Below are 267,340 nucleotides of genomic sequence, written 5' to 3' on the forward strand. Positions count from 1 at the left end.
GTCACCTTATCCCAGGTGCAATGCCCGCACCCCAACGCCTCCCTGGGCACTGTCTAATTCCCCTTTCCACGGGGAAGTGCTTCCTAACATCCAACCTAACCCTCCCTGAAGTCTGGAGGGAACTCAGTCCAGGGAGTGCTGGCCAAGGCCAGGCAGGGCTCAGGGCTGCCCGAATCTGCCTGGTGAGGAGGTCAGTATGATGCTGGCAATGCAAAACCAGGCAGAGGCTGTAAAGGAGGTATTCATGTAAGAAAATCATTTGCACTGTGTGCTTGGCTTTGAAAACTTGGGGAAATCCTATCAGAGCATGGAATCTTCTTGGTTTTGTTAAGACATTAAGCTGGTATTAGGTAAAGTTCTGGAGTAAGCTGTGGGCTGCTATGGGCTGGCTTGAGCAAAACATGGGAACTCCACCAGGATCTAGCTGGGAAGGGCAGGTCGGAAGGTGATGAGAGATGCTGGGGTCAGGATCTTGCTGGGACAGGAGGTCATGAAGGCAGCAGGGGGCAAAGCAGAGGAGCCTGGATGCAGGGGGACAGAGCCGGTGGCTGGCACAGGCTCCTGGTGAGAAGTGCAGTACCTGTGTGTGGAGCAGCTCTGGGCAGCAGAGCAGGGGGCACCTCACACCTTGCACTGCATGTTCTGTCCTGTGTGCAATGTGGGGCTTCAGTTTGGCTCCTCGGAGATGTCTCATCCATCTGCAGAAATGCCTGCCAAAGCTGGAGTCCAGTAACAGCCTGCACCCTTGTGAGAACAGGGGGTGAAGGCCCTGCTGGTGGCAGGACCACTGCTGTTCAGCAAGGGAGGAGGCCCAGGACTGTGTTGTCAGAGCAAGCAGGAGAGCATTTCAGGCTCATCAACAGTGCTGTTGATGCCCACATCTGAGCCCCACTGCTGGTGCAGTGGAGGTGGTACCCACAGCAAGTGGTGTGGTGCTCTGAGGCATGTGTGGAGCAGGACCTGCTTAGGCTGGGGCCCAGAGTGGGTGCTGCTGCCTGGTGTTTGTCTTTTACATGGTTTTCAGAACCATGCTGGAGTTTGGCTTCCTGCTGTTCTCTGCTGTTTCCTGCTGCCAGGGCTGCACTTCACTGCTCCCTCTGCAGAGCAGCTGCACCACGAGGAGCGTCACCATCTCATCTCTACTATAAGCACTGGCTCACCCCACAGCCTGCTAGCTCAGCAGACCTTAACTTGGTGAAGCAAAGCATGCAGTGGCTGCACCACCTGCCACCAGAGTTGGCCTTCAGTTCCAGGGGCTCTGGATTCTAGTTCTGGTTGCACATCACTGGAATGGTCTTTCCCTGGGTTCAAAATCCTTTGGTGATTCCTGGGAATCTGCACTGTGTCCCTTTCAGCTGTTACAAAGCCAGTATCCATAAACATTCCCAAGACAATGCCTGTTTAGTCTGTGGCAGTGCCACCAGACAGCTTGCTGGAATTGCAGGATTTGCAATGGTTTCTGTAATGGGAATCAGCTGGCCCAGGAGCTGCCTGTGTTCCTGACATGTGCAAGGGGGGCAGCTCGGCTTTGAGGCAGCCTGAGAGTCTCTGGTTCCTCCTAACCCTTCCCAAAAGGAGAGGAAAAGGGGATCTAACCTCTCTGCTTCCTCCTACCTGGGCATTTCTGCTGCAAACGCTACCAGAGAGAGCTGAGCTTACAGCAGGCTGCTGCTGGCTCCAGTCTGTCATTTCAGCACTGGGTCACAGAGCAGATTTCAGCAGGCAGGTTCTTTGGGCAGCTCTGTGAGTGCTGACCACGTTGCTGCACTGCTTAATAGCTTCACTTAGTACAGATTGCTCAGGGATGTTGAGGCTCTGTCCCTGGAGGCATTCAGGATCAGACTTGCTGTGTCCCTGGGCAGCCTGATGTAGCTGGAAGTGTCCCTGCTGACTGAGGGGGGGTTGGACAAGATGACCTTTGAGGCTCCCTTCCAACCCAATGCAATCCAAATCTGTGAACTTTGGAGCTGTTCTCAGACTTCTCAAAGTCACAGAATCACAGAATTATCAGGGGCTGGAAGGGACCTCAAGGATCATCCAGTTCCAAGCCCTCTGTATGGGCAGGGATACCTCACACTAGATCAGGTTGCCCAGAGCCACATGCAGCCTGGCCTTAAAAACATCCAGGGATGAGGCTTCCAACACCTCCCAGGGCAACCTGTGCCAGTGTCTCACCACCCTCATGGGTGAAGAACTTCTTCCTAATATCCAATCTGAATCTACCCACTTTTCGTTTTGCTCCATTGCCCCCAGTCCTACCTGACATCCTAAGAAGTCCCTCACCAGGGCCCAGAGCTGTACTTCATTCCAAGCAGCCAATGTTCTGGATATAGGACATTTGACTATTTCCATTCCAGACATCTGACACTGCAGTATTCCTGCCTAATGTGGAAAAGCCTCTGCTGTGCATAGCACTTCATGGACTTGCAGTTAGCAGGTTTTTAAACTTCTGTGGCATTTGGCTGACTGGCATCAGGGACAGTATCCTGGTTGGAAATAATATCTGCCTTTTTCAAACTCATCTGGGAGTTTAACTTCATAGTTCCTGGGAAAATAAGCAGTGCCAATTGGTGTCCCTCATGGGTCTGTACCGGGGGCTGTACTGTTCAATGCTTTTATCACTGCTATAGACAGTGGGACAGAGGCACCATTGGCAAGTGTGCAGATGGCACCAAGCTGAGTGATGCTGTCACTGTGCCATAGGGATGGGATGGCATTCAGAGGGGCCTGGACAGGCTGGAGAAGTGGGCACAGGTAAACCTCATGAGGTTCAACAAGAGCAAGTGCAGTGTTCTGCACCTGGGCCAGAACAATCCTCACTGTCCATACAGGCTGGGGGAGGAAGGAATGGAAATCAGCCCTCAGGAAAAGGACTTGGGGGTGCTGGTGGGGGAGAAGCTGGACAGGAGCAGGCAGTGTGAGCTGGCAGCACAGATGGCCAAGGGCAGCCTGGGCTGCATCCAGTGCAGTGTGGCCAGAGATGGAGAGAGGGGATCCTGTCCCTCTGCTCTGCTGAGACCTCACCTGCACTGCTGCATCCAGCTCTGGAGCCTTAAGCACAGGAAGGACACGGACCTGGTGGAGAGAGTCCAGAGGAGGCCACAAAGACGACTGGGGAGTTGGAGCAGCTCTGCTATGGGGACAGGCTGGGCAGCCTAGAGAACAGAAGGCTCCAAGCAGATGTCTTGGGTTCTAATGCAAGTTCCCAGAGACTCTAATAAATTTGATAGACCCAATAACAATTTATAGAGTGCCCTCCCCTCTTCCCCTGCCTTTCCCAAGATAGGGATTAGATATAGGGAGAGAGAGAGGTAAGCACACCCAAATAAATCAATCTCACTCGATTTGGAAGTTAAGAGGAAAAGTTTAACAATAACTTAGAAAAGGTACTGGAGGTAGGGAAGTTTACAAAGGGTAGGAAAGGGAAAACAGCAAAATACAAGAAGGGATAAATACAACCCGAGTGGTGTGCTGGTGGCTCTGCCTTGTGGCTGCCACGGGGTGTGCTGGTATGCAGTGTGTGTGTGTGTCGAGAGGGAGCAAAGCGAGAGAGAGCAAGGAGCAGGAAGCTCCTCTCTCTTATAGCACAGGAGTGGGGGGAGTGGGCTAACCATCACCTGGAGTGTGACCCCTAGGGTCAGGTTCAGGGTTACTCCCCCTGGAGTGTTAACCCTATACAGCAGACCTAAGAGCAACCTGCCAGGACCTGAAGGGGCTACAAGCAGGCTGCAGAGAGACTGTTTGCAAAGGGCTTCAGGAACAGGATGAGGGCAATGGCTGCAAAGTAGAGCAGAGCAGATGGAGATTGGCTGTGAGGAACAAGTTCTGCAGCAGGAGGCTGCTGGAACCCTGCAACAGGTTGCCCAGGGAGGTGATCTGGGATCCATCGCTGGACATAAAGCTCTGGGCAACCTGATCTAGTGCAGGATGTCCCTGTTGAGTGCAGAGGGATTGGAGTTGGTGGCCTTTGGAGGTCCTTCCAACCCAACCCATTCTGTGATTGTATGGTTTCCTGTGGCTTTTTCCCATGCAGCTGACAGCCACTTGTAGCTGTGAGCACCAGAAGTGCGTTCTGGACATTCCATGAGGCAGAGATGTGGTGCTGAGGGCCATGGTTCAGCACCAGCCTTGGCAGACTTAGAGAATGCTTGGACTGGATGAGATTAAAAGACTTTGCCAACTGGAAGGATTCTAGGGCTCTCTGATCACTGCAGTATAGATGCTGTGATAATGGTGAGGACACAAAGGATGCAGATCTTGTTCTTGAGTGTGTGTTGGTTGTATCTGACCTCCCATACATCAGAAAAGTGCAGAAAACCACTCAGTGCCACCTGAGAAACATCAAGCCCCATCGTGGGTGCAGATGTGAAAGAGTGGAAAATGATCCAGTTGTTTGTCTTGGACATAAACAAAATGAGCAGATGATCCTTCAGGCCTGGATGTGATTTCATTTAGACTGCAATTTCCATCTTCCTGTTGACTGTCAAAGTCAGGACTGCAGCAAGTTCTGCCAGAAAGGGTCACCAGATGCAAGTATGGATGTGCCAGGAGCAGAGAAGGTCCAGCCTGTTCCAGAGGCGTTCAGGCCTTTCTGTTCCAGGTGCCAGTGGCAGTGCGAGCTATGAACACAGGTCTGTCTGGGACAGGGATCTCCTCAGTAGGTACTTACCAGCTTGGGCTTCTGGTAATGATTGGCCAACAAATCCCTGCAGCCGGAGACTTTGCTGAACCCTTTTGTCACAAAAGAGAGAAAATCTTCTCCTTAGCCCTGGTTTGGGTTAGAAGAGACCTCCAAAGGTCATCCAGTCCAACCCCCTCTGCAGTCTGCAGTCAAGTCTCCTTCCACAGCAATCTCTCTGTGGCCTTTCCCTGGATGTGCTCTGCTTTTTCACTCAGAACTTCCAGAAAGGAGGCTTGCTGAGAGCTTCAAAGCTTTGATGCTTGGCACAGTCGTGTTGGTCGCAGTGCTCAGTTAGTCCCACATGGCACAAAAGCCACTCTGTAGCACAGCAGCAAGGCCTCCAATCCACGTGGGACCCTTCAGGCAATGCGTTGCTCACAGCCTCTAAGGCCTGAGTAGCATCCTGCTGCCCCACAGAAGCACACGGGGAGATGTCCCACCCAGCAAGCAGCCATAAAATCCTCAAGGCAGGTGCTTTAGAGGCACCTTCACTGAAAGACTGCTTCGTGCCACCCAGGTGCTCCAGCTCCTGTAGACTCAGCTCAGGAGGCAGGTTCTGCTGCTCACAGAATGTCAGGGGCTGGAGAGCAGCTCGAAAATTCATTGTCCCCCCCCCCTGCCGGAGCAGATCACCTGCACCAGATCACAGAGGACCACATGCAGTCAGGTTTTGAGTATCTCCGGAGAAGGCTCCACAAGCCCCCTGGGCAGCCTGCTCCCACGCTGTGATTCAGGAGCAGGACTTCAGTCCTGCAGCAGCAGACACAGCCGCCGCAGCCAGGAGAGCAGAGAGATAAATGGGCTGAGTTAAATCTGTCGGAGCTCAGGAAAGCCCTCCCTGGAGCCGGTGTGTCCCCTTCTGTCTCTGCGCTCCGCTCCGGCTGCAGCCCTGGCAGCCCTCCTGCGCTCCCTCCCCGGCGCTGGTCGGAGCAGGCTGATCGCACCCGAGGGAGGAGTGATGGGCGCCGGAGGGAGCAACCCAAATCCCGCTGCCCCGAGAGTAGGTCCCTGCTGCTCCCACAGCCCCGGGAGCCGGCAGAGCCCAGCCGCTCTCGGTGGGCGTTGGTGCGGAGGCCAAGGGGACTGCCCTGCGCGGCTCCGGAGCCACATGCAGCGCCGGCAGGCTCGCAAGGAGGACACAGCCCCAGCAGCTCGGCACCTCCACGGCAGCTGTCGCCGCTCTGTCACCTGCGTGTGCCCGGGAGGAGGCTCTGCCCTCCGCCGAGGGGGGCAAAATCAGCTTAGGAAGGCAAAGTTTGACGCGCGAATTCCTGTTGTTGCAGCGTGCCTCATGTGACAGGATATTTCCTTATCATTCCCAGCGCAGAGCTTTCCCCGACCCCAGCCCTGCGCCAGTGCCGGAGCTGCCCGGCGGGACGCGCTCGGCGCCGGGCCATGGCTGCCGCCCTGCTGCTGCTGCTGGCGCTCCTGCCGCGGGTGCTGCCGCTGCTGGGTGAGTGCCCGTGCGGGCCGTGCGGGACGGGGCGGGAGAGGAGCAGGGCTGCGGCCAGCATCGAGCCCAGCCTGGCTGGAGCCGTGAGCTGAGACGCGCCCGGAGCGGGGGCGAAGCCCGCGGCCGCCTTCGCCCCGCCGGGCCCTGCTGCCTGCCGCCCCTCACCGGCAGCCCTCGCTGCGGCGTGGCTGAAGCTGCCCCATGGGGCAGCCCTTCTGAGCGGGTGGCACTGCGGGTGCCCAGCACGGCTGGCGCTGCTGGTGCCTCAGTTTCCCTGCTGCTCCGGGAACTCGGTCCGGATGGGTCACCCAGCTGCCTCTCCGCACCTCCGTCTGCAGAGGGGCCTGGCACTGGGGCTCTGCCTCTCTCCCAGGGCTCTTCCCTTGGCCTGGGGACCTGCTTTTGGCTGATGGCTTCTGTGGGGCCGTTAGGGTAGCTGAGGTGTGGGCATGGATGGGAGCTGTGAGAGCCTTTCTTGCTGGAAGCTGCATCTGGCAGCCCCTGGCCCCGAGAGCTGCCTGTTTGGCAGGGCACAGGGAAACTCTTGTGTCTCGCTCAGCATCCTCAGCCTCCACTTTGAGGTCTGCTGAAGCACAGCTTTGTAACCTTTCTTGCTTGGTGTAAGTAGCAGCACTGAAGACAGTCACCCTCCCTGCCTGCTGCCTCAGCGCTGTTCCCTCTCTTGCCTCTGGACTTTGGGGTGCTCTGCTGGTGTTCTCCATTGGTGTTTAACTCTGGTGGCACTTGACTGGCTTCATGAGTTACTTCTGAATGCCACTGGCAGTCTGTGAGCGTTTGCAGATGCTGCAGAGTGGAAAGCTGCCTTGGTGTGCTGGACATAAAGACACTTGGCCAGTGAGGCTTTACTGCAAATGGCACAGTGCTTCAGATGGAAACTGGGGACAGAGACAGGCAAATAGTCAGTGTGGTGCATGGAGAAAAGTGAAAGCCTATGAGAAATGCTCTGTTAGGATCTGCTTAGGGTAGCTGATGGAGAAGATGGTGGATCTCCCTGCATGGGTTACAGCAGTCAGGTCAAGTTGGTTCCAGTGGCTTGGACGTTCCTCTGCGTTTTAAAGAACCTCTTTCCAGGAGTAATCTTCAAAAGAATGAATCTGTTAGAAAGTGGTGTGATTCAAACTCCCCAGCCTGAGGTGCTCATGCTCACACTGTGGTGTGTTCACAGAGAGGAGCTGCCTGGGCATAGGAAGTGCTGTGCAGGTAGCTGGCTTGTTTCATAGTCTCCTGGAGCGGTAACTCACGCAGAAGTGCTGTGTGGGTATCCCTTTGGTGTCCAAGCAGGCAGGACCAGCACAGCAGCAAAGCTGTAAAGCAGAGCAGGAGCATGGAGTCTGCTGCGTGAACACTGAGGTAGGAGCAGCTCTGAGGGGAAGGAAGCCTTGAAGCTGCAGTCTCTGCCACCTTTGCTCCTGCACATTCTCTCCTGCTCTGTCCTGTTTTGATGCCAGTTTATTTGCAGTGCCTGCAGGGCTGTTGTTCCTTAGCTGCTCACCCCTCTCTTACCCTATCAGAGGCCCTTGTGGAAGCAACTGTGTTGCTGCTAAGGCTTTGTAAAGGTATAGTCACAATAGCAGAGGGCCAAAGATTTGTCTTGTTGGGCTTAATAACAATTTTTGTTTGCTCATTTCAATATCCAGACCATTTTGTTCAGCTTTCTTACCTCGTTTCTTGAAGGTAAAACTCTGCACCCATTCAGGCTTGGGTGCAACAATCCAGGCTTTTGGCTTCAGAGCACCTCATGTGCATAGCATCCTCTGTTAACACCATAAGCTGCATCAAATATGAAGTGATATTTCAGGCCATAGCTACAGTTCTAGCAGTTTGGAAGCTCAGGCAGTGTTTTCCCCAGATGTGAAAATGTCTGACATCTCTTGCCCCAGACCTTTAACTGAGGTTTCAGGAAGAGGAGACTTGCAAGCACTGCACATATCAGTTTACAATAACACAGTGCTGAAAGCTCCTAGAAAAGCAGGATAAAAAAAGTTATCAGCAGCAGTGATAATTATACATTTCCTTGTATTGTGTGTGGGCAAGGCAGGTTGGCAAAAGGCAACAATTTCTGGATCCTGTGCTCATCAGTTTCACACTGCCTCCCAGTGAACTGGAAGCCAAAGGATAGGAGAAGGAAACTGAACCATAGATGAGATCAGTCTAGGTCAGCTCTTTCTCTGAGAGAGAGATTATTTGTTCCCAGGTTGTCCTCCTGCAGAAAATATGATAATTTCCACACTGGAGCCTCAGCAGAGAAGGGGAAGTTCTCTGTGATTAGCCTTAAATGTTCCTCTGCTGTAAATTTCATTTGCTGAATTGAAAATAAATAATGTATCAATTAGCTTCAGTTCCCAGACTGAATCACAGTTTCTGGTCCCAGTTAAAATAGGAGTTTTGAGACCTCGTGCACCCTTTCTTTTTGTGTGCACCTTTTGCATTGTGATCTAATACCAGAAAGAACCAGTAAGTTACTGTGCTAAAAGGTATCCCAAGGGGATTAGGAAGGAGAAATTCCCAGTCTTGGGGCAAAACCAGCTCAGAAATGTTGCACTCCAAGTCTAAGAGATGCTAGAGACTTTTCTAGTGGTTGCAGTTTTGGGATAAACCTTGAACCCATGAAAATGCAGGTTGTGAAGTGCTCTTTGCTAAGAGAGAGGAGCAGCTTTGGGAGGTCTGAAGAGCTGCTGGACTCTCCTAAGTCATTGGGAGGCATCCCTGGTGATGGCACAGGCACAGGATTTCATTTTAATGGAAAGCTGGAGGAAAGGAGAAAGCAAGCACCGATGAGTGCAGCTGAGTAAGGACTGTGCTCTTCTACCCCACAAGGGTCTTGTGTGCAAAGGTTAGAAAACCAAGAACCCTCTCAGCTGAGACTTGAAGGTTTTTAGGAGAGCTCCTGGAACTGAATTCCCCATTGCAGGGGAGTGGAGCCTGAAGAATCACAGAATCACAGAAACATGCAGGTTGGCAAAGCCCCTCAGGATCACCAAGCCCAGCCTAAATCCCTGTTCTACAAGATTCACCTTAAACCATAGCCCCAAGCACCACATCCAAACCACCCTGAAATACAGCCAGGCTGGGTGACTCCAGCACCTCCCTGGGCAGCTCATTCCAGTGCCTGACCACTCTCTGCCTGAAAAACTTTTTCCTAATGTTCAATCTAAACCTCCCCAGCCTCAGCTTGATGCCATTCCCCCTTGTTCTGTCTTCAGTTACCTGTGAGCAGAGCCCAGCAGCAGCCTCTCCACAATGTCCCTTCAGGCAGTTGTAGACAGCAGTGAGGCCTCCCCAGTGGTTGTTGTTGTTTCCTCACACCTGGGAGCCAGGATGAAGGAGCTGCTGGGGTGCAGAGTGCCAGAATCTGCCAGCAACTGGCATGCCATGAGGGTGTCTTTTCCCTTCAGTTTAACCTGTGCTTTGAAGCACACAGACACTAGACCTGCACAGCTGCTGCCTTGCACTTTGGAGGGCAGCTGATTGCACCTCAACAAAACAGCTGAAATGTCCTCATGCCTCAAGCAGCTGCATTCTACAGCCACTTTAGCAGGTGTAGGTCACAGGACCACTGTACTGCCCTCTGCTGAGCAGAGGCTGAGATTTTAACCCCAAGAGTCATGTCCAGATTCATCTTTCATTCAGTTCCATAAGTTTGCTTCAGACTGAGTGACTGCAGTGTGCTTTGCCTTACAGATCCTAGCATCTTCTTAATCTACAATGAAGACCACAAGCGCTGTGTGCTGGCTCAGAGCTCTAACTCAGTGACAACTGCTCCTTGTGTCCAAGAGAGTGAGTCACAGAAATTCAGGTGGGTCTCAGATCACCAGCTGATGAGTGTAGCGTTCAAACTGTGCTTGGGAGTGCCTTCGAAGAAAGACTGGGTCCCCATCACCCTCTACCCCTGCAACAAGGGCAGTGAACTCCAGCGCTGGGAATGCAGAAATGAGACTCTCTTTGCAATCCAAGGGGAAGATCTGTTTTTCAACTATGGAAACAGACAGGAGAGGAATATTATGCTGTACAAGGGATCTGGTTTGTGGAGTAGGTGGAAGGTCTACGGCACCACAGACGATCTGTGCTCTCGAGGCTATGAAGGTAATGTGCTGTGCATTTGTTTCTGCATTTCAAATTCATTTCTCTACCTGTCTGGCTGCACTATTGAGAAGCATAGGAGAATTGCCTGCCTCTTGCTGCTGAGTGTGACTGCTGCTGAAATCAGCTGTCCTCCAGCCCGTGTGTTTTGCGGGGTTCGGTTTGCTTTCCTGCCTGAACTGGCAAACTCCTGGTAGGTAATTCACCAAGCATGGTCAGCATTTGTATTGGGGGGGGGGGGGGGGAAATGGCTCTAGCAGTTCTTGCAGCCATTAATATAGTCAAGTAGTTATGGTTTCATATAGCTACTCATGGCCCAACAGTTAGTGGTAGCTGTTACTATTTCCATGGGCACAGAAAGGTTCAGTGGAAGCCTATAGGCTGTAGATGTCTCTTTTCCTTAGGGACTAAACATTAATTACGCTCTTGATATCTTCAGCTCCAGTCTGCTGAAGATGCTCAGCTCCTAGATGTTTGAAGTGAGTCTCCCAGTTGGCACTGAAGTGGTAGACAAGAAAGAAGACATTTTAACCGCTTCAGTTTGAAGGGAGTTGTGTCTGATACATACAAGCAGATGTACAGACACTGATGGGAACTTCCTGGGAATACCTTTGGCTCACCAGTTGGGTTTCTGGGATAACCAGAAATGGTCACAGAGGGAGGGATGGATGCCTTTGGTGTGGTTTACACACCGGCTTGTGACATGACTTGTCCTTGGCCAGAGTAAAAGAGCAAAGCAGACCAGGTGAAAGGAGGCAGGGGGATGCCATTCCTTCCTCCTTGGTGTGCTCGAAGCTCTGTGAGCCCCTGGCATGCCTCTGCCGCAATAGTCTGCCAGGCGGTGTTCCTCTGGGTGCCTTCTCACCAGTGCTTCCCTTCCCCGTGCATTCCATGTGCACACACAGCAAACTGCTCCACTTAGTTGGTCAGTTGCTCTGATCAGTTTCACAGAGTCAGGCTTCTGATGAAACACAAAGGATCTTCAGCTGCCAGTGGCAATTCTGTCTGAGCATGAGACGCTGGAGTCACTCTGGGGTGTGCATCTGTCAAGTTTCTGCCTTTTCCATGGCCACCAGCTCAGTGGGTCAGTGAAGGAAGAATCAGCAGCTGCTTGTGCTTAACAAGGAAAAGGCTTAACTGTGAGCAGTTGACACTTTGGATTGTTATGCAGTAAAATTTAGCAGAGGAGTGTTCCTGTTCCAGCTCAGTCAGCTCTGGTCAGTGCTCTCCTGAAGCAATACAAACGTGCCCTGCTGTGGGCATAGGATCAGCTCAGAGGGTGAAGTGCTCAGTGTCCCTTTTCTAGTGCAGGTTGTACACTAAGCTGGCAAGCTCAGTGATCACAAATCTGAACTGATTCCCATGCTTATTGCTGCTTATGCCTTTTGAACTGGTTGTGTCTCCTTAGATACCTACACAGTGAGAGGAAATGCCAATGGAGCACCTTGTGTCTTCCCCTTCAAGTTTGGTGATAAGTGGTATGCTGACTGCACAGATGCTGGCAGATCTGATGGCTGGTTCTGGTGTGGAACCACTTCAGACTTTGATGTAGACAAGATGTATGGATTTTGCCCACTGAAATGTAAGTTTTTGTCTGCTCATGACTCTGCTGTGCTGTTGCTCTGCTGCCTGCACAAACTGATCTCCTTATCATGTGCTTTACTGTGCAAGATACAGCCTGAAATGGTGCATTTTGCTATCTCCAGCCCCCTCTTCTTTTAGAAACTAGTCCACTGTGCAAATACAGCATGGGAAAAAACCCTGACCAGGTGAAAGTGTGGGAGGCATCTGCTGGAATCTGTAGTTACACAATTTGCTTAAACAGAAAGCTAATAAGGGGAAAGAGGTTACATTGGAAAATGTGAAAGGCCATGTAGAGGTTTGGGCAGCAGAATTGGCAGCTGGGATAGAGCTTAATTGAAAATGAAGAGTACCTGGGAGAGTAAGCTGTGTTTTAAACATCATGGAGAGGCTCAGGTTGGAAAGGACCTCAGAGATCATCCACTCCAACCTGCCTGCCATGGGCAGGGACACCTCTCAGTTAGACTTGGCTGCTCAAGGCCTCATCCAGCCTGGCCTTGAAGAGCCCCAGCAAAGAGGCAGCCACAAGCTCCCCAGGCAGCCTGTGCCAGAGTCTCAGCACTCTCCTACTGAAGAACTTCTTCCTCAGCTCCAGTCTAATCCTGCTCTGCCTCAGCTTCAAACCATTCCCCTTGGCCGGTCTCTAGACACCCTCATGAAAAGTCCCTCTGCAGCCTTCTTGTAGGATCCCTTCAGGCACTGGAAAGCAGCTGTAAGGTCCCCCTGGAGCCTTCTCCTCTCCAGGCTGAACAGCCCCTGATCCTTCAGCCTGTGCTCCAGCCCTTGGGTCATCTTTGTGGCATACTCTGGATTCCCTCCAGCAACTGTGTCCTTCTTGCGATGGGGACACCAGCACTGGAGGCAGGATTGGAGATGAGGTCTCAGCAGAGCAGAGTGAAGAGCTTCCAGTCAGGTTTTACTAAATCCCAGTACTCCCCAAACCTCTCTGCTCTCTTGGAGCTCTGTATTTAAAATCAGTGAGAATTGTTTATTTCCAAAGTCCCTGCTCTGAGTGCAGAGTTCCCTCTGCAGTGTTAGGACTACATAGCCCTTGATTTAGCAGTGTTGGTGTTCATCAGTTGGAGCAATATGCTTGCAGGGATTTGAATACTTTTAAACAAGAATAAAGTGTCTCTGCCCCTCTGTAAGATCTGTGCTAAGCATTTTGCCTGCAAGCTGCTGCTTTTCTCACCCCAAGGAGGGTGGCACCTTTCCCTCTCCCTTCTTTGTTATTGTTCTTTGCTGTAAACCTCCAGCTGACCACAGTCAGAGCTAAGGAGAGAAATATGCCTGGACATTGATGTGAAGAAAGCAGTTTGGTGTTTTCTGAAGGATGGGAATCATCCAGAGGTGGGCTGAGAAGAATCTCATGAGGTTGAAGAAGGCAAAGTGCAAGGTCCTGCACCTGGGCTGGGGCAATCCTCAATATCCATCCAGGCTGGGGGATGATGAGATTGAGAGGAGTCCTGCAGAAAAGGACTTGGGGAGGCTGGTGGGGGAGATGCTGGACAGGAGCCAGCACTGGGCACTGGCAGCACAGAAGGCCAAGGGCAGCCTGGGCTGCATCCAGAGCAGTGTGGGCAGAGGTGGAGAGCGGGGATCCTGCCCCATGCTCTGCTGAGACCTCACCTGCACTGCTGAGTCCAGCTGTGGGGCCCACAACACAAGAAGGACATGGACCTGCTGGAAAGGATTCAAAGGAGGCCCCAAAGGTGCTCAAGTCTCATATGAAGATAGGCTGTGAGAGAACTGGAGTTTTCCATCCTTGAGAAGAGAAGGCTCTGGAGGAACCTTAGAGATACTTTTTGATATTGGAAATGACCTACAGGCAGGCTGGGGAGGGACTGCTCAGAAGAGCCTGTGGGGACAGGACGAGAGGCAATGGTTTAGAACTGGAACAGGACAGAGTTAGGTTAGACAGCAGGAGGAAGCTCTGCACCATGGAGGTGGTGAGACACTTTCACAGGCTGCCCAGGGACATGGTTGAGAACCCATCCCTGGAGACATTCAGACTCAGCCCTGCTGTGTCCCCAGACAGCCTGCACTAGCTGGAGGTGTCCCTGCTGCCTGCAGGGGGGTTGGGCAAGATGCCCTTGGAGGGTCCCTTCCATCCCAGTGCAAGGTCTGAACCTGTGCCCTGGATGGTTTGGTAGTGAAGCATTGGTATCCTTGCCTGATTTCCATGGATGTTGCATTCTTGCAGGCAAATAAGAATGCAGGGTTTGGTTTGCTGGGCCTGGAGTTTGTGGGGGTTGTGTTGTTTGGTGTTGGGGGGGGCTGTGTGCTTTTTGGCTTGTTGTTGGCTGTGGGATTTTGGGTTTGGGTTTTTCTCTCTGCCATTTTCAAGGTATTCAAAGTCACGTTGGGGAATAGCAATGCCATTGATACAAGCCAGGAAAATCACCTGAAGAGTGCTCCCTCTTTACCATTCTTTGCATGTAGTAAATGGGAGGCATCAGTAAAAGTTTGTTTAATTCTTGGGCATAATTCAAGGAAATCCATTCAGCTGGCTGTGGCTCTTGTTGGAAGAGGCTGCTTTCTGCTGATTGCCTGCATGTTTCCTTCCTGACTCTTCTCCACTGGCTGTGAAATACTCAAGGGTGGCTCATGCCTTTTGAAGAGGGTCAGGCTGTGGTAAGTAGAAGCTTTAGTCAGGCCTGTGAGAGAAGAACGTGCCATATGGGAGCATGATAACTTCATGGACATCAGCAGCACCTTCAGACATGGAGTGCTGCAGTCTGTGTGCCTTGAAGTTTATGCAGTAAGGCTGAAGTGGTCCTTGTTTATTTAACTGCCTGGGGGAGCAAAGGTGGAGATAGGAAGATGTGCAGTGCAAACTGTTCCAGCTGTTCCTGCTGTAGCCTGGGTGTGCAGTTGGGTTGGGAGGGTTGAGGCAGGCTCTGCTCTGTGCTGGGAGTAAAAGGGGCTCAAATGTTCTCCCAAATGGAGAGGGAATAAGACTGTACTTAAACCAGTTACTGTACTGGAGCTGGAGACATCTGAGCAGTGGAGAGACCATGGTTGTGAGAAGGCTGGTAAGGGGCCTGGATCACAGCACTGTGAGGAGAGGCTGAGGGAGCTGGGGGGGGTGCAGCCTGCAGCAGAGGAGGCTCAGGGCAGAGCTCATTGCTGTCTGCAGCTGCCTGCAGGGAGGCTGTAGCCAGGTGGGGTTGGGCTCTGCTGCCAGGCAGCCAGGGACAGAACAAGGGGACACAGCCTGAAGCTGTGCCAGGGCAGGTCTAGGCTGGATGTTAGGAAGAAGTTCTTCACAGCAAGAGAGATTGGCATTGGAATGGGCTGCCCAGGGAGGTGGTGGAGTCACTGTGCCTGGAGATGTTTAAAAGGAGGCTGCACTTAGTGCCAGGGGTTAGTGAATGAGAAGGTGTTAGGTGCTAGGTTGGACTCGATGATCTCAGAGGTCTTTCCCAACCTGGTCACTTCTGTGATTCTGCTTCTGTGACACTGGACCATCATTTAAAAGCATGCAGTGACAGGATGAGGGGCAGCGGCTCCTGATGAAAGGAGCTGCATTTAGAGGAGACAGGAGAAGGAAGTTCTGCCCCATCAGGCTGGTGAGGCACTGGAGCTTCTGCCTGGAGAAGCCCTGAGCCTGGCCACTTCTGCCTTCTGAGGCCACTTCTCATGTTGGCCCTTGCTGTCTGGGTTTTTAACTGGCTCGCCATCGCCCAGGTGTGCCAGGCTCAGGTATGCAGGGGGAACACAGTCAGGTAATGTGGCAGAGAAGGAAGCTGAGGGGAGATCTCGTGGCTGTCCACAACTGCCTGAAGGGACATTGTGGAGAGGCTGCTGCTGGGCTCTGCTCACAGGTAATTGGAAACAGAACAAGGGGGAATGGCTTCAAGCTGAGAGTAGGGAGGTTTAGATTGAACATTAGGAAAGAGTTTTTCAGGGAGAGAGTGGTTAGGGATTAGAATGAGCTGCCCAGGGAGGTGCTGGAGTCACCCACCCTGAATGTGTTTAAGGGTGGTTTAAGGTGAATCTTGTAGAGCAGGGTTACAGGTTGTGCTTGGTGGTCCTGAGGCTTTGCCAGCCTGGATGTTGCTGTGGTTCTGTGGTTCCGTGCAGGTGTATCAGCTTTGTGTGTAGGGCACTTGAGGGACTGCTGGCAAGTGTGGATGGATGCTGCTAAGTGCTGTGGTCAGTGCTTGGGTCTGTTGGCCCCTGTCACTAAGGAAATCCACAGCCACTTTACACAGTGCCCAAAATCAGTACCTAAACTGGGGGTTCCTCTCTCAGAAGGATGGTCAGCTGGATGTTCCCCTGAGCTTGCAGGAGTCTGCTTCAGCAAGTTCTGGAAGCAGTTGTATTGAGGTGAACTGTCTACAAACCCACTGAATTTCCAGTCCCACTCACAGCAGAAGCTGGAAGGCTTTGGCTTGCACTCTAAGGCACCAGTGGCCATCCAGGAGCCCACAAGTGTTCAGTGCTTCATCTGCTGCACTGAGCTATTTCAGCTGCTCCATGGAAAACATCGAGTTGTGGACAAGTTGTGTCTTCAGTGCAGCCTTTTCTTGGCCTCAGTCTAAGAATTAGCTCACATCCTTATGATTCTTTAAGCTGGAGAAGGGTAGATTTGGATTGGAAATTAGGAGGAAGTTCTTTACTAGGAGGCTGATGGGACACTGGGACAGGTTGCCCAGAGAGGTAGTGGAGGCCCTGACTCTGGAAATACTCAAGGTCAGGCTTGATGAGGCTCTAAGCAACCTGATCTAGTGGAGGATGTCACTGCTTGCTGCAGGGGGGCTGGACTGGATGAGCCAACCCATGCATTCTGTGATTGTCCTCCCCAGTGACCAATCCCAAGTGGAGCCTTGCTGCTGTGTTACCCAGAGTGGCTTTTGTGCCATGTGGGACTAACTGAGCACTGCGACCAACACGACTGTGCCAAGCATCAAAGCTGCCATGTGCTGCAGAGCAGCTCTAGCTGCACTGTTGTGCACTCAGGGCCCTGCTTTGAAGCTCTCAGCGAGCCTCCTTTCTGGAAGTTCTGAGTGAAAAAGCAGAGCACATCCAGGGAAAGGCCACAGAGAGATTGCTGTGGAAGGAGACTTGATCAGTGGACTGCAGACTGCAGAGGGGGTTGGACTGGATGACCTTTAGGCCTCCCTTCCAACGCAGTGCCCCCAGTAACTAATCAACTTTAGCCACTCATCTTCTGTCTTAACAGCAGCTTTGACGTTCCAGAGACAGTGGTGACCTTGTGCATTGCCTGTGTACTGTCCAGCACAGCTCTCATGGGTTTACCTGGATTTACCAACTCTTCAGGGAGCCTCAGGCCTCCTTTCAGCCCTGATGTCTATAGCAATGCTTGGGGTTTGTGTGTTTGTGCTACGTCATTTATTCTGTCTTTCATCTGGCTCCATCTTCACAGTCAGTTACAACTTTTACAGCATCACAGGGGGAAACTGAATGAAGTTCAGCAGGGGCAGGTGTAGAGTATGGAACCTGGGAAAGAACAACCCCAGGGAGCAGGATAGGTTGGGGACTGAGCTGCTGAAGAGCACTGAAGGAGAGGACTTAGGAGTCCTGGTGGCTGGCAGAATGGCCATGAGCCAGCAGTGTGCTCTGGTGGTCAGGAGGGGCAATGCCATTCTGGGTTGTGGTTAGTAGGTCAAGAGAGGTTCTCCTGCCCCTCTGCTCTGCACTGGCGAGACCACATCTGGAGTACTGTGTCCAGTTCTGGGTCCTCCAGTTCAAGAAGGGCATAGAACTGCTGGAGAGAGTCCAGCACAGAGCCACAAAGATGATTAAGGAAGTTGAACCTCTTCCTTATGAGGAGAGCCTGAGGGAGCTGGGGCTGTGCTGCTGGCAGAGGAGGAGACTGAGAGGTGACCTCAGCAGTGCTTATAAAGATCTAAAGGTGAGTGCCAGGAGGCTGCAGCCAGCTCTGCTGGGTGATGCCCAGGGACAGGACAAGGGACACTGGATGCAAGTTGAGGCAGAGGAAGTTCCATGTGAATCTGAGAGGAATTTTTTCCCTGTGAGGGTGACAGAGCACTGGCACAGGCTGCCCAGGGGGGCTGTGGAGTCTCCTTCTCTGGAGATATTCAAGAACCTTCTGGATGTGTTCCTGTGTGACCTGCTCTGGGTGATTCTGCTCTGTCAGGGGGTTGGGTGGATGAACTTTCGAGGTCCCTTCCAGACCAGGACACTCTGTGATTCTATGATTCTGTGCTTTCTTTTTCTCCCTGCAGTTAACAGTATGGATTCCCTGTGGAATACAGATCCACTAACAAATGTCCAGTACCAGATAAACTCTGATGCAGCCCTGCAGTGGCACCAGGCAAGGAAAAGCTGTCAACAACAGAAGGCAGAGTTACTAAGCATCACAGAGCTGCATGAACAAACATACCTGGCAGGTAGGGTGACGTTTTCCATCAGGTTTTCTTGCAGTAGTGCATTATTGTGACAGCGACACTTCGACAGCAGGTCCCATCTTCAGAGTGGGCATTTGTGCAGTCCTGGTTATCACCAGATTGAAGCTGTTAACTGGGATGATTCACTTGGAGATGAGGAGATCAGGATTGGGCATTTTATCCTGCTTTGCCCAAAATGGAGAGAAACACAGAACTGCAGCAGCCAGCTGGGTCAGGCAGTGAAGGAGCACAGCAGACAGCCCATGGGCTTTTCCTCTTAGGGGTTACACACTGTGGTACAAAAGGCAGCAGAAGTTTCCAAGATTGGATGTCTGAGTATTTGGCTTGGTTTGGAAGTAGAGCCTTTCCCATGGGAGCAGAAACATGCCTGCTCTGAGGACTGATCTCTCTAAGGTGTCCAAGTACAAAGCTGGATGGTTAAAGATCTAAACCAGATCTAACCCAGTCCCAGGCCTGCTGTGTCCCCAGCATTCAGTGACCTGCCTGGATGTGTTCCTGTGTGATCTGGTAGAGGTGAGCCTGCTCTGGCAGGGGGGTTGGACTGGATGATCTTTCGAGGTCCCTTCCAGTCTCTGACCCTGTGTGGTTCTGTGGTGCAGGTACCAAGATCGCATCCTCTGTGTGCTCTGTGTGTACAGGTCGTAGGTGTCGTGTGCTGGGGCTGGCCTGGCTTTGGTCCCGTCAGTGTGTGCTAAGACAGGAACAGAAAAGCAACCAAAGGGCTGACAGAGAGCTTCCTTTTTTTGCAGGCTCCCTCAGTGCCTGTGGAAGTAGCTTCCAAACTGCTCCATGAGGAAAGTTCTCTCCTGCAGTTGTGTGCTGTTGCGTGGAAGCCCATGGAGTCAGAGAGTTAGAGGTTGGGTTGGAAGGGACGTTGAGGTATTGTTTAGTTCACCCTCCCTGCCAGGCAGGCACATATAGGTTGGACAAGAGGAACAAGTTCTGCACCATGGGGCTGTGGGAACACTGCAACAGATTGCCCAGGGAGGTGGTTTGGGTCCCATCCCTGGAGATATTCAAGGTGAGGTTGGGCAGGGCTCTGGGCAACCTGACCCAGATGAGGATTACTGCAGAGGGCCTTAAACCAGATGACCTTTGGAGGCCCCTTCCAACCCAGCCCATTCTGTGATTCTGTGATTCTGTGATCTGCAGCTTTCCAGGATGCTGTAAATGTGACACTTAGCCTTGTTAACTGTGTTGGAAGAGGAAAGGCAGAGCAGGAAACGAGGCAGCTTGCCTTTGAGAGCTTGGGCTGTGGGACTCTGAGTGTCACTGTTAGCCATTTTGTGTTGTACAGTTCTGAGGGGAAAGAAAATCTGATTGAGCACATTTCATATTTTTGTATTCTGAAAAAACAACTTTTAGAATGGAATTAATTTAATATTCATAGAATCACAGCATGGGCTGGGCTGGAAGGGTCCTCCAAAGCTCACCCAGCCCAACCCCCTGCAGGGACATCCTCCACTAGAGCAGCTTGCCCACAGCCCTGCCCAGCCTCACCGGGAGTATCTCCAGCCATGGGGCCTCAACTACCTCCCTGGGCAACCTGTTGCAGGGTTCCAGCAGCCTCCTGCTGCAGAACTTGTTCCTCACAGCCAATCTCCATCTGCTCTGCTCTGCTTTGCAGCCATTGCCCTCGGCCTGTCCCTGCAGCCCTTTGCAAACAGTCTCTCTGCAGCCTGCTTGTAGCCCCTTCAGGCACAAGCCCTTGGCCTGTATTTTGTTGTTCTGGAGAATGTTAACACTTTCTGGTTTCATACAATGATGTTCTGATTCTGGAAATGAATATCTAATTGTGCAATAGGTTAAACAGTTCCCTGTGCTGGAGAGTTTCAACAGCCCATAATTTAGTATTTTCCTACTGTGGAAACTGTTAGTATTCTGTGTGGTAGTAAATGCAGTATTTTATTACTCTGGAAGAAAGAGAAGTTTCCTTTTGGTGCTGTGTGGTGGAGAGAGCCCCTGCAGAAGAGCTGCTTTGCTTGTGCTTGAAGCTCCCCGCAGCTGGCAGCCCAGCTGAGCTGGCAGGTTTGCAGCCGCAGCACAGCCGCTCCCAGAGGACTCACTGTGAGCTGCTGCAGCTGGGATGCAGCTCTCGGGCTCTGGCTGTGCCCTCTCAGCTTCCCTCTGCCTCTGTTCCCAGGTGTGACTGCCAGGCTGAGCTCTGCTCTCTGGTTTGGACTCAACAGTTTGAACTTCAACGGCGGCTGGCAGTGGGTCGGGGGAGCTCCTTTCCGCTACCTGAACTGGCTGCCAGGTAAGGGTGAACGTTTCTGTGGCCTGCTGCTTTTCTGCTCTTCTGCAGTCCTTGAGCTGCTTTTCACAGGATCACAGGATCACAGGATCAACAAGGTTGGAAGAGACCTCACAGATCATCAAGTCCAACCCTTTACCACAGAGCACAAGGCCAGACCATGGCACCAAGTGCCACGTCCAGTCCTGCCTTGAACAGCTCCAGGGACGGCGACTCCACCACCTCCCCGGGCAGCCCATTCCAGTGTCCAATGACTCTCTCAGGGAAGAACTTTCTCCTTACCTCCAGCCTAAATCTCCCCTGGCACAGCCTGAGGCTGTGTCCTCTCGTTCTGGTGCTGGCCACCTGAGAGAAGAGAGCAACCTCCCCCTGGCCACAACCACCCCTCAGGTAGTTGTAGACAGCAATGAGGTCTCCCCTGAACCTCCTCTTCTCCAGGCTAACCAATCCCAGCTCCCTCAGCCTCTCCTCGTAGGGCTGTGCTCAAGGCCTCTCCCCAGCCTCGTTGCCCTTCTCTGGACACGCTCAAGCATCTCAATGTCCCTCCTAAACTGGGGGGCCCAGAACTGAACACAGCACTCAAGGTGTGGTCTGACCAGTGCAGAGTCCAGGGGCAGAATGACCTCCCTGCTCCTGCTGGCCACCCCATTCCTGATGCAGGCCAGGATGCCACTGGCTCTCTTGGCCACCTGGGCACACTGCTGGCTCATGTTCAGGTGGGTATCAATCAGCACCCCCAGATCCCTCTCTGTCTGGCTGCTCTCAGCCACTCTGACCCCAGCCTGTATCTCTGCATGGGGTTGTTGTAGCCAAAGTGCAGCACCCTGCACTTGGAGCTATTGAACCCCATCCCACTGGACTCTGCCCATCTGTGCAGGCAGTCAAGGTCCCTCTGCAGAGCCCTTCTGCCCTCCAACCCGGCCACATCTGCTTTTGCTGCTGAAAGGCTCTGACTGTGGCTATCCACACTGTGAGCCATGGGCTTTGTGCCAGGCATGCATGCTGGGCTGGAATTGAAGCCCCATTCCTGGAAGTTTTTAAGGCCAGGCTGGATGTGGCTCTGAGCAGCCTGATCTAGTGTGAGGTGTCCCTGCCTGTGCAGCAGAACCTCCCAAAGTGAAGATGTTGGACTAGTCTGCCTTGCAGCAAGCCCAGCACCTTCATACCTCAGCTGCAGTGCTGAGCTCCCATGCTGTTGTTTAAGGGCAGTTCTCTGCCTCTCTGGTGTGGTGGAGAGGAAGAGCTCTTCTCATGTACTGTTCAGAGTGCCTGTTCCAGGAGAGCTTTTTCAAGGACCCATATTGCCTTCCACTGCCTGCTCAGGGAGTTTTTGAAGGCTAATTTAAAGTAGATGTCAGAAGTGTTGCTGTGTAAATACTCTGCCTTAGAGCCATAGAATTGTTTTGGTTAGTAAAGAGCTTTTCAAGTGTTTGAATCTGGTCACTGTCTAACCTTGCCAAGGCTGGGGCTGAGCCATGGCCCTCAGCACATCTCTGCCTCTTTGAAACACCTCCAGGCACAGGGACTTGACAACATCCTTGGGCAGCCTATGCCAGTCGTTGAGACCTTTTCAGGGAAGACTTTTTTCTCATCTCCAATCTGAATCTCTCCTGGTGCAACTTGGGGCCATTTCCTCTCCTCCTATCACTTGTTCCTAGGGAGAAGAGCCCAACCCCACCTGCCTCCAACCTCCTTTCAGGGAGACATAGAAGCACTGAGGTCTCCCTTCAGCCTCCTCTTCCCCAAACTAATCAACGTCAGTTTCCTCAGCAACTCCTCCCCAGCCCTGTTCTCCAGACCCTTCCCCAGCTCTGTTGCTGTTCTCTGGCCCTACTCCAGCCCCTCAGTGAATTTTTTGAAGTGAAGGCCCCAAAACTGAACCTAGTACTCAGGCTGTGGCCTCCCTAGTGCTGAATGCAGAGGAACAGTCACTGACGTGGTCCTACTGGCCACAGTGTTCCTGATATGAGCCAAGATGGTGGTGGCCTTCTTGGCCACCTGGGCACACACTGGCTCATCTTCAACTGGCTATTGACCAGCACCTTCTGGTCTTTCTCTGCTGGGCTCAGCCACGCTGCCAGCCCTCTGCCCCAAGCCAGGAGAGCTGCATGGCTTTGTGGTGACCTCTGTTTGGACCTTGCAGTAACCCCATGGCATCACCTGCTTGCTTCCTTGTGTAGGTAGGACCAAAAGCACATTTTAGGCAGACAAAGCTCTCCAGTGGGCTTGGGCTCCTGTATTTTCATCTATTTCCCCAAGGCAAACAGATGGGTCGAGCTGCAAGCTGTGTGAAGGTGTTTCTAGGTCTGTCATCCAAGTGCAGTGCTGAGGACCTGTGTGACATGAAAACTGGGGGGAAACTGAGTGTGAGGTGGAGCCCAAGCAGCAGGGGAAGCTGGCAAACTGTTCCTGGCAAACCAGGGATGACTCTCAGGGTCCTAGAAAGGATTAGTGGGCTCTCCAAAATGGGTTCCATTTTTCTGTAACTCCTTCTGTGCCTTAATTTCATTCCAAGTTCATCCTCTTAAGTCCACATAACATATTTTGTGCTTATATTATCTCCTTCAGCAGTTTGCTTTGGTCAGCCTACCTCCAGTTCATCCCCATTACCCTGCATGTTCAGGAGCTGCCTCTCCTCCCACTAGGATACTTTAAAGGAATCTATGGGACCTTCTTCTGTCACCTTAGCCCTAAATAAATAGCAGAAAACAAAGGTCACTAAGTTATCAACAGCAAAATAATGCAGTCAAAACACAAGAGTAAGCTAACTGCCAACAGCTCAATTATTTCTGTGCATTAGAACAATTCAGCTTTGGGTTCTTTAAGTGAGTATTTCTTTCTCTGCTGTGGGAAGAAGACAGAACATGAGTGCAAATGGAAGACAGATGTAGTCTAAGCTCATCAGATCATGATGCTGGATGAAGAACTGATGGCTGAACCCAAAGACTAGTAGGGAATGGAGCTAACCCTGGCTGGTGCCCAGGCATCAGTGGTGTCCCCAGGGCTCAGCACTGGGCCTGTCCTCTTTCATGTCTTTCTCAATGACTTGGCTGAGGGCACTGAGGCAGCCTCAGTACATTTGCAGATGGCACCAAGCTGGGTGGCTGTGCCCAGCTGCTAGAGGGTAGGGAAGCTTTACAGTAGGACCTGGACAGGTGAGAGCCATGGGCCAAGGCTCAGTGTGTGAAGTCCTGCCCCTGGGTCACAACAACCTCATGTGGAACTACGACCTGGGGATGTGTGGTTAGGAAGCTGCAGCTTGGAGAGGGCCCTGGGGGTGCTGGTTGGTAGCCAACAGTAGCTACCTTCAGAAGTTGCACCAGCAAGTTCTAAAAGTGCCTTGAGAAGAAGCCAGCAGCTTCCTTTTCTTCTGTTCTTTGTTTCTGGCAGAGTTCTACATCTCCAGTCTAGGTGGGTTGGATGTTGTGCTTGTTCTGTTACCTAAGCAAGGGGTCAAAGAGAGAACAGCAAAGGGCAGGATTCATTTTGTGTCTCTGAGGATCAGGAGGTTGTTTTCTGCCCCAGCCAAGTGTTACAGAACTTGGGGGATTTGGGTTCAAGTTAAAAATCTGTTTGTGAAGAGAGCTGCAAGCCTCTGGACTCTGATTTTGTGCAGAGCAGAGCAAATCACTTCTGTGGCAGTCTGAGCTGGAGCACCTGTGGCAGCTGAGGAAATAGGAGCCAGCAGTGCCCAGGTGGCCAAGACAGCCACTGGCATCCTGGCCTGGCTCAGAGGCAGGGTGGGCAGCAGGGCCAGGAGGGGATCATGCCCCTGTGCTCAGCACTGGGCAGGCCAGAGCTCGAGTGCTGTGCTCAGCTCTGGGCCCCTGGCTGCAGGAAGGACACTGAGGGGCTGCAGCGTGTCCAGAGCAGGGCAGCCAGGCTGGAGAAGGGCCTGGAGCAGCTGGGGCTGAGCAGGGGCTGAGGGAGCTGGGGGGGTGCAGGCTGGAGCAGAGCAGCCTGAGGGCAGAGCTCATTGCTCTCTGCAGCTGCCTGCAGGGAGGGGGCAGGGAGCAGGGGGCAGCCTCTGCTGCTTGCTGCCAAGGGCCAGGAGCAGAGGAAATGGTTCCAAGCTGCCCAGGCAGGGCAGGCTCAGGCTGCACCTTAGGGAATCTTTCTGCCCTGGAAGGCTTCTCAAGCATTGGCAGTGTCTGCCCAGGGCAGTGCTGCAGTGCTGCAGCCTGGAGGTGTTGCAGCAGCCTGTGGAGCTGTGCTTGGGGCCATGGCTTAGTGCTGAGGCTGCAGTGCTGGGTGTGGGTTTGGGCTGGGTGAGCCTGGAGGGCTCTGCCAGCTGGATGTGCTCTGTGAGTCTGCCATGTGGGATATGGGGCAGTTTTCAGTGAGCAGTCTTGCACACTGGAAGATCTGCTTTTGCCATGCCTGTTGCTAAGCAGTGCTGCCACTTGCTCTGTAGCACAGTCCCACATGCTCTGGAATGAAGGAGAATCCATGGTCAGTTTAGTCACATAGGTCTAGGTCTGCAAACGTCCTCCAGACAGGTGGGCAATAAGCTCTCATTGGCTGCATCACTGCTGATTGTTTTCTACCTGTGCTGTTGTACTAAATACAACATTTGACCAGCTCACTGAAAAGGTTTTCCCCCTGAAGATTCTGCCCTGGCCTTTAGACAGTTTTCATTTAGAAAGGGAACAGACCCAAGCATGTTCTGGTGTCCCCAGCAGAAGAAGGACACAAAGCCACTGGAGTGAGGCCAGAGGAGGCCACAAAGATGAGTCAAGGGCTGGAGCAGCTCTGCTGTGAGCACAGCCTGAAGGAACTGGGAGTGTGCAGCCTGGAGAAGACTCCAGGGGGACCTTAGAGCTGCCTGCCATATCTGAAGTGATCTTGCAGAAAGGCTGCAGAGAGACTTTTCCTGAGGGTGTCTAGAGACAGGCCAAGGAGGACTGGTTTGAAGCTGAGGCAGAGCAGGGTTAGACTGGATGTTCAGTAGGAGAGTGCTGAGACTCTGGAATGGGCTGCACAGGGAGCTTGTGGAATCCTCATCCCTTGAAGTTTTTAAGGCCAGGCTGGATGAAGCCTCGAGCAGCCAAGTCTAGCTGAGAGGTGTCCTGCCCATGGCAGGCAGGTTGGAGTGGATGATCTCTGAGGTCTCTCCTAACTTGAGCCTGTGCTCCTGTGATTAGAACAGGAGAGTCCCTGGGGGTGGCCACGATGTATTTACGTGTTGGTGCTGCTGGTGAAGGGTTTGTTTTGCTGTTTGTTTTCTCCAGGACATCCTTCTCCAGAACCTGGCAAAGTCTGTGGAGCATTCAATCCTGGCAAAGGTGCCAAGTGGGAGACTCGGGAGTGCAGTCAGAGGCTTGGCTATGTCTGCAAACGAGGGAATGCCACTCTGGAATCCTTCAGCATTCCCACAGGTAGGTTTGGTTTTAATCCCTCAACAGGTGACTGATCACAGAATCACAGCAGCATGCAGGCTGACAAAGGCCCTCTGGATCACCAAGCCCAGTTTAGAACCCTGCTCTAGAAGATTCACCTTAAACCACAGCCCCAAGCACCACATCCAAACCACTCTGAAACACACCCAGGCTGGGTGACTCCAGCACCTCCCAGGGCAGCTCATTCCAGTCCCTGACCACTCTTTGCCTGAAAAACTTTTTCCTAATGTTCAATCTAAACCTTCCCAGCCTCAGCTTGAGGCCATTCCCCCTTGTTCTGTCACTAATTCCCTGTGAGCAGAGCCCAGCAGCAGCCTCTCCACAACCTCCTTTCAGGTAGCTGCAGCCAGCCATGAGGTCTGCCCTCAGCCTCCTGTTTCACACTAACCCTCCCCAGCTCCTGCAGTCTCTCCTCACCAGATTTACTCTCCAGGCCCTTGCCAGCTTCCTTGCCCTCCTCTGCTCTGCCTCCAGCACCTCCACATCTCTCTTGTGTTGCGCTGCCCAAAGCTGAACCCAGCAGTGGAGCTGTGGCCTCAGCAGAGCAGAGTGCAAGGGCACAACCCCCTCCCTGCTGCTGCTGCACACAGCATTGCTGATGCCAGCCAGGATGCCTTTGGCCTTCTTGTCCACCTGGGCACACTGCTGCCTCCTGTTCAGCTCTTGGCTATTACAACCCCATAAAACATAAGATAAATTATTAAAATGTTGAAAAAGGATACAAAATGTTTCTAAAAAGTCCCAGGGGAGCCCAGTGAGGGGTGGGTGGTAAGGGGTCAGTGTGGGACCAGTGCTGTTTAACAGCTTTGTCAGTTATGTGGGCAGTGGACTGTGGCACTCTGAGCAGGTCTGCTGGTGACACAAAGCTGTGTGGTGTGGTTGACAGGCTGGAGGGAAGGATCCATCCAGAGGGACCTGCACAGACTGCAGAGATGAGTCTGTGACAGCTTCATCAAAGTCAACAGAGCCAAGTGCTAGGTCCTGTGGGAAATCCCAAGCACAGATCCTTGATGGGCAGAGAACAGTGCCGAGGAGAAGGACTTGGGGGTGCTGAGTCAAGAGAAGCTCAACCTGTGCCAGCAAAGTGCACTCAGAGCCCAGAAACCAAGCCTGTGCTGGGCTGATCCCCAGCAGCCTGTGTAGCAGCTCAAAGGAGGGGATACTGCCCCTTTGCTCCACTATGGTGAGACTCCACCTGGGGTCCTGTGGCCAGCTCTGGAGCTTCCAGCAGAAGCAGCACATGGATCTGCTTGAGCAGGTTCAGAGGAGGCCACAAAGATGGTCAGAGGGCTGGAGCACCTCTCCTCTGAAGACAGCCTGAGAGAGCTGGGGCTGCTCAGCTTGGAGAAGAGAAGGCTTCAGGGAGACCTTACAGCAACCTGCCAATGCCTGAAGAGGGCTACAGGAGAGCTGGGTAGAGACTTCTGATAAGGGCTTGGAGTGACAGGAAGAGAGATGATGGCTTTGAGCTGGAAGAAGGGAGATTGAGACTGGAGATTAGGAAGAAATTCTTTCTACTGAGGCTGGTGAGACACAGGAACAGGTTGCCCAGAGACATTGTGGAGGCTCCAAACCTGGCAGTGTTGAAAGCCAGGTTGGATGAGGCCTTGAGCAGCCTGGGTGGTGTCATGGTGTCCTTGCCCATGGCAGGGGGGTTGGAACTGGCTGCTCTCTAATGTCCCATCCAGCCCCAAACATTCTATGGCTCTGTGATTTTATGATTTAAAGGATCTAAGGCTAAACTAATCACAGCATGTTGGGGGCTGGAAGGCACCTCTGGAGAGCTTCCAGTCCACCCCCTCTGCCAGAGCAGGAGCATACAATTGAGCTCAGGTCACACAGGAACACATCCAGACAGGGCTGGACAGGCTGCAGAGAAGGAGACTGCACAACCTCTTGCTGCCATTTGGACACTGGAAAAGTGTGAGTTTGCCAGTGCAAGCTGGTAGTGGACTAGAAGAATCTTTAAAAGGTCTTGAGAGAGAGAGAAATGTTTTGTTAGGTCTGTTTGTTGTCTAAGTAGAGGCATAAAGAGATGCATGAAATCTGTGGGTGTTGGTCTCATCTCTCCAGTGACCAGAGACAGGACCAGAGAAAATGGCCTCAAGCTGTCCCAGGGGAGGTTTAGGTTGGATATGAGAAGAAACTTCTTCCCTGGCAGGGCTCTCAAAGCCTGGCACAGGCTGCCCAGGAAGGTGGTTGAATCCCCCCCAGGAGGTGTTTCAGAGAGGCAGAGCTGTGCTGCTGAGGGCCATAGTCAAGCTCCAGCCTCAGTGGAGTGCAAGAATGCTTGGACAGGATAAGCTTAAAGGTTTGCCAGGCCAAACAATGCTGTGACTCTCTGGTTCTCTACCTGTAAAACTGAATTAACTTCATGATACCTTTCTTGTACATATTGTTTGGCAGAGAAGTGCATTTCTGGCTCTTGCTGACAGGAAAGAGAGCAGGGATGAGTCTTCATGGCTTCCTTCCCACTTATTTCCTTGTCATATCTCTGCCCACTGTAACCCCCTTGTGAGTTATTCCTTTGTTTCCCTGCTCCTTCCTGTTCTCTCCAAGTTCTTCTCTCTTCCCAGCAGGTACAGGTATCTCCTAAGTCCACTGCCATGTGTATGGCTTTGGAAAGCTGCAAGCCCTGCCTGGGTTTTGCAGTCCATTCCTTCTTGCCAGAGCAGGTGCTTTGAGAGCTCAGGCTTTGCTGTTTGGCTGAAACCCCTCAGGGTTTGAATAGTTTGCTTGCTTTTGCCAGTCAGAACCACTCAGGGCAGAGACTTCTGCCTACCTCAGTTTGCTTTCTCCTTAATTAAATATTGAAATCAACATTTAATGCTAGAATCAATGAACTTAACACTAAAGTAGTGAAACCAAGTACACTTGTTGGCATAGCTGACTGCAGGGTCAGCCAGATGGAGCCAAGCTCTGCTTAGGGGTGTCCAGTGAAAGGGCAAGGGGCAATGGGTGCAAGCTGGAGCAGAGGAGGTTCCATAAAGGAAAACACCTGTGAGGGTGCTGGAGGCCTGGGGCAGGCTGCCCAGAGATGTTGTGGAGCCTCCTTCTCTGGAGACTTTCCAAACCCACCTGGCTGTATCCCTGTGTGATCCTGCTCTGGCAGGGGGGTTGGACTGGGTGACCTCCAGAGGTCCCTTCTTTGGGTGATTCTGTGTTTCACTTTGTATTTGAATTACTTCCTCAGGCTGCCTACAGTTGTTGTGGTTTCCCTAAAGTTCTGTTAGTATTTGTTTGCTGCTGCTAAGCAGGTAGTTAATGTCTGTGGGTTGGAGTGAGCAGGGGGCAGCCTCTGCTGCTTGCTGCCAAGGGCCAGGAGCAGAGGAAATGGTTCCAAGCTGCCCAGGCAGGGCAGGCTCAGGCTGCACCTTAGGGAATCTTTCTGCCCTGGAAGGCTTCTCAAGCATTGGCAGTGTCTGCCCAGGGCAGTGCTGCAGTGCTGCAGCCTGGAGGTGTTGCAGCAGCCTGTGGAGCTGTGCTTGGGGCCATGGCTTAGTGCTGCAGGGGAGGTTTGGGCTGGGTGAGCCTGGAGGGCTCTGCCAACTGGCAGATATTCTGTGATTCTGTGGCCTTGGATGGACCTGTTGGCTACTGCTCAGCTTTTTAGTTTGCACACATCAGCCATACGTTCACAGGATGGTTTAGTTTGGGAATCACTGAGCTCCAAACCCCTGCAAACAAGCTCAGCACTCTGTGTTTTTATTCAGGGGTTTTTGGCATCTTGTGGTAATTTCTTTCGTATGCATTAGGCTTTAAAATCTCCTTCCCTGCCCCCTCTCTTTACCAGAAGCTTGGAGGAAGAACAGATATGGAACAAAATGTTTCAGGTGCACAGAAGCTGCTGACTAAAGATGGTGACAGATTAAGCAGGGTCTGGCAGGGCTGCACCTGAGAAAATGCTGTCCCAAATGTCCTGTGGGGGGAAGCCATAAAGGAAGAAGCCTGTGGTCATGCAAGGTGTTCAGTGCCCTCAGCTTCCCAAGGTGTCAAGGAAAACTCAGGGCAGATGATATTTTCCTGGCCAGGGCTCCTAGCTCAAGAAATAAATGACTGAAACATTCGTACCTCAGATGTTATGTCCAGCTCCGTGTCCTCAGCGTGAGAAGGACACAGAGCTGCTGGCGTCAGGCCAGAGGCCACAAAGGGCTGGAGCAGCTCTGCTCTGAGCACAGGCTGAGGGAGCTGGGGGGGTGCAGCCTCCAGGGGGACCTTAGAGCTGCCTTCAGTACCTGGAGGGGTTCTACAGGGGACATTTTTACAAGGGCTTGTAGTGATAGATTCAGAGGGGTTGGACTGACGATTGAGGAGGGCAGACTGAGACTGGAGATGGGGAAGAAGTTGTTTGCAGTGAGGGTGGTGAGACACTGGCACAGGTTGCCCAGGTGTGAGGAGTGATGCAAAAGCAATGATCCACATTCACTTTGACAGGTTGTTAATAACTACATTTTCCTTCCCTGTGGTTGCTTCCCCCAGCACAGAGGCAGAGGGAGCAGAGGAACATGTCTGGACAAGCCAGAGTCCTTAGGCTCAGTGGCTGCAGTGGCTTTGCCCTCTTTCCTGCGGGTGCTTTTCCCCACAGCAGAAGGGAGGAGAGCAGAGGGACATGCCAGGACATGGACAAGCCCATTTTTGTTCTAGTTAGGTCTACCATGACACCAGGGATCACATTCTGTGATTCTGTGCTCCACAACCTCCCTGGAGGTGTTCAAGGTCAGGCTGGATGGGGCCTTGAGCCTGGGCTGGTGGGAGGTGTTCCTGCCCATGGCAGGGGGTCTGGAACTGGCTCCCCTGCATCTATTCCAACCTAAAACATTCTGTTAATTTATGAACCTGCAGGAAGGCTGCAGAGAGACTTCTCCTGAGGGTGTCTGGAGACAGGCCAAGGGAGAATGGTTTGGAGCTGAGGCAGAGCAGGGTTAGACTGGAGCTGAGGAAGAAGTTCTTGAGTAGGAAGGTGCTGAGACTCTGGCATGGGTTGCACAGGAAAGCTGTGGATGCCTCCTCTGTGAAGGTGTTTATGGCTGGGTTGGATGTGGCCTTGAGCAGCCAATTCCACTTGAGAGGTGTCCCTGCCCATGCAGAGAGGTTGGAATGGATGATCTGTGAGATCTCTTCCAACCTAAGCCATTCTCTGATTCAAACATGCCCTTAGCTGTTCACTTTATACTAAACACAGATAAATCATAGCACTGAAAGCTACAGCTGAGTCTGACAGGGCAGCCTGCAAGGGCTGTGGGCCAGGACACCACAGCAGGACATGATCATGTCCCCAAAAACATAGAGCAAAATCCTTACAGATGTTGCAGAGCACAGGCTCACAGATGTCAGGGGCTGGAAGGGACCCAAAGAGCTCATCCAGCCCAACCCCTCTGCCACAGCAGGACCACACAATCTAGCTCAGGGCACACAGGAACACATCCAGACAGGCCTGGAAAGGCTCCACAGAAGGAGACTCCACAGCTTCTCTGGGCAGCCTGTGCCAGGGCTCTGGGACCCTTCCAGTCAAGAAGTTCCCTCTTGTGCTGAGCTGGAACCTCCTGTGCTGCAGCTTCCATCCACTGCTGCTTGTCCTGTCCCAGGGAGCAGTGAGCAGAGCCTGTCCCCCCCTCCTGACCCCCAGAACCTGTTCCCCCTCCTGACCCCCAGCCCTCAGAGAGTTATAAATATTTACTAGATCCCCTCTCAGGCTTCTCCTCTCCAGACTGAGCAGCCCCAGGTCCCTCAGCTTCTCCCTGCCAGGCAGAGCTCCAGTCCCCTACTCATCCTCACAGCCCTCCACCAGACCCTCTCCAGCAGATCCCTGTGCCTCTTCAACTGGAGAGCACAAAACTGAAGGCAGTGCTCAGGATGAAGTCTCAGCAGGGCAGAGCAGAGGGGGAAGAGAACCTCTCTAGATCAGATGAAGATCTTCATGAGGCCAGGACAGCTGGAGAGGGTTTTTGCAGCAGAAGTGTTTCCTCCAGCCAGGCTCTGCCTCATGGTGTGTGAGTGAGCTGGAAGCTCAGGGCCCTGGGACGTGGTGGACTCCTAGGAAGCTGTCAGTCCCACCTGCAGAACTGCATCAGTTTGGAGGTTCTGCTGCTAAGCAAAGGCTGCCTGGCTGCCTCAGCCAGTCCCTGAGCACCCAGGCTCCATCCCAACCCAACAATGGGCACTGCTGTGAAAGGGCTGTTTGCAAATGTTTCTGCAGGCATTCAATGACAGGAAATAGATGCTCTGGGTGCCTGCTGGGAGGGCTGGGTGAGCTCTCTCTTATCAGGCCGCAGAGGATGGGTGTGAGATAGAGAAGTCTGAATGCCGCAGCCCTGAGGCAAAGCTCTGCTGGTGCCGTTTTAGACATCCAACAGACTCCAGGAAGCCAAGCTTAGAGTCTGCAAAAGTGTTTGCTCTCTATGTACAGAGTCACAGGCTGCAGCAGGTCGGAAGGGACCTGCAGAGCTCATCTTGTCCAACCTCCTCGTGTGCAGCAGAAACTCCTCCAACTAGAGCAGGCTGCCTAGGGACACAGCAAGGCTGAACCTGAGTGTGTCCATGCACAGGGCTTCAACCACATCCCTGGGAAACCTGTGCCAGTGTTTCACCATCTTCATTGTGCAGAACTCCCTCCTTGATGTTCCATGTCCTCCTGCTGGGGACACCAGCACTGGAGGCCTGTGTCCTGATGGGAAGCCTTTGGCCCAGTTTGTGAAGTACACTCCTGTGCCATCTGTCCAGAGGAACTGCAGCTCATGATTTATGTCATTCAGTCCAATCCATGCATCAGTAGCAAAACCTTTCATGTGGGAGGTGAGGAAAGCTAGAGGGAAAAGGGCAAAGAAGAAGAGGAAGAACTCCAGCAGAGGCTATGTGACTTGTCTGCCCTCGCTGAGCTTGGCAAGGCTAAACCTTCTTACCTGAAGCACAGAACACTTCCTTGTTGGCAACACAAGCAGCTGAGATTGAAATCTTTACCAGTGGTCTGGACTGAGGCACCTCAGCCAGTCTGCAGGTGGCACCAAGCTGGGTGGCTGTGCCCAGCTGCTAGAGGGAAGGGAAGCTTTACAGTGGGACCTGGACAGGTGAGAGCCATGGGCCAAGGCTCATTGTACTAAGCCCCACAAGGCCAAGTGCCCTTATGAGAAGTCCCTCTGCAGCCTTCCTGCAGCTTCCCTTCAAGTACTGGCAGCAGCTCTAAGGTCCCCCTGGAGTCTTCTCTTCGCCAGGCTGCACACCCCCAGCTCCCTCAGCCTGTCCTCACAGCAGAGCTGCTCCAGCCCTTGGCTGGTCTTTGTGGCCTCCTCTGGCCTCACTCCAGCAGCTCTGTGCCCTCCATCTGCTGGGGACAGCAGCACTGGAGGCAGGATGGGAGGTGAGGTCTGAGCAGAACAGAGCCAAGGGGCAGAATCCCCTCTCTTGCTCTGCTGCCCACACTGCTCTGGCTGCAGCCAGCACACAGCTGCCTGCTGGGCTGCAGGAGGACACTGCTGGCTGCTGGGGAGCTGCTCAGCACCCAGCACCCCCAGGGCTCTTCAGGGGTGCTCTCAACCCAGCCTGTGTTACAGGGTATGTGCTTGCAGCCTGGCCCTGACCAGCCACGACTTTGTAACATACTCCACTGTCTGTTGAACTTTGAAAACCAGGTTGAAAGTGCAGCTGTCTCCATAAAGCTTTTCAGGGGATTCCTCAAAGCACTGTGCCTGCTTAGGTTCTCTTTTGATCCTGTAGAATTGGGCATTTGTTCTGTGCTGGTAGAGCAAATGAGGCTCATCCTTAAAATGGCTAAGTTTGGGGGAAACTATCACCCTCATAAATATGTTTTCTCAGCCTTCTAGGCTCTTAATATGTAGCTATGAGGTATGGAGGAGGAAGAGGAATGCTGGTGTTTGTGTTGTGTCCAGCTCTGGGGCCACCAACACAAGAGAGACAAAGACCTGATAGAGTAGGTCCAGTGGAGGCCGTAAAGATGATCAGAGGGCTGGAAAACCTCTGCCGTGGGGACAGGCTGAGAGCTGAGGCTGTTCAGCCTGGAAAGGAGAAGGCTCTGGGTAGATCTGAGAGCTGCATTTCTATATCTGCAGGGGACCTCCAGCAGGCTGGAGATGGACTGCTCAGAAGGGCCTGTGGGGATAGGCCAAGGGCAGTAGTTTGGAACTGGAGCAGGGCAGAGTTAGGTTGGACATCAGGAGGAAGTTCTGCACCATGTGGGTGGGAGACACTGGCACAGGCTGCAATGCAAGAGAGATGTGGAGGTGATGGAACAGGTCCAGAGAAGGACAAGGAAGCTGTGAAGGCCCTGGAGAATAAAATCTTATGAGGAGTGACTGAAGCAGCTGGGCATGGTTAGTGTGAGGAAGAGGAGGCTGAGGGCAGACCTCATTGCTGTCTGCAGCTACCTGAAGAGACATAGTGGAGTGCCATCACACAGCACCTACAGCATGGCCAAGGGATCAGGCCCAGCCAGCATGGGTCTAGGAAGGGCAGGTCCTGTCTCACCAACCTGAGCTCCTTTTATGATCAGGTTCCTGCCTGGTGAATGTGGGGCAGGCTGTGGATGGAGTCTGCCTGGACTGCAGCAAAGCCTTTGGCACCATCTGCCACAACAAGCTCCTGGTGTGCTAGTTTGAAGCAAGCTGGCAGCTCATGGCTTGGACAGATTCACTCTGTGCTGGGTCAGGAACTGGCTGGATGGCAGAGCCCAGAGAGTGGTGGTGAATGGTGCCACATCCAGCTGGTAGCTGGCACTGGTGGTGTGCTCCAGAGGTCAGTGCTGGGCCCAGTCCTGTTCAACATCTTTACTGATGATCTGGACCAGGGGATTGAGTCCAGCATCAGTAAGTTTGCAGATGACACCAAGCTAGGAGCAGCTGTGGAGCTGCTGGAGGGTAGGAGAGCCCTGCAGAGGGACCTGGCCAGGCTGGATGGGTGGGCAGAGGCCAATGGGATGAGACTGAACAAGGCCAAGTGCAGGGTTCTGCACTTTGGCCACAACAACCCCAAGCAGCACTAGAGGCTGGACACAAGAGTGGCTGAGAGCAGCCAGGCAGAGAGGGAGCTGGGGGTGCTGGCAGAGAGGAGCTGCAGAGGAGGCAGCAGTGCCCAGGTGGGCAGCAGAGCCAATGGCATCCTGGGCTGGCTCAGGAGCAGTGTGGGCAGCAGGACAAGGGAGGTTCTTCTGCCCCTGTGCTCAGCACTGCTCAGGCCACCCCTGGAGTGCTGTGTCCAGTTCTGGGCTCCCCAATTCAAGAGAGATGTTGAGGTGCTGGAAGGTGTTGAGAGAAGGGCAGCAAGGCTGGGGAGGGGCCTGGAGCAGAGCCCTGTGAGGAGAGGCTGAGGGAGCTGGGGGTGTGCAGCCTGCAGCAGAGGAGGCTCAGGGCAGAGCTCATTGCTGCCTGCAGCTGCCTGCAGGGAGGCTGTAGCCAGGTGGGGTTGGGCTCTGCTGCCAGCAACCCAGGGACAGAAGGGGACACAGCCTCAGGATGTGCCAGGGGAGGTCTAGGCTGGATGTTAGGAGGAAGTTGTTGTCAGAGAGAGTGATTAGCATTGGCATGGGTTGCACAGGGAGGTGGTGGAGTCACCATCCCCGGAGGTGTTCAAGAAAAGACTGCATGAGGCACTCAGTGCCATGGTCTGGTTGACTGGATAGGGCAGGGTGCTAGGTTGGGCTGGCTGAGCTTGGAGGTCTCTTCCACCCTGGTTGATTCTATGATTCTAAGTGTTGTGACATTCTATGAAAGGGTGCTGGGCTCTGCTCACAGGTAATTAGTGACAGAACAAGGGGGAATGGCCCTCAGCTGAGGCTGGGGAGGTTTAGACTGGACATTAGGAAAATGTTTTTCAGGCAGAGAGTGGTCAGGGACTGGAATGAGCTGCCCAGGGAGGTGCTGGAGTCACCCAGCCAGGCTGTGTTTCAGGGTGGTTTGGATGTGGTGCTTGGGGCTGTGGTTTAAGGTGAATCTTGCAGAGTTGTGTTCTAGGCTGGGCTTGGTGATGCTGCGGGGCTGTGCCAGCCTGCATGGTGCTGTGATCCTGTGGTCTGTCGCTGACTGGTTTGTCAAATCTTCCCTTCTGTGATTTTCAGCCTTTACTTAAGGACAGAACTCAGAAACTCCTTCACTGGAACTTTTCTTTCCAGAGACGAATGTCCCTGTGCGATGTCCTGACCATTGGGTCTCTTATGCTGGCCACTGCTACAGGATTCACAGGGACCCCAAGATATGGAAAGATGCATTAACATCTTGCAGGAAAGAGGATGGGGACCTGGCCAGCATCCATAATGTGGAAGAGTACAGCTTTGTTATTTCTCAGCTTGGCTACCGTGAGTATTGGTGTTCCTACAGTAACATCTCTAGACATTTATGCATGGAAATCAAGAGTTTAGCTGTGTCTTACCTCTTAATAAAAGGAGGAGATTCTTCTTAAAAAAACTCATCACAGATGATGCTGATCCTGGGCTTCAGAGGCTTCTGTCTTCTTTTGTACAGGTTAAAACAGTTGTCCTCTTTTTCAGAATCTGGAAGGACTTTGACTTTTGGTCTGCAGCTAGAGGTGAGGGGGAAGCAAAACCTGTTTGTCAGAGAGAGTCTGGGAAGGTCCAGCTCCTGGCATGTCCTTATCATCCAAGTCAGGCTGCCCCTTCTGCAAGAGGCAGCTCTCTTCCCTAGTGTCAGACACGTCCCAGCCGAGAGCAGGGACTGAGTTGCTGAGTTCCTCAGTGCTTGGATGGAATCATGGAGTCAGCATCATAGAGTGGTGTAGGCTGGAAGAGAACTCAAAGCTCATCCAGTTCCAACTCCCCACCACAGGCAAGCACATCTCCCACTAGAACAGGTTGCTCAAGGCCTCATCCAACCTGGCCTTGAACACCTCTAGGGAGGGAATATCCACAACCGCCCTGGGCAACCTGTGCCAGTGTCTCACCACCCTCACTGCTAAGAATTTCTTCCTAACAGCCAGCTTCAGTCTCCCCTCTGCCAGCTTAAACTCACTTCTCCTCGCCCTGTCATGACAAGACCTTGTCAACAGTCACTTCTCAGCCCTCCAGGAGCCCCCTTCAGATCCTGCAAGGCCACTCCAAAGTCTCCCCAAAGCCTTCTCTTCTCCAGGCTGCAGAGCCTCAACTCCCTCAGCCTGTCCTCATAGCAGAGCTGCTGCAGCCCTCTGAGCGTCTTGGTGGCCTCCTCTGGACTGGCTCCACCAGTTCCATGTCCTGTTGAGGCTGGAAGGGCCCTTTGAGATCATCAAGTCCAACCACTCATCCAGAGCTTACAACCCCACCACTGCTGCTAAGCTGCTGCCAGTGGTGCTACATCCCTTAGCACCACATCTATGTGGCTTTTAAACATCTCCAGGAGTGGTGACTCCAGCAGCTCCCTGGACAGCCTGCGCCAGTGCTGGTTAACTGTGCTGTGAAGAGATCTCCCTGATATCCAACCTCGAGCTTCATTGGCTCAACCTGAGGCCGTTTCCTCCTGTCCTGTCACTTTGTGCATGTGAGCAGAGCCCTCCCCCTGCCTTGCTGCAGCCTCCTCGGAGGCAGTGCTCACACAGCCCTCGCAACAGCTGGCGGATACTTACTGTGCTCCTTTGGGGATGAAGTCTGCAGGGATTACCAACATCTGTCTCCATCTGCCTCAGTTCTGCTGGAATCTGCCTGGAATTACCAAGGGTGCAACAGTGGCTGGGGCCTGTTCCAGCAGCTGTGATGACAGTCAGGCTGTAGCCAGGCAAGTGAGGCTAAGGGGCTGTGTGTGCGCTAGGGGAGGTGCAACCTTGCTGCTGCTGAGGCAGTTCTGTGGTTGCTGTTCTGCAGGTAGGCTCAGGGAGAGAGCTACTCACACCTCTGGGTGTTCTTTGCTGTCTGTGCTTCTGGTGCTGGCTAAGTGTGGGTTATTCTTCCCTGAGAAGTGCAGAAAGCTTCTCTGAGCAGGCCTGGAGAAGCAGCCAGCAAAAAGTTGATTTGCTGTATCCTAAGCAAGCCCAACTTGAGCTTGTCCTCACATTCCTGTGAGAGTGATTTGCTGTTCTTCCCTCAACAGGGTGAAAGTTTTCCTCTTTCAAAGAAGGTAATTGTAACTGCCTTCCAGTACATGAAGGGTACCCACAGGAGAGCTGCAGAGGGACTTTTTACAGGAGTAACCACCAGTAGGACAAGGGGAAATGGAATTAAACCAAGGAGAGTAGGTTTAGATTGGATCTGAGGGAGAAATTCTTCACTAGGAGGGTGGCAAAACTCTGGACTGGGTTGCCCAGGGAGGTTGTGGATTGTTGCTGGCGCTGCACCCGAGATGCACCACTTTTGGGCCACCAATATGGTTAGATAATTGTTCTCCAGTTTATTTCCAGTGACTCACATGCTCACTTGGAAGAGGTGTGCACAGCTTACTTAGTTCAAGCTTGGTACATGTGGAAAGTACAGACTGGCTTAAGGTAATGTGTGAGCTACAGATAGGTCAACTTTACAACAATGACCTGTAGAGTCAGCCCCTGTGGCTGCCTGGCTCTGCCTCCTGCAGCTCTGGGGGGTGCCACCCACCGCCTGGCTTCCTGCCTCCCAGATGGGGTCAAGGACACTCTGCAGCATGGGTTGCTCATTCTTATCAGCTCATGTCCTGTTAGCAAGAAATCCATCCACAGATGCTCCCTTCTTGGAGATGTTCAAGGCCAGGCTGGATGGGGCCTTGAGTGACCTGGGATAGTTGAGAGGTGTCCCTGCCCATGGCAGGGAGGTTTGAGTAGATGACCGCTGAGGTCTCATCCAGCCTAAGCCATTCTCTGACTGTATCAATGAATTAGGAAAGGGGCAGGGTCTCCTCTCTCTATCTTTGGCCATGCTGCTTTTGATGCAGTTATTTGGCTGAAGTTGTGCCAGGGGAGGATTAGCTTGGAGATGAGGAAAAGTTTCTGTCCTGAAAGGGTGGTGAGGAGTTGGGAACAGGCTACCCAGGGAGGTGCTGGAGTCCCCATCCCTGGAGGTGTAGCTGTGGTGCTACAAGAGGCTGTAGCTGTGGTGCTTCAGGATAGAGTTCAGCAGTCATGGTAGCTGGGTTATGGTTGGACTTGATGATCTTAAAGGTCTTTTCCAGCCTCAGTGATTGTATGATTCTGTGTGGTTGGTCAGTGTGAGCCAGAGTGCTGTGGGCTGGAGTCTTCTCTTCTTTAGACTCGCATGGAGGACAGGCTCTAAATAAAGAGTTAAAAATGCCAATTCCACTAAAAACCTACCAGCAAATGCCCTTCACTGGGGATTGAAACAAGTCCAGCAACTGCAGAAACTTCATTTTGATCTGCAATGGAAAAAAATCTAGAAACACACAGAAATCCCAGAGTCACTCAGGCTAGAAAAGCTCCCAGGGATCGTCAACTGGCTCAGGGCAGAGCTCATTGCTGTCTGCAGCTACCTGCAGGGAGGCTGTAGCCAGGTGGGGTTGGGCTCTGCTGCCAGGCACCCAGCAACAGAATGAGGAGACACAGCCTCAAGCTGTGCGAGGGGAGGTTGAGGCTGGATGTGAGGAGGAAGTTCCTGGCAGAGAGAGTGATTGGCATTGGAATGGGCTGCCCAGGGAGGTGGTGGAGTTGCCATTCCTGGAGGTATTCAAGAACAGACTGAATGGGGCACTTAGTGCCATGGTCTGGTTGATTGGATAGGACTGGGTGCTAGGTTGGGCTGGATGAGCTTGGAGCTCCCTTCTGACCTGGTTGATTCTATGATTCTATGATTCAGCCTGGCCTTAAAGACCTCCAGAGGCTTCCACCACCTCTCTGGGCAAGCTGTTCCAGTGTCTCACCACCCTCATGGGGAATAATTCTTCCTAGCATCTGATTTAAATCTCTCCTCCTCTAGCTTGGCTCCAGGAAGAGCTGGGAAGATAAGAACTGGCAGGGTACATGTCTCAGTTCTAGTTTAAATTTCCCAGACTCAAATGGCAATTTATAGGATGCCCTTCCCTCTTCCCCCTTCTTTCCCAAAAGGAAAAGGAACTAGATGCAGGGAGAGGAAAGGTAAGCACACACAAATAGAGTCATAGAGTCAGTCAGCGTTGGAAGGGACCACAAGGATCATCCAGTTCCAACCCCCCTGCCCTAGATCAGGATGGCCAGAGCCCCATCCAACCTGGCCTTAAACACCTCCAGGGACAGGGCCTCAACCACCTTTCTGGGCACCCCATTCCAGGCTCTCATCACTCTCATGCTCAACAACTTCCTCCTCATGTCCATCTTGAACCTGCCCATCTCCAGCTTAGCTCCATTCCCCCCAGTCCTGTCACTCCCTGATGTCCTGAAAATTCCTCCCCCAGCTTTTTTGTGGGCCCCTTTCAGATACTGAAAGGCCACAATAAGGTCACCTCAGAGCCTCCTCTTCTCCAGACTGAACAGCCCCAACAATGATCTCACTGCTATTTGGAAGATAAAAGAAGAAAAGTTTGACAATAAACAGAGGGTAGATGAGGTAGGGAAGTTACAAAGATAGAGGGAAGGGAAAACAAGACACAAAAGATGTAAATATGCAACCAGGTTTGATGGCAGTGAGGTTTGTCTGCCTCGTGGTGATGATGGCCACATGGTAAGACAAAGAGCAGCAGGAAACAGCAATGGTGATGCTGGCAGGCAGGGAGGGAGAGAGCAAACAGGCAGTCCCCCTGCTTTTATGGATCTTAGACAGGAGGGGGGTGGGCTGACCATCACCTGGTGGTGTTCAGACCTACCCCTGGGGAGGGGTCAAGCCCACCTAGGGTTGGGTTCAAGATCACTCCTCCCAGGAGGGTTAACCCTGTACAGTACAAAAGAAGTGTTACCACCTCTGCATTGGTCTTTTTCAGAGGCAGCTGATGAGCTGTGGATTGGGTTGAATGACCTCAAGGTTGAGCTGTATTTTGAATGGAGTGACAGGACCCCTGTCACCTACGCTAGGTGGCTGCGTGGAGAGCCCACTCATGCCAGCAACAGGCAAGAGGACTGCGTGGTTATGAAGGGCAAGGTAAAGTCCTGTAGCTGCTGACTTAATTCTCTCACCATTTCAGTTATCCCTTGGGCTCTTTGCTGTGCAAGAAGCACAGAAGTGAGGGACATTACTGTCTGAAGCAGCAGAGTTTTACAGGTGTCACTTCTTGAGGAAGGATCCCTGCTCAAGGTTGCCAGAGAGTTGTTTTGTTGTCTTCCCTGAGAATCAGGCAAAAGGTGGATTTCCTTGAAGGCAACTGCCCCCCAGGATCACAGCATCTCCAGATGTTAGGGGCTGAAGTGACCTCTGGAGAACTACCAATCCACCTCCCCTGCCAGAGCAGGACCAGAGATTCCAGCACAGGTCACACAGGAACACATCCAGACAGGGCTGGAAAGGCTCCAGAGGAGACTCCAAAACCTCTCTGGGCAGCCTGTGCCAGGGCTCTGGGACCCTCACAGTCAAGAAGTTCAACAAAGCCAAGGACCAGGTCCTACCCCTGGGTCACAACAACCTCATGGGGAGCTACGACCTGGGGATGTGTGGTTGGGAAGCTGCAGCTTGGAGAGGCCCCTGGGGTTGCTGGTTGGTAGTCAACAGTAGCTACCTTCAGAAGTTGCACCAGCAAGTTCTAAAAGTGCCTTGAGAAGAAGCCAGCAGCTTCCTTTTCTTCTGTTCTTTGTTTCTGGCAGAGTTCTACATCTCCAGTCTAGGTGGGTTGGATGTTGTGCTTGTTCTGTTACCTAAGCAAGGGGTCAAAGAGAGAACAGCAAAGGGCAGGATTCATTTTGTGTCTCTGAGGATCAGGAGGTTGTTTTCTGCCCCAGCCAAGTGTTACAGAACTTGGGGGATTTGGGTTCAAGTTAAAAATCTGTTTGTGAAGAGAGCTGCAAGCCTCTGGACTCTGATTTTGTGCAGAGCAGAGCAAATCACTTCTGTGGCAGTCTGAGCTGGAGCACCTGTGGCAGCTGAGGAAATAGGAGCCAGCAGTGCCCAGGTGGCCAAGACAGCCACTGGCATCCTGGCCTGGCTCAGAGGCAGGGTGGGCAGCAGGGCCAGGAGCTCAGCACTGGGCAGGCCAGAGCTCGAGTGCTGTGCTCAGCTCTGGGCCCCTGGCTGCAGGAAGGACACTGAGGGGCTGCAGTGTGTCTGCAGGGGCTTGTGGCAAGGGCTGGGAGTGCCAGGATAAGGAGCAGTGGCTCTGAGCTGGAGCAGGGGTTGAATGAGACTGGAAGGACACAGCCTCAGGCTGCGCCAGGGGAAATTTAGGCTGGAGGTGAGGAGAAAGTTCTTCCCTGAGAGAGTCATTGGACACTGGAATGGGCTGCCCGGGGAGGTGGTGGAGTCGCCGTCCCTGGAGCTGTTCAAGGCAAGGTTGGACGTGGCACTTGGTGCCATGGTCTGGCCTTGGGCACTGTGGTAAAGGGTTGGACTTGATGAGCTGTGAGGTCTCTTCCGACCTTGGTGATACTGTGAAATTAGGACAAAACTCTTTCCAGTGAGGGCAGTGAGGCATTGGATCAGGTTGCCAAGAGAGGCTGTGGATGCTCCCTCCCTGGAGGTGTTCAAGGCCAGGTTGGACCAGGCATTGAACATCCTGTTCTAGTGGGAGGTGTCCTTGCCCATGGCAGGGGTTTGGAACTGATTGATCTCTAAATGTCTCATCCAACCCAACCTGTTCTGTGATTCTGTGAGTCTAAGTCAATGGTGAATCAACTCCAGCAGAACTGAGGTTGCAGTTATGTACTGAGCTCAGATGCAGGTTTTGCTTCTTTTCAAGCTAATGAAAAATAAAGAAATACCTAAAAGCACAAAGGGTTTTTTATTTGGTGCAAACTAAACCCTGCCTGTGATGTTCTGTTCTCATCTCCAGGATGGATTTTGGGCAGACCATTCTTGTGAAAAGAAAACTGGCTACATCTGTAAAAGAAAAGCCTTGGCAGAAGTTGGTGTGGAAGAGGAACCTGTTGACACAGGCTGCCAGAGAGTAGGTGGCAAAAGAGCTTCTGATTTGAACAGGCCTCTGGGAGTGACTCAGAGGAGCAAATGCCTGCCAGGTGACAGATACAGCAGGAAAGGCATTTCTGTGGTGTCAGCATCAGAACAGATGGCCTGCACAGTTCTCTGGCAGATGGAATGGGTGACACTTCTGGCTAAATCCAGGCTCTGACTCTCATTTGGCTCTTGGTGCTCCCTTTTCTTTCCCAGAGCTTAAGCCAACCCTCAAACCTGTGATGCCTGCAGCAGAGGCACTCAGGCCTTGCTAAGGAATTTGCCTGTACCAGCAGCTGCTCTTCAGCTCTGCCCATGCCTTTCTTTCACAGCAGGAGGGCTGTGCTTGCCTACATCCTACTGCCAAGGCTTTCCTGGGCTCTCTGCAGTGCTTTCTACTCTGCAGTTTATGAGTGCCTGAGCAGGGTGAGTTGTGCTCCAGAGCTGCCAGCGGGTCCATGGTTCATTTGGTGGTGCCTGTTGGGATGGCAGCAGTGAAAGCCTGCTGCCATCTGTGGCAGCATAGGGAATCCTGATGGGATGTTGCCTTCTGAGAAGAAAGCGCCTTTCATCCCAAGTCTTTCATCTTTACTCCCAGGGTTTTCAGAGAGCACCTGGGAACCGCACAGATATTCAGCTAGTGGAGGACGCAAAGGGATCCTAATGCTGAAGGATGTTGCCTTTGCCTAGAGAGCCAAGTGCAAGCTCATAGCAAAGAGCCTGTCAGAGGTGGCAGATTGAAACTCTGCAGGAGAGCCCTGAGGGTGATTGTGGCTGCTCACAGCTAACCCTTCCTAGTTCAGCACACTGGGCTGTGTCTGCTCTGGCTTTTTGCTTTGTGTAGTGGCTAGCTGACTCTGCTGGAAATCAGGCCTTTGCCCCTTCCCCACCCCTTTTTTGTTTGCCTTTTCCTTTTTGTTGTTTTGCCTTTCCCTGCTTTTTTGATAGGAGTTTCCCTGGTTTTCCTTTGTTTTGCCTTTCTCTCCCCTTTTCACTTTGCTTTCCCCCTTTTTTTTGGGTTTGCCTTTCATCCTTGTTTTTGGTTTACCCTTTCCTCTTTTTTTTTGTTTGCCTTTCCTCCTTTTTTCGGTTTTCCTTTTCCCACCCTCAGCCCTGCCCTTCTCTCCCTTCTCCTCCTCCCTGCTCTCTGCCGTGCCCTGGCTCAGCAGCTGCCGGTTTCTCTCGGCAGGGCTGGCAGAGGCATGGCTTGTACTGTTACCTCCTTGGCACCACCTTCGCATCGTTTTCCGAAGCCAATCAGACCTGTGGCAGGCAGGAAGCCTTTCTGGCGACTATCGAGGACAGGTAGGTGAGGCTCTCTGCAGGCAGAGGTCACTGCATCACCTGGCTGGCAAACTGAGGACTGCTCTGGGCATCCTGAGAGCACAGCTGTGTGTGCACTCAACTTGGCACAGCTTCTGCATATGTATTCAACTGCAGGAGTTCAGAGCATAGGAAGGGTAGTGCTGGGATCAGCATTGGCAGGGTGCTCATGTCAAGGGCAACAACATAATTATGGTTCCTATTGACAACTGTTGTGGCTTGACAATGGCTTTTACTTGAGTGAGGGATGCAGAATCCAGTTTGGACTTTTAACTGAAGAGTTGTGACCCTGAGTTCCTTCCAAAGGAGCCAGAGAATTTCATAGAATCAACCAGGTTGGAAGAGACCTCCAAGCTCATCCAGTCCAACCTAGCACCCAGCCCTGGCCAGTCAACCAGACCATGGCACTAAGTGCCTCATCCAGGCTTTTCTTGAACACCTCCAGGGACGGTGCCTCCACCACCTCCCTGGGCAGCCCATTCCAATGCCAATCACTCTCTCTGGGAAGAACTTCTTCCTAATATCCAGCCTAGACCTGCCCTGGCACAAATTGAGACTGTGTCCCCTTGTTCTGTTGCTGGTTGCCTGGGAGAAGAGCCCAACCCCACCTGGCTACAATGCCCCTTCAGGTAGTTGTAGACAGTAATAAGATCACCCCTGAGCCTCCTCTTCTCCAGGCTAAACAGGCCCAGCTCCCTCAACCTCTCCTCATAGGATTTGTGCTCCAGGCCCCTCATCAGCTTTGCTGCCCTTCTCTGGACATGTTCTAGCACCTCAACATCTTTCTTGAATTGAGGGGCCCAGAACTGGACACAGCACTCAAGGTGTGGCCTGAGCAGTGCTGAGTACAGGGAAAGAATAACCTCCCTTGTCCTGCTGCCCACACTGCTCCTGAGCCAGCCCAGGATGCCATTGGCTCTCTTGGCCACCTGGGCACACTGCTGCCTCATCTTCAGCTTACCATCTATCAGTATCCCCAGCTCCCTCTCTGCCTGGCTGCTCTCAGCCACTCAGTCCCCAGCCTGTAGTGCTGCTTGGGGTTGTTGTGGCCAAAGTGCAGAACCCTGCACTTGGCCTTGTTCAGTCTCATCCCCTTGGCCTCTGCCCACCCATCCAGCCTGGCCAGGTCCCTCTGCAGGGCTCTCCTACCTTCCAACAGCTCCACACCTGCTCCTAGCTTGGTGTCATCTGCAAACTTACTGATGCTGGACTCAATGCCCTCGTCAAGGTCATCAATAAAGATATTGAACAGGATATAATCTTTGTCTATCTGATCTCCAAATTCAGTTGCTTTGAAAGAATCAGAGCACCTAAATAAAGATCCTGCCAATCCATCACCATTCAGCCAGGGATCAGTGTGTGCTGCATTTCAGACTGCTGCTGCACCTGACTGACTGTGGAACATTGGGAAAATGAAGGATAGGGCTAAGGAGCAAAACTTGGTTTGCTCTCAGCTGGTTCAATGCCTTTAGACTGTATAGAATCATAGAATCACAGAACTGTCAAGATTTGGAAGGGACCTCAAGGATCACCCAGTTCAAACCCTCTTGCTGTGGGCAGGGATGCCTCACACTAGGTTGCTCAGAGCCACATCCAGCCTGGCCTTAAAAAGATCATAGAGTGCTTTAGGTTGGAAGGGAGCTCAAAGCTCATCCAGTCTCAACCCCCTGCCATAGGCAGGGACACCTCCCACTAGAACAGGTTGCTCAAGGCCTCATCCAGCCTGGTCCTGAACACCTCCAGGGAGGTTGTGGAGCACAGAATCACATAATGTGATCTTCGTGCCCTGCTGCCCACACTGCTCTTGCTGCAGCCCAGCACAGGGTTGTGTCTGGGCTGCACTCACACTGCAGGCTTATGTTGAACTTTTCACCAACCCAGACCCCCAGGTCCTGTTCCTCAGGGCTGCTCTCAGCCATTCCCCACCCAGCCTGGAGTTATGCTTGGGATTGTGCCCACCCAGGTGCAGGAACTTGCCCTTGGTCTTATTGAATGCCATGAGTTTGGCCTGGGCAGGTCCCTCTGGGTGGATCTCTGCCCTCTAGCAAGTCGACTGTGCCACACAGCTTGGTGCCATCTGCAGACTTGCTGAGGGTGCACTGATTTCTCTGTCCATGTCTCTGACAAGGGACACAGAACCTCTCAAAAGTAACACGGGGATGGAACACAGGAGTCATGCCAGGTTTCTTCTTTCCCCCATTTCATGTCAGTCTGTGATTATGCCTCATTATTCACTGGACATCTGAAGAGAAGACAGAACACTCTGAGGTGTTTAAGCAGCTTGTGGACCTGCTGCTTAAGGATATGGTCTAGTGGTGACCTTGCAGTGCTGGGTCAAAGGTTGGACTGGATGATCCTCAAGGTCTCTTCCAACCAAAGATACTCCGCGTGTCAAAGCTCACAGAATATTGCTGCAGTGCTTTGGTATGTGCCTGATCCAAGTAAACCCACCTGAGCTGTGCTCTCAAGAGGCTCCAGTGGTCATCCTGAGAATTTAACAAGCCTTCTGCACCTGTCAAATCAACCCCAGCAGTACTAATGTGGTGGTTGTGTTCTGGGCAGATACCAAATCAACCCCAGCAGTGCTGATGTGGTGGTTGTGTTCTGGGCAGATACCAAATCAACTCCAGCAGTGCTGATGTGGTGGTTGTGTTCTGGGCAGATACCAAATCAACCCCAGCAGTGCTGATGTGGTGGTTGTGTTCTGGGCAGATACCAAATCAACCCCAGCAGTGCTGATGTGGTGGTTGTGTTCTGGGCAGATACCAAATCAACCCCAGCAGTGCTAATGTGGTGGTTGTGTTCTGGGCAGATACCAAATCAACCCCAGCAGTGCTGATGTGGTGGTTGTGTTCTTCTGGGCAGATACCAAATCAACCCCAGCAGTGCTGATGTGGTGGTTGTGTTCTGGGCAGATACCAAATCAACCCCAGCAGTGCTGATGTGGTGGTTGTGTTCTGGGCAGATACCAAATCAACCCCAGCAGTGCTAATGTGGTGGTTGTGTTCTGGGCAGATATCAAATCAACCCCAGCAGTGCTAATGTGATGGTTGTGTTCTTCTGAACAGATATGAACAAGCCTATCTCACCAGCCTGGTTGGGCTGAGAACAGAAAGATACTTTTGGATTGGCCTGTCAGATGTGGAAGAGAAGGGGACCTTCAAGTGGGCCAATGGCCAACCTGTCTTGTTTACACACTGGAATTCTGAAATGCCTGGTAGGTAGAGCTCTGGCCTGCTTCAGGGCTCCAGGCACAAGATTCTTGATGGCTAATTGCTCTCAAAACTGCCTGGCTGCTTTCTCAGGCAGGTAGTGCTGCTTCTACCTTCCTGCTTAGTGCTCAAGTGAGGCTTTAGTGGGAGTTTGGGAGGGAACCTGAAATGGGGACAAAGTTGCTTTAAATTGACATTAAGTCACTTTACACTGGGCCCAGGTGTGTGAGTTCCCTCTGCTGTGGGCAGCCTGCATCTGTAGCACTCTGGAGGAGCAGTCTCTGCCAGCCTTGCCTCTGCAGCCATTCCCAAAGCACATTTTTTCACTGCCTGTTTGGAGCTGGGTGAGCTCACAGCAAGCACAGAGCACCTCTGCTCCTATGGCAAGTGAGATTGCAGAGGGCAGGAGGGCTGGGGGAAATCTCTGTTTAGACCTTTCTTAGTTAATGTATTTGCCAGCCTAGCTGTGGTTTCCTTACCTACTGAGTTTTGTGGATGAAAACCTTGCTGTTTTGTTTTCCTGTTCTAATCCAACTCTGGAGGGGGAGGTCATTTCATCCCTGCCATCAGCACACCAGGAAGGGGATGCTCACCAGCCTGCCAGGACAGTCTCTGATTCTCTTTCCTTTCAGTGCCTAAATGCCTGCTTGCATGTGTCAGCTGCAGGGGCCAGGCTATGGAGGTCATGAAGCCAACACTTGGCCTATGTACAGCAAGTTCATGTTTGAAAGTCGTGGTCAGATGAGACAAATCTGGGAGGCTCTGATCACATCTTTGGTTTTTAGGGAAGAATTTGTGGGGTCACAACACAACTTTGCTGGAGGCAGAAATCATTATCTGAGACGTGGGTGAGCCGCAAGGGCTTTTCTTGCTCAGGGTTGGTTGGTTGGTTTGCTCCTCGTGAATTAGGGTCAGAGGATTCCAGAACAGCTTGGGTTGGAACAAATATTTAAAGAACATCCAGTCCTGCCCACCTGCCATGGCTAGAGACACCTGGCACTAGATGAAATGGCTCAAAGACCCCTCCACTCTGACCTTCAACATTTCCAGTGGTGAGGCATCCACAGCTGCTCTGAGTAACCTGTTCCAATATCTCACCAGCCTCACAATAAACAGACTTTTTTCCCTGTGCCCAATCTAAACCTGTTCTCTTTCATTTGACAACCTTTGCCTTTGTCCTGTCACAGGGCCTGGAGTCTTTCTCTGACATCCTTCTATCCCACAGTGTACATTGCTCTAAGGTCTCCCTGGAGCTAGGCTGAGCAACCCCAGCTCTCTCACCCTGGCCTCACAGCAGAGGTGCTCCAGCCCTCTGAGGAGTTTGTGGCTCTGCTCTGGACCTGCTCTGACAGAGAGACTTCCCTCAGGGTAGAATATGAACATTTCTAAGTCTTGTGACCCCCTCAGTGTTGCTTTTCATAGAGTCATAGACTCACAGAATCATTAAAGTTGGAAAAGACTTTCAAGGTCATTGAGTCCAACCATAACCCAACCACCAAGGCCACTGCGCTCTGTCCTGAAGCACCACAGCTACAGCTTCTTCAGCACCTCCAGGCTGGGGACTCCACCACCTCCCTGGGCAGCCTGTCCCAACTCCTCACCACTCTTTTTTCTCATCTCCAACCCAACCCTCCCCTGGCACAGCTCCAGCACAGTTCCTCTGCTCCTGTCTCTGCTTACCTGGGAGAAGAGACCAACCCCAGCCTCACTCCAGCCTCCTTGCAGGCAGCTGCAGAGAGCAATGAGGTCTCCCCTCAGCCTTCTCCTCTCCACACTGACCACCCCCAGCTCCCTCAGCTGCTCCTCACACGATGCCCTCCAGACCCCTCAGCAGCCTCAGTGCTCTTCTCTGGACACCCTCCAGCCCCTCAGTGTCTTTCTTCTCCTGCTGCCCCCAGACCTGACCCCAGCACTCAAGCTGTGGCCTCCCCAGGGCTCAGTCCAGGGGCACCATTGCTGCCTTACTCCTTTTGTGCATTCCTGTTTACGACCAGGCAGGAGGCCAGGCTGTGTTGCCATGAGGACTGGAACTGCAGGTGGATTATGGGATGTAATCAAATGTGAAGAAAAAGCAAAGTTCCTCTGCAAGGTGTGGGCAGAGGGAGTGACTCCTCCACCTGTTCCTACCACGACTCCTGTTCCCCGGTGTCCAGAGGGCTGGGACTCAAACAGTCGCATCAGCTTCTGCTTCAAAGTAAGTCTGCTGCTCGGTTCTGCACAGAGGGGCTTCTGTTTGCTGCACAGCCAGGGAACAGCAATCACTGTAGCTGGATCTGCTTGATGAGCTCGTTCACAGGTTAGAGAGGCCTGGCTCCCTTCTGTTGGAATGTTTCTGGTTTGATTCCTCCATCTAAGCCTGGTCTCCAGGACTCATGCTCTGATCTCAGTTTCATGTTCTTTGAAGACTGCATTTCCTATTCCTTTCAGATGCAAAGTGCCTTTCTCCCAGCTGTTGCCTTGCAGCAGGCACAGCAGTGCAGTTTTCTCACCTGGCTTAAGGACAGAAATGCTGAGCCTGTGTTCTGCAAGCTGCACCCTCACCACCCCTGCAGCCCAGGTTTCTGTAACCCTCACACAGGTTCACCATAAAGGAATCACTTGTGAGTAGCTGATGTACCTTGATCTTATCACCTCTCTGTCTGTTTTGGCTGACTGGGAAATGCTCTGTTTAGCCTTTTTCAAGAGGAGAGCACAAGAAGACGTGGCTTGAGTCTCAGGAGTTCTGTCGAGCCATCGGGGGAGACCTGGCCTCCATCACCAGCAAAGAGGACCAGTACGTGATCTGGCGCTCCATCGCGTGAGTACCGCCCCTCTGCAAGGCTCACCGCAGGCAGGGGCTGGAAGGGACCTCTGGAGAGCTTCCAGTCCAGAGAATCTGGCACAGGGCACACAGGAACACATCTAGACAGGGCTGGAAAGGCTCCAGAGAAGGAGGCTCCACAACCTCTCTGGGCAGCCTGTGCCAGGGCTCTGGGACCCTTACAGCGTCCCTCGCTGCAATCAGCCTTTTCATCTCTCTGTAGCATTTCATGCCAGGTTTATGCTTTTACTTCATGATAAGCTACTCTGCATTCATTACCTGTATCAAGCACATAGCAAAAAAGTAGAACAGGTGACCTCCAAGAAGGCTGCAGAGGGACTGTTTGCAAGGGCCTGCAGTGATAGGATGAGAGGCAATGGTTGAAAATCAGGGAAGAGATTTGGATTGGCTGTGAGGAACAAGTTCTGCAGCAGGAGGCTGATGGAACCCTGCAACAGGTTGCCCAGGGAGGTGGTTGAGGCCCCATCCCTGGAGGTATTCAAGGTGAGGCTCAACAATGCTCTGGGCACCCTGATCTAGTGGAGGATGTCCCTGCTGAGTGCAGAGGGGTTGGACTGGATGAGCTTTGGAGGTCCCTTCCAACCAAACCCTTCTATGACTGCAGTTGTATGGTGAGCTGCAGTTACCCCAGAAGCTAATGCTGAAATGGCACTGGTGAGCTATCTCGTTGAGGTAACTTCTATCATCTGCTGTAAAAACACCTACTGTGGAGGTGGGGATAACCCAGAGCTGCCACAGGTGCCAGCTGCTCTCATCTGGGCAGGTGGAGCAGCAGGGTAAGTGCCATGGTTTAAATCTGGTCAGTATGTTGATGGCGATTAATGAACTAATCTGAATGCAGAAGTATCTTCAGAGTCAGACTGGGGGGACCTTAATGCTGCTGGGGGAACCCCCAAGCTGCCTTCAGATACCTGAAGGGATCCTGCAGGAAGGCTGCAGAGGGACTTTTCATCAGGATGTCTAGAGACAGGCCAAGGAGGACTGGTTTGAAGCTGAGGCAGAGCAGGGTTAGACTGGAGCTGAGGAAGAAGTTGTTCAGTAGGAGGCTGCTGAGACTCCGGCACGGGCTGCTTAGAGAGGCTGTGGATGCTTCTTCCCTGGAGGTGTTCAACACCAGGTTGGATGAGTCCTTGAGCAACCAGATCTAGTTGAGAGATGTCCCTGCCCATGGTGGGGGATTGGAGTAAACTCTGAGGTCCCTTGCAGCCTGAGGCATGCTGTGATTCCTGTTTTCAGGAGCTGGGCTGGATGTGGACATGTCCTTGGTCAGTGTTGCAATCCAAGTTGGTGTTCAGTGCTTGGAGCCAGCAGCAGCTCCCCCCTCAGGTCATCTACCCAACTCAAGGACTCTTTTCAGAGAGGCTTATGAAGTGTTGTGGAGGATTGCAAATACTTGAATGCCCTTTGTGAGTTTGAGGTTTGTGTTTAAACTTCCTCCAAGCGGGACACAGGTTGATGCTGAGGTGTTCTTCTAGGAGCAATGGCCTCTACCGCCAGCATTTCTGGATGGGCTTGTACTACCTGAACCCTGATGATGGCTTTGTTTGGAGTGATGGATCTCCAGTGAGTCATTCCCCTTCCCCAGCTGTGCTTTGGAATTCCCTCTGCTTCTCAAGCATGTCTGCTGGATGTCTTTCTGTGCCATTTGATATCTGACCCTAACCTTCTGCTGTACCGTGCTCTCTGTGGAGAGCTGCTGAAGAGTGATTTCATGGCTTGACTTTTTGTTGGGGGGGTGGCTGAAAGGTGCTGCTTATTGGTGAGAAAATGTGCACTGACTCACAGGAAAATTCAAAGTAAGGTAGGCTGAAAGGATCTGGTTATTGCCACACTAACTCCATGCAGCTGCAGACCAGGGTGAGTGGCTGGAGAGAGCCTGGCACAGAAGGAGCTGGCAGTGCTGGGTGACAGCAGCTGGGCATGAGCCAGCAGTGTGCCCAGCTGGCACAGAAAGCCAGTGGTATCCTGGCCTGGACCAGGAGCAGTGTGGGCAGCAGCAGCAGGGCTGTCATTCTGCCCTGCACTGGCACTGGGCAGGCCTCACCTCCAGCTCTGTGTGCAGCTCTGAGCCCTCACTGCAAGAGAGACATTGAGGGGCTGGGGCGGGGCCAGAGGAGGGCAACGAGGCTGGGGAGGGGGCTGGAGGGGAAGGCTGATGGGGAGAGGCTGAGGGAGCTGGGGGGGTTCAGCCTGCAGAAGAGGAGACTCAGGGGGGACCTCAGCACTCTCTACAGCTACCTGAAGGGAAGCTGTAGTCAGGTGGGGCTCAGGCTCTGCTGCCTGGCAACTTGTGCCAAGAGGAGAGGGCATGGCCTGAAGCTGTGCCAGGGGAGGGTTAGGTTGGGTGTTAGGAAGCACTTCCTGATGGAAAGGAGAATTAGACACTGAAATGGACTGCCCAGGGAGGAGGTGGAGTTGCCATTCCCTGGAGTTGTTTAAGGAAAGCTTGGATGTGGCACTTGGTGGCATGGTCTGGTCCATGTGGTGCTGTTAGGTTGCAGGCTGGAGCTGATGACCTTAGAGGTCTATTCTAGCCTCAATGAATTTGTGATTCTGTGATCTCCCTTGTAATAAGAGACAGGACCAGAGGAAATGGCCTCAAATTGCACCAGGGGAGGTTTAAGTAGGATAATAGAAGATAATTTTTCCCTCAAATTGTTCCCAAAGCCTGGCAGAGGCTGCCCAGGGAGGTGGTTGAGTCCCCATCCCTGGAGGTGTTTCCCAGAGGCAGAGCTGTGGTGCTGAGGACCATGGTTTAGCCCCAGCCTTGGCAGAGTTAGAGAATGGTTGGACTGGATGAGCTCAGAGGGCTTTGCCAACCACAATGATTCTCTGAGGCTGTGGTATTTTTACAGGTGCAAGGATATTTTTCCAGTGTAAAGGTCCATCTTTTGTATTCCTCTCCTCTGGTAACTGATCTTTATCTGAAGTACCCTACAGCCCCCAGAGCTGAAGGCTCTGAAGGTTTATGTCAGAGTGACAAGAAAGATCTGGAGATGCTGGAACGTATCCAGAGCAAGGCCACAAGGACAATCATAGACTCATAGAATCAAGCAGGCTGGAAGAGAGCTCCAAGCTCAGCCAGTCCAACCTAGCACCCAGCCCTGGCCAACCAACCAGACCATGGCACTAAGTGCCCCAGCCAGGCTTGGCTTCAACACCTCCAGGGAAGGGCACTTCACCACCTCCCTGGGCAGCCCATTCCAATGCCAATCACTCTCTCTGACAACAACTTCCTCCTCACACCCAGCCTGAACCTTCCCCAGCACAACTTCAGGCTGTGTCCCCTTGTTCTGTTGCTGGCTGCCTGGCAGCAGAGCCCAACCCCACCTGGCTACAGCCTCCCTGCAGGCAGCTGCAGACAGCAATGAGCTCTGCCCTGAGCCTCCTCTGCTGCAGGCTGCACACCCCCAGCTCCCTCAGCCTCTCCTCACAGGGCTGTGCTCCAGGCCCCTCCCCAGCCTTGCTGCCCTTCTCTCAACACCTTCCAGCACCTCAGCATCTCTCTTGAACTGAGGGGCCCAGAACTGGACACAGCACTCCAGGGGTGTCCTGAGCAGTGCTGAGCACAGGGGCAGAAGAACCTCCCTTGTCCTGCTGCCCACACTGCTCCTGAGCCAGCCCAGGATGCCATTGGCTCTGCTGCCCACCTGGGCACTGCTGCCTCATCTTCAGGTACTCTCTCCCAGCACCCCCAGCTCCCTCTCTGCCTGGTTGCTCTCAGCTACTCTGGCCCCAGCCTGTAGCACTGCTTGGGGTTGTTGTGGCCAAAGTGTAGAACCCTGCACTTGGCCTTGTTCAGTCTCATCCTGGAGCTGCTCTGCTATGAGGACAGGCTGAGAGAATTGGAATCGTGCAGTCTGGAGAAGAGAAGGCTCTGAGGGGACTTTATTGTGGCCTTTCAGTGTCTGAAGTGAGCTATAAGAAAGGTGGGGAGGGACTTTTTAGGGTGTCAAGTAGTGACTAGGGAGAATGGAGCAAAGCTAGGGGAGGGGAGAGTTTGATTAGACATTAGGAAGGAGTTTCTCACCATGAGTGTGCTGAGACCCTGGAGGTGTTTAAGACCAGGCTGGATGAGGCTCTGGACAGCCTGTTCTAGTGTGAGGTGTTCCTGCCCACGGCAGGGTGGTTGGAACTGGGTGGTCCTTGAGGTCCCTTCCAGCCCTGACAATTCTGTGATTGTGTGACTGTAGACTGAGACAGAAAACTGGAGAAGAAAAGTGGGTGTGGAGGTGTGGGAGTGTTTGGTGCTGGGTTGGTCAGTGCAGGCTGGTGGAATCTTAGCATACAGATAGCTGAGCTGGGAATGCAGGCATGGAAATGAGAACAGCAGCCAGAGTGTTCTGAGGGCAACACCAGTGCAGGTGTTGGTTCTCAGTGCCAAGCTCCACCACTTCACTCAGACAGATGCATCCTTCATTTAGTGCCCTGCCATTGTTCTCAGGTGAATTGCAGAGAGTTGAGATCCCATAAAAGATGGTAATCTTCTTTCAAGTATGGTCAGAAACAGTTCTTAGCTAAGAGGCAGTCCAGATGCAAGCCAAAACCAAGCTGGGAATCATCAGCATGGGGAGATTCTGCTTTCTCCTTTCCTAAGCTTTCAAAGCCAAGGGCTCTGCTTTGCTGCTATCTCCTCCCTCCCTCTCGCTGTGACTTTCTTACTACGTAACAGAACCTTCACAACTGCTTTTCTGCCCTAGGTGAGATATGAAAACTGGGGCTTTGGAGAGCCCAACAATTACCAAGGCATTGAGCTGTGTGCAGAGCTCAGTGGGGACTCCAGCATGCTTTGGAACGACAGGCACTGTGATTATCTCTATGGATGGATTTGCCAGATCAGAAAAGGTACTGCTTGCTCCTGGCAGCTGGGGTAACAACAGCTGTTTCCTAGCTGTGAGAAATGAAACATTTCAAACCCTGCTTATCAGAATGATTCCCTTTGTGATGTGAACTATCAGAGTGGAATAAGGATTTCTGAGGAACAGGGCTGGTGAGAAGCAGCTGAGGGAACTGGGCTTGTTGGAAAGGAGACTCAGGGGAGACCTTCTGGCTCTCTGCAACTCCCTGAAAGGAGGCTGAAGCCAGGTGGGAGTTGGGCTCTTCTCCTTAGTAACAAGTGATAGGAGGTGTTGAAGCCAAGCCTGGCTGGGGCACTTAGTGCCATGGTCTAGCTGATTGGCCAGAGCTGGATGCTAGGTTGGGCTGGGTGAGCTTGGAGGTCTCTTCTAACTTGGCTGATTCTATGATACTGTGACTGAAATGGCCTCATGTTGGCTCAGGGGAGATTTAGGTTAGGCATGGGAAGAACCTTATTCTCTGAAAGGGTTCTCAAAACCTGGCACAGGCTGCCTGGGGAGGTGGTTCAGAGAGGCAGAGATGTGGTGCTGAGGGCCATGGTTTGGCCCCAGCCTTGGCAGAGAATGCTTGGAGTGGATGATCCTAAAGGGCTTTTCCAACCAAAGAGATTCTATGATTTTATAGAGCTCAGTGCCAGGAGCAGGACTTGCTGTCCATCAGAATAAATATTTTCTCTTGCAGTGTTAAGTTTAGGATCATAACAACTTTTCCTTCTTTTCTTCCAGGGGCAAGTGTAAAGCCTGAGCCAACAGAATCTCCTGTCCCCCGTAAGTGTCACTGCTGTCACTGCTCAGCTGTGCCTGGCTGTGATGGTTTGGGAGTTACCTGCCCTGCACTCTTATGAAACCACCCAGGCTAGACTCAGCCAGCTGGAAGCTAAGGGATGAAGCTTTATCTTCACAGCTTAGCACAAGGTAGAAGCAGAGAGTTACAATAGTTACAGCTATAGGCAGAAATAGACAAGTAAAAGGTGATACAGAAACACAACTCCACTCCCAGAAACCAGAGCCCCCAGGACGGGGCCAACCACCCTTCTACCTTCTTCCCACCCCTCTGGTGGTTGGATGGGGCACTCGGTGCCATGGTCTAGTTGATTGGGCAGGGCTGGGTGATAGGTTGGACTGGATGAGCTTGGAGGTCTCTTCCAACCTGCTTGATTCTATGAGTGGCCTTAGGTTAGCTCAGGGGAGGCTCCCAACCACCCATCCACATTCTTTCCATCCCTCTACCTTATCCCAGAGTCTGCCTTGTGTGCAAGATGAGTTTGGAGGATCAGCAAGGGGGATTAGAAGCAGAATTAGTTGGGTTACACAGTCAAAGCCCAAGGAGAAAAGCACAGACTCTGACTCTGACAGATAGAGGCTCTCACACTGTCTTATCTGTGTTTGTGTGCTCACTTTGTACATCTCAGCAAGCCTACGAGTGAAGCAGGCATCAGCATTGCTTCCTTTTCACAGCCTATCATCTAATTTGTCTCGTTAAAATATTGCAGTTAGCCTCAGGCCAGCACACTGCACACTGCACACTGCACACTGCCCTGCGCAGCGGCCCGGGGCAGCCACTAGTGGGAGTGGCGAGGGCAAAGCTGGCAGCTTGCCTTCTCCCTTGCAGAGTACCAGAGCACTGAGGACGGCTGGGTGCTGGATGGAGAGCAGCAGTACTATTTCAGCACGGAGAGTGTCCCTATGGAGAAGGGTCGGGAGTTCTGCAGGAGGCACTCTGGGGACCTGGCTGCCATCCAGGGCGAGAGCGAAAGGAGGTTCCTCTGGCGCTACGTAAGTGAGACCCTCCCGGCGTGCAGCCAGCCGCCAGGACAGGGCAGCCTGGGCACAGATCCTTGCCACAGTGACCTTCTTCCCACGAGCTCTGTGACAGGGAAGCTGTGCTAACAGTCTAGCAAGTGGGAGGCCACCTAGGAGAAGGGCTGTAAGGAGGACCTGGGCAGCTACAAACCTGTCACTCTGACCTGAGTCCCAGGGAAGGTGATGGAGCAGATCCTCCTGAGTGCTGTTATGCAGCATGTGCAGGGCAACCAGGGCAGCAGGGCTTCATGAAGGGGCAGGTCCTGCTTGACCAACCTGATCTTCTACAAGAAGGTGACCCCTTTAGTGGCTGAGGGACAGGCTGTGGTGTTTCTCTGGACTTCAGTAAAGCCTTTGGCACTGTCTCCCACAGCATCCTCCTGCAGAAACTGGCTGCTTGTGGTGGGTGGAGGCTTCTCTGGGTTAAGAACTGGCTGGTGGCTGGGCCCAAAGACTGGTGGGGAATGGAGTTAACTGCAGTTGGTGGCTGGGCATAAGTGGTGTTCCCAGAACTCAGTGCTGGCCAGTTCTCTGTGATGTCATTGTCAATGGCCTGTACAAGGGAACTGAGATAGTAAATGACAGCAAATTGGATGGAAATGTTAATCTTCTTGAGGGTAGGAAGGCTTTGCAGTGGGACCTAGGAAGGCTGGATCAGTGGTGTGCAGCTGAAGGAGAGCAGTGTTAGGCTGGAGCTGAGGAATAAGTTCTTCAGTAGGAGGGTGGTGAGACACTGGAGCAGGCTTTCCAGAGAGGTTGTGGCTGCCTGCTCCCTGAGGATGTTGAAGGCCAGGCTGGATGAGGCCTTGAGCAGCCAAGTCAAGTTGAGAAGTGTCCCTGTCCATGGCAGGGAGTTGGAGCAGATGAGCTCTGAGGCTCCTACCAACCTAAGCCGTATGTGATCCTCATGCCCAGACTGTAGGCAGCCTTGCCCCTTGCAAGACAGGGGACATGTGACATTTCCTCTGCAAGAGGGATGCCAGTTTCAGTGCCCTTGCCAGGCTGTGAAGCGTGGGTGACATTTTGGCCAGGGGTGAAGTCTGACTGTGGGTTGTCAGGTGTGAGCTGCCTTCCTGGGCCTGCCATAGGCAGGGAGCTGAGCAGCTCCCATCTTGTGCCAGCCTGGTGTGTGTTACTCTTTGTTAGCACAAGAGGCTCGTGTGAGACAAGTTTGCTCTTTGTGTTGTAGCTGCTGAAGAACGGCAAGGAGGAGGCTTACTTCATTGGCTTACAGCTGAGTGTCGACCAGCGAGCCAGGTAGGCCAGCTAGAGCCAGCTGCATGGCACTGTGCTCTCAGAGGAAGAGGTCTGCTCTGGGCAGAGCAAGGCTGGTGGCAGAACTGGGTAACAGCATGGCTTGGCAAGGCACAGGAGAGTGTTTTCCCTCTGCATTGGGTGTGACTTTTGTGCTCTAGCATTTGTTGATCATGGCAGTTGTACAGACGTGTTCTGTGCTGAGCACTGCACCAGCTGCCATTCCAGCTTGTCCACTGTCTTACAGCTCCCATTTCTCTTCTCAGCCTCTCTCACCCTGTTACTGCTGTGCTTCTGTGGAATCACAGAAACATTCTGGCTGCAAAGCCCCTCAGGATCACCCTCTGCAAGGTGCACCCTAAGCTGTAGCCCCAAGCACCACATCCAAACAACTTTAAGCACATCCAAGCTTGGTGACTCCACCACCTCCCTGGGCAGATCATTCCAGTCCCTGACCACTCTTGCTGGGAAAAATGTTTCCTAATGTCCAATCTAACCCTGCTCTGCTGCAGCTTGAGGCCATTCTCTCTAATTCTATCACTAATTACCTGTGAGCAGAGCCCAGCAGCAGCCTCTCCACAACCTTCTTTCAGGTAGCTGCAGCCAGCCATGAGGTCTGCCCTCAGCCTCCTCTGTTTCACACTAACCATCCCCAGCTCCTGCAGTCTCTCCTCACCAGATTTACTCCCCAGGCCCTTGCCAGCTTCCTTGCCCTCCTCTGCTCTGGCTCCAGCACCTCCACATCTCTCTTATGTTGAGGTGTCCAAAACTGAACACAACACTCGAGGTGTGGCCTCAGCAGAGCAGAGTGCAAGGGCACAATCCCCTCCCTGGATTTCTGATGCCAGCCAGGATGCCTTTGGCTTTCTTGGCCACCTGGGCACTGCTGGCTCATATTCACCTGCTTGTCCATTCCAACCCCCAGGTCCCTTTCTGCAGGCAGTTTCCAGCCACACTGCCCCAGGTCTGTAGCATTGCCTGAGGTTGTTGTGGCCCAGGTGCAGGAGCTGCCATTTGGCCTTGTTGAAGCTCATCCCTTTAACACTGATGCATGGATCCAGTCTAGCCAAATGCCTCTGTAGAGCCTCCCTACATTTGATTGGAACAGGAGTGAAACCTGGAATTCTGCTCTCTGTTGTTGCCTGCCTTGTGCACATTCCAATGCAGTGGAGCTGATATGAGGCATTTTAAAACCACATTCCCTGTCCATACTGGTGAAGTCTTCACCTCAGGGCAGACCAGCTCCTTTCCAAGTAGATGGAATCTCTCCTTGACACCAGTGGAAGCTGGAGGAGCTGGGGAACTGTTGCTGGGAGACAGAGCTGTTCAGGCAAAGCCAGGCCTGCAGCTGCAGCCCTGCAAGTGTTCCAAGCCAGGCTGGATGGGGCCTTGAGCATCCTGCTCTAATAAGAGGCATCCCTGCCCATGGCAGGGAAGTTGGACCTAGAGCATCTTTAAGGTCTAGTCCAACTCAAACTATTCTTGATCTGTAATCCTCCAAACTTGGCTTATCCTTTAGCAGTATAAAAGCATACATGGAGAAACAGACACTTAGAGCAGGTCTGTTACACCTGGCAAGTTCTGCTGTATCGTTTGTAGCACCTTAACAGCTTGGCCAAACGATTCACCTCACCAGGGCAGGGAATTTCAAAGGCCATGCCTGGTTTGGAGGCTTAATTTCGAGGTGATTGTGTCCTGAAGTGGTTTCATTTCATCTTAACTTAGCTCCTGGCTGTCCAGAAGAAACCCTGCCTGTTTGCTGAGGAGAATTCAGCCAAAGCTAGTGAAATATCCCACTGCAGACAGTGTGGTTTGTGGGTTTCTTCAGGAGTTAATTTTCTTTCAGGAACATTGTCATTGTTATTCAGGAAGAGTTTCCTTTCTTCCATGATTCATGTTGAAAGTAGTGATAGTTCCCCCAGCTCCAAGAGCTACAGTGCTAGGTAGCTAAAGCCATTCTTTTTCCCTATCCTTAACTATTGGCAACAGGCTGCAATAAGGAGCAAAATGCAGCCTGCTTTCTTCTTGTTGAGCAAAGGGAGCTGCTTCAGGTGCAGTGAGAGGGTGAGCAGGACTCCTGCAAGCCTTTCTGCACACCACTCTGCAGCACCAGAGTTACTTTCACATCTGAGACTAGTTTAGGCCTGGGTGCAGTTCAGCCTGGGTGTTGAAGTGCCTGGCTAGATCCATACTGGTTCTTGGTTTTCCCTGTGGTCCACACTGACTGTGAGGACCTTCCAGAGGATGACAAAGGTGTTAGGCCAGATCACCTTCTGCAAAGGAGATGTCTCTGCCATTCCACTGTTTGGGTCCAGTTCTGGGTCCCTCAGCTCAAGAAGGACCTCAGGTAACTGCTGCAGAGTCCAGCCCAGAGCCCCCAAGCTGCTGCAGGCAGTGAACATCTCCTGTGAGGCCAGGCTGAGGCAGCTGGGGCTGGCAGCTGGCAGCAGAGGAGTCTGAGGGCTGCCCTCAATGCTGTGTTAAAGCTGTGCAGGGCAGTGTGGGGAGGATGCAGCCAGGCTCTGCCCAGGGGTGGCCAAGGGCAGCACAAGGGGCACTGGGGGCAAGCTGGAGCAGAGGAGATGCCAGGGGAACAGAAGGGGAAACTTTGTCCCTGTGAGGGTGCTGGAGCCTGGGGCGGGCTGCCCAGAGAGGTTGTGGAGTCTCCTTCTCTGGAGACTTTCCAAGCCCACCTGGATGTGTTCCTGTGTGCCCTGCCCTGGGTGATGCTGCTGTGGCAGGAGGCTTGGGCTGGATGCTCTCTGGAGGTCCCTTCCAACCCCTGACATTCTGTGGTTCTGTGAATGTGTGACCCTGGGGAACAGTGAGCATCTCCCCTATGGAGACAGGCTGAGAGCCCTGGGGCTGTTCAGTCTGGAGAGGAGAAGGCTGAGAGGGGACCTGGTCAGTGTCTATCAATATCTGTGGGGTGGGAGTCAGTGGTTGGGGCTGATCTCTTTTCAGTGATGTGCAGGAATCAGTCAAGGTGCAGTGGGTACAAACTAGAACATACAAAGTTCCACCTCAACATGCAGAGAAAGTTGTTTGGTGTGAGGGTGCTGGAGCCTGGAACAGGCTGCCCAGAGAGGTTGTGGAGTGTCCTGTGAAGACTTTCAAGACCCATCTGGGTGCATTCCTGTGTGGCCTACCCTGGGTGGTCCTGCTTTGGCAGGGGGGTTGAACTGGGTGATCTCTGGAGGTCCCTCCCAACCTCTCATACTCTGTGATTCTGTCATGCTGAAGTGACCCCAGGCTTTCATGCTGACTTCAGTGGCTGAGTATTGGCCTTTTGGTTGCAGCAGTGTCAGTAGATTGCTCAGCTGCAGAGCAGACCTCACTTCAACACTTGCCCTGTGTCCTTGCAATTAGCAAGGAGTCAAACTGGGCACAACCCCTTCTACCTGCCCTGTATGCTCTGAAGGGCCATATCAAACCAAACCTGCTGCCCACCTGCTTTGTGTAACCTGGAAGCTCTTCCCATTGCATGTTAAAGCAGAGTTCTGTTGCACTGTTTCTCCCAAGCTGGATGGATGGCAGCCCAGTGAATTATCTGGCCTGGGCACCCCACGAGCCCAACTTTGCAAACAACGACGAAAACTGTGTGGTTATGTACAAGAACTTAGGTGAGTGTTACACCTGTGCTTCTGGATGTCACTGTGGGGGTGTTTGTCTCACAAATCCTCCTCCCCTTGCCCCCTGGTCTTTCTTCTCTTGCAAAGCATTACAGAAATTGACCCCAGGACTTGAGAGTTTTGTGCTCTTGTGTTCACCTTAGGCCTAGCATGGGGAAGCTCTGGGAGGGGTCTGGGGCAGAAGCTCTGAGAGGGATCTGTGGATTTGATCAGGATACAGTTGGCTTGTATTTTGTGTTAAAATTGGCCTAATGTGGCTCCATAAATTTGGTATTTCTAGCACCTGATCTGCCACTGTGTTTCCCAGTCTGTAACTGCAGTGTATACAAAGTGATATATTTCTCCTATAGATATGTGTAAAGATAGAAATGGAGAGAGGGAGAGGAAGAGAAAGAGAGAGGGGAAGGAAGGAAGGAAGGAAGGAAGGAAGGAAGGAAGGAAGGAAGGAAGGAAGAAAGAAAGAAAGAAAGAAAGAAAGAAAGAAAGAAAGGAAGGAAGAAAGGAAGGAAGAAAGGAAGGAAGGAAGAAAGGAAGGAAGAAAGGAAGGAAGAAAGGAAGGAAGAAAGGAAGGAAGAAAGGAAGGAAGAAAGGAAGGAAGGAAGAAAGGAAGGAAGAAAGGAAGGAAGGAAGGAAGAAAGGAAGGAAGGAAGAAAGGAAGGAAGGAAGAAAGGAAGGAAGAAAGGAAGGAAGAAAGGAAGGAAGAAAGGAAGGAAGAAAGGAAGAAAGGAAGGAAGGAAGAAAGGAAGGAAGGAAGAAAGGAAGGAAGGAAGAAAGGAAGGAAGGAAGGAAGGAAGAAAGGAAGGAAGGAAGAAAGGAAGGAAGGAAGAAAGGAAGAAAGAAAGAAAGAAAGAAAGAAAGAAAGAAAGAAAGAAAGAAAGAAAGAAAGAAAGAAAGAAAGAAAGAAAGAAAGAAAGAAAGAAAGAAAGAAAGAAAGAAAGAAAGAAAGAAAGAAAGAAAGAAAGAAAGAAAGAAAGAAAGAAAGAAAGAGAAAGAAAGAAAGAAAGCGAGCAGGAGAGAGAGGGGGAAGTAGGAAGGGAGGGGGAGAGAGGGAGAAGTAGATATAGAGTGATAGTGAGCTGAGAGCCCCCGAGGCTTTGCTCTTTGCCCTGCACTGTGTGTAAGAACAAGAAGTTGTTTCTGTTTAAGTGGCTCTGCAGCAGTGTCACTCAGTTCCCTGCTTCTCTTACTTTCAGGCTTTTGGAATGACATCAACTGTGGTTATCCCAACCCTTACATCTGTGAAAGGCACAACAGCTCTGTTAATTCCACTGCTGCTCCAACTACACCTTCAAGCCCTAGAGGATGCCATCCATCTTGGCTTTCCTTTCACAATAAGGTACCACAAGGAGCAGAGCAGCTGGGGGGTGGTGGGCAGAGTGCTCAGCAGGGAGCTGGTCAACAAGGGCATGGTTTAACATTAGTATTTGTTAGTGCAGTGAAACGTTGCTCTGTTTATGGAGCTGGTGGGCACCTGCTTGCTCTTCTGTTTGCCCATCTGCTGTTGTGCTGGAAAGGGGCTCTTCTGGTGCCCCCAGTGCAGTGGCAGATGAGCATATTCAGTTGCAGCTGACAGAAGTCATTCTCTAGTCCTCTCTTCAGACCTTTCAACATGCATGTCCTAAAGGGTATAGAGAGCTCCTGCGCAGGACCAGCATGTTGGTCTTTGAGGGCTTTAGCCAAATTGCCTTCCTTAGCTTTGCTAACATGGCAGGCATGGTAGAGTCAAACAAACAGGCAGGCTGAGATCAGTCATGCATGGGCTGGGCTTTGGAGATCCCTTCAAACCCAGACCATTCTATGCTTCTGTGACTCTGTGACTTACCACTCTTAATTGACCATAAAAAGTCAGATTTTGCTCATTTTCTAGGCACTCAGATCAAATCCAATGTGTGACTTGTGGAGCAAAACACTTTTGTGAGTCCTTCAATTTCATATAGGACAAGGACCAGCATCAAAACCTCATTTAAACCTTGGGACTTTGAATTTTATATTGACTAAGGACCAGCATCAAAGCCTCATTTAAACCTTGAGACTTTGAATTTTATATTGACTAAGGACCAGCATCAAAACCTCATTTAAACCTTGAGACTTTGAATTTTATATTGACTAAGGACCAGCATCAAAACCTCATTTAAACCTTGAGACTTTGAATTTTATATTGACTAAGGACCAGCATCAAAACCTCATTTAAACCTTGGGACTTTGAATTTTATATTGACTAAGGACCAGCATCAAAGCCTCATTTAAACCTTGAGATTTTGAATTCTATACAGGACAAAGACCAGTATCAAAAGCTCATTTAAACCTTGAGACCTTCAACTCTATATAAAACAGAGACCCTTTTTAGCTTATTTTAAGCCTATGTGGGGTGGGGTTTTTTGGGCATCATTTGGCTGCCTTTCCCCCACTCTGCTCTGCCTAAAGCAAAGTCTGTGAGGGGTATTAGGGTGCAGATAACACAGAGAGGATGTGTTCCTGTTCTAGTGTTACAAAGTCTTTGGGTCTGCAGAAGAGAAGCGTGTCACCTGGCACGCTGCACGGACAGCCTGCATGAACCTGGGAGGAAACCTGGCCAGCATCCCCAACGAGCAAGTGCAAGGTACTGTGTGCAGCTCTGCAGCAGTCAGCTAACATTTCCTGTGTCAGCGGGGGGCTGCTGTGTCGGTGGGGATGTGGGCAGGATTGCAGTGGTGACTGCTCCTCTGCTTTGTGTTCCAAAACAGGGAATTTTAAAAAGTATGCAATCAAATCCTCACCTGAACCCAGCAAAGTTCACTCACACACAGAGGCATATTGTGCTGGCAGCCAAAGCTGTGCCTCTCAGCTTATGCTGCTGGCTGCACCCAGTAAGGCCCATTCCAAATGCAGCAGTTTTGCTCGGTGGCATTAACTCACTGCGAGGCTTTGCTGTCAGCTCCAGCAGAACACCTTTAGGGCAGAGCTTGCTGCCTTTGGGCAGCGTGGGGCAGAGTTTGCACTGATCAGACACTGGCCCACAACTCACCACACACATGTCCTTCTCACTGGAGGAACATAGTATCCCAGGAACAAATCCAGGCTGGGTGCAGAGTGAGTTGAGAGCAGCCCTGAAGAAAAAGCCTTGGGGTGCTGAGCAGCTCAGCAGGAGCCAGCAGTGCCCTCCTGCAGCCCAGCAGGCAGCTGGGTGCTGGCTGCAGCCAGAGCAGTGTGGGCAGCAGAGCAAGAGAGGGAATTCTGCCCCTAGGCTCTGTTCTGCTCAGACCTCACCTCCCATCCTGCCTCCAGTGCTGCTGTCCCCAGCAGATGGAGGGCACAGAGCTGCTGGAGTGAGGCCAGAGGAGGCCACAAAGACCAGCCAAGGGCTGGAGCAGCTCTGCTGTGAGGACAGGCTGAGGGAGCTGGGGGTGTGCAGCCTGGCGAAGAGAAGACTCCAGGGGGACCTTAGAGCTGCTGCCAGTACTTGAAGGGAAGCTGCAGGAAGGCTGCAGAGGGACTTCTCATAAGGGCACTTGGCCTTGTGGGGCTTAGTACAATGAGCCTTGGCCCATGGCTCTCACCTGTCCAGGTCCCACTGTAAAGCTTCCCTTCCCTCTAGCAGCTGGGCACAGCCACCCAGCTTGGTGCCACCTGCAGACTGGCTGAGGTGCCTCAGTCCAGACCACTGGTAAAGATTTCAATCTCAGCTGCTTGTGTTGCCAACAAGGAAGTGTTCTGTGCTTCAGGTAAGAAGGTTTAGCCTTGCCAAGCTCAGCGAGGGCAGACAAGTCACATAGCCTCTGCTGGAGTTCTTCCTCTTCTTCTTTGCCCTTTTCCCTCTAGCTTTCCTCACCTTCCACATGAAAGGTTTTGCTACTGATGCATGGATTGGACTGAATGACATAAATCATGAGCTGCAGTTCCTCTGGACAGATGGCACAGGAGTGTACTTCACAAACTGGGCCAAAGGCTTCCCATCAGGACACAGGGATACGTATGATGGACAGGTAAGCAGCAGCACAAACTGCTCACCAGAGTATTAGTTCAGATGTGCACTCATGCATCTGTTGGGATTGCTGCTTGGCTTCTTGCTTTCCTACTTCTGTACACAGCAACAGGACTCCATGGCCTTGGGCCCTTGGGCAGTTGATGTCTTGGCTGGTGGCAAGAGCTCTGGAGACAGGCTTCAGAATTCTGTTCTGTGCCCATGAAGGCTGCACTGCTGCTGTGCTCGTTGCAGGTTGTCTCACAGGCTGTGCTGAAGAGGTGATGTAGGTTAGGGATTATTGCAAAGCCATCGAGAAAAAACACCCCCAAGGTCCAGCACTGAGGAACAGGCCCTGGGGGTGTGGGTTGGTGAAAAGCTCAACAGGAGCCTGCAGTGTGAGTGCAGCCCAGACACAGCCCTGTGCTGGGCTGCAGCAAGAGCAGTGTGGGCAGCAGGGCAAGGGAAGGGATCCTGCCCCTTGGCTCTGCTCTCCTCACACCCCACCTGCAGTCCTGGGGGCAGCTCTGGAGCCCCCAGCACAAGCAGGACATGGAAGTGTTGGAGCCAGTGCAGAGGAGGCCACCAAGATGCTGAGAGGGCTGCAGCAGCTCTGCTCTGAGCACAGGCTGAGAGAGTTGGGGCTGTGCAGCCTGGAGAAGAGAAGGCTTCCAGGAGAGCTTGGAGTGGCCTTCCAGGATCTGAAAGCGGCTCCAGAAGGACTGGGGAGGGACTACTGACAAGGTCTTGTCATGGCAGAAGGAGAAGGAATGGGTTTGAAGTGGCAGAGGGAAATTGAAACTGGATGTGAGGATGAAGTTCTTTGCAGTGAGGTTGCCCAGGGACGTTGTGGTTGCTCCCTCCCTGGTGGTGTCCAAGGCCAGGTTGGATGAGGCCTTGAGCAACCTGTTCTAGTGGGAGGTGTCCCTGCCTGTGGTGGGAGATTTGGAAGGTCCCTTCTGACCTAAACCATTCTGTGATTGTAAGGGACTAGGAAGTCCCAAGGCACAGGATATCATAAGATGTTATTCCATATCCTCTATTGTCCCTGAATATGGAGCAGAATTTCTGGTCAGCTGCCTCCTGGCTTGGCTCCAGGTGTTTGGCTCTTAGCTGCTGCTTTGTCTCTTGGCTGTGTGGCAGTGAGGCTGAGCTGGCAGGACCCTCTGCCAGCTGTCTATCAGGGCCAACCTTGAGCCTAGTCCACTGTTAAATCTGATTCTATAGAATCACAGAATCAAGCAGGTTGGAAGAGACCTCTAGGCTCATCCAGCCCTGGCCAATCAGCCAGACCATGGCACTAAGTGCCCCAGCCAGGCTTGGCTTCAACACCTCCAGGGAAGGGCACTCCACCACCTCCCTGGGCAGCCCATTCCAATGCCAATCACTCTCTCTGGCAAGAATTTCCTCCTAACATCCAGCCTGAACCTCCCCTGGCACAGCTTGAGGCTGTGTCCCCTTGTTCTGTTGCTGGTTGCCTGGCAGCAGAGCCCAACCCCACCTGGCTACAGCCTCCCTGCAGGCAGCTGCAGACAGCAATGAGCTCTGCCCTGAGCCTCCTCTGCTGCAAGCTGCACACCCCCAGCTCCCTCAGCCTCTCCTCACAGGGCTGTGCTCCAGGCCCCTCCCCAGCCTTGCTGCCCTTCTCCAAACACCTTCCAGCACCTCAGCCTCTCCCTTGAACTGAGGGGCCCAGAACTGGACACAGCACTCCAGGGGTGGCCTGAGCAGTGCTGAGCACAGGGGCACAAGAACCTCCATTGTCCTGCTGCCCACACTGCTCCTGAGCCAGCCCAGGATGCCATTGGCTCTGCTGCCCACCTGGGCACTGCTGCCTCCTCTTCAGCTCCTCTCTCCCAGCACCCCCAGGTCCATTTCTTCGTGGCTGCTCTCAGCCACTCTGTCCCCAGCCTGTAGCACTGCTTGGGATTGTTGTGGCCAAAGTGTAGAACCCTGCACTTGGCCTTGTTCAGTCTCATCCCATTGGCCTCTGCCCACCCACCCAGCCTGGCCAGGTCCCTCTGCAGGGCTCTCCTACCCTCCAGCAGCTCCACAGCTGCTCCTAGCTTGGTGTTGCCTGCAAACTCACTGATGCTGGACTCAATCCCCTGGTCCAGATCATCAGTAAAGACATTGAACAGGACTGGGTCCAGCACTGACCTGGAGCACACCAATGGTAGCAGCTGCCAGCTGGATGTGGCACCATTCACCACCACTCTCTGGGCTCTGCCATCCAGCCAGTCCTTGACCCAGCACAGAGTGATTCTGTCCAAGCCAGGAGCTGCCAGCTTGGACAGGAGCTTCTTGTGGCAGATGGTGCCAAAGGCTTTGCTGCAGTCCAGGTAGACTCCATCCACAGCCTGCCCCACATTCACCAGGCAGGAAACCTGACTGTAAAGGATCAGGTTGGTCAGGCAGGATGGATCCTTGTGCCTTAATGCCTTTTGTACTAGATTGACTTTTGTATTTGCTCTTTCTGGTTACCTTCCAATTCTGTGCCAGTGGTTTTAATTTGCTCTGTTGGGGTGAATTCTGCCTCCTGTCCAGAGCTGACCACTTGAAGCAGGAGCACAGGGCAGTGGCATCCCTTGCTCCAAGAGCAGGCTGCAAGAGCAGCTCCTCCCAGCCCCCTGTCTGGAGACATTCAAACCTGCCTGGACGCCTTCTGGCGGCATCTGCTCTGTGTCACCTTGCTCCAGCAGGGGCTGGACCGGAGCAGCTCTTCACATCCCTTCCAGACCCTTACCTTCTGTGTCTGTGATTCTGTGAGGGAGTGAGTGATGATTGATTGATTTGTGATTCAGTGATTGATTGATGAGTGGTTCTGTGATTGATTTGTGATTCTGTGATTATTTGTGATGGATGTGTGGTTCTGTGATTGATTTGTGATTGATTTGTGATTGATGAGTGGTTCTGTGATTATTTGTGATGGATGTGTGGTTCTGTGATTGATTTGTGATTGATTTGTGATTGATGAGTGGTTCTGTGATTATTTGTGATGGATGTGTGGTTCTGTGATTGATTTGTGATTGATTTGTGATTGATGAGTGGTTCTGTGATTATTTGTGATGGATGTGTGGTTCTGTGATTGATTTGTGATTGATTTGTGATTGATGAGTGGTTCTGTGATTATTTGTGATGGATGTGTGGTTCTGTGATTGATTTGTGATTGATTTGTGATTGATGAGTGGTTCTGTGATTGATTTGTGATTGATGAGTGGTTCTGTGATTATTTGTGATTGATGAGTGGTTCTGTGATTGATTTGTGATTGATTTGTGATGGATGTATGGTTCTGTGATTGATTTGTGATTGATTTGTGATTGATGAGTGGTTCTGTGATTATTTGTGATGGATTTGTGATTCTGTTTTTGATCTGTGATGGATGAGTGGTTCTGTGGTTGTGATTGATTTGTGATTGATGAGTGGTTCTATGATTGATTTGTGATTGATGAGTGATTCTGTGGTTATTTGTGATTGATTTGTGATTGATGAGTGATTTTGTGATTGATGAGTGGTTCTGTGGTTGTGATTGATTTGTGATTGATGAGTGGTTCTATGATTGATTTGTGATTGATGAGTGATTCTGTGGTTATTTGTGATTGATTTGTGATTGATGAGTGGTTCTGTGGTTGTGATTGATTTGTGGTTCTGTGATTGATTTGTGATTGATGAGTGGTTCTATGATTGACTTGTGATTGATTTGTGATTCTGTGATTATTTGTGATTGATGAATGGTTCTCTGATTGATTTGTGATTGATGAGTGGTTCTGTGATTGATTTATGATTCTGTGATTATTTGTGATTGATTTGTGATTGATGAGTGGTTCTGTGATGGACTTGTGTTAAAAACAGTTCTCGCCCACTTTGAGATTGGATCCGAGAAACTCCACTCGGTGTAGGTGGAATCAGCAGGAGCAGCACTGGGCGGCTGGGGAGCCTCCTGCCCGCCCGCGGCTCGCAACAGCTCTGAGCTTTCCAACCTCTCTATACGCAGTGGCCACGAGGCAGTAGCTTTCCATCGCCTTATGTGCATGTCTGAAGGGAGCCAAGGCAGAAACTGTAGCAGGTCTAAGCACCAAGCACAAGCCAAGCAAACTTTAAACCAGAATAACAGCAGCAAGGAACTTTGCAGTTAGAGCAGCATGGCCTGGTAATCCCTGCCCCCAGCCATCTCAAACCAGGATACCAATTCAGAGGTGGCCTCCAGAGGAATGTCTGCTTTTGCCATAGGATCTAACTCTTGTTTCTGGTACAGCAATTTATTAGATGGTCCCAATTTACTTGTCACAGCTCGTGATTGATTGGTGATTCTTTGATGTGTGACTGATGAGTGGTTGGTTTGGGGTCGATGAGTGATTCTGTCACTGATGCGTGACTGAGTGATTCTTTGAGTACTTTGTGATTCTGTGACTGGGGGATTCTGTGTGTGAGTGATTCAGGCAACGTGTGAGCACAGCTGTGCCCAAGGGCAGCAGGTGTCACTGGGCAGCAGCTCGTGGGGGACACATCCAAAGCTTCTCCTGCAGCAGCCGCGTTTGACGTGGAAGCACATCCTGCCAGGCACGCTGGGGGAAGGGTGTCCTGCTATAAAAAGCCAACCACTCAGGCTTTAAAGAAGCAAAAGGAAAAGCACTTCCCCTATTTCTCTGTCATACAAACTGCTCTGGTAGGTCGTAGAGTTCCCCTCTGCTTAGATACTCCTGTGCCATGCAACTACAGCTAGGAATAACTCTAGTCCTCTTGGATGCCATTTGGAATCAGAATGGTTTAGGTTGGAAGGGACCTCAAGGATCATCCAATTCCAACCTCCCACCATAGGCAGGGACACATCCCACTAGAACAGGTCTCTCAAGGCCTCATCCATCCTGGCCTTGAACACCTCCAGGGAGGAAGCATCCACAACCTCCCTGAGCAACCTGTGCCAATGTCTCACCACCCTCACTGGCAAGAATTTCTTCCTAATCCCCAGTCTAGATCTGCCCTCCTCAAGCTTACAGCCATTGCTCCTTGTCCTGTCACTATCCAGTAAGTAGAGTGCCAGCATGGATGCTTCATTGTACTTAACCATGCCAGCAGAGGCTCTGCATGCCACGTCCCTATTAGTGAGGCCAGAATGTCACTGTGAAGGTGTCACTGTCATCAGTGGCTGCCTCTGGGCAGGAGCAGCTCTGATTTTACTGTTTGTGCTATGCCAGCTTGCAACAAGGTCAGGAATGCTGCATTACCCATTCAGGTTCCTTTCTGGGGTGAAGTCACTCAGGCTTTTTCCATGGTAGTTAATGTCACTTCTCTTTAAGTTGCCTGAGGCTTTCCTTCTCTCCTCCTGCATGCCTGGGGGTATGAAAATACTGACAGCTCTCTGGTCTGCTCACTCCAGCCCAGTGTGGTGCAAGAGAGAGCAAATGGTGATGTGCAAGAGGAACCCTAGAATGGTTTAGGTTGGAAGGGAGCTCAAAGCTCATCCAGTTCCATAGGCAGGGACACTTCCCACTAGAACAGGTCGATCAAGGCCTCATCTAACCTGGCCTTGAACACTTCCAGGCTCACCTTCTGTGGCATTCTGTGCTCCACAACCTCCCTGGGCAACCTGTGCCAGTGTCTCATCACCCTCACTGCAAACAACTTCTTCCTAACATCCAGTTTGAGTCTCCTCTCTGCCACTTTAACCCATTCCTCCTCATCCTGCTATTACAGGAGCAGAACCTCCACACTATCAAACACACAGCCTTAAATGTTAGAAGAGTGCAAGAGCCAAACTTCAGCAGCTCTTGTGTCTGAAGCTGTAAAAGGAAGACAAATGTTTTGTTGTTTGTTGGTTTTTATCTTTGGGCTGTTTGTAACTGCTCTGATCTGTTTCTGCCTCAAGGCTGATTGTGTTGTCATGAGGAACAGCCCTGTCAAGGAAGCAGGGAAGTGGGCTGATGAAACGTGTGGGAACAGCAGAGGATACATATGCCAGATCAATGCAGGTATTTGTCTCCTTGTATGTTGTCTCCACCAATCCTCACAGCTTTCCAGGGAGTTGCTTGGGTGGTTGGATTTGGACATCACTCCTCTTCCAAAACAGATGCATCACAAATGGGTTTTTTTGGGGCAGGATGTGTCAGAGCTCCACTTAAAGTCACTGCTCTGAGCTGACCCTTCCCAGCAACTCTAATGTTATTGCTTCCCAGCCCAGCATTTGTGATGGCACTTGTGTTTAGTGAGAGCCTTGAGATGCTGTTTGCTCCTGATCTCCTCTTGGCAACATGTTGGCATTCACAGCATGTTCTAGCAAATGCTGGCCTGGACATGGAGCATGAGCTGGCTGGAGAGCAGCTGTAACTCACCTACCCCAAACTAGAATCATAGAATCAGCCAGGTTTGAAGAGACTTCCAAGCTTATCCAGTCCAACCTAGCACCCAGCTGTATCCAATCAACTAGACCATGGCACTAAGTGCCTCATCCAGGCTTTTCTTGGTCCCTCTGCAGGGCTCTCCTACCCTCCAGCAGCTCCACAGCTGCTCCTAGCTTGGTGTCACCTGCAAACTTACTACTGCTGGACTCAATCCCCCACTCCAGATCATCAGTAAATATATTGAACAGGACTGTGCCCAGCACTGACCCCTGGGGCACACCACCAGTGCCAGCTGCCAGCTGGATGTGGCACCATTCACCACCACTCTCTGGGCCCAGCCTTTCAGCCAGTTCTTGACCATATCAGAGTGAATCTGTCCAAGCTGTGAGCTGCCAGCTGTGCCAGGAGCTTGTTGTGGCAGATGGTGCCAAAGGCTTTGCTGCAGTCCAGGTAGACTACATACATACAGCTCATTCATCTCCAAAAGGAGGGAGTTGAATGCCTGGAGTTCAATATCTGAGCAATTTTTAAGCACTGCTCTGTTGTGGAGTTTTCCTTTTCCCTGTAAAATCAGAATCCCTGGAGAACAGCACAGTCCCTGGAAAACATTTCCTTTGGTGGCAAAATATGTAAGGAAAGAAGCTGTGACCTCAGCTAATCCTATTTCCTGTCAGTGGCAGAATGCTCCTTCTTGTCAGAGGTATTTTTTAGACAGCTCTTTTCTGTTCTGCAGCTTTGGGATTGATTCTTCCTGCTGGTGCTGAAGAACACTGTGCCTAACCCATGCTGATCCACAGGCAGGGGATGTGAAATCAAGAGAAAAGGCTTTTAGCCTCATTCTCTTTGCAGCACAGTGAAGCCACAAACCCCTTTTTCAACAAGTAAATGACTCTGGTTTTTTTTCTCCCTTTATTTTAACAGATGCTGAGTTTCAGCCAAGCTCATCCCCACCCAGCGTTATCCGTTATGGTAACAGCAGTTATTTGTTTGTCCATACCAAAATGGAGTGGGAGGATGCCAGACAGAACTGCAGGCAGCACCAGTTCGACCTTTCCAGCATCCTAGACCCCTACAGCCACTCGTTCCTGTGGCTAAAGGTGTTAAAGTACGGAGTGCCCCTGTGGATTGGGCTGAACAGTAACGTGGTAAGGAGATCAGGGTGGCTGAGCAGGCTGCTGCTTCTCAGGTGGACAGGCTAGGGACTGGAAAGTCTGTCAGCTCTCCTGCCTTTAGCTTCTTCAGTTTGTATCTTCACAGAATCACAGAATGCTAGGGCTTGGAAGGGACCTCCAGACATCATCCAGTTCAACACTCCTGCCAGGGCAGGGCACACAGGAACACAGCCAGGTGGGCTTGGAAAGGCTCCAGAGAAGGAGACTCCACAGCCTCTCTGGGCAGCCTGCTCCAGGCTCCAGCACCCTCACTGTGAAAATGTTTTCACTTCTGTTCCCCTGGCACCTCCTCTGCTGCAGCTTGCCCCCAGTGCCCCTTGTGCTGCCCTTGGCCACCCCTGGGCAGAGCCTGGCTGCATCCTCCCCACACTGCCCTGCACATCTTTAGCTGAGCACTGAGGGCAGCCCTCAGGCTCCTCTGCTGCCAGCTCCCATCCCCAGCTGCCTCAGCCTGGCCTCACAGGAGATGTTCACTGCCTGCAGCAGCTTGGGGGCTCTGGGCTCCCCAGGGTCCTTCTTGAGCTGAGTGGCCCAAATCTTGGTCCTGAAGGCTTGGATGTGCTGTCAGATTTACAGACAGGAACCCATCCTGGTCAGGTGTTCTGATTCCTTTGTGCATAGTTCAGTTTTTGTCACACCTTTTCTGTGCCACTGCACTCTGGGCACCCACTGCATTCTGGGCACTTCCAGCCAGTACTTTAGGCTGTCATCTTGAAATATCTCCTTGTACATATGGTGTGTTTGGTAGAAAATCCACACGTATTGGGAGGTTTCTGCAGCTGCCCAGGAGTAGCTTCAAAGTGCTGAGGAGTTCCTCCTTCTCCTAATCCGTAGGCTGTTCTATCCACAGGCATAAGAAGGATGTAGAACTGTTGGAGAACTCCAGAGGAGGGCCACAAAAGGCGATGCAATGGCTGGAGCACCTCTGCTATGAGAATAGGCTGAGGGAGCTGGAACTGTTCAGCCTGGAGAAGAGATGATTCTTGGGGGACCTTCTCGCTGCCTTCCTGAAGAGATCCTACAGGAAGGCTGCAGAGGGACTTTTGATGAGGGTGTCTAGAGACAAGCCAAGGGGGAATGGTTTGAAGCTGAGGGAGAGCAGGGTTAGACTGGAGCTGAGGAAGAAGTTCTTCGTTCAGCATGAGGAGAGACTGGAACAGGTTGTCCAGGGAGGTTGTGGATATCCCCTTCCTGGAGGTGTTCAGAGCCAGGCTGGATGAGGCCTTGAGAAACTAAATGTAGTTGAGAGGTGTGCCTGCCCATGGCAGGGAGGTTGGAGAAGATGATCTCTGAGGTCCCCTCCAACCTGAGCCATTGCATGAGTGGTGTTGATGTGTTTTGTTCTCAGACCAACGGCCGCTATGAATGGGTAGACAACTGGAGAATGAAGTACACCAAATGGGCTGAAGGGGAGCCAAAGCAGAAGATAGGCTGTGTCTATCTGGATGTTTCTGGAGCCTGGAAAACAGGATCCTGCAATGAAAGTTACTTCTCTGCTTGCAAAAAAGCTGATGGTAAGAACTTGAGTCTAACCATTGTCATTAGAGTTGTTATGTCTTCAGAGTTCACTGGAGAGGCTGCTCTGCTGGTGCATATAGAATCATAGAATCAACCAGGTTGGAAGAGACCTCCAAGGCTTCTACTTCAAGAACTAAAGAGGTGAAATCATTAACATGTTGAATGGGGCTGCTGTAAAATGAGGGCCAGCACGAATCCTGCAGTAGCCAGTGTGCCTGTCAACAGCAGGTGCTGCACATCTCTCGTGGTGGACATCTTTTGAGAGGCTTAGGCTCACTCCAAAAACAGGTTGCAGCAAGGTGGGATTGGCCTTTTCTCCCTAGTGACACAACAAGGCATAGGACCAGAGGAAGTGGCCTTCAGGTTGGCCCAGGGGAGGTTTAGGTTGGACATTAAAAGGAACTTCTCCCTGAAGGGATTCTCAAGGACTGGCACAGGCTGCCCCTGGAGGTGGCTGAAATCCCATCCCTGGAGGTGTTCCAATGAGTTAGAGATGTGGTGCTGAGGGCCATGGTTTAGACCAGCCTTGGTTGGAGAGTGGTTGGACTGGATGACCTTAAATGTCTTTTCCAATCAAAACAATTCCACCCTGCTACTCATTCTGCCATTGAGTGAAGCCTGCAAGACTAAAGCCTGCACCACCAGCAGTGAACACTGAGCAGCTGTCTCACACAAATGGTGTTGATGGGAGGGAAGTGAATGACCAGGGGTGACTTGCAGCAGCTTTCCAGGTGTTCTTTTTGGAGCTGAACAACAAACAGGGGTATTTCTTCAGGTTGCCTTCTCTTCTGTTTACAGCCTGAGACTGCTGCTGCATTCCATGATGGTAGGTCAGAGCCCATATGACCAAATTCATATGGGCCCAAATTCAGCAAAGCAGTGAGGTGTGAAAATATGTTTGTGAGGAAAGAGCTGAGTTGAATTAAGGTAAAAGAACCTCTGGATTCTGTGCTGAATTAGATTTCTGGAAGCTGCAGCTGGGGTACTTTTTGTTCACAGATGTAGGACTCTTCCCCAGTGTTTCATTGTGGCAAGCAGGGAAATTGACCAGGGTTAGGTTTTGTCTTGAAGAGCTGACTGAGATTTCCAGCACTCTTACACTGTTCATGAGAACAGAACGTGTGAGAAGCTCTTTCTTCACCTTTGATGCTTTCTCTATTTAAAACCTTTCTAAACAGTCCAAGCTCCCACCGAGCCCCCTCAGCTCCCAGGAAAGTGCCCTGAATCAGAGGGACACAAGTCTTGGATCCCTTTCCGAGGTCACTGCTACTACATTGAGTCTTCATCTACAAGAAACTGGGCCCAGGCATCTTTGGAATGTCTCAGACTAGGTGAGTGTCCTCCCTCAGCCTAAGAGCACTTCCTTCTGCCTTGGTTTTGTGGAAAGCTGTTCCATCTTTCTGTGGTTTCAGGGATGGTCCAAGTGTTGGACAGGACCAGTTGAATCCCAGTTGTTGCCTTAAGTGGGGAGGAGATGGAAAATAGCTCTCCAGCAGTGGCACAGTCTCTCATGGTGGGGGACACACTGGGGCAGCTGTGACCTGCAGTGCAGGTCACCAATAGCTCTCCAGCAGTGGCGCAGAGTCTGTCGTGGTCAGGGACACACTGGGGCAGCTGTGACCTGCAGTGCAGATCACCAATAGCTCTCCAGCAGTGGCACGGAGCCTGTCGTGGTCAGGGACACACTGGGGCAGCTGTGACCCGCAGTGCAGGTCACCAATAGCTCTCCAGCAGTGGCACAGTCTCTCATGGTGGGGGACACACTGGGGCAGCTGTGACCTGCAGTGCAGGTCACCAATAGCTCTCCAGCAGTGGCACGGAGTCTGTCGTGGTCAGGGACACACTGGGGCAGCTGTGACCCGCAGTGCAGGTCACCAATAGCTCTCCAGCAGTGGCGCAGAGTCTGTCGTGGTCAGGGACACACTGGGGCAGCTGTGACCCGCAGTGGAGATGGCAGCAGTGGAAACTGCGCTTTGACCCTGCTAGGAGGTAGCCAGGCTGATCCATGACAGTCACTGACGCTTGTTGCAATGTATGTTGTATCTCTGTTGCAGTGTTGGGTATCTTTGTAGTCCTCCTCTTCTTTGCCTTTTGGTTATTGCAGTTCTCTGCCCCTGGACTGACAGTTACAGCTCTCTGGGCTGGATGATGTCAGTGAAGTGGAGTTGTTGTGGTGCTTCATCCTTGCAGCTCCCTTCTCTGGGAAAGTGCTGTAAGAGTCATTCTGCTAAACTTCATGAATCTGCAGCATGTGAAACCTCACTCGCTGGCTTGATGAGGGTCAAATAGACACCTAGAGCTGAGTAAGAAGCAGTTTCCTCTCTCTGATGCCATTCAGGTTCATTCTTGGGTTCTCCTGATCTAATAGCAAGCTGCCAGTGCCTGAAGGGGCTACAGGCAGGCTGCAGAGAGACTGTTTGCAAAGGGCTGTAGGGACAGGATGAGGGCAGTGGCTGCAAAGCAGAGCAGGTTGAGATTGGCTGTGAGGAACAAGTTGTGCAGCAGGAGGCTGCTGGAACCCTGCAGCAGGTTGCCCATAGAGGTGGTTGAGGCCTCATACCTGGAGATACTCCGGGAGAGGCTGGACAGGGCTGTGGGCAAGCTGATCCAGTTAAGGATGTCCCTGCTGAGTGCAGGGGGTTGGACTGGATGAGCTGTGGAGGCCCCTTCCAGCCCAGCCCAGTCTGTGATTCTGTGTTGCCAGCTCTGGTTTGAGACAGGAGTGCTTTTGAGGGAGGGGTCAAGTTTTGGTATGTGTTTTAAATCTTACATGTTCTCTGCATCAGCATTTGCACAGGTTCTGCAGTGCTGAGTGCCACTCCCTCTGAAGGCATCTGGCTCCTGCTGGCTCCATGCTCTGCCTTCTTGGCTTTACCAGGGCATCCTGCAGGTGACTTGTGGCAGAATGCCCAGTGTGGTGTCAGTGACTAACAGGGTACTGTGCTGGCTGGGCAGCAGGTGACCAGGGTGAGCTTTCTGTCTCTGGTGACTACAGAGAATGTAGCAGGTCAAGAGAGAGGGCATCCTGTCCCTCTGCTCTGCTCTGCTTTGGGGAGACCTCACCTGCAGTGCTGTGTCCAGAGCTGGAGTCCCAAATGCAAGTGAGACATGGACCTGATGAAGTTGGTCCAGAGGAGGGCCAAGAAGATGATCAGAGGGCTGGAGAAGCTCTGCTATGAAGCCAGGCTGAAAGAATTTGGGCTGTTAAGCCTGGTGAGGAGAAGGCTTCAGGGACACTTTAGATGCTTTAGAGCAGCCTTCCAAATTCTGAAGGGGACCTGCAGGCAGGCTGGGGAGAGACTGTTCAGAAGAGTCTGTGGGGATAGGATGAGGACAATGGTTTGAAACTGGAGCAGGGCAGAGTTAGGTTGGATGTCAGGAGGAAGTTCTGCACAGTGAGGGTAGTGAAATACTGGAACAGGTTGCTCAGGGATGAGGCCCCTTCCTGGGAGACATCCAAGAACAGACTGGATGTGTCCCTGGGCAGCCTGCTGTAGCTGGAGGTGTCCCTGCTGCCTGCAGGGGCGTTGAACAAGATGCCCTTGGAGCCCAGTGCAGTCTGTGAACCTGTCACTAAACAAGCCATGGTGCCATGGAGACAGCCCCGCAGCAGACAGCCACAGCGACCCAGAAACGTGGTGCCCAGAGCTGCTCAGCACTCCTCCAGCACGACATGGCAGGGCTGGCTGGCAGCAGGGCACTCTCCTCCACAGCCAGTTCAGCTTTCAGCCCAAGCTTTAAGGAGTGTTCTTCCCAGTGTGTGCCAGCATGGCACTCAGCATGTGGAAACCTCCCACCAGAGGGTACCCAAGGCTCTTCACCACAGAGGGCTGAGGACCCACTCAGTCCACAGAAGCATCCCATCCTGAGGGGGGGGGGATCTGACTGCCAGGCCGTTTGCTGCAGTCACCAGCTGCAGCTGTCTGTAGCCAGACTCCCTTTGTAGCCTCAGCACAGGGTCCACTGGGGTCAGTTTGAATTAGCAGCCCCCAGAACCACACAAAAGCAGGGTAAGAGCCTGGGCATGGAGGCACAGGGCCGCATCTGAGAGGTGCCAGGCAGATCTTTTTTCAGCCTCTAGCAAGCCCTGAAGCTTTGCCAGGTGTCTGCCAGGCTGCTGCATTGCCACCAGGGCAGCTGTGCCTGCTGCAGCTGGCAGAGATGTTACACTGGGGACTGCTTCACCAAGTTAGCAGTCGTTGGTTCACAGAGCGACTTGGGTTGGGAGTGACCTTAAAGACCCAACCCCCCTGCCGTGAGCAGGGACACCTCAAAGCCTCACCCAGTCTGGCCTGAAACGCCTCCAGGGCTGAGGCATCCACACTTCCTCTGGGCAAACCATTCAAGTGTCTCATCAGCCTCAGAGAATCACAGAGTCAAGCAGCTTGGGGGAAGCTTCCAAGCTCAGCCAGTCCAACCTAGCACCCAGCCCGATCCAGTCAACCAAGACCATGGCACTAAGTGCCTCATCCAGGCTTTGCTTGAACATCTCCAGGGATGGGCACTCTACCACCTCCCTGGGCAGCCCATTCCAATGCCAGTCCCTCTTGCTGTGAAGAACTTCCTCCTAGCACCCATCCTGAACCTGCCCTGGCACAGCTTGAGACTGTGTCCCCTTGTTCTGTTGCTGGTTGCCTGGCAGCAGAGCCCAACCCCACCTGGCTACAGCCTCCCTGCAGGCATCTGCAGACAGCAATGAGCTCTGCCCTGAGCCTCCTCTGCTGCAGGCTGCACACCCCCAGCTCCCTCAGCCTCTCCTCACAGGGCTGTGCTCCAGGCAACTACATTGTGTACAGGCTGAGCTGGACTGGTTTACTACAAAGATGGAACTAATTTAAGAGTGGATTGGTGGTGTTTTTTTTACTAGAAGTTTATGCTGGGTACAGTGTTGCTCTGATGGATTTTGCCTAGATCTGTTCAGTTGTGCTGCAGAGGAAACCAAAGAGCGGTGCAGAGCCTGGAAGTGATAAGAAATGGATCAGCACCAGTGCTAGAGTGCTTCATGGGATATTAGCCAGAGTTAGCCTCAAGCTCTCTTCAGAGTTTGGCACAGATAGTCAGGGGTGAAGCCAGGGCAGGATCTCAGGAACAGAAGAATGTTTCCCCCTGGGAAGCTTTTATTGCTGAGATTTTTTTTCTTCTATCTTGCAGGTGCCTCTCTGGTGTCAGTTGAAGACTCAGCTGAAGCCAACTTCCTGGCATATGCTATTGAGCCTCTTGAAGGGAAAACATCAACGTTTTGGACAGGAATGTACAGAAATGTGGATGGTAATTTCCTTGCTCTTAACATCCTCCTGTTGAGCGAGTGACTGTCCCAGGCTGCTGGGCAGGGGGTGGCTAATGCCACAAGAATACACAGGTTATCTGCTGTCAGCAGAGGGGAAGCTGAGCAGCTCCTGTCGGGAATAACCACTCACAGATTACAGCTCAAGCATGGAAACTTCATAGAATCACAGACTGGGCTGGGCTGGAAGGGACTTCCAAAGCTCATCCAGTCTAACCCCCTGCACTCAGCAGGGACATCCTCCGCCAGAGCAGCTTGCCCACAGCCTTGTCCAGCCTCACCTGCAATAGCTCCAGCCATGGGGCCTCAACCACCTCCCTGGGCAACCTGTTGCAGGGTTCCAGCAGCCTCCTGCTGCAGAACTTGTTCCTCACAGCCAATCTCCACCTGCTCTGCTCTGTTTTGCAGCCATTGCCCTCGTCCTGTCCCTGCAGCCCTTTGCAAACAGTCTCTCTGCAGCCTTATTGTAGCCCCTTCAGGTCCTGGCAGGTTGCTCTAAGGCCTCCCTGGAGCCTTCTCTTCTCCAGGCTGCACACCCCCAGCTCCCTCAGCCTGTCCCCATGGCAGAGCTGCTGCAACCCCGAGCACTTTTTCTGGCCTCCTCTGGACTCTCTCCATCAGGTCCATGTCCTTCCTGTGCTGAGGGCCCCAGAGCTAGACCCAGCCCTGCAGGTGAGGTCTCAGCAGGGCAGAGCAGAGGGGCAGGATCCCCTCTCTCCATCTCTGGCCACACTGCTCTGGATGCAGCCCAGGATGGAAAGTAAGAAAAGTAATTGGCACCAAGGTAAGGCAAGATGGTTGAGAGAGGAGCATGCTGGCAGCTGAGCCAGAGTTGAATGGTCTTTCTCACACTGCAGAGGCTCCCAACTGATGTTCTTGTCACTGAGATACTCTGCTGTGATTCTGTGATTGGTCAGGGAAATTGGGAGGGAGATTCATAGGTTCTCAAAATACCAGGGTGGAAGGGAGCTCACAGATCATCTGGTCCAGCCTTTTTTCTTGAGCTGTGGAGGGTTTGTCTTTTCCAGCTGCCTGCTCAGCCACTTCAGTAACAATACAGAAGAGTTCAATTACAACATTTGAAACTTCAGTAGGAAAAGGAAGGGGTTTGGCAGAGGAAGGAAAGTATCTGAAGAGAGCAGAAGACATAAAGGAGAGCTGGGGAGTACTGATGTGGTTAAAAGAAGCATAAAAAGCTATTCCAGTGGTTGTAGAGCAGGTGCAGGACAACACAACTGTGAACTGTCACCACAAACCCAAGGACATGTCATTTTATTAGGAGATAGTGACAGCAATGGTTTCAGCACAGCTGCATTTCACATCTTGGGAAAAGCAGTCATGCCCAGATGCCTTCCCTGTCAGAGAGAGGGAGAGCTCTTAAAAACCCAGCCAACCACAGAAGCCCAAAGGCAAAACACAAAGAACCTTACAAGAAACCAAACCAGCTTTTGTGCTGAGCCTGAGCTTGCTCAGGCTGGGTTGAGTACAAGCAGAGTCACAAGGGGCACAGCCACTCTAAATAAACAGCACTGTTAAAAGGAAGAGGGAAAAAGGGAAGAGGAAGGAAGAGGCAGAAAGTCCCAGCGCAGTCGACCACAAGATTTTTGAAGCAGAGCTTTAAAAAGGAAAGTCATGGAAGGAGGAGAAACAAATGAGGTAAAACTGAGCTGTGGAAAGCTCTGGGGAGTCTTTGGAAAGAGCAGGGCAAATCCTCCCTGCGAATTGCTGAGCAAAGGGTGAGGTGGGCTCAGCCAGCTTTGCACATTAGGTGGTTCTCTGGGCTGGATAAGCTCCTGGCACTGCACCACTGCCATGCCTGCTGGGACTCAGGTCCAGAAACTTCCTCACCTTTGTGACAGCACAGGCCACACCACTTCCCCAAAAGTGCCCAAGGCTGTGGTGTAGTAGTGGCCTGGCTGGAGTTAGAGACTGCTGTGGTGTAGTAGTGGCCTGGCTGGAGTTAGAGACTGCTGTGGTGTAGTAGTGTCCTTGCTGCAGTTAGAGACTGCTGTGGTGTAGTAGTGGCCTGGCTGCAGTTAGAGACTGCTGTGGTGTAGTAGTGGCCTTGCTGCAGTTAGAGACTGCTGTGGTGTAGTAGTGGCCTGGCTGCAGTTAGAGACTGCTGTGGTGTAGTAGTGGCCTGGCTGCAGTTAGAGACTGCTGTGGTGTAGTAGTGGCCTTGCTGCAGTTAGAGACTGCTGTGGTGTAGTAGTGGCCTGGCTGGAGTTAGAGACTGCTTGGACTTGCCAGAACCTCCATGTAGAGAGGGCTTGGAGTGCTGGTGCATGGCAAGGTCTGCATGTGTGCCCTTGTGGCCAAGAGGGCAATTGGCATCCTGGGCTGCATTAGTAAGTGTGGCCAGCAGGGCTAGGAAGGTTCTTCTGCCCCTCTGCTCTGCCCTGCTGAGAACACAGCTGCAATACTGTGTCCAGTTTGGGGCTCCCCAGATCATGAGAGGGACCTGCTGGAGAGAGTCCAACAGAGAGCCACGAAGACACGGAAGGGACTGGACCAGCTCTGCTGTGAAGAAAGGCTGAGAGCCCTGGGGTTGGTTAGTGTGGAGAGGAGAAGGCTGAGAGGGATCTGATCAATGTCTCTCAATAGCTGAGGGGTGGGGGTCAGGATGAAGGTGCCAGGCTCTGTTTGGTAGTGCCCAGGGATAGGGCAAGGAACAGTGAGTACAAGCTGGAGCCCAGGAGTTCCAGCTCAAGATGAGAAACTTGATTGGTGTGAGGGTGCTGGAGCCTGGAGCAGGCTGCCCAGAAAGGCTGTGGAGTCTCCTGCTCTGGAGACTTTCCAGCCTCACCTGTCTGTGCTCCTGTGTGCCCTGCCCTGGGTGATGCTGCTGTGGCAGGAAGCTTGGGCTGGCTGATCTCGGCAGGTTGCTTCACTGCTTCCAGTCCCTAACGTTCCACAGGTCTCTGATTCTATGTTCTTGAAGGTCTTCTCTAGCCATGGTGATTCTGTGACTGTAACATTTGCATAAAGAGCTGAAGGGCAGCAGGATGTGTCAGATTCTCTAGAGTCTGGTGGCCTGCCTTCGAGAGGGGCTCAAAGTACATTTCTCAGGCAATAAACATGGAACAAGGGTCAGTATGGAAATCACAGCGTGGGCTGGGCTGGAAGGGACCTCCACAGCTCACCCAGCCCAAGCCCTCTGCACTCAGCAGGGACATCCTCCACTAGAGCAGCTTGCCCACAGCCCTGCCCAGCCTCACCTGCAATAGCTCCAGCCATGGGGCCTCAGCCACCTCCCTGGGCAACCTGTTGCAGGGTTCCAGCAGCCTCCTGCTGCAGAACTTGTTCCTCACAGCCAATCTCCATCTGCTCTGCTCTGCTTTGCAGCCACTGCCCTCGTCCTGTCCCTGCAGCCCTTTGCAAACAGTCTGTGATGGTTTGGGTGTTACCTCCCCCCCCCTTATGAAACCACCCAGGCTAGACTCAGCCAGCTGGAAGCTAAGGGATGAAGCTTTATCTTCACAGCTTAGCACAAGGTACAAGCAGAGAGTTACAACAGTTACAGCTATAGGCAGAAATAGACAAGTTAAAGGTGATACAGAAACACAACTCCCCTCCCAGAAACCAGAGCCCCCAGGAGGGGCTCCCAACCACCCTTCCACCTTCTTTCCACCCTTCTGCCTTACTCCAGAGTCTGCCTTACGTGCAAGGTGAGGTTGGAGGATTGGCCAGAGGGTTAGAAGCAGAAGGGTTAGTTCCACAGATGGCAGCAGAAACACAGATGCTGGCAGACAGAGACTGTCATACTTTGTCTTGTCTGTGTTTGTGTCCTTTTTTTATACCTCTCTGCAAGCCTATGAGTGAAGTAGGCATCAGCATTGTTTCCTTTTCACAGCCTATAAACCAAGTTCCCTCATTAAAATATTCCAATTAGCCTCAAACCAGCAAACAGTCTCTCTGCAGCCTTCTTATAGCCCCTTCAGCTACTGGCAGGTTGCTCTTAGGTCTCCCTGAAGCTTTCTCTTCTCCAGGCTAGCCACCCCCAGCTCCCTCAGCCTGTTCTCACAGCAGAGCTGCCTCAGCCCCCTGAGCATCTTCCTGGCCCTATTTGCTTCACAACACACATGTTTTTCCCAATGCAGGGGAGTGGCTGTGGCTGGACAACACCGCAGTGAACTTTGTCAACTGGAACGTGGGAGAGCCTTCCCCTCAGCAGAACGAGCACTGCGTGGAGATGTATGCAAGCTCTGGCTACTGGAACAACAACTACTGCTCCTCCTACAAAGGCTATGTCTGTAAGAAGCCCAAGGGTAAGTGCTGTGCTGCCCAGCTGGCTGCATGAAGCTCTGTGGGGCTGCTGTGGGCAGCTGCCCATTACACACGGTGTTTCAGCTGGGGGGTTGAAGGTTTTAGAAAGGTTTGAGCTGGGTGTTGCAATTGCCAAGGGTTTCACACCTGCAGGCCACTAGAAGAATCACTCTTGTCAGGAAGTCCAGGTTCTGACTTGTGCTCAAGTCCTTTCAGAATGGCTTTGACCAAAAGCTGTGCTCCTCTCCTAGCCACCTGGTGCCCACCCTGAGGTTGGTGCATAGAATCACAGAATGGTTTAGGTTGGAAAGGACCTCAAAGCCCATTCAGTTCCACAGGCAGGGACACCTCCCACCAGAACAGGTTGCTCAAGGCCTCATCCAAGCTGGCCTTGAACACCTCCCTGGGCAACCTGTGCCAGTGTCTCACCACCCTCACTGCAAAGAACTTAACAGCCAGTTTCAGTCTCACCTCTGCCAGTTTAAACCCATTCCTCCTTGTCCTGTCATGACAAGACCTTGCATGCTGTGTCTCTGGTTGTTGAGTCACCACCACATCAGAGCTGTGCCTTGCACACACAGATGGTCTCAGCTGTGCCTCAGGCTGTGCCCTCTGCTCTGCTTATTGCCCTCTGGTTGTCTCCTGTGCTTGCCCCTCCTGACTGTGAAGCAGTCTTTCTGTGACTAGAGCGTTCTGAGCTGTGAACTGATGACCAGTTGTGAGCCTTTTCATTCTGTGCTCTCCTGCCTGCAGAGAACAAATGAATGAGATGCAAAGCAAAGAGCATGACCTGAACATGCTAACCCAAAGGCATCCTGAAGGAAGTGAGTGTGCAGCTCTGTCAGCAAGGACATGCAGTGCTGAGCTGTTCCCGTTCCTTTCAGCTCCTATTGCAAAATCCAAACTCTTGCTAATGTTTACCCAGAAGAGTGAAGCACTTCTAGTATCTGAGCCACCCCCACTTCCTCTGCCAGGCTGCAGGGGAGAGCAATTCTGCTCTCTTCGAGAAATCTGCTGGCCTGCAGAATTGTTCTCCCTTACCCAGATGCCTGTACTGATCCCTGCCTCTCCTCCGGGAAACACTGCAGCACTCTCAGGTGCGATTCACTCGGAGCCCACTCCTCTGTCTTGTCACACTGTGCCTGGCAAACGATGAGGCATTTTGTTTTCACCCTCCATCCAGAACTGGGGCAGGTGAAGATGGCAGTGTTGGCAGCAGTGGCCACCTTTCCATCTGGGCCAGTAACTCACTTGCTGGTGCTGGCACTGACATTCACATGTGTTGAAACTGAGCCATCTCAAGGAGCTGAGGCAGATGGAAGCTTGTCCCAGGTTTAGCTTCGGCTGTGAAGCTCCATTGAGCTGGGATGCTGTGCAATCAACCAAGTGCCACTGTCAGTGCAATGACTTTGCAGTTTACTCATCAGCAGAGTCCAGCTGAGTGCTGCACTGTTGCAGAAGTGCAGCTGGCTTGGCAGAGGTTTGCAGAGCTGTGGCAATCTGCTGTTTGCAGAACTGAAGAAATGAAATGAACTAGCTGCAGGCCAGTGAAGGGAGTGTCAGAGGGGTGGGCTCCCTTAGCTGTGCTTGCTGTGGCTCCTCATGTTTGTTGCTTTGTGAGGGCATGGAGTCAGTCATCGGCAAGTTTGCAGATGACACCAAGCTGGGGGCAGATGTGGCTGGGTTGGAGGGCAGAAGGGCTCTGCAGCAGGACCTTGACTGCCTGGACAGATGGGCAGAGTCCAAGGGGATGGTGTTCAATAGCTCCAAGTGCAGGGTGCTGCACTTTGGCTACAACAACCCCATGCAGAGATACAGGCTGGGGTCAGAGTGGCTGAGAGCAGCCAGACAGAGAGGGATCTGGGGGTGCTGATTGATACCCACCTGAACATGAGCCAGCAGTGTGCCCAGGTGGCCAAGAGAGCCAGTGGCATCCTGGCCTGCATCAGGAATGGTGTGGCCAGCAGGAGCAGGGAGGTCATTCTGCCCCTGTACTCTGCACTGGTTAGACCACACCTTGAGTGCTGTGTTCAGTTCTGGGCCCCCCAGTTTAGGAGGGACATTGAGATGCTTGAGCGTGTCCAGAGAAGGGCGACGAGGCTGGGGAGAGGCCTTGAGCACAGCCCTACGAGGAGAGGCTGAGAGAGCTGGGATTGGTTAGCCTGGAGAAGAGGAGGCTCAGGGGAGACCTCATTGCTGTCTACAACTACCTGAGGGGAGGTTGTGGCCAGGAGGAGGTTGCTCTCTTCTCTCAGGTGGCCAGCACCAGAACGAGAGGACACAGCCTCAGGCTGTGCCAGGGGAGATTTAGGCTGGAGGTGAGGAGAAAGTTCTTCCCTGAGAGAGTCATTGGACACTGGAATGGGCTGCCCGGGGAGGTGGTGGAGTCGCCGTCCCTGGAGCTGTTCAAGGCAGGACTGGACGTGGCACTTGGTGCCATGGTCTGGCCTTGAGCTCTGTGCTAAAGGGTTGGACTTGATGAGCTGTGAGGTCTCTTCCAACCCTGATGATACTGTGATACTGTGACACTGTGATACTGTGTAGAGGTGGCTGAAGCCTTATAGAATCATAGAATGGGCTAGGTTGGAAGGGACCTCAAGGATCATTCAGTTCCAGCCCCCTGCCATAGGCAGGGACACCTCCCACTGAAAGATGTTGCTCAAGGCCTCAGCCTTCCTGCAGAACAGAAGCTCTTTTCTGTTCCATTTACTGAGGTGATTTCTCTAGACATTTGGACTTGTGCAGTGAGTCTGTTCCATAACTAATCCAACCTTTCTTCAGCACTAAGGAGGTGTACTCCAAAGAGCTGCTGCAGCAGCTCAACAGCTCCTAGAGCATGGTGCTACAAAGAGTGAGTGGCTGCACTGGGTTCATGGCTTCTCACTTCAGGACCAGCAGCTTCACCTGCCTAAACACACTACTTGTAGTGAGGCTTAGCCTGCAGCCAGCTGACACCAAGACCTGACAGGGATATGTGTAAGGTGCATGAGCTGTGCTGTGCCAAACTTGGTCAGCCAACAGGTTTTGGTGAGGAACAAGGAGAAAGTGTCTCTAGGTTATTATACTCCAAAAATGCTCCAGTCAAACCAAGCAGTGCAGCCAGAGGATTACTTTCCAAGGTAAATTTTTGTCTCCTGCTGTTTTTTACCTTCTGAGATTCTTTTTCACACTGCTTTTGGACAGAAAGCAGCACATCCACCTGGCAGCTGTCACTACTGGTGTGCTCCAGGGATCAGTGCTGGGCCCAGTCTTGTTTAATGTCTTCATTGTTCATCTGGGTGAGGGGATTGTGTCAGCATCAGTGAGTTTGCAGACAACAAGTTAGGAGCAAGTGTGGAGCTGTTAGAGGGCAGGAGGGCTCTGCAGAGGGGCTGCAGAGATAGGCGCAGTCCAATGCCAGGGGTTTGAACAAATCCAAGTGCCAGGTTCTGCACTTTGGCCACAACAATGCCATGCAGTGCCACAGGCTGGGGACAGAGTGGCTGGAGAGCAGCCAGGCAGAGAGGGACATAGGGGTGCAGGCTGGCAGCTGAACATGAGCCAGCAATGTGCCCAGGTGGCCAAGAAGGCCAATGACATCCTGGGCTGGCTCAGGAGCAGTGTGAGCAGCAGGACAAGGGAGGTTCCTCTGCCCCTGTGCTCAGCACTGCTCAGGCCACCTCTGGAGTGCTGTGTCCAGTTCTGGGCGCCTCAATTGCAGAGAGATGTTGAGGTGCTGAAGGTGCCCAGAGAAGGGCAGCAAGGCTGGGGAGGGGCCTGGAGCAGAGCCCTGTGAGGAGAGGCTGAGGGAGCTGGGGGTGTGCAGCCTGCAGCAGAGGAGGCTCAGGGCAGAGCTCATTGCTGTCTGAAGCTGCCTGCAGGGAGGCTGTAGCCAGGTGGGGCTGGGCTCTGCTGCCAGGCAGCCAGCAAGAGAACAAGGGGACACAGCCTCAAGCTGTGCCAGGGGAGGTTCAGGCTGGATGTTAGGAGGAAGTTGTTGTCAGAGAGAGTGATTGGCATTGGAATGGGCTGCCCAGGTTGGTGGTGGAGTCCCCATCCCTGGAGGTGTTTAAGACGCTGCTGGATGAGGCCCTTAGTGCCAGGGGTTAGTGAATTAGAAGGTGTTAGGTGCTAGGTTGGACTTGATGATCTCAGAGGCCTTTTCCAACCTGACTGATTCTGTGATCATCCTCTCAGAATCACAGCATGGTTAAGTTGAAGGGGATGCCTTTAGGTCATCTGCTCCAGCCCTCATTTTTCAGAATGTGGTTTTCAGCCTGCAGCAAAGACAGCAGTAAATAAGGTAGCATCACACAGCAGAGCAATGTGGTAACAGAATTCTTCTCCTGTGTGACACTGCAGTGACAGAGCCATCACCAGCAGCGGAGATGCCACCAGCTGAAATGCCTACGAAGGGTAAGACTCTTGTCCTTCAAGCAGACAAAATCTAGCCCGTGCGAGAGGATAGCCAGGAGGAACAACCTCCTGTGCAACCTCTGCCATTCTCTGCTCCAGGCCTGTTTCTCAGGAGCACATTGTCTCCTGCTGGAGTTCCATCTACTCCAGGCACTGTGCAGGTGCAAGACAGCAATAATTTGTGCTTTAGCAAGTTAGTTGGCATAGTAAATTAAATTAATTGGATCTTCCTGCCTTTGTCTCTCATTATTTTGAAAGGAGTAGACCAAAGAAGCTTTTTGCAGTGATCAGAGAAAGCTCCTAGCAGCCTCCTGATGTCTTTGTTTCTGTTTTCAGCCATGGCAAAGGACAAGAAGGCTTCTGCTCTGGACCACACTAAAACAGGAGTTGTAGTCATAGTTGTCATCTTCATCCTGGCTGGCAGCAGCCTGTCAGGCTACCTCTTCTACAAGAGGAGGAAGAGTCACCTGGCAGCCAGTGACAGCTTTGAGAACAACCTGTACTTCAACGGTGAGGCAGCTCCTGGCACCAGCGACACCAAGGAGCTGGTGTCCAACATTGAGCGCAATGAGCATGCCACCCTCTAACAGCAGGGGGGGAACCAGGCTGGGACCTGGGATGCCAGGAGGGAAACTTGCCTTGTTTGAATAAAACTATGCAGCCAGAAGGAAGGCAAAGCTGTTTTCTTCTCTGCAAATGCTGTAGCAGACGGGCTCAGTGTGTGTGTGTGATCCTGTCTGCGGTGGGACCCTTGTGATATGTGGAGGATTTCAGATGGCACCATTTGATAGCCCACACTGCCCAGCATGGCCCTTCAGGTCCTACCAGGAGAGGCTGAGGGAGCTGGGGGTGTGCAGCCTGGGGAAGAGGAGGCTCAGGGCAGACCTCATTGCTCTCTACAGCTACCTGAAGGGAGGTTGTATCCAGGTGGGCTTGGGCTCTTCTGCCAGGCCACCAGGGACTGGAGCACTGCCTAATGAGGAGAGGTTGAGGGCCCTGGGGCTGTTTAGTCTGGAGAAGAGAAGACTGAGAGGGGATTTAATCAATGTTTATATATCAGGAGGGGGACAGGCTCTGCTCACTGCTCCCTGGGGTAGGACAAGGAGCAGTGGATGTAAGCTGCAGCACAGGAGATTCCAGCTCAGCACAAGGGGGAACTTCTCTCCTGTAAGGGTCCCAGAGCCCTGGCACAGGCTGCCCAGAGAAGCTGTGGAGTCTCCTTCTCTGGAGCCTTTCTAGGCCTGTCTGGATGTGTTCCTGTGTGCCCTGAGCTAGATTGTGTGGTGCTGCTGTGGCAGAGGGGTTGGACTGAATGAACTCTTTGGATCCCTTCCAACCACTAACATCATCTGATCCTGTGATCCTGTGAACGAGAGTACAAAGCCTCAAGCTGTGTACTTAGTGCCAGGCACCCAGGGACAGAACAGCCTCAAGCTGTGCCAGGGCAGGTTCAGGCTGGATGTTAGGAAGAAGTTCTTCACAGCAATAGTGATTGGCATTGGAATGGGCTGCCCAGGGAGGTGGTGGAGTCCCCATCCCTGGAGGTGTTTAAGAGGAGGCTGCATGAGGCACTTAGTGCCAGGGGTTAGTGAATTAGAAGGTGTTGGGTGCTAGGTTGGACTCGATGATCTCAGAGGTCTTTCCCAACCTGCTGTGATTCTGTGATCTAGAGATCACATTAACTAATTACTGAATGGAACAGGAGAAAAGGATGCAACAAAGGAGCAAAATGTAGATCTCAAGCCCCACTTGAGAGTGCTCCCAACATCATAGAATCAGTTGTGGTTGGAAGGGACCACAAGGATCAGACAGTTCCAACCCCCCTGCCATGCCCAGGGACACCCTACCCTAGAGCAGGCTGCACACAGCCTCATGCAGCCTGGCCTTGAACACCTCCAGCCATGGGGCCTCAACCACCTCCCTGGGCAACTTCTCCTCTCCACACTAAGCAGCCCCAGGGCTCTCAGCCTTTCTTCACAGCAGAGCTGTTCCAGTCCCTTCCATGTCTTTGTGGCTCTCTGTTGGGCTCTCTCCAGCAGGTCCCTGTCTCTTGAGCTGGGAGCCTCGTACTGGACACAGGAGCCCCAGAAGGTAACCGTCTTGGATTACACAGGTGTGTAGGCAAGATGAAAGAGGAGTTTGTCCTGGAACTGCTTTTCTCTGTCTCTGCTCCCTTTCACCCAGTTATTTCCTGGACTCCAGGTGGGGTCTCAGCAGAGCAGAGCAGAATCCCCTCCCTCAAGCTGCTGCCCACAGCTGTTGATGCAGCCCAGCACAGGGGTTGGTTTCTGGTCTGTGAGCACACTTGGCCAGCTCCCCTGTGTCCAGCACTCCTATGTCCTTCTCCTCCAGGATGCTCTCTGCCCATTCTCTGTCCAGTCTGCATTTGTGCTTGGGGCTGCCCCAACCCAGGTGCAGGACCTTACACTTGATTTCTTTGAACTTCATAGGTCAACGTAAGTGATGGATAGGAAAGCAAAGGAGTTTTTCCCCTGGTCACCAATAATTCACATCCTGAACTCTGGTTGCATTTCTTACCTTTGATCTTGGCAGTTTAGAGACATGAATGAAAAATCTCTGCTGCTTATGCAGCATGAAAAGACCAGGTGAAAGTGCAGGCTGCCTTACGTTGCCCTTCAGCATGCTCTGATCCATGTCTGGAATAAGGTTGTTCGTTCCCTGGGTCCTTCTGGACTGCAGTGTTCCTGCTGAGGTTTGGGGCATGACTTTGACTGTTTTTCAGCTGTGATCTTGCTGTATGTGGGAACTCTGGGTTGAAATCTTGCAGCAAGTCATAGCAGGCTAAAGGATCACAAACCCCTTTCAGATTTCAATAGCAACGTTCCCAAAAAATGAGTTCTTTAACTTCTGAAGGGAAGCATCCAGCTGGTCCTGGATGGACTCAGTTCTGTGTCTGCATGGGCAGCTGTGGGATGGCCTGATGGTGATATCCTGGAATGCTCTGGCTTGGGAGGAACCTCCAAAGGGCATCTAGTCCAGTCCCCTCAGCAGGGACATCCTCCACTAGATCAGTTGCCCAGAGCTCTGTCTAGCTTGACCACCTCCAGGGCTGGGGCCTCAACCACCTCCCTGGGCAGCATGTCCTGATGATGTGTAGAGGTTTGCACATTGCTCCATCTCTTGGTGTCCTTGTGCTGGATTTCCGTTTCCCCTTTCCTCCAGAAGAGTTGAGACTTTAGAGGAGAGGAGGTGAATCTGCAGGCTGTGAGCCTCACTTCCTGCCTGGGAGCAGAGAGAGCTGCAGGAACAATGCTGACTCAGCACAGACCCCAGCCGCCTGTTTTCCTCCCTGCTGGCCGAGAGCCAGGCTGTGCCCTACCCACGGAAGGTGCTGCAGTGCTTCTTGGCAAGTTTCAGGTTTTCTTTCCTGTGGTCTGTGCTGGGCTCTGCTCTGACACACAACCAAGGTGGGAGTTGGACAAGATGGGCTTTCAAAGTCACTTCCAGCCCCTAACCTTCTGTGACTCTGAAGATTAGATGAAGGGCTTGGGGAATGATCCAAAGTCTGGCAGCCCTGCCCTGTGTGGGAAGAGAGAAGAAGGCTCAGGGGAGAGCTTATTGTCATGGATGAGGGCACAAAGGGTGGTTGCTGGGAGGATGGAGACTCACTTTGCACTAGGAGTCCCATGGGAAAGACAAAGGGTGGTGGGGATGAGTTACTGCTGGGGACATTCCCACTGGGCTGCAGGAGGAAATGGAGAACAGTCAGACACTGGAATCATCTGCCCAGGCAGCAGTGGAGTCCTCCACACTGGACACTTCTAAGGCTCAGCTTGCCAGGGTGCTGGGCCAGCTCACTGCAACTCTACTGTCACCTAGAAAGCCTGGGGCAGATGATCCCTGGGTCTCCTCCAAGCTGGCATTCTGGGATTGCATGGCTCTCTGAAGCTGCCCTGAGCATGCTCTGCTCTTTGCCAGCCTGTCTCAGCAGGCCAGCAGCAGTCCTTCACCAGACACTAACTATTGCAGAGCAGAGCTGGTTTCTTTTCCATTCACTGATGCAGACAAATCTTCCTGTTCTTTTTTACCTCTTCCCCTCAGTTCTGCTGCAGACACATCCATGCCACCTTTGAGTGAAGACAAGGATCCTGAGCTGGAAGCTCTGTCTCCAGAAGTCCTCACTAAGATGTTACCTCTCAGTTCTTGTGTCTCCATGGAGGAGAAAGCTTCTGCACAGTAGGAAGGCAGATCAGAAGCAAGGTTGATTTATAGATGGTGTATTTCAGAGGGGCTCATGTGACAGGGCACAGTTCCTTATTTGCAGCCCAGAACTTCCCTCTCTCTGCTGGCTCTTCTGAAAGGATTTGTTCCTCTGCTTCCCTGCAGCAGGGTTTGCTGCCTAGTCACAGCTTTGGTCTTCGGGATCAGTCTGAGGAGCAGGGAGTGAAGTATTTGGCCATGGCTGTCTACCTGCTTCTGGTTTTTCTCCTTTCCTTTAGCAGCTCCCTCCAAAGGCCTGGTAAGTCTCTGTCCCCTGCTGAGCAGGGAGGGCTGCAAGTCCTGGCACCTGCTTTCCTGATGCCCTCCTCGGCACGGTGAGCTCAGAGCTATCACAATGCAGAGCTTGGAACAGGTTTATTCAGCCCTTCAGGCTGCTGGAAGCTGGACAGGCACTCTGCAGCTTCATCCCAGCATTCGAGGGGGAGTGTGAGTGAAATGTGCCAGGGTATGTGGGCAGAGCACAGTGCCGATTCTGGAAGTGAGGCAGCTGAATGCAGGCAAAAGCTGGTCTGAAATTACCCCACTGGGGGTTACAACTTCGCAGGAGTGCTGGGCAGTGCCCTCTCAGCGGGCACAGAGCACTGGCTGAGGTGTGCTGGGCAGTGCCCTCTCAGCGGGCACAGAGCTCTGGCTGAGGTGTGCTTGGCAGTGCCCTCTCAGCGGGCACAGAGCACTGGCTGAGGTGTGCTTGGCAGTGCCCTCTCAGCAGGCACAGAGCACTGGCTGAGGTGTGCTTGGCAGTGCCCTCTCTGTGGACACAGAGCACTGGCTGAGGTGTGCTTGGCAGTGCCCTCTCTGTGGACACAGAGCTCTGGCTGAGGTGTGCTTGGCAGTGCCCTCTCAGCGGGCACAGAACACTGGCTGAGGTGTGCTTGGCAGTGCCCTCTCTGTGGACACAGAGCACTGGCTGAGGTGTGCTTGGCAGTGCCCTCTCAGCAGGCACAGAGCACTGGCTGAGGTGTGCTTGGCAGTGCCCTCTCAGCAGGCACAGAGCACTGGCTGAGGTGTGCTTGGCAGTGTCCTCTCAGCGGGCACAGAGCACTGGCTGAGGTGTGCTTGGCAGTGCCCTCTCAGCGGGCACAGAGCACTGGCTGAGGTGTGCTTGGCAGTGCCCTCTCAGCGGGCACAGAGCACTGGCTGAGGTGTGCTTGGCAGTGTCCTCTCAGCGGGCACAGAGCACTGGCTGAGGTGTGCTTGGCAGTGCCCTCTCAGCGGGCACAGAGCACTGGCTGAGGTGTGCTTGGCAGTGTCCTCTCAGCGGGCACAGAGCACTGGCTGAGGTGTGCTTGGCAGTGTCCTCTCAGCGGGCACAGAGCACTGGCTGAGGTGTGCTTGGCAGTGCCTTCAGCAGGCACAGAACACTGGCTGAAGTGTGCTTGGCAGTGCCCTTTCAGAAAGCACAGAGCTCTGGCTGAGGTGTACTTGGCAGTGCCTTTTCAGCAAGCACAGAGCTCTGGCTGAGGTGTGCTTGGCAGTGCCCTTTCAGAAAGCACAGAGCTCTGGCTGAGGTGTGCTTGGCAGTGCCCTCTCAGTGGGCACAGAGCACTGGCTGAGGTGTGCTTGGCAGTGCCTTTTCAGCAAGCACAGAGCTCTGGCTGAGGTGTGCTTGGCAGTGCCCTTTCAGAAAGCACAGAGCTCTGGCTGAGGTGTGCTTGGCAGTGCCCTCTCAGTGGGCACAGAGCACTGGCTGAGGTGTGCTTGGCAGTGCCCTTTCAGCAAGCACAGAGCTCTGGCTGAGGTGTGCTTGGCAGTGCCCTTTCAGAAAGCACAGAGCTCTGGCTGAGGTGTGCTTGGCAGTGCCCTCTCAGTGGGCACAGAGCTCTGGCTGAGGTGTGCTTGGCAGTGCCCTTTCAGAAAGCACAGAGCTCTGGCTGAGGTGTGCTTGGCAGTGCCCTTTCAGCAAGCACAGAGCTCTGGCTGAGGTGTGCTTGGCAGTGCCCTCTCAGCAGGCACAGAGCACTGGCTGAGGTGTGCTTGGCAGTGGTTCCTTACCCCATGGCATGCAGATGGTTGCATACCAGGATCCTGTTTCCAAGGAGATGGCTTTAGGAAGGACCTTTAAAGGTTCTGCGTGGTAGAGTTCAGAGTCTCCTGAGAGGAGAACTGAAGCTATGCCTGAGGCTCTTCCCTGCAGGAAGCTTCCCTCTAGAGAGCTGTGCCAGTGCAGTGCCCAGGTTTGAATGGCAGCAGGGACTAGCCAGTGCTGTTCTTATGCACTACAGGAGTCTCCCCTCTGCATGTTTCGGGGCAAGGCCAAGCAGGCTCTTGGAGGGTTGTCCTCTGCTACCCCTCTCAGGTACCCCTGCAGCAGGAGGTGTGTGCCAGGGGAAGTGCCTCTTGGCATTTCAGCTCTGCAGCCTTCCACACCGCCCGTCACCAGGCTGTTCCACCGCTCCTTGCCAGCTCGGGGGTGGGTGCGGGGTCTGAAGCCGCAGTTAACCATTTCAACACCAGTGAGAAGCCTCAGCTGGCAGAACAACCTGGCAGCACAACAGAGTGCCCTGAAGGAGGTTCCTGTCGCTTAGAGGGGAGCTAAGGGGCACAAGGGGAGCTGCAAAGAGGGGGGCAAGGGTGGGAGTTCTGCTCCCTTGGTGCAGGGTCTCACAGTGCCAGCTGCAAGTGTGCTTGGGATGCTTGCATGAGCTGGGCCCGGGGCAGAAGGGATGATGCTGCAAGTTGTGGCTGAGAGCCGAGCTGGGCTCTGAAAAACGACTCTCTGCAGTTGCCACACGATGCAAGCCTGCTGATGAGAATAACTGTGGTGGTGGGAAGAGAAGGCTGAGAGGAGATCTGATCAGTGTGCACAAGTGTCTGAGGCGTGGCTGTGGCCAATCTGTTTTTGGTGGTCAGCAGCAATAAGCCAAGGAGCAACAGCTACAAACTGGAACTGAGAAGGTTCCAGCTCAACCTGAGGAGAAATGTGTTTGGTGTGAGGGTGCTGAAGGCTTGGAGCAAGCTGCCCCGGGTGGTTGTGGAGTCTCCTCCTCTGGGGACTTTCCAGCCCCACCTGGATGCTCTCCTGGGTGATCCTGCTCCGGCTGGGGGGTTGGCCTGGGTGATCTCTGGAGGTGCCTTCCAACCTCTGAAGTCCTGTGATTCTGTTTGCTGGAGGAGCTGGAAACTGCCAGGTGGTGATGGGCTGGATTCCCAGCGTGGAAGCCATTGCCAGCAGCTGTGGAGTGGGAAGGTCCTGTTGCTTTTCAAATTCAAGCCTCTTTAACAGGCTCTGCAGTGGTGCAGCTTTGCCTAGCGCAGGGAACGCACCGAAGGTCATTGCCTGAGCAGCCTTTTGAGAGCAGTGCCGTTCAAGGAGCCCTTTCTCTGTTTCCAGCCCCTGTCTTGCTTGCATGTGGAACACATTCTGATGAACTGCTGATTAACCTCTCTTGACCTCTGTGTCTGTGAACCACATTAATCTGTATTCCTCCTGTGCTCGGCTCTGTGTCGTGTCAGTCTGACAGACAGCAAGCTCCTGCCCCATCTCCTGCACAGCCTCTCCTCAGAGCTGTGCACCCCGGTTTTGTTTGGCAGGGAGTGGGATATTTTCACTCTACAACGAGGACAGCAAGCTTTGTGCTCAGGCTCAGAACTCCACCTCGGTCATCACCACCGCTTGTGACGAGCAGAATGAGTTTCAGAAGTTCAGATGGGTCTCTGCCGTGCAGCTGCTGAGCGTGGCCCTCAAGCTGTGCCTGGGGGTGCTCAGCAAGGAGGAGGAGGCCCCCATCACCTTGGAATTCTGTAACAGAACCAACAGGCTGCAGTGGTGGGAGTGCAGGAACGAGATGCTGGCGACCCACGGCAAGGATTTGTTTTTCAACTATGGCAAAGGAAAGGGGAAGAAAATCAGACTGGCCAAAGGAGCAGGCAGAGGGAGCAGGTGGAGGATCCAGGGCACTGCAGAGAGCCTCTGCACGCAGCACTACGAGGGTGAGTACTGACCACTGACCGTGGGCAGCCTACTTCTAGTAGCCTGGCTGCTCCTCTTCACACAGCATCCCAGAGCATCCTGCTGCCTGCCTGGCACACAGAGACTTTCTTCCAGTGACATCAGCAGCAGAGCTGACATGAAGAGGCTGTGGAGGTGCAGGGCCAGCAGGACTGTAAAAACAGCTTGGAAAGAGCAGTTCTGTCACAGGCCCACAGATTGCATAGGGCTGGAAGGGAGACATGAAAGTCATCCAACCCCTCTGCAGGCAGCAGGGACACCTCCAGCTACAGCAGGAGCCCAGGGACACACCGAGTGTGACACTGAATGGCTCCAGGGACAGGGACTCAACTACCTCCCTGGGCAGCCTGTGCCAGTGTCTCCCACCCTCCTGGTGCAGAACTTCCTCCTGATGCCCAACCTGACCCTACCCTGTTCCAGTTCCAAACTACTGCCCTTGGCCAATCCCCACAGGCCCTTCTGAACAGCTCCTCCCCAGGAAGGGGGAGGTCACCTTCAGATATTGAAGCCTGGAGGTCCCCTTCAGATACTGAAAAGCAGCTCCAAGGTCCCCCTGGAGCCTTCTCTTCTCCAGGCTGAACAGCCTCAGCTCTCTCAGGCTGTCCCCATGGCAGAGGTTCTCCAGCCTCTGATACAATCTTTGTTGCCCTCCTCTGGACCCTCTCCACCAGGTCCCTGTCCTTGCTGTGCTGAGGGCTCCAGAGCTGCACCCAGCAGTGCAGCTGAGGTCTCAGCAGAGCAGGGGGCAGGGTCCCCTCTCTCCATCTCTGCCCACGCTGCGTTGGATGCAGCCCAGGCTGCCCTTGGCCCTCTGTGCTGCCAGAGCCCAGTGCTGGCTCCTGCCCAGCTTCTCCCCACCCAGCCCCCCAGGTCCTTTTGTGCAGGGCTGTTCTCCAGCCCAGTTTCATCAGGTCTATGATGTGGCCATAAGGGGGAGTGGGAATTCTGCTTGGAGAGCAGCAGTGGCAGGCAATGTGTGGCTGCCTCACAACATGCCCAGGGAGTTTGTGGCAGAGGTGGTGCCTGTGCCAGATTTAACTCTTTGTTGTTGCACTCACTTGGTTTGCCAATGAACTGCCTCTGAGCAGCTGACTTCTGCTTACCACAGCTGTAAATCCACTTTTACCAGTGTCTGGGTGGTGTTGCCCAGGCCTGGTCAGAGCAGCAGGAGCAAAAGCCAATGGACAAATGGTGCATGACTCTTTTGGGTGCAGTGAGTCCTAACACTGCAGGCTCAGATCTCCTTTTCCTGCACTATTACCCCTCCTGGGCCATGCAAAGTGCTCCTCCAGGCTCTAGTGTTCAGTCTCCTCTCTCCTGTGACACAGTAGAGTGAGAAGTTAAATAGCAAAGGATGACTTTTTTCTTTCCCCCCTGCCCTGCAACTGAAGTCTGTCATCATTTTGCTCAGAGAGCAGCAGGCTACACTGTGTAGAGCTGAGTGGGTCACTTCCCAGCAGAGTCACTTCCACTTGGAGACAGAAATCCCTGAGAACTAAGGAAATTAGAAGGGAAAATCTAACTGCTCCTGGCAGGCTGAAGCAGGATATTGCTAGCTCAGAAAAAGTGAAGCAGAAATCAGCCTGAAGGTCAGTAAAGGCTTTTCTGTGAGGCTGCTGTCTTGCCCAGTCACACCTGACTGGCACAGCACCTACAGAAGGTTTTGTGGTGGTCACAGAGCACATCTGATTGGCAAAGCCTTCCAGCTCAGCCAGCCCAAACCCACACCCAGCACTGCAGCCTCAGCACTAAGCCATGGCCCCAAGCACAGCTCCACAGGCTGCTGCAACACCTCCAGGGTGCAGCACTGCAGCACTGCCCTGGGCAGACACTGCCAATGCTTGAGAAGCCTTCCAGGGCAGAAAGATTCCCTAAGGTGCAGCCTGAGCCTCCCCTGCCTGGGCAGCTTGGAACCATCTCCTCTGCTCCTGGCCCTTGGCAGCAAGCAGCAGAGGCTGCCCCCTGCTCACTGCCCCCTCCCTGCAGGCAGCTGCAGAGAGCAATGAGCTCTGCCCTCAGGCTGCTCTGCTCCAGCCTGCACCCCCCCAGCTCCCTCAGCCCCTGCTCAGCCCCAGCTGCTCCAGGCCCTTCTCCAGCCTGGCTGCCCTGCTCTGGACACGCTGCAGCCCCTCAGTGTCCTTCCTGCAGCCAGGGGCCCAGAGCTGAGCACAGCACTCGAGCTGTGGCCTGCCCAGTGCTGAGCACAGGGGCATGATCCCCTCCTGGCCCTGCTGCCCACCCTGCTCCTGAGCCAGGCCAGGATGCCAGTGGCTGTCTTGGCCACCTGGGCACTGCTGGCTCATGTTCACTCACTGCCAACCAACACCCCCAGGGCTCTCTCCAGACTGCAGCTTCCCAACCACACATGCCCATGTCTGGAGCTCCCCATGGGGTTGTTGTGACCCAGGGGCAGGACCTGGCCCTTGGCCTTGTTGAACTTCACCCACTGAGCCTTGGCCCATGGCTCTCACCTGCCTAGGTCCCACTGCAATGATAAATAATTAAGTCCAGATGTGTTGAGCTGTTGCATGAAGCAGCTGTTTGCAGGCAGAGCTGACCATGGGCAGATGCTGTGGTGAACACCTGCTGGCAGCTGACTGTGAGCCTGTGTCTGTCTCTGCAGATATCTACACGCTGGGGGGAAATGCCTTCGGTGCACCTTGTGTGTTCCCTTTCAAGTTCTACGGCAAATGGTATGCGGAGTGCATCCCTCGGGCTGGTGATGCAGGCTCCCTCTGGTGTGCAGCCTCCCCAGATTTTGACAAAGACCAGGTCTATGGAAGTTGCCCCCTGAAAGGTAACTGAGCTGTTTGTAAAGATTTCAGCAGCAAACTTTACTATCATGGCCAAAACTCTCCATGGGACGTGGAAGTATCACTGGGGGATGATCTGGGTTCTGATTAGCCTGGCTCAGTTCTGGGCTATGCAGTGGCAAAGTGAGGAACCTGCTCCCCACTCACTGCTGCTCCAGCAGAGGTGAGGAATGGTCCTGCTGTGCTCCCAAGCCTGGTATCTATAGGCAGTATTCTGAGGATGGTGGTTGGAACTGGTGGGAAAAGGGAGAGAAAATTAGGGAACTGGAAGGTCTGGAAGTGACCTCAAGGATCATCCAGCTCCAACTCCCCTGCCATGGGCAGGGACACCTCACACTGGATCAGGTTGCCCAGAGCCTCATCCAGCCTGGCCTCAAAAACTTCCAGGGATGAGGCTTCCACCACCTCCCTGGGCAACCTGTGCCAGTGTCTCAGCACCCTCATGCTGAACAACTTCTTCCTAACATCCAGTTTGAATTTCCTGTCCTCTAGTTTTGCTCCATTCCCCCCAGTCCTATCACTACTTGACACCCTGAAAAGTCCCTCCCCAGCTTCCCTTCAGATACTGGAAGGCCACAACAAGGTCTCCTCAGAGTCTTCTCCTGTCCAGACTGAACATCCCCAACTCTCTCAGCCTGTCCTCACAGCAGAGTAGTTGCAGCCCCCTGAGCATCCTCAAGGCCCTTCCCTGGACATGTTCCAGCCCCTACATCTCTTTCCTGTCCCAGGGGCTGCAGAACTGAACACAGTGCCCCAGGTGTTCTCTCAGCAGAGTGGAGTGGAGGAGTAGAATCCCCTCCCTCATCCTGCTGCCACAGTTCTCTTGACTCAACCCAGGATACAGCTGACTTCTAGTGTCCTCTGGCAGGACTATCCCTTGGACTAGGTGAGAAGAAAGTCAGGGCAGAAGGCAGAAGGCAGAAAGAAGTGCAGGGGATGATGAATGAGAGATAGAGGGAAGCAGGAGCCTGTGCTGTGCCACAGGACAGAGCAGAGAGTAGAAGGACTGGAGCAAAGGGAAGGATGCAGGACACAGAGTGACCTTCACCTGCCTTCAGTGCTACTTTCTGCAGACCATCCCAGCAAGCCAGCAGACATCCCCTGCCCCTTCATGCCCCCTGGCTGACTGGAGACCATCCTGTGTGGTCTGGGGGGGTGTGGGAGGCACCCAAGCCCAGACATGGACTTGAAGCCCAAGATTTGCTGTCTGGGGAATCACAGCAAGGTGTGCACAGGCAGAATGAATCTGGGAGTGGGTTAGTGTGGGCTGAACCACGAGAGAAGCAGCTGAGCTGTAGGTATGAACAAAGCCAGTGCAGAAAAAGTGAGGTTTGTAATGAGAAGTAACTCCTGGTTTGCTTAATGCATTATTGATGCTACACTGAAGAGGGGCAACCTGTGGGCAAAGAAACAGCCACTGGAGATTTGCATCTGGCTGTGCTCTCATCACACGGCTGCTGTCATGGCTTTCACAGACGTGATCCACCCCAAGCTCTGGAAGACAAACCCTGTGACACAAAGCCACTACCAGATCAACGCGGGGGCGCTGCTGACCTGGCACCAAGCAAGGAGGAGCTGCCAGCAGCAGAACGCAGAGCTGCTGAGTGTCACAGACCCTCGGGAGGAGATGTATTTGCTAGGTAAAGGAGCAGGAACCCAAACACATTAAGGTGCATGTTTGAAATGCAGGCCAGCGCTGGGAGCTCCAGCATGGGCACATCAAAGCCATTTGGCTGGCAAAGCCCTTTAAGCTCAGCCAGCTCACCCACTCCCTAGCTCTGCCAGGGCTGGGGCTAAACTGTGCCCCTCAGCACCACAGCTCTGCCTCTCTGGAACCCCTCCAGAGATGGGTATTCAGTGACCTCCATGTGCAGCCTGTGCCAGTCATGGAGAACCCTTTCAGTCTATAAGTTTCTCCCAATACCCAACTTAAACACCCCCTGGTGCAACTTGAGGCCATTTCCTCGTTACTAGGGAGCAGAGCCCAACCCCAACCTGGCTCCAGCCTCTTCTTAGGGAGCTGTAGAGAGAAATGAGGTCTCCCCTCAGCCTCCTTTTCTCCAGCCTCATCACCCCCAGCTCCCTCAGCTGCCCCTCCCCAGCCCTGTTCTCCAGACCCTTCTCCAGCTTTGTTGCCCTTCCCTGGACCAGCTCCAGCTCCTCAATGTCCTTCTTGGCATGAGGGCCTCAAAACTGAACTCAGTACTCATGGGGACAATCACCTCCCTACTCCTGCTGGCCACCCCACTGCTGATTGAGGCTGGGATGCCTTTGGCCCTCTTGGCCACCTGGTCACACTCTGGCTCATCCTCAGCCACTGTCAATCAACACCCTCAGGTCTTTCTCTGCCACTCTGCCCCAAGCCTGGAGCATTCCTGGGGTTATTGTGACTCGAGTGCAGGTCCCAGCACTTGGCTCACACAATTGGCCTTGGCTCATCCTGTCCAGGTCCCTTTGCAGAGCCTTCCTGCCCTCCAGCAGACCAACACTTGCTCCTAGCTTAGTGTCACCTGCAGACCCACTGAGGGCTCGTGGACACTTACACTTCCCTCGGGAGAATTAGCCCTGGTCACCTTTTCAGAGCAGCTTTGTCCCTTTCCCACAAACAGGATTAAAATGATAGGAAAAGAACTGGCCTATACTGGACAAAAGCCATCTGCTGTGACATTCTCCTCTGTGTTATAGCTTTTTGTTCCCAATTCTCCTGACTCACTTGCCTGGTTGTTTCTCTGGGGCATTTAGGGCTCACCAGTGACCTAGGTGTCAATGCCAACCTCTGGACTGGCCTGTTCAATGCACTCGACAGTGGCTGGCGCTGGGCTGGGGGCAGCCCCTTCAGGTACCTGAACTGGGCTCCAGGTGAGTGAAACATGATCAGTGTCTGGGTCAAAATACTCTTCTCTGTCCCAAATTTCTCTTATCTAATGACTTTGGCTTGGTAGAATCTGCACAGGGGATGGGGGAAAGGTAGGAGGAGATTGCAGCAGTAAGGCTCACCCCAGGGCTGGGTCAGCATCAGCTCTGCATTTCCCAGGAGAAAGCAGTTAAATGCTGACACCCACAGCTCATTCCATTAGTTGTTTCCTGTTCAGCAGTTTCTCATCAGGCATCTTAACCCAAACAAACAAACCCCACAAAAAAACCCCAAACAACCAGAAATTAAAGTCCCAAAACACCCCCCCTAAAAATCCATGAAAAATACTGTAAAGAGAATGTGAAGAGGAGGAAAAGCAATAAATAGAGACATGCACAGAAGAGTAGCTCCAGTGGTTCTCAGCTGCTGTTTCCATCATTTCTCTGATGTACTTCAGCTTAAGGGCTTGCCACTCTTAGCATCTGAGCCACCGTCTTGCACCTTGCCATGTTCTCTCTTCTCATAGATCCACAGAGTGGGTTGGGTTGGAAGGGACCTTCAAGATCACAGTATCACAGTGTCACAGTATCACCAACATTGGAAGAGACCTCACAGATCATCAAGTCCAACCCTTTAGCACAGAGCTCAAGGCCAGACCATGGCACCAAGTGCCACGTCCAGTCCTGCCTTGAACAGCTCCAGGGACGGTTCTGACCCACTGCCACGGGCAGGGACACCTCCCACCAGGCCAGGTTGCTCAAGGCCTCATCCCAGCTGGCCTTGAACACCTCCACTCACCACCCTCACTGCAAAGAACTTCTTCCTCATCTCCAGTCCCACTCTGCCCTCCTCAAGCTTCAATCCCTTCCCCTCATCCTGTCACTCCCAGCCCTTGTTAAAAGTCTCTCCCCAGCTCTCCTGTAGCCCCTTCATGTACTGGCAGGCTGCTCTAAGGTCTCCCTGGAGCCTCCTCTTCTCTGGGCTGGACAGTGTCAGCTCCCCCAGCCTGTCCCCATAGGGAGGTTCTCCATCCCTCTGAGCTCCTCTGCACTCCCTGTCCCAAAGGGTGGGCACTCTGTTGGAGTGAGAGGCATTCCATAGCCTGCACTGGGCAGTGGGGGATACTTGAGTGTTTGCAGTGCTACCCACTCAAACAAAGCTGTGCCTTAAAGAAAAGCTTCTCTAGAGCTTGTTCTGTCTGCTGCCATCCTTTGAGCACATGGGATTGCTCCGAAGGAGGGAGCAGCAGTGTAGGGGACAGGAGAGGCAAGGCTGGTGCTTGGCCTTCTGGAGCCATCCCAGTGCTGCTCTCTTGAGAACTCTCATTTAAAGGATCACAGAATCATGGAAAATACCCTTGGGATCACCAAGGCAAATCATGGATCCTACTCTGCTAAGTCCATCCCTGAACTGTATCTTCAAGCACCACATCCAAACAAACTTTAAACACCTCCAGGGCTGGTGACTCTTCCACCTCCCTGGGCAGCCTGTGCCAGTGTCTTCCCACCCTCATGGTGCAGAACTTCCTCCTGATGCCCAACCTGACCCTACCCTGTTCCAGTTCCAAACTACTGCCCTTGGCCAATCCCCACAGGCCCTTCTGAACGGCTCCTCCCCAGGAAGGGGGAGGTCCCCTTCAGATATTGAAGCCTGGAGGTCCCCTTCAGATACTGAAAAGCAGCTCCAAGGTCCCCCTGGAGCCTTCTCTTCTCCAGGCTGAACAGCCTCAGCTCTCCCAGGCTGTCCCCATGGCAGAGGTTCTCCAGCCTCTGATACAATCTTTGTTGCCCTCCTCTGGACCCTCTCCACCAGGTCCCTGTCCTTGCTGTGCTGAGGGCTCCAGAGCTGCACCCAGCAGTGCAGCTGAGGTCTCAGCAGAGCACAGGGGCAGGATCTCCTCTCTCCATCTCTGCCCACGCTGCGCTGGATGCAGCCCAGGCTGCCCTTGGCCCTCTGTGCTGCCAGAGCCCAGTGCTGGCTCCTGCCCAGCTTCTCCCCACCCAGCCCCCCAGGTCCTTTTGTGCAGGGCTGTTCTCCAGCCCAGTTTCATCAGGTCTATGATGTGGCCCTAAGGGAGAGTGGGAATTCTGCTTGGAGAGCAGCAGTGGCAGGCAATGTGTGGCTGCCTCACAACATGCCCAGGGAGTTTGTGGCAGAGGTGGTGCCTGTGCCAGATTTAACTCTTTGTTGTTGCACTCACTTGGTTTGCCAATGAACTGCCTCTGAGCAGCTGACTTCTGCTTACCACAGCTGTAATCCTCTTGTACTGATGTCTGGATGGTTCTGCTGACCTCCAGAACCAGCCCAGTGGCTTTGCAGCTGGGACACCTGAGTGCTCCCTCCCGTGAGCAGGTGAAGCTCCTCGCTCTTACCAGAAGGGTTCTGTGACTCTTTCCTCAGGAAGCCCCTCAGAGGAGTCTGCAAAGGTCTGTGGGACCTTCCAAGGCAGGAATGGCAAATGGGAGAACCAGGTCTGTAACCGGAGACTGGGATACATCTGCCAAAAGAGAAACTCCTCCTTGGATCCCTCCACCATTGCCTCAGGTAAGCTGGGAATAAAAGGAGGCTGTTAGCAGTGAGTGAGAAGTACTGGGGGGAGGCCACGTGTGAAGGCACAATGTGGTGCCACAAGAGGGGGGCTGCACTTGTTGGCCTGGGTCAGGCAAGAAGGCTTTCATTTGCTGGCTCACCTTGAAGGTGATGTGAAGATGTTGTTCATCACTTTCACTGAGGTGCAAGGTCCTGCACCTAGGCTGGGGCAACCCTTGGTACCAGTCCAGGCTGGGGGATGCTGAGATTGAGAGCAGCCCTGCAGAGAAGGACTTGGGGGTGCTGGGGTTGGGGGGGGGAGGAGGGAGAAGCTGGACAGGAGCCAGCACTGGGCACTGGCAGCACAGAAGGCCAAGGGCAGCCTGGGCTGCATCCAAAGCTGTGTGGGCAGAGATGGAGAAAGGGGATCCTGCCCCTCTGCTCTGCTCTGCTCTGCTCTGCTCTGCTCTGCTCTGCTGAGACCTCACCTGCACTGCTGTCTCCAGCTGTGGGACTAACACAACAGGGACATGGCCCTGACGGAATAAGTCCAGAGGAGGGTACAAAGATGATAGTAGGGCTGGAGGACCTCTGCTGTGGGAATAGGCTGAGACAATTGAGGCTCCAGGGAGACCTTGGAGCTGCGTTTCAACATCTGCAGGCAGACTGGGGAGAGACTGTACAGAAGAGGCCATGGTACTAGGATGAGAGGCAATGGCTTGGAACTAGAGCAGGGCAGAGTTAGGTTGGATATCAGGAGGAAGTTCTGCACCACGAGGGTGGTGAGACACTGGTACAGGCTGCCAAGGATGTGATCGAGTTCCCATCCCTGGAGACATCCAAGCTCAGCCTTGCTGTGTCCCTGTGCAGCCTGCTGTGGCTGGAGGTGTCCCTGCTGCCTGCAGGGGGGTTGGACAAGGTCCCTTTCAGGGTGCCTTCCAACCTGATTCAATCTGTGAGCCTGTGTTCAGTTGCTTCAGCTGGGAATTCCTGGCCTGCAACTGGCTGCAGAGTAACCCCCTCTGCTGCACACATGCTGCTGGTAGAGCAGCTTGTTCCCAGGCTTGGCTTATGGGAAGAGTGGCACATCACAGCTGGGATCCTGTGTGTGCTGGCTGCAGCCAGACAGCTCACTGGGGATGCTTTCTGACCCATGCCAACCTCTTCACCATGCCTGGCTGCTGAAGTTTGCACAGGTCAAAACCACTGCCCGCTGTGGTTGACCTCTTGACAGAAGAGCAGCCCACATGGGTGCTGAAAGTGGGAAACGTTTGGCTGTGCCAGATTCTCACCAGTGAACAGCAGCTGGACACATCTGCCCAAGCTGAAGCCCCTTGGGTGGGAGAAGAGGCTCTTAGCTGTAAGAAAGGGCTGCACCCAAAGCCTCACTGAGGGGCATCTAACCCAGAGCTGTGCCTTGCTCTCTGCATGCCAAACTGTTCAGGGTGTATGTATCCTGCAGGAGCTTTCTTGGGTGCTCACAGCACAACTGGGATGTAAAATCTGCTTTCTATTCTCTCTGATCCTTAGGCTCTTGCTTCTCCCCTCTGCCAGGATGTGCTCTAATATTTCAAGCTCATGTCAGCACAGATCATTTTCTTCCTGATTTAAAAGGAAGCTCTGAGCAGGGCCACTCATTAATTGTTGGAAATCATTATTCTTTAGGTGACTTAAAGCCTGTTAAGTGCCCCAGGGGATGGGTGGCCTATGCAGGTCATTGCTATAGACTTTACAGAACACCCAAGATATGGAAAGAAGCACAATCTGCCTGCAGGAGGGAAGCTGGAGAGCTGGCCAGTATCCACAGCGTGGAGGAGCAGAGCTTCACAGTGTCCCAGCTGGGCTACAGTGAGTACTGCTGCAGGCCACTCTGCTGGCTGGCATTAGTCTGCTGCTGATGCTCCTGTCAGCACTGTGCTCAGGGTCCTAAGAGGTGCTCACAAAGTCTTCTCCAGTCAGAGGTGCACATGATATGTGCCTCCCCTCTTAGCCAAGACAGCCACTGGCATCCTGGCCTGGCTCAGGAGCAGGGTGGGCAGCAGGGCCAGGAGGGGATCATGCCCCTGTGCTCAGCACTGGGCAGGCCACAGCTCGAGTGCTGTGCTCAGCTCTGGGCCCCTGGCTGCAGGAAGGACACTGAGGGGCTGCAGCGTGCCCAGAGCAGGGCAGCCAGGCTGGAGAAGGGCCTGGAGCAGCTGGGGCTGAGCAGGGGCTGAGGGAGCTGGGGGGGTGCAGGCTGGAGCAGAGCAGCCTGAGGGCAGAGCTCATTGCTCTCTGCAGCTGCCTGCAGGGAGGGGGCAGTGAGCAGGGGGCAGCCTCTGCTGCTTGCTGCCAAGGGCCAGGAGCAGAGGAGATGGTTCCAAGCTGCCCAGGCAGGGCAGGCTCAGGCTGCACCTTAGGGAATCTTTCTGCCCTGGAAGGCTTCTCAAGCATTGGCAGTGTCTGCCCAGGGCAGTGCTGCAGTGCTGCAGCCTGGAGGTGTTGCAGCAGCCTGTGGAGCTGTGCTTGGGGCCATGGCTTAGTGCTGAGGCTGCAGTGCTGGGGGGAGGCTTGGGCTGGGTGAGCCTGGAGGGCTCCCACTGGATGTGTTCTGTGATTCTGTGGCTGTTCCACTTCAGCCACCCCTGTACAGGTGATCCCTTTTGTGTTCCCAGAGCCTGATGATAAGCTGTGGATTGGTCTCAATGACTTCAGGGTTCCCATGTATTTTGAATGGAGTGATGGGACACCTGTCACTTACACCAAGTGGCATCACAGAGAGCCAGCCCACACTCAGGACAAGGCAGACTGCATCCTCATGAAGGGAGAGGTAAAAATCTCCCTGCCACTTCCATGCTTTCTTCTGTCCTTTGTGCCATCCAAAAGGAAAACCTCTGAGCCAAAAAAACCCAACAGAACAAACCAAACCTCAAAGCAACCAACCAAACCCAGAAGAGAAGAACTGAAAAGAGCCAAGGCTTTGAAAAGTTTCTGTGAGCTTGTTTTATTTCATAGTGTCTCAGGGTGGAGGGAGAGCAGAGGGCAGGTGTTGGAAGCTGTGTGGTGGAGCACAAACAGTGCACTGTGCTGAGACTTGGTCTGCTCTGCAGCACTTCTGCCACATCTCCACCTGAGACTGGCTGAAGTAACTCAGCATCCACACTCAGCACCACCTCGGAGCAGGGATTTTCTAATGCACCCTGGGCTGCAGCCAGAGCAGTGTGGGCAGCAGGGCAAGAGAGGGGATTCTGCCCCTTGGCTCTGCTCTGCTCCGATCCCACCTCAAGTACTGCCTCCAGCTCTGGTGTGCCCAGCAGATGGAGGATACAGAGCTGCTGGAGTGAGTTCAGAGGAGGCCACAAAGGTGATCTGAGGGCCAGAGAAGCTCTGGTATGAGGATAGGCTGAGAAAGCTGGGAGTGTGCAGCCTGGAGAGAAGAAGAATCTGGAGAGACCTTAAAGCTACCTGCCAATAGCTGGAGGGATCCTACAGGAAGGCTGCAGAGGGACTTTTCCTCTGGGTGTCTAGAGAGAGGCCAAGGGGGAATGTGAGGTTGAGGCAGAGCAGGGTTAGGCTGGAGCTGAGGAAGAAGTTGGGTGGTGAGGTGAGTACAAGAGTGGTGAGACTCTGGAACAGGTTGCCCGGGGAGCTTGTGGCTGCCTCCTCCCTGGAGATGTTCAAGCTCAGGTTGGATGAGGCATTGAGCAGTCAAGTCTAGTTGAGAGGTGTCCCTGCCTGTGGCTGGGAGGTTGAAGCAGAAAATCTCTGAGGTCCTTTCCAGCCTGAGCCATTCTATGATTCTGATTCTGTTTCTCCACCACCACCTAAAGCTCAGGTGTGGCCTGAGCAGTGCTGAGCACAGGGGCACAAGAACCTCCCTTGTCCTACTGGCCACACAGTTTCTATGCCAGCCCAGGATGCCATTGGCTCTGCTGCCCATCTGGGCACACTGCTGCCTCATCTTCAGCCTACTCTCCACCAGTACCCCCAGCTCCCTTTCTTCCTGGCTGCTTTCCAGCCACTCTGTCCCCAGCCTGTAGTGCTGCTTGGGGTGGTTGTGGCCAAAGTGCAGAACCCTGCACTTGGCCTTGTTCAGTCTCATCCCATTGGCCTCTGCCCACCCATCCAGCCTGGCCAGGTCCCTCTGCAGGGTTCTGCTACCCTCCAGCAGCTCCACAGCTGCTCCTAGCTTGGTGTCATCTGCAAACTCACCGCTGCTGGACTCAATCCCCTGGTCCAGATCATCAATGAAGACATTGAACAGGACTGGACCCAGCACTGATCCTTGGGGCACACCACCAGTGCCAGCTGCCAGCTGGACGTGGCACCATTCACCACCACTCTCTGGGCTCTGCCATCCAGCCAGTTCTTGACCCAGCACAGAGTGAATATGTCCAAGCCAGGAGCTGCCAGCTTGGCCAGGAGCTTCTTGTGGCAGATGGTGCCAAAGGCTTTGCTGCAGTCCAGGCAGACTCCATCCACAGCCTGCCCCACATTCACCAGGCAGGAACCTGATCATAAAAGGAGCTCAGGTTGGTGAGACAGGACCTGCCCTTCCTAAACCCATGCTGGCTGGGCCTGATCCCTTGGCCATGCTGTAGGTGCTGTGTGATGGCACTCAAGATGACCTGTTCCATGCCCTTGCCTGGCACTGAGGTCAGGTTCACAGGGCTGTAGTTTTCTGGCTCCTCCATAACACCCTTCCTGTGGATGGGATCACATTGGCAGCTTCCAGTCTTCAGGAACCTCTCCAGTGAGCCAGGACTGCTGATAAATGATGGAGAGTGGCTTGGCCAGCTCAGCTGCCAGCTCTCTCAGCACCCTAGGATGGATCCCATTCGGTCCCATGGGCTTGTGGGGATCCAAGTGTCTCAGCAGGTCCCTTACTGCTGCCTCCTGGATTAGAGGGGGACTGTACTGGTCCCTGGCTCCATCTGCCAGCTCAGGAGCCCAGCTGTGCTGTAGACAACCTGTCCCACTAGTGAAGACAGAGGCAAAGAAGGTGCTAAGCACCTCTGCCTTTTCCTCACCCTTTGTCACTCTGTTCCCCTCTCCATCTCACAAGGACTGGAGCTTGTCCTTGGCCCTTCTGTGCCATTCAGATATTTAAAGAAACATTTTTTGTTCTCCTTACCAGCAGTGGCAGCCTGAGCTCCAAGTGGGCTTTTGCCTCTCTCATTTTTCCTCTACAAGACCTAGCAACCTCCTTGAACTCTCCTGGGACACCTCCCCTCTTTTCCAAAGGTGATACACTCTCTTCTTTATCTTTAATGCCTTCAGCAGCTCCCTGCCCATCCAGCCTGGCTGCCTCCCTCCTCGGCTCCTCTGCCGGCTCAATGGCACAGCTGCTCCTGTGCCTGCAGGAGTTCTCTCTTGAAGCAGCTCCTGCCTGCCTGGGCCCCTTTGTTTCTAAGGGCTCTTTCCCAAGGAACTTTCTGAGTTAGCTCCTTAAATAGGCTGCAGTCTGCCCTTGGGCAGTGCAGTGTGGAGGTTCTGTTGATCCCCTCCTGGTTTCTCCATGTATTGAACACTCTATCATTTCATGGTCACTGGACCCCAGGCAGCCTCCAACCACCACATCCCCCACCAGCCCCTCTCTATTTGGGAGCAGCAGGTCAAGCAGGGCTGCCCCCCTGCTAGGCTCACGTAACAGCTGGGATAAGAAGTTGTCCTCCACACACTCTAGGAACCTTCTAGGCTGCCTCTTCTCTGCAGTGTTTAAGTCCCAGCAGATGTCTGGTAGGTTAAAGTCACCCACCAGAACAAGGGCAGGTGATCTTCAGGCAACCTCCAGCCTCAACCTCCTCTTCCTGCCTGAGTGGTCTGTAACAGACTCCAACCAGGATGTCAGCCTTGTTGGCCTTCCCCTTAATTCTCACCCACAGGGACTCAACCTGATCCTCCTTAATCTCTGCCTCCATGACATCCAGAGCATCCCTAATGTACAGGGCCACTCCTCCACCCCTGCTCCCTTGCCTGTCTCTCCTGAAGAGTCTGCAGCCACTGATGACAGCACTCCACTTGTGTGACTCGTCCCACCACGTCTCTGTGATGGTGACAACATCATAGCTTTCCTCCTGCACCAGGGCTTCCAGCTGCTCCTGTTTGTCCCCCATGCTGTGTGCCTTGGTGTGCTACACTTCAGCTGGGCTGCTGCCTTTACCTGGCTCTGGCCTACCACCCTCAGCCTCCTTTGGTTTGTCTCCAGTGCTGTCATGTTTAACCCCCTCCCCCTTCCCCTCTAGTTTAAAGCCCTCCCAACAAGCCCAGCCAGCTCATTGCCAGGGTCCTTCTCCCTCTCTGACTCAGTTGTGCCCCGTCTGTTGCTTGCAGACCTGGGGCCATATAAAGTTCCCCAAGATCAAAGAACCCAAAATGTTGTTGGTGGCACCAGCCCCTGAGCCACTTGTTCATCAGGGCTGATTTCCTGCTCCTCTCTGCATTCCAACCTGCCACTAGGGGAATAAGAAGAGAGCCCAGAGAGCCCCAGCTGAGGCTGGTGAACATTCCTGTTGGAGCTGGATTTTCCCTAGGTTTCACTTCCCGTTTTTGTTTCTTCTCATCATGTACAGGATGGCTCCTGGGCTGACAGCCCTTGTGACCTGAAACTGGGCTACCTCTGTAAAAGGAAACCTTTGGCAGAAGAATCAGGGGCAGGTGAAGTTACTTACCCAGGCTGCCAGAAAGTAAGTGTAAAGCAGAAGCAGTGAGACATGCCTGTGTCTTGCTTCCACTCCCAGGATAGGCAGGCTCACAGAAGCCAGCTGGTGGAGGCCCTGAAAGCTGTTTGCTTTGTGTGTACTAGGGCTTCTTAGAGGGAATCTTTTTCTTTATTTAACGAAACTGGAGCCTGATTTCTTTCTTTTCATCTCCTTGCTTGGCTTCCCTGAGGCTCAGCTAAAGCAGCACTGGTCCCTTCACCCAGGAAGGTCACTCTCTGCACACCCTGCCAGGGCTTTTTCATGCATGACTCCCTGCTCTGGGGTTGCACAGAGCCTTCCCAGGGGAGCCAGGCCAGCAGAGGAGACAGGAGTATTTGAGCTGTCTGCTTTGCAGAGTGTGTGTGGCCTTCTGCAACAGCTGCAGTGGCACAAGGAGGAGGCAGAGCAGACACTGCAGCGGCTGTGAGCCTGTGAGGCAGCTCCAAGTCACAGCCATGGCTCGCTGCTGACAAAGCCCCCCCTGTGTGCCCTTCATCAACGGGCAACACACAGAGCTGGGCTTACAAGAGCTGTGTTTGTTATCCTCTTTGTTTCTTATGGCTCTGAGAACCATGGTGTGGTGTTAGTGTGGGTTTTGGAGGTGAACTGCACGGAGCCACCTGACAGCCCCTCCCTGGCTCTTGCTGCCAACAGGGCTGGATGAAGCATGGCTTTTACTGCTACTCCGTGGGGCAGCTGCCAGCAACCTTCTCAGAAGCAAAAAAAATCTGTGAAGAAAACAAAGGCTACCTGGCTACTGTGACAGACAGGTATGGAAACAGACTCCTGCTCCTTATCTAGGCACAGCCAGGGTGGAAGCGCCAAAGAGCAATCTCTTACCATGCAGTTGCTCCTGGTGTCTGCTCTGACACCTCTCCTGTGATGGGAAACTTGTGGAGTAGTTAAAAATACATCAGGACTTCGTGTGCCATTACTACAAACGTTCAAGTCCTTGCCATGGTCCAGGTGCACTGTGGCTGGCTCCAGGAGTTGAAAGACTGAGCTAACTCCCCAACGACTCCAAGGCACCAGATTTCGTGAAGCATATTGAGTTAAAAGTAAAGAGATGGGCACAAAACTGTTTAGTCATTCTGCACTGGAGCTCTTCAGCCTTTTCTTTGCAACAGGCAGATCTGAAACCTTCACCTCTTTTTTAGAATAAAAATAGATCATTTCCCCCCCACCTAGGACCAAGATTTAAAGATGTAGACCTTACCATGGAGCTCAGTGGGATGCTGTAGCATCATCCTGAGTGAGCAGCGGGCATGAACTGGCACAGGGATTGTTTGGCTGCTCATGGAGCACTACAAAAGGAGAATGGCATCACTCAAAATCCTAACCATTATTTATATTACCAAAGTACAAAAGATAACTTAATTTCTATGGCAATTAGCAAAAGTAAGATCATTGTCCTTGCTTCCATCCAGCTTTACCTCTTCCTGCCTGTTAACGAATCACCCTGACTCTGCCTATTGGTGAAAATAAACTCTTTGAAGATGTTAACAAGCAGAGCTGTGGTACATGACTCTGCTGCTTATCCTTCACAGATATGAACAAGCTTTTTTGACTTCTGTGATTGGATTCAACCCAGCAAAGTATTTCTGGATTGGTCTCTCAGACGTAGAGGAGCAGGGGACGTTCAGGTGGGCCAGTGGGGATGCAGTCACCTTCACTCACTGGAACATAGGGATGCCAGGTACGTGCCACAGGGGCCACTGAGTTTCTGCTCTGGGCACCCAGGAGAGTGAGGGCTTCAACATGTGGTCTGGCATAAAGTGGCAGAGAAGACAGAGTGGCATTCTGATGGTGCTGAAGGAATGAAACCAGGGCACGTGGTAGTTCCCTCCAGGGCACCACCTGGGACTGTGTCTTACCATCATAGAGTGGTTTGGGTTGGAAGGACCTTAAAGATCATCTAGTTCCAGTCCCCTGCCAAGGGCAAGGACACCTCCCACTAGATCAGATTGCTCAAGGCCCCATCCAGCATGGCCAGGGAACACCTGCAGGGTTGGAACCTCTACATCTTCTCTGGGCAACCTGCTCCAGTGTCTCACCACCCTCATAGCAGAGAACTTCTTCCAAATCACAGTATCACAGTATCCCAGTATCACCAGGGTTGGAAGAGACCTCACAGATCATCAAGTCCAACCCTTTACCACAGAGCTCAAGGCCAGACCATGGCACCAAGTGCCACGTCCAGTCCTGCCTTGAACAGCTCCAGGGACGGCGACTCCACCACCTCCCCGGGCAGCCCATTCCAGTGTCCAATGACTCTCTCAGGGAAGAACTTTCTCCTCACCTCCAGCCTAAATCTCCCCTGGCACAGCCTGAGGCTGTGTCCTCTCGTTCTGGTGCTAGCCATGTCTAACTCTACCCTGCTCTAGCTTAAAGCCACTGCCCCTTGTCCTGTCACCACATGCCCTTATGAAGAGTCCCTCTCCAGCTCTCCTGTAGCCCCATTCTGGTACTGCGAAACCACCATAAAGTCTCCCCGGAGCCTTCTCCAGGCTGGACAGCTCCTGGAGTGTCTGCTGGTATCGTTTGCTCTCTGATGGTTTCGAAAGGTGGCTCCTAGTGTGAGGTGGAAGGAATTTGATGCCATTTCTTCTGATGGAATTGCACTGCCTGTGAGCTCTCTGGGGTCAGGCTGCTCTGGAGCAAGCAGTGTGCTCTTTGAGCAGCTGTTTATCAGTGTCCTTTAAAAACGTTGCATTTCATGCAGGGAGGGAGCCTGGCTGCGTGGCCATGGTCACAGGAACCTCAGCTGGCCTTTGGGATATCTTGGAGTGTGAAGAAACAAACATGTTCATCTGCAAGCAGCTGGTGGAGGGAGTGACACCCCCACCTCCTCCAACACTGCCTCCTCTCCCTTCGTGCCCACAGGGATGGCAATCCACACCCACCAGCAGCTACTGCTTCAAGGTAGGTGTGTGGCTGCTCTGGGCAAGTGCCTGTCCTGCCAAAGGAGAAAGTGTGCTCTGTGTGCGGGGAAGGGGGGGTGGAGGGGGCATTGTCCTGCCTGCAGGGAAGGTAATCTCTGGTCACAAGTCTCCAGCCTTCCCCAACTGGGCTGGCTGGAAAATGCTGGGAAATGCTGTCTGCAGGTTGAACTGAAGCTTGGAGACAATAGAGACTTTGAGGTGACCACAGAACTATAGAATGCCAGGAGTCAGAAGGGACCTCCAGAGGTCATCCAGTCCAACCCCCTGCCAGGGCAGCATCACCCAGGGCAGGGCACACAGGAACACAGCCAGGTGGGCTTGGAAAGTCTGCAGAGAAGGAGATTCCATAACCTCTCTGGGCAGCCTGCTCCAGGCCTCCAGCACCCTCACACCAAACAACTTTCTCCTCATGTTGAGCTGGAACCTCCTCTGATTGGGTTTCCATCCCTTGCCCCTCATCCTATCAGTGACTATCACTGACAAGAGCCTGGCTCCATCGCCCTGATCCTCACTCCTCAGGTATTGATAGACACTGGTCAGGTCCCTTCTCAGCCTTCCCTTTTCCAGACTGAACATCCCCAGGGCTCTCAGCCTTTCCTCATAAGAGAGATGCTCCACTCCCTCCAGCACCCTTGTAGCCCTCTGTTGAGCTCTCTCCCAGCAGTTCCCTGTTCCTCTTGAACTGGGGAGCCCAGAACTGGATGCAATACTGCAGATGTGCTCTCACTATTGCAATATCAGATTTGATAACTGACCACAGACTTATGGTTGCAGAACTGAATACTAAGTGATAGAAGTAGAGACCAGGAGCACAGAAGAGAGGTGGAAGCCCAGAGCTGTGCTTCTCCATTTCTGTAACACCCAGCACAGTGCTTAAGTGTCCACTTCTTACAGATCTTTCGGGGAGAGAGGGAGAAAATGCAGACATGGTTTGGTGCAAGAGATTTTTGCAGGGCCATTGGAGGAGACCTGGCATGCATCCACAGTGAAGAAGAGCAAAACCTCATAGCTAACTTGTAAGTATCTGCACATCATCCAAATGTAGGGGTGGGGGAAAACCCCTAATATTAAACAAAAAAAAGAGAGAGAAGGACCTTTCTAAAAGGCAGGAAGGGTTTGGAAGGGTTTCTGGTGATCAGCCTCTGCTTTGCTAAGGCAAGGAGTGTTGCTGCAACCTGGCACAAGAAAATGAGCACAAAGAGGAGGGCAAGAAGGTTTCTGTGCAGGCAGTGGCTGTAAAGTGGACATCCATAAACTGATTTTAACTGAGTTGAATTCCATGAGATGGATCTGACCCTTTAAAATCAGTTATAATTGACCAGTGGATGAAACACAAAGGAAAAGGTTGTACTGCTTTGCTCCCCCTTCCTGAGGGAAAAAGCTTGGGAGACTTTGGCAATGCTGGCATACTGCTGTGCCATATTGTGTTTAAATGAAGCCTGTGAGCACAGCCAGGCTAGTTCTGGGTGCCTGAGGTGCTGGGTGGAACCCAGCCCTTAAAGCACCATTGCATTTCACTCAGTGCCAGGATGCTTTTCCCCACGCAGCAGCTGAAAGATTCCTTTCTGTGGGTGCCTCAAGTGGTAGTTCAATCCTCAGACCACTGAGACTAAGGCACTGCCAGGCTGCCTCCTTCTCTGCCCACACTGTGGCTGACTGCCTGCGTTTGTGATTATTCAGAGACAGAGATTTTCACCACGTCTCTTACTGGATGGGTTTGAGTGCCTTGGACTCCAGCGGTGGATTCGTGTGGAGTGATGGCTCACCAGTGAGTAAGGCCAGCTCAGCCTCTCATTTTCCAGCTGAGTGCCTACCAGAACCTCTCACAGCTCCTCCTACAAAAGCCACAAGTGACATCAAGACTTTACTGCCCGATTTGTTTCTATGGAGTCATAGAATGGGCTGGGTTGGAAGGGACCTTCAAAGCTCATCCAGTCCAATCCCCTGCACTCAGCAGGGACATCCTCCACTAGAGCAGCTTGCCCACAGCCCTGCCCAGCCTCACCTGAAATAGCTCCAACCATGGGGCCTCAACCACCTCCCTAGGCAACCTGTTGCAGGGTTCCAGCAGCCTCCTGCTGCAGAACTTGTTCCTCACAGCCAATCTCCATCTGCTCTGCTCTGCTTTGCAGCCATTGCCCTCGTCCTGTCCCTGCAGGCCTTTGCAAACAGTCTCTCTGCAGCCTGCTTGTAGCCCCTTCAGTTCCTGGCAGGTTGCTATTAGGTGTGCCTGGAGCCTTCTCTTCTCCAGGATGAACAATTCAAACTCTCTCAGCCTGTTCTCATAGCAGAGCTGCACTGGCCTCCTTGTAGCTTCCTCTAAACCCACTTCATCAGGGTCATGTCCCTCTTGTGCTGGGGGCTCCAGAGCTGGACACAGCAGTGCAGCTGAGGTCTGAGCAGAGCAGAGGGGCAGGATCTCCTCTCTCCATCTCTGCCCACACTGCTTTGACTGCAGCCCAGGATGCCCTTGGCCTTCTGTGCTGCCAGTGCCCAGTGCTGATTCCTTTCCAGCTTTTAATCCCCCTTAACTGCCAAGTCCTTTTCCTCAGGGCTGCCTTCTATCCCCTCCTCCCCCAGCTTGTATTAATAGTGAGGATTGTTCCAGCCCAGCTGCAAGACTCTGTACTTGCTCTTGTTGAGCCTCATGATGTTCACCTGGGCCACCTCTGCAGCTTGCCCAGGTTCCTCTGGGCACCATCCCATCTGTCTGGCATATTGGCAGCACTCAACTTGGTGTTACCTCTTTTGACAGCCCATGGTGACAGATAGCATTATGGCATCTGGTTGTACTGATCTCTGCCTTCCCATTTACTACCCACTGCTAGAAATAACTCTGTGTGCTTCCACCAGCTAGACAACTAATTCTGTCTGTCCACACGAGCCAGGCTTTGCTGCCTTGGTGGTGTGGAGCAGGATAACAACCCCAGGGCCGGAGGAAGATGCTTAGATGTCTCTTTCTGGAAGAGGACAGGAGAGCTTAGTCTCTAATGGTAACAGAGTTGGTTGCCTTACCAACATGGCTTGCAGACACACAAATTATTCTGGTAGGCAAGGGTCCTTACACAGCACAGAGCCCATGAAGCCCAAGGGAGCCCCTTCCTCCTCACTAGGTGATAAAAGACAACTGCCTCACCTGAAGGAGTAACCAAGCTGCGTTCCCACTGTAGGTGAACTTTGAGAAGTGGTCGAGTGGAGAGCCCAACAACTACGATGGGAATGAGAAATGTGGGGTGTTCTATGGCTATGACAACATGAAATGGAATGATCTGTTCTGTGAGCACATGGAGGACTATGTCTGCCAGATCAAAAAAGGTAAAGGTTACTTTCTTCCTTGAGCAGCTCTCAGAGGCAGGTGAGAACATCCTTGCTGGGTCAGATCATGCTGTCTGCACACATCAGAGCCAAGTCTGGAGGACAGAGACTAAAAGTGTCTCTGTTCAGAGGAGAAAGATTTGTTCTTATGTATTTCCGTGTTATGGAATTAAGGCACAAGCAGGGCCAGTGCTGAGTACAGCACTGCTCAGGCCTCCCCTGGAGTGCTGTGTCCAGTTCTGGACCCCTCAGTTCAAGAGAGATGTTGAGGTGCTGGAAGGTGTTGAGAGAAGGGCAGCAAGACTGGGGAGGGGCCTGGAGCAGAGCCCTGTGAGGAGAGGCTGAGGGAGCTGGGGGTGTGCAGCCTGCAGCAGAGGAGGCTCAGGGCAGAGCTCATTGCTGTCTGCAGCTGCCTGCAGGGAGGCTGTAGCCAGGTGGGGTTGGGCTCTGCTGCCAGGCAGCCAGCACCAGAACAAGGGGACACAGCCTCAAGTTGTGCCAGGGCAGGTCTAGGCTGGATGTTGTTAGGAAGTTGTTGTCAGAGAGAGTGATTGGCATTGGAATGGGCTGCCCAGGGAGGTGGTGGAGTGGCTGTGGCTGGAGGTGTTGAAGCCAAGCCTGGCTGGGGCACTTAGTGCCATGGTCTGGTTGGTTGGGCAGGGCTGGGTGCTAGGTTGGGCTGGCTGAGCTTGGAGCTCTCTTCCAACCTGCTTGGTTCTGTGATTCTATGAAATATCAACAGCCAGTGTGTAGTGGTTTGGGTGTTATCTCCCCACATTCACCAGACTAGGCTCAGTCAGCTGGGAGTTAAGGAGCTGCTTTGAGGCTCAGCACAGTTTGCAAGCATATACACAACCTTGCACAAACATTTGCTGCTGTAGGCAAGGTAAAAGTAATACAGGAATGCAAAACCCCTTCCCGAGCAGCCAGGCTGCCCCAGACGGCTCCCAACCAACCTCCCTTCTTCCCTTCCCCCTTTCCACCCTCTCTCTTGTCTCAAGATCCCACTTGTGTGCAGGGTGAGCTGGGATGCATCAGTAAGAGGTGTTAGAAGCAGAATGATTAGCTGGGAATACACAGGTTCAGGCAGAGAAGGAAATAGAGCAAGCAGGCAGCCACAGGCTGGCTTGTCTGTCTTTGTGTCCTTGTTTGTATGTGCCCCAGCAGATCAAGTGAGTCATATCAGATACCATCAGCATTTCACCTGCACAGCCATTAAAATACTCCAGTTAGCCTCAAACCAGCACAGAGAGTATTAATCAAGAGATGAAGTGAATGAAACAAAGAAAGAGAGAGAAGGGGAGGGAGAGAAAAGCAGAGAGAGAAGAGCAGAAAAAGGATTATGTTGCCATTGGCCACAGGAGGGGAGGAAAAGGGGTTCCAAAACTCCAAGTCCTTTTCAGTTTGTGCTGCCCAGGGCTGCTGGCAGCCAGTGGTGTCTTCAGAAGAGTCCTTCTCTGGAGTTCTTTAGTGGAGCTGTCCTGTCAAGTGGGCATTGCTCAGGTCTTTTTATAGAGCTTTTAGCCACAGTCTTGAGTATGTGTCCAGGTTTAGCCCCTCCCAGAGTATCTTCCTGGGTCTTCTCATGCAGGGGCCCAGTACTGGGGAGGGCCTCTGCACCCTCCTGTGCCATTTATCTGTCCATATACCAAATATACATTCAGGGCTAGTCAGGCCAGGTGGTGAATCTGCTGCATAGTCCAGAAGCCTTTCACATCATCCTCCCTTTTCAGGGTAGCTGATGTGCAGAAATGAATTTGACTTCGCTGCACATTGCCAGAGTCACAGAATGACAGCAGCATGCAGGCTGGCACAGCCCCTCAGCATCACCAAGCCTGACCCAGAGCCCTGCTCTGCAAGATTCACCTTAAACCATAGCCCCAAGCACCACAGCCAAACCACCCTGAAACACAGCCAGGCTGGAGGACTCCAGCACCTCCCTGGGCAGCTCATTCCAGTCCCTGACCACTCTCTCTGGGAAAATCTTTTTTCCTAATGTTCAATCTGACCCTCCCCAGCCTCAGCTTTTGGCCATTCCCCTTTCTTCTGCCTCCAGTTACCTGTGAGTAGAGCCCAGCAGCAGCCTCTCCACAATGTCCCTTCAGGTAGCTGCAGCCAGCCATGAGGTCTGCCCTCAGCCTCCTGTTTCACACTAACCCTCCCCAGCTCCTGCAGTCTCTCCTCACCAGATTTACTCCCCAGGCCCTTGCCAGCTTCCTTGCCCTCCTCTGCTCTGCCTCCAGCACCTCCACATCTCTCTTGTGTTGAGGTGCCCAAAGCTGAACCCAGCACTGGAGCTGTGGCCTCAGCAGAGCAGAGTGCAAGGGCACAACCCCCTCCCTGCTGCTGCTGCACACAGCATTTCTGATGCCAGCCAGGATGCCTTTGGCTTTCTTGGCCACCTGGGCACACTGCTGGCTCCTGTTCAGCTGCCTGGGCACACTGCTGGCTCCTATTTGGCTGCCTGCCTAACCCCCAGATTCCTTTCTGCCAGGCAGAAAGAAGAGTCCTTGTGCCTCGCTGGGGTACAGTGCCAGCAGTGGGCTTTCAGCCCTCACCTCTCTGCCTCTCCCTTCAGTACACACCCCTGGACACTCAGGCAAACCACCTGAGCAGCTGTTGTGTGGGGCAGAGGATCTTTGTTGATTGACATGTACAAGAGAGACAAGATTTAGTCTCTCACAGTATCAAGCCCAACAAAACACTTCTTAATTTAAACAGAAGTAGCTGGGACTGTAAGTTCCTCCATGAGACACACGTTTGGGATGTATTTAAAGCATGTCAAGGAAGTGAAGTGCAGCAGCCCAAAGCTGGGCATGGGTTCCATAAGTGGAGCCTGGGGTCAGCTGTGCTGTGCTGTTTTGCTGAGGGTAGCAGCAGCACTTTGTGTTTGCTCTATGACAAAAATAGGCACATTGGGAAACACTCGAGGGTGAGTTTCTGACCTGGAATGAAAATGCTGAGGAATGTATAAATACATTTAATGGAGAAATGCCCAAGAGGTGCAGCACCACTCAGATCTTGGCTTGCATTGCAGGAGCGCCGCTGAAACCGGAGCCCAATTCCACCTTCAGTAAGTCTTCTACTCCCAATGACACAAATAAGTCACCATGCAAAGATGCTGATTGCTGTCACAGACTGCTTGCTGCTTTCCTTTGCAGGTGAGGACTATGTTGTTAGTGAGGATGACTGGATCATACACAACCACAAGGAATACTACTTCAGCAAGGAATCGATGCCCATGGAAAAAGCCAGGGACTTCTGCAGGAAGCATGGTGGTGACCTTGCTGTCATCCAGAGTGAAAGTGAAAGGACCTTCCTTTGGAAATATGTAAGAAACGTGGCTTACTTCCAGAATGTGCCCACAGCTTTCTTCAGCTGGCTTGTGAAATACTTGAAAGTGGCCCCAGTCATAAGAACCAAAATATCAGTGTCCTCTCTCACAGAGCATCTTGGGTTGGAAGGGACTTCCACAGCTCACCCAGTCCAACCCCCTGCACTCAGCAGGGACATCCTCCACTAGAGCAGCTTGCCCACAGCCCTGTCCAGCCTCACCTGAAATAGCTCCAGCCATGGGGCCCCAAACACCTCCCTGAGGAGCCTGTTGCAGGGTTCCAGCAGCCTCCTGCTGCAGAACTTGTTCCTCACAGCCAATCTCCATCTGCTCTGCTCTGCTTCGCAGCCATTGCCCTCGTCCTGTCCCTGCAGCCCTTTGCAAACACCTTAAGAAGGAGTACCCTTCAGGTCCTGGCAGCTTGCTCTTATGTCTGCCTGGAGCCTTCTCCAGGCTGAACACCCCCAGCTCCCTCAGCCTATCCTCATGGCAGAGCTGCTCCAAGCCCCTGAGCATTTCCATGGCCTCCCCTGGACCCTCTCCATCAGGTTCCATGTCTGTCCTGTGCTGAGCTCTCCAGAGCTGGACCTGGCAGTGCAGGTGAGGTCAGAGCAGAGGGGCAGGATCTCCTCCCTCCATCTCTGGCCACACTGCTTTGGACGCAGCCCAATGTGCCCTTGGCCTTCTGTGCTGCCAGCTCACACTGCCTGCTCCTGGCCAGCTTATCATCCAGAGAAGCACAGAATGACTCATGGTGCACTCACCTGGGAGCTTCACCATAACCATTATTTGCACAGAACTGATGCATTGAGGCAACTCCTCAACCTTGCAGCAGCACTCTCAGGATGCAGCTTTTCAAAGCCTTGCTTCGATCAGCTGTGAGCTGCAATTGCTGAGTGCATTTTGCTCTCCTGCTCATTCTCTTCACAGAGCCCATGAAAAGCAGCTTCCATTTTCTTTTTTTATTGCCAAAACACGTTTCAGATTTTCATTGGCAGGTTTAAGGCAGGATATGTTCTTACAGGGAGAGAACAACCATGTGCTGCTAGACTTTTTTGGCAGCAATTTGCTGTGATCCCATCCTTCCCTTCACAGGGATAACTGCCAAACCCCACCACTAACTTGTAGCCTTTTGGCAGATTCTCACTCTGCTGTCACTCTAAATTATTGCTTTATTTTATAGCCTGCTGAGGAGCTCATTCTTAGCTTCTTAGCATATTTCTTGCTCCATTTCTCTTCATCCTCAATTCAAGAAAGATGTTGAGGTGCTGGAACATGCCCAGAGAAGGGCAACAAAGCTGGTGAGGGGCCTGGAGCACAAATCCTATGAGGAGAGGCTGAGGGAGCTGGGCCTGTTTAGCCTGGAGAAGAGGAGGCTCAGGGGTGATCTTATTACTGTCTACAACTGCCTGAAGGGGCATTGTAGCCAGGTGGGGGGTGGCCTCTTCTCCCAGGCAACCAGCAATAGAACAAGGGGACACAGTCTCAAGTTGTGCCAGGGTAGGTCTAGGCTGGATGTTAGGAAGAAGTTCTTCCCAGAGAGAGTGATTGGCATTGGAATGGGCTGCCCAGGGAGGTGGTGGAGGTACCGTCCCTGGGGGTCTTCAAGCAAAGCCTGGATGAGGCACTTAGTGCCATGGTCTGGTTGATTGGTTAGGGCTGGGTGCTAGGTTGGACTGGCTGATCTTGGAGGTCTCTTCCAACCTGGTTGATTCTATGATTCTATGATTCTATCCTAACTGCTGCTCTTTGTTTCCCTTTGGTCTGTGTGTGCTTTGGTTTCTGTATTGTTCTCCTTTAATTTTGCCTTTGAGATGAGATGAAAAGCCTCTAATTTGAAGGCCAGTTCTGAATTTTGCAGCTCAGACACTCAACTACCTGCTCATTGAATAGGATACAGCTCTGCACCTGAAGCTAAAGCAGGTTTTGAGGCCTTGCCAATTTTCTTTGGAATCTTCTTTTCTTACAGCTCATTAATTTTTTTTCTTTTCTTCTCTTTTGTGTTTTTATGGGTTTAGATTTTCTACAAAGACTGGGGAAACAACTTTTATATTGGCTTAAGTGTGAGCCTCGACAAGACATTCCGGTAAGCAAAACCAAGGGGTCTGGAACTGGATGATCCTTGGGGTCCCTTCCAGCCCTGACAAGTCTGTGACTACTGAATATGCAAAAGGTCAAAGAAGAACTCTCAAAACCTGCAGTGAGAGGAATTGGGGTGGTTTTAAGAGGGGAAACATCAATCCTGGACAGCCATCATCTGGAGGGCAGTTTCCAGGTGGTTGTGCTGTCAAGCTGAGGGCAGGACACCTCCAGGCAGCTTTAGGATATGTGGAGCCATGGAGGCTGTGCTGCCATTCAGCCAGACCTGCACAGACTGGAGAGAGGGCAGGGAGAAATGGAATGAAATCCAGCAAGGGCAAGGGTAGAGTCCTGCATCTGGGAAAGAACAACCTTATGTACCAGGACAGGCTGGGACTGACCTGCTGGAGAGCAGCACAGAGGAAAGGGACCTGGGGGTCCTGGTGGGCAGAAGGGTGCCCATGAGCCAGCAATGTGCCTTTGTGGCTAAGAAGGCCAAGGGCAGCTGGGCTGCATTAGAAGGGCTGTGGTGAGTAGGTCAGACAGGTTCTCCTGCTCCTCTACTCTGCTCTGCTGAGGCCACATCTGCAATATTGTGTCCAGTTCTGGGTCCCTCAGCTCAAGAAGGAGCTCAGGGAAGTGCTTGAGAGAGCCCAGCCCAGAGCCCCCAGGCTGCTGCAGGCAGTGAACATCTCCTGTGAGGCCAGGCTGAGGGGGCTGGGGCTGGCAGCTGGCAGCAGAGGAGCCTGAGGGCTGCCCTCAGTGCTGAGCTAAAGATGTGCAGGGCAGTGTCGGGAGGATGCAGCCAGGCTCTGCCCAGGGGTGGCCAAGGGCAGCACAAGGGGCACTGGGGGCAAGCTGCAGCAGAGGAGGTACCACAGGAACAGGAGGGGAAACTTTACCCATGTGAGGATGCTGGAGCCTGTAGCAGGCTGCCCAGAGAGGCTGTGGAGTCTCCTTCTCTGGAGCCTCTCCAAGCCCACCTGGCTGTGTCCCTGCATGCCCTGCCCTGGGTGATGCTGCTCTGGCAGGTTGTGGGCCTGAATGCCCTCTGGAGGTCCCTTCCAACCCCTAATGTTCTGTGATTCTGTGATTTATGTTTTTCAAGTGTCTTTGGAAACAAAGTGCCTTGGGAGTGTTCTAACTCTCCTGTGGAGCCTTGGATGCCTCTCAGAGATGTCTCTCCTACTGCACGTTTGTCTCTCTCCTCCCTGCCTATTTCTAGCATCTGCTGCTAGCATTTGAAGCTTGGCCAGATGAGTCTTGGTCTCTTCATTTCAGCCTTTGTGCTGCTGCCTCAGGATGTCTTCCTTGGCCACAGGCCTCAGAGACTAGATAGTCTTATCTCATGGGGCTCCTGCTTTCTGCATCACACCTACCACTCAGAAAGTGCTTGCTTGTCCCCTTCACCCTTGCTCCCTCACGAGTCTCACCCTGCTGGATGCTGGCACCATTATTTGTCTTTACTCCATGTATTATCTACTCATTTTCTCTGCTTGCCTCAGGAGATTTGCAGCTGGGAGCAGTGAGGTGTCTTGGTCAACTCCTGATTTGTAGTTGGCTTGCACAAGCCTGGAAAAGCACCAAAGTGCTCTGGAGCTGATGCCCAAAGGCTCTCAGTCTTAGTGGGTTCCCCACCTGACTCTTCTCCTTTCACCACACTGAAACTTTGACACCTTTTTCTTGGCTGCTCTTTGGGAATAAATCTGTGGGACACCAAAGCAGGAACTGATTGTTGCCCAATAGCAAATGTTTCTCTTGTTTAACCCCAGCACGTGGCTCAGGGCTCTCTCTTACCCTACAAGATCCTCTCTTACTGCTTTTGGACCCAGGAAATTACTGAAGTAGGCTCTGGCTTCTGTTTCTGTGCTCCAGACAAAGTCAGCCCCAGTGCCACACTGCTGTGTTTCCTGCAGGCTGCCACCAGTTGGAGGCCAAGACAGACTGGGACCATCAGTTTGGATGATGAGTTCAGACTTAGCCCAGGTCAACAGAGTGGGCAGCTGAAGTACCATGTTTACTGATTCCAAGTGGAAGGCCTGGTTTTCCTCCAGGGAGGACACGTGTTTGGAAGCAGGGATATAGGAAATCTAACATACAAAGCTCTGTTATGTCCTTTACAGTGAAGTGTTCATTCAGCTAAGAACTATTCTTCCCCCACATTCCTTCTTCCAGGTGGATGGATGGAACTCCAGTGAACTATGTGGCTTGGGCTCCAAATGAACCCAACTTTGCAAATAATGATGAGAACTGTGTGGTGATGTACACCCAGACAGGTGGGTGCTCAGCAGCAGTGCTCTGCATGGCCTGGCAAAGGCTTGAGAGGGATGCATGTGTGAAGCTGAGTGATGATATCACAGAATCACAGAGCAAGCCCATTACAGCCCTCCAGGCTCACCCAGCCCAAACCCACACCCAGCACTGCAGGCTCAGCACTAAGCCATGGCCCCAAGCACAGCTCCACAGGCTGCTGCAACACCTCCAGGGTGCAGCACTGCAGCACTGCCCTGGGCAGACACTGCCAATGCTTGAGAAGCCTTCCAGGGCAGAAAGATTCCCTAAGGTGCAGCCTGAGCCTCCCCTGCCTGGGCAGCTTGGAACCATCTCCTCTGCTCCTGGCCCTTGGCAGCAAGCAGCAGAGGCTGCCCCCTGCTCACTGCCCCCTCCCTGCAGGCAGCTGCAGAGAGCAATGAGCTCTGCCCTCAGGCTGCTCTGCTCCAGCCTGCACCCCCCCAGCTCCCTCAGCCCCTGCTCAGCCCCAGCTGCTCCAGGCCCTTCTCCAGCCTGGCTGCCCTGCTCTGGACATGCTGAAGCCCCTCAGTGTCCTTCCTGCAGCCAGGGGCCCAGAGCTGAGCACAGCACTCGAGCTGTGGCCTGCCCAGTGCTGAGCACAGCTTTGTATTCTCCCAACTTCTGTCCATTTATCAGCACCTCTTGAGGACATCAACTTCTGTCATTTCTGCAGGTCCTGAAGGTCTAGGGTTTAGGCATGGCTTTGAGCAAGATCTATAGCTGAGGTGATCTTCCTAAGTTCTCTTAGAGCTGAAAGTGAGCCCTTCTGGGGAGTAAATATTATGTCCTGTTCTGGAGACTCTCCAGAAGATGCCATGAATCCTTAACTTCACTGTGTTCACAGTGAGGACTTGCAGAGCAGAAGGCAAAAGGCAGCCTGGGCTGCATCCAAAGCAGCATGGCCAGAGATGGAGAGAGAGGATCCTGCCCCTCTGCTCTCCTCTGCTGAGACCTCACCTGCACTGCTGGGTCCAGCCCTGTAGCCCTCAACACAGCTGAGACATGGACCTCATGGACTGAGTGCAGAGGAGGTCATGAAGATGATCAGAGGGCTACAGCACCTCTGCTATGGGGACAGTGTGGAGAGCTGAGGCTGTTCAGCCTGGAGAAGAGAAGGCTCTAGGGGGACCTTAGAGCTGCAGTTCAATATCTGAAGGCAGCCTCCAGGCAGGCTGCAGAGGCACTGTTCAGAAGGGCCTGTGGGGTAGGCCAAGAGGCAATGGCTTGGAACTGGAGCAGGGCAGGGTTAAATTGGACATCAGGAGGAAGTTCTGCACCATGAGACACTGGAACAGGCTGTCCAAGGATGTGGTGGAGGCCCCATCCCTGGAGACGTTCAAGCTTAGGCTCTCCCTGAGCAGCCTGCTGTAGTTGGAGGTGTCCCTGCTGCCTGCAGGGGGGTGGACAAGATGACCTCTGAGGGTCCTCTCCAACCCAAGGCATTCTGTGAATCCCTGAAGTGCAATGACACACAAAGGGGTGATTAGCCCAGCTGGTTACCTTGGAAGTGTCTGCAGCTGGGGAAACTCCTGATCCATAGAGCAGGGCTGGCAATCTTCATGTTGGGTTCTCCCAGCACAGGAGACAGGCTGTGGGAGCTGAGGTAGTGGTGTCACAAGTGGCCCTATGCAGACAGAGTGGTCCTGGTGACTGTACAGGAGCCAGAGAGGTGAGCTGTGTTTGAACTGAACCTGCCCTTGGGCTCTGGTTTTGCCATGCTGAAACATTTCTGTTCTCAGACAAGAGAGGAATTAGAATGGAGCATGGGAATAGCCTGAGCATGGCTGGGCTCCTGAGCAGGAGTGTGTGCACAGGAGTCATTACTGCTAGGGAAGAGGTTAAACCCTCTGATCAGATCTACTTCCTCAGACTGGCTTGCTTTAGGAGAGGACACTTTTCACCTCTCTTTCAGCTGTTTGCCTTCTCTTCTGATTTGTTTCCAGGCAGATGGAATGACCTCAACTGTGGCAGCGTTGAGTTATTCATCTGTGAAAGGCTCAACTATACTGTCCGGCCAACTGTTGCTCCCACTTCACCACCACCACCGGGGGGGTGCCCAGAAGACTGGCTCCTCTTTGATAACAAGGTGTGCTATGAAATGGCACTGCTCTGGACGTCACAGTAAGAGCCACCCTCTGTTCAGCTTTGCAGCTGCAGCTGAGTGTTCAGGCATGGCAAAGTGTGTTCTGCTCATGTCTGTGTAACTATGGGCACTGAACTAGGGAGTGCAGCCTCTGCTGGCTTCACAGCAGTTGTGAGGGAGGAGATATCTCAGAAGAAAAATTTGACTCATATCTTTGTTGGTGTTTCTGTTGCCCAGGCTGGCTGAGCAGCCTTTCCTTGTGTGGAGCTCCCTGTGCTCCCTCAGTCAGTTTGCATATGATAGCAAGTTAGGTGGCTGTGCCCAGCTGCTAGAGGGTAGGGAAGCTTAACAGAGGGACCTAGGCAGGTGAGAGCCATGGGCCAAGGCTCAGTGTGTGAAGTTCAACAAGGCCAAGGGCCAGGTCCCGCCCCTGGGTCACAACAACCCCATGGGGAGCTCCAGACCTGGGGATGTGTGGTTGGGAAGCTGCAGCTTGGAGAGGGACCTGGGAGTGCTGGTTGGCAGTGAGTGAACATGAGGCAGCAGTGCCCAGGTGGCCAAGAATGCCACTGACATCCTGGCCTGGCTCAGAAGCAGGGTGGGCAGCAGGGCCAGGAGGGGATCATGCCCCTGTGCTCAGCACTGGGCAGGCCACAGCTCGAGTGCTGTGCTCAGCTCTGGGCCCCTGGCTGCAGGAAGGACACTGAGGGGCTGCAGCGTGTCCAGAGCAGGGCAGCCAGGCTGGAGAAGGGCCTGGAGCAGCTGGGGCTGAGCAGGGGCTGAGGGAGCTGGGGGGGTGCAGGCTGGAGCAGAGCAGCCTGAGGGCAGAGCTCATTGCTCTCTGCAGCTGCCTGCAGGGAGGGGGCAGTGAGCAGGGGGCAGCCTCTGCTGCTTGCTGCCAAGGGCCAGGAGCAGAGGAGATGGTTCCAAGCTGCCCAGGCAGGGCAGGCTCAGGCTGCACCTTAGGGAATCTTTCTGCCCTGGAAGGCTTCTCAAGCATTGGCAGTGTCTGCCCAGGGCAGTGCTGCAGTGCTGCAGCCTGGAGGTGTTGCAGCAGCCTGTGGAGCTGTGCTTGGGGCCATGGCTTAGTGCTGAGGCTGCAGTGCTGGGGGGAGGCTTGGGCTGGGTGGGCCTGGAGGCTCTTCTAGACAGATGTGTTCTGTGGTTCTGTGGGAGCTGATAAATGTTGTTTATCACTGTGCTGAGCTTACCTGGCCACCACAGGTTGCCTGGACATTTACTCCTCCCTTGCCTGCTCTGCCCTGGCTCTTGAGTCACTGCAGCAGCTTCCCTTGAGCAAAGCTCTTAGGTGTGTTCCAGCATGGAGCACCTGGAGAGCTTTACAAAGCATCCAGTATGAGCATCACCACATGATGTTAGGTAGGATCACTCATAGCCTCCTGAAGAGACAAGAGCTCAGGGTAAGTGACTGTATTTAAAATCCAGTGTCACCAGCAAAAGAGGAGGGATCACTCTTCAGTATATAGCCTGCAATGAAGACAGCCTTGGAGTGCACTGCCTCACCCAGCTCCAGCTGCTTTTAGCTGTGGCTAAGCCACTGAGATTTCCGTTTGTGAGATCTCCCTTGTCTGAGATCCCCTCTGACAGCAGTTTCCTCTTGCTTTCCTTTCTCAGTCCTGGGGAAAAGAGTCACAGGCTCAGAGTTTGTTCTCTTTCATGGTGCCCTCACAAGAGAAAAGATCTCCTTCTTCCTTACCTCCTGGAAGAGGAGCTTCCAAAGGCTCCTTCTCTGACACCTCTCCAAGTGCTTGCACACCACTTCTGACAGCCACAGACCTGGCAGCACCCAGACTGCCTGGGCAATGTTTCAGCTGCATGTTTCAGACAGCACACTCAGGGTGCTTGTCCCTGCCTAAGCTGTTTCACGACATCCTGGCTAAATCTCACAGAGCTTATTTCAACAGAAGTCATGGTTTTCTTTGTCCAGATCTCTGATTGTCCTGTGACAACCAAATCTGGTCTGACAAGAAGGGCAACAGAACCTGAGATGTTTGACTTCAACAGCACAGCAGAGATTTGGTTGAGGAGATTGAGGGACCATCAGCAAGTTCACAGATGACACTAAACTGAGCAGGAGAGTTGATCTGCTGGAGGGCAGGATGGCTCTGCAGAGGGATCTGGCCAGGCTGGCTCCATGGGCTGAGGTCAGTGGGATGAGGTTTAACAAAGCCAAGTCCTGCACTTTGGTCACAACAACCCCAAGCACCACTGCAGGCTCAGGGCAGAGTGGCTGGAAAGCAGCCTGGTGGGAAAGGAACTGGGGGTGGTGGTGCACAGCAGCTGAACATGAGCCAGCAGTGTGCCCAGCTGGCCAAGGAGGCCTCCAGCATCCTGGCCTGGATCTAAACCAGTGTGACCAGCAGGAGCTGGGCAGTGATGGTGCCCCTGGACTGGGCCTGGTGAGGACACAGCTTGAGTGCTGGGCTCAGGTCTGGGGGCCACAGGAGAAGAAAGACACTGAGGGGCTGGAGGGTGTCCAGAGAAGAGCACTGAGGCTGCTGAGGGGTCTGGAGGGCATCGTGTGAGGAGCAGCTGAGGGAGCTGGGGGTGGTCAGTGTGGAGAGGAGAAGGCTGAGGGGAGACCTCATTGCTCTCTGCAGCTGCCTGCAAGGAGGCTGGAGTGAGGCTGGGGTTGGTCTCTTCTCCCAGGTAAGCAGAGACAGGAGGAGAGGAACTGTGCTGGAGTTGTGCCAGGGGAGGGTTGGGTTAGAGATGAGGAAAAAAGAGTGGTGAGGGGTTGGGACAGGCTGCCCAGGGAGGTGGTGGAGTCCCCAGCGTGGAGGTGTTGCAGAAGCTGTAGCTGTGGTGCTTCAGGACAGAGTGCAGTGGCCTTGGTGTTTGGGTTATGGTTGGACTCAATGACCTTGAAAGTCTTTTCCAACTTTAGTGATTCTGTGGCTCTATCACTTTACCTGTCTGTGTTCCCTCAGAAGTGTGCTCAGAAGCTTTGACATAATTTCTCCTGAAGTCATTACCCTGACATGATCCTTCTAAGTCTATGCCTAAACCTTGGGGTTTATATTATCTTGGGTTTCCTAGTGTAGAGCTTCCTTTTGCTAAGGACCAGCCAGACCTGCAGACTACTGCAGCCAGACCTGCAGACTGCTCCCTCAGCTCATCTCCCTTTTTATTTTCCTCCCAGTACCCAGGTGGTTTGCTTGTCACTTACAGATATGCCCTCGCCAGTAGTTAGACCTCATTTGGCACCCTTCTCTTTCTGTCAGTGCTTCAAGGGCTTTGGGCTGGGTGAGAACGACACGCTGACGTGGCACGCCGCCAGGAACTCCTGCATTGCCCTGGGAGGAAACCTGGCTACCATCTCCACAAAGGAAACACAAGGTATGAGGTACTGGCATTCTTGAGACTTGCAGCCAGATGAAGTCTCCCTGGAGGTGTTCAGCATGAGGTTGGGTGAGGCCTTTGGCAGCCTGTTCTAGTGGGAGTTGTCCCTGCCCATGGCAGGGGGCTGGAAATGGATGAGATTTGCAGTAGCTTCAAACCTAAAGCATTCTATGAAGGCATCTGGTACAGCTTCTGCCTTGTCTGACAGTATCTATGACATCAGAACACAAAGTTAAGTTGAATGTGAACATGCCTGTTTGGAAAAAGCCTTGCAGAGGTTTCAGTGCCTTCAGAGAGCCATGAGGATGAGTGGGGGACTTGAGCATCTCCCCTGTGGAGAGAGACTGAGAGCCCTGGGGTTGGCTAGTCTGGAGAAGAGAAAGCTGAGAGGGGACCTGACCAGTGTCTATATAGCTGAGGGTTGGCTGTCAAGCCGAGGGGGCCAAGCTCTTTTGGGTGGTCAGCAGCAATAAGCCAAAGAGCAATGGAAACAAACTGGAACAGAAAAGGTTTCACCTCAAGATGAGGAGAAATTTGTTTGGTGTGAGGGTGCTGGAGGCCTGGAACAGGCTGCCCAGGGAGATTGTGGGAGCCTTTCCAACCCCACCTGGATGTGTTCCTGCGTGCCCTGTCTTGGGTGATGCTGCTCTGGCAGGGGGCTTGGACTGGATGATCTCTCAAGGTCCCTTCCTGCCTCTAGATTCTGTGATTGACTTTTGAAATAACTGGGATCAATGCAGGCTGTGCAGAGGGATCCAAATAGAAAGGGGTTTGCATTAGGGACTTGTCATGCAGTGAAATACCCAGCTTTTATTTCTTTTGAAGAGTACATGTGAAAATAACCCCCACAGGAGTAATACCCAAATCAAATCAGCTTGCAGCTGGCTGCCTGGGTGCTAGTGGAGCACACACCCTTACGCAGCAGAAGGCTTTGATGCTGCAGCTCCAGCTTCCCCTTGCTGTCCTTGCTCTGCTGGACCTCAGTCTGTGGGTCTTGCTCAGCATGTGACAGGTTTTTTTCAGTGACCCTTCATGTTTGCTCAGCAAATCGATTGATCAGCTCAGGTCCTGAAGCTGCAGCTGGACCATCTCCTGGCTTGCTCCACAGAACCACAGAATGGTCTGGGCTGGAGGGGACCTCCAAAGCTCACCCAGTCCAGCCCTGCTGCACTCAGCAGGGACATCCTCCACTAGAGCAGCTTGCCCACAGCCCTGCCCAGCCTCGCCTGGAATAGCTCCATGCATAGGTCCCCAGCCACCTCCCTGGGCAACCTGTTGCAGAGTTCCAGTGTGACAGCCTCCTGGTGCAGAACCTGTTCCTCACATCCAATCTCAATCTTCTCTGCTCTAATTTCAAACCTTTGCCCCTCATCCTATCACTTTGCAGTCTCTCTGCAGCCTTCTTGTAGCCCCCTTCAGGTACTGGAAGACAGCTCTAAGGTGTCCCCCAGACCAACAGTGTTTGTGATCTATACCATTTTCCATAGCAGAGGAAGGACAAGTTTGTTGAAAGTGTGGTGCTCTGGGCAGGAGCTAAAGCAAAGAGCATCTGTCCTTCCAAAACCCCAAAACCTCAGTACATACACACTTAGCTGTTGAGTAGTCACATTTGTGTTATGCCTGTTTAGAAATGGAGTTGTTAAGTCTGGGTAGCAATGAAGCTGGACAGCAGCCAGCAATAGAGGCACTGTCAACCCAGAAGGCCAAGGGCAGCCTGGGCTGCATCCAAAGCAGGGTGGCCAGCGGTGGAGAGAGGGAATCCTGCCCCCTCTGCTCTGCTGAGACCTCCTCTGCACTCCTGTGTCCAGCTGTGGGGCCCCCAACACAAGATGGACATAGAATCATAGAATTGTGGTCCAGTGAAGGCCATAAAGATGATCAGAGGGCTGGAAAACCTCCAATATGGGGACAGGCTGAAAAGGTTGTGGCAATTCAGCCTGGAGAGGAGAAGGCTCCAGAGAGACCTTACAGCTGCATTTCAATATCTGCAGGGGGCCTCCAGGCAGGCTGGGGAGGGACTGTTCAGAAGGGCCTGTGGGGACAGGATGAGAGGCAATGGTTTGGAACTGAAGCAGGGCAGAGTTAGGTTGGACATCAGAAGGAGGTTCTGCACCATGAAGGTGGAGAGACACTGGCTGCCCAGGGAGGTGGTTGAGGCCCTGTCCCTAGGGACTGAGCAGCCTACTCAAGCTGGAGGTGTCCCTGCTGAGCACAAGGGAGTTGAACAAGATGCCCTTTGATGGTCTCTTCCAACTCAATGCAATCTGTGACTCTGTAAGCAAACAGAAGAGAGAATGCACAGTATACAGTCTGTAGGCTCATCTTTGGTGAGCCAAGCTACAGTGTCATAGAATCACAGAATCAACCAAGTTGGAAGAGACCTCCAAGCTCATCCAGTCCAACCTATCCCCCAGGCCTATCCAGTCAACCAGACCATGGCACCAAGTGCCTCATCCAGGCTTTTCCTGAACACCTCCAGGGATGGTGACTCCACCACCTCCCTGGGCGGCCCATTCCAGGTTCAAATATTCTTTATTTCTTGTTATTTCAGTGCATTATTTTGTCCTCATGATTCCAGTCTATGATTTCAGTATGCTGCTTCATTCCTATTACTCCAGTCTACAGTTTGAGCTCTGACCACCAGCGCCTGTGATGGTGCAGCATCGCCCTGGGTGCAGCAGGCAAGGAGTGTTCTTTCCCTCCTTGTTCTGGTCCTCTCTGCTTTCCTTTCAGCCTCCCTGATGGCTCTGCTCAAAAACACTGCCACGGACGCCTGGGTGGGGCTGAACGACATCAACCATGAGCACACCTACCTGTGGACAGACGGCAGCCCTGTGTACTACACCAACTGGGCCAAGGACTCCCGCAGCTACTACAGCAAGGTAGGGACCAGTGCACCTCTGCTGCAGGCAGGGCTTTTGCTCCAGGGTGCAACAGACTTAGGCTGCTCTGATTTACTCTTTTTAAGGAAAGAGGGCAGCAAAATAATAAGGCTCTGGCTGAACTGGAGAAGAAAATACAGAAAAGGTTGTATTTAAAAGTGTGCAGGAACAGCTATGGCACACCTTAACACCCAATACAGATACAGGATTGTCCTCATTCTACTTCACATTTTCCAGAGACTCATAATATAGCAAATGGAAGCACTACAACAATAGGATGCCTTCCTCTCTCCCCCCCTTTTAGCTGCAGAGAGGAAGAGATTAAATCACCTGTCGTGGATGGGGTATTCTGTGACCTACACCAATTGCGGCAGATGGGAGAAATTAATTGGGGTGAGATAATATTATACAAAAATATATATTAATTTATTAAAGTCAGTATTATGAACTCTCACCACCCCCTACCACTGTATATTAATATCAAAGGATTCTTCACACTGTTATGAAAACATTCCAGGATATATATCTACAGAAACTTATTAATAACTAGCAAACATTGAAACTATTAACAGAGAGAGAGTTTTCCCCGTGGCTTAATGCCACCTGGGGTCTTATGCTGTAATCTGCTCTCTGCTTTATTGCAGAGGTAATAGAAGTTACAGAGGCATTCAAGTATTTACTCACAGTTGGGATAGATCAGTAATCACCCTCCAGGGCTACATCACAGCCTACTGCAAGTGTCCAATTCTTCAGGGTCTCTGCCTGTGCACTTTAAGACTGGAATCCTCCAGCGTCAGGGGAAATGTCAGTCTCTGACCTTGTGCTGCTGGATCCTTCCGGATGCTCTGTCCAGGGGTACGCAGGCAGGATGTCCAGGAGCAGAGGCAGGATTCCGTGCAGGCTGAGCACGGGTCTAAGGCTGGCTCCTCAGGCCGACCGAATGCAGACAATGTAGAGTCTGCTCCCTGCTATCTCAGAGGCAGTGGCGCACACCAGGCAGTGACAGGCAGCAGGCACACAAGGTGCGCGGCTGCTGGGAGTCTGTGCTCCGCAGGTAAAGGCAGGCATAAAGCTGCAAGGAAGCATGCAGGCAGGCAGGCAAGCAATGTGGCGAAGCTGCAAGCAATGTGGGGCAGGCTGCACATGAGCCTGTGCACCTCTATTTATGAAATGGGGGCCAAGAGTTAATAGTCTCATTGGCCACTTGACTGACCAATCAGGTTGGCAGTCAGCCAAACCTTACCATACTAGGCAAAAAGCACTTGCCTGAACTATCCCAAACATGGGGGTCACATGGGCTTACACCAGGCAGGCACGAGCTGGGTGCAAGTTTGCAGATGACACCAAGCTGGGGGCAGATGTGACTGAGTTGGAAGGCAGAAGGGCTCTGCAGCGGGACCTTGACTGCCTGGACAGATGGGCAGAGTCCAAGGGGATGGTGTTCAATAGCTCCAAGTGCAGGGTGCTGCACTTTGGCCACAGCAACCCCATGCAGAGATACAGGCTGGGATCAGAGTGGCTGAGAGCAGCCAAACAGAGAGGGATCTGGGGGTGCTGATTGATACCCACCTGAACATGAGCCAGCAGTGTGCCCAGGTGGCCAAGAGAGCCAGTGGCATCCTGGCCTGCATCAGGAATGGTGTGGCCAGCAGGAGCAGGGAGGTCATTCTGCCCCTGTACTCTGCACTGGTTAGACCACACCTTGAGTGCTGTGTTCAGTTCTGGGCCCCCCAGTTTAGGAGGGACATTGAGATGCTTGAGCGTGTCCAGAGAAGGGCAACGAGGCTGGGGAGAGGCCTTGAGCACAGCCCTACGAGGAGAGGCTGAGGGAGCTGGGATTGGTTAGCCTGGAGAAGAGGAGGCTCAGGGGTGACCTTATTGCTGTCTGCAACTACCTGAGGGGAGGTTGTGGCCAGGAGGAGGTTGCTCTCTTCTCTCAGGTGGCCAGCACCAGAACGAGAGGACACAGCCTCAGGCTGTGCCAGGGGAGATTTAGGCTGGAGGTGAGGAGAAAGTTCTTCCCTGAGAGAGTCATTGGGCACTGGAATGGGCTGCCCGGGGAGGTGGTGGAGTCGCCATCCCTGGAGCTGTTCAAGGCAGGACTGGACGTGGCACTTGGTGCCATGGTCTGGCCTTGAGCTCTGTGGTAAAGGGTTGGACTTGATGATCTGTGAGGTCTCTTCCAACCCTGATGATACTGTGACACTGTGACACTGTGTGGGGACTTACACAATCAGGTGTCCTGGGCAACTGACTTTATGGCCCCAGCCTGTTGTGCCCCTTTGTGCTCATTTACCCCTGGTGCAGGCAGAGAGACATGTCCAGGCAGAGCAGATATAAATGAGCCTGTTTTCAGGCCTACAGGCCCTCCACAACACCACCACACCCAAATAACCCTGTTTCAATTTGGAAGTTAAAAGAAAGAAAAGCTTTAACAATAAACAAAAGGTATGTAAGGTAGGGGGGTTACAAAGAGGTACAGGGAACGAAAAACAAGACACAACAATATATATATACACAACCAGATTGCTGGCAATGGATGAAGGTAGAATCAGGATTTGTCCCCCCATGGAAGGATGGCCATGTGGTAAGACAGGAGCAGCAGGAACCAGGGTGGTGCCACCAGGCAGGGACGCAGGCAGGAGAAAGATCAGGCAGCTCCTCTGTTCTCACAGGGGGCTGGAGAGGCAGCAGGAGTGGCTAACCACTGCTCTTGGCCAGGCTCAGACCCCCCTCAGGGAGCAGTCCGGAGGACCTGGGGTCGGGGTCAGACCACCTCCCAGGAGGGTTAACCCTTCACAAGGATATATGAGAATTCCCCCAAAACCTTCCTCCCGAGCACACCCAAACCCACCAAAACCTCCCAGTGCTCATTTTCTCCCATCCCCCCTTGTCTCCCATGAGGCCTCAAGCTGGCCATGAAGGCCATTGTTGGATACAGTAATATTAAATGCAGTGATTTTATAGAACTGTGTGACTGTGGTGCAGCTCTTGTCCAGCCATGGGCAGGAGAGAGTTCAGTGAGTGCTGACGGAGGGTTGGAATGGCCTTAGAGACTGGCGCAGCAAATGTAAACCAGCGTAAGCCTGGAGGCTGTGGCTTTGCCTACCTCTGCTGCCTTAGACTGGCCAGACACAGTACAGGTGTCGCTGAGAGAGCATGGAGAGTGTCTGTGCCAAGTAGTGAGCAATCCTAGCATAGTCCTAACGCAGGTGCATGTAACCAATCGGAGTCTGAGGTGATTTGTAACCTTCCAGTGTGGTCTTCTGATAAAAAGGTATAGAAACCTTTGCTTGGGGTGCAATAAAGAGGTTTGGATGGAATTTGGATGGGATTGGATTTGGATTTGGAGTGGCTTGTGCCAGGCCTTTGTCCCATCTCTTATTACCCCCTGATACTATGGTGTCGCAGGCCACCCCTGCAGGGTGCTCCTACATAGTTACCCAGATAAGGATCCCTCCAGAGAGCTGAAAAGGCAGGGAGAAAAGAGAACAAACTGATCTTGCTGCTTACTGTTACAGTGTTTGCAGCACTTGTGGGATTGAATAACAAAAGTACGATATCCAGGAGCACCCAGATCATCCCCTGGGATAGATCTTGGTCTCTGCAGTTTTTTAGGGAGTCTGGGATAACCTGGAACCCCTCAAACCACGACAGCATTAGCGCTTAAGGTGGTGCAGAGGAGGATTTCTGTACCTACGCCTATTTGGCGGAGGTGAGAAATTAATTTGAGGTGATATAAATTTTATATAAAAATATAACTTATTAAAATTAATATTTATGAACTCTCGCCACCCCCAACCACTGTGTCTTAAAATGTTGTCCTGTGCAAGGCTATGAAAACAATCTAGGACAGAATATATACAGGGATTTGGTGATTTAACTAGCAAAACATTCAAACTATAAACAGAGAGAGGAGTTTCCCCTTTGGCTTAATGCCGCTTGGGAGCTTAAGCTATTTGCCCAGCAGGGAGGGCTGAAGCTCTTTCTGCTTTAAGGCAGAGGTAACTTATATTACAGAGGTATTAAAGCTTTACTTATAAGGGTTGCTATTAATTATTAATCACCCTCCGGGGTTGTGTCACAGCCTGTGCCCAATGTCCGGACTTCAGGGGCTCTGCCTGTGGACTCTGTGAGGCTGGAATGTTCCCGACTTGAGGGGAAATGATAAATCTCCCCAGTCTCTGGGGTAAACAGGCTTTCTAACCTTTGTTCTCCTGGCAAGGGATGATCTCTGCCTGTGGAATGCTGTCTTCTTCTGGATGCTGCGTCCAGGGATATCAGCTGGCAGGATTCCAGGAACAGGAAAAGAATATCCGTGGTGGCTCTGGCATGGTTCCTTCACGGGTTCAGGCCATGTGTGTGTGGGTGCAGACAATCCAGAAGTCTGCTTCCTGGTTCTCTCAGTGGCAATGGCTTTTACCAGGCAATAAGCAGCGGGCATGCAAAGTGTGCTCAGCTGCTGGGAGTCTGAGCTCTGTAGATAAAGCAAGACAGCTTGCAGATATGCACAGCTGGTTTAGCAGGCTATCGGCTCCTTTCATATATAAATGTGCAGGCTTAAACGAGCTCTGCATCTAAGGTACACAGGCAGACTAGCTGTGTTTGAATCAAAGCATGAGGTCTGAGCCTCAGAGAGCATCAGAGCTATGCAATGGCATCCGAGCACGTGAGTGTGAGCATCTGAGCACTTCAGGTGAAGGTCAGAACTGTGTCTGATCCTTGCAGGTGGGTCAGAGAGCTGAGCTGCGCTGCAGGCAGGGTCAGAGAGCTGAGCATATGGTTCTCCTGTGCACCCATCTTTATTGACTGTGGGCTGAGATTAATGGCCCCTTTGGCCACAAGAGTGACCAATCAGGTTGGCAGTAACCCAAACTTTACCATAATAGGCAGAAGGCTTTTGCCTGGACTCTCCCAAATACGGGGATCACATGGATTTGCCCCAGGGAGACACGGGCTGGGTGTGTGTGGCTTACACAACCTGTTTACCAGTATCACAGTACCACCAAGGTTGGAAGAGACCTCACAGATCATCAAGTCCAACCCTTTAGCACAGAGCTCAAGGCCAGACCATGGCACCAAGTGCCACGTCCAGTCCTGCCTTGAACAGCTCCAGGGACGGCGACTCCACCACCTCCCCGGGCAGCCCATTCCAGTGCCCAATGACTCTCTCAGGGAAGAACTTTCTCCTCACCTCCAGCCTAAATCTCCCCTGGCACAGCCTGAGGCTGTGTCCTCTCGTTCTGGTGCTGGCCACCTGAGAGAAGAGAGCAACCTCCTCCTGGCCACAACCTCCCCTCAGGTAGTTGCAGACAGCAATAAGGTCACCCCTGAGCCTCCTCTTCTCCAGGCTAACCAATCCCAGCTCCCTCAGCCTCTCCTCGTAGGGCTGTGCTCAAGGCCTCTCCCCAGCCTCGTCGCCCTTCTCTGGACACGCTCAAGCATCTCAATGTCCCTCCTAAACTGGGGGGCCCAGAACTGAACACAGCACTCAAGGTGTGGTCTAACCAGTGCAGAGTACAGGGGCAGAATGACCTCCCTGCTCCTGCTGGCCACACCATTGCTGATGCAGGCCAGGATGCCACTGGCTCTCTTGGCCACCTGGGCACACTGCTGGCTCATTTTCAGGCAGGTATTGATCAGCACCCCCAGATCCCTTTCTGTTTGACTGCTCTCCAGGGCTACTGGCAGAAAAACGTGTTCAGGCATACATAGGCATAAAGAAGACTCTTTTCAGGCCTACAGGCGCTCCACAGCAGGTGGGTGAGGAAAAGCTGTGTAGCTGTCACTGCCTTTCCTAGAAAAGTCTCCTTTGGGAAGATTTGAGCACCCTTGCCCCTGGAAAAGCAGAGCAGTCAGGTGAGACATTGATCTCCACAGGGCTCCAAACCCTGTGCATCCAGACACAGCATTCTGAGGGTTGTGAAACTCAAACAGGTGCAGCCAGCAGGGCAAGGGAGGTTCTGCTGCCCCTCTGCTCTGCCCTGCTGAGAACACAGCTGCAATACTGTGTCCAGTTCAGGAGAGACAAAGACCTGCTGGAGAGAGTCCAATGAAGGCTACAAGAAAGCTGAAGGGAAAGGAACATTTCTGCTGTGAAGAAAGGCTGAGAGCCCTGGGGCTGATTAGGAGAAAAAGAGGAGAGGAGAGGAGAGGAGAGGAGAGGAGAGGAGAGGAGAGGAGAGGAGAGGAGAGGAGAGGAGAGGAGAGGAGAGGAGAGGAGAGGAGAGGAGAGGAGAGGAGAGGAGAGGAGAGGAGAGGAGAGGAGAGGAGAGGAGAGGAGAGGAGAGGAGAGGAGAGGAGAGGAGAGGAGAGGAGAGGAGAGGAGAGGAGAGGAGAGGAGAGGAGAGGAGAGGAGAGGAGAGGAGAGGAGAGGAGAGGAGAGGAGAGGAGAGGAGAGGAGAGGAGAGGAGAGGAGAGGAGAGGAGAGGAGAGGAGAGGAGAGGAGAGGAGAGGAGAGGAGAGGAGAGGAGAGGAGAGGAGAGGAGAGGAGAGGAGAGGAGAGGAGAGGAGAGGAGAGGAGAGGAGAGGAGAGGAGAGGAGAGGAGAGGATCTGGTCAATGTCTATCAATATCTGAGGGGTGGGTGCCAGGATGAAGGTGCCAGGCTCTCTTTGGTGACACCCAGGGATAAGACGAGCAACAACAGGTGGAAGCTGGACCCCTGGAGGTTCCAGGTCCAGATGAGGAGAAACTTGTTTGGTGTGAGCCTGGAGCAGGCTGCCCAGAGAGGTCGTGGAGTCTCCTTTTCTGCAGACTTTCCAAACCCACTTGGATATGTTCCTGCTCCTGAGCACTGCCTGCATGAGTGTATGTAGGGACTCACCAGTTTTCACAGCATTCCCTTCTCCATCCCATCTCCTCTGTAGGATGACTGTGTGTATCTGATGAAGAACCCTGTTGAACAGGCAGGAAAGTGGAAAGATGAAGAGTGCAAAACAAGCAAGAGCTACATATGCCAGAAAAACTCAGGTGAGTTTCCTTTCACCCTCTCCTGTGCAGCTGATTTGTGGCGGTTATGTCACACTGCTGCTAAAGGTGACCTTCCCATGCTCAGTCCTGTTTTCAAATGGAACTAAGCTGTCAGATCAAGGGATGTTCTCCTCCCCCTCTACTCTGCCCTAGAGAGGCCCCACCTGGAATATTGCATTCAGTTCTGGGCAACCTGTGCCAGTTTCACCACCCTCACTGCTAAGAACTTCTGCCTAACAGCCACTTTCAATCTCCCCTCTGCCAGTTCAAATCCACTCCTCCTCCTCCTGTCATGACAAGACCTTGTCAATAGTCCCTCCCCAGTCCTTCTGCAGCCCCCTTCAGATCCTGCAAGGCCACTCCAAGGTCTCCTCCAAGCTGCAGAGCCTCAACTCTCTCAGCCTGTCCTCAGAGCAGAGCTGCTGCAGACCTCTCAGCATCTTGGTGGCCTCCTCTGCACTGGCTCCAACACTTCCATGTCCTGCTTGTGCTGGGGGCTGCAGAACTGCCCCCAGGACTGCAGGTGGGGTGTGAGGAGAGCAGAGCCAAGGGGCAGAATCCCCTCCCTTGCCCTGCTGCCCACACTGCTCTTGCTGCAGCCCAGCACAGGGTTGTGTCTGGGCTGCACTCACCCTGCAGGCTCCTGTTGAGCTTTTCATCACCCCAGGCCCCCAGGGCCTGTTCCTCAGGGCTGGACCTTGGGGGAGTTTTTTCTCTATGGCTTTGCACAGGGTTGCTGTCTGAGCTGTGTGTGCACACTAGCCCAAACCACCACACTGCACCAAGTGTCTGACTCTCCTTTCTTTCCCTGCTTCTGCCAGACCCCAAGCTGCCAAACTCCCAAGCCGTGGTGCCGCTGTTTGGCTTCAACAGTTACGGTGCTGATCGCTACGCAGTCATCAATTACAAAATGAGCTGGGGGGAGGCAGAGAGGAACTGCAGAGACCAATTTGCAGAGCTGGCCAGCATTCTGGATCCTTACGCCGAGTCTTACCTCTGGCTGCAAACGCTCAAGCATGGAGAGCCTGTGTGGATTGGTCTGAACAGCAACACGGTGAGTTCATCGAGCGCTGCTGGCAAGCCTGCTGCTAGCCCAGCTCAGCACAGCTCAGCCAGAGTTACTGCTCAGAGCAGCCAGAGTTACTGCCCAGAGGCTGGCAGCATCCACTGCCACGGACGCTGCCTGCTCCTGTGGGTCTGCTTGAATAAATACGATCAGACAACTCACTATGGAGGCAGAGGTAGGATTATGTCAAGGGGAAGTGCTTTGTGATCCACCAGAGAGCAAATCCTTGGGACAAGGTGGTTCCAACGGCCAACTGAGATCTTGGTCTTGGTATTGCAGTTTGCTCTCTCGCACATTCAAGAGTAGCATTCTGTGGCTGATAACACAGGTTGTGAAAACCTTGTCTGAATGCATCAGCCAATACTCAGAACTTCTTAGTGAAGCTTGAGGCTCTTTCCAGTGATGTCCAATGACAGGACAAGGGGCAGAGGAGGTTCTATGTAAACATAAGGGTGACAGAGCCCTGGAGCAGGCTACCCAGAGAAGTTGAGGAGTCTCCTCCTCTGGAGTCTTTGAAGCCCACTTGAATTTGTTCCTGTGTGACCTGCTCTAAGTGATCCTGCTCTGGCAGGGGACTTGTTCTGGATGATTTTTCCAGTCCCTAACATTCTGAATCACACCTATACCTGTGTGCCAAGCACCTAAATGCTGACTGGAATGGATCCAAGCTAAAGGAGGGGACATTAATTAGATTAGACATTAAGAAGTTCTTCTCCATGAGGGTGGTGAGACACTGGCACAGGTAGCCCAGGGAGGTGGTGGAAGCCTCACCCTTGGATGTTTTCAAGGCCAAGCTGGATGTGGCTCTGGGCAGCCTGATCTAGTGTGAGGTGTCCCTGCCCACAGAGGAGGGTTGGAACTGGCTGACCCTTGAGGTCCCTTCCAGCCCTGACAATTCTCTGATTCTATATTAATTAATTTTGTGCCAGAAATCGTGGTTCAGATTTTCCCATGTTTTGAGATCCCTTCAAGTGCCATTTGGATATTCTTCCAATCCAATCCAATCCAATCCAATCCAATCCATGTCAATAAGCTTTGCTGCCATTTTCTTTCAGACTCATGGTCATTATGCGTGGTCAGACAGAAGGAGGAGCAGGTATTACAACTGGGCCAGTGGAGAGCCAAACAAGAACAGAGCCTGTGTCTACCTGGATTTGGATGGGTTTTGGAAAACAGCCCCTTGCAATGAGACATTTCTATCTCTCTGTAAGCAGTCTGATGGTGAGTTGCCATGGGAGAAGGTTGATTTGGGAGGCTGGAATTCAAATTGATGGGTGTATTTGGAGTCAGGTTCTCCACAGATGCCATGATTGTGATTTGTATTGTATGTTTGGGAACCTGGGAGCTCCCAGGTAACAGTAAGGTGCCCTTATGGGCAAGAAGGCCAATGAGATCCTGGAGTGCATCAACAGGAGTGTGCCAGCAGGTCTAGGGAGGTTCTCTCCGCTTTCCACTCTGCCCTAGTGATGCCCTACCTGGAATATTGCATCCAGTTCTGGGCTCCCCAGTTCAGGAGGGACAGGGATCTGCTGGAGAGAGTCTAGCAGAGGGCTACGAGGATGCTGAAGGGACTGCAGCACTGCCTGAGAAGGAGAAGCTGAGCCCTAGGGCTGCTTAGTCTGCAGAGGAGAAGGCTGAGAGGGGATCTCAGCAATGCCTATTGAGGGCTGGAGGTGAGCAAGGAAGCACAGGCACAGCCTCTGCTCACTTGGGCCCTGCCATAGGACAAGGGGCAAGGGATGGAAACTGCAGCACAGGAAGCTGCAGCTCAAGGTGAGGCAGAACTTGTTTAGTGTAAGGGTGCCAGAGCCCTGGCACAGGCTGCCCAGAGAGGTTGTGGAGTCTCCTCTGGAGCCTTTCCAGCCCTGTCTGGATGTGTTCCTGTGTGACCTGTGCTGGATTCTCTGGCACTGGTCTGGCAGGAGGGTTGGACTGGAAGCTCTCCAGAGGTCCCTTCCAGCCCCTAACATCCTGGGATCCTGTGGTCCAGGTGCAGTAAATGTTGTGCTTCACAATCCACTCAGTACACACACATCATAAAGACAACTTGGAAGAGCTCCTGCCACCTGCTGTAATCCTTTTCTGCACCTTTTTGTTTTGGTCAAGAGGTGCAGAATTGATCAAATTTAGCCTAAGTATAAGTATATTAATGAGACTTTTACATCTAAAAGTATTTTTTGTGATACTGGGAGATAAACCTCTGCCAGTGCAGCAGCCAAGTTGATTATTGGCACTTGTTAAAGGAATAAGATCCTGGGAAGCTTCTGATGAGATTCTTTAGAGCTCCAATCTCATGTTGAAGGCTAGGTTGGATGAGGCCTTGAGCAGCCTGGCCTTGTGTCCTTGCACCCTTGTCTTGTTTGGAACCATTCTTGTTTGGAACTATTGCCATTGGAATGGGCTGCCCAGGGAGGGGGTGGAGGCACCGTCCCTGGAGGTCTTCAAGCCAAGCCTGGCTGAGGCACTTAGTGCCAGGGTCTGGTTGACTGGCTAGGGCTGGGTGCTAGGTTGGACTGGATGAGCTTGGAGCATTCTTCCAACCTGCTTGATTCTATGATTCTGTGATTCTGTGAACCTATGAATTGATGAAATACTGCACCTAATTTTCAAACCTATTTTAAATTTTCTATGAGGATGATTTCTGCACCATGCTGCACAGCAGAATTGATTCTCATTTAGGCTCTGCTTTGGCTTTGATCAGGTAATGTAATGAGACAGGTGAGGGTCTGTGTGCAAGGGCAGGTCCAGGCAGCCTCTCTGGCACACCAACCTTGCTATAAACTGGCTTCTGGTGGTGGTGCCGAGATCCCTTGTGTCTGCCAACTTATTCCTCATTCTGTCTCACAGACTTCAGGTGAAAATTGCCTTGCTGGAGCCAACTGCAGTCAGACTACTGCAAGATTGGAGAGCCAGCACCAGCCAGTTCAGTTTGTGTTACTCTATGCTGTCTAGCTCAGTGTTTTGCCATAAGTTGAGCCGTGAGCCATTCCTTTTCCAGTTGGCAGGGCCCAGGTGTGGTGCAGGAGTATGTTTCCCTTGGGTTCTTAAAGCCTGTGTCTTCTTAATAGAGCTAATCCCTACCGACCCACCACAGCTGCTTGGCAAGTGTCCTGAGCCGAAGCGCGGCAGATCCTGGGTTCCCTTCCGTGGGCACTGCTACTACGTACACACCACCTCAGAGGAAAGCTGGCCTGATGCCTCCATGGCCTGCATTCAGATGGGTAAGGGCCTTCTTGGGTCAGGTTGCTGCACAGGTTCAATCCAGCACCAAGAGTGTGTCCAGCAGGAGCAGGGCAGTGATGGTGCCCCGGGACTGAGCCCTGGGGAGGACACAGCTTGAGTGCTGGGCTCAGGTCTGGGGGCAGCAGGAGAAGAAAGACACTGAGGGGCTGGAGGGTGTCCAGAGAAGAGCACTGAGGCTGCTGAGGGGTCTGGAGGGCATCGTGTGAGGAGCAGCTGAGGGAGCTGGGGGTGGTCAGTGTGGAGAGGAGAAGGCTGAGGGGAGACCTCATTGCTCTCTGCAGCTGCCTGCAAGGAGGCTGGAGTGAGGCTGGGGTTGGTCTCTTCTCCCAGGTAAGCAGAGACAGGAGGAGAGGAACTGTGCTGGAGTTGTGCCAGGGGAAGGTTAGGCTGGAGATGAGGAGAAAGAGTGGTGAGGGGTTGGGACAGGCTGCCCAGGGAGGTGGTGGAGTGCCCAGCCTGGAGGTGTTGCAGAAGCTGTAGCTGTGGTGCTTCAGGACAGAGTGCAGTGGCCTTGGTGGTTGGGTTATGACCTTGAAAGTCTCCAACCTTGCCGGTGCTGTGGCTGTGTGAATGTGTGTGTGTGTGCCAGTTCTCAGCTCCAGCTAGCTCAAATTCACCTGCAAGCTTTTCTAGCACGTGAAAGATGTGATCACAAAATGTTTTGATTGTTCCCTGAGAAAATTCCTGTCTAATGGAAAGCCTTGCTGCAGTGATGTGTGATATCTCATTGGTGTCCTTCAGGTGCTTCTCTGGTCTCCATAGAAGATTCTGCTGAAATGAACTTTCTCCTCATACATTTGTCTCCACTTGCAAATGACTTCAGAAAATTCTGGATAGGACTGTTCCAAAACATTGATGGTAAATATTTCATAGTTCATACTGAGATGAAAGAAAGCCACAAAAGCTAATTAAACAGAGGAAATGCTGAATAACCTCACCTGCAGTGCTGCATCCAGCTCCAGAGCCCTCAGCACAGGAAGGACATGGAGCAGCTGGAGAGGGTCCAGAGCAGGCCATGAAAATGTTGAGGGGGTTGGAGCAGCTCTGCTGTGAGGACAGGCCGAGGGAGCTGGGGGTGTGCAGCCTGGAGAGAGGGCTCCAGGGGGACCACTGGCAACCTGCCAGTGCCCAAAGGGGCTACAAGCAGTCTGCAGAGACACTGCAAAGGCTTGCAGGGACAGGACGAGGGCAATGGCTGCAAACTAGAGCAGAACAGGTTGAGATTGGCTGTGAGGAACAAGTTCTGCAGCAGGTTGCCCAGGGAGGTGGTTGAGGTCCCATGGCTGGAGCTACTCCAAATGAGGCTGGGCAGGGCTGTGGGCAAGCTGCTCTAGTGGAGGATGTCCTTGCTGAGTGCAGAGGATTGGGCTGGATGAGCTTTGGAGGTCCTATCAATGCCAAACCATGCTGTGATTTTGTGAACATTAGCATGTCAAATAGTAATAGAAGTATTAAATAGTAACAAACAATCAGTCTCACAGTATCACCAAGGTTGGAAGAGACCTCATAGATCATCAAGTCCAAGCCAGAGCTGCCCCAGCTGTGAAATGCTTCATAGATTTTCCACTGAGATCCCTAAGCCAAAGCCACCACAGGGGCTCTACTTTTTGCACTTTTGCTGCAATGAGCATGTACTTCAGCCTGGCAAAGGTTCTAGCTTGGCACTGCAGGAGCTGATTTAAGTGTTTCCTGTCCCTTTTAAACTCCAATTACTTTAACCAGCATTATGCAGTCAAGGAATCCATCACCTTACAATTAAAGCTGAGACAACCTTCAGCTGGAATGCATTTCTAAACAGCTCAGGGCATAGCAGGTACCTGAGCTGCCTGGCAACATATAGGAACATGGTTTAGGATTGACTCTAGACTGGACATATGGGAAGGAGTTCAGCAGAGAGCCACGAGGATGATTGGAGGACATGAGCAACCCCCATACAAAGAGACACTGAGAGCCTTGGTACTGTTTAGTCTGGATAAGAAAAGGCTGAGGGGGGATCAGTGTCTGAGGGGAGAGTGTCAGTGGCTGGGGCCAAGCTCTTTTCAGTGGTCAGCACCAATAAGCCAAGGAGCAATGGGTACAAACTGGAACAGAGAAGGTTCCAGCTCAGCATGATGAGAAACTTGATTGGTGTGAGGGTGCTGGAGGCCTGGAGCAGATTGCCCAGAGAGGCTGTGGAGTCTCCTCTGGAGCCTTTCCAAGCCCACCTGGCTGTGTTCCTGTGTGCCCTGCCCTGGGTGATGCTGCTCTGGCAGGGGGTGGGACTGGATGCTCTCTGGAGGTCCCTTCCAACCTCTGAAGTTCTCTGAGGGTTAGACTGGATGACCTTTGAGGTCTCTTCCAACTGAATATTTTCTGTGATTCTGTGACTTTAGTTTATCAAAATTTCATGAGTTTTCCCCATTTTTCCATTGCAATTTTTAATCTTAATCCACAAATCTTTCAGCTTGCTTTGTGTTTGATTTTTGTTGCTGTTGGTGTTGTCAGTGTGGTTTTGTCTGCTTATGCCTTAAGTTCTTCACAGAGAGAGTGATTGGCACTGGAGTGGGCTGCCCAGGGAGGGGGTGGAGGCACCGTCCCTGGAGGTGTTGAAGCCAAGCCTGGCTGAGGCACTTAGTGCCATGGTCTGGTTGACTGGCTAGGGCTGGGTGCTAGGTTGGACTGGATGAGCTTGGAGGTCTCTTCCAACCTGCTTGATTCTATGATTCTATGATTTGGTTTTTGCCTTGTTTGGCTTTGGTTTAGGGTTTGGATTTGTTCTTATCAGTGGGGATTTGTTTGTTTCCTCACGGCTTTTGCTTGAGTTGCACTGGTTTGGTCTTGGATTTTTGTTGTTGTCAGTGTGCTTTTGTTTTTAGTTTGCATGGTTTTGTTTTGCTGTGGCTTTGGCTTTGGCTTTGTTCTGTTGTCTGTGGGGGTGTTTTATGGGGTTTGGCTTGGTTCGGTTTTGTTTTGCTTTGCTTTTGGACTTGGGTTATTTTTGTTGCTGTCAGTGGGCTTTGGTTTTGTTGGTTGGTTTTCCTTTGGGTTCTTTTCCTTTGGGTTTGGACTTTTTGTTCTTGCTGCCAATGGGGTTTTGTTTGTGGGCTTTGTTTGGACTGTTTTGGTTTGGTTTCCTTTGGACTGGTCTTGTTGTGGTCAGGGTTGTGTTTATGGCTTCTGTTTGAGTTGTTTCATTTTGCTCTGGTTTTGGGGTTTGGGCTTGGTTTGGTTTTGTGAATGGGTTTTTGTTTGGGTTGTTTTGATTTGGCCTTGGGGGGTTTCTGGGGGTTGTATTTGTTTTGTTCATTGACCTACTGTCTGTGGTTTTGTTGTGGTTCTGTTTGTGGTTTTGTTTCTTTGGGGGTTTGGGGTTGGGGTTTTGTTTATTTGTGGCTTTGTTTTGGGGGTTTGTTTGTTTGGGAGTTTTATTTGGAATGGATTTGATTGGTTTGGTTTTGGTATCAGTTTTGGAGCAGATGCTCTGGTTTTACTAAAAGCTCCCAGGCATGGCTGAGTCCAAGGCACAGGCCCTTGGGTAGCCTGGGCCTGTCTGCTGCACATCTCTGCCTCCATGAACCTGCAGGCAGAGGGAGTTTGTCTCCATGAACAGGCAGGCAGAGGGAGTTTGTCTCCATGAACCTGCAGGCAGAGGGAGTTTGTCTTTGAGTGCTTAGGTTTGGCACCCTCCAACCTGAACCCCTCTGGCTGTTCAAGGAGTGAGCAGTGAGCCCTCTGCAATGCTACTACACTGAATTGGTGCATTCCATGACCAAAGTCATTGCACCTGGTAGCCTAGAAAGACCTCCCCATTGCATTCACTCAAGAGGCAATGCTTCTGATTTCAGGAGAATGGATATGGACAGACAGAAGTCAGCTGGAATTTGTCAACTGGGAGAAAGGAGAGCCCACAATAATCTTTGATGAGCATTGTGTTGACATGGATGTCTCAAGTGGAACCTGGAGGAATTATTACTGCTCTGTTGACCAGAATTTTATTTGCAAAATCCCCAAGAGTAAGTTGTGAATTTGCATGCACTGAGTGGGTCCTTTCTCACAGGCAGTGGTCAATGTACATCAAGTCTAATTAATCATGCACTGGCTACACTCTGCATTGGTACATAGACTGGACTCATGCAGTTCAACAGGGCCAAGCGTGCAAGGTCCTGCAGCTGAGGCAGGGCAATCCCAAGCACAAATGCAGGCTGGATGAGGAGTGGTTGAGAGCAGCCTTGAGGGTGTCAGTTGGTGCCAAAATGCCCAGGAGCCAGCACTGGTTGCTGTGTGCTGGCTGCAGCCAGAGCAGAGAGAGCAGCAGCACAGGGAGGGGATTCTGCCCTTCTGCTCTGATCAGACCTCACCTGAAGTTCTGGAGCCCCCAGCATAAGAGGGACCTGGAGCTGCTGGAGAGGGTCCAGAGGAGGCTACAAAGATGATCAGAGGGCTGGAGAACCTGCCCTGGGGAGACAGGCTAAGTTGGGAATGTTCATCCTGAAGAAGAGAAGGCTCCAGGGAGACCTTAGATCAGCCTTCCAGCACCTGAAGGGAGCTAAGGAGAGCTGGGGAGACTTTTGACAAAGGCTGGGATAGGATAAGGGACAATGGCTTTGAGCTGGAAGAGGTGAGATTCAAAGTGGAGATGAGGAAGAAATTCTTGAGAGTGGGGGTGGGGAGACATTGGCACAGGTAGCCCAGGGAGGCTGTGGGTGTCCCCTACCTGGAAGCGTTCAGAGGCAGGATGGACAAAGCCTTGAGCAACCTGGGCTAGCAGGAGGTCCCCCTGCCCATGGCAGGGGATTGAAACTCAGTGATCTTTAAGGTCACTTCTAAGCCAAACCAGCCTAGGACTGTGATCATTTAGATTTGAAAGACAGGTGAAGCAGAAGCCTCTGCAGTGTGTGCTTGAGCTTTGACTGCTGCCTTGCGAACGGTGCCTAACATCAGCCTCTGCTCTCTCCACAGTAATCGAAGAGGAGCCAACCCACGAGTCCCATGTCAATAAAGGTAAGTGTGAAAGGGGAGTGGATCACAAGGGCTGTGCTTGGTAGCTCAGAGAGGTTCTCCCCCGCCCCTACTCTGCCCTGCTGAAGTCACGTCTGGAATATTGTGTCCGGTTCTGGGCCCCCCAGTTCAAGAAGGAACTCAGGGAAGTGCATGAAAGAGTCCAGCACAGAGCCAGAAAGCTGCTGCAGGCAGAGGAACATCTTCCTTGCAAGGAGAGCCTGAGGAGCTGGGGCTAGGAGCTTGGAGAGGAGGAGCCTGAGGGCTGCCCTCAGTCATGTTTATAGAGATGCAAAGGTGAGTGGCAGGAGGCTGGAGCCAGCTCTGCTGGGGGATGCCCAGTGCCAGGGCAAGGGGCACTGGGGGAAGCTGAGGCAGGGGAAGTGCCATGCAAACATGAGGAGATTTTTTTTCCCTGTGAGAGTGACAGAGCCTGGCACAGGCTGCCCAGGGGGGCTGTGGAGTCTCCCTCTCTGGAGATACTCAAAATCCCCCTGGATGTGTTCCTGTGTGATCTGCTCTACATGACCCTGCTCTGGCAGGGGGTTGGACTGGATGAGCTTTGGAGGTCTCTTCCAGCCCCTGACATTCTGAGAGTCTGTGCTAAGTTGGGTTCTCAGAAACCTCTACATTGAAATTTCAGTAGATCTATGGACATTTACTTTTCACAGGTAAAACTGCCTGCAGAGAAGTTTCATTTGAATGCTCGTTTAGCTGTCAGGATGATTTTAAGGCTGTTCAAGAGGAGAGCTCTTTGCTCACTCTGCTTGGTTTACTGAGTTTTGCTTTTCCTTTTGGTGTTTTTTCTTTTTGCTTTACTAGTGCTGCACTATGCTACAATACAATGCTTTGAAAAGGAACAGAGATGAGTGTGAGCCCATTCTTGTGCTCTCCATCCACAACATGCATCAGTTCTACCTGCTGGTCTGGTGCTTCAGTTGTTTTACATTCATCATCGATGTCCATCAGGGCTCAGCACTGGCCCTGTCCTCTCTAATATCTTTGCCAATGATATGGATGAATGAATTGAGGCAGCCTCAGTACATTTGTAGATGGCACCAAGCTGGGTGGCTGTGTCCACTTGTAGAGGGTAGGGGAGCTTTGCAGTGGGACCAGGACAGGTGAGAGCCATGGGCCAAGGCTCAGTGTGTGAAGTTCAACAAGGCCAAGGGCCAGGTCCTGCTCCTGGGTCACAGCAACCCCATGGGGAGCTCCAGACCTGGGCATGTGTGGTTGGGAAGCTGCAGCTTGGAGAGGGACCTGGGAGTGCTGGTTGGCAGTGATTGAACATGGGGCAGCAGTGCCAAGGTGGACAAGACAGCCACTGGCATCCTGGCCTGGCTCAGGAGCAGGGTGGGCAGCAGGGCCAGGAGGGGATCATGCCCCTGTGCTCAGCACTGGGCAGGCCACAGCTCGAGTGCTGTGCTCAGCTCTGGGCCCCTGGCTGCAGGAAGGACACTGAGGGGCTGCAGCGTGTCCAGAGCAGGGCAGCCAGGCTGGAGAAGGGCCTGGAGCAGCTGGGGCTGAGCAGGGGCTGAGGGAGCTGGGGGGGTGCAGGCTGGAGCAGAGCAGCCTGAGGGCAGAGCTCATTGCTCTCTGCAGCTGCCTGCAGGGAGGGGGCAGTGAGCAGGGGGCAGCCTCTGCTGCTTGCTGCCAAGGGCCAGGAGCAGAGGAGATGGTTCCAAGCTGCCCAGGCAGGGCAGGCTCAGGCTGCACCTTAGGGAATCTTTCTGCCCTGGAAGGCTTCTCAAGCATTGGCAGTGTCTGCCCAGGGCAGTGCTGCAGTGCTGCACCCTGGAGGTGTTGCCGCAGCCTGTGGAGCTGTGCCTGGGGCCATGGCTTAGTGCTGAGGCTGCAGTGCTGGGTGTGGGTTTGGGCTGGGTGAGTTTGGAAGGCTCTTCTAGGCAGATGTGTTCTGTGGAGTCAGTTTATCTAAGGAGCTATCAGCTGTCAGCAGTAGCAGTCTCTGCCTACCTGCAGTAACGATTCTGTTCTCCCTTTCACAGCATCAAAGCAGGAAGCTGCTGCCTCCTCTGCGAACAGCCTGGGTGGGATGGTTGTGATCCTGCTCTTCCTGCTGCTGACAGGCACTGGCCTGACCTTCTATTTCTTCTATAGAAGGAGGCGTGACCGGCAGATGCTGGGTGGCTTTGACAATGCCATCTACCGCGGTGGGGCCGACCTGGGCACTCAGGAATCCAATTGTCTGGTGACCAACATCGAGGAGAACGAGCAGGCAACAGTTTAGTAGGCAGGGTAAGCCTGAGCCTGGCTACAGAAAGAGTTAGAGCAGTGGAATGCAAGAACTCTTCTGCCACAGCAGTTTTCTCCTCTGGACACTGAGGTTGGCTTTGCACAGGATGCTTCTTGCTTTCTGTACTAGCAGCAACAAACAATCTTGCAAGGCAGAGCCAGAGCTCTGCTCACAGACTGGGAGGAGAGCTGGAGCTACACTGTGCAAGGGAACAGCCAGGGAGTTCCAGCCTCTGTATAGTCCAGCATCACTGGACCATTTTAGGCACAAGAGGAACCATGCTCACTGCAGGCAGCTATGGGAATGTGCTACTTGGCATGCTCCAAAAAGCATAGCCAGATCTGTACATATCCTGAAGCTTCTGCCTTGATCTCCAGCACAGACTGGCAGAATTGCACAGCTTGGGTGGCACCTCCAAGCTCCCCTGGCACAGGCCTCTTGTTGAAGCAGGACCAGCTCCCTGGCACAGCTGGGCAGCCTGTTTCACTGCTGTGGGTCCACATCTTCCTGTTCCTACTGAGGTGCCCACAGAAACTCTTCCAGCTGCTTGTAGTTCTGAATTAACACATTTTCCTCCTCTGATGAAAAGGGAAGTGTAAACTGATCATCCTCTGTGTCATTCTCTCATGCAAGCACTGAGGGCTGAGCTGCAGGACGAGTGTGGAATGGATTGTGACCAGAAATGCTTTTTTGCTTCAGTAATGCAGTAGGAATCTCAAAGGGGCTAAACCTAATCCAGATTTGAACAGAGTACACACAACTGTTACTGAAGTCCCCAGCACTGCTGAAGAGTTCAGAGAATCACAGAATGACCCAGATTGGAAGGGGTGTCCATAGCTCATCCAGCCCAACCCTCTGCACTCAGCAGGGACATCCTCCACTAGAGCAGCTTGCCCACAGCCCTGGCCAGCCTCACCTGCAATAGCTCCAGCCATGGGGCCTCAGCCACCTCCCTGGGCAACCTGTTGCAGGGTTCCAGCAGCCTCCTGCTGCAGAACTTGTTCCTCACATCCAATCTCCATCTGCTCTGCTCTGCTTTGCAGCCATTGCCCTCATCCTGTCCCTGCAGCCCTTTGCAAACAGTCTCTCTGTAGCCTGCCTGTAGCCCTTTCAGCTACTGGCAGGTGATGATTTCCTACCTTCTTTTTTTCCCCCAAGGCTTGATGAGACTTCCCCTTAGGAAGCCTTCACTGATTTCTATCCAAATCCTCCCTGTCCAAGTCTGGTTTAATTCTTTGATTAACATCCCAGCCTTTCATCCTCACAGACCTGAGAGCATTGGATGTCAGACTGGTCTACTGGGATATTCTCTAGGTCCACAACACCTAAAAAATATAAGGTGGGCTCACAGAGAGGTGGGTTTGGGTTTTTTTTTGCTTTTCCAGTACATTTTATGCCAAACACAATCAATTAAGAGACTCAGAGCTCTCAGTCCAGAAAAGTTCCCTTATTTAATTTGATATTTCTGATCCTGGACAGATTTTAATGGTGTTTAAGTTAAAATATTTTGCTCATGTATGAAAGATGTGTAAATAACTTTTATTCTCTGTTGGTTCACTCAAATGGGCATTAAAAGTAATGGTTCTAAGGAAAAGGTTTTGTGTCTTCTTAAAGAGAACAATTTGTCATGGGGTGGAAGCAGCAGGAGGGAGGGGTAGAATTGCAGAATGGTTTAGGTTGCAAAGGACCTCAAAGGTCAAAGTACTTCAATGTCTATGCACCAATGAGCATCCACTTCCCCTAGTTGGGCAGACTCTGATTACAGCAGCAGTGATTTGTCCTTAGCAGACTTTACCATCCTGTAAGCCACCCTGCCCCACTGCTTCTGCACCCTCAACACGGGGAAGTTTGCCCTAATAAATGGCTAATAAAAGTGTTGTAATATTAGAATCAAAGGATCACAGAATGGGCTTGGCTGGAAAGGACCTCCAAAGCTCATCCAGTCCAACCCCCCTGCACTCAGCAGGGACATCCTCAGCTAGATCAGGTTGCCCACAGTCCCCTTGAGCATCACCTTTATTATCTCCAGGGATGGAGCCTCAACCATCTCCCTGGGCAACCTGTTGCAGTGTTCCAGCAGTCTCCTGGTGCAAAACTTGTTGCTAACATCAGAAAAGATTGATGATGCTGCAGTGCTGGGAGGGGCTGCTGGCAGCCCTCAGGCTGTGCTGCTGTCCAACAGGATCTGCCCGGGCTGAGAGTTAGGCAAAGGGGAGCCTGATGAAGGTCAATGAAGACAAGTGCAGAGTCCTGCATCTGGAGAGGCACAACAGCAGGCACCAGTACAGACTAGGAGACATTCTGCTGGAAAGCAAATCCATGGACAAACAGCTTGGAGTGCTGGTGGGCAGCAAGTTCTGCATGGGGTAACAATATGCCCTTGTGGAGCCAGTGGAATCCTGGGGTGCATCAGGAGAAGTGTGGCCAGCAGGGCTAGGGAGGTTCTCCTGCCCCTCTGCTCTGCCCTGCTGAGAACACAGCTGCAGTACTGTGTCCAGTTTGGGGCTTTCAAGTTCAGAAGAGACAGGGACCTGCTGGAGACAGTCCAGCAGAGAGCTGTGAGGATGCTAAGGGACTGGAACAGCTCTGCTGTGAAGAAAGGCTGAGAGCCCTGGGGCTGCTTAGTGTGGAGATGAGAAGGCTAAGAGGGATCTGATCAATGTCTGTCAGTACCTGAGGGGTGGGGGTCAGGATGAAGCTGCCAGGCTCTGTCTGGGGACAGCTTGCTCACAGCCCTCACCAGCCTCACCTGCAATAGCTCCAGCCATGGGGCCTCAACCACCTCCCTGGGCAACCTGTTGCAGGGTTCCAGCAGCCTCCTGCTGCAGAACTTGTTCCTCACAGCCAATCTCCATCTGCTCTGCTCTGCTTTGCAGCCATTGCCCTCGTCCTGTCCCTGCAGCCCTTTGCAAACAGTCTCTCTGCAGCCTGCCTGTAGCCCCTTCAGGTACTGCAGGTTGCTCTTAGGTGTGCCTGGAGCCTTCTCTTCTGCAGGCTGCTCACCCCCAGCTCCCTCAGCCTGTCCTCATAGCAGAAATGCTCCAGTTTGTGAGCATCTTTGTGGCCTCCTCTGCACCTGCTCCATCAGGTCCCTGTGCTGAGGGCTCCAGAGCTGAAGCCAGCAGTGCAGGTAAGACCTCAGCAGAGCAGAGGGGCAGGATCTCCTCACTCCACCTCTGGCCACACTGCTCTGGATGCAGCCCAGGCTGCCCTGGGCCTTCTGTGCTGCCAGCTCACACAGACGGTTCCTTGCTTGTGAGTTGTGTTTGTGGGGCAAGAGGGATGCTCTGGAGCCTTGTTCTGAAGTGCAGAGGATGGGAAGGAAACCACAGAAGTTCCACAACAGGAACAGAGAAAGGACTTGTGGGGAAGCCTCTCGGGAGAAGGGAAGGAAAGGCTTTCTCCTAGAGAGCCACAGGGGAACTTCATGGGGCTGGTTTGCAACCGCAGGAGCCCCTGGGGGAAAGCTTCCAGGCAAACCCTTTCTCTGCAGAGCAACTGTGGGAAGCAGAGATGTTTGTTTCTGAACAAACCCCTTTGAGATGGTGGGATCTGCTCACCTTGAAGAAAAGGTGCTGATCCTTCCCCCTGCTGGGTCCAGCCTGTGTGGGGTCCTGCTTGCTGGTTACCAAAAGGAAGAGGAAAGGGGGATAAGGTGTGTGGGGGCTGTGATGAGTGGGGAGTGAGAGGGCTGCATCAGCTGTCAAGAGCCAGGCAGAGCAGCAGTGAGGCTTGATCACACAGCTCCCACCCAATGACTACTTCTGCACCCTGTGCTGTCAGAAAATCATCTCTTGCTCCTGGCAGTGAGGAGAGCAGCCTCTGCTCCTGGTGCTGGTACTGCTGCTGCTGCAGCCACACAGGATGGTGCCAGCTGCTGGGCTGCTCTCTGAAACCAGGCTGCTGTGCACTCTTAAAGAATCCCAGAGTGGTTTGGGTTGGAAGGGAGCTCAAAGCTGATCCAGTTCCAGCCCCTTTGCCATAGGCAGGGACACCTCCCACTAGAACAGGTCTCTCAAGGCCTCATCCAACCTGGCCCTGAACACCTCCAGGGAGGTCATGGAGCACAGAATCAGAGAATGTGAATCTTCAATCACATTCTGTGTTTCTGTGATTCTGTGCTCCACAGCCTCCCTGGGCAGCCTGTGCCAGTGTCTCTCCACCCTCACTGCAAACAACTTCTTCCTAACAGCCACTTTCAATCTCCCCTCTGCCACTTCAAACCCATTCCTCCTCATCCTGGCATGACAAGACCTTGTCAGTAGTCCCTCCCCAGCCCTCCTGGAGCCCCCTGGATCCTCCTGGATCCTGCAAGGCCACTCCAAGGGCTCCTGGAAGCCTTCTCTTCTCCAGGCTGCACAGTCCCAACTCTCTCAGCCTGTGCTCACAGCAGCCCTCTCAGCATCTTGGTGGCCTCCTCTGCACTGGCTCCAACACTTCCATGTCCTTCTTGTGCTGGGGGCTGCAGAACTGCCCCCAGGACTGCAGGTGGGGTGTGAGGAGAGCAGAGCCAAGGGGCAGAATCCCCTCCCTTGCCCTATGCCCACACTGCTCTTGCTGCAGCCCAGCACAGGGTTGTGTCTGGGCTGCACTCACCCTGCAGGCTCCTGTTGAGCTTTTCATCAGCCCAGACCCCCAGGTCCTTTTCCTCAGGGCTGCTCTCAGCCACTCACCACCCAAGATGCCTTTCAAACCCAGCAACATTTAGGATCCATTCAGAGTTAAAGCTGTTTGCAACTCATTTTTCGCAGGAAATGAGAATGAAGAAATGTGCAACTTCTGCAGGATAGCAAAGGTCTGGGGAAGGGGAGACTGAATATTGGTCAGAGCATAAAAGGGAAGGTGCTCACTCTTCCTTAGATTGAAAACAGGAGGAAACTGAGGATGACACTAAAACCCAGGTGCACTTAATGCCCTTACTGAAGATGTGAAATGCAATGGTACACACACTGAGCACAGCGACACAGAGCAAGAAAGGGCTTTTGCATCTGTGGAGCAGCTAGAACTGGGACTAGGAAAGGAAGGAAATCTTTACACTCTGCATGAAAGCTGCTAGCATTCAGCTGCAGAAGACAGGCATGGTCTAGGGACTCTCTTCATTTAACTCTTTGCAATTGCTGCTTCTGCAGACTGTAATTGCACCAAACACCAGAACTGTTTCAGTTCCAGAAGTTGAGTATTTTATAATGAGCTCCAAATATTCACAAGGTGGTTTGGTGCTTGATTATTCACATGACCTTCCATAGCTCAAACTAGTAATGTCATTCAGAGGGAATGTTGAAAGCCATTTCTGCCTGGTGGCACTTAGTATCTCAACAGAGAACATGAGGCAGCAGTGCCCAGGTGGCCAAGACAGCCACTGGCATCCTGGCCTGGCTCAGAAGCAGGGTGGGCAGCAGGGCCAGGAGGGGATCATGCCCCTGTGCTCAGCACTGGGCAGGCCACAGCTCGAGTGCTGTGCTCAGCTCTGGGCCCCTGGCTGCAGGAAGGACACTGAGGGGCTGCAGCGTGTCCAGAGCAGGGCAGCCAGGCTGGAGAAGGGCCTGGAGCAGCTGGGGCTGAGCAGGGGCTGAGGGAGCTGGGGGGGTGCAGGCTGGAGCAGAGCAGCCTGAGGGCAGAGCTCATTGCTCTCTGCAGCTGCCTGCAGGGAGGGGGCAGGGAGCAGGGGGCAGCCTCTGCTGCTTGCTGCCAAGGGCCAGGAGCAGAGGAAATGGTTCCAAGCTGCCCAGGCAGGGCAGGCTCAGGCTGCACCTTAGGGAATCTTTCTGCCCTGGAAGGCTTCTCAAGCATTGGCAGTGTCTGCCCAGGGCAGTGCTGCAGTGCTGCAGCCTGGAGGTGTTGCAGCAGCCTGTGGAGCTGTGCCTGGGGCCATGGCTTAGTGCTGAGGCTGCAGTGCTGGGTGTGGGTTTGGGCTGGCTGAGCTGGAAGGCTTTGCCAATCAGATGTGCTCTGTGACCACCACAAAACCTTCTGTAGGTGCTGTGCCAGTCAGGTGTGACTGGGCAAGACAGCAGCCTCACAGAAAAGCCTTTACTGACCTTCAGGCTGATTTCTGCTTCACTTTTTCTGAGCTAGCAATATCCTGCTTCAGCCTGCCAGGAGCAGTTAGATTTTCCCTTCTAATTTCCTTAGTTCTCAGGGATTTCTGTCTCCAAGGTGGAAGTGACTCTGCTGGGAAGTGACCCACTCAGCTCTACACAGTGTAGCCTGCTGCTCTCTGAGCAAAATGATGACAGACTTCAGTTGCAGGGCAGGGGGAAAGAAAAAAGTCATCCTTTGCTATTTAACTTCTCACTCTACTGTGTCACAGGAGAGAGGAGACTGAACACTAGAGCCTGGAGGAGCACTTTACATGGCCCAGGAGGGGTAATAGTGCAGGAAAAGGAGATCTGAGCCTGCAGTGTTAGGACTCACTGCACCCAAAAGAGTCATGCACCATTTGTCCATTGGCTTTTGCTCCTGCTCCTCTGACCAGGCCTGGGCAACACCACCCAGACACTGGTAAAAGTGGATTTACAGCTGTGGTAAGCAGAAGTCAGCTGCTCAGAGGCAGTTCATTGGCAAACCAAGTGAGTGCAACAACAAAGAGTTAAATCTGGCACAGGCACCACCTCTGCCACAAACTCCCTGGGCATGTTGTGAGGCAGCCACACATTGCCTGCCACTGCTGCTCTCCAAGCAGAATTCCCACTCTCCCTTATGGCCACATCATAGACCTGATGAAACTGGGCTGGAGAACAGCCCTGCACAAAAGGACCTGGGGGGCTGGGTGGGGAGAAGCTGGGCAGGAGCCAGCACTGGGCTCTGGCAGCACAGAGGGCCAAGGGCAGCCTGGGCTGCATCCAACGCAGCGTGGGCAGAGATGGAGAGAGGGGAAGACAGAGGAGGAGGGATTGGGGCACTCAAGTCTGAGTGAGCTGCAAGCAGCACACTTTACTGAGGCAACACAGCAGGTTATGTGCTGCTTGGAAGAGGTGTGCATAACTGACTTAGTTTGAGATTGGCCCATGTGGGAAGCACAGATTGGCTCAGGGTTATGTGTGTGGTACCAATAGGGTTAACTTTAAACCACGACCTGCAGAGTCAGCCCCTGCGGCTGCCTGGCTCTGCCTCCTGCAGCTCTGGGGGGTGCCACCCACCGCCTGGCTTCCTGCCTCCCAGATGGGGTCAAGGACACTTTGCAGCATGGGTTGCTCATTCTTATCAGCTCATGTCCTGTTAGCAAGAAATCCATCCACAGGCTGGCGTGGGGGTTTTGCCCTGTATCACTGAGAGGGCTTGGGAAGGAGACATCAGAATTTTATTCATCTTTAGGAGAGGAATTTGTGTCTGCAATGTGGAAGTGACTCTGCTGGGAAATGACCCACCCAGCGTAACCTGCTCCTCTCTGAACAAAATCATGACAGACTTCAGTTGTAAGGCACAGGGGAAAGAAAGAAATCCTCCTTTGCTGTTTAACTTCCCATTCTACTGTGTCACAGTAGAGAGGAGAACTGGAATGGTCTGCCCAGGGCAGTGCTAGAGTCACTACCCCTAGAGGTGTTTAAGCAGCCTCTGGAGCTTTGCTTAGGGACAACTTAGGGATGCTGCTGAAGGGTTGGACTGGATGATCTTGGAGGGCCTGTCCAAGCAGTTGTGTCCTGTGATTCTCTGAGTATTTTCATAGTGTTCCTCTTCCAATGAACCTTGTGTGCAGGGACACTCAGCCAGATGTGTCCCTGAGCAGCCTGCTCTAGCTGGAGGTGTCCCTGCTGAGCACAGGGGAGTTGGACAAGATGCCCTTGGAGGGTCCCTTCCAACCTGATGCAATCTGTGACTTTGTAATCACCCAATGACAGTTAGAATTCCTCATTGTCTCAGTTCTAGTTTAAATTTCCCAGAGACTCAAATGTAGTTGATAGAACCAATGACAATTTATAGGATGCCCTTCCCTCTTCCCACTTCTTTCCCAAAGAAAAGGAATTAGAGTTGGAGAGAGAGGAAAGGTGAAGCAGACCCAAACAATCAATCTCACTGCAACTGGGAAGATACAAGAAGAAAAGTTTAGCAATAAACACAGGGTAGATGAGGTAGGGAAGTTACAAAGATAGAGGGAAGGGAAAACAAGACACAAAGCATGCAAATATACAACCAGGTAAGACAAAGAGCAGCAGGAAACAGGAATGGTGATGCAGGTGAGCAGGGGTGCAGGGAGAGAGAGAGAACAGGAAGTCCCCCTGCTTTTATGGATCTTAGAGAGGAAGGGGACTGGGCTAAAACACCACACCTGGGAGAGTTCAGACCCACCCCTGGGGAGGGGTCAAGACCACCTGGGGTCAGGGTCAAGACCACTTCCCCAGGAGGGTCAACCCTGTACACTCATATACAGCATCTCTGGAAATCTGCTGTGATGCTGGAAAGGGGAAGCTGAAAGAACTGCATTCTACTGCAGAGCTTCAAAGAAAGACACTAAGCACAGGGACGCTTTGTGCTCTGCTGCTGGCATGTGTCACTCCTGTGTCACAGCAGCTGTGCTACAAAACAAAGGGTCAGCACATTTCTAAGCTTCATAAAGATCTAATTTTGAATTTAGGAAGGATTTTAATTCTGCTTGAATCAGCCAATTCTCCTTTGTTCTGACACCCACAAAAGAACAGCAGAAAGTGCAGGCAGAGCTTCTCTCTCCTAGGGCTAAAGTGAGAATCACAGAATCACAGAACGGTCTGGGTTGGAAGGGTCCTCCAAAGCTCATCCAGTCCAGCCCTGCTGCACTCAGCAGGGACATCACAGTATCACAGTATCACAGTATCACCAAGGTTGGAAGAGACCTCACAGATCATCAAGTCCAACCCTTTACCACAGTGCCCAAGGCTAGACCATGGCACCAAGTGCCACATCCAACCTTGCCTTGAACTGCCCCAGGGATGACGACTCCACCACCTCCCCGGGCAGCCCATTCCAGTGCCCAATGACTCTCTCAGGGAAGAACTTTCTCCTCACCTCCAGCCTAAATCTCCCCTGGCACAGCCTGAGGCTGTGTCCTCTTGTTCTGGTGCTGGCCACCTGAGAGAAGAGAGCAACCTCCTCCTGGCCACAACCTCCCCTCAGGTAGTTGTAGACAGCAATGAGGTCTCCCCTGAGCCTCCTCTTCTCCAGGCTAACCAATCCCAGCTCCCTCAGCCTCTCCTCGTAGGGCTTGTGCTCGAGGCCTCTCCCCAGCCTCGTTGCCCTTCTCTGGACACGCTCAAGCATCTCAATGTCCCTCCTAAACTGGGGGGCCCAGAACTGAACACAGCACTCAAGGTGTGGTCTAACCAGTGCAGAGTACAGGGGCAGAATGACCTCCCTGTTCCTGCTGGCCACACCATTCCTGATGCAGGCCAGGATGCCACTGGCTCTCTTGGCCACCTGGGCACACTGCTGGCTCATGTTCAGGCAGGTATCAATCAGTACCCCCAGATCCCTCTCTGTCTGGCTGCTCTCAGCCACTCCGACCCCAGCCTGTATCTCTGCATGGGGTTGTTGTGGCCAAAGTGCAGCACCCTGCACTTGGAGCTATTGAACCCCATCCCATTGGCCTCTGCCCATCTGTCCAGGCGGTCAAGGTCCCGCTGCAGAGCCCTTCTGCCCTCCAACTCAGTCACATCTGCCCCCAGCTTAGTGTCATCTGCAAACTTGCTGATGACTGACTCGATGTCTGCAAACTTGCTGATGACTGACTCGATGTCTGCAAACTTGCTGATGACTGACATTCTCCACTTGATCAGGTTGCCCACAGCCCTGTCCAGCCTCACCTGGAATATCTCCAGGAATGGAGCCTCAACCACCTCCCTGGGCAAGCTGCACCTGCTGCTTTCCCAGGGCAGCACCATTTGCCTTCAGTGAGAAATCATCAACCCCAGAGGTGTTTAAAGGTTGTGGTGTTTGGGGGTGTGATTTAGAGGTGGACCTTGTAGAGTAGTGTCAGTGGTCAGACTTGATGATCCTGAGGGTCTTTCCCAAGCTGAATGATTCTGTGTTTCTGCATAGGAAATTCTCTTGCAAATACTGACTCATCTCCTGCTGTTTGCAGTGCCTGGGGAAGTGTGAGTGCAGTGCACACCTTAAACACTGCCTGGCTGGGTTTGCAGAATGCAGCTGGGGATGCAGTGTCACTGCCTCACACCAAGGCATGACAAAAATGTGTTCTGCACTGAAGCTTTCCAGGACAGACCTCATATTGCTAGAGTGTGATGCTGCCAAGAAAAAGAGGGAGATTGATGAACATGTAGGGCTTGAATTCCAGGCCACTCACCCCAGCAGTGTTTCAGGGTGTGCATGTCCTCACAGCATTCAACCATATGACCAAGAGCATCATCCGGGTGGAATGGAGCACCTCAGTGCTCCTCACAGGACTAAACACTACAACCAAGAGCATCATCCAGGTGGAATGGAGCAACTCAGTGCTCCTCACAGAACTAAACACTACAACCAAGAGCATCATCCGGGTGGAATGGAGCACCTCAGTGCTCCTCACGGGACTAAACACTACAACCAAGAGCATCACTCAGGTGGAATGGAGCACCTCAGTGCTCCTCACGGGACTAAACACTACAACCAAGAGCATCATCCGGGTGGAATGGAGCACCTCAGTGCTCCTCACGGGACTAAACACTACAACCAAGAGCATCACTCAGGTGGAATGGAGCACCTCAGTGCTCCTCACAGGACTAAACACTACAACCAAGAGCATCATCTGGGTGGAATGGAGCACCTCAGTGCTCCTCACAGGACTAAACACTACAACCAAGAGCATCATCCGGGTGGAATGGAGCAACTCAGTGCTCCTCACAGGACTAAACACTACACCCAAGAGCATCATCCAGGTGGAATGGAGCAACTCAGTGCTCCTCACAGGACTAAACACTACACCCAAGAGCATCATCCAGGTGGAACAGAGCAACTCAGTGCTCCTCACAGAACTAAACACTACACCCAAGAGCATCACTCAGGTGGAACAGAGCAACTCAGTGATCCTCACAGAACTAAACACTACACCCAAGAGCATCACTCAGGTGGAATGAAGCAACTCAGTGCTCCTCACAGGACTCAACCATATGACCGAGAGCATCATCCAGATGCTCCTTGAAGCACCAGCCCATGGGAAGTGCTTTGAAGTGTTTCTCTCTGGAAAGTGCTATCCTATTATTATTAGTAGTGGTTTTTTGTAAGGAAGGAAGCAGTGATAAAGCAAAGGAAGAAAACAATGACTCACCATAGAGAGAATAGCAAGACCAGACATTTCCCCAGTGACTTTTATAGCTATATCATCTATGCAGGGAGGTTGGCTGGAGCAGCTCTCTCTTACAAAAGCCATTATTTAAACAATAACCCAAAGAGGCAGGTTGATTATTTTCAATGATTACTGAGGCTCAGTTAATGAGAAGCAGCTAAAGGGTACTACTAAAGGGTGCTGAGGGCAGCTATAAGCCAACATGCATGGAGCAGACACTGCTCTGCTGTATCTCTGCCAAAATATTGAGGTTTAAAAGCTCTTGGGTCATGGGGCATGGCTGGGCAATGTCTGTGCCAGCTGCTGTCCCTCAGATGGAGGCCTTATATAGAACCATAGAATGGTTTAGGTTGGAAGGGAGATCAAAGCTCAGCCAGTTCCAACCTTCTGCCATAGGCAAGGACACCTCCCACTAGAACAGGTTGCTCAAGGCCTCATCCAACCTGGCCTTGAACATCTCCAGGAGGGGGCATCCACAACTTCCCTGGGCAACCTGTGCCAGTGTCTCACCACCCTCACTAATGCCTTCCTAACATCCAGTTAGAAGAATTTCTTCCTAACAGCCACTTTCAATCTCCCCTCTGCCACTTTAAACCCATTCCTCCTCATCCTGACATGACAAGACCTTGTCAATAGTCCCTCCCCAGCCTTCCTGTAGGTCCCCTTCAGATCCTGCAAGGCCACTCCAAGGTCTCCTGGAAGCCTTCTTTTCTCCAGGCTGCACAGCCCCAACTCTCTCAGCCTGTCCTCAGAGCAGAGCTGCTGCAGCCCTCTCAGCATCCTCATGGCCTCCTCTGACTGGCTCCAACAGTTCCATGCCCTTCTTGTGCTGGGTGCTCCAGAACTGCACACAGTGCTCCAGGTGGGGTCTATGAATATCTATTTATATGTCTATAAATATCTGAGGGGTGGGTGTCAAGAAGGGGTCAGGCTCTTTTCAGTGGCACCTGATCACAGGACAAGGAGAAATGAATATAAACTGGAACCCAGAAGGGTTCCACCTCAGCATGAGGAGAAACCTGTTTGGTGTGAGGGTGCTGGAGGCCTGGAGCAGGCTGCCCAGAGAGGTTGTGGAGTCTCCTGCTCTGCAGACTTTCCAGCCCCACCTAGATGTGTTCCCGTGTGTCCTGCCCTGGCTCATTCTGCTTTGGCAGAGAGGTTGGACTGGATGACCTCTGCAGGTCCCTTCCAACCCCTAACACTCTGTGCTTTGTGATTCCTTTCCTGGAACATGCCACATCCAACAATTCTCTTGTTGCTGATATCTTTGTAGCAGCCCTTCCTGCTCTCTTGGACAGCAGAAGCCACATCCATTTCCAGCTGGGCTCTAGCCCTTCTCATTTTCTCCCTGCACAGTCTCACAACAAACTTCTTGTCCTCCTGAGCATCCAACACCCACAGACTCCTTTTCTCCCACAGCAGCACCCAAAGCTCTCATCCAGGCCCCTTCCCTGCCAACTCACACAGACTAGTAAAGGTTGGAAGGGACCTCTGGAGATCATCTAGTCCAGGCTCGGTGGTAAGTAGGCTCACCCAGATCAGCCTGCACAGGAACATGTCCCCTTGAACTCAGAAGTCCCAAACTGGACACAGTACCCCAGGTGAGTCGGCACTAGGGCAGAAGAACCTCCCTCACCCTGCTGGCCACACTATTCCTCCTGCCTCACAGGATGCCATTGGCCTTCTTGGCCATGAGGGCACATTGCTGGCTGACAGTCAGCATGTTGTCCATCACCACTGCCAGCTCCTACTCCACAGAGCTCTTTTCCAGCAGGCCACCCCTCAGCTGTACTGCTGCAGGGATTGTCCCTCCCCAGGGCAGGACCCACACTTGCCCAGCTCTCCAGCCTGGCCAGTTTCTCCCTCCCATCACTTGGTGGTTTGATGCTATGATGCTTACGCTGTGACTCTGCTTTGGGCATGTGGGGACAGCCTCTTCCTGTGTGTGATGGTTTGGGAGTTACCCACACACATGCACAATGAACTCACCCAGGCTAGACTCAGCCAGCTGGAAGCTAAGGGATGAAGCTTTATCTTCACAGCTTAGCACAAGGTACAAGCAGAGAGTTACAACAGTTACAGCTATAGGCAGAAATAGACAAGTTAAAGGTAAAACAGAAACACAACTCCCCTCCCAGAAACCAGAGCCCCCAGGAGGGGCTCCCAACCACCCTTCCACCTTCTTTCCACCCTCCTCTCTTATCCCAGAATCTGCTTTATGAGCGAGGTGTGTTCAAAGGATCAACAAGGAGGGTTAGAAGCAGAATGATTAGTTGGGTTGCACAGATCCAAGTAGAAGCAGTTAATATAGAAGAAACCCAGGGAGAAAAAACAGACACTGGCTGCTGATCTGTGTTTGTGTCCTTGCTTTTATAGATCCCAGCAAGCCTGTGAGTGAAGTAGACATCAGCATTGTTTTTCTTTTCACAGCCTATAAACTATTTTTTCTCATTAAAACATTCCAATTAACCCCAAACTAGCACACTGTGCCTTTAGGAATTCCTTCAGCAGTGTCCAGCCTTCCTGGAGTCCTTGGTCCCTCAGTGCTGCCTCCCAAGAGACTCTGTCCACCAGCATCTGAAAAAGGCTAAAGTCTGCCCACCTGGCAGAAATGAGGTGCTGGGCTCCAGCCTTGGCAGAGTTAGAATCATAGAATCATAGAATCAGCCAGGTTGAAAGAGACCTCCAAGCTCATCCACTCCAACCTAGCACCCAGCCCTGGCCAATCAACCAGACCATGGCACTAAGTTCCCCATGCATTCTGTTCTTGAACACCTCCAGGGACAGTGACTCCACCACCTCCCTGGGCAGCCCATTCCAATGCCAATCACTCTCTCTGACAACAATTTCCTCCAGCCTATATCTCCCCCATAACAGCTTGAGACTGTGTCCCCTTGTTCATTTTGTGGTTGTCTGGGAGAACCAGACCAACCCCACCTGGCTACAGCCTCCCTGCAGGCAGCTGCAGGCAGCAATGAGCTCTGCCCTGAGCCTCCTCTGCTGCAGGCTGCACCCCCCCAGCTCCCTCAGCCTCTCCTCACAGGGCTGTGCTCCAGGCCTCTCACCTGGCATTGGAGAATGTCAGGCTGCATCAGGTGATGCTGTGACACTGTGATACTGTGAAAGGGCTTTTCCAAGCAGAACAGTTCTGTGATTCACAGGTCCTGTGAGGAAGGCTGTGTCAGCCCCTGCTTGGCACCAGCACAGGCATGTGTCCTGTGGCTTAGGCTGCCTGGGAGCCCTAGGGTCCAGGTAACATAATGAGATTTGCTCTTCTGGCTTTTCTTTTCCTCCAAGCCTGGCCTCAGGGGCTTTGGCAGCCTCCAGCAGCCAGGCCTTCCAGTGCCCAGCACAGCACTCTGTAATTCCCAGTGCTGGCCATACAAGGGAAGTGTTGGATAATGTTAAATGCAGTGATTCATAGACTTGTCTGATTGTGATATTGCACAGTGAAAAGCCAGGGACAGGAGAGAGAGCACGAGTTCAGAAGCACTGCCAGAGGCTTGGAACGACCTTAGGGACTGCTGTAACAAATGGAAACAAATGTAAGCCTGTGTGATGGTTTGGGTGTTCCCTGCCCCCCCACACTTCAGAAATCACCCAGACTAGACTCAGTCGGCTCTGGGAATTGAATGAAGCTTCTATTTACAGCAGCACAATACACAAGCAGCTATCTACAGTATGCACAGTTACAGACAGAAATAGACAAGGGAAAAGGTAACACAGAAACACAGCAGCCCTGCCAGAAACCTGAGTCCCCAGGAGGGGCTCCCAACCTCCCCTGCACCTTCCCCCTGCCCCTCTCAACCTTACCCCAGTCCCAAGGAAGAATGGAGGTTGGGCCAAGAGGTTAAGAAGCAAAGGTGAGTGGAGGGTGTGTTAGAGAGATGCAGCTCAGCCAGAGCCCAAGCAGAGTGAGAGAAAATGGTGAGTGCTATCTAATGCTTTCCTTTCTTGTTCAGCAGGACTCTGAGGGGAGCAGGCATCCCCCTTGTTTTCCTCTCTCAGCCTGTGGTCTAGTTCTTCTCACCAAAACACTCTACCCTGCTTCAAACTAGCACAGCCTGGAGTCTGTGGGCTTTGCCTGCCTCTGCTGACAGAACTGCTCAGACACAGTGCAGGTGTTGGTGAGAGAAGAGCAATGTCTATGCCAATTAGTGTAACCCTGACACAGCCCTAACGCAGGTGAATGCAGCCCATCAGAGCCTAGCACAGCTTTGTCATCCTGCTGTGTAGCCCTCTGATGGGAAGTACATAGGAGCCATAAACTGGATTCCTGATTGGAACCTGCTTGTGGCAAGCTTTCTCCTCCTCTCTTCTGACACTGTGGTGTCTCAGCCTGTGGCAGCTGGAGTGCCCCGACGGGATGGGGGAGTCTGCTGATGGGACAGAGGACCAGTCACAGGGCCCCTTTGGAGCAGAGCTGCCTAAAGGAAGCAGGCTCGGGCCCAAAACTGACATCTGAACTGCTGGGTGTTTAAGGTGAGCTGGAGGTGACCTTGAAGTGAAATCACGAGGATTCAGGCTTCCTCTGAAAGAGACACCTTACTTATTGAAAGAGCTCCTTCAGAAGCATTGCTAGCTGCTATTATGAACTGTGTTAGACTTCTAAAAGGACTTAAGCTAGGTGTTTTAACAACAGAGGTCTGCAGAAAGGCAGGAGAAGGTTTATGACAGGGATAAACATCGGGAAAGCTGTATCTGCTGAAAGTCCTAAATCTGCTGAGGTCCCAGAAAGAGACACAGGAAAAAAGGGAGCTCTGCACTCCTGAGTCTGGCAGGAGAGGGGGGGGTTGCTGCATCTTTATTTGCTTTCTTTGCTGTTGCACAATGTCCAGCTGAGAAGAAAGCAGAACTCAAAATCACAGAGTTGTCAGGGCTGGAAGGGACCTCAATATCATCCAGTTCCAAACCCCCCTGCCATGGGCAAGGACACTTCACACTAGAGCAGGTTGCTCAGCACCACATCCAGCCTGGCCTTAAGAACTTCCAGGGATGAGGCTTCCACCACCTCCCTGGGCAACCTGTGCCAGTGTCTCACCATGCTCATGGTGAACAACTTCTTCCTAACATCCAGTCTGAATTTCCTGTCTTCTAGTTTTGCTCCAGTCTCCCCAGTCCTATCACTGCCTGACACCCTGAAAAGTCCCTCCCCAGCTTTCTTGTAGCCCCCTTCAGATACTGGAAGGCCACAGTAAGGTCTCCCTGGAGCCTTCTCCTCTCCAGACTGCACAACCCCAACTCTCTCAGCCTGTGCTCACAGCAGAGCAGCTCCAGCCCTCTTATTGTCCTTGTGGCCCTGCTCTGGACATGTTCCAGCACCTCCAGATCTTTTTTGCAGTAGTGGCTCCAGAACTGGACACAGTGATCCAGGTGAGAGGAAAGGAAGGGAAGAAACTCTTATAATGTTCTGTATAGTGAACTTCACTTAAATCCTCTCAAATCCAATCCTGAACCACTGACCCAGAGGTGAATCTGGTGTTCTGATGCTATGTTTTCACTATGGAATTAAAGGGCAAGATTTAAAAGCTGAGGCTGAACTCCCACCTGGTAATTCACTGCTCCTCAGACCCCATGAGCTGCCCACAAGTGTCTTCAGGAGAGACAGCAGGAGGGCACTTGAGAGAGACTCACAGAGATTCACAGAATGGTCTGGGTTGGAAGGGACCTCCAAAGCTCACCCAGCCCAACCCCTCTGCACTCAGCAGGGACATCCTCCACTAGAGCAGCTTACCCACAGCCCTGCCCAGCCTCTCCTGCAATATCTTCAGGGATGTGGCCTCAACCACCCCCCTGGGCAAGCTGTGTATCAGTCTCTCTTGCCCTCAGTGAGGAGTCCTCCTTTCTTGCAGACAAGATCTGTGCTGTGTCGTCTTGTTTCGTTTGTGGCATGTGACAGAGCATTTCCTCGTTTAGCACTCAGCTCTCTGCCCCACCATCCAACCCTCAACAGCTGACAAGCACCAGCTGCTGTCTTCTCTCATCTGGAGTTCACCTGCAGCTCCCACCAGCCAGCTTTTGATGAAGGGAAGGGAAGAAAACCTCATTGACAATGATGTTCCCCAGTTTCTTGCTTGTCCTTTCTCTTCTTCACAGCACTTGGCAGCTGGCAGGTAAGTGCCTCCTTCTTGCCTCTTGGGGTAGCATCTGCAAAAGCCATTCACAGGGTCACAGATCTGGGCTCTGGTTAGCCTGGCTCAGTGCTAGGCTATGCAGTGGCAAAGTGAGGAACCCACTCTTCACTGGCTACTGCTCCAGCAGAGATGAGAAATGGTCCTGCTGTACTCCCAAGCCTGGTACCTATGGGCAGTACTCTGGGGGTAGTGATTGGAACTGATAGGAAAGGAAAAAAAACCTCCCCATAGGGCCTGGAGAATAAATATGAAGGACTGAAGGAGCCAGGGATGGTTAGTGTGAAACAGAGGAGGCTAAGGGCAGACCTCATGGATGTCTGCAGCTACCTGAAAGGAGGTTGTGGAGAGGCTGCTGCTGGGCTCTGCTCACAGGTCATTGGAGACAGGACAAGAGGGAATGGCCTCAAGCTGAGGCTGGGGAAGTTTAGATTGGACAGCAGGAAAAGGTTTTTCAGGGAGAGAGTGGTCAGGGACTGGAATGATCTGCCCAGGGAGGTGCTGGAGTCACCCAGCCTGGCTGTGTTTCAGGGTGGTTTGGATGTGGTGCTTGGGGCTGTGGTTTAAGGTGAATCTTGTAGAGCAGGGCTCTAGGTTGGGCTTGGTGATCCAGAGGGCCTTTGTCAGCCTGCATGGTGCTGTGATTCTGTGATGTGTTGGGCAGACTCTTCTTAATACATATAACAATGCCTATGTAATACAGCATGCAGCCTTGGGGCTCTTCAGAGCTTTCTAACCTGTGGCATTGATGCTGTGCTGGCCTCTGCTCCAACCCATCACCTTTGCCCCTGGGGTGAATGCAATGCCTCCTGCTTCCCAGAAACGGGAAGCAGAATCACGTCAGACACCCACTGCTCTTATCTCCTGCATTAACCATTTCCTGGGTTTGGCTTTGCAGAGGAGGAAACGTTCTTAATCTATAACACATTCAACGAGCTCTGCCTTCAGGCATCCTCCACGGGGGCAGTCAGAACTGCCACTTGCCACCAAGACAACGAATCACAACGATTCAGGTGGATCACAGAGCATCAGCTGATGAGTGTCAGACTGAACCTGTGCCTGGGGGTGCCTTCAAAGAAAGACCAAGCTGTGATCAGCCTGTCTCCATGTCACCCCAAGAGTGAGCTGCACTGCTGGGAATGCAGAAATGAAAGCCTTCTTGCAATCCAAGGAGAAGATCTGTTTCTAGGGCCTGGCAGTGAAGAACATGATGAAGTTTTGTTAACGAAGGGGTTAAGTGTGAAGAACATCTGGAAGATCTATGGGCGTGGGGATGCTTTGTGTTCCCAGGGATATGAAGGTACAGAAACATTGATGCTCTCCTCCTTTGCACTAAGTTCTCTGTGAGTATTGCAGTGGTTTGCATCTTTGGCTCTGATAACTTCTGTGACCCTCAGAAGAAAAGGAGATATCCTTGAATTTAATGTCTTATCTATGGCCAAGTATCTATCATACACACACACATGTATATACTTATATATATACACATAGAATGTCAGGGGCTGGAAGGGACCTGAAAAGATCATAGAATCATAGAATGAGTCAGGGTTGGAAGGGACCACAAGGATCATCAAGTTCCAGCCCACCCACCATGCCCAGGGACACCCTACCCTAGAGCAGGCTGGCCACAGCCTCAGCCAGCCTGGCCTCAAACACCTCCAGCCATGGGGCCTCAACCACCTCCCTGGGCAACCCATTCCAGCCTCTCACCACTCTCCTGCTCAGGAACTTCCTCCTCATGTCCAGTCTGAATCTCCCCACCTCCAGCTTTACTCCATTCCCATCAGTCCTGTCACTCCCTCACAGCCTCAAAAGTCCCTCCCCAGCTTGTTTGTAGCCCCCTTCAGGTCCTGGAAGGCCACAAGAAGGTCCCCTGGGAGCCTCCTCTGCTCCAGCCTGCACAGCCCCAACTCTTCCAGTCTGTGCTCACAGCAGAGCTGCTGCAGCCCTCTCAGCATCCTCCTGGCCCTGCTCTGGACATGCTCCAGCATCTCCACATCCCTCTTGTAATGGGGGCTCCAGAACTGGATGCAGTACTCCAGGTGGGGTCTCACCAGACCAGAGCAGAGCAGAGCAGAGCACAGCACAGCACAGCACAGCACAGCAGAGGGGCAGAATCCCCTCCCTGGCCCTGCTGGCCACACTTCTTCTGCTGCAGCCCAGGCTCTGCTTGGCTTTCTGGGCTGCAAGTGCACACTGCTGGCTCCTGTTGAGCTTCTCCTCCAGCAGCACCCACAGGTCCCTCTCCTCAGGGCTGCTCTCCAGCCACTCCCTGCCCAGCCTGGAGTTGTGCTTGGGATTGCCCTGACCCAGCTGCAGGACCTTGCACTTGGTCTTTCTGAACCTCCTGAGCTTGGCTTGTGCCCATCTCTGCAGACTGTGCAGGTCCCTCTGGATGGATCCTGCCCTCCAGCCTGGCTGCTGCACCACACAGCTTGGTGTGGGCAGCAAACTTGCTGAGGCTGCACTCAGTGCCTCTGTCCATGGCACCCACAGAGATGTTGAACAGGACTGGTGCCAGGATTGAACCCTGAGGGTTTCCATTTGTCACTGGCCTCCACTTGGCCATGGAGCCATTGACAGCCACTCTTTGGGTGTGACTGTCAAGCCAGTTCTTTGTCCATCTGGTCCAGCCCCCCTGCATAGCAGGATCACCCAGAGCAGATCACACAGGAACACATCCAGGTGGATCTGGAATATTTTCAGAGACAGAAACTCCACAACCCTCCTGGGCTCTGTTCCAGGGCTCTGTTACCCTCACAGGGAAAAAATTCTTCCTCAGGTTCACATGGAACCTCCTATGCCTCAACTTCCACCCATTGCCCTTTGTACTGTCACTGGGCATCACCAAGAAGAGGCTGGCTCCATCCTCTTGGCACTCACCCCATAGATATATTTGTTTATATGCATGTGTGTGTGTGTATAAAATCTTTTTCGTTGGAAAAGACCTTTAAGATAGAATCAGAATCAAGCAGGTTGGAAGAGAGCTCCAAGCTCATCCAGCCCAACCTAGCACCCAGCCCTAGCCAGTCAACCAGACCATGGCACTAAGTGCCTCATCCAGTCTTGAACACCTCCAGGGATAGTGGCTCCACCACCTCCCTGGGCAGCCCATTCCAATAGCAAATCTCTCTCTCAGCTGAGTCATTTTCTAACTCTACTAAGACTGGTAGAGAAGGAGGCTGAGTGAAGACATTCTCAGTGTCTACAACTACCTGAAAGGAGGTTGTAGTGAGGTGGATATTGGTCTCTTCTCCCTAGCAGCAGGTGAATGCATAAGAGGAAATGACTTCAAGTTGCACCAAGGAAGGTTTAAATTGGATGTTAGAAGAAATTTCTTCACTGAAGGAGTTCTTAACCACTGGCACAGTCTACCCAGGGAAGTGGCTGAATCCTCATCCCTGGAGGTGTTTTATAGTCACACAGATGTGATGCCAAGGGCTATGGTTTAGCACCAGAGTTGGTAGAGTTAGAGAATGGTTGGACTCAATGGCCTTAAAGGTCTTTTCCAACTGAAAGAGTTCTTTGATTCTTGATTGTTATACTGGAGCTAACCCATGTATCTCAGCACCACATCCCTGTCTCTTGGAAATGCCTCCAACTCTGATGGATGTGGGTAGAAAGATGAGTGCTGCAGGAGGGTGCCAGCGTTGCACCACCAGAGTAACAACTGTAACCCCAATCTGGTTAGATCATTGTTCTCCAGATCATCTTTGTTGCAGTGACACAGTGACTTGTGTGCCAGCTTGGCAGAGGCCTGCACAGCTGGCTTAGTTACGACTGGTACATGTGGAAGGCACAGACAGGCTTAGGGCTGTGTGTGAGGCACAGGTAGGTTAAACTTACATAAACAACTTGTAGGGCCAGCCTCCTGCGGCCAGCAGCCCCTGCCTCCTGCAGCTGCATGTGGGGGCTATTATCACCCCCTTAGTTCCTGCCTCCAGGATGTGCTCAAGGACACTCTGCAGCACAGGTTGCTCATGGTTATCAGTTCATGCCCTCTGTCAGCAAGAAGTCCAGCCACAGGAGGGTTAAGGATGGAACCAATGTTTCAGCCTGCGTGACTCTCAGACGAATGCTGCTCACCTAGACGGAACTGTGCCCTTTCATAGTATAGAATCAAGCAGGTTGGAAGAGACCTCCAAGATCATCCAATCCAACCTAGCACCCAGCCCTATCCAATCAAACACCATGGCACTATGTGCCCCATGCAGTCTGTTCTTGCACACCTGCAGGGATGGCAACTCCACCACCTCCCTGTGCAGCCCATTCCAATGCCAATCACTCTCTCTGCCAACAACTTCCTCATAACATCCAGCCTGAACCTGCCCTGGCACAACTTGTGACTGTCCCCTTGTTCTGTTGTTGGTTGCCTGGGATCAGAGCTCAACCCCACCTGGCTATGACCTCCCTTCAGGTAGCTGTAACAGCAACGAGGATCCATCTGATCCATGCTCTTACTTCCTACCCATACTGCTTGGGAAGCCCACAGGGTTTCTGCCACAAGACTCCATGCAATGTACTTTTCCACACAACCATGAAATCACAGAACAACTTTGACTGGAAAAGCTCTTCAAGCTCATCCAGCCCAACCATTCTCTAACTCTGCCCAGGCTGGGGCTAAACAATGTCCCTCAGCATCGCAGCTCTGCCACTTGGAAGATCTCCAGGGATGGGGATTCAGCCACCTCCGTAGGCAGCCTGTGCCAGTGCTTGAGAACACTTTCAAGTCAAGAAGTTTCTTCTTATGTTCAACCTAAACCTCCCTTGGGGCAACCTAGGACCATTTCTTCTTTTCCTATGACTCATTACTAGGCAGAAGAGACCACCCCCAGCTGAATCCAACCTCCTTTCATCAATATGTTTATATATTCCACAAGATACACACTATTTTACTACAAATAACTAAAAGGGAGTATTAAACCCTGAGCCTTGAGTGCTGGAGCTGCTCCACTGTGTGTAGAACACTGCTGGAGTGAATCCAGAGTAGGCCATGAAGATGATCCAAGGATTGGAGCAATTCTGCTATGAGGACAGGCTGAGGGAGCTGAGGGTGTGCAACCTGGAGAGGAGAAGACTCTGGGGACATGTTAAAGCTTCCATTCAATACCTAAAGGGGTCCTACAGGAAGGCTGCAGAGAGACTTTTCCTAAGGGTGTCTAGAGACAGGACAAGGGGGAGGGTTTGAAGCTGAGGGAGAGTAGGGTTAGACTTGAGCTGAGGGACAAAAGTGGTGAGACTCCTGAATAGGTTACCCCAAGTGGTTGTGGATGCCAAATCCCTGGAAGTGTTTAATGCCAGGCTGGATGAGCAGCCAAGTCTAGTGGAAGGTGTCCCTGCCCATGGCAGGGATATTGAAGTAGATGAGCTCTAAAGTTCCTTCCAACCTAAGCCATTCTGTGATTCTATGATTCTAAGATACTCATATGGTCTCTGGGGTGAAAACTGAGGTGTTTGTTGCCCAACCTGTGAGCTACTGCTTTTACATTTAACATTTTGGTTCATCCTCTTGCATGTTTTATATAAGCCTTAGTAATGCTTAAAATGATAAGGCTCAGCCCAGAGAGTGGTGGTGAATGGTGCCACATCCAGCTGGCAGCTGGCACTACTGGTGTGCCCCAGGGATCAGTGCTAGGCACAGTCCTGTTTAATGTCTTCAGTGACAATCTGGATGAGGGGACTGAGTCCAGCATCAGTGAGTTTGCAGACAACACCAAGCTGGGAGCAAGTGTGGATCTGTTAGAAGGCAGGAGGGCCCTGTGGAGGGACCTGGACAGGCTGTACAGATAGGCACAGTCCAATGCCAGAGTGTGAACAAGCCCAGGTGCCAGGTTCTGATCTTTGGCCACAACAATGCCATGCAGTGCTACAGGATGGGGACAGAGTGGCTGGAGAGCAGCCAGGCAGAGATGGACATGGGGGTGCTGGCTGGCAGCTGAACATGAGCCAGCAGTGTGCCCAGGTGGCCAAGAAGGCCAATGGCATCCTGGGCTGGCTCAGGAGCAATGTGGCCAGCAGGATCAGAGCAGCCCTTCTGCCCCTGAGCTCAGCACTGCTCAGACCACCCCTTGAGTGCTGTGTCCAGTTCTGGGCCCTTCAGTTTAAGAAAGAAGTTGAGGTGCTGGATGCGGTGAGGCAGATCTGGCGGAGAAGGGCTGAACTCACTGTGCAAGGACACCGCACAGTCCAGTGTGGATCAAAAGCCAGTGACTTTATTTAGTAGCCACGCACTTATATGTGCTACAGATAATATATGCATACATGTAAGAAGCTAAATGGCTGAATCTCTAAATACCCCATTTGCATGGTGCACCTACTTGCTACGTGCAGCTGCAAGCAGCAAACTACTTCTTATCTTATTCAGAGTTAGCTGTATCCTGCTCTGCTTGAGTTGTCCGCTGACTCGTCAAGGACAGTGCCTCCCTAGCTAGTCACATTAAATGCTGCCTTTGTTTATTCAATATGTCTTTGTTTCAGTGTGGCCTAGCACAGCCTTAATTTAGTTCTATATACTCATCCTGCTTGCCCACCTCTAAGTCATGTCCATTTTCCTTTAGCCATTCTGCAACAGCTGGAAGGTGTTTGGAGAAGGGCAGCAAGGCTGGGGAGGGGCCTGGAGCACAGCCCTGTGAGGAGAGGCTGAGGGAGCTGGGGGGGGTGCAGCCTGCAGCAGAGGAGGCTCAGGGCAGAGCTCATTGCTGCCTGCAGCTGCCTGCAGGGAGGCTGTAGCCAGGTGGGGTTGGGCTCTGTTGCCAGGCAAACAGCAACAGAACAAGAGGACACAGCCTGACTAGTCCCTCCCCAGCCCTCCTGCAGCCCCCTTCAGATACTGGGAGGCCACTCCAAGGTCCCCTGGAAGCCTTCTCTTCTCCAGGCTTCAGAGCCCAAACTCTCAGCCTGTCCTCAGAGCAGAGCTGCCCCCAGGACTGCAGGTGGGGTGTGAGGAGAGCAGAGCCAAGGGGCAGAGTCCCCTCCCTTGCCCTGTGCCCACACTGCTCTGGCTGCAGCCAGCACAGGGCTGTGTCTGGGCTGCCTGAGCTGCTCTGCTAAATTTCAGCAGTGTGTGTGTGTCTTAAATTTCTTACCCACCACACCCGTCAATTCTTTTGTCTTCTCAGAGACGTTCACGCTGCTGGGCAATGCCTTCGGGGCCCCCTGCGTGTTCCCTTTCCTGCACCAGCAGCGGTGGTACGGGGCGTGCACGGCCGCGGGCCGGCGGGACGGGCGCCGCTGGTGCGCTACCAGCCCGGACTACGACACGGACCAGCGCTACGGCTTCTGCCCCGCCGCAGGTGAGCTGCCTCTGCACGCACAGCTTGCCCTCAGCCTGGCGCTGCCCTGCCAGCACAGCCACCCCAGCCTGCAGCTCTCTGCGCCAGGAAACGACACTTTCCACAGTGATGTCAGAAGGATGCTGAAAGGGACTGCCACAGCTCTGCTGTGAAGGAAGGACGAGAGCCCTGGGGCTGGTTGGTGTGGAGGGGAGAAGGCTGAGAGGGACCTGAGCAATGTCTATCAGTAGCTGAGAGAGTGGGTGTGAGGATGACAGCATCACAGTCAGGGGTTGGAAGGGACCTCCAACGCTCATCCAGTCCAAACTCCCTGCCAGAGCAGCATCACTCAGGGCAGGTCACACAGGAACACATCCAGGTGGGTTTGGAACATCTCCAGAGAGGGAGACTCCACTCCCTCTGAGCAACCTGTGCCAGTTTTCTGTCATCTTCACAGGCAAAAAAATTCCACCTCATGTTTGCATGGAACTTCCTCTGCCTCAGCTTCCACCAGTGCCCCTTGTGCTGGCACTGGGCATCCCCCAGCAGAGCTGGCTCCAGCCTCCTGCCACTCACCTGCACATCTTTATAACCAGGACTGAGGGCAGCCCTCAGGCTCCTCCTCTCCAAGCCCCAAGTCCCAGCTCCTCAGGCTCTCCTAGCAGAGCTGTTCCATTCCCTTCAGCAGCTTCGTGGCTCTGTGTTGGGCTCTCTCCAGCAGTTCTGTGTCTCTCTTGAACTGGGGGGCCCAGAGCTGGACACAGCACTGCAGATGTGGCCTCAGCAGGGCAGAGTATCACAGAATCACAGAACTAAGCAGGTTAGAAAAGATGTCTGAGAACATTGAGTCCAACCTATTACCTGGCCACAACCTTCCTTCAGGTAGCTCTGCCCTGAGCCTCCTCTGCTGCAGGCTGCACCCCCCCAGCTCCCTCAGCCTCTCCTCACAGGGCTGTGCTCCAGGCCCCTCCCCAGCCTTGCTGCCCTTCTCCAAACACCTTCCAGCACCTCAACAGCTCTCTTCAATTGAGGGGTCCAGAACTGGACACAGTAGAGGGGCAGGAGCAGCTCTCACCACCCCTCTTTGACTACGACCATTAAAGCAATCATCTCCCCCACAGACATGGACAGCAGCTGGGCTGCAGATCCAGCAGCAAATGTCCACTACCAGATCAACTCCGAAGCGGCTCTCAGCTGGCAGCAGGCCAGGCAGAGCTGCCGGCAGCAGGGGGCAGAGTTACTCAGCGTCACAGACATCCACCAGCAGATACACCTGAAGGGTAAGGATCTGTCCAGCCCCTCAGCGCAGCTAAGGACTACTTGCGGTGGGTTTGGCTAGTTCGGGCTAATCGGTGCAGGTTTGGCTGATTTAAGGTCTGGATGCATGAGTAAGGAAAAGCTTTCAGTGCTGCGAGTTTGCATTGAAGGCACTGCCAGACGGAGCTGGCATTCCCAGCGCTCCAGCAGGCCACCAGAGGACCACTTGGACTTCCTAGTGAAAAAAGGCATTTTATAGGAACATTTTCTCTCTTTCTCTCCTTTTTATTCTTTTTTTCATTTTCTTCTCTTTTTCCCTCCTATATTTTTAATTTTCTTTTTTCCCCCTCTCTTCTTTTTCCCCCTTTTTCCTTTTTCTTTGGTTCCCCTTTTGTAACTTTCCCCTCGTGTATTTTCTCTTTTATTCTTCTTTCCTTTTCTCCTTTTTTTTTTCTTTTTTCCCCCATTTTTTATTTTCTTTTCCCCCTTTTTGTCATTTCCCCCCTTTTGCTTGTTATTTTTTCCTTTTGCAGCTTTTCTCACTTTCCTCCCTTTTTCCTTATTCTTTTTTCACCCTTTTGTAGCTTTTCCCCCTTTTCCCTTTTTTCTCTTACTATTTTCTTTTTGACCCTCTTTTTTTTCATTACTTTCACCTCATTTATTCTTTTTTTCTTGTATTTTTCCCTTTCCCCTCCTTTTTTTCTTTTTTCCTTTTTTCCCCCCTTTTATTTTCCTCCCTCCCCTTCCCCCCCACCTCTTTTCTTTATCTTTTTTTTTTCTGTTTAATAGTAGTTAAAATGTGTTTAATAAGTAGTAATGTAGTACATATAGTGTAAGTAGTAATATATAGTAGCAATATATAGTATAAGTAGTAATGTAATAGCAGTTAAAACATGTTTAATGGTAATTTAAGCAGCAATTTAATGGTAGTTTGACTAGTAGTTTAATAGTAATTTAAATATGTTTAATAGTAGCTTACATATGTTTAATAGTAACTTACATATGTTTAATAGTACTTTGAATATTAGTTTAATAGCAGCTTAATAGTTGTTTACATGTGCTTAACAGTAGTTTGAATAGTGGATTATTAGTGATTTAAATGTGTTTAACAGTCATTTAAATGTACTTAATGGCAGTTTAATAGTAGCTTAGTAGTAATTTAAATGTGTTTAATAGTTTCAGTAGTAGTTTAATAGTAGTTTAAAGATGTTTAATAGTAGCAAAAGGGTGTTTAGTAGCAGTTTATCTGTGCTTAATACTAGTTTAAAGGTGTTTAATAGTAGTTTGCACGTGTTTAAGAGTAGTTTAGCTAAATGTGACTTTGATAAAGTTCTACTCAAGGATAACAACAAGGGTGTATGCCCTGGATCTTACATGTGGTGCTGAGGGACGTGGCTAATGCTTGGACCAGATGATGCTGAAGGTCCAAAACCCACCCTAAGATTCTCTATTTCAATTTCTCAGCTGTCTAAACACCTGAAGGAGTTCACTGTTAGACATTTGAGATCTCTAAGTCTTCCTAGAGACTATTTGCAATCTGTAAAATGATTTATCTTCTTTTGGTTGATTAGAGTTAACAGAAGACACAGATTCAGCCTTGTGGATTGGGCTCAACAGGCTGGACTTGCAGAGTGGCTGGGAGTGGATCGGGGGCAGCCCTTTACGCTACTTCAACTGGGCTCCAGGTAGCTGTGGTCTTGAGACTGCATTCAGTACAAACACCTCAAGTACTCCTTTACCAGGCAGCCATGGCAGGAGTTGTGTATTTCAGCTTTTCCTGGTTTAGCTTTGGTAAAAACTCATCTGGTTTGTGTTTCTATAGCAATCCAAGGCAGAAACTTTCCCATGTTACAGCACTGCTTTGGCTGAGCAGCAATGCTGTCTCTACCCAGAATAGATGGGCTTCCATCTCTTGTCTCCAGCAACAGAACCACGAGAGGTTAAAGTGTTCATAGCCACTTAAGTGGACATTCACACTCCAAGGGACTGAGCACAGCTCCTGCCAGGGCTGGGGAAGAAGTGACCTTTGGGTCACTGCATTCAGCCAGCAGGGCACTTTTTAGAGCTTATGGCTCTGTTTGCTTTTCAGAAAAGTGAACATTTGCTTTCTTGTACCTCTCCCATAGGAAGCCCCTCTCCAGAACCTGGAAAACTCTGTGCAGTTTTGAATCCTGAAATGAAAGGCAAATGGCAAAACTGGGAATGTGATCAGAAACTTGGTTACATTTGTATGAAAACAAACTCCACTTTGGTTCCCCCAGGTATGTGGGTATATATGGAAGATTTAAAGCATCAGAATCATAGAATGTCTTGGGCTGGAAGGGACTTGGGACAGCATGGCAGGAACACCTCTCAACTAGACTTGGTTGCCCAAGGCCTCACCAACCTGGCCTTGCACACCTCCAGGGAGGAAGCAGCCACAAGTTTCCTGAGCAGCCTATTCCACAATCTCTCCACCCTCCTACTGAAGAACTTCTTCCTGAGATCCAGTCTAAAGCTACTCTCTCTCAGCTTAAACACTCTTCTCTGGCTTGCTCATCATTCACAATGGCAAAAATCACCAGGAGAGTATCATTAGACATAGAACCTATTGCCTGTTTATCTGATCTGACTCTTGCAGCCGTGGCACCCTCTGAGAGCCTGTCACACACAGCTACACACACCAATATCATTAGACATAGAACCTATTGCCTGTTTATCTGATCTGACTCTTGCAGCCGTGGCACCCTCTGAGAGCCTGTCACACACAGCTACACACACCAATACGATCAGGCTGATGCCACATGGACTCCACACAATTCAACCTGAACCCTACCAGAGACCTTCATTGTTTGTTCTGACTCCATTTCTATAGACTTGAGCATAGAGCACACACTTACACATTGGCATGCCCTAAGCAAGAGCAATGCAGTCTGTTGCATACACCACGCCTAGTTATTGATCAGGTGTCTGCTATCTCTTCTCTCCCCCACGTAAGGCATCCTGAAACTGTGGGAACCAAGGTCAGAATGCTCAGCTCAGCCTGCTTGTTATTATTCCTTTCACTGCTACCTGTTTGTCAGGCAGGTGAACTCCTCACGACCCCTTTGCAGAGTTCACAGCGGTTGTTGATGCTCAGCTAAGAAGGCAGGACTGCTCACAAGCCCATTCTCTTTAAGAAGCTCCTCTACAGCACTTTTCCTGCTCTCATCTCCAGGCCCACGACAGAGAAAGAAGGAAACAGAGAAGTGAAGAATGCCCAATCTGCCCCACCAGTGTCTGTCTGGCTAGTCAGGTCTGCCCTTGTGTGACGGTTTGGGTGTTACCCACCCCCACACTCTTATCACCCAGACTAGACTCAGCAGCTCTGGGAGTTGAATGAAGCTTCTATTTACAGCTGGCACAATACACAAGCAGATAGTTACAGTACATACAGCTACAGACAGAAATAGGCAAGGGAAAAGGTAACACAGAAACACAGCAGCCCTCCCAGAAACCTGAGTGCCCAGGAGGGGCTCCCAACTGCCCTTCCACCTTCTCCCACCCCTCTCTACCTTACCCCAGACATTGCCTTGTGCCCAAGGCAGAATGGAGGGTCAGACAGGGGTGTTAGGAAGCAGGTGGATAAATCAGAGAGATGGAGGGTGAGGTTAGAGACATGCAGCCCAGAGCTCAGGCAGAGAGTGACTCCCTTATCCATGTTTGGATTCTTGTTCTGATACCTCTCAGCAAGCCTATGAGTGAAGTAGACATCACTGTTTCTCTTTCACAGCCTGTGATCTAATCCTTCTCACCAAAGCATTCTAGCTAGCTTCAAACTAGCACACCTTGGCGCACACACTGGACAGGACAAGGCAGACCAAACTAAAATCATTATGCAGAGGTAGGAAGCTACTTAGAGTAAGCAAAAGGAAGAAATGTCAACACAGGGCAAGGAGAAAAGATGGGGAGAGAACAACCCCATGGATCAGTATGGGTTGGAGTCTGACCTGCTGGACAGCAGTGAAGGGGAAAAGGACCTGGGGGGTCCTAGTGGATGGTGTTCACATGAACCAGCAGTGTGCTCTGGTGGCCAACAAGGCCAAGGACATTCTGGGGTTCATTAGAAGGGCTGTGGTGAATAAGTCAAGAGAGGTTCTCCTGCCACTCTACTCTGCCCTGCTGAGGCCATATCTGGAATATTGTGTCCAGTTCTGCCCCCTCCCTGGTTCAAGAGGGACCTCAGGGAGGTGCTTGAGAGAGTCCAATGCGTGCTAGTTTTGGTGAGAACTAGATTGCAGGCTGTAAAAGGAAAACAGTGCTGATGTCTGCTGCACTCACAGGCCTGCTGAGAAGTACAGGAACAAGAAATACAAATACAGATAACCTCTCTCGCTGGGGCTGCTGGCTGAGCTGCAGCTCTCTAACCTCACCCTTGTTTTGGACTAATCCACTTTGCTTCCTAACCCCCTGGCCGAACCTCCGTTCTTCCTTGGGACTGGGGGAAGGTTGAGAGGGGCAGGGGGAAGGTGAAGGGCAGTTGAGAGCCCCTCCTGGGCACTCAGGTTTCTGGGAGGGCTGCTGTGTTTCTGTGTTACCTTTTCCCTTGCCTATTTCTGTCTGTAGCTGTATGGACTGTAACTATCTGCTTGTGTATGAGCTAAGCTGTAAATAGAAGCTTCATTCAATTCCCAGAGCTGCCTGAGTCTAGTCTGGGTGATTTCTAAAGTGTGGGGGGGCAGGGAACACCCAAACCATCACACAGTGCAGAGCCACAAAGCTGCTGCAGGCTGTGGAACGTCTTCCTTACAAGGAGAGCCTGAGGAGCTGGGGCTAGGAGCTTGGAGAGGAGAACCCTGAGGGCTGCTGTGACGGTTTGGGTGTTCCCCACCCCCCACACTTTGGAAATTGCCCAGACTAGACTCAGCTGGCTCTGGAAATTGAATGAAGCTTATATTTACAGCTAGCACAACATACAAGAGAACAGAAAATAGACAAGGTAAAGGGTAACACAGAAACACAGCAGCCCTCCCAGAAAGCTGAGTGCCCAGGAGGGGCTCCCAACCACCCCTGCACCTTCCCCCTGCCCCTCTCACCCTTACCCCAGTCCCAAGGAAGAATGGAGGTTCAGCCAAAGGGTAAGAAGCAAAGTGGGTTAGCCCAAAGTGGAGGGTGAGGTTAGAGAGCTGCAGCTTAGCCAGCAGCCTGAGCGAGAGTGATGCTGAGAGTGAGAGTGTTATCTAATGGTTTTACTTCTTGTTCCCATACATCTCAGCAAGACTGGGAGGGAAGTAGACATCACCCTTGTTTTCATTTCACAGCCTATGACCTAGTTCTCACCCAAACATTCTACCCTGCTTCACACTAGCACAGCTGCCCCCAGTCTTGGTTATAAAGATGTACAGGTGAGTGGCAGGAGGCTGGAGCCAGCTCTGCTGGGGGATGCCCAGTGCCAGGGCAAGGGGCACTGGTGGAAGCTGAGGCAGAGGAAGTTCCATGGAAGCATGAGGAGGAATTTTTTTGCCTGTGAAGATGACAGAAAACTGGCACAGGCTGCCCAGAGGGAGTGGAGTCTCCCTCTCTGGAGATGTTCCAAACCCACCTGGATGTGTTCCTGTGTGACCTGCCCTGAGTGATGCTGCTCTGGCAGGGGGTTGGAATGGATGAGCTTTGGAGGTCCCTTCCAACCCCTAACATTGTGTGAGTCCATGATTTGAAGTATATAATGATGTCTCCCTTGTTGTTTCCCTGTTTGTAGACCCATCCAGACCAGCTGTAGACCTGTACTTAATCTTTGACAAATTGGTGAGCGTTTTATGTTAGGTGCAGAGAATCTCTGGTTTCTGCTGTCTGAGCAGGACAGAAGCTGCTCAAAGGAACACATTCCTGTATTTCTTGCAGGCATCTGCCCACAGAAGGACTTTAGCATTTGATAAGGCTTGCACTAAAAAGCTTTCCTCTTCCCAGCTCAGATGTTCCAGGTTTGCTGTGTTTTCTGTCTTTCATTGCCTTACAGTGGGCACTTCCAGAGAAGTGGGGAGCTTTTGCACATGTAAGCTGAAACTATTTTCAGTGTCATGTCCCTTGCTCAGTCTCTGCACTTTGCTTGCTCCTAGGTGACCCTGGGCCTGTTGCTTGCCCAGAGGGATGGGTGCCATACACAGACCACTGCTACAAGGTCTTCAGGGAGAACAAAGGATGGGAGGAAGCTTTGAGCTCTTGTCGGAGGGAAAGCAGTCACCTGGCCAGCATCCAGAGCCTTGAGGAGCACAGCTTTATAGTGTCTCGCCTGGACTACAGTGAGTGTCTCTGCGCTGGGGGTGGCAAGAAGCACCTGCAGGCCAAACTGGGACACAGTCACAGAGTCACAAAGGACCTCTGAAGATATCTCAAAGATCTTCCTGTCCAACATTTTTCCTTTTTTCTTCTTCCCTTCCCTTCCTTTCCCTTCTTTTCTTTTCTTCTTGCCTTTTCTCTTTTGGTCTTCCCTTTCCATTTCCCTCTCCCTCTGTTCTTTTCCTGCCTCTCCTGTTTCCTGCACCAGCTGGGCTGATGGTGCACTGTTGTGGAGGCAGGGAATTAATGTGGCTGAGTCAGGAATCTATAGAAATAGAGTTGTTTTATTGTCCCAAAACCCTCCCCCAAAACTAGATACAGAAATTAATTTAGTTTTAATCAGCAGATTCATTTAGAGTGAGAAGATCTACAAGGATACCATGGGTAAATCTGATTACTTTGGCAGTCAGGAGTTGGAAAAGGCTAAGCTACTAAATATAGCATTCCCCACTATTAATCAGGCTGAGTCAAAAGTTTGCTCACGGGTGAGTCAGGCTGGCTGAAAGAAAGGGCAGTCCACATGCTTGTCCCCTTGCTCCCTTCCAAAAGCCCTCTGAGGCTCCTCAAGGCTATCAAGGCTGCATAAAGGGGGTGCTTGTGGTGGGAGGCTCCAAAGCAGGGAGGGTCCTGTCCCTCAGGAGCTTGTCCTTCAGAGCTCCAGGGGACTGCTTCTGCAGGAGCTACCCAGGCAGGGGAGAACTCTAAGGCAGGAACCCCAAGGCAGGAAGCCCCCCAATAATTACACTGTTCCTAGACACAGAGCAGAGTTAGCACTGCCTGGGCACGCAGAACACAGCCAGTCCCAGCCTGATCCCAGCGCGGGCACTGCACGGGCACCCCTCCTGCCAGCAGGGCCCCTTGCTGCCCCCTTCATGCCTGCAGGGCAGGGAGGGGGAACAGGTGTTTTGTGCCTTTCCTCCATTCAAACCACTGAGGGAGAGGAATTTTGGGGTGCACAGGTCTCCAGGACATGCACCAGAAGCTGTACAAAGCTATTTTGACCTTTACGAGTTGGAAAGGCTGACAGGTGTCAGCATAGAGGTACAGGACATTGCAGTCACCTATAGATCTTGGGCAGCCAGGGGACTTTCTAGGAAGAGAAGTGACAACAGCAATGTGGTGCTGAAACAAGGCCTTCTGTAGGGGGCTGGGGCTTGGCAAATCACCCGGCAACAATTACAGACACACCAGACATACCTGGCCTGTGAAGAAGAGCAACTTTCTACTTTCCATTTGGCCTGCTGTGAAATCCTCTCCCCTCCTCTCCCCTCCTCTCCCCTCCTGGGATGAGATTTAACAAGGCCAAGTGCAGGGTTCTGCACTTTGGCCACAACAACCCCAAGCAGCACTACAGGCTGGGGACTGAGTGGCTGGAGAGCAGCCAGGAGGAAAGGGACCTGGGGGTACTGATAGATAGTAAGCTGAAGATGAGCCAGCAGTGTGCCCAGGTGGCCAAGAGAGCCAATGGCATCCTGGCCTGCATCAGGAGCAGTGTGGGCAGCAGGACAAGGGAGGTTCTTCTGCCCCTGTACTCAGCACTGGTCAGACCACACCTTGAGTGCTGTGTCCAGTTCTGGGCCCCTCAATTCAAGAAAGATGTTGAGGTGCTGGAACATGTCCAGAGAAGGGCAACAAAGCTGGTGAGGGGCCTGGAGCACAAATCCTATGAGGAGAGGTTGAGGGAGCTGGGGGTGTTTAGCCTGGAGAAGAGGAGGCTCAGGGGTGATCTTATTACTGTCTACAACTACCTGAAGGGACATTGTAGCCAGGTGGGGGGTGGCCTCTTCTCCCAGTCAACCGGCAATAGAACAAGGGGACACAGTCTCAAGTTGTGCCAGGGTAGGTATAGGCTGGATGTTAGGAAGAAGTTCTTCACAGAGAGAGTGATTGGCACTGGAATGGGCTGCCCAGGGAGGTGGTGGAGGCACCGTCCCTGGGGGTGTTCAAGCAAAGCCTGGATGAGGCACTTAGTGCCATGGTCAGGTTGACTGGCCAGGGCTGGGTGCTAGGTTGGACTGGATGATCTTGGAGGTCTCTTCCAACCTGGTTGATTCTATGATTCTATGATTCCTCTCCCCTCCTCTCCCCTCCCCAGCTGCAGCAGCAGCAGAGCTCTTTCCTGGCTGTATTCTCTTGCTTTCAGAGCCAGCAGACAGGCTGTGGATTGGGCTGAATGACCGCAGGGTGCCAATGTACTTCGAGTGGACTGATGGCAGCCCAGTGACCTACAGCAGGTGGCAGCTGGGAGAGCCTTCCAGCACCCACAGCAGGCCAGAGGACTGTGTGCTCATCAGGGGCAAGGTAGCATCCTTCAAGACATATTTTCTGTTACTATTGAAGCTGAATTCTTCATAAAACACTCTGGCCACTCAGAATCACAGGACTGACCAGGTTGGAAAAGATCTTGGAGATCACAGAGTCCCACTTATCACCTAACACCTTCTAAGTAACTAACCCATGGCACTAAGTGCCTTATGCAGCCTCCTTTTAAACACCTCTAGCAACTGGCTGCAGCTGGAGGAGGGGATGTGGGAACAAAGGATGAGGTTATAGTGTCAAATGCACTCCTTGCTGCATCACTAATAAAATGTTCTCTTGGAGCACTAATGAGATTATTAGGGCTATAAAACAGGCCTCTGGATGTACTCTGAGTAGATTCTCCTAGTCCCTTTCCTCCAGGGGTAGTGGCAGAATATGAGGCTCCCTGCTGCCTCCTTCATGCCTGCTCTTCTGCCCATTCCTGCATGGCACATGTGTCTGTGCAGGACCCTGCAGAACAGGCTGGGGACCAGCTCCCTGCAGCCTCATCCCTTCTCACACCTACCAGTCTTAGCTGTACTGCCAGAGCCAAATTCACCAGTTCACTGAGTGGGGGCAGATTTAGTTTTACCACCATCTGGAGCCACTAGATAAGGGGAAAGAAAATTCTGTTTCAAAATGAAAGCAGAAGGAAAATGAAGAATTTTCATTATAAAGAAAGGAAATGCTAAACATTTTTACACTCTCAAGCTTAATCTCTGCTAGTTTGAGGCTAATTGGAATATTTTAGTGAGAAGAATTAGATGATAGGCTGTGAAAAGGAAACAATGCTGATGTCTGCTTCACTCATAGGCTTGCTGAGATGTATAAAAGCAAAGACACAAACATAGATAAGACAGAGTGTGTGTCTTTGTCTCTTGGAGTCTGTGTTTCTCCCTGGGCTTCTGTGTAACTAATCCTTCTGCTTCTAACCCCTCTGGCCAATCCTCCAACCTCACCTTGCACATAAAGCAAACTCTGGAGTAAGGTAGAGGGGTGGAAAGAAGGTGGAAGGGTGGTTGGGAGCCCCTCCTGGGGGCTCTGGTTTCTGGGAGGGGAGTTGTGTTTCTGTATCACCTTTAACTTGTCTATTTCTGCCTATAGCTGTAACTATTGTAACTCTCTGCTTGCACCTTGTGCTAAGCTGTGAAGATAAAGCTTCATCCCTTAGCTTCCAGCTGGCTGAGTCTAGCCTGGGTGGTTTCATAAGAGTAGGGGGGGCAGGTTGTGCCAGGGGAGGCATAGGCTTGATATTAGGAGGAATTTCTTCACAGAGATTGGCACTGGAACGGGCTGCTCAGGGAGGTGGTAGAGTCACCCTCCCTGGAGGTGTTCAAGCAAAGACTGGATGGGGCACTTTGAGGAAGGGGAAATTACTTAGTGTGAGATGGCACTCTCCAAAATGAATATTGTTTCTGAGTGCTGAAGTTCAGACCTCTCACCACCCCCCGACCACTGACGTTAATAACCATTGGTTCTTGCACGGTCAGGGCAGCATTTCACAGGTAGCAACCAGCACAGTACAGAAACAGTAACTGAGCTGCAAGAGAAGGTTCCTGAGGCCCAGTGCTGCTCACAGCCAGCACACTGCTTGCCCACTGCATGGGCTCAAGGAGCTCTTTCTGCTTGTGGCAGAAGGCAATGGAGAAGTACAAAGAGGCTTTCAAGTGTTCACTCACACAGTTACTGTTACCCAACTCATGGGGCTGGTCACAGACCCAGGCAGTGCCCCAGTGCTTTCAGGGGACTCTGTCTTGTCGGGCACTGAGACTTGATTCTTCCCAGGCTTCTGGGGAAAGGAGGCAGACAAGCTCTGGCCTTGCCTCCTGGCCACTCTGGACCATCTGTGTATGTCCAGGACATCTCATCTTGGCAGGAGACTTCCCGGTGCAGGCAGGGTGCGATGCCATGAGCACTCTCAGCACGATGTCATGCTGGCTGTGCAGGCAGTTAGAGCCTGGTCCTGGCAAACTCATGCCAGTGGAGTTTGCAGGCAGACAAGAAGGTAAGCAGTGGCAGCAGGCATGAGTAGCACAGCAGAGCACACTGCGTTTACCTGTGTGCTTCTTTGACCAGTGTGGGCTGAGATCAAAGGCCCTTTGGACACAGAGCAGCCACCCAGCATGGCAGTTAGCCAAGCCTGACCAGATGAGGCCAAGCCACAGGCTTGCTTTACCCAAATTTGGGAACAGGGCAGGCACAAGCTAAGTGTGTGTACCTTGCTTACCACAGGACCAAGACAAGTCTGGGCAGGCCAGAGACCTTAGACTTGGTGGCTTCAGGTTCTTTTGTCTTCTTTCCTGTGGCTGCTTCTCCCCTTAACAGGAGGGAGAGCAGAAAAATATGCTTGGGCAAGCCAGGACATGTATAAGCCTATTTATGGCCCATCAGGCCTATCATGACAGGCAGTTAGTGCCATGGTCTGGTTGATTAGATAGGGCTGGGTGATAGGTTGGACTGGATGAGCTTGGAAGTCTCTTCCTACCTGGTTGATTCTATGAAGCTATTGCTATTTCATCCCTTTTCCTGCCACAGGATGGCTACTGGGCAGACTATGGCTGTGAGAAAAAAGCTGGCTACATCTGTAAAAAAAAGGGTGCACCAGAAATGGGCAGAGAAAAGGAAATCCTTAATGAAGGCTGCAAAAAGGTAAGCAAAAAAGCATTTCCCAGGTCAAACAAGTGCCTTGTCTTGAGAATGATTCAAAATGATCTCAATTATTGACATTGTTTGTGTAGAGATTTTACAATTTCTTTCACTCAGGTTTCAGTAACATTTTGGGAACTTCACATTCTAGAAAAGCCATTTACAGAAGCTGCTTAGAAGCATCTTGTAGTTTTACTGCAAAATCAGCTTTCTAATAATGAGGGTATTATCAATGAGGGTGCTGGAGGCCTGGAGCAGGCTGCTTAGAGAGGTTGTGGAGTTTCCTTCTCTAGAGACTTTCTAACCCCACCTGGCTGTGTTCCTGTGTGACCTGCCCTGAGTGATGCTACTTAGGCAGAGGAGCTGGAGTGGATGAGCTTTGCGGGTCCCTTTCAGCCTCTAACACTCAATGGATCTGTGATTCTGTGCTGGTTCTGTTTCACTCAGCATGAAGCAGTACAGCTCACTTAATATGTGCTATCACAATTACTTTAAAGTTGCTGCTTTTGAAGCAGCTGAAGGACCTGAGGTTGTTCAACCTGAGGAAAAAGAGGCTGAGAGGAAACCATCTGACTCTCTACAACTCCCCCCAAAGAGGTTGGAGCCTGGAGGGAATTGACCTCTTCTCCCAAAAACACAAGTGACAGAAAAAAGAGGAAATGGCCTCGAGTTGCCCCAGGGGAGGGTCAGGTAGGTGCAGAGCAGGCCCACGAGGATGATCAGAGGGCTCTGCTGTGAGGAGAGACTGACAGAGCTGGGGCTGCAGAGAAGGCTCTGAGATGACCTTAGTGTGCCTGCATTATCTGCAGGGGGCTACAAGAAAGCTGGGGAGGGACTTTTCAGGGTGTCAGGTAGTGGTAGGACTGGGCAGAATGGATCCAAGCTAGAGGAGGGCAGATTTAGATTAGACATTAGGAAGAAGTTGTTCAGCATGAGGGTGCTGAGACACTGGCACAGGTTGCCCTGGGAGGTGGTGGAAGCCTCATCCCTGGCAGTTTTTAAGGCCAGGCTGGATGTGGCTCTGGGCAACCTGCTCTAGTGTGAGGTATCCCTGCCTATGGCAGGGGGCTGGAACTGGATGATCTTTAAGGGCCCTTCCAACCCAAACCATTCTATGAATCTATTAATTTGAAGCTTTGAAGCTTTCAGGAGGTTTTAGTCCCTTCCAGCCCTGACAGTTCTCTGATTCTGTGTGGCATGAGGAACAATTTCTCCCACGTGGGGGCTGTGAATGCCCAGGCTGCCCAGGGCAGTGGTGGAGTCTCTGTCTCTTGGAGGGGTTTGAAAGTCATGGGGATGTGGTGCTGAGTGTCACGATTTGATGGTGACCTGGCAGTGCTGGGTTAATGATTGAACTGGATCTTATAGGCCTTTCCAACCAAAAGGATTCCATGATCCTCTGATTCTATGATCCTCTGACTCTAACACTGGGATGGGGCTTAGAAGGAAGCTGGGGATAGGCTTTAGAGCTAGGTCTGCTGTGACAGGACAAGGGGTGATAGTTTGAAACTGAAAAAGGGAAACTCAGACAGGAGAGAAGGGAGAAATGCTTTGCAGTGAGGGTGGTCATACCCACGGAGGTGGGAGATGCCCCTTGCTTGGCACCACTCCAGGGCCAGTGGTTTGGGGCTCTCAGCAACCTGCTCTCATTGCAAATGTTTCTGCTGACTGCAGCAGGGGGTGGGATGGGACTGGATGACCTCTGGGGATCCTTTCCAAACCAGTCTGGGATTCTGTGACTGTGAAATCCATGTTACAGGGCTGGACCAGGTACAGGGCCCACTGCTATTTCACTGGACATGCCCCAGCAGCCTTTGCAGAAGCAAATGCCACTTGTCAAGGAGAAGGAGGTCACTTAGCCACGGTCGAGAGCAGGTATGAGGATGACTCTTCCTTACTTTTAAACAGGCAAACGTTGCATGCTCTGAAACATCCCTGGGACTACAGGTCAAACTGCCACTTGTTTGAGTTCCAGGCCAGGGTTCTGGCTGAGCAGCAGCAAAGCCTCACTTCTGCCTCTGGATCTGTAGACTCCCAATGCTACCACAAGGTCCTTTCCCTCAGACTGAAGCAAGGCAAAGCAGAAAAAGATTCATCACTGTGTTGGACAGGCAGGATGTGGAGAAAGTGCTTTGCTTTCACTTGTGCCATCGTGCTCCCTTCTACAGGTATGAGCAAGCCTATCTAACCAGCCTGCTGGGGCTGAGGCCTGACAAATACTTCTGGCTTGGCCTGTCTGACACCGAGGAGCAAGGCACTTTCAGGTGGGCCAGTGGTGAAGCTGTCTCCTTCACACACTGGGACGCAGCAAAGCCTGGTAGGTGTCGTAAGAAGGACATGGAACTGCTGGAGTGGGTCCAGAAGAGGCCACAAAGATGAGCAGAGGGCTGGAGAACCTCCCATATCTTGAGAGAATGAGGCAGTAACATGCACTCAGCCCCAACTGCCAGCTGCCTCCTTGGCTGCCCAAACGTGCCAAAGCAGTGTGGGCAGTAGCGCAGGGAGGGCATTCTGCCCCTCTACTCTGCTCTGCTGAGACCACATCTGTAGTCCTGTGTCCAGCTGTGGAGCTCCCAACACAAGAAGGGCATGGACCTGTTAGAGTGGGTCCTGAGGGGGCCACAAAGATAACCAGAGGGCTGGAGAACCTCCTCTAAGGGGGCAGACTAGGAGAGATTGGGCTACTCAGCCTGGAGAAGGCTCCAGGGAGACCTCAGAGCAGCCTTCCAGTACCTGAAGGAGCTGCATGGGAGCTGGGGAGAGGCTTCCTACAAAGGCTTGCAGTGACAACAGAAGTGGCAATGAATTACAGCTTGAGGGGGGCAGACTTAGACTGGAGATTAGGAAGAAAATCTTCACAGTAAGTGAGATGGCACAGGCTGCCCAGGGAGCTTGTGGCTGCCTCCTCCCTGGAGCTGTTCAAGGCCAGGCTGGATGAGGCCTTGAGCAACCTGTGCTGGTGGGAGGTGTCCCTGCCCATGGCAGGGGGGTTTGAACTGGATGATCTTTGAGGTGCATCCAACCAAAACCATTCCATGACTCTATGAATTTTATGCTTTGAAGCTTTCATTTCTTTTTCCAAGAACTGCCATTTCTCAACCTTCATTTTAATGTCAGAGGACACCTTGACATGCAGTTTCAGGAATCTCAGACATAAGATCAACCTTTGGGCTCCTCCTCACAGACAGAATCAGGAGTTCCAGACAGTTCCTGAGACACATTCAGCCTTCTAGTGGGGAAATCAGCATGGGAGAAGAGATTGAAACAGAGTAGCTGTAATGAGGATTTTCTGCTCGAGTTCCCTAAGCACAGTATCAAAATTGATCACAGCATCATTGGTTGTTTTCTGCTTGTGATGCTAAGGGACCTCTATTCTGGATCACACTGTGGGGAACAGAAAACAAGAGCTCAAAATGCCATGATGGGAACCTGATCGCCCCAAAGCATCACAGAATCATAGCTATTAGAGTTTGCAAGGGATCTGCAGAGATCATTGAGTCCAGCCCCCCTGCTAAAGCAGATTCACCCAGGGTAGACCACACAGCAGCACACCCAGGTGGAGCTGGAAAGGATCCAGAGAAGGAGACTCCACAATGTCTCTGGGCAGCCTGCTCCAGGCCTCCAGCACCCTCACACCAAACAAGTTTCACATCTTGAGGTGGGACCTTCTGGCTTCCATCTTGCACCTTGTCCTATCCCTGGGCACCACCAAACAGAGTCTGGCACCTTCATCCTGACATCCACCCCCCAGCTCTGGAGGTCCCTTCCAAGCCCTACCATTCTGTGGTTCTGTTTTACAGAAGTCAGGTGCAGAAGCCTCCATGAAGTTGTAGATGTGGTGCTTCAGGGTAGAGTTCAGTGCTCGTGATGGTTGGGCTGTGGTTGGACTTGCTGATCTTAAAGGGTTTATCCAGCATTCATGCTGCTGTGATTCTCTTATCCAGACCTGCTCATGATCATAGCATCATGGAGTCAACCAGGTTAGAAGAGACCTCCAAACTCAACCAACCCAACCTAGCACCCAGCCCTATCCAGTCAACCAGACCATGGCACTGAGTGCCCCATCTAGCCTTTTCTTGAACACCTCCAGGGACAGCAACTCTACCACCTCCCTGGGCAGCCCAGATCTCCTCAGACAGAAAACAGCTCTCTTCCCCTGTATGAAAACCACCTAAGCTAGAACTCTGCCACTCCAGGCTGGTGACAAGGTGTGCAGGGCTGCTGCTTCGGAGTGGGAAGAAAGAACGCAACAGCCCCAAGCATGTGTTCTTCTTTCTCAACAAGGAAACAACCCAGGATGTGTGGCTATGAGAACCGGGACTGCAGCTGGGTTATGGGATGTTCTGGACTGCGAGACAAAGCAGAAATACATCTGCAAACAGTGGGTAAAGGGTGCAATGGCTCCACCTCTGCCAGCCCCTGCTCCTGCCCTGGCGTGCCCTGAAGGCTGGCAATCAAACCACCTCAGCAGCTCCTGTTTCAAAGTAAGCACCTAAAGAGTTAAATAACAAGAAAGGCTTTGAACTGCTCCATCTGGGGAAGTGGGGGGTGAGGCGAAAAGGAAAAAGAAGAAGTGGCATCATTATTATTAGAGCCTGATTCGGGAGGAGAGCAGTCCCGAGGCTGGCTCCGCCGAAACGCGCTCTTTTTCGAAGCCTTTTCGAAGGTTTTTTTCTTCACCTCGGGACTCTCTCAATCGGAGCACCCCAGAGGGGGGCAGCAGCGGCAGGCGCTGCGGTCTGCGGGGCTGAGTGGGCGAGGCAGAGCGGCGGCGCCTGGCGAGCGGGCGGTGGAAGCGAGCGGCAGCGGCGGTGCCAGAGCCTGGCTAGGGACGAGAGCGGTACCGAGGCTGCCTGCTCCGCTCTGCTCTGCTCTGCTCTGCTCTGCTCAGCCCAGCCGCAGCCAGCGCTGGGGAGAGAAAAACCAACCAAAAAACCCAAAACAAAACAACCAACCAAAACAAACAAACAAACAGCCCCCCCCAAACCCAAACAAACACCCCCCCCAAAAAAACCCCAAACAAAAGAACCCCAAACACCCCCCTAAAAACCCAAACAACCCAAACAAACAAACACCCCCCCAAAAAAAACCCAAACAAAAAAAACCCAAACACCCCCCTAAAAACCCAAACAACCCAAACAAACAAACAACCCCCAAAAAAAAAAACCCAAACAAAAAAACCCAAACACCCCCCTAAAAACCCAAACAACCCAAACAAACAAACAACCCCCAAAAAAAAAAACCCAAACAAAAAAACCCCAAACACCCCCCCAAAAACCCAAACAACCCAAACACCCCCAAAAAACCAACCAAACAAAAAAAAAACAAACACCCCCCCAAAAAACCCACCAAAAAAACCCCGAACAGCCCCCAAAAACAAACAAACAAAAAAACCCCAAACAAACAAACACCCCCAAAACCCAAACAAAAAACCCAAACAAACATCCCCAAAAAACCAACCAAACAAAAAACCCAAACAAACACTCCCCCCCAAAAATAAACAAACAAACAAACAAACCTGTACAAACACCCCCCCAAAAACAAACAAACAAACCCCAAACAAAACTCCCCCCCAAAAAAAAACCCCAAACAAACACCCCCCAAAAACAAACAAACAAAAAAACCCCAAACAAACACCCCCCCCAAAAAAACAACCAAACAAAAAAACCAAACAAACACCTCCCCCCCAAAAAAACCCAAAATAAACAAAGAAAAGAAAGACAAACAAAACCAACCCACAGCCCCCCCCAAAAATTCCACCCCCAAGCCACCTTCCATCAGTGCCCCGCAGAAAGGGAGGCATGCTGCAAACTCGGTAGAAGCACCCAAACTGAACCCACCCGTAGGCATGCAGGTGTTCAGGCCACTGCCTGTGAGCAGTGTTGGAGCCTGGCACTGGGAGTCAAGGCAGACAGAGGCAATGGCTGCATTAGGGGTGAGCAGATTCATAGTCTGCTTCACCCAGTGGCTGAACTCCAGGGACGGAGTGGAACGTCTCAAGGCTGAAAGGGAATGAGAAAGAGAGCTGGACCTACAGCACCATGCTCTGCAGTCCCTCGTACCAGAGGGAGATGAACCAAGTAACAAGGCAGAATGGATGCAGGTGCCTGCCAGAAGGGGCAAGGGCAAACCCTTCCAGCCATCCTCACCTCCTCAGCTGCCCTTACACAACAGATAGAGGGCACTAGAGGTTGAGGATGAGGTGGTTTTGGAGCAGGCAGAAGCATCACCGGCTGGGAGGGCAACTGAAACAAATCAGTTTCCCCCTCGCATCAGAACGAGTACCCAGAAGAAAAAGAGGAGGGTGACTGTTATTGGTGATTCCCTTCTGCAGGGAACAGAGGGCTCCATATGCCAGCCAGACCCCTCCCACAGGGAGCTCTGCTGCCTCCCTGGGGCCCGGGTCAGGGATGGTACCAGGAGGCTGCCTACTGCAGTGCAGCCCTCTGAATGCTATCCCTTATTAGTTATACAGGCAGGGAATGATGAGGTTGACACCAGAGGGCTAAAAGCTATCAAAAGGGACTTCAAGGCCCTGGGAAAAGCAGTTGAGGGAGCAGGGGCACAGGTAGTCATTTCATGGATCAGGAACTGCATGGCCAGCGTGTCCAGAGAAGGGCAACGAGGCTGGGGAGAGGCCTTGAGCACAGCCCTACGAGGAGAGGCTGAGGGAGCTGGGGTTGGTTAGCCTGGAGAAGAGGAGGCTCAGGGGAGACCTCATTGCTGTCTACAACTACCTGAGGGGAGGTTGTGGCCAGGAGGAGGTTGCTCTCTTCTCTCAGGTGGCCAGCACCAGAACAAGAGGACACAGCCTCAGGCTGTGCCAGGGGAGATTTAGGCTGGAGGTGAGGAGAAAGTTCTTCCCTGAGAGAGTCATTGGACACTGGAATGGGCTGCCCGGGGAGGTGGTGGAGTCGCCGTCCCTGGAGCTGTTCAAGGCAGGACTGGACGTGGCACTTGGTGCCATGGTCTGGCCTTGAGCTCTGTGCTAAAGGGTTGGACTTGATGATCTCTGAGGTCTCTTCCAACCCTGATGATACTGTGATGCTGTGACACTGTGGTACTGTGACACTGTGAAACTGTAAGTCAGGTTGGAAGAGGCCTTGAGTGACCTGCTCTGGTGGGAGGTGTCCCTGCCCATGGCGAGGGGTTGGAGCTGGCTGAGCTTTGATCTCCCTTCCAACCTAACCCATTCTATGGTTCTATAAATTTCCCCACAGTGTTTTTGCAGATCAACTGTGAAAAAGAAATCCTGGCTTGAAGCTCGGGAGTTCTGCAGGCAGATAGGAGGCGACCTGGCCACCATCAATGCTAAAGAGGAGGAACAGCTGCTACAGCAAGCAATGGAGTGAGTGTCTGCTGCCTTTCTGTCCTGCCAGATTGGGATGGTTTGGGTGTTCCCTGCCCCCCCCCCAACTTTGGAAGTCACCCAGACTAGACTGAGCAGCTCTGGGAGTTGAATGAAGCTTCTATTTACAGCTGGCACAATACACAAGCAGATAGTTACAGTACATACAGCTACAGACAGAAATAGGTAAGGGAAAAGGTAACACAGAAACACAGCAGCCCTCCCAGAAACCTGAGTGCCCAGGAGGGGCTCCCAACTGCCCTTCCACCTTCTCCCACTCCCCTACCTTACCACAGACGTTGCCTTGTGCCCAAGGCAGAATGGAGGGTCAGACAGGGGGGTTAGGAAGCAGGTGGATAAATCAGGTTAGGTTAGAGAGAGAAAAAATGCAGCCCACAGCCTGGAGAGAGAGCCACTCCCTTATCTATGTTTGGATTCTTGTTCTTATACCTCTCAGCAAGCCTGTGAGTGCAGTAGACATCACCATTGCTTCCCTTTCACAGCCTGTGGTCTAGTTCTTCTCACCAAAACATTCCAGCTGCCTTCAAACTCGCACACAGATCTCAGCAAAGCTTCATGGGAATGTCTATGAATGCTCTGAGATGATTTCTGGAACATGTGGGTATCTCAACAGCCAAACATTTCATCTACTCATCTGTGCTTCAAACTTCAAGGGGGAGGGGGGGGGGGGGGGGGGGGGGGGGGAAGTGTATTGTCATTTCTAGATATAGTCTAGAAATAAATGACTGTGTGAGGTTGATGTTTTTAGGAGGGTAGAGAACATAGAGTCACAGAATGGTTTGGGTTGAATGGGACCTCCAAAGGGCATCCAGTTCAAACCCTCTGCACTCAGCAGGGACATCCTCCACTACAGCAGCTGGCCCACAGCCCTGCCCAGCCTCACCTGCAATAGCTCCAGCCATGGGGCCTCAACCACCTCCCTGGGAAACCTGTTGCAGGGTTCCAGCAGCCTCCTGCTGCAGAACTTGCTCCTCACAGCCAATCTCCATCTGCTCTGCTCTGCTTTGCAGCCATTGCCCTCATCCTGTCCCTGCAGCTCTTTGCAAACAGTCTCTCTGCAGCCTGCTTGTAGCCCCTTCAGGTACTGGAAGGCTGCTCTGAGGTTTCCCCAGAGCCTTCTCTTCTCCAGGCTGAACACTGTCAGGTCTCTCAGCCTGTGCCCATAGGAGAGGCTATTGGTGGCCTTCCTCTGGACCTGCTCCATCAGGTCCATGTCCTTCTCATGCTAAGGGCTGCATAGCTGAACTCAACAGTGCAGATGAGGTATCCCCAGAGCAGAGCAGGGGGGCAGCATCCCCTCTTCCCATCTCTGGCAACACCGCTTTGGATGCCCTTAGCCTTCTATGCTACCAATGCCCAGTGCTGGCTCCTGGCCAGCTTCTCTCCCACCAGCACCCCCAAGTGCTTCTCTGCAGGGCTACTCTCAATCTCATCATCCCCCAGCCTGAGGATGTCGAGATCTGATGTCGAGAATTGCCCTAACCCAGGTTCAGGACCTTGCACTTTGCCTTATCGATCCTCATGAGATTCTCCTCAGCCACCTCTCCAGACTCTCCAGAATCTATGTCCAATAGATAAGACCAATCTGTGAACTGTTGACTCCTTTGAAGTAGTCAATGCTGAACCCATCCTCTGACACAGAAAGCACAGGAAGCACAGGATCAATACCACTACTGAGTCTGATAAAGAAGCCATCGCCACCGAGGCAGATAAACATCAGACACTCCTGTGTTGAGCAGAACACAGTCACAAGTCTGACAGCTGTCAAGAAGGGATCCTTGATCCTTAAGCTAGGCTTCAGTTTGCTTTCACTCTCCTCCATGAGTCTTTGAGCACTGCCCATTACAGTATCACAGTATCACAGTATCATCAGGGTTGGGAGAGACCTCACAGATCATCAAGTCCAACCCTTTAGCACAGAGCTCAAGGCCAGACCATGGCACCAAGTGCCACGTCCAGTCCTGCCTTGAACAGCTCCAGGGACGGCGACTCCACCACCTCCCCGGGCAGCCCATTCCAGTGTCCAATGACTCTCTCAGGGAAGAACTTTCTCCTCACCTCCAGCCTAAATCTCCCCTGGCACAGCCTGAGGCTGTGTCCTCTTGTTCTGGTGCTGGCCACCTGAGAGAAGAGAGCAACCTCCTCCTGGCCACAACCTCCCCTCAGGTAGTTGTAGACAGCAATGAGGTCTCCCCTGAGCCTCCTCTTCTCCAGGCTAACCAATCCCAGCTCCCTCAGCCTCTCCTCGTAGGGCTGTGCTCAAGGCCTCTCCCCAGCCTCGTCACAACTGCTGTTAAATGTCATTGGTGGGTGTTGTGTGCAGGTGAGAGAAGCTGATGAAGATGTTCAAGCGGTCTGATGGTAAAGAGGAGCATTTACATGACTGCTATCAAAATCAGTTTGTTCTACCCCAGCCTCAGAAGCTGCGCCCTGGCAGTTGAGTGGTGTATAAAAACCTAGGAGAAATAACTTTTTTTGAAACAGAATTAATTCTTTCAACTCTTTACAGTGCTCTTTCCCAAGCAGCCTTCCAGTACCTGGAGGGGCTACAGGAAAGCTGGGGAAGGACTGAGACCACTGCCTCCAGTTCTGGTGCCCCCAGCACAAGAAGGACCTGGGCCTGCTGGAGAGGGCCCAGAGGAGGCCACAAAGATCATAGAATCACAGAATAGAATCATAGAATCAGGCAGGGTTGGGACCACAAGGATCAGCCAGTTCCAACTCCCCTGCCATGAGCAGGGACACCTTACCCTAGATCAGGCTGGACAGAGCCTGGTCTTAAACACCTCCAGCCATGGGGCCTCAACCACCTCCCTGGGCAACCCAGTCCAGCCTCTCACCACTCTCCTGCTCAACAACTTCCTCCTCACCTTCAGCCTCACTCTCCCCACCTCCACCTTTGGTCCATCTCCCCCACTCCTGCCACTCCCTGACAGCCTCAAAAGTCCCTCCCCAGCTTTTTTGTAGCCCACTTCGGATCCTGGAAGGCCACAAGAAGGTCCCCTGGGAGCCTCCTCTGCTCCAGCCTGCACAGCCCCAACTCTTTCAGTCTGTGCTCACAGCAGAGCTGCTGCAGCCTCTGAGCATCCTCCTGGCCCTGCTCTGGACATGCTCCAGCATCTCCACATTCCCTCAAGTCCTCTTCTCTCAAGCCAGTCACTGCCCAACCTATACCAGCACCTGGGATAGCCTCTACCCAGCTGCAGGACCTTGCACTTGGTCTTGTTGAGCCTCCTGAGCTTGGCTTGTGCCCACCTCTGCAGCCTGCCCAGGTCCCTCTGGATGGATCCCTGCCCTCCAGCCTGGCTGCTGCACCACACAGCTTGGTGTGGGCAGCAAACTTGCTGAGGCTGCACTCAGTGCCTCTGCCCATGGCACCCACAGAGATGTTGAACAAGACTGGTGCCAGGATTGAACCCTGAGGGTCTCCACTTGTCACTGGCCTCCACTGGGACATGTACCCATTGACAGACACTCTTTGGGTGCCATCAAGCCAGTTCTTTATCTATCCAGTGCTCCACCCACCAAACCCAGGTGTCAGCAGCTTGTAGTCCAGGATATAGTGTGGGACAGTGCCAAAGGCCTTGCTCAGGTCCAGGTCAATGCCATCAGTTGCTCACCTCTCAGCTATTCATGTTGTGACCTGTTCATAGAAGGCCACCAGGTTTGTCAGGATGATGAGAGGGCTGGAGAACCTCCCCTATGGGGACAGGTTGAGAATTTGGTTTGTTCAGCCTGGAGAAGAGAAGGCTCCAGGGAGACCTCAGAGCAGCCTTCCAGTAGCTGAAAGCACTACAGGAGAGCTGGGGAGGGACTTTTGACAAGGGCTTGGATTGGTAAGGCGAGGGGGAAAGGATTGAAACTTGAAGAGGGCAGATTTAGGCTGGAAATTGGGAAGAGATTCTTTCCAGGGAGAGTGGAGAGACATTGGAAAATGTTGCCCAGGGAAGTGGTGGCTGCTCCCTCCCTGGAGGTGTTCAAGGCTAGGTTGAATGAGGCCCTGAGCAACCTGGTCTGGTGGGAGGTGTCCCTGCCCGTGGCAGGGGGTTGGAACTGGATGAGCTTTGGTGTCTCTTCCAAAACAAAGCCTTCTGTGGATCTATGAATCTCTAAGGAGGTTGGAACTAGGTGGCCTTTAATCTGCCTTCCAACCCAAAGCCTTCTCTGACTCTATGAATGCACATCTGTGTGCCCCTGGCCAGAGGTCCCAGGGTCATCATTGCAACTCTATTGCATCTCCTGCTGCTGAAGCTTGTGCCTGTGGAAGGATTTCGTTTCAATGCTTACACACTGCTCTGCTTGATGATTTTTTTGTCAGGGCCAGTCAGTGTCCCTCTGACAGAGCCTGGATGGGTATCTTTTCCCTGAATCCAGATGAAGGCTTTGCCTGGAGCGATGGCTCTCCGGTGAGTATTTTGAACCTGTCATCGAATTGATTTGCTTAAGATGCTCTGGGAGGCTGCAGATGTGCTCTGAGGGTTTACTTTAGGCTCATCAAGGAACACATTAACCCTGCAAGCATTTTCATGGCTGTCAGCTTTTATTTTCATGAGTCAAACCCCAGCAGCACACTGCAATGCATGGAAATCATCTGTACCTCCTCAGCCTCTCTGGCTCTCTGCACAGTGCTGCCACAGATGTTATTTCCCAAGAGTACAACATTGGAACAGAAAGATTTGCCATGTTTGTGTCCTGTGTCTGGCAGTGTCCAGAATCATCTTATCAGCTAATTAAGCAGCAAGAATATTTTCCAGTATGATCCTACATCCTCCAGGAGGTGATCACAGAATCACAGAATTGTTGAGGCTGGAATAGTCCTCTGAGATCATCATCTCCAGCCTGTGACCTAACATCACCACATGGACCAGACCATGTCACCAAATGCCACAGCCAAGCTTTCCTTAAACAACTCCAGGGAATGGCAACTCCAGCTCCTCCCTGGGCAGTCCATTTCAGTGTCTAACTCTCCTTTCCATCAGGAAGTGCTTCCTAACACCCAACCTAACCCTCCCCTGGCACAGCTTCAGGCCATGCCCTCTCCTCTTGGCACAAGTTGCCTGGCAGCAGAGCCTGAGCCCCACCTGACTACAGCTTCCCTTCAGGTAGCTGTAGAGAGTGCTGAGGTCCCCTCTGAGTCTCCTCTTCTGCAGGCTGAACCTCCCCAGCTCCCTCAGCCTCTCCCCATCAGCCTTCCCCTCCAGCCCCCTCCCCAGTCTCGTTGCTCTCCTCTGGCCCCACTCCAGCCCCTCAATGTCTCTCTTGCAGTGAGGGCTCAGAGCTGCACACAGAGCTGGAGGTGAGGCCTGCCCAGTGCCTCAGGATCTTTCAGAATTGCAGCCCACATCCTGAGTTGGTTGTGGCAATTAAAACCACAGGAGTTATAAAATATGTGGTTATTTTATTTGCAAAAAAGCCCTGCCCACAAACCATATGCAAACCAGTTAGATTTGGCTGCTAACTCACTTGGAAAAATCTTCTCAAGCATGATGGTTTGGGTGTTACCTACCCCCCCTTGTGAAACCACCCAGGCTAGACTCAGCCAGCTGGAAGCTAAGGGATGAAGCTTTATCTTCACAGCTTAGCACAAGGTACAAGCAGAGAGTTACAACAGTTACAGCTATAGGCAGAAATAGACAAGTTAAAGGTGATACAGAAACACAACTCCCCTCCCAGAAACCAGAGCCCCCAGGAGGGGCTCCCAACCACCCTTCCACCTTCTTTCCACCCCTCTACCTTATCCCAGAGTCTGCCTTACGTGCAAGGTGAGCTGCGAGGAGCACCAAGGTGGGGGTTAGAAGCAGAAAGATTATTTGGGTTGCACAGATCCAAGCTACAGAGAAGCACAGACTCCGACAGTGAGTCACACACTCTGCCTTACCTGTGTTTGTGTCCTTGCTTTTATACATCCCAGCAAGCCTATGAGTGAAGCAGACATCAGCATTGTTTCCTTTTCACAGCCTATCATCTAATTCCTCTCATTAAAATATTCCAGTTAGCCTCAGACCAGCACAACAAGAATGCCTATAGGCAAATCAGTAATTTAGTAAAATCAGAAAACTGGAAGAAGGTTTAGCCACGAAGCAGCTCTGCCCCACTGACAGACCACAGCCTGCCCCGAGCCCTAGGGAACGTCTGTGCTGCTCCTGGCGGTGGAGCAGAAGTTTGGAGCTGGTTCCTTGGCTCCTCTGAGGCAGTGTCTGCAACTGCAAGTGCAATCCAGCAGTGGGTCCGTGTGCCACAGGCTCTAATGCCAGTGAACCTGCCAGAGCCACACTGACTGCAGACCTGGCTCCCACGGGCAGAGCCTGCGGTGCAGCGCAGGGCCAAGCCAGGCTGCTCTGCACTGCTCCCACAGATGGCCACAGCTCGCAGCAGAGGCAGGTCCCTGTGGTAGGGAGTCTGGAGACCCACCTGGAGACCACTGCCAAGTGGCCTCCCCCAGGGGCTGGTACTGGTACCAGTGCTGTTCAACATCTTTGTCACTGACATGGACAGAGGATTCAAGTGCACCCTCAGCTCATCAGGCTGTGTGGCAGAGTCCCTGCTAGAAGGCAGGGATCCATCCAGAGGCACCTGGACAGGCTGCAGAGCTGTGCCCAGGCCAATCTCATCACATCCAACAAGGCCAAGTGTAAGGTTCTGCACCTGGGTCTCAGCAAGCCCAAGCACAACTCCAGGCTGGGTGGGGAATGGCTGAGAGCAGCCCTGAGGAACAGGACCTGGAGGTCTGGGCTGGTGAAAAGCTCAACAGGAGCCTGCAGGGTGAGTGCAGCCCAGACACAACCCTGTGCTGGGCTGCAGCAAGAGCAGTGTGGGCAGCAGGGCAAGGGAGGGCATTCTGCTCCTTGGCTCTGCTCTCCTCACACCCCACCTGCAGTCCTGGGGGCAGTTCTGCAGCCCCCAGCACAAGTAGGACATGGAAGTGTTGGAGCCAGTGCAGAGGAGGCCACCAAGATGCTGAGAGGGCTGCAGCAGCTCTGCTCTGAGCACAGGCTGAGAGAGTTGGGGCTGTGCAGCCTGGAGAAGAGAAGGCTTCCAGGAGAGCTTGGAGTGGCCTTGCAGGATCTGAAGGGGGCTGCAGGAGGGCTGGGGAAGGACTATTGACAAGGTGTGGTGATGCCAGAATGAGGAGGAGGAATGGGTTTGAAGTGGCAGAGGGGAGATTGAAAGTGGCTGTTAGGAAGAAGCTGTTTGCAGTGAGGGTGGTGAGAGACTGGCACAGGTTGAGGGTGGTGAGACACTGGCACAGGTTGAGGATGGTGAGAGACTGGCACAGGTTGCCCAGGGAGGCTGTGGAGCACAGAAGCACAGAATATGATCTTTGATCACATTCAATCACAACCTCCCTGCAGGTGTCCAAGGCCAGGTTGGATGAGGCCCTGAGCAACCTGTTCTAGTGGGAGGTGTCTCTGCCTATGGCAGGGGGTTGGGACTGGCTGAGCTTTGATCTCCCTCCCACCCTAAACTGTTCTCTGATTGAATTCTCTGTCAGGCTGTGGCGGTCCCAAAGCAGGGACTGTGCTTTCTGGTCACCACTCTTCCAGATGCTCTTCGTGATGCCCCTCAAGGCCTGCCCAGACTCTGTTCAGTGGCCACACAGATGTGATGGGACGATTTGCTCCCCCCTGTTCAAGCCCGTGGGGGTGAGGGAAGGGACTTCATGCCTGCTTCTTTCCACATTCCAAACCCCTGGAGCTGGAGGCGGGGGGGAGTGAGGAAAGGAGTTTTGCACCCCATTCAAACCTCCAGTGGGGAAGGGACTTGGGAGTGCCCTGCCACACAGCCCTATACCTTAATTTATTGATGCCCATGACTTTATGCAGGCATCTCCTGTACCCACACAAATATCACAGGTCTGTGAAAGGTTTCTGCAGGACAATGCTGATCTGCTTTCACTCCTCTTCTTTGTTCCCTACTTTTGAACCCAGGCAAGGACTATTGTCTATTTCCACTGACGTTCTGGAGGCAATCTTAGCAACAGTGTTCTGACAATCCAAAGCAGGCTCTGCCAAATGGCTCTCCCTTCCCAGCTGGAGGTTACTTGTTTTCAGCTCTAACTCCAGCAGGTTTATAGGAGAGGACTTCCCTGCCAAAAGCCACAGTCCCATCTTCATTAACCACAGGCAGGGGAAGAGCACTGAATTGGTGCACAATATGGTCACTGCCACCAGACAGCTGTTGAGAAAGTGCAGTTTTGAAGCAGGTCACAGATCATAGAATCGATCACAGAATGGTTTAGGTTGGAAGCAAGATCAAAGCCCATCCAGTTCCAAAACCCCACCATAGACTGGAACACCTCCCACTAGAACAGGTCGCTCAAGACCGCATCCAATCTGTCCTGAACACCTCCAGGGAGGTTGTGGGGCATAGAATCAGAGAATGTAATCAAAGATCGTATTCTGTGCTCCACAGCCTCCATGGGCAACCTGTGCCAGTCTCTCACCACCCTCACTGCAAACAACTTCTTACTAACAGCCACTTTCAATCTCCCCTCTGCTTTAAACCCATTCCTCCCCCTCCTGGCATGACAAGACCTTGTCGATAGTCCTTCCCCAGCCCTCCTGGAGCCCCTTTCAGATCCTGCAAGGCCACTCCAAGGTCCGCTGGGGGTCTTCTCTTCTCCAGGCTGCACAGCCCCAACTCTCTCACCCTGTCCTCAGAGCAGAGCTGCTGCAGCCCTCTGAGCATCTTGGTGGTCTCCTCTGGCCAGTTGGATGAAGAGGTGAAACGTACCTTGTTTGCATGTGATTACTGTGCCCAGGATTAGGTGAAGTTCATTAAAACTGTCCTGTTTCTATAGTTCTCTTTCTATTCTGGCTTGTGTCCAGAGCTTGAGGCACAAACTGGGGGCAAGCTGGAGCAGAGAAGGTGCCATGGGAACATAAGGAGAAACTTTGTCCTTGTGAGGGTGCTGGAGCCTGGAGCAGGCTGCCCAGAGAGGCTGTGGAGTCTCCTTCTCTGAAGACTTTCCAACCCCACCTGGATGTGTTCCTGTGTGCCCTGACCTGAGTGATGCTGCTCTAGCAGGGGGGTTGGACTGTGAGTGGACTGTGAGTTGGACTGAGTGATTTTTGGAGATCCCTTCCAACCCCTAATATTCTGTGATTATGTGAATCAAGAGGAAGAGGTCTCCATGGCCTGACCTGGTCACTGCCATCACTGCCCTGCTGTACAACCTCTTGTACCCATTGCCTTCTCTCTATTTGCACCTCTCTGTAGTGAGAGACTGAATCTTTCAGGCTGAACCACTTTTCATCTCTTTGCTAATGGAGGATACAACTGCTGAAGTGCCTGAAATGTGCAAAGGATGATTTATTCTGCAGGTGAGGTACATAAACTGGGAAGCCATCCCAAGAAATTCAGGAGGGGGCAAGTCGTGTGGCAGCCGCGAACACAGCTGGCGTCATGTTCAGAAATGGTTCCTGTCAGTCTGTGAAGTGCAACTCAACTGGGTCTGCCAGGTGAAAAAAGGTAGATCTACTCTTCTCTTCAAGCAAGAAGCTTCAAAAACTTTACAAGAAGTTGCTTTTTTTTTTTTTTTTTAGTATAAGCTGCTGGGGAAAGCAGAAAACTTTGCCAGCCTCCGTGTTCCCCAGAGAGAGGTTGGGTGCTGGGTGACAGCACCGGGGGGGGAGGGCTGGAGTAAACGAGGCATGGAACCATAGAACCAGCCAGGGTTGGAAGGCACCACAAGAATCACCCAGTTCTGACCCCCCTGCTGTGGGCAGGGACACCTCACACTAGATCAGGCTGTCCAGAGCCGTGTCCAGCCTGACGTTAAATACCTCCAGGGATGAGGCTTCCACAGCTTCCATGGGCAACCCATTCCAAGGTCTCACCATCCTCATGGTGAAGAACTCCTTCCTAAGCTCCAGTCTGAATCTACCCAGTTCCAGCTTTGCTCCATTCCTCCCAGTCCCATCCCTACCTGACAGCCTAAGAAGTCCCTCCCCAGCTTTCTTGTAGCCCACTTCAGATATTGAAATGTCACAATAAGGTCACCTGAGAGCCTTCTTCTCTCCAGACTGAACAGCCCCAACTCCCTCAGTCTCTCCTCACAGCAGAGCAGCTCCAGCCCTCTGATCGTCCTTGTGGCCCTGCTCTAGACACCTTCCAGCACATCCATAGCCCTTCTGTCCCAGGGGCTCCAGAATTGGACACAGTACTACAGATGTAGTCTTAGCAGAGTGGAACAGAGAGGGAGGATCACTTCCCTCACCCTGCTGCTCACACTGCTCCTGCTGCAGCCCAGGCTCTGGTTGCTCTCTGGGCTGCCAGAGCACACTGACAGCTCATACTGATCTTCTCATCCACCAGCACCTCCAGGTCTCTCTCCTCAGGGCTGCTCTCAAGCTAGTGACTGCCCAGCCTATATGGGTGCTAAATGCCTGTCTTCATATGAAGCTGGATGTGCAGCTACTCCGTATCTTGCAAGGCTTGCAAAGGTTGCAAGCTTCTCACATATGAAGAAGCTTTGGTTTGCATTTCTGTAACGTGGGAAGCAGGAGTTAGGAATTCCTTACAGTCTTGACTCTAATGCAGGCAAAGCCAAAACCCAAACACAATATTTTTATGCACCAAAGACTCAGTGGTGCTCCAAGTTCTCCTTTAATGCTATTCAGGATTCAGCTGCTCTTGGAAAAACAATGATTCAAGGCAGCAGTGCCTCACCCTGTCGACAAGAAGCAGAAGTAACCCACAGTCACCACATGAAGTCTTTTACTTAATAATATTTGGGGATGAGAAATTTTTTTGATAGAGCTAAAGTGGAAATTTTCTCCCTGTTGAGATGATCCCTCTGGAGGGTTATGGGTTAGTGAAGGGCTGGAAGTGTTTCAGATAAATCTACTGTGGTTTGAGCAGAGAGCTGCAGCTGCCCTACTGTGAGCACAGGCTGAGAGAGTTGGGGCTGATCAGTTTGAAGAAGAGAACGTTCTGAGGAGGCCTTATCGTGCTCCTTTAGTATCTGAAGTGGGCTACAAGAAAGCTGGGGAGGGACCTTTTAGGGTGTCAGATAGTGATAGGACTGGTGGGGATGGATTCAACCTAGAAGAGGGCAGATTTAGATTGGGCATTAGGAAGAATGAGGATGCTGAGAAATGGGCACAGGTTGCCAAGGGAGATGATGGTGGAAGCCTCATCCCTTGGTGTTTTTAAGGACAGGCTGAATGGGGCTCTGGGCAGCCTGATCTGGTGTGAGATGTCCCTGTCCATGGCAGGGGTTTGGAGCTGGATGATCCTTGTGGTCCCTTCCAACCCTGACAGTTCTGTGATTCTGTGACTTAGAGACTGGAAGGGCAATTTCCCCTTCCATTGCTCTGCACAGGAATGTGATCCACCAAAGCTAGGACTTTGCTGACATGAGGCACAGCTTACAACAGAAAAGGTGAAGTAGGTGGGAATGCACATTGCACAGCGTGCAGCTGAGCTGTGTAGCTAAGCCTGCTTTGGAACCAGTGGCAACAGAGAGCCTTGCTCATTTCCTCCTCACAGTCGTTCACAAGCTACATCACAAACCACACAGAATCACAGGCTCACAGGATGTCAGAGGTTGGCAGGGGCCCAAAGAGACCATCCAGTCCACCCCCCTACCAGGGCAGGATCATAGAATCCAGCACAGGTGACACAGGAACACATCCAGACAGGGCTGGGAAGGCGCCAGAGAAGGAGACTGCACAACCTCTCTTGGGAGTCTGTTCCAGTGCTCTGTACAGTGAAGTTCTTCCTCATGTTGCGGTGTTGTAGTTTATAGCCATTGCCCTTAGCCCTATCCCAGGGCACAACTGAGAGGAGTTTGTCCCTCCTTGACCCCCAGCCCTCAGCTATTGATAAGCATTGATTAGATCCCCTCTAAAGAGGTCTGATGCCTTCTGCTACCTTGTTTTGCAGGAATGCCGTTAAAGCCCGAGCCCAGTGACACATACGGTAGGTTTTGGCACACACTTTTGCATCTTGCTCAGTGTTTCACCGTCAAAACCATCGCCCGGAAAGGAGCTTCTGTGTCCTGCGGCCGCGGAACGTGAGGCTCCCTGCTCTGTTTTGCAGAGTACCAAGGCGCTGCAGACAGCTGGGCCGTGCAGGGGGCCAGGCTCTACTACATCAGCAGCGAAGCTGTCCCCGCTGAAGGAGCCCGAGAGTTCTGCAGGATGCATTCTGCAGAGCTGGCTGTTGTCAGCAGCAATAGCGAGAGAAGGTTCCTGCAGAGAGCCCTCAAGGAAAACGTAAGGAGCATGGCAGGGGACAGCCCACAGTAGAAATGCTGCTGAGGATCTGCATGCTGGGAGGCAGAGCCATCAGCACTGGCACTAGCAACATCCACCTGGGAGGAGATCTAGGAACTTCCACCCCCCACATACAGTGTGTCCTTTGGCACATCAGCACACCAGGTTTGCCAGCAGCAGCCCCTCATGGGAAGATCTGATCCTTAAACTCTGGAAATGAGGGAATTCTAAGCCTGGCTTTGCTGGGGGCCACCAAACCCAAGCCAAACAGCCTCAGCGCTACTCAGCCCAGCACCAAAACCCCTCAGGTCCTTTTCTCAAGTCCTGGTTGTCTTCTAGGAAAATTCAAGGTGAAAAAATCCTTCCAAAGCCTTTCTCGAGCTCTTTGTCCAATTCCCACCTGGTGCCACCCAGTAAGTAAAAATCCACCTTGGGGTGGAAAAGTGGGATGAAAGGGATGGATCCTGGCTAAAACTGGGAATCAGGTGTCCAAATGTTCCTGGTGTTCTGTGGTTCTGTGAAAAACATCTTAAAGGCAGGAAAACCAGCCCAGCTCCAGTCACTAGAGGAGAATCCCCACCCCAGGAATTGTCCAAGGAGTTGAGGGCAGAAAGTTTGGGATTCAAGTGGAAGGAGGGATTGGGGATGCTGGGATAGGGTTCCACAGGGTTTGAACTCTCCTGCTCTGCACCAGCTGTCTGGCTTGAGAAGCAGCTGGTGTGAGAGGAAGACTTGAGAGGAGCATGAGATGGTGCTGCAGCCCCCGAGGGAGAATGAGAAGAGGGGTACCAGCTCCTGACTCAAGCTCTGCTTCTCTCCTAGCCCACCCTAAGTGCCCTCAGTGCCACAGGACTCAGCTCTGATGACCCAGATTCAAGCCTGGCCCCTGTGCCCAGGCCTGTAAATGCATTGCTGTCCTTAAATGGGAGCTTCTGCTCTGCTAGGGGTGTCCCCAGGAGCTCCTCTGTGGACCTAACCAATGGCATGAGCACTTCTGCTTGGTCTAGTTCAAAGACTATTGAAAAATAAATAAAACAAAGTAGTACCTTTTTGTTTCAGGAGGGATTCTGGAGCGAGGGCAGAGGATACTTTATTGGTCTGCAAGTGAGTCTTGACAAAAAGTTTAGGTAAGTTGAGTCCTGCAGCTCATAACATGCAGAATTACAATAGGACAATCTTTGTAGCCAAATGAGTTCTTTCAAGGGCTGGAGGCAGTTCCATGTACAGAGAAGAACAGAATGGTCCTAGAATATTCCAGTCACAGAATTATTGAGGCTGGAATAGACCTCTGGGATCATCCAGTCCAGCCTATGACCTAACAGCACCACATGGACCAGACCATGTCACCAAGTGCCACATCCAAGCTTTCCTTAAACAACTCCAGGGAATGGCAACTCCACCTCCTCCCTGGGCAGTCCATTTCAGTGTCTAATTCTCCTTTCCATCAGAAGTGCTTCCTAACACCCAACCTAACCCTCCCCTGGCACAGCTTCAGGCCATGCCCTCTCCTCTTGGCACAAGTTGCCAGGCAGCAGAGCCTGATCCCTACCTGACTACAGCTTCCCTTCAGGTAGCTGTAGAGAGTGCTGAGGTCCCCCTGAGTCTCCTCTTCTGCAGGCTGAACCCCCCCAGCTCCCTCAGCCTCTCCCCATCAGCCTTCCCCTCCAGCCCCCTCCCCAGTTTCGTTGCTCTCCTCTGGCCCCACCCCAGCCCCTCAATGTCTCTCTTGCAGTGAGGGCTCAGAGCTGCACACAGAGCTGGAGGTGAGGCCTGCCCAGTGCCAGGGCAGGGCAGAATGACAGCCCTGCTGCTGCTGCCCACACTGCTCCTGGTCCAGGCCAGGATGCCACTGGCTTTCTGTGCCAGCTGGGCACACTGCTGGCTCATGCCCAGCTGCTGTCACCCAGCACTGCCAGCTCCCTCTGTGCCAGGCTCTCTCCAGCCACTCACCCTGGTCTGCAGCTGCATGAGGTTAGAGTAGCCAAAGTGTAGCCTTGTCAGTCCTCATCCTGTTGGCCTCACCTTGGCCAGGGCTCTCTGAAGTGTTCTGCTCTCTAACAGTGTTCTCAAAAGAGAAAGAGGAAAGGATTTTTTTCTCTTGCTTCAACAGCAGGAGAAAGGATTTTTTTTCAAAGCTTCACCCCAGAAATTGGAGCAATTTCTTACTAGGCTGAATTTTATACCTATGGCACACACTGCAAACACTCTCTACAGAGCAGAGTCTAGAATTGTCATGCTTTTATATCTCATAGCTTCAGAGAGATCCTCAATTCAAGAGAGATGTTGAGATACTGAAAGGTGTCCAGAGAATGGCAGTGAAGCTGGTGAGGGGCCTGGAGCAGAGCCCTGTGAGGAGAGGCTGAGGGAGCTGGGGGTGTGCAGCCTGTAGCAGAGGAGGCTCAGGGCAGAGCTCATTGCTGTCTGCAGCTGCCTGCAGGGAGGCTGTAGCCAGGTGGGGTTGGGCTCTGCTGCCAGGCAAGGAGCAATCAGAATAAGAGCACACAGCCTCAAGCTGTGCTAGAGAAGGTTCAGGCTGGATGCTAGGAGGAAGTTGTTGTCAGAGAGAGTGATTGGCATTGGAATGGACTGCCCAGGGAGGTGGTGGAGTGGCCCTCCCTCGTGGTGCTCAAAAACAGACTGGCTGGGGCACTCAGTGCCATGGTCTAGCTGCTTGGATAGGGCTGCATGATAGGTTGGACTGGATATATTTTCCAACCTGGTTGATTCTTTGATTCTATGATTAGGAAGATCAGTACAAATCAGTACAAAAGCTGCCTCTGATGGAGGGTTTTAAGGTGGGCTCAGAAAACTCCCATTCCAGGGGAGAAGTCAGTAGAAATTAACAAACATTCCAGAAAGGATAACACAAATAAGCTCAGAATTAAGCTAAAAGCATGTCACTGGCACTGCCTGCCTACCCAGCTGAGAGGTGAAAGGTTCTCCACCTGAAGGTTTGGGTTTAACACCACTGCTCCCTGACTGTGGATGGCTGATCTTGGGAAAGCAGGAAGAGAAAGAGGGAGAAGCAAGCTGGCAGTGCGTGAGTCAGTGCAGGAAGCTGCACTCCTGAGGAAGGATGAAAATGAAACAGAGCAGGTGAGGTCTCAGCAGGGCAGAGCAAAGGGGCAGGATCTCCTCTCTCCATCTCTGCACATGCTGCTCTGGATGCTGCCCAGGCTGCCACTGCTTTTCTGGGAGATTTGGCTTTGCTTGGCTCCACTGCACCTCTTCTTTGTTTAGATTAAGTCTACCAGCAGCAGGAGGAGATGAAGCAGGGAGATGAACTCCTTTGCCACTTCTGGCTGAGTGACCCAAATACTGAACTATTGATTAAAACTCTTGTGCCAAACTCTTCTTTCTTCAACAGCAACATACTGAAGTGAAAAGCAGAAAGAAAATTACTTCATGCTAACACTTTATGGAGGGTGGATTTAAAGTAACAGGATGTTCAGTGGTCTCCAGACACAAGGCTTAATGAAAGTAACCCATGGACATAGCTCATTCCAGTGGCATTTTTGTCCTTGTTTGCATCTATGGAAGGATCAGTGCTGCTCAGGCAGAGCAGCATAACAGGGACTAGGTTAAGAGAAAGAAAACTTCTTCCTTCTATTACATCTTATGGATAACTGAAAATAGTTTCTGTTGGAAGATGATGTCCTGCCTGTAAACACAGAACCACAGAATCTTTTAGGCTGAGAAAGACCTTTGAGGTCAACAAGTTCAGCTATGAACTCAACACTGCCAAGGCTGAGGCTAAACTATGGCCCTCAGCACTGCATCTCTTCATCCCTTCACACCTCCAGGGACAGAGATCAAACACCTCCCTGGGCAGACTGTGCCAGTGCTTGAGAACCCTTTCAGGGAAGAAGTTTTCAACCTAAACCTCTGTTGAACAACTTGAGAACTCTCATCCAGTGACTTGTTACTAGGGAGAAGAGACCAGCAGACACCTGGCTCTAACCTCTTCCCAGGCAGCTGTAGAGAGCAATGAGGTCTCTCCTCAGCCTCCTCTTCTCCACACTAAACACCCCCAGCTCCTTCAGCTGCTGCTTCCCAGTCCTGTTCTCCAGACCCTTCCCCAGATGTGTGCCCTTCTCTGGACCTGCTGCAGCACCTCGATGTCCTTCTTGGAGTGAGGACCCCAAAGCTGAACCCAGGACTCAAGATGTGTCTCAGTCCAGGGGGCAATCACTTCTCTGATCCTGCTGGCCACACTATTCTCCATCCAGGCCAGGATGCTGGTGGCCTTCTTACACATGTGGGCACACACTGGCTTATCTTCACCTGTCTGCTGACCAACACCCCCAGGTCTTTCTCTGTTGGGCAGTTTCCAGCCACTCAGCCCCAAGCCTGGAGGGCGGCACTGGGTTGTTGCCACCCAAGCTCAGGACCCAGCACCTGGCCTTGGTGAATCTCACACAACTACCTCAATCCATCCTGCCCAGCTCCCTCTGCAGAGCCTTCCTACCCTTAAGCACATCAACACTCCCTCCCTTCTGCAAGGCTACTGAGGCTGCTCTCATTCCCTCACCCAGACCGTTGATGTGTTTTATTTTCTGTGTTGCACGTAGCAGTGGTTTAAACCAATTCCTCCTAGTCAGGACAACCAGGAGAGACAAATCTGCCCTGGTCCTTCCACTTGCAGCCAGTTCTCGTTAATGATCATGGACCTTCTTAATGGTGAGCTGTTAAGTAGGATCCTCCTCTCACACTTGCAGAGTATTCATCAGTAACTACTGGTTTATCTTCTCTTTAAGCTGGTTAGATGGCACTCCAGTCACCTACGTGGCCTGGGCTCCTAACGAACCCAACTTTGCAAATAAGGAGGAGAATTGTGTGGTGATGTTTGCAGAGACAGGTAAGCAACAAGGCTAAACTTTGGCTTCTCTCTGCCTGGACGTAGGCCTGCCCAACTTCTGCTTTGTGCTTGTCTTCTGCAATTCTTTTCCAGTGACAAGCCAACGGCTTCTCAGCAACTGCTGCAGCTGCTGCTCATGGAAGAGTCTAAGCCTCTAGGATGGGAGCTTTCAGTAGCATGCATCATTTCACACAGGTGTCTCTATCTGCATTTGTAAGATTGATGCTGCACCTCTTTACAGGGCTTTTCAGTGCTCCTCCAAGTAAAAAAGCTGAGTGCAGTCTGCCTTTGCTCCTAAGGACTTATGAAAACGTTTATGACAGCTACAGGAAACAGGGAGCTGAAGGTCCATTGCAGGGAGGATCACAGGATCACATGATTAAGTGCTGTGTCCAATTCTGGGCTCCCCAAGTCAAGAGAGATGTTGAGGTGCTGGAAGGTGTCCAGAGAAGGACATCAAGGCTGGGGAGGGTCCTGGAGCACAGCCCTGTGAGGAGAGGCTGAGGGAGCTGGGGGTGTGCAGCCTGAAGCAGAGGAGGCTCAGGGCAGAGCTCATTGCTGCCTGCAGCTACCTGCAGGGAGGCTGTAGCCAGGTGGGGCTACCCTTCTGCCAGGCACCCAGCAACAGAACAAGGGGACACAGCCTCAAGTTGTGCCAAGGAGGCTGAGGCTGGATGTTGTTAGGAAGTTGTTGTCAGAGAGAGTGATTGGCATTGGAATGAGCTGCCCAGGGAGGTGGTGGAGTCGCCGTGCCTGGAGGTGTTCAAGAACAGACTGGATGAGGCACTTAGTGCCATGGTCTGGTTTGCTAGACCATAGGGCTGGGTGATAGGTTGGACTGGATGATCTTGGAGGTCTCTTCCAACCTGGCTGATTCTATGATTCTTTGAAGAGACCTCCATACATAATAGAGTCCAACCCCCTGCCAAAGCAGTGCCAGAGAATCCAGCACAGGTCACACAGGAACACATCCAGACAGGACTGGAAAGGCTCCACAGAAGGAGACTCCACAACCTCTCTGGGCAGCCTGTGCCAGGGCTCTGGGACCCTTACAGTCAAGAAGTTCTTCCTCATGTTGAGCTGGAAGTTCCTGTCTTGTACTTTATACTCATTGCTGCTTGTACTATCCCAGGGCACAACTGAGTAGGTTGTCCCCTCCCTCTTGACTCCCAGCCCTCAGATATGTATAGACATTGATTAAATCCCCTCCAAGTCTTCTCTTCACCAGACCAATCAGCCCCAGGTCTCTCAGCCCCTCCTCACAGGGCAGTGCTCCAGCCCTTTAATCATCTTCACTGCCCTCACTTGGACTCTCCCCAGCAGATCCCTGTCCCTCTTGAACTGGGAAGCCCAGAACTGGATTAAATATTCCAGGTGAGGCCTCACCAGGGCAGAGTAGAGGGGGAGGAGAACCTTCCTCCATCTGCTGGACACACTCTGCTTAATACACCCCAGGACCCCATTGGCCTCTTGGCCCCCAGGGCACATTGCTGTGCCATGGATGTTCTCCCCCAGCACTCCCAGGTCCCTCTCCTTGGGGCTGCTCTCCAGCAGTCACCTCCCAGCCTGGACTGCTGCAGTTTGTTATTGCTCCCCAGGTGCAGGACTCTGCACTTGTCCTTGTTAGACCTCATCTGGTTCCTCTGTGCCCAGCATCTCTCTGGGTAGCCACACAGCCTGCAGCTGTCTCAGCCAGGCCTCCCAGCTTGGTGTCAGCAGCAAACCTGCTGAGCAGACTCTGTCTGTCTGTGCCCTCATCAATGGCGTTGATGAAGATGCTGAACAGGACTGGCCCCAGCACTGATCCCTGGGGGACACCACTGGTCACAGCTCTCCAGCTGGACCTGGCACCACTGATCACCACTCTTGGCACTCTATTGTGTAACCAGTTCCTAACTCATCTCACTGACTGATCTTCTATGCCACACTCCCTGATCTTGCTCACAAGGAGGTTACAGGAGGGAGTGTCAAAAGCCTTGTTAAGGGGGGAAAGAGACACACACATCTGATTCCCTGAGGCCCTCTTACATGCTTATAACTCCTTTTAAATGTAAAGCCTTGCAAATTCTGGAGCTAAGTTTTCCTTTTGGTTGTATTTTGGTAACTTAGCAAAGGCCAATGAGTGTCCCACAGTCTCTGTGTGAGGGAGCCAGTCGCTCAAGTTTAGAACAAATTCACTCAGCAATGCCACCTGAAATCCTGCCTTTGCCTGAAGACACCAATCACAGAGTCATCACTGAGTGGTAGGGCTTGGAAGAGACCTCTGGAGGTCATTCAGTCCAACCCCACTGCTAGCACAGGCTCAACTAAAGCAGACTGCACAGGAATGTGTTCAGGTGGGTTCTGAAAGGCTTCAGAGAAGGAGATTTCACAGCCTCTCTGGTCAGCCTGCTCCAGCACTCTCAAAGTAAGGAGGCTTTCCCTTATGTTCAAGTCAAACCTCCAGTGAAAGTCTTTCTGTAGACGTACAAGATGCACCTGGATGTGTTCCTGTGCAACCTGCCCTGGGTGGTCCTGCTCTAGCAGGAGGTGGGACTGGATGAGCTCTCAAGGTCCCTTCCAACCCCTGACATCCTGTGATTGTGTGATTCTATGATTTTCTTTCCAAATTTGCTCTCTGGTATATTCTCATGGCTGCCTGTGATGTGCTGATGCCATAGCTTGAACACATCATGGTCAAGTACCTAGCCTGGGCTACATCCAAAGCAGTAGGGGCAAAGATGGAGAGAGCAGATCCTGCCCCTCTGCTCTGCTGAGGCCTCACCTGCACTGCTGTGTCCAGCTATGGAGCCCCAGCAGAAGAGCAATATGGACTGGCTGGAGTGGATCCAGAGGAGGCACCAAGATGATCAGAGGGCTGGAGAACCTGTCCTATGAAGACAGGTTGGGAGAGTTGGGACTGTTCAGCCTGGAAAACAAAGGCTTCAGGGGGACTTGAGAGCTGCATTTCAATATCTGCAGGGGACCTCCAGCCAGGCTGAGGAGGGACTGTTCAGAAGGGCCTGAGGGGATAGGATGAGAGGCAATGGTTTGGACTGGAGCAGGGCAGGGTTAGGCTGGACTTCAGGAGGAAGCTCTGCACAGTGAGGGTAGTGAAATACTGGAGCAGATTGCTCAGGGATGTGGTTGAAATCCCATCCCTGGGAACATTCATTATCAGCCTTGTTGTGTCCCTGGGCAGCCTGCTCCAGCTGGAAGTGTCTCTGCTGAGTGCATGGGGTTGGGCAAAAGGTCCTTTGTGGGAGCTTTCCAACCCAATGCAACCACCAGTGCTGAGCAGCTGAAGCCTGTAAACATCTTTCTTTTGGTCAAACAACATCTTTTGCTTGTAAAAAAAGCCTGGGGGTACTGATAGATAGTAAGCTGAAGATGAGGCAGCAGTGTGCCCAGGTGGCCAAGAGAGCCAATGGCATCCTGGCCTGCATCAGGAGCAGTGTGGGCAGTAGGACAAGGGAGGTTATTCTGCCCCTGTACTCAGCACTGCTCAGGCCACACCTTGAGTGCTGTGTCCAGTTCTGGGCTCCTCAATTCAAGAAAGATGGTGAGGTGCTGGAAGGTGCCCAGAGAAGGGCAACAAAGCTGGTGAGGGGCCTGGAACACAAACCCTATGAGGAGAGGTTGAGGGAGCTGGGGGTGTGCAGCCTGCAGAAGAGGAGGCTCAGGGGTGATCTTATTACTGTCTACAACTACCTGAAGGGGCATTGCAGCCAGGTGGGGGGTGGCCTCTTCTCCCAGGTAACCAGCAATAGAACAAGGGGACACAGTCTCAAGTTGTGCCAGGGTAGGTCTAGGCTGGATGTCAGGAGGAAGTTCTTCCCAGAGAGAGTGATTGGCATTGGAATGGGCTGCCCAGGGAGGTGGTGGAGGCACCGTCCCTGGGGGACTTCAAGCAAAGCCTGGATGAGGCACTTAGTGCCATGGTCTGGTTGCCTGGATAGGGCTGGGGGATAGGCTGGACTGGATGAGCTTGGAGGTCTCTTCCAACCTGGCTGATTCTATGATTCTATGCTTCTAAAAAAACGGACTTTACATTGTGAAGGTGAGTGAAAGAGCTGCATTGAGGGCATGGATGTTGTGTGCCTCTTTCACTCACTTGCACATTCTAAAGTGCAGACATCAGCCTCTTTCTAACTCAGAAGTGATAAATTATTGTTACAAACACTTCAAGGTCTTGAGTTGCTTATTCAGTCTAATTACTTTTAGGTCTGTGGAATGATGTAAACTGTGGCTCCCCCCACAAATTCATCTGTGAAAAGCATAACAGTTCTGTTAACTCAACATTTGCCTCCCCACTGCCTTCTGGAGGGTGTCCAGAGAGTTGGGTTTTCTTTCACTACAAGGTATGTCCCCAGGTGCCGTGGGGAATGTCATGGGTTTTAATGAGAGCCAACAGAAATGAAGCTCTCAAATGAACTGGAGGGGAAAAAAAAAACAGAATTATTTTTGGAGAGAGAGGGATACAGGAAATAAATTACAAAGCAGATACAGCATCCAGGGTGAACCCCCTGGAATTTTCCCCCAGCCCAAAACTAAATCTGTGCTCCTCAGTGCTCTAATCTCCACCCACCCAACACCTCTGCCATCCCAGAGGCTGAAACTTAAGCCTCTGGAGGTCCCAAAACAGGCCTACTGCTTTCATGTTTGTCCCAATGAAAGCAGCTCTCAGCCACCACAGGGCAAGAGGAGGGAGAGGAGAACAAGCTGGCCTCGAGCTGAGCTTATAAAGAGAGAGCAGCACTGGGAGCTTGAGTAACAACCTTCTAGTCCCCAGGGGGGTTTTAACCTGGGACAGGTCAGTTGTGTAAAGCAGTGCAAGTGGACAGCAAGAGAACTGGAAAGAAGTAGGATTTTGTGGTTATAAAAGAAATCTGAAGCTCAATCACCCAGTCAGAACCTGCTGGCTGCATGGCTGGGCATTGCTGGAGGTGGAGGTGACCCTGAAGCCTGCAGAGGAATGCAGTAACAGGAACTGTCTGCTGGCTTCAGGCACACTGCAACTGCTCTAAAAATACCTTCTCCTCCTCTCCTGTTCTCAGCATTTATATTAGAAGCTGAACTGTGTAATGGACACTCTTGTAAAGCACAGCCCTTCAGGTGGGGTGACTTAGAGTGTATCTGAGTGACCCTTCTGGTTTGCACAAGGTCACCAAAGCTTGGGGCTCAGAGAGACAATGCCAAATGGCAGTGGTTTTGAGCACACTTTTACATCCAGACGTGGTCTGGAAGCCCTCGTTGCTGTAGCAGCAGAAATTGTACCAGTCTGAGTGGAAGTTCCAATTGCTAGAGGCTGTCCTGTCAACTTTGCATGCACAGTGACAGTCTCACAGCCCCGGGCTGCTAAGTCCATGTGTCAAAGGCTTTGCAAATGTTTCTGGGGCATGAACAGCTGTAACCACAGGCACTGATTGCACTGACACAGGAGAGCTGGAAAGGGACTTTTTGCAAGGGATTGTAGTGACAGGGTGAGGGGCAGTGGCCAGATGCTGGAAGAGCAGAGATTTAGACTGGGTATTAGGAAGAAATTATTTACAGTGAGGATGGTGAGACACTGGAACAGGTTGCTAAGGAAGTCATGGAGGCCCTCTCCCTGGGAAGTGTGGTGGGAGCTGTCCTTGGCCAAGGCAGGGAGGGACTGGGACTGGATGATCTTAAAGGTCCCTTCCAACCCAAACGATTCGTTGGAAGCTGGAGAAGGCACAGGAGAGACCACCCCAGCCTCTGCTGCTTGCTGCCAAGGGCCAGGAGCAGAGGAGATGGTTCCAAGCTGCCCAGGCAGGGCAGGCTCAGGCTGCACCTTAGGGAATCTTTCTGCCCTGGAAGGCTTCTCAAGCATTGGCAGTGTCTGCCCAGGGCAGTGCTGCAGTGCTGCACCCTGGAGGTGTTGCAGCAGCCTGTGGAGCTGTGCTTGGGGCCATGGCTTAGTGCTGAGGCTGCAGTGCTGGGTGTGGGTTTGGGCTGGGTGAGCCTGGAGGGCTCTGCCAACTGGATGTGTTCTGTGAGTCTGTGATTCCCTGCATCAGTGTCACAGAAAGCTTCCAAATGATCCCTCTGTTATTGCAGGGGGCAGGCAGGTGAGGATGTGCAAAGGGCTTGCATACCTGCCATCAGCCCAGTCAGCTCAGCTGCTACTGCACTCCTGAATTCCACCTTGTGCTGTGAGGGGATTTAAGGTTTGCCTGCAGATGCAATTGACCCAGAGCTCACTGACATTAGGCACACCCAGCAGTTCCCATCTGTGCTCAGTGCAATGAAATACCTTTCTGCTTTGTTCCCCAGTGCTTCAAAATGTTCTCTTCCAACACAACAAGAATGCTTACCTGGCATGCTGCACGAGATGCTTGCATCCATCTGGGAGGAAACCTGGCCAGCATACCAAATGCAGAAGTGCAAGGTACATTCAGAGCCTCTGCTCAAAGGGGAAGGCAGACAGCACCAAGCTGGAGGGAAGGGATCCATCCAGATGGACCTGGACAGGCTGCAGAGCTGGGCCCAAGCCAACATCATGAAGTTCAACAAGACCAAGTGCAAGGTCCTGCAGCTAGGATGAGGCAATGCCAGGTGCTGGTATAGGTTGGGCAGTGACTAGCTTGAGAGAAGAGGATTTGGGGAGTGCTGGTAATATTCCAGGTGGGGCCCCAGCAGGGCAGAGCAGAGGGTGAGGAGAATCCCCTTTGATCTGCTGGATTCATTGTTCTGATGCACCCATCCAGCCCCATTGATGGAGTTTTGCACATTTCCCTGGCTTTGGGTTGGTTGTGATGAACTTTCCTTAATGAGAACTCTTTGCTTCCTTCCAGCTTTCCTCTTCTATCACTTAAAAGATGCCACAGTTGATGTTTGGATTGGGATGAATGACATCAACAGAGAGTTCACCTTTATGTGGGCAGACGGCAGCAGTGTTTCCTACACCAACTGGGCTGATGGTGCACCAGAAGCTGTACAAAGCTATTTTGACCTTTACGAGTATGAAAGCCTGACAGGTGTCAGCATAGAGGTACAGGACATTGCAGTCACCTATAGAGCTTGGGCAGCCAGGGGATTTTCTAGCAAGGGAAGTGACAACAGCAATGTGGTGCTGAAGCAAGGCCTTTTGTAGGGGGCTGGGGCTTGGCAAATCACCTGGCAACAATTACAGACACACCAGACATACCTGGCCTGTGAAGAAGAGCAACTTTCTACTTTCCATTTGACCTGCTGTGAAATCCTCTTCTTCCCTTCCCTTCCCTTCCCTTCCCTTCCCTTCCCTTCCCTTCCCTTCCCTTCCCTTCCCTTCCCTTCCCTTCCCTTCCCTTCCCTTCCCTTCCCTTCCCTTCCCTTCCCTTCCCTTCCCTTCCCTTCCCTTCCCTTCCCTTCCCTTCCCTTCCCTTCCCTTCCCTTCCCTTCCCTTCCCTTCCCTTCCCTTCCCTTCCCTTCCCTTCCCTTCCCTTCCCTTCCCTTCCCTTCCCTTCCCTTCCCTTCCCTTCCCTTCCCTTCCCTTCCCTTCCCTTCCCTTCCCTTCCCTTCCCTTCCCTTCCCTTCCCTTCCCTTCCCTTCCCTTCCCTTCCCTTCCCTTCCCTTCCCTTCCCTTCCCTTCCCTTCCCTTCCCTTCCCTTCCCTTCCCTTCCCTTCCCTTCCCTTCCCTTCCCTTCCCTTCCCTTCCCTTCCCTTCCCTTCCCTTCCCCTCCCCTCCCCTCCCTTTCCCTTTCCCTTTCCCTTTCCCTTTCCCTTTCCCTTTCCCTTTCCCTTTCCCTTTCCCTTTCCCTTTCCCTTTCCCTTTCCCTTTCCCTTTCCCTTTCCCTTTCCCTTTCCCTTTCCCTTTCCCTTTCCCTTTCCCTTTCCCTTTCCCTTTCCCTTTCCCTTTCCCTTTCCCTTCCCTTCCTTTTCCCTCCCTCCCCTCCCCTTTCCCCTTTCCCCTTTCCCTTTTCCCTGCCATCAGGCTGACACCAGAAGTACAGGAGCTTGATCTGCTCACCTGCTGATAGCCTTTTGTAATGGCCATGCATCTGCCCCTCTCCTTCAGACAGATTGTGTCTCCCTGGTGAGGTCAGATGGCAGCTGGAGGGATAGCAGCTGTGACAACGAAGCAGGCTACGTGTGCCAGATGGATCCACGTGAGTTCTGTTTATCCCAGGCTCCTCAGCAGAGGTATCTCAGGTAGATGAGCTGAATGTACAAACCAACACAGTTGCTCTCAGTTCTGAGCCTCTCAGGCTTTCAGAGCTCCACTAGTCTTAAGACTGCTATGTGTAGAGTCTGACTTGTCCCACAGGAGTCTCTGGAGGAGAACCACTCTCAGACCTGGCTGGTTGTCCCTGCAGCACTGGTAATTCTAGAGAACAAGAAATGGAAATGGACTTCTCAGGGAAAGATGAGGCTCCCATGCAGCCTCCCTAAGTGCAGTCAAACCATGCTCCTGCACTGATGTCCTCATGCTCCAGGCTGCCTGAGCAGAGCAGAATCACAGAATCACAGAATTAGGTTGGAAAAGACCTTCAAGATCTTTGAGTCCAACCTAACAGCTTCTAATTAACTAACCCATGGCACTGAGTGCCTCATCCTATCGTCCTCTTCAGCACCTCCAGGGACAGGCACTCCATCACCTCCCCAGACAGCCCATCCCAATGCCAATCACTTTTGCTGTGAGGAACTTCCTCCCAACAAGAATCTCTTGCTGAGTTTTGACACTAAAATGAATAGTGAATGTTGACTGTCCTGCTGAGGAGATGGAGTTATGCAGATCTCCTGGGGCTCAGCCATACTACAGAAACAGAAGGGTTTAGGTTGGAAGCGACCTCAAAGTTCATCCAGTTCCAACTCCCCACCACAGGCAGGGACACCTCCCACTAGAACAGGTCACTCATCCAACCTGGCCTTCATGGCAGTGAAGAGGGCAAAGCACAGCTAACCGACTTTACTTCACCTTTGGTGCAGCCTAAGTAAAAAGGGTTGCTCCCCACCTGCAGTTGCTCTAACAGCCTGTTTGCCCTCAGCACAGCCCGTGAGCATCCCCTCTCCCTGCACTGCAAACAGAGAGGTTAAGGGTGGCATTTTATGTTTGCTTAATCCCAGGAATAATCCCTTCTGAATACAGCTACAGACCCTCAAGGGTGGCAGTACCAACTGCCTGGCTCCAGTGCACAGGCAGCCTGCAGGCTGATGAATCTGAGCCACTGGCCAGTGGTGATCTGTTAATGTCAAACATCAAACCTCAGGTTGTGACAGCAGTGCACAACAGTAAATATCTCAATTGTCTAGCCCACGGCAGCTGAGGGAACCAGAGTTGTTTAGATTGGAGAAGACAAGGCTCAGGGAGACATCATTGCTCTCTACAGCTCTCTGGGAGGAGGTTGGAGTGAGGTGAGGATTGGTCTCTCCTGCCTTCTGAGCAGATGGGAGGAAATGGCCTCAAGTTGCACCAAGGGAGGCTTAGGTTGGATATAAGAAGAATCTTCTTCCCAGAAAGGGTTCTCAAGAACTGACTCAGGCTGCCCAGGGAGGTGGTTGAATGCCCATCCCTGGAGGTATTTCCAAGAGGCAGAGATGTGGTGCTGAGGGCTATGGTTTAGCCTTAGCCTTGGCAGAGTTGGAGAATGGTTGGACTGGATGAGATTCAACTGAAACAGTTCTGTGATTCTAAGTCCTCTCCAGCAGTGTGCAGAACCAGCTGTGAGCTAGAACATAGGGAGTTTCTAAAGCACTTAGAGCAGGGTGGCTCAAATGCTATTTTGATAACTCTTAGTCTGCACTCGTCAGGCTTCTAATAGGTAGGTGCAGGGCACCTCAGGGCATCCTCAGGGCAGCCAGGATGTGTCCTCTCCTCTCACTCTGCTCTTTACATGAATACATTTAGTCCATGTTGCACAACAGGTTTGATTCAGGCTTTGGTTTGTTGGTCTGTTGTTTTCTAGGTACAGAGGTTTCAAGGTGGGGTTGTTGGTTGGTTGATTGGTTGGGTTTTGTTGATTGGTTGGGTTTGGTTTGTTGATTGGGTTTTGTTTGATTGGTTGGGTTTTGTTTGTTGGTAGGGTTTTGTTCATTGGTTGGGTTTTGTTCGTTGGTTGGGTTTTGCTTGATTGGTTGGGATTTGTTTGTTAGGTTTTGTTTGTTGGGTTTTGTTTGTTGGTTGGGTTATGTTTGTTGGTTGGGTTTTGTTTGATTGGTTGGGTTTTGTTTGATTGGTTGGGTTTTGTTCACTGGTTGGGTTTTGTTTGTTGGTTGGGTTTTGTTTGTTGGTTGGGTTTTGTTTGATTGGTTGGGTTTTGTTTGATTGATTGGGTTTTATTTGATTGGTTGGGTTTTGTTTGATTGGTTGGGTTATGTTTGTTGGTTGGGTTTTGTTTGATTGGTTGGGTTTTGTTCACTGGTTGGGTTTTGTTTGTTGGTTGGGTTTTATATGATTGGTTGGGTTTTGTTTGATTGGTTGGGTTTTGTTTGATTGCTTGGGTTTTGTTTGATTGCTTGGGTTTTGTTTGTTGGTTGGGTTTTGTTTGATTGGTTGGGTTTTGTTTGTTGGTTGGGTTTTGTTTGATTGGTTGGGTTTTGTTTGTTGGTTGGGTTTTGTTCGTTGGTTGGGTTTTGCTTGATTGATTGGGTTTTGTTGGTTGGTTGGGTTTTGTTTGATTGGTTGGGTTTTGTTTTGTTTGTTGGGTTTTGTTTGTTGGTTGGGCTTTGTTTGATTGGTTGGGTTTTGTTTGTTGGTTGGGTTTTGTTGGTTGGTTGGGTTTTGTTTGTCGATTGGGTTTTGCTTGATTGATTGGGTTTTGTTTGTTGGTTGGTTGGTCGTTGGATGAGTTTTGTTCATTGGTTGGGTTTTGTTTGATTGGTTGGGTTCTGTTTGTTGGTTGGGTTTTGCTTGATTGGTTGAGTTTTGTTTGATTGGTTGGGTTTTGTTTGATTGGTTGGGTTTTGTTTGTTGATTGGGTTTTACTTGATTGGTTGGGTTTTGTTTGTTGGTTGGGTTTTGCTGGTTGGTTGGGTTTTGCTTGATTGGTTGGGTTTTGTTTGTTCATTGGGTTTTGCTTGATTGGTTGGGTTTTTTTTGTTGGTTGGGTTTTGTTTTGTTTGTTGGTTGGGTTTTGTTTGATTGGTTGCATTTTGTTTGTTGGTTGGGTTTTGTTTATTGATTGGGTTTTGCTTGATTGGTTGGGTTTTGTTTGTTGGTTGGTTGGTTGTTGGATGAGTTTTGTTCATTGGTTGGGTTTTGTTTGTTGGTTGGGTTTTGTTTGATTGGTTGGGTTTTGTTTGTTGGGTTTTGTTTGTTGGGTTTTGTTTGATTGGTTGGGTTTTGTTTGATTGGTTGGGGTTTGTTTGTTGGTTGGGTTTTGTTTGTTGGTTGGGTTTTGTTTGTTGGTTGGGTTTTGTTTGATTGCTTGGGTTTTGTTTGATTGGTTGGGGTTTGTTTGTTGGTTGGGTTTTGTTTGTTGGTTGGGTTTTGTTTGTTGGTTGGGTTTTGTTTGATTGGTTGGTTTTGTTTGATTGGTTGGGGTTTGTTTGTTGGGTTTTGCTTGATTGGTTCGGTTTTGTTTTGTTGGTTGGGTTTTGTTTGTTGGATTGGTTTTGTTTCTTGGTTGGGTTTTGTTTTTTGGTTGGTTGTTTGTTGGTTGGGTTTTGTTGGTTGTTTGGTTGTTTCTTGGTTGGATTTTGTTTGTTGTTTGGGTTTTGTTTGTTGTTTGGGGTTTGTTTTGTGGGTATTTGTTTGGGGTTTTTTTTATTGTTGGTTGGGTTCTTCTTCTTTATCTTCTTGGTTTGGGTTTTTTTTTGGTCAACAAATCATTCATGAGCATACACAAAGAACTGAGTTATTGCTAATAGCAGAGATTTTGCCCTGTTATTTTTTAATGTCCATGCTGGAGGGTGAGTGATATGTGGTGGATTCATGCATTCGGTTTTCCCTCCACAGTTACCACACAGCCTGAAGCACCACCAACAGTCTCTCCCTCTGGCTTTGCCCATTATGGTGACAGCAGCTATTTGATCGTCTCAGATGAGATGCAGTGGGAAGAGGCCAGAAAACACTGCCAAGACAAACGTGCAGAACTTGCCAGTATTCAAGATGCCCACACCCACTCATTCCTGTGGATCCAGATGCTGAAATATGGAAAACCAGTGTGGATTGGGCTCAACAGCAATCTGGCAAGTATTGGGTGGCTGGGAGGGGCAGGAGCTTGGTGAGCTCTCCTGCTCTTCATGGATCGTCTGGATATTCAGACTGCATCAGTGCTGAAACAGCTGTACGCTCGGTGGCTTTACTGTGAATATGCAGAGAGTTCTCCTGGTCCTGTTAGAGCTGCTCAAAGACTCTCATGGGATCATTTTGGTTGAAAAGGCCCTTTAAGATCATCCAGCACAATCATTCTCTACCTCTCCCAAGGCTGGAGCTAACCCTCAGTACAGCATCTCTGCCTCTCTGAAATACCCTCAGAGATAAGGAAATTCAACTACCTCCCTGAGCAGCCTGTGCTTGAGAACCCTTTGAGGGCAGAAGGTTCTTCTTATAGCCAACCTGAACCACTACCCATGAGTGCACCAAATGGAGTTGAGAGCTACAGAACAAGATAAGCAAGATGCAATAAGTGCACACAGAAAGCTCTAGAAATGGCAAAAGAAATATGGGTGCAGATGGAGAGTCCTAAAGCAAGATGAGGGTTGGACTAGGTGAAACTTAGAGGTCCCTTCCAACCCAAATCATTCCATGATTCTATGATTCTATGTGCAGCTCTCGTGAAGCAATATTTAACCATGATGAAAGTCTAACTGCCTACTATACAGAGGCCACAGAGACCTATTAGCAACAAAAGTCTTTATGAGTCATATTTGAAGACTGTTTTGCCTGTTTGTCATGATATTCAACAAGGCCAAGTGCAAGGTCCTGCACCTGGGTGAGCACAAGCCCAAGCACAACTCCAGGCTGGGTGAGAGCAGCCCTGAGGAACAGGACCTGGGGGTCTGGGGTGGTGGAAAGCTCAACAGGAGCCTGCAGTGTGGGTGCAGCCCAGACACAGCCCTGTGCTGGGCTGCAGCAAGAGCAGTGTGGGCAGCAGGGCAAGGGAGGGGATTCTGCCCCTTGGCTCTGCTCTCCTCACACCCCACCTGGAGCTCTGTGTGCAGCTCTGGAGCCCCCAGCACAAGCAGGACATGGAAGTGTTGGAGCCAGTGCAGAGGAGGCCACCAAGATGCTGAGAGGGCTGCAGCAGCTCTGCTCTGAGCACAGGCTGAGAGAGTTGGGGCTGTGCAGCCTGGAGAAGAGAAGGCTTCCAGGAGAGCTTGGAGTGGCCTTGCAGGATCTGAAGGGGGCTGCAGGAGGGCTGGGGAGGGACTATTGACAAGGTCTGGTGATGCCTGGATGAGGAGGAATGGGTTTGAAGTGGCAGAGGGGAGATTGAAAGTGGCTGTTAAGAAGAAGTTGTTTGCAGTGAGGGTGGTGAGACACAGGTTGCCCAGGGAGGTTGTGGAGCACAGAGCACAGAGCACAAAATGGGATCTTTGATTTGATTTGTGTTATGTGATTTGATCACATTCTGTGCTTCTGTGCTCCACAACCTCCCTGGAGGTGTTCATGTCAGGTTGGATGAGTGACCTGTTCTAGTGGGAGGTGTCTCTGCCTATGGCAGGGGGTTGGAACTGGATGAGCTGTGAGCTCCCTTCCAACCCAAACCATTCTATGATTCTATAACTAAGAACAGGAGGTGCAACTCTGCAGATCTGTTGCATACAGCACATGTTAGGAAGTTCTGGCACAGGTTGCCCAGGGAGGCTGTGGCTGCTCCCTCCCTGGGGGTGTCCAAGGCCAGTTTGGATGGGGCCTTGAGCAACCTGTTCTAGTGGGAGGTGTCCCTGCCTATGGCAGGGGTTTGGGACTGGATGATCCTTGAGGTCCCTTCCAACCTAAACCATTCTATGACTCAATGAAACAGCTCCCAGCTCTAATTTAAATAACAGAGAGTGGATAAGTTCTCTCTAATCATAGAACCACAGTGATACAGAACGTTAGGGGTCATAAGAAACCTTCAGAGACCATCCAGGCCAACTCCCTGCCAGGGCAGCATCACCCAGGGCAGGACACAGGAACACAGCCAGGTGGGCTTGGAAAGTCTGCAGAGAAGGAGACTCCACAGCCACCAAACAAGTTTCTCCTCATCTTGAGTTGGAACCCCCTGGGTTCCAGCTTGTACCCATTGTTCCTGTCACTGGGCACTACCAAGTGAGTCTGGCATCTTCATCATCAATATCACCTCAGGTATTGATAGACATTGATCAGATCCCTCTCAGCCTTCTTCTCTCCAGACTAACCAGCCCTAGGGCTCTCAGCCTTTCTTTGTAGGACAAATTCTCTTGGTGTGAGATTTGCTAATTGATCTGAAATGGACCCATCTGATTCCCTTGCCGTGCTGTAGAAGTTTGTGTTACTTGAGAACCCTCCCAAAGTCAATGCATTGCTGGGTGCTGTTCAGATGCAGTTCTGGAGTAGCTCAGAGCATGGCACAGAACAGTGCCTGGGGGTTAAGAACCCAGAGCAGCACAGGGCTAGTTTTTATTTTGTCTGAACAATTCAGACTCAGGCCACTGCACTCCTGTGTCAGAGCATTGCACACACCCTTCAGGCAGCACTTCTCTGCTTTCAGACTGGCAGCTATCACAAATGGACTGACAACTGGACAGCCAGGTACACCAAATGGGCAGCAGGGGAACCAAAGGAGAACAATGCTTGTGTCTACCTAGACATTGATGCTACTTGGAAAACAGCAGCCTGCACTGAGAGCTACTTTGCAGTTTGTGAGAAATCAGAGGGTGAGTAAATGGATGTCCAGATGGTGAGAAGCCACAGGTGCTGCTCCCCAGGGCTCAGGACAGAATCACAGAACCATGCAGCTGGCAAAGCCCCTCAGGATCACCAAGTCCAACCTAGAACCCTACTCTACAAGATTCACCTTACACCGTATCCATTAGCAGCACATCAAATCACCCTTAAACACAGCCAGGCTGGGTGACTCCACCACCTCCCTGGGCAGCTCATTCCAGGCCCTGACCACTGTCTCCTTGAAAAACTTTTTCCTAATGTCCAATCTAAACCTCCCCAGCTTCACCTGGAGGCATTTCTCTCTAAAGTCTTTATGGATGATCTGGATGAGAGGATCAAGGCACCCCCAGTAAGTTTGTATCACACAGTATCACAGTATCACAGTATCATCAGGGTTGGAAGAGACCTCACAGCTCATCAAGTCCAACCCTTTACCACAGAGCTCAAGGCCAGACCATGGCACCAAGTGCCACGTCCAGTCCTGCCTTGAACAGCTCCAGGGACGGCGACTCCACCACCTCCCCGGGCAGCCCATTCCAGTACCCAATGACTCTCTCAGGGAAGAACTTTCTCCTCACCTCCAGCCTAAATTTCCCCTGGCATAGCTTGAGGCTGTGTCCTCTTGTTCTGGTGCTGGCCACCTGAGAGAAGAGAGCAACCTCCTCCTGGCCACAACCACCCCTCAGGTAGTTGTAGACAGCAATAAGGTCACCCCTGAGCCTCCTCTTCTCCAGGCTAGATGATACCAAGCTAGAAGGGTGTGGTGGTCTGCTGCAATGGGATAAGCAGGACCAAGGAAGTGATTTTCCTTCTTTACTGGATGCTGGTGAGACCACAGCTTGAGCATTGGGCTCAGTTTTGGAGCCTTCACTCTAAGAAGGACATTGAGGTTCTGGAGCAGGTCCAGAGAAGGGCAACAAAGCTGGTGAGGGGTCTGAAGACCAGGACTGGAGAGGAGCAGCTTGGAAAACTGGATGTGTTTAGTTTGGAGAAGAGATTAAGGGGAGACCTTCTGGCTCTCTACAACTCCCTGAAATGCTGTTGGAACCATGGGGGGGGAGTTGGTCTCCTTTCCCTAGCAAGGAGTCATAGGATGATAGGATGGGAGGAAATGACCCAGGGGAGGTTTAGGTTGATCATGAAGAAACTTCTTCCCTGAAAGGGTTCTCAAAGCCTGGAATAGGCTTTTCAGGGAGGTGGTTGAATCTCTTCCCTGAAGGTGTTTCAAAGAAGCAGAGATATGATGCTGAGGGACATGGCTCAGCACCAGCTGAAACTGCTTGGACTGGGTGATCTGAAAGGTCTGTGCCAAGCAAACTCAGTGATTTTATGTTTCTAATAACTTTAAAGGCATGTTCTTAACTCCACTGGTCTGCCTAATGCCAGTCTTTGCTGTGGCTGGGGACAAAGCTCTCAGCAGAGAATGCTCTGGGACACCATCTACCTCCGGGCAGAGTCTGGAGATCTGCTGCTGGCTGATACTCCCTCCCAGGCTGCCAGCAATGCCAATGCCATACCTTGTGTCAGGGGCCAGAGAACAGAGATTAGCAGTATCTCTATCCAGAGGAGCAGGGTCTGCTCTCACAGATTTCTGTGCTGTGGAATTAAGGTGCAAATGAGACCAGAGAGCACCACAAAGCTATTTATTAATGTACAGGGTTAACCCTCCTGGGAGGAGTGATCTTGAACCTGACCCCAGGTGGTCTTGACCCTCTCCAGGGGTGGGTCTGAACACTCCCAGGTGATGGTCAGCCCACTCCCCCTCCTGTCTAAAGATCCATACAAGCAGGGAGACTTCTTCTTCCTGCTCTCTCTCTGCCTCCCTGCCAGCATCACCATTCCTGTTTCCTGCTGCTCTTTGTCTTACCATGTGGCCATCATCACCACGAGGCAGACAAACCTCACTGCCATCAAACCTGGTTGCATATTTACATCTTTTGTGTCTTGTTTTCCCTTCCCTCTATCTTTGTAACTTCCCTACCTCATCTACCCTCTGTTTATTGTCAAACTTTTCTTTTCACTTCCAAATCGCAGTGAGATTATTTGCTTGGGTCTGTTTTACCTTTCCTCTCTCACTATCTTTTGGGAAAGAAGGGAGAAGAGTGAAGGGCATCCTACAAATTGTCATTGGTTCTATCGACTACATTTGAGTCTCTGGGACATTCAAATTAGAACCCAGGCAATTAAAGGATAAACTTGGGCAAAACAGAGGGAGAGGGAAGCAGGGCAGGGGTGGGGGGAAGGGAGAGATAAAGAGAACAATGAAGAAGAAGCAGAGAAGGAAAAGAGCTGGGATCATATTACCCTCAGTTGCAGATGGGAGGGAGAGAGAGAAGGGAGTGTGGCCCAGGGATGATCTCCTGTGGAGTTCATCAGGGGTTCTTCTGGTGGCAGTGCAGCTCTGGTAGTCTGGTGGAGGTGCACACTTTGGGCAGGCATTGCTCCTGTCTTTTGTACAGTTTTTTAGGGCAATGTCCGGGTGCAGCTCCCCAGGGAATCTTTCTGTGTATTCTTGTGCATTTGAAGGGGTCCAGCGCCGCCCTGAGGAGTGCCTCTGCTCCCTCCCTGGCTGTACCTGTCCATACCCCGAGTACACAGAAGCCTTTTCTCTTTGGGGTAGCTGACACAAGATGTACACATCCTGGGCATTCAGGCTGAGGTCCAGGAATTTCCAAGGCATTGTCTGTTGATTTGCATCCCTGAGCTTTCGGCCAAGCACCGAGTCTGAGTCCCTGAGGTTAACAAAGGCAACCTTTATCTTTGTTGATGAACAAGAGAGAGGGTACAGATTCTCACACCTTGTCATTTCTTTAGCTTCTCCTACTGACCCTGCTCAGCTGCCTGGAGACTGCCCTGAAGCAGATGAACTGCAAGCTTGGATCCCTCACGGTGGCCACTGCTACTACCTGGAAGCATCAGCTGGGACGAGCTGGGCACTGGCCTCCCTTGAGTGCACTCGCTTGGGTGAGAGCCTTCACTATCAGCTGATCAGATTTCTGCACCAGTTGGTACAAAACTCATAGGGTCACAGGATCCCAGGACGTTAGGAGTCAGGAGGGACCTCTGGAGAGCTTCCAGTCCAGCCCCCTGCCAGGACAGGACCAGAGAATCCAGCACAGGTCACACAGGAACACATCCAGACAGGGCTGGGAAGGCTCCAGAGGAGACTGCACAACCTCTCTGGGTAGCCTGTGCCAGGGCTCTGGCACCCTCACAGTCAAGAAGTTCTTCCTCATGTTGAGCTGCAGCTTCCTGTGCTGCACTTCCCATCCCTTGGCCCTTGTCCTGTGGCAGGGCACAAGTGAGCAGAGGCTGTGCCTGTGCCTTCCTTGCTGACCCCCAGCCCTCAGCTCTGGACAGACATTGCTGAGATCCCCTCTCAGCCTTCTCCTCTGCAGCCTAAGCAGCCCCAGGGCTCAGCCTCTCCTCCTCAGGCAGTGCTGCAGTCCCTTCAGCATACTCGCAGCCCTCTGCTGGACTCTCTCCAGCAGATCCCTGCCGGACTCTCTCCAGCAGATCCCTGCCCCTCCTGAACTGGATGTACAGAAATGAAAAAAACCAAAAGGATTGTTTTTCTTTTTCATTTAAGACAACAGCATTAGAAATCTTTGATTTACCTGCCAAGCTATTCTACATCTAGCACAGCAAAAATCAACTGATACAGGTAGCTCTGTGCAGCACTCTGCCTTCTCAGACATCTTCCAGCTTCTGGGGCACCATGGTGGGTGCTGTGGTTGAGTCCATGACAACTGAGCACCTCCAGGTCTCTGTCCTCCACAAGGAGCAATAGGGAAGCCAGCAGGCTGGTGTGCATGATCCTTGGAAAAGTTACTGAAGAGGCTTGCAAGAGGTCATTCCAGCAGCTGCTCACCTAGATACAGTGCTTGGTTTGCTAACCTGCCATTTTCCAACCCATTTTCAGCCCCAGCAGAAGGACACGGAGCTGGTGCAGTGAGTCTAGAGGAGGCCAGAGTCATGATCCAAGGGCTGGAGCACCTCTACTGTGAGGACAGGCTGAAGGATCCTACAGGAAGGCTGCAGAGGGACTTCTCCTGAGGGTGTCTAGAGACAGGCCAAGGGGGAATGGTTTGAAGATGAGGGAGAGCAAGATTAGGCTGGAGTTTAAGTTCTCCAGACTCTGGAAGGGGTTGCCCAGGAAGGTTGTGGCTGCCCCCTCCCTGGACGTGTTTAAGCCCAGGTTGGATGAGGCCCTGTGTTATGGAGGGGTTTGAGTCTGAGTCTGGGGTGAGGTATGAGGCTGATTTAAAGGTTATTGAACAATTTATTCATATATACAAAGAGAGTTTCCCCAAACGTATATACAATTAACCCACATGAATTCTTTGATAGGGTTGGTAAAACTATTTCCCAGAATGTCTGTTTGCAGCCGAATGAAGCAACCTGGTGGAGGTTTGAGAACTGCTCTGGTCAGGGAGTCCTGCAGCATGAAGTGCTGCTGGTAAAGCCAATGAAGTTCCTTAGCGACTGGAATCCAGAGAGCTCAGATGCTCACCAGTTGGAAGGCTCAGCACCTGTGTTCCCCAATGTGTGCAGTGAGCGCCACGTGGCTGCTTTCACGCGGGGCTGACAGCTCAGTCCGGGTTGGGGCAGGCTGTCGGAGAAGGTGCCACGGGCACGAGTGGGCTGGCAGGGCAGGCTGGCGCGGCGGCCGGCCGGGAGCGCCTCGGTCCATCACTGTGTTGGTTTGGCTGTTATCCACCCCCCCACACTTTAGAAGGTACCCCAGCTAACTCAGCTGGGCTCTGGGAATAGAAATGAAGCTATTTATTTACAGCAGCACAATACACAAGCAGCTATTTACAGTCTATACAGTTATAGACAGAAATAGACAAGGTAAAGGGTAACACAGAAACACAGCAGCCCTCCCAGAACCCCAGGAGGGGCTCCCAACCACCCCTGCACCTTCCCCCTGCCCCTCTCAACCTTACCCCAGTCCTAGGAAAGAAGAGGGGTTCAGCCAAGAGGTTAAGGAGCAAGGTTAGTGGCAGTGAGGTTAGGAAGATGTAGCTCAGTCTGAAGCCAGAAGCAGAGAGAGAAGATGGCAAAAGTGTTATCTAATGTTTACATTCTCCTTCAGCGAGACTCTGAGGGAAGCAGACATCACCAATGTTTTCCTTTCTCAGCCAATTGTCTACTTTCTCTCACCAAAACATTCTAGCCTGCTCCAAACTAGCACAGTCACCCGCCAGGTGGGTGCAGAGTGCCCTGGAGCGAAGCAGCAGGGAGCAGAGGCAGCGGCCCCAGGCAGCAGGCAGGGAGAGGCGAGCGCAGAGAGCGGCAGCAGCCCCTTGCTCGCCTGGGCTGCCCTATTTATCGGGTGTGGGCCAGGACTGGTGGTCCTCTGGCCACGACATCATCCAACAGGCTGCTGGCAGCCGGCCAAAGCACACCAAAGTAGGAAGGGTGCACAGGTCTGTTCCCCAGCCATGGGGATGGCTTGGGCCCTGCACACAGTGCGCCGTACACCAGGCGCCTGGGCTCACACAACCACTCACACAACCTGGGCCTGGGCAGGCCAGGCTGTGTGGCACCAGGCCTGGTGTGCCCCTATTGTCCGTTGAATGTGTTTACCTCTGGTTTGGGCGGAGAAACATGTCCAGGCAAGGCATGAATAAGCCTATTTTCGGGCCCTCCACTACACCCTGAGCAATCCCAGGATTCTGTGACTCTGCTTCTATGGTTCCAATCAGAGTCAAAGAGTCATAGAGTCCAATCTAGGACTCTGTGACTCCATGACTCTGTCAGTCTGTGATTCTATGACTCTGTTACTCTATCACTCTACAGCTCTGTGACATCATGGTTCTATGTTTCTGTAATTCTGACTCCACCACTCTATGCCTCTGTGACTCTGTGATTGTCTTGTTCCAATGTCTTTCAGGTGCTACCTTGGCATCAATAGAGAACGTGGAAGAATCTGACTTTCTGATCCATGCCACACAACCACTTGCAAACAAAGTAGGAGGCTTCTGGATAGGTCTTTACCGCAACGTGGATGGTAATAGCTCACAGTTTTCACTGACAAATGCTTTGCCAATAGGAGAAAACTAAAGACAGTTCTATTTCTGTGGCACAAACAATGTGCTCTTCTGCTGGGAAATCAGTTACTGCTACACTTTATGAGCTAAGGAGTCAGACTATCCCTGAGATACGTTTTAATTTCACTTTGTGCTCTGTATGTTACCCTTTAGGCCAGTGGCTGTGGCTAGATAATGCTCCCCTGGCTTTTGTCAACTGGAAAGAGAAAAAGGCCAGCGGGCTGCAGCGCTGTGTTGAGCTGAGTGCACCAGCTGGGCACTGGGATGACATTGATTGCTCTTCTGAGAAAGGCTTTATCTGCAAAAAACCCAACGGTAAGGCCTTAGTGACAGCAGATCAGTTAGTGATGAACTGTGACAATCCTTCACTATGTCTGGAAGTAACTCCTGGCACTTTGGCATGTCCCTCTTCTGTCAACATTTGTCACCAGTGTGAATGTTTGTCACCAGGAATCACAGCATTGTGGAATGGTTTGGGTTGGAAGGGACCTTAAAGATCATCCAGTTCCATGCCCCCAGCCACCTTCCACTAGCCTAGGATGCTCAAGGCTCCATCCAACCTGGCTTTCAACATTGCCAGCCTTAGAGCCTCTACAACCTCCCTGGACAACCTGCTCCAGTGCTTCACAACCCTCATGGGGAAGAATTTCCTTCTAATGTTCAAACTAAATCCAGCTTCTTCCAGTTTGAAGCCATTCCCCCTTGTCCTGTCACTCCACATCATTATCAAACGTCCCTCTCCAGCTGTCCTGTATTGGAAGGTTCTAGAAGGCTGCCCAGAGTCTTCTTGTCTCCAGGCCGAACAGCCCCAACTCTTTCAGCCTGTCTTCATAGCAGAGCTGCTTCAGCCCTTTGACCATCTTCACAGCCTCCTCTGGACCTGTTCTCACAGTTCCATGTCCTTCTTGTTCCTCCAGAACTGGACACCAGACTGGGAGGGGGGTCTCACCAGCTCACAGCAGAGGAGCAGACCCCTCTCCCTTGAGCTGCTGCCCACAGCTGGGGACACAGCCCAGGAGAGTGTTGGTTTCTGAGCTGGCAGCACACTTTGCTGGCTCATGTTGAGCTTCTCCTCACCCAGCACCCCCAAGATCTTTTCCTCAGCACTGCTCTCCAACCAGTCTCTGTCCAGCCTGCATTTGTGTTTGGGATTTCCACAACCCAGGTTCAGGACCTTTCACTTGACTTTGTTGAACATCCTGACATTGTAACGAGCCCACCGCTCCAGCCTGGGCAAGTGCCTCTGGAGGCTGCCCTGCCCTCCAGCTTCTCAGCCACACCACACAGCTTGCTGTCATCAGCAAAAGAGCTGAGGGTGCTCCAGTCCCACTGCCCATGTTGCTGATAGAGGCAGCACTGGTCCCAACAACAACAACAAAACCCCCAGTTCTCTCCCATGGACTGTCAACATCACAGTATCACAGTATCACAGTATCATCTGGGTTGGAAGAGACCTCACAGATCCAACCCTTTAGCACAGAGCTCAAGGCCAGACCATGGCACCAAGTGCCACGTCCAGTCCTGCCTTGAACAGCTCCAGGGACGGCGACTCCACCACCTCCCCGGGCAGCCCATTCCAGTGCCCAATGACTCTCTCAGGGAAGAACTTTCTCCTCACCTCCACCCTAAATCTCCCCTGGCACAGCCTGAGGCTGTGTCCTCTTGTTCTGGTGCTGGCCACCTGAGAGAAGAGAGCAACCTCCTCCTGGCCACAACCACCCCTCAGGTAGTTGCAGACAGCAATGAGGTCTCCCCTGAGCCTCCTCTTCTCCAGGCTAACCAATCCCAGCTCCCTCAGCCTCTCCTCGTAGGGCTGTGCTCAAGGCCTCTCCCCAGCCTCGTTGCCCTTCTCTGGACATGCTCAAGCATCTCAATGTCCCTCCTAAACTGGGGGGCCCAGAACTGAACACAGCACTCAAGGTGAGGTCTAACCAGTGCAGAGTACAGGGGCAGAATGACCTCCCTGCTCCTGCTGGCCACACCATTCCTGATGCAGGCCAGGATGCCACTGGCTCTCTTGGCCACCTGGGCACACTGCTGGCTCATGTTCAGGTGGGGATCAATCAGCACCCCCAGATCCCTCTCTGTCTGGCTGCTCTCAGCCACTCCGACCCCAGCCTGTATCTCTGCATGGGGTTGCTGTGGCCAAAGTGCAGCACCCTGCACTTGGAGCTATTGAACCCCATCCCATTGGCCTCTGCCCATCTGTCCAGGCGGTCAAGGTCCCGCTGCAGAGCCCTTCTGCCTTCCAACTCAGTCACATCTGCCCCCAGCACAAACCCATGTCAAGACATCAGTTCATCCCTGCTCCAGGCCTCCAGCACCCTCACACCAAACAAGTTTCTCCTTGGAACCTCCTGGGTTCCAGCTTGTACCTGTTGTTCCTTGTCCTATCCTTGGGCACCACGAAACAGGGCCTGGCACCTTCATCCTGACACCCACCCCTCAGATATTGATAGATACAGATCAGGTCCTCTCCTCTCAGCCTTCTCCCCAGGGCTCTCAGTCTTTCTTCACAGGGGAGATGCTCAAGCTCCCCTGTCATCCTCATAGCCTCTGATAGATTCTTTCCTGTCTCTCTTGAACTGGGAAGCCCCAAACTGTACACAGTTGTCTGGATCCAGGATAGTTTTTTCTGCTTTATAAGATCATCCTTTTCATTGTGTTTCTTTTCTAAGTGCTTTTGTGAATCTCTTCAGCAGGAAAAAAAAAGAAGCCACTTTTATAAAGGTGATTTCTTTACCCCTTTCTTACACACAGGCAAAGGGGAAGATTGCAGCCTTGATTCAGGGGGATTTTCTAGGGAAAGATATGGAAGAATCTTAAATTCCCTTGTAACAGCAGAATCCTGCTGGGGATGCAGAGCTTCCTAACATGTGCTGCATGCAATGGATCTGCAGAGTTGCACCTCCTGTTCTTAGTTATAGAGTTATAGAATGGTTTAGGTTGGAAGGGAGCTCACAGCTCATCAAGTCATCAAGAGACACCTCCCACTAGAACAGGTCACTCATCCAACCTGACATGAACACCTCCAGGGAGGTTGTGGAGCACAGAAGCACAGAATGTGATCAAATCACATAACACTAATCAAATCAAAGATCCCATTCTGTGCTCTGTGCTCCACAACCTCCCTGGGCAACCTGTGCCAGTCTCTCACCACCCTCACTGCAAACAACTTCTTCCTAACAGCCACTTTCAATCTCCCCTCTGCCACTTCAAACCCATTCCTCCCCCTCCTGGCATGACAAGACCTTGTCAATAGTCCTTCCCCAGCCCTCCTGCAGTCCCCTTCAGATCCTGCAAGGCCACTCCAAGCTCTTCTGGAAGCCTTCTCCTCTCCAGGCTGCAGAGCCCCATCTCTCTCAGCCTGTCCTCATAGCAGAGCTGCTGCAGCCCTCTCAGCATCTTGGTGGCCTCCTCTGCACTGGCTCCAACACTTCCATGTCCTGCTTGTGCTGGGGGCTCCAGAGCTGCACACAGAGCTCCAGGTGGGGTGTGAGGAGAGCAGAGCCAAGGGGCAGAATCCCCTCCCTTGCCCTGCTGCCCACACTGCTCTTGCTGCAGCCCAGCACAGGGTTGTGTCTGGGCTGCACTCACCCTGCAGGCTCCTGCTGAGCTTTTCACCAGCCCAGACCCCCAGGTCCTGTTCCTCCAGCCTGGAGTTGTGCTTGGGCTTGCACCCACCCAGGTACAGGACCTTACACTTGGCCTTGTTGAATGTCATGAGGTTGGCCTGGGCACAGCTCTGCAGCCTGCCCAGGTGCCTCTGGATGGATCCCTGCCCTCTAGCAAGTCGACTGTGCCACACAGCTTGGTGCCATCTGCAGACTTGCTGAGGAAACAAACCCAAATAATGAATATCTCAGGAAAACAAATGCAGAAAGGCACTCTGGGGTGAACCTAAGCCCAGGGATTTAGTGGTCACAGATGTAAAACACAAGAACAAATGTTAAATGAGTGAATGTTTTCCCTCGGATCTTCACTGCAGCTGACCCAAGTGGGAGCCTTCTCCAGCCAAAAGGTGAAAGCTTCTGCAAGAAAATCAGTAGTAGTCCAGAGATGGAGAACTTCAAAAGAGTTTTCTAAACCATCTCCTTTTAGAGAACAAGTGCTGCTGGCAGCTACTGGGGTGCATGGCTATAAATCACTCAGGGGGAGCCCTTGGTGTCTTTTACAAACACTCTCATCTTCAGTTCCAGGCACTTCAACACAAGAGAGATGTGGAGGTGCTGGAGCCAGTGCAGAGCAGGGCAAGGAAGCTGGGAAGGGCCTGGAGAGTTAATCTTGTGAGGAGAGACTGCAGGAGCTGGGGACGGTTAGAATCACTGAATTAACCACGATGCAAAAGCCCTCTAGGGGCATCACATCCAACCTATCAAAATAAATCTTGTGAGGAGTGAGTGCCTGAGGGAGCTGAGGATGGTCAGTGTGCAAGAGAGGAGGCTGAGGGCAGACCTCATTGCTGTCTGCAGCTACCTGAAAGGAGGTTGTGGAGAGGTTGGTGCTGGTCTTTGCTCACAGGTAATTAGTGACAGAACAAGGGGGCATGGCCTAAAGCTGCAGGAGGGCAGGGTTAGACTGGGCAGTAGGGAAGATTTGTCCATGGAAAGAGCGTTCAGGCACTGTTATGAGCTGCCCAGGGAGGTGCTGGAGTCACCCACCCTGGGTGTGTTTAAACATTGCTTGGATGTGGCGCTTGGGGCAGAGATATGAGTTGGACTTGGTTATCCTGAGGGGCTTTTCCAACCAGAATGGTTCTGTGATTCTGTTTTTGTGTGACTGTGCTGCTGCAGAGCTAACCCTGAGCTGACCAGCTCAGCAGTGACCCAGCTGGAGACAGGAGGCACAGAGAGCTTTCACCAGGCTGTGCATGCAAAATCCTTCCACAGATATTATTCTAAATTGTGTAGCACACAAATATTGTGAACCTGATTTCCAAATGGTTAGCTCTCAAATCACAGAACCAGAGTAGCTTTGCTTGGAAGAGCCCTCCAGGCTCACCCAGCCCAAACCCACACCCAGCACTGCAGCCTCAGCACTAAGCCATGGCCCCAAGCACAGCTCCACAGGCTGCTGCAACACCTCCAGGCTGCAGCACTGCAGCACTGCCCTGGGCAGACACTGCCAATGCTTGAGAAGCCTTCCAGGGCAGAAAGATTCCCTAAGGTGCAGCCTGAGCCTCCCCTGCCTGGGCAGCTTGGAACCATCTCCTCTGCTCCTGGCCCTTGGCAGCAAGCAGCAGAGGCTGCCCCCTGCTCACTGCCCCCTCCCTGCAGGCAGCTGCAGAGAGCAATGAGCTCTGCCCTCAGGCTGCTCTGCTCCAGCCTGCACCCCCCCAGCTCCCTCAGCCCCTGCTCAGCCCCAGCTGCTCCAGGCCCTTCTCCAGCCTGGCTGCCCTGCTCTGGACACGCTGCAGCCCCTCAGTGTCCTTCCTGCAGCCAGGGGCCCAGAGCTGAGCACAGCACTCGAGCTGTGGCCTGCCCAGTGCTGAGCACAGGGGCATGATCCCCTCCTGGCCCTGCTGCCCACCCTGCTTCTAGCCCAAGCCAGAACTGAACACAGCACTCAAGCTGTCTCTATGCCTAAGCAGGGACTTCCATTAAAATTCTCACAACTTTGTATTTTGCTGCAATCCAGATCCACTGAAGCCACAGAACCCCAGAATAGTTGTGGTTGGAAGTGACCTCTGGAGATCACTGTGTCCAACCCCTCTGCTAACCCAGTGTCAACTAAATCAGGTTGCACTGGAATGTGCCCAGGTGGGTTTGGAAAGTCTCCAGAGCAGGAGACTCCACAACCTCTCTGTGAAGCCTGTTCCAGGGCTCCAGCACCCTCAAAGAAGTTTCCCCTTATGTTTAAGTAAAACCAAGTTAGCCTCAGCAACAGAGCCCTGGCTGCTCTGCAGCAGGCACTTGGGGCAACAGAGAACACCTCCTCCTCCTCCTCCTTTGTACAGCTGCATGAGGGACTGAAAGCTCACCAAGCTTCTTACAGCTCTGTGCATTCGTTTCAGGAAAGGAGCAGCACGAAGAGACTCCACCAGCTGCTCATCCCTCTGTTTGGCCACTCCTTTTCCTGGCTCTTGTCACTCTTCTTGGAGCTGGCCTCTCAGTCTACATCTACCAGATTAAAAAACAACAACTCTCAACACATTCTGGCCACAGATCACCTCCCCTGTGAAGTGCTGGTGACTGAGGGGTTGCTGAAGATGGGTCCTGTGACCTATGCCAGCTCAGAGGAGGCTGTTTGCTGGAATTAAAGGATGCATCTGTTAGAGTTCTCCAGTGTGGATTGCTGTAACCTTAACCTTCTACACATCTGCTGAATTATCACAGAATCACAGAATTAAGCAGGTTGTAAAAGACTTCTAAGATCATCAAATCCAACCTATCACCCAACTCTTCTAAGTAACTAACCCATGGCACTCATGTGCCTCACCCAGCCTCATCTTAAACACCTCCAGAAATGGGGACTCCACCATCTCTCTGGGCAGTCCATTCCAATGCCAATCTCTCTTGATGGAAACAACTTCTTAACATCCAGCCTGAACCTGCCCTGGCACAGCTTGAGGCTGTGTCTCCTTCTTCTATTGCTGGGTGCCTGGCAGCAGAGCCCAACCCCACCTGGCTACAGCCTCCCTGCAGGGAGCTGCAGACAGCAATGAGCTCTGCTCTGAGCCTCCTCTGCTGCAGGCTGCACACCCCCAGCTCCCTCAGCCTCTCCTCACAGGGCTCTGCTCCAGGCCCCTCACCAGCCTTGCTGCCCTTCTCTCAACGCCTTCCAGCACCCCAACATCTTTCTTTAATTGAGGAGCCCAGAACTGGACACAGCACTCACAGTGTGGGCTGAGCAGTGCTGAGTACAGGAGCAGAAGAACCTCCCTTGTCCTGCTGGCCACACTGCTCCTGAGCCGGACCAGGATGCTGTTGGCAACCCTGGCCACCTGGGCACACTGCTGGCTCATGTTCAGCTCCTCTCTACCAGCACGCCCAGCTCCCTCTCTGCTTGGCTGCTCTCCAGCCACTCTGTCCCCAGCCTGTAGAGCTGGCTCTGAACCTTGCCTTCAAATCCAGACTCACCTAGGAGAAGACTCATAATAAATGAGACCATATTAAATGTGCTAGTTTGAGCCCAGCTAGAATATTTTAGTGGAAGGAATTAGATTATAGGCTGTGAAAATGAAACAATGGTGATGTCTACTTCACTTATAGGCTTGCTGAGATGTATGAAAACAAGAACACAAACATAGATAACAGAGTTGCTCTCTGGCTCTGGCTGCCTTCCTTCTCCCTCTAACCTGCTCTCTGTGTAACTAGTCCATCTGCTTCCTACCCCCCCCGGCCAATTCTCCAAACTCAGCTTGAATGTAAGGCAAAGTCTGGGATAAGGTAGAGGGGTGGAAAGGAGGTGGAAGAGTGGTTGAGAGCTCCTCCTGGGGACTCTGGTTTCTGGAAGGGGTGCTGTGTTTCTGTATTACTTTTATAAACTTCTATATTTCTGTATACAGCTGCAGCTATTGTAAATATCTGCTTGTGTGTTGTACACTGTGATGAGCTGTGTGTATAAAGCTTCCTTCTAATTTCCAGCTTGGCTGAGTCTAGTCTGGGTGATTTTCTCAAGAGCGGGGAGGCTGATAACACCCAAACCATCACATCTTTCACAGTATCACAGTCTCACAGTATCACAGTACCATAGTGTCACAGTATCATCAGGGTTGGAAGAGACCTCACAGACCATCAAGTCCAACCCTTTACCACAGAGCTCAAGGCCAGACCATGGCACCAAGTGCCACATCCAGTCCTGCCTTGAACAGCTCCAGGGACGGCGACTCCACCACCTCCCCGGGCAGCCCATTCCAGTGTCCAATGACTCTCTCAGGGAAGAACTTTCTCCTCACCTCCAGCCTAAATTTCCCCTGGTGCAGCCTGAGGCTGTGTCCTCTTGTTCTGGTGCTGGCCACCTGAGAGAAGAGAGCAACCTCCTCCTGGCCACAACCTCCCCTCAGGTAGTTGCAGACAGCAATAAGGTCACCCCTGAGCCTCCTCTTCTCCAGGCTAACCAATCCCAGCTCCCTCAGCCTCTCCTCGTAGGGCTGTGCTCAAGGCCTCTCCCCAGCCTCGTCACCCTTCTCTGGACACGCTCAAGCATCTCAATGTCCCTCCTAAACTGGGGGGCCCAGAACTGAACACAGCACTCAAGGTGTGGTCTAACCAGTGCAGAGTACAGGGGCAGAATGACCTCCCTGCTCCTGCTGGCCACACCATTCCTGATGCAGGCCAGGATGCCACTGGCTCTCTTGGCCACCTGGGCACACTGCTGGCTCATGTTCAGGTGGGTATCAATCAGCACCCCCAGATCCCTCTCTGTCTGGCTGCTCTCCAGCCACTCCGACCCCAGCCTGTATCTCTGCATGGGGTTGCTGTGGCCAAAGTGCAGCACCCTGCACTTGGAGCTATTGAAGCCATCCCATTGGACTCTGCCTTTATTTTGGTGCTTCCACGTGGGGCTAACTAGATTGGATTGATTGCTAATTAAGTCTGGAAATGAAGAATGAAGTTATTGTACATGTTATTGTTTATTTTGTACCTGATAAGAGAGCTTATACCACTTTCTGACAGCGAAAATTGGTTCATTGATTTTTTTGTATGATAAATAAAAAGCTTACAGGGATGTTTTTGGACTTTGGAGACTGCTGTCTCAGTTAGATTGGTTTCAGTATTACTGAAATTACTGCTGGATCTACTTTTAATAAGTCAGGAAATATTACCACTCTTCTTTCTGCTCCAACATCTTTAATTCAAGTAATTTTGCCTAGAGCAGACCTGCCCAACCCCTGTACTGAGATTTACACATGTAATGCAGTGGTATGTTTATCAGGTGTGATCTTAGCCCTAGTAATTCTGGTTTTGGCATTAATGCTGGCATTATGCATGAGAAATTTGAATGTGGCCCCTTTAACAAAACTGAAGAAGAGACCAGCATCCATGCAAGCAGAATTCCCAGAGCTGAAAATGAGCTCAACTCACGAAGCAAAGGGAGGAGGATCCAGGAGAGGGTCCATCTGCTGGTGTGAAGGCTGTACCCCTGTGGGTAAAAGGCTAGAGCTAAGGAAAATACACTCAGGAGATGGAGGATAGTGATGATGAGGAGAAAGCCTCATTGCCCAGGAAGGAGGTCAGGCATATTAGGCCAGATCACACCTGGAAAGAGCGAGAACTGTTGCTGAGTTGGCTGAACAGATGCTGGGATGGAGGCATGGACACCATAGAAATAAACCCTGGGACAGTGAGGCAGTTACAGTATCACAGTATCACCAAGGTTGGAAGAGACCTCATAGATCATCAAGTCCAACCCTTTACCACAGAGCTCAAGGCTAGACCATGGCACCAAGTTGGGAGTTTTCTGGAGAGACAATGGCACAGGTAAGCACTCAGGACATCTCGGTGGCAATTCTAACCTCTGGTCACGTGCAGTGACAGCTGTGGTACTGCAGTACCCCAGCAGGGATGATTTACCCTGGAGACCTTCACACTGGAATACAGGTGAGCAGGGGGTTCAGTGCTTGCAGAGATGGCCATCAGAGAGCTAATCTATGGAGATTATGTGACAGAGGACCCTGAGGAGGTACCTGTGAGCTGTGCTCTCCTAAAGAAACTTACTCAGCTCACCCCCTCTAATTATGCCCATACAGTGGCAAGTAAAATGGTGGAGAAAGATGATGGAACAACTCCTCTGGCTGTGGGTGAGTTTGCTGATCAGATGAGGTAGATGGAGAACAGGCTCACGTTTAATGGCATGGTGTCAGCCATAAATACTATGGCTGAAGAGATAAAAGATGGCATGAAACAACTCAAGGAGGAATTTAAAACCTCCATATCCCAGTTGGTGAAGGACAATGACCTTTCTTCTTCACCATCAGAGCAGGTACATGTCTTGGCCACCAGAGATAGATGTCCTCCCAGAAGACCAATTCAAACAAACTCACTCAGAAATAGACAAAAACAGTCATGTGGCTCTCTTTGGGTAATCTTACATGAGCAATTTGGTGAACACATGGATAAGTGGGATGGGAAACCTACCTCATTCTCCTGAAAAGAGTGAGAGAGCTGCAAAGTGAGAAAACTAAAAGAGTAGTTGCCTCAGTTTCCCCACATGACTCAGTTCTGGCAATGATTCAGCTAATACCATTAAATACTGTGCCAACTGCCCTTGCAACGATCAACATTAGTGGGGCCCTGCCTCTTACTGGGCAGGGGCCAGGGACCAGGAAGATAATAGGATATACTGGAATGTGTATGTTAGATGGCCTGGAACCTTGGAAATTCAGAGATACAGGGCTCTAGTGGACACAGGTGCTCAGTGTACATGGATGCCTTCAAACTGCAAAGGAATGGAGTCTGTTACTATTTCTGGAATCACAGGAGGCTCTCAAGAATTGACAAGGTTGGAGGCAGAGATGAGTTTGACTGGGAGTGATTGGCAAAGGCATCCAAGTGCACCTTGCATTTTGGGAATTGACTTTCTGAGAGAAGGGAACTTCAAGGATCCCAAGGGTTTTAAATGGATCTTTGGAACAGCAACTGTAGAAGCTGTTGGAGACAGACTGTAATTGTCTGCTAGGCCTGAGCTCTCAGATGAGTCTGCAATTGTTGGATAGCATAATATAGAGGATGTGAAGTTGCCAACTGCCACTCAAATGTACATCACAAGCACTATAGACCAAACCATGACTCTTTGGTGTCCATGTATGATCCATGATGTGTTGGAGACAGGTGGAGCTCCAGAGCACCTGCAGTTCATTGGTGACATTATTGTCTGGGGGAATACAGCACAGGAAGTTCTTGAGAAAGGCATCCAAATAATTGACATTCTGCTGAAGAAAGGTTTCGCCTTAAAGCGAGACAAGGTGAAAGGACCTGCTCGAGAGATACAGTTCCTGGGAGTTCACTGACAAGATGGTCACCACCATATTCCAATGGGTGGGATAAATGAAGTTTCTGCCATGGCAACACCCACAAATAAGGATATGTAATCTTTCATAGAACCAGTTGGATTTTGGAGGTTGCACATCCTCAAATACAGTCAAATCTAAAACCTTTGTATGATGTGACTCAAAAGAGGAACAACTTTACATGGAGACCTGAAAAACAAGGAGCCTTTGGTCAGATAAAGCAGGAAGCAGTTCATGCAATGGGTTTGGGATCTGTTTGAACTGGTCCAGACATTAAGAATGTTATGTACATGGCTGCAACTGATAATGGTCCAACCTGGTGCCTATGGCAAAGAGCCCCAGGAGAAATATGTGTCCGACCACTTGGTTGCTGGAGCAGAGGATAAAGAGGGTCAGAAGCAAACTATATGCCAACAGAGAAGGAGATCCTTGCTGCTTATGAAGGAGTAAAAGCTGCTTCTGAAGTAATCGGAGCAGACTCTTCACTTCTTTTGTCTCCCAGATTACAAGTTTTGAACTGGTGTTTAAAGGAAAGGTCATCACTGCATCATGCAACCAATGTTACCTGGGCTAAGTGGATGGCTCTCATAACACAGTGAGCATACCTGGAGAGTTTTGAATGACTTGGCATAGTGGAGGTGATCACCAGCTGGCCGGAAGGCAGGAACTGCATAAATCCTCCAGAGGAGCGAATAAATTGGGCTGAGGAAGCTCCTCCTTACAGTGATTTGTCTAAAGAGGAAAGGAACTGTGCTCTATTTACTGATAGTTACTGTCTCCTTGTTGGAAACAAGTGAAAATGGAGAGCTGCACTTTGGAGCCCTATAGGAGCAGTGGCTGAAGCAAAAGCAGGAGAAGGTGGGTGTGTTCTGCAAAGCAGCCATGTGGCACAGCCTGGCATGGTTCAGCCTGGCAGCAGTGAGGGACACCTCTCTAAACTGCTCCAGGTCATCGCCTGCCTGCTGGCACAGCATCCAATCGGCCTGGGTCCTCTATTGCATGCAGGAGAGCAGTCTGTTGCCTTTGGCACTCCTTTACTGTGACTTGCCCTGCATCTAGATATGAGTCTCGGGGAGGACAGGCCTGTAAGTCCCCCTCCTGGCACCTCCTCTCCGTGGGCATCTCCTTTCGGCCTCTTGAACTGCTACCTGTGGCACCTTCACTGAGGGAAGGAATGAATTTGCCTTGTGAAGACCTGGGCTGGTCTTTGGCCATCTGTGACCTTCCAGGCACTGTTTGGCTTCCTCCTGGTGGCCAGGTCAGTCCTGAGCTGCCTCCTGCTCACAGGTGGTGAAGGGGAAATACAAAAGCAAAGGATGGTGGCCAAGGGCCCCTTAAGTTTCACACATCCCCCAGGGCCTCCCCCAGCAGAGGCACAGCCTGGGTTAAGGAGGAAGAAGGTGTTTGGAGCAAGGAGGTGAACAGATAGAACTGGTAGCCATAAATGTTAGCCTTTGTAGTGGTGTTTGTAGCCCAGGAGGTAGAAGCTGAAGAGGCAGGGCTGCAAGGGCTCCCAGTCACTGTGCCCTCTGGGTTCCATGCCATGGGTTCAGGCAAGCTTCACACAGATGCACGACTAAGGCAGAGGTCTGGAATGAGACAGACACAGCAGCAGCAGCAGCAGCAAACGTGCCAGGATCTGGATAGAGAAGACAGAGCAGCCTCTAGTAGCCCTTGGGAGAAGAAAAGAATTCTTCCCTTGCAGCACTGCAGAGGTTTTAAAGAGAGAAGACTCAAAACAAAGGCTGTGTGTTGGGGCAGGGCAGAGCCTCCCTGCACACCCAGGCCTGTGCAGTGCTTGGTGCCTGTGACTCTATTAAAAGCCTCATTCTGCATGAACGTAGGTTTGTGTCTTCTGTTTGTGACAAGAGGAAGCATTTGGAGGTGCTTAACTAAGTGATTTTGAATTGAAACTTCTCCTGTCATTTATTAGCTCAGAATTAAAGTTGCTCACTAAAAGCCTTTGTTAGCAGCCCCAAGCCTTAACACATGTCTAAGCTTTTGCTGTTTCAGGTGCTGTTGCTGCTGCACTCCATACAATCAAACCTGGTGATAAGGCTCTGATAAAGACTTGGAAAGCAGAAACGTTGTTACCTCTGCGGGAGGCCCTTTTCTTGTGCTGCTCACCACAGAAACGGCCTCAGAAGAGCAGGAAAAGGATGGACACAGCCTGGCGAGTACAAGACCTGCCAAGGAGTGGCAAGTGACTTCGGACCCGGGAGAAGCAGAAGTGAGGCTAAGGAGGCAATAAGATGAGCACTGGTGAATTCCTGAACACTTCTCACTCCTAGGGACCAGTTGGGACTTCAGAACCAATACTCCAAACTGGCAGCAGGTGTTGAAATTGCTACAAACAGGGGGGGTTGTTTGGTGGGGAATAGGTGGTTTAATTTAATTTGGGACACATATTTCAAGAGAAGTAAAAAGGGCAGTGAGAGGCAGCCAAGGAAATGAAAAGAGGGCAGGACCAGAGTGGGAATCAGTCCTGCAGCTGAAGAAGCTCTGCCGAGGGCTGCAGCCCCTCCTGGCTGTGACCGCCGAGCAACATGGCCCTGACCGGACCTCTGCTGTGCATGTCTGGGTTAAGCCTCCTGGCCCTGGGACAAGCCCAGGATTGCAGTGACTGCACTGCTGCACCTCGGAGGGGCAAAACCATGTCTCAGACACTGGTATGGCACCCAATTTATGAGTGCAAGGGACCAAAGTTAGACCCCTGCTATCAAAACCAAACAGAATATGCCAGGTGTGGTGAGAAGTGAACAGTCACTTGCTATGAGCCAAAGGAAGTAGCCTGTCTATGGTGGGCAGAAATGAGGCAAATGATGGGAAAGGGAAGTTGTTAGGAAGAAGCCAAAAGGCCACCGGCCGCAACCAACCCCTTTGGGTCACTTCTGACGCTTGCCAGGCTGTTGGCAACGACGGTGCTTGAAATGGTGGGAACATGGGGTGGAGATGTTGCTATAGTGGGCAAGGAAAACACATTTGCCCAGAGGATCCTGGCCCATGCCAGTATTGTCATTCACCTGCGTATGTGATGGAAGCACCTTGGGTGTTGGCCCAGGAAAGAGCCCAGTACTGTTGTGGGGAGACTCGGTGGAGCTGTGTGTGTTGGGCCACCTGGAATAAGGGACCAAATTCGTGTGTAGGTCTGAGAGCAGGAGTCAAAGGGGGAATCCCACCAGCAAACTGCACTGCTGAAACCTGCAGTCCAGCGAATCTAACAATATATGGCACAGAAAAATGGGACAAAGCAAAGTCCATGAGATATGGAGTCAGAATTGCAGGCAAGGGGTCAGGCCCAGGGGTGATGCTTGATGTAAAAGTCCTACTAAAGGGTAGAGAGGGAAAATCACAACATTTAGTCTTTCATGCATTCTGTCATGAAATAGAATCAGGAGTTAACTATGAGATTCCAACCTTGCTAAACATCTTTTTGTAAGTTTGGCTGAGAATATTGCAAAATCATCAAATGCAACCACTTGTCATGTCTGTGGAGGTGCCAGTCAAAGAGAGCGATGGCCCTGGGAATCAATGGAAGCCAATACCTCTGATCCTAACACCTGGAAAGTGGAGAGAGGTAATGGAAAGCAGCAGTGGGTCCTACAAACCAGTATAATGGGAAGGAGTTGCTGGCAGAGGTTGGGTGGTAGTTTGTAGGGAATTTGGAATGTGAAGGGGGTTATGAGTGGAGCAAAACTAAAAACACATGGGAAAAATGGGGCACTGCTCTGGAGATGCCATCCCAATTGAGAAACTGGACTAATGGTAGCACAATCATAAATGGGTGGCCAGCCCCAGGTGGATATTATTGGATATGTAGGAGAGTAGCCAATGCTCTGCTACCCAAAAATTGGGTAGCATCAAGTGTATGGGGAACAATTAGAGCCAGCTTCTTCCTGTTACCTATCTCCAAGGGAGAAAGATTAGGTGGGCAGCTGTACACTGAGACTGATGAGTTAAGAAGGGCCAGGAGGGATCTACAAGTAGGAAATTGGAAAGACAAGGAGTGGCCTCTGTCACGGATGGGAAAGTTTGTTTAGGGGGGGAGGTTTGGAGGAGATGATATGCGAGGCCGATGTTTATAAAAGGTATAAATGATTTAATATTATATACACCAGAAATCCCCTTCCCCAAACTCATTTACAACTATCCCACCTAAGTTCTTTCTATGCGGTTTGCGAATTAAGTCACAGAATGATTTATGGACAGGAAATCAGGAATTTAGCAACAGTTTGTAAAAGGATTTAGAAAGAGAGTTTGTGGCTTGGAAATGCCAGGATTTAGGGAGAGAGTCTGTGATTTTTTTAGAGAGGTCACTGAAGCTTGAGAGATTATTCAGCCTTTAAATTCAGTTCTTGTCAGTTACTCACTGTTCAAATGCAGTTCAGAGAAGTTTCAAAGTCTCTATGGATTTTAAGGCGCCGTTGTCCGAGGCTCCGCGGGTCCGGTCGAGCTGAATGCTGACTCCCAGGCTCGTAAGGATCGGGCCCCGCCTGGAACGGTGCCTTCTGGAGCTGGTTATTGCGATGCGAATGCCGCGGGTGTGTGCGTGTGTGATCAGCGAGCAGGGTATCGAGCAAGAGAGGTGTAAGAGCAGGGTAGAGAGCAAGGGGCTCAGTTAAGTTAAGTTAAGGTGCAAGAGGTGCAAGTGGGTATATTTTTTATAGTACTTTAGAAGAGGTGTGTTCTGCCAACTCAGGCAGACTTGCCTTAGCTTTACAGATTGGTACAAAGTTATAATCAACTTATACAATTGGCTAATTCTCACCAAAAACAACTTATGGAACCACCCAGGGGTCAGCCCCCAGCAGATGTTTGTCGAGTGGTCACCATGTCTGAGAATTGGAACCCTTTTTCCAAAACATAGCCATGTTTATGTCTTTTGTTTCTCTGAGAGAGAGATTCTCCCAAGGCCTGTAGGTCTGCTGGTACAGCAGCTGCGTCAGTGCAAGCAGATAGGAAATATTGTTTGGACTTTTTCAATGGAAGGCCTCTGAGCCACAATCCTGTGTATAAATGAAAATTCTGCAATAGGGCAAAAGGGCTCTGATCCCTTCCATGACATATTCCACCCCCTGGCTCATAGGCCAGAAAATCGAAAAAGAAATGGAATGTACAAACTATACACAACTATTATGTATACAATACCTCTAAACCTTAAAACATACAAACAGTGTACCTAATACATAAACATAACTATAATCTAAACCAGTTTAAGACAGATCAATCCCTATATACCCACCCCCTGAATAACAAATAGCTTTATTAAACATTCACAAAACAAGAAATGTGTGAAAGCAACTCAGAAGTCTGGGACAATCCATCGCGCACTTATGCGATGAGTTTTCCCACTCACATCGGTTGCTTCCCATGCGTACAACCCATTTGATTTCGATAGGGTCATAGGCACAACTCCAATCGAGGGCAAGTTTACCATTACTGGTTGTCCTACCTGTAATCTGTGTAGTGAGTGTTGATGGTGTTGGGATTTATCTGGAGGATAATTAACATTTCCTACTGGTTCATTAGGACAAAATGCTTTGATTTTTGGACTACCGTAATTGCCCCATCAATTATTTACAATGAAGACTGCACGTGATAAACGTTTATCCCAATCACCTCTTGATACAATGGCATGCTTCTTGATTAAAGCATTTGACCTTTCTACCACACCATTAGCTTCAGGATAATAGGGAGTATGTAATACCCATGTAACTCCCTCACCCCTAGCCCAGTCTTGTACAGATGATGCTGTAAAGTGAGATCCATTATCACTCTGGATGTACTCTGGCATTGGTAAAAAACTGAACCACTGCTTCAAGGCCTCAAGAGTCTGAGTGCCTGTGGCAGCATTAGTGGCCGTAGCCATGACCAATCTGGAGACTACCTCCACCCCCACCAGTATGTATTTCTTCCCATGTGAGGGTTTAAATGGACCCACATAGTCAATTTGCCATGTGCTCCATAGCTTCTTATCTTCTCTAATGTGTTGAGCTGGTGCTAGGTTAGGGTGATTGGCTTTCAGCCTAATCTTGCACTGTGGACAAGCTGAAATGATTGCCTCACAGGTGGTCATAGAAATTGGCCATCCTCTGGATCTACATTCGTAGTAGAGGTCTGCCTTTCCTGAATGGCCTCTTTTAATGTGTAGCCATTCAGCCAATCTCCACCAATCATCCTTTTCATCATTGACCATGTTTATTTTTGCTAGGTAATCTGCCTGATCATTCCAGGTTGCAGCTGGAGTTTGCTGTTTGGAGTGCCCTTTAACCCAGCCTACTTTAAGGGGTCTGGATCGGCCTATCTCCAGTAGCCTTTTCCAGTCATCAGCTCTCCAAACTTCTACGTTTGAAACCTTCCACTGATTCGCTTCCCACTGGCAAATCCACTCAGTGGTGCCTTTGAACGTGGAGTAGGAATCAGTGTAAATGGTTGTTGCTCCATGCTCTGCTGCTAGCATGAGAGCACGCAGTTCCCCTACCTGTGCACTGCCATCACCTTCCTCAGTGATGGTTTGGCCTGTGCTAATCTCCAAGGCAGCAGCTTTGTAACGCCACCTGAACCCCACCCTCCGAGAGGATGCATCTGTGAACCACACTCCTGACTTATCTGAGTCTGCGGTCATCTCTGGGGCCACCTGAATAGGAGAAGGTTTATATGGCTGACCAAGCAGTGCTCCATCAGGGTTGATGGGCTGCTGCAATTTGGATACCTTTGTAGGTCCCTCCTTTAGTGGCATGAGCTGTGAGATTCCCTCCAGGTAAGCACACCACTTTCTTACAGTAGCCTTTTGGGCAATCCCTTCTGGTGGTGGAGATCCTTTAAGGATGGATTTCAGCAGTGGGAATGGGCCTTGCACTACAATGTCTTGTGTAGTGCGAAGTTTCTCTGCCTCTTTGACAGCTCGAGTTAGGGAAAGGAGTCCCTTTTCCCATTCCGAGTACCGTGTCTCGGTCTCTTTGAGTGCTGTTGAGGAAAACAAAAGAGCTCTGCTAGGACCATTGGGTCCCCTTTGAAATATTCCACAGTATGAGGCATGCTCGGAAAAACCCCATTCAGCCCTTAGGGCATCTTGTGGGTGTAAGGGCCCCAACTTCTGATAGGCCTTTAGTTCATCTTTAAGAACTCTCAGGCTCTCAGAATGTCGTGGAGTCCAGTCCCAATCTTTGTGCTTCTTAAGCAAATCATACAGAGGACAAGCAATCACGGAGAAACCTGGGATGTGTTTTCTCCAGTAGCCCAAGGTGCCCAACAATTGTTGTAGCTCCTTTTTGTTCTGGGGCATTTGAACCTTTTCAATTTCTTGTAAGGTATCCTCTGGAACTGACACTGCACCTGCCACCCACCAAGATCCTAAGAATTTAACCTCCTGGCTTGGGCCTTGGCACTTCTCCTTTGGAACAGTTAGCCCCTGGTCAGTCAACAATTTTCAAATGTCCTCAGCTACTTTTGCAACCTGGTCCTTGTCATCTCCTCCCACCAAGATGTCATCAATGTAATGATAAACTTTAACATCTTTAGGAAGCTGAATAGTGTCAAGCAAAGCTGCAAGTGTGTTATGTGCAATAGTTGCATTGTGTTTGTATCCTTGTGGAAGACTGTTGAATGTGTATTGAATACCTTGCCAGGTGAATGCAAACTGTGGTTTGTCCTCTTCTCTCAGTGGCACCATGAAGTACATGTCCTTCACATCCATAGTTGCCATCCAGGCGTGAGAAGCTGCTTGAATGGCTGTCACTGTGGAAGATAAACTTGGAACTGCTGCAGTGAGAGGAAGAGTGTTATTATTGAGTTTTCTAAAGTCAATAGTTAATCTCCACCTGCCATCTGGTTTTCGAACTGGCCAGACGGGTGAATTGTAAGGAGAATGAGTTCTGGTGATGATCTTCCTTTTCTCCAGGTCAGTTATCACTTCAGTAATGCCTTGCCTAGCTGCTGCTGGTAATGGATACTGTGCAACACAAGTAATGTGTGATTTTGGTAGTGGAGGAGCAGTTTGCAACATTCGGACATGAGCATGGGCTGATTTTGCCCCTTTTGCCCCCATTTCATAATAACCAAAGCTCCATAATGTACCATCTGGAAGATGCCATCTCCTGCCTGCTAAAACATCAAATCCTAGAATATTTCCTGGATAGGGACTTAAGGCCACTTCTACTATAGTGCTTCTTTTTTCCCCAGGCAACCATAATCTTGTTTTAGCCAAGGGACATAGGTTGGGCTGTCCTGTGACACCCATTATCTTTACCTTTCTCCTGGATTGCCGCAACAGAGGGACGGGGAGACTCTTGGATGCCAAGAAAGTTCCGTTTATTGTAACAAATCCACTATCTTTTATAGTCAATACAGTTCTACTCCATACAGAAGGCTCTCAGTGATTGGTTCATTAAGCTTCTCACGTATACTGCTGATTGGCTATTCCAACTCAGCTTCTTGCTAAAATTTCACAACTTCTGCTTAGCTAAGATCTCTTATCAGTACAAGAAACCATACGTTCTAACTCCTTATCAGTACAACAGACCCTGCAATAAAATTAGGTCGACGTGTCGTAAATTCCTCTTTCTTATCAATTAAGTAGGTGTCATTTTACGCAGCTCTAGCCCAAGGTTTATGGTGTAACTCCTCCAAGGTTATCAGTTGTTCCTGGCCCACAGCGCACGACCCTACACTGGATGGCAGGATTCTTAGGCTTTTTGCCAGTTGCACATTTAGCACTGTAATTTGTGCGCCTGTATCTATTAGATACTTCACAGCAGTTCTGTCCGGTCCTGTTGGGATCATAATAGCAGGTTCAGGTTTGTCAGACCATTGGCATGCATACACGAAGCGATAAATGTGGCCTGAATCATTCACCGCTACTTCTAGTTTTTTTGTTTGCTTTTGGCCCCCTGCTGATCAGAAGCAAAAGACTGATCAGGCTTGTTAGGAGAGGCGGCTCTGGAACTCCTACTGTGGTTCCCTCCTGTCTCTCTTTCTTCAAGGAGGTGTTTCATAGCCTTAGCTACTATATCTTGCACCCTTTTTTCTAAACCTCCCATTATTCCAAAAAACTCAGCCTTCATGGGGTCTCTCGCCCGGTTCCTTTTCAACAAGTCACGGGGTTTCACCCCATATTTGATGTTCTGCCTCTGGTATGCACTTTGCCCATTATTGGGATTTTGCCCCCAGGACATCCTTGAGCTATAGCGACGATTTAGCTCAGGGCTCCCCCTGGGACTAGACCGTGGGCTCGCTCTAGGGCTCCTTCTGGATCTCCCTTTGGGACTTTCAGGACTACCAGAGTAGGCACTCTGGGATGCCTTTGCGTGCCACATGTCCTGCTTCCTTCCATGTGAGGCGATTATGTGGCTGCCTTTGTTTCCAGGCTGCTTCTTCTCAAAAAAGTATGCCGGCGGAGATACAGGTTCATAATAACCTAAATTATGCCCTTTGATGGATAATTCCTCCAACAGATCTCCCCATGTAATGTGGTAGGTTAAATTATACCCTGTTGTTACACCAAATTGTATTAGCTCCTCAATTTGCTCTTTTCTTGTATCGCATATACTCCTTAAAGTTCCTGACAGACCTTTTACTAAGGGTCTTAACCGTTTGGGGTCTACCGGGGCATCCATAGGATTGGGATAAATCCCCCCCTCATACATAGCCTGCACACACGCTAACTTAGTGACTGCTTCATTCAATTCAGCACAATTTGTGATACGAAATTTTGTTGGTTCATCCCTGTCTACAGGATCAAAGGAAGCAGCCCAATAAAAGATTCTAGAACTTAACGCAACCTCCCCCTCGGGACCATTCCCAAGGAACACTGCAGGTCCCCAGCAACTTCTCCCCACCTCCTCGCGGGACAAGATTACCGAATCGGCACCACTCTCCACCACCCTGCACACATAGTCAGTTATGGTTTCATGAGGCATGCGGGAATACGTTTCCCTAAACTCACGCACCTGCAGTGCCGTGTATGGTCGGGTTCGCGCAGTCGTCGTTCCTTTGCCCTTTTTCCCGTAAATGGTTTCCGATTTGAACACGGGTCTCACGGAGAAGGGTCTCACTCTCCCGTAGATCTCCTCCGTTTCCTCGTCGCTGCTGCTCGGCGTGTTTCCAGGCAACGGCTTGGGGCGGTGCTTCTCTTTGCGGCGAGGCTGCGGGTGTGCGTAGCCATAGCTGCTGTGCAACGGCGGCTGTCCGGCGCGGCTCTCCGTTTGAGTGGTGGCGGTATGAAGAGTGGTCACTCGTGGCGACAGTGGCTGTGGTGGCGGCGATTGTCGCTGATTTAGAGGCACTCGTGCGCGCGGCAAAGGGACTGGTGAAGGCTGCCGTCGCTGTTCCTGCTGCGGCGGCTGAAGAGATCGTGCCGGCGGCGAATCTCGGACAGACGGCAGTTCATACTGCTCGGGGGCCAGCGGTTCGTGGCGTGGCTGCTGCGGTCGCCACTGGCGTATTGCTGCGTCTGGCAGGTCTCGGGGAAACGGCGATTCGGGTCGCGGCTCGGTAAAAACGACTCTGGGGTCCCCGGAGGGGGTTGCGGGCATGGCAAGTGCCGCGTTTGCCGCGGTTTCTAGCGGCGGCTGTCTAGCGGCAGCGGCTGCTTTAGCCATTTGCCGTGTTCGCAGTTCGTGCAACTTTTGTTGTGCAATTCCCAGTCTCTCATTTTGCAGTTGCAGCATGGAATATATCTTCTGATTTTCGGCTTCTACCAATTTAATGTGTTGTCCCATGAGCTGTGCCTCTTCCCTCAGGGAACTTGAACTCTTCAGGTTAAGTTTAAGACTCTCTATCTCATTTTTCATATTATCTAATTCGTCTTGCTTTCGAACTATGCAAGCTGCTAATGTAATGAATTGTTCTTTGTCTATTTTATCAACATCCTGCAAGCCCGTACACAAGGTGATTACAGCATTTGCCAATTTGTCTGTAATTTGTTCTGAGCTAGCTAATTTTAGCATAGCTACAGCCTCATTTAAATGATCGGGCTCAATAACAGATGCCATTCTGTGAAATAAATCATTTGTTGCAAACCCTGCCTCGTCTGCAGCCATTATGTCGCTGACGAGAAAGTTTGTTTAGGGGGGGAGGTTTGGAGGAGATGATATGCGAGGCCGATGTTTATAAAAGGTATAAATGATTTAATATGATATACACCAGAAATCCCCTTCCCCAAACTTATTTACAACTATCCCACCTAAGTTCTTTCTATGCGGTTTGCGAATTAAGTCACAGAATGATTTATGGACAGGAAATCAGGAATTTAGCAACAGTTTGTAAAATAATTTAGAAAGAGTTTGTGGCTTGAAAATGCCAGGATTTAGGGAGAGAGTCTGTGATTTTTTAGAGAGGTCACTGAAGCTTGAGAGATTATTCAGCCTTTAAATTCAGTTCTTGTCAGTCACTCACTGTTCAAATGCAGTTCAGAGAAGTTTCAAAGTCTCTATGGATTTTAAGGTGCGTTGTCCGAGGCTCCGCGGGTCCGGTCGAGCTGAGTGCTGACTCCCAGGCTCGTAAGGATTGGGCCCCTGCCTGGAACGGTGCCGTCTGGAGCTGGTTGTTGCGATGCGAATGCCGCGGGTGTGTGCGTGTGTGATCAGCGATCAGGGTATCGAGCAAAAGAGGTGTAAGAGCAGGGTAGAGAGCGAGGGGCTCAGTTAAGTTAAGGTGCCAGAGGTGCAAGTGGGTATATTTTTTATAGTACTTTAGAAGAGGTGTGTTCTGCCAACTCAGGCAGACTTGCCTTAGCTTTACAGATTGGTACAAAGTTATAATCAACTTATACAATTGGCTAATTCTCACCAAAAACAACTTATGGAATCACCCAGGGCTCAGCCCCCAGCAGATGTTTGTCGAGTGGTCACCATGTCTGAGAATTCAAACCCTTTTTCCAAAACATAGCCATGTTTATGTCTTTTGTTTCTCCGAGGGAGAGATTCTCCCAAGGCCTGTAGTCTGCTGGTACAGCAGCTGTGTCAGTGCAAGCAGATAGGAAATATTGTTTTGGCTTTTTCAATGGAAGGCCTCTGAGCCACAGTTGTGTGTATAAATGAAAATTCTGCAATAGGGCAAAGGGCTCTGATCCCTTCCATGACAGCCTCCTGGAGGGATCATTGCCTATTATGACCCTGCAACACGGGCAGAAGATGGATCTTGGGGTTATTGACCCCCAATCTATATGCCTAATAGAATAATTAGGCTGCAAGCAGTAGTAGAACAAAACTGGAGATGCTTTGAACCTGGTAGCAAAGCAAAATACCCAAATGAGAGCTGCAGTAGATCAAAACAGAGTAGCATTAGACCATTTACTAGCTGATGAAGGGGGGGAGTGGGAAATTCAACCTAACCAACGGTGCCTGGGAAGAGATGATGAAGGAAATGCTGTTCACCAACTGGTAAAAGAGATTAAGAGGATTGCTCCTGTCCTGGTACAAACCTGGCATGGGGTAAACTTAGGAAACTGATGGAATAACCTGGGGGTAGGCCATTGGTTTACTTAATTGGCTTCAGTGGGAGGGGGAGTGCTGATTGTGGCATTAATTGTACCCTGTCCCATGCCATGTTTTGTCAGACCCATTGCGATGGCTGTGCAAGGGATGCAGGTGGCCCTTGTACCCCATAACCTGTAATGATTATTCAGGTGTCAAAAGACAGGATAAAAGATGGAGAGTTAAACTCTCTAGAGCAAGGAATTGCCAGATTTGAAGCCAAGACAGGAATCACTCTGATCAAAAAGAAAACAGGGAGTTGTGAGAAATATATTTTTGATCTGATCCATTCATGGCAAGAGGCCACAGGGAGAGAGGAGGGGGGGTTCTGAATGGAGCTGCACTGCTCCTTGCACCACCACAGACTTGTGCACTTAGCTTAAGATAACAGAGCAATAACTAATTAGAAACTGGAAGGGCTGATGGGGGAGGAAAACAGGTGGTGGAGACAGCCTTGGCACTTGAGCAAACAGAGGCAGAGCCATACAAAGGACACTGCTAGTTTCAAGCTCATGAAAAGGTCACTTGAGGAAGACCTCTTACTTCATCGCTGAAGACCACCAGAGGGACCACCTGATAAAAAGAGACATGCACAGAAGAGACACCTCCCATTCCTGGGACTGATAAGGAAAACCCAACCTGTTCTTAGAATGAGCAATGAATCTGCATTAGAGCAGGATATAAAGAGAGAAGACTCAAAACAAAGGCTGTGTGTTGGGGCAGGGCAGAGACTCCCTGCCCACCCAGGCCTGTGCAGTGCTTGGTGCCTGTGACTCTATTAAAAGCCTCATTCTGCATGAACGTAGGTTTGTGTCTTCTGTTTGTGACAAGAGGAAGCATTTGGAGGTGCTTAACTAAGTGATTTTGAATTGAAACTTCTCCTGTGATTTATTAGCTCAGAATTAAAGTTGCTCACTAAAAGCCTTTGTTAGCAGCCCCAAGCCTTAACACACATGTCTAAGCTTTTGCTGTTTCAGGTGCTGTTGTCACTTCTCTTCTTGGGCACAGAACAGCACTGTCAGTGCAAGGCAAACAGCCAGAGCCCAAATACGACAAGGTAAGGGACTGAAAAGGTGAGAAGGGCTTTAATCAGCAAGCGGGGCTACCAGCTGAGGAGGTGTGGCTCTGCCAAGGCAGGCAGGGAAAGGGGAAAATCTGTGCCTGGGTGAGGTGCCCTTTAGGGTCACAGGGCTGAGAGACTCCTGTGCAGTTGATGTGGTTGCTCAAGCAGGGTCAGTAGTTCAGACCTGCAGAGTTAGTGTAGTGTTGGTGCTTGAGGTTGCTTCCAAGCAATCCAGAAGGGCTATTTTTGCTTTGATCATTTTTGTACTTATGCCTTCTACTTTGATTGTCTTCTAATTTAGCCTTATATATGTCTCCTTGAAGCTCTAGCATCAGGAAGATGCCATGGAGCTTGCTTATCTGAATGATCCCTGCCCCTCTATGCTTAGCTGGCAAAGGATGCTCTCTTTCCTTGGGCATAGAAGCCCATTGGCAGCATGGCTGTACCTGTGGGAATCTTTATGACTCCATCTCAGCACTTTAGAGCCCTGCAGTCAAAAGAAAGAAAGGGTGCCTGTACCTGAAGTGCTTGCTAGGTGCAAAGTTTGAAGGCTGGCCTGCCTAGGTAATTCACTTCTGGAAAGTGCAATTCTCCTGTAAATGAAAGACAGAAGTGATTAATTGCTTTGGAAAATGGGGTTTGAAGAGGGGCAAAGAGAGAACTGCTGCTGGAAGCCAAACTATTTCCTTTGCAAAGCCTTTCTACAACTCTTTACAGCGTATGCCAGTCCAGATGGCACAACACTGGTTCATACTGCACTAAAAGATGTCACTCCCATGTTTCCCCCTGTTTAGTTTTCCAAGAGAGAGTTGTTTGATTTTCTGCTCACAGAGTGGTGGAGCATAGTGCAGACTTTGAGACAAGAAGGCATCAAGTGTTCAGTGGACATCTCCGCTTGTGACTGATGACTGTGTTGTGTCCGCAGCTTGGGTTCCTTCTAGCCCTCCTGTTTGTGCGAGTTTGAAGCTGGCTAGAATGCTTTGCTGAGAGGAACTAGATTACAGGCTGGGAAAGGAAAACAAGAGTGATGTCTGCTTCACCCATAGGCTTGCTGAGAGGTATAAGAACAAGAACCCAAACATAAATCAGGGAGTCTGCTTCTCCTGGGGAAAGTGGCTGAGCTGCAGTTCTCTCCAGCCTCTCTGCCGTCTCTCTCATCAATCCACTTTGCCTCCTAACCCCCTGGCCGAACCTCCATTCTTTCCTGGGACTGGGCTAAGGTTGAGAGGGATGGGAGAAGGTGGAAGGGCAGTTGGGAGCCCCTCCTGGGCACTCAGGTTTCTGGGAGGGCTGCTGTGTTTCTGTGTTGCCTTTTACCTTGTATATATCTGTCTATGACTGTATGTACTGTAAATCCCTGCTTGTGTATTGAGCTAAGCTGTGAATATAAGCTTCATTCACATGTCCAGAGCCAGCTGAGTCTAGTCTGGGTGATTTCCAGAGCATAGGGGGGTGGGGAACACCCCAACCATCACACCCATAGATGTCCTGGGTGGGCAAAGCCTGCCCTTATTCATATAATGCTAAACCCCCCCACTCTTTTTAAAAGTGATAACAGAAAAGTAGCTGACTTTTACCTTTGACAGCCATACTGCATCTCCCCTTTCCTTTAGCACCATACAGTACAGATGTCCATCAGTTACAACTCCAGATCATAATCCATGGTTATGGCCATAGGATGAACACATCAACAGCTATGGCAAGCAACAGCAGGCAGTGAGTGATGCACAAAAGGATTACACCAAGTAATGACAAACCCCAGCAATTTCTGCTGCCATATCCAACATAAGTAACAAGGGTAATAGAATCTCTGCTAAGGAACCCAGACAATTTCATTAGTTCTCTCTTAGCCATTGATCTCACTGCTTCAGTGAGGATAACAAAGGCAAAGCAATTATGCAATGGCAGTTATACAGAATGACTCGTTTGTAAAATAACCAACCTGAGCCACTGGCTCCATCACCACTGATGTGCTCCACAGTTTTATGAAGCAAACCAGCATTTTCAGCTAGCAGGAATAATAACACTTGACTGAAAGATGTACTTTAAATCTCCCACTCAGTCTGCCTAGACAGAGCTTAAAGACTGTGATACAAATTAAAGCTGACATCAAAATATCCAGTAAATTCTGGCTTCCAGGACAAGCTTCTCAGGCACAGACTCTGCTTGTTCTGGTAAGGGCCTTCAAAGGTTCAACGTGCAAATGCTACAGCTACACCTATCACTGTGTCCCAAAAGACAAAACCCTTTGCATGGACACGAAGCAGATGTTGGGAACCAACAGCAGTTAAGCAGAGTGCTCCTTTCTTCACGACATGCAGAGCTAAAGCAGTATCAGGCTAAGCTCCCAGTTGTTTCTGGGGCTGGACAGATGTTTGCAGGTGTTTCACACAAGTCAGATGTTGCTCATTGCCTTATCTGAAGCTTTTTCCACTCAGGAGTGCTAGTCAGTGACTGCTCTCCAGATCAGGAACAGGTGATATCAGCAAACTGCTGCTCAATCGTGTGTGAAAGCAGCCACAGGAATGCAGCTGGGAGCAGCACCCTGTCAATGCCAGGAAAGCTCTTAGGTTCTGTTCCCATCCCCAGCTGGGAGAGGGTTCTGCAATTGATTTCCAGTTCCAGGTGAGTTGCTGAACAGCCCCCAGCAGAGCAGACACTGCAGGCCCTGCTGGGTGCACCAAGAGCAGCCCCACAGCACAGCTGCGTCCTCCAGCAAGCCTGGCACACCTAAAGGAGCAATCAACTCTTTGGCCACAGGAGCTGCGCCAGACCTGCCCCAGCAGCTTCTCGGTTGGGTGGAGGGCAAGGAGGCCTCCGTGTGCCCTTGTCCGGGTTCTGACTGGCCTTATCTAAGTGGGACTCCCTCTGGTGCCTGTGTGGAGAAACCCTGCAAAGGCTGCAGGCCAGGCCATGGCTGTGGGCGTGTCCATAGCGACCACCGTTGCTATGCCACGCCCATGGTGATGGACAGCTGACGAGGCCAATGGAGATGTCATAATGATGGGCGTGTCCAGGCCCAGCAGCTATAAAAGGGGCCCTGGGTGCCTGGGCTGGCACTCCTAGAGGAGCACCTCTCTCAAGAGGCAGCATCTCCCCTGGGTGCCCACAGACACTCTGAAGCACAAGAGGCTGAAGATGACTGTGGAGAAGCAAGCAAGCAGCAGCTCCCAGCCCCCCAGGCGGCTGCTGAGCCAGGAGCAGCAGAGGCAGCAGCAGCTGAGAGATGGGGCAGGAGGAAGTGGACAGGGCAGGGACATGGCCACGGTGCTAAGGCAGCGGCGTCCAGCCCTCACCCCCTCCTCCTTCTTCTTCTTCCCCTGCTCACAGGTGTGCCACAGAGAGGTGCAGACATCACCTGAGCAAAGCTCACTGCCAGACAGCCAAGGGCAGGACTTGTCCCTCCATAAGGGCAAGAGCACTTTGATGTTCTGCTCTTGGAGCTCCCTGAGCTCATGCAGCACTCTCGGTGACACAGAACAGCAGGTAAGGCAGAGCGGGAGACCACCCAGGCAGACAGAAGGTGTGGGAGGGAGGGACATGGGGTTGGGCACGGCTGCTGCTGGGAGTGAGAGTGGCACTGGAGCTAGGGGGTGTCAGGAGAGCCCTGTTCCAGGAGCTCTTTCAGCTAGGGAAAGCAGGATAGAGGGCATGGGCCAGAGCTTTCATGACACACAGCTCCTCTGCTCATCTTCTCTTGCAGAGTGACAGTGAGAGCCACGCGTGGGCCATCCCACGGGGCAGCAGCAGGCTGAGCTGGCACAGCGCCAGCAGCGGCACAAGCTCGCCCAGCACCTCCAGGAATGCAACCCCCGAGCCACCCGCAGCTGCAGCACTGCCAGGGGCGGGCACCGCTGAACGGCTGCCATCTCTCACACCCTCTGCCAGCAGAGGTAGGCTGGAAACGGCCACCGGCAGCACAAGGAGTGGCCCAGAGCCGAAGGTGAGCAGCAGCAGCAGCAGGAGGCTGAGCCCCGGGGAGCTCCCCACACCTCCGGCACTGCCAGGGGCTGGCCCCTCGGAACGGCTGCCTCCTATCACGGCCTCTGGCAGCAGCAGAAGCAGGCTGCAAACGGCCACCGGCAGCACAAGGAGTGGCCCAGAGCCGAAGGTGAGCAGCAGCAGCAGCAGGAGGCTGAGCCCCGGGGAGCTCCCCACACCTCTGGCACTGCCAGGGGCTGGCCCTTCGGAACGGCTGCCTCCTATCACGGCCTCTGGCAGCAGCAGAAGCAGGCTGCAAACGGCCAGCAGCAGCCGAGCCAGCAGCAGCACAGCCCCGACGCTGAGCAGCAGCAGCAGCAGCAGCAGCAGGGCGCTGGCCCCGCACGGCCACCCAGGCACTGCCCAGGCGGTGCGAGCGGCCAGCCGGGACATGGTGCGTGAGGTCCTGCGCAGGGTTTGCCCCGGCAGCCAGGAACAGGTCCCCGCTGGGCTCTCTGCACCTGCGCTCAGCACTGCGCGGGGCTCCAGCGCTGCTGCTGCGCCAGTGAGCCCCGACAGGCGCGCAGGGACAGGGCAGCAGCAGCACCTGGCAGCGGCGCTGCACCCTGCGGCAGCAGCGCTGCGAGTGCGCTGCCGCCTGCTCAGCGGCACAGGGCAGCAGCAGCAGCAGCAGCAGGAGCCTGCCGTGAGGCGCCGCACGCTGCTCTCCCTCCAGAGGAAGCCCAGAGCTGGGCAGGAGCAGCAAAGCAGCAGCTCGGCCTGCAGACTGTCCCCGCTCAGCACCACAGTCACCCTGCAGCGGCAGCCTGATGGCCTGGGGCACAGCCAGCTGCGCCAGGGGCTTGCCCAGCAGCCACAGGCACCTATCCTGAGGGTGAGGTGCGAGAGCCTGGGGCGGTCAGAGGAGACAGGCAAAGAGGACACCACCTGCAAGGAAGAGGAGGTGCTGAGGGCACTGCAAGGCTCCAGCGACGATCAGGCAGGAGCCACACGAGAGGACAAGAGCAGCACAGCAGCACGGAATGAAGGCCTGCTCTATGAGTGGCTCAAGCCCTTGGTCCCAGAGCTCAGCCAGGACCAGGACCCTGCTGCTGCTGTCCAGGAGGAGCCCAGCTCTGGACCCAGCGTGCCAGACCCAGAGGAAAGGCAAGTGGAGAGCAGGTCTCCTGAGCCAGCAGGGCTCCCAGAGGCCCTGCCATTGGCACCAACCCTGCACAGAGCTGCTGAAGAGCCTCTGCAGAGCCAGGCTCCTGCCCCACTCAGCCCCACAGCCAGCCAGGACATCTGGTTTGAAACAGACACATTCATGGTGCACAGCAGCGTGAGCTTGGCTGTGGCGCTCGAGATCACGACTCAAGAGAAGGAGCAAGACCTGGCCCCAAGGCAGGAGGAAGCTGGGGCTGCCAAAGCACTGGCAGCCCTAGAGGGCTCTGAGCCCCAGTGTCTCTTGCCTGAGGAGACACAGGCAGCTCCTCCTGCTCTCGCTCCTCCAGCAGCAGAGGACAAAGACGCTTCTGAGTCCCCTGTGCTTGCTGAGCAGGTGGGCACACGGGAGGAGGAGTGCCAAGACCCTTCCCCGTGCAGCCCCACGGGCAGCCAGGAAGCGTTCCTGGACTCACACCAGTTCATCGTGGGGGGCATCATGCGCCAGGCTCTGCTCGTCACCCAGCAACACCTCCACCAAGCCACCCTAGAGGGCTCTGAGCCCCAGTGTCTCTTGCCTGAGGAGACACAGGCAGCTCCTCCTGCTCTCGCTCCTCCAGCAGAAGAGGGCAAAGACACTTCTGAGTCCCCTGTGCTTGCTGAGCAGGTGGGCACACGGGAGGAGGAGTGCCAAGACCCTTCCCCGTGCAGCCCCACGGGCAGCCAGGAAGCATTCCTGGACTCACACCAGTTCATCGTGGGGGGCATCATGCGCCAGGCTCTGCTCGTCACCCAGCAACACCTCCAGCAAGCCACCGACAGTGCTGCAGAGGAAACACCACCAGCAGCCCCTCGGTGCTCTGACTCCTTCTTGGAGGAGGGGGCTCCTCGGGTGGCTCCTGCACCTGCTGCCATGGCTCCAGAGGACGCTGCCGAGGCCCAGCTGGCCCCAGCCAAGCAGCGCCGGCCCTCCATGTTCAGGAGGAGCGTGAGGGCTCTGAGCCGTGCACTCCATGCTTTCTCCTGCCTGAAGGCACAGAGAGATGACTAAGAGCTGCTGGCAAGCTCACAGCAGGTGCCCAGAGATGGCACCGCCTGGCCCTCGGAGCTCTCTGTGCCCAGAGGCACTCAGTGCTGATGCTGGAGGACACACAGCCAGCCCCAAGGGGAGGCTGGGGGCATGGGCAGCGCTCCCTGGCATTGCACTGCCCTCAGGACATGGTTCTGCCAGCACTGCCTGTCCCTCAACTGGACACTTTGTCAGCTGGGGCTGAAGGTGCCCATGGAGAAGAAAGGCAAGAGGAGCTGCCAGCTCCCCAGGCGGCTGCTGAGGCGGTGGCAGCAGAGGCAGCAGCAGCTGAGAGATGGCTCTGAGAGCCCAAATGGTCTCTGCCTGCTTCACATCAACCCAGACCAAGGCTGCCTGTGTTACCTTCCCAGCCTGCAGCCTGGCTGCAGTGCCCAGGAGCTGCAGGCCTTACAGCAGCTACTCTGAGGAGAAAAGGCTTCTGTGTATTCGGGGCACGGGCAGGGAAGCTGCACGGGGAGGGGGCGGAGGCCCTCCCCAGTGCCGCTGGAGCCCTGCAAACCTATGAGAGTACACAGGAGGATTCCCTGGGGAGCTGCACCTGGACATGGGTCAAGACAAACTGCCTAAAAAGGCCTGAGCAATGCTGCCAAGAGGAGGATTTCAAAGAACACCTCCACACCAATACCTCCAGCTGAAGAACTGCAGGAACAACTCCTGCAGAGCAACTCCAGAAGATCTCCTGATGACCTCCACGGAAGAGCATCCCTGGGCCACGCACACATCCCTCCCTCTCCCCCTCTCCCTCCCCATCTCCAGCTAAAGGCAATATAATCCCTGCTCTTTCCCTTCCCTGCTCTTCTCTGTTTCTCCCTTGTTCCCTTGGCCTCTCTCCCCCCTCCTCTCCCTCCCTCTCTTTTGTTCAACTTAACATTTAATAAATAGTTTTTGTGGAATCAGAGAATCAACCATGTTGAAAGAGGCCTCCAAGCTCCTCCAGTCCAATCTTTTACCCAGCCCTATCCAACCAAGTAGAGCTTGGCACTAAATGCCCTATTCAGTCTTTTCTTGAACACCTCCACCAGCTCCCTGGGCAGCCCATTCCAATGCCAATCACCCTCTCTGTAGAGAACTCCCTCCTAACATCCAGCCTAGACCTCCCCCCGCACCACTTGAGGCTGTGTCACCTTGTTCTGGACAGGCTGCAGAGGTGGGCACAAGCCAAGCTCAGGAGGTGCAACAAGACCAAGTGCAAGGTCCTGCAGCTGGGTCGAGGCAATCCAAGCACTAATTCAGGCTGGGCTGTGACTGGCTGGAGAGCAGCCCTGAGGAGAGGGACTTGGGGTGCTGCTGGAGGAGAAGCTCAACAGGAGCCAGCAGTGTGCACTTGCAGCCCAGAGAGCCAAGCAGAGCCTGGGCTGCAGCAGCAGCAGTGTGGCCAGCAGGGCCAGGGAGGGGATTCTCCTCCTCTGCTCTGCTCTGACCCACCTGGAGTCCTGCATCCAGTTCTGGAGCCCCTGTGATAAGAGGGATGTGGAGATGCTGGAGCATGTCCACAGAAGGGCCAGGAGGATGCTAAGAGGGCTGCAGCAGCTCTGCTGTGAGCACAGACTGAAAGAGTTGGGGCTGCTCAGCCTGGAGAAGAGGAGGTGTGGACAGATTTCTTGCTGACAGAGGGCATGAACTGATAACCATGAGCAACCTGTGCTGCAGTGTCCTTGAGCCCATCCTGGAGGCAGGAACTAAGGGGGTGATAATAGCCCCCACATGCAGCTGCAGGAGGCAGGGGCTGCTGGCTGCAGGAGGCTGACCCTACAAGTTGTTTATGTAAGTTTAACCTACCTGTGC

General features: G+C 52.1%; 3 protein-coding genes across 5 annotated transcripts; all 3 read left to right on the plus strand.

Annotated features, from left to right (window-relative positions):
• The first annotated feature begins 5,788 nt into the window (after window positions 1-5,788).
• MRC1 (mannose receptor C-type 1) lies at window positions 5,789-89,268 on the plus strand. Of its 3 annotated transcripts, none has more exons than XM_064162327.1 (30): window positions 5,789-6,134; window positions 9,837-10,238; window positions 11,644-11,817; window positions 18,032-18,196; window positions 20,358-20,471; window positions 25,700-25,846; window positions 35,985-36,167; window positions 40,669-40,826; window positions 42,664-42,777; window positions 43,972-44,087; window positions 47,174-47,322; window positions 49,312-49,511; window positions 49,990-50,090; window positions 51,614-51,701; window positions 54,839-54,983; window positions 55,721-55,762; window positions 56,607-56,770; window positions 57,987-58,054; window positions 61,574-61,674; window positions 62,877-63,019; window positions 64,168-64,282; window positions 65,482-65,645; window positions 71,491-71,593; window positions 72,884-73,107; window positions 74,483-74,648; window positions 75,831-75,983; window positions 79,804-79,920; window positions 84,037-84,204; window positions 88,544-88,597; window positions 88,934-89,268. In XM_064162327.1, the coding sequence occupies exons 1-30, from the start codon at window positions 6,077-6,079 to the stop codon at window positions 89,182-89,184; spliced, it is 4,347 nt and encodes a 1,448-aa protein (XP_064018397.1). In that variant the 5' UTR covers window positions 5,789-6,076; the 3' UTR covers window positions 89,185-89,268. The 3 variants fall into 3 exon arrangements, with proteins under 3 accessions (XP_064018397.1, XP_064018396.1, XP_064018398.1); XM_064162326.1 differs by having other exon boundaries at window positions 5,790-6,134; window positions 49,990-50,114; XM_064162328.1 differs by lacking the exon at window positions 42,664-42,777 and having other exon boundaries at window positions 5,791-6,134; window positions 49,990-50,114.
• A 3,734-nt stretch (window positions 89,269-93,002) lies between these two features.
• Window positions 93,003-154,059, plus strand: LOC135185549 (macrophage mannose receptor 1-like). Its single transcript, XM_064162329.1, has 30 exons — window positions 93,003-93,077; window positions 96,371-96,769; window positions 99,412-99,585; window positions 101,077-101,241; window positions 102,344-102,460; window positions 104,856-104,999; window positions 106,650-106,832; window positions 107,639-107,793; window positions 111,536-111,649; window positions 112,319-112,434; window positions 113,212-113,360; window positions 114,387-114,586; window positions 115,501-115,622; window positions 116,287-116,374; window positions 117,777-117,921; window positions 120,959-120,994; window positions 121,083-121,252; window positions 123,274-123,341; window positions 125,510-125,610; window positions 127,570-127,712; window positions 130,955-131,069; window positions 133,806-133,954; window positions 140,823-140,925; window positions 141,747-141,979; window positions 143,047-143,212; window positions 145,060-145,212; window positions 145,976-146,092; window positions 149,059-149,226; window positions 150,173-150,214; window positions 152,218-154,059. Exons 1-30 carry the CDS (start codon window positions 93,017-93,019, stop codon window positions 152,457-152,459), a joined length of 4,338 nt encoding a protein of 1,445 aa, XP_064018399.1. The 5' UTR covers window positions 93,003-93,016; the 3' UTR covers window positions 152,460-154,059.
• Window positions 154,060-169,737: 15,678 nt separating this feature from the next.
• On the plus strand, window positions 169,738-241,167 carry LOC135185551 (macrophage mannose receptor 1-like). Its single transcript, XM_064162331.1, has 30 exons — window positions 169,738-169,829; window positions 170,746-171,147; window positions 176,966-177,139; window positions 178,240-178,398; window positions 179,947-180,060; window positions 180,502-180,636; window positions 184,450-184,632; window positions 186,813-186,970; window positions 189,503-189,616; window positions 191,373-191,488; window positions 191,782-191,930; window positions 193,898-194,097; window positions 196,834-196,961; window positions 201,301-201,388; window positions 206,306-206,453; window positions 208,872-208,907; window positions 209,028-209,203; window positions 210,263-210,330; window positions 213,961-214,061; window positions 218,265-218,401; window positions 220,338-220,452; window positions 220,859-221,055; window positions 222,061-222,151; window positions 225,940-226,172; window positions 228,662-228,827; window positions 231,652-231,801; window positions 234,737-234,853; window positions 235,047-235,208; window positions 238,882-238,914; window positions 240,907-241,167. Exons 1-30 carry the CDS (start codon window positions 169,769-169,771, stop codon window positions 241,071-241,073), a joined length of 4,278 nt encoding a protein of 1,425 aa, XP_064018401.1. The 5' UTR covers window positions 169,738-169,768; the 3' UTR covers window positions 241,074-241,167.
• Window positions 241,168-267,340: the final 26,173 nt, after the last annotated feature.

Source organism: Pogoniulus pusillus, chromosome 23 (genome assembly GCF_015220805.1).
Source record: "Pogoniulus pusillus isolate bPogPus1 chromosome 23, bPogPus1.pri, whole genome shotgun sequence".
Classification (NCBI taxonomy): Eukaryota; Metazoa; Chordata; class Aves; order Piciformes; family Lybiidae; genus Pogoniulus; species Pogoniulus pusillus.

Bases quoted from the DNA above. Each gene is read 5' to 3' on its own strand.
- LOC135185549 (XM_064162329.1), top strand. From the start codon at position 93,017: ATGGCTGTCTACCTGCTTCTGGTTTTTCTCCTTTCCTTTAGCAGCTCC. The intron at 105,000-106,649 runs GTAAGCTGGGAA...ATTATTCTTTAG, and splicing joins TCCCTCCACCATTGCCTCAG to GTGACTTAAAGCCTGTTAAG. The intron at 111,650-112,318 runs GTAAGTGTAAAG...TGCTGCCAACAG, and splicing joins CTTACCCAGGCTGCCAGAAA to GGCTGGATGAAGCATGGCTT.
- MRC1 (XM_064162326.1), top strand. From the start codon at position 6,077: ATGGCTGCCGCCCTGCTGCTGCTGCTGGCGCTCCTGCCGCGGGTGCTG. The intron at 36,168-40,668 runs GTGAGTATTGGT...GGTCTTTTTCAG, and splicing joins TATTTCTCAGCTTGGCTACC to AGGCAGCTGATGAGCTGTGG. The intron at 49,512-49,989 runs GTAAGTCTGCTG...TGCTCTGTTTAG, and splicing joins GCATCAGCTTCTGCTTCAAA to CCTTTTTCAAGAGGAGAGCA.
- LOC135185551 (XM_064162331.1), top strand. From the start codon at position 169,769: ATGATGTTCCCCAGTTTCTTGCTTGTCCTTTCTCTTCTTCACAGCACT. The intron at 171,148-176,965 runs GTACAGAAACAT...TTGTCTTCTCAG, and splicing joins GTGTTCCCAGGGATATGAAG to AGACGTTCACGCTGCTGGGC. The intron at 184,633-186,812 runs GTGAGTGTCTCT...TCTTGCTTTCAG, and splicing joins AGTGTCTCGCCTGGACTACA to AGCCAGCAGACAGGCTGTGG.